The following is a 288,358-nucleotide window of genomic DNA, read 5'->3' as shown; positions in this document are numbered from 1 at the left end:
CTTATGGGACATTTTGATTCTTGTAATGTCAGACTTTTAGACTTATATTTTATATTTTAATAGATTAGATGTTTCTATATTTATGAATCATCCCAAAATCATTTGTTTGTTTTCCTGTATATTGAAATATCGTTCGATTATTATAAGTTTTGGAATTATACTTGATTATATGCTTTGTTACTTATGGGACGCAAATAAGCATTGCATTAAACCTGTTGTCTTTAGTTGAATATTTCAAGTTAAATATTTAACCTACATAAACTGGCTACTTAAATTAAATGAATTAGTTATTGTTCTGCGTAAAATTATTCAAAAGATTGTTTTAGCTTATTGTGGACTTGAAGGATAAATGACAATAACTGAATTATTACTTTTTAACTTTTTATAACTAAAACAATAAGAAAAATTAGTATAACAACAATAATAATAATGCTTAATTTCATTACATTTCCCCCGACATCTTTAATTATCCATTGTTCAAAGAGTTGATCGTCTTGGTAAAATATCATTTTCAACCTTATTGAACATGGCAGGTTGAGACTAACTGGATGTCGTAGGAAGATTCAATGACACTGTCTTATCTGGTTTTTGTAACTGGTGTGCAATTTCATCTGGTTCTTGTAACAGGTGTGCAGTAGTTTGTTCCAATGAGCTTAGATTCGTTGTTCCCAAGTAACTGTAGGCGAGTGTTAAGTTAGTGGTGCGAGGCGACGAATAGGAACCGTATATTCACGACTATTTGCATGCTTAATAAGCGCATCCATGGGTTTGTTTCCATTAGGAATACTCATCTATATCAGATTCATACTTAGAACTTTTAACATGTCTCTTTATTAACACCTTGTCAGGTTGTGTAAGCCATGTTGAGATTGAGTTTCCAGTAGCAGAACATCTTTGATTTATAAAGAGTCGTTCATGAGGAGTTTCATTAGTAGTGGTGTTTATTAAAGAACGAATAGAATGGAGTGCATCAGGCAAGACAATCTCCCAATACTTTAAATGGTTTCGTGATTTCAAAGCTAGTTTGATTGTTTTCATAATGATGCCATTGTATTGTTCCGCTTGACCATTTCCTTGAGGGTTGAACGGAGCTGTTCTATTGGTAACTATACCTTTTTATGAAGAAAACTTTGTACATCGTCACTTATGAAGGATGATCTTCTGTTCGAATAGATGTAGGTAGGCATAACAAAAATAGAAAAAAGTTGTTAAACGACTGAGTAGCTTTAACGAGTTAGGACTTTGGTGGCGTGTATAAGATGGTTTAAATTGTTGGCATATTCGACAGTTGACTATAACAGATTTCACATCATTTACTGAGAATGGTAGATTGCGAGATCAAACAAAAGCAATCATTCTGGTAACATCAGGGTGACATAACGAGTTGTGTAAAAACGATATAGTAGACAAGTTCATTGCTGAAGAACACATACAACTAAAAGTATCAGGACGCCATCGATATATTTTATCATTCTTAATTTTAATCGTATTAAAAAAAACATAAATGATACATATTGTTGACCAGTTGAAAGAAGTGCTTCCCAGTTAGTAGATGGCACTAATGTCGAACACATTCGATAACAGCACATGCTTCTTTTTCAATAGGAGGATGTTTTAGCTCGGATTGATATAACAATTGCAAAAAAAAAAAAGCAATTGATCCGCCACTTTGATTAAGAACTCCAAAAATAGCTGTATCAGACGCATCGGTTTCTAACTCCAATGGTTCATTAATTGACCACAGCAAGCTGGATATCTATATCTAGGATGCACAGTGTTTCCACAAATAAAAAAAAAACTTTGTTTTTGGAGGAGTTCTTACTGTTAGGAATGGCAGCAGATGCGGTGAGAATTTCTGTATTCTCATTAGAAACAGATGCTGCAAAAGTAGTTTTTTATTAAACTGAGGATAGATAATCTTCAGAATGCTTTTGAGCAGATTAGTAAGCTCTAGCTTTGTCAAACATAACCTCTAATGTGATGTCTCAATTTTTGAGAAGTCGTTGTTGGATTTCATTAGAAGCTATACCGCTGATAAAGGAGTATCAAATTGCTTGGCATTTTAATGCAGTAACTGCTTTAAAGTTACAATCTTCGGCAAGTATTTTAAGTGCTTGGATATAATTATCAAATGATTTACCTGATTTATTTCAACGTATTGCCAAAGAATGTTGAGCAAATATAGTGTTTAATGTTTTAATGTAGATATTACTTAATGTTTCTGTAGCAGAATCATGTGTTACATTTACTGATGTATTCAAAAATCTGATAAGAAAGAAAATTAGTTAGAATTGTAAGTTTGTCAATGTTTTCTTGAGGTAACACATCTAAAAAATATTCAAAAGTTATAAACCAATGTTTAAATTTTTGGGTACTTGATGGTGTGTTTGGAGATGATTCTAATTATGCTGATCGTAGAGCTTTGTCCATTTGTTTTTTGTTACACAATGATTCAATGATTAACAAATTATTAAAATTGTTGTGGACTCAAAGGATAAATGACAATAACTAAATTATTGATTTAAAACTTTTTATTGACTAAAACAATAAGAAGAAATATTAATATAACTATAATAATGCTCAATTTCATCACATAGCTATTTATTTATATATCTTAAATCAAATTAGTTATCGTTATTTACAGGGACAATTCTACGCTTTTATCTTATAAAAACGTAGAATAGTCCCTGTAAGTAACGTGGTATACATAAATAATAAATGGTAGCTAAACTATATTTATTTTATAAATGTAGTTTAGCTACCATTTATATAGAAAGTATGACGCATGACTTTAATTTGAAATTTAAAATAAAAAAATAACACAAATAACATTACTAATCAAAATTTAAAATTTTTTAACATATGACAACCCAATGATTACTTGGCTTTTGTTTGAATTTATTTATTTTATCAAATAACTCACTAGAGCGTGGAATTACCCTAAAGTTTATACAATATTTATATATATACGGTATATTCACTGTTCCTAGGTCGACGTCATGAAATAATTAAGAATCGTTTCGATTCAAATTCTGCCATAATGGAGGACAACTAAGCTTAGATGTCTTAAAATTTATTTCATATAAAATTTTTTACTATTATATCCATAGTATTGTATAGCATATATTTTTTATATGTCTACATATTAAAAAATGGATAATAAATAAATCTTTTTTATTTGATTGTCTTTTTTTTTCCAAATTAAAGTCCGATATATATAAATATGGAAATGTTTGTTACATAAAAAAATATTATAATATGGTGAACTTTTGTGCTGAATTCGAGTGTTCAAATCGTTCTAATCATGAAAAAAATAAATCTTTTTTCATGAATAGACCATTTTATTACAGGTAAAATTTTTACTTTTGATTTATTTTTTTAACTTTGAATATGTAATGCCATTACATGTTCAACATTTTCCTTTTTTTATTTAGGAAAACTTTATTGTCTTTTCTCAAAGAAATGAGAATAAATGATCCTGATTGGTTTCCATCATTAAATCACAAAAAGTTTTAGTGTGGAGTTCAAAAATCTAAAAAACGTTACTTACGATACAAAAATCGTTCATTATTATCAAGTCAAAATAATTTTAAGGCTTGTAGTAGCAGTACCCCTGATTTAGACAATTCTGAAGATGCATTTGAAAATGATTTTATAAATTTCCAAATGAATAAAACTTTAACAAATAATGAATTAAATATTTCTGAAAGTGTCACAATTGATAACGAAAACTTAGTAGATGTTATTGTTCAAACAGATGTAGCTGTCGAAAATATAAATCAAATAGGAAAAGAGCTTATATATATAAACGAGCTAGTTTATGATTTGCAAATTTAGTAAAACTTTGTGTGGGAACTATTGAATGGTTTGATACAGGTTCAAAAGTAACTTTTTACACTAGATTACGAAATTTAAAAATTTTATGTTGTTTGTTTAACTTTTTGAAGCCTATTATCAACGAAAATAAAAACTCAGTTTTATCCTACTTTGAAGAATTTTCTTTAACACTAATGAGATTACAACTAAATCTATCTATCAGAGACCTTGCTTATAGATTTGAAATTTCAAAATCAACTTCCTCAAAATTATTTTTAAGGTGGACTGATATTATGTTCTACAGATTGAAACATTTAATAAAATGGCCTGGTTGCAATGAACATATTGTAACTATACTTATGTTTCCAAAAATATTTTCAAACAAAAGTGGCTGTAATAATTGATAGTTTTGGAAATATTCATAAATAAACCATCTAATCTACACGCAAGAGCAACAACTTGGTCTCAATACAAACATCATAATACTGTTAAATTCTTAATAGGTGTAAGCCCACAAGGTGTGATATTATTTACTTCTAAGGCCAAGGGAGGACGTATCAGGGATAAATACCTAACAGAGCATTGTTCAATTTTAAAAAACATACTTCCAGGAGTTATTGTTTTAGCTAATAGAGGTTTTAACATTGCCGATAGTGTTGGCTTTTATTGTGGGGAATTGAAGATTCCAGGATTTACAATAGGGAAACTACAACTATCTTTTTTAGAATCAACCCAAAAAATTGCTTCTGTTCGTGTAGACGTGGAGAGAGTTATTGGTTTGTTACATAACAAATATAAAGTTCTACAAAATATTATGTCATTAGACTACTTATATACAAAAGATTCTGGATTATGCACACTAGACAAACTTGTTATTGTTTGCTCTTCTTTAATAAGTACATGTGATTCAATTATTCCAGCGGAATAGTTATAAACATTTAAAGGGATTGATTTGTTAAGTAAAACTAAAATTTATAATCAAAAATAAAATATTTTTATTAAAATACAATACATATTTCAAAGTTACAACTTATTTTTTGCAGTAATCATGCTCATTAAAAAGTTTGTTTTCTTTTTTAAAGTAGTTGTGCTCTATTAATATAAGTTGAATTTTATCTGATATTTCTTTGTTATAATAATTTTTTTTGCTATAAAACTTATCAAATAGTTCAGGTAAAATATATTCTTCAAAAATTTTTTTACATTTTGTTATACTTTTTCCATAAATTCATAATCCGCCAATATCCTTTCACAACACCAGTCCTTTGATGTCCAAATATAAAAGTCACAATAGTTACTTGATGAAGCATATAGTTGACACTGAATTTGATAATAATATTTATGTAATTTTTTTAAAACTACATGGCCTTTATTATTCTAGAGACAAAAATTTTTATAACTTAATAAATCGCTGATGTATTTATCTCTCCCACTATAGAGACACTTTATCTTTAAACAACCATTTTCGCAACAATCACAATTAACAATTAAAGGCGATGCACTGAGGAAATAAAGGCGATGCACCGAGGAAAGGTTGTTGAACTGAAATAAAAAACCATAATTTCTTACAGAAAAATAAGAGTATTTTTTTTTTGAATTTGTTGAATTCAAAACAAATCCTTCTTTTTCGAGGTCATGTCCCCATTTTGTTGCTACTGTGCAAAAGTTTGCTTGAATGGGATAACAAATTTGCATAATCAAACTGATTGGTGATTGGGTGATATTAGCTCAGCATACATTGCCAAATTTTGAAGCAGTGGTACGATCTGCTCTAAAGTAAAACCAGTTTTTAGTTTTGTCTGAAGTCGTGTTGCACTCTCAACATTTTTACTTTATTTTCATAGAGATTTTAGAAAAAATAAATAATTTTACTTAAAATTTATTGACAAAAAAAATTATGTGAAAAAATGCTAAAGACTTTTAAAAAAATTTCAACAAAATGTTTCTCAGCAATAATACAAAAAGTACTTATTTTTATTACAAACAAATACCATTTTTAAAATCTCTATGAAAATACGCTTCTTTTGAGACCCAGGTTGACATACTTTGAATAACTTTTTTTTCGACAATATTAGGGACTTTACCTTAAATACTAAAGATTTGAACCCAAATATCTTTACAACTTGACGTGATGGTGAAAAATGGTTTGCATATTTGAAATCAACATATTTAATTTGTTTTAAAAAACCACCTAGTTAACAAGATTTGCACAATAAAGTTTTATTTGTTTATCAGTGTTATTTTTTCACTTAAACTAAAAATAGATTTAACTCTTGATATATGGCGTAAATTGCAGCTTAAAATGGCTTACGACAAATTAGGAAGTGTTTTACGTGAAAATATTATTAAAGATTTTGAAAGCGGAAAACGTCAAGCTAAAAAAAAAAGTCATATTATGGAAGATATTATATTACCACATGCTGAATGGGAGATGCCCCTAAAATAGATTTTTCAACAGTTCAATGATCCCAAACATACGTCAAAATTGTAAAACAATGGTTCAATGACAAGAATATTACCATAATGAAGTGGCCTGCAGAAAACCCTGACTTGAATCACATATAAAATATCTGGGAAATAATTGACAATGATATTGAGCGTACAAGTGTGAAGACCAGTGAGGAATTATTTGAACAAATCGAGAAGGCCTGACGAGAGATTGATATGAGAATTGTTGACTCATTAATTCAGTCTAAGCCTCGAAGAATGAAAGCAGTAATTAAAAGTAAAGGAGGTCCTACCAAATATTAAGTTAATTTTTGAATTTTTTTGAAAAATAATAAATTAATTTTTGAAATTTTTTGAATGTCCATCTTGTTTTGTCCAAAGAAAAATGTAGTTTGTTAGGGAAAATGTGTTATAAGACTTTTTTTTAGCGAGTTTTAGTATGATTCAAAAGTTTTAAACTTTGTTAACAGCATAATATACTACATAAAAAATAATATGTTTTACTAGTCTTTTTTAGTTTTTGACTTTTGTTCTAAATTTGAGTTTGTCCATTATGTTTTGCCCGATACTCTAGGTGCTTCTGATCACAGTTTAATCTCTCTAAAACTATAATTTCATTCTTCTTCATCATCTGAATCCCTCTATCATTATACCTCTTACAACTACCTTAAAGTTGACTGGGATTCTTTCCGTGATTTTCTTCGTGATGAACCTAGGGTAGAAATCTTTCGTCTTCCTGTTGATAAATGTGCTTCTTACATAACTTCATGGATTCAGGCAGGCATGAAATTTTTTAATCTTTCTCAACGATTACAGGTCAAGCCTCTCTCTTTTCCATAGTTTTCCTCACATTGTGCTGCTGCAATTGCCAATCAAAACCGTTACTGCCATAACTATCAGCAAAACAATTCTCCAGAAAAGACACCAAAGCCCGCTATTTTCAGATCATAAAATCTCGTATTTTATCACAAAAATTAGGCTCTCGTTATTTAAAATTAGACTTCTGGAGAATCTTTAATAGTATTAATAATAAGGGCAAATTTGTTATTCCACCTCTCTTGTATGGTTCAGACTTTGTCACCTCACCTAATGACAAAGCTGAACTGTTTGCTAAGAACTTTTCATTAACATCATCTCTTGATTCCTCTAACTTGCGGGATTTTATTGGACAAAAAATGAAGCTGTTTTTTTTTTGTTTATAACAATAGTCCGCCATTTGTAAAAAGGGCAAAAGCTGAGGCCGAATTGTGGAATAAAAGTTAAAAATGCAAGTTGAAAGTTCCAAATAAGTTAAAGATAATTCAAAAACAAGTTTTAATAATTTTAAAATACATATAAAAGTTTTTTTTTTATCAGCCTAGGTTTATTAAAAAGTATTTTAATTCTTAAAAATGCTTCAAAAGCGTCTGTCATTTTACATTTCTATTGAAAACTTTAACCCTTTTTAATTGAAAACAAATTAAAGAATCATAAATTATTATTTTACAAGTATTCTTATTTCCGCTTAACACTTTTTTAAATTTAACACGTATTTAAATTTAAAATGCATTTACTTTATTTAAGAAAAGTTAAAAATATTTGTTTACAAATTTAATCCGCCATTTGTAAAAAGGGCAAAAAGCGGCTTCACTTTTCGGATCGAAGTTAGACATCTAGTTTATATAATATATCATTGACACCGGACCACATCGGAGTATAAAAACAATTTTAGTAGAGCGAAACATGCGTAAGTTATATTGGTGATACATATATACAATAAAAATTTATACAATTAAAAAAAAAAATTAACTTTAAACTAAAAAAAGGTACAGGCGCTGTGGAATATTCGTCCTTCGACTGGCTAAAATAGGGACAGGCGCAGTGGATCATATATATATATATATATATATATATATATATATATATATATTATATATATATATATATATATATATATATATATATATATAAATACATAAATTATGTTAGTGTATTCTACAAACAGAGTGCTCAATGTTCTTAAAGAACAGAGCAATAATAAATTAGTAAAAACACTTAGCTAATTTTTCCTTTCTTCTACACCGTGTTACTCCACCAGTAGTTCCCTCAGCAAGAAACTTCCGTATTCTTCCTGATGACCCTACTGATGGAGAAACACTGTAGAAGAATGTAAAAATTAGATAAGTGTTTTTACTAATTTATATATATATATATATATATATATATATATATATATATATATATATATATATATATATATATAAATATATATATCACGGCATCAATGTGCAAAATTTCATTTTTCGGCCCCCTAAGCCTAACTTTTTTTTGGAAAAATTGTAAACAAAAAATATATTTTAATTTATTATTTTTGAAAATTTCTTTATTAAAATTGCACTTTTCTCGCTTTCATTTGCGCAAATTCATTTATAACGTCGTCATAATTAATATCTTTAACAATGTTATATTCAATAGATATTATTGAAAGATTAGATAATCTTTCTTGTCCTATAGTAGATCTTAAATAATTTTTAATCAATTTCAATTTACTAAAACTTCTCTCACACGACGCAGTAGTAATTGGAAGAATGAAAAATATCCGGATAGCAATATTAATATTCGGATAAGACTCAATTAAGCCAAAGTCATGAAGTGCTTGCAAAATATCTAGTGGAGTTGCAGTTTTAATATTAGGTATTATTGTCGATGCTTCAAATTTAAAGCTTTGTATCTCACAGGTGAACTGGTACATATTTAAATCTTTGCTATACTTAATTGCTAAATCTGGAAGATGTCGCCAATCACGGAATCCTTTATGGGGGTCTGTAATATTATGAGATTTGTGGCCAAAAAGAATTCAAGGGAAACAAAATATTGCGTTTTGATTAATAGAATATAACAGCCATTTTCTTATAACCATTTCTCCATTAATATGTTTCACATAAAACCAATCCTTTGTAAATTTTCGCCCTGTATTGTCTGCTGATATAATGGTATTAACGTTTACATTATTGCCTTGTTCTGGACCATGCTTGACAAGGGAATATATTACATTATTTTAAATAGCAGGCCAAGAATTTGGGTCGTTGTAATTTAGCATTATTTCTTGTGGAATAATATTGACGTTTGGTGTAATAGATGGCAAATTTATAACAATATTTTCAATTTCAACATTAGTAGTACATGTATTTTCGACATTTGTACTTTCGACATTTTTATTTTCGACATTTGTAATAATATCATTATGATCAATTAAACTTATAGGTTGCAATTGTAGCACAGCATCTTCATCTTGTAAATCAGAACTAGGTCTAGATATATTAGTTTCTTCAATTTGTGGATTTTTTTAAAGCCATTTAGTAAATTGCCGCGACATTGATTTGCATTCTTCTTGTTTTTGCTTGTTAATTTTTCTTTTTTGAGCGCCCGATAATTGTTTTGACATTGTTTGACTAGATAAAAATAATAATATTATATATAAATTTATGATTTATCTCTGGAGCTACTAGATTACCAGATATATCGAAAATAAAAAATTGTAAAAAAAAATTTATCGGTAAATTGAAATATGTGCTTGCCAACGCTATCTTACGATTCAAGTGTTTTATTAAGTTTTTATTATTTTAGAAAGCTTACCTGATGATTTAGTTTAATGTAATTAATAGAATAATTGGCTTGATGTGGTTTAATAATTAGTTTTTTTATAGCTATTTTTAACCAATCTATATTTAAATAAAACAAACTTACGATGTTTTTATAAACGAGTATATTTTAAATTCTAATTGGAAATTATAAATTGTAATGTGTCATTAATAATGTGTCATTAATAATGACAATAAGTTTTTTTATGTTGCTTTGATTAAAAATGAAAATTGCTTCACACATTTTCATTTTTAATCAAATTCACCACATTACTACACACACAATACGTTTTATTCTATTGCCCACCAGATATCGTTGATTGAATTCGCGCCAAAATATTACAATTTGGAATTGGAAATGAATATAGAAATTTTAAATTGCAGTATAGAATTAAGTAGCACTGGATTGAAATACAATACAGTGCTACTTAATAGGAAAAAAAATTTTAAAAAATTAAAAAATCTGTGTTTAAATCAAGGAGAAGCTTTCTTTTCTTAATGTTTACTTTTTGTAAAACTTGTTGAACATTAATAAAATATGTTCGCCAGAACCTTGACGTAGCTTTCTAAACATTTTTTCAATGGGATCACTGGAAAAATTTCCTAGACATACATATTCGTGTGAAGTGCTGAGGAGATGCTTAGTTAACTCGACCAGTCCTCTACTCATGTATGCAAGAGCAAGAGCAGTATCTTTGGGAAGTTGTTTTACTCTTTGTCCTTGTTTTTTAGGAACTATTTTTTCAAACATACTTGCTATATCAAGTGAAAATTCTAATCGTTGATCGTTAGGGTTATTAAAGACATCCCTTTTTAAGTCTTTTGTTTTAACGTCTTCGAACTGACTTTTTACATTTAGGATTTTGACAAAGTCTACAATGTTTTCTATAAAATTAACAGTTCCACCTGAATACTGCATTTCTGGATGAATTTTTAGTGCAGTTAATGTTTCAACACAAAAAAATCTTAAGACATAAAGCAACATTCTGTCGTTCTATAGGTTTTAGACAGATAGAAACTTCATTAAGCTTTGATAGTTTCACAATAGAATTATTTTCTAACTCAACCAGCTTCTTCAAGCCAACCCACTTTGCAGTTTTTTCAAGGCCGCAGTCAGATTACTTTAACTCTTGCATTTTTTCAGTTAACCAATTGTTTCTGATAGATTTGATTAGATGTACATAATTATAGAGCAAAAAAATGTTTTCAATTGTGCACCATGGAGAAATCAAATTGAATTTTTTTAAGAATCACATAAAATTGCAACAGTAATGCCATTACATGAACGAATCAAATTTAACATATCAACAACTTGTTCATATTGAAAATCAGCACTTAAACGATACAGTGGCAGTGCTTTGTACAAAAACCTCTTTCTAATAATGAGCAAATCATAAAACTCAAAACAGTGGTTGTAAAATGTTCTGGAGTATTTACTGCTTTTCCATATAAGTTACCCCCTTGATACGTTAGTTGTGGTTTTACATAAACTTCATCGATTATAATAATTACATTTTTTTGACGAGGATCTTCTAGTTGCATAAAATATTTGTTGAGGAAATGAAAATCCTCTAGGTTACTAACCTTAGATATAAGTATACCAAGTGTTACAATACTTGGCATTTCATAGTCATCTCTAATACGACTGTAAAGAGATCTTGAAATTGAAAAAATACTCAAAAGCCTTACTTAGAATTTCTGAAGAATATTTTTTCTTACCAACAAATGTTAATGCATGCATGCTAACAACTTGTTGTAGGATAATATTTTTTTTAAGATCCATTTCAACGGAATGTAAATATCTAATAGCTTCTAAAATTTGTAAGTAAGATGTAATTTTATGTATTCGATTACTGCACAATGGTATAATTAGAGCATCTAGATCTAAAATGAAAACCTTCAAATCGCATATCAATTTTAACTTTTAAAAGAAACTGTGGAACAGCAGAGGTATCAATATAATCCTTACTTTGGATTATTAAACCATCATCCACTGTAAAAGATGTTACTGGAAATGGAATAATTTCTTTGCTTACTTTTAGGCAAACAACTAATTTCATACAAATCCAAGTGAGCTGAAATTTCATCAGATTTCATGTTACGCGTAGATGGTAGTGATGTTGTTGTTGTTCTTTTTGTTAGTGGAGGTGTAGGAATTTGACTTTGAAATACACAGATGAAAATAGTTGGTGGATTTAAGGGACGAATTTTACCATGAATGTGACAAGTTTCATAATTAACTGGCCAATGATTTTCACAAATTAATGTATTTAGACTATTTGGAATGTTTTCTCTTGGAATATATCTAATCCATCTTTCTCTATCTTGAGGATTATGGTTTTTGTTTGGTAATCGAAAAAGTTTAACTTTATGTTCTTTATCATAGTTTTCTCTACAACCAGTTACATATCATTTAAAAGGCATGATATAGCAATTTTTGTTTTGAAAGATTATTTTACTAAATATATAAAATACAAATAAAATAATATTGATTATCAAATAATTATAAGTAATTGATTTTAAATATATATTGTATAGTATATCATATTATGTAAATACATTACCGCATTATATCTATATGCATAACTGAATTATATATATATATATATATATATATATATATATATATATATATATATATATATATATATATATATATATATATATAAACACTAAAAATATATATAAACACTAAAAAACCCACAAAACTTTCTCCATTTTTGTTTTTACAAACATCCGCCTGCAGTTTTTTTTTTTTTTTGCGCGCCTTACAGGCCTGTTATTAAGTAGGCCGTGATATATAAATATATATATATATATATATATATATATATATATATATATATATATATATATATATATATATATATATATATATATATATATATATAATATATATATATATATATATATATATATATATATATATATATATATATATAGTTTAGATAGCTAACTAGTTAGCTATATAAACTCTATAATTTCAAATACTATTATTAGCAAAAGAGAAAGGTTCACTGAAGTTCGTACAATATTACTCAGGTCAACAAAAAAAATTTTTTTTTCTGGTGCCGAGCAAACAATTTGTTTTTTGTATAGCATTTCTCATTTTGATTTCAAATATGCAACTCTTTCTTTTACCATCAGGTCAAGTTGTAAAGATATTTAGGTTCAAATCTTAAGTATTTAGGGTAAAGTCCCTAATATTGTCGAAAAAAAAGTTATTCAAAAGTATGTCAACCTGGGTCTCAAAAGAAGCGTATTTTCATAGAGATTTAAAAAATGTTATTCATTTGTAATAAAAATAAGTATTTTGTGTATTTTTGGTGAATAACATTCTGTTGACTTTTTTTTAAGAGTCTTTAGCATTTTTTCACATAATTTTTTTGTCAATAAATTTTAAGAAAAAATATTTATGTTTTCTAAAATCTCTATGAAAATACGCTTCTTTTGAGACCCAGGTTGACATACTTTTGAATAACTTTTTTTTCGACAATATTAGGGACTTTACCCTAAATACTTAAGATTTGAACCTAAATATCTTTACAACTTGACCTGATGGTAAAAAAAGAGTTACATATTTGAAATCAAAATGAGAAATGCTATACAAAAAACAAATTGTTTGCTCGGCACCAGAAAAAAAATTTTTTTTTGTTGACCTGTGTTATTATTTTGATCTCTTTTTTATTTTCACAACAGTATACAAAATTGTCAAAAATAAACAGTAACAAAATAATTTTATTCAACGCTAACTAAAGATATATATTGAAAAATTATATTAAACTACTTACACAATTTAGAACTTACTATAAGCTAAATTATTTAAACCTCGTATTAAAAAGGGTTAATTTATTTCGATGGGAGTTAGAAATATTTAAGCCCCCGGTTAATCCATTTTGCCGTATTTTAAATTAATTTAACTCCCGGGGTTAATTTATTTCGAAATAGTATATCAAAAATAATTTAACCGGGGAGTTAAAATGTTTTAACCGGGAGTTAACGTTTTGGGGAGTTAATTCATTTCGCATCACTGGATTTATTTAAAATTTTCAAATCCTAAGTAAAGAGTTATTATTGACAACATTTGTTAGAACACGGCACTTTATTCAAATACTACAAAACCATGCGATGTTTTGTTTCGTAACTTAAAATATATAATTAGCTACAATTTAAATCTTTTTTAAAAATATATTTTATTAGATTGCTATATTTTTATCACTACTTTTCCGATAGTTGAATCCAATATGTGAGGAAGGTTATCAACGCAATCGTCAAAAAAAACTGTATGATGGACAGTTGGTCTAAAAGTTCAAAAAAAAGACGTTGTAATTGAAGTTATATTGTGTAACCAGAGCAAAATATTCTGTAGCGTAAAAAAATTATAACCTATTTTATGCTAATAACTTCAGAAATAAACTAAAATTTTAATCTAAGTAAACTAAAACTAAACGCATGGGGTATCAGGGGCGGACGCAGGCTTTTTTTTCTTCCTGATAACAAAAACACCCCAAAATGTTTGTCTAGCCAATCCCAAATGTGAGCACAGTGAAATAATAAAATACTTTAATTGACTATCTTATATTAAATTCATCAACAGGTTTTAAATTTCATCTAATAATAATGATCTTTTAGTATTTAAAAGTTAAAACCTATGTTCACACCCCCCTTCCCAAACCTATGTTCACACCCCCCTTCCCAAACCTATGTTCACACCCTCCTTAATATGAGGTTGTATAAAATAAACATTTTTATTTGACATGAATGAAAAGAAAGAATGAATATACTTAAATTTCGAGTTTTCACAATGCCTAAGTTTTATATCTGAAACATCAAAAACACCTGCGTCCGTGTAGAGAAAACCTCTTGTCATTGGAGAACAAATCGTACGCGGTTATTATTTTCAAAAACAAATTATGCGCGATTAATACTTAACATAATAGTAGTCTGTATGAAAAAATTTATATAAATTATGCGTATGTTTAAAAAAATATATTTAAGTTGCGTATGTTTAAAAAAAAATATGGAAAAAAAAGATGTTATTTTATTTTCAAATAATTTATTAGATGTTTTTGAAAGATGAAGAACTGAGTATTGGACTAAACTCAATTTTAAGTAATGCTCCTTAATTAATCACATTTTAGTATTAAAATGTAATAAAATCTTCGAAAATTGTAAAAAACTATAAATACCTTATTTTCAAGAACTAATAATTGAAAAATACATAAGTATATAATCAGGGTATATTTAATTATACTATGAATGTTAATACAAAAAATAACTGCTGAAATGTTTTAGTTCGTTTATAAAATAAGGGTATTTTACTACCAACATTTTAATTAACAAACCTTAGAATGCCAGCCTCAACTTTTGCCATAATATCATTTAGTATGTCAAAAAATAGTCAAGGAAATTTTAATGCATACTTAATATAGATATTATATATGATTATAAGATAAATTTTGAAAATTATTTCAAATTATAACGATGATAATATAAAGATTTTTATTTCTACTAAACCTAAATTGAAATAATGATAATGATAATAGAAAATGTAAGATTTCGTATAACTTTTTATATCGAGCTTAACTTAAGCAATCTGAAAAACTAATACATTTTGAAATTTTTTCATTCTAAAGTTTTCCTCTTAATATGCTTACACATATTTCTACAGATCTTCTAATGTAGATTATGTTACATTACTAATTACACGACAGTAAAATAGAGATAGGCAAGCACCTTAGTACATACATCCACTAATGGATTGGGGTGTTGGCACGTAATATCTGTGCAGAGATCTTTGAAAATCATGTGTCCGTGAATATTTTTTTTTTACACCAAAAAAAGTTTTTCTTTATTCTTCCGCAAAACTGCTTACATATATGGTAGATCCGCCACTAATCCCCATCATGCATATCTATATCCGCAGCAATAAATACTTTTTATATAAATTTAGTGAAAAGATACGAAGATATTTTCCTTGAGCCGCTGGGCATAAACCATGTCCAAAATTAAAAAAATAGTTATTGCAAACAATCAAAACAAAAAAATAATCAAAACAGTATATATTTAAAAAAAAAAAAAAGATTTATTTAAAAAAAAACAACAACAGAGAATTAAAATACTAAATGTAAAAAAGAATGGAATATAAGAAATAATGTTATTATATACATAAAAAAATTTATACAGAAATATATGAGGAATATTATGCAAATAAAGGAAAGTTGATACAACTAAGGTTTCACTGAAATTTTATTTCTAATTAGTTAACATTTCATTATCATTGAAAAATATAATGAAAGAACAATATATAACCTAAAAAAATAATGAATATATATATATACAAAAATAATGACTCACATCTTGAAAGAGTCCACACATCTTCAAACAGAAAATGTATGGATGCGCATTTTAAGAATAGTGTTTCAGAGTCTGGCGGATCAACCTGTGAAATTAAAAAACATGCAATAATTTAAAAATAAAAGTAAGTTAATGAAAAATAAAAAAAGCTTCACCTGCAGATCACTTTGAGTAGTAATCCATCTACCGCCAGCTGCAAGGCAGGTTATAAGTTCATGTTTAGATGGTAAGAATTTCAAAGCAGTTTTCGCTTCTTTGAATTCATCAGAATACATTTCAACTAAACACAATTTTCATCTTTGAATTGAACAGAATACAATAGAAACCTTTTGGTTTAATCATCCATTTAAAATAGGCAACCATACAAAAAAAAAATAATAATAAAATGTAAAAAAGTGATAGCAAAGTTAATAACACAGCAAAACTTACAATATCTCTTGCTGTAATCTTCTTAAGAAATTACCTCCATCATCAATAATGCAATCTATTCCTACGCCTCCAGTTTCCTCCATACAAATGTTGATCAAATCACAATTTTTAGTACGCATATCGATGATACAATCTACATTAAAATTTTAGTACGCATATCAATGATACAATCTACGTTAAAATTTTTGTACGCATATCAATGATACAATCTACGTTAAAATTTTAGTAGACATGATAAAAGATTTTTTATATCATTATTTGAAACACATCATATCACATATATAAAACCATAAATAAACTTAAATTTAATTATAAGTATTAAAAGTATAACTTTATTTATTATTAAAAAATATTAATGTTTTATAAGCTATAAACATAATTTAAGTTTTAATATAAATTTTTATAACCTATAAACATAATTTGCATATAAGCATTTTTAGTTTTTTTATTGCGCAATTGCAATCAACAGAAAGAATTTTAGCAGAAAAATCTGTTTTTTATTTTTAAAAGTTAATTGAGCATACCATGTAGTTGTAGATTGCTTGTAAAATGTATGTAACATGTAAAATGTAGATTGCTTCAATAAAAATGTCATTATTTTTATTGAAGCAATCTGTGTCTTTCATAGAAATACACAAAAATATATACAGTATTGGACAAAACATTTGCAACCAACATCGAACAATGCTAAAAAGTGTTCCTAATTTTACATGTCTTAAGAACGAAACGAACTATACTACCACAGCAAACAGTTCAGGAGTCATAGCATGAGCAATCAGCTGACAGGTGACAGCACACAGGCAGAATTTCGTTGACAAGTGCTATTTTGCAGCGGACAAAACAAGTGCAACTTTTTTGGTTTGTTTCATTTTCTTAAGTCTGGTCCGTGTCAACGTCACGGAAGATTTTTAATAATTAAAGGAAGTATCCAGAAGTTTCCAGAAGCATGCAGAAGCTTCCAGAAGTTTCCAGAAGAAGCATCTGGAAGCATCTAGTAGCATCCAGAAATATCCAGAAACATTCAGAAGCATCCAGAAGCTTCCAGAAGCATCGAAAAGAAGCATCTAGAATCTTCCAAAACAGGTTCACACAGGTTCATTTTACTATACAAGAGACATGTAAATTGACATGTAATTTAGTCAGTATATGGAAGTCAATCAGTCAGTATTATCAAGACAGTTAATCGAAGTGAGTTTTATCAAAGTGTTTTATCGAAGAACATTAATACAAGAAGTGAAATACAACAAGTGTTTCATTACATCAATACAGCCCACATCCAACCGAGACGTTGTGTTCCACAGAGCATTATTGTGTCATCACAAGGTAAATGTAACACGGTAAGCCTTGAGAAGCGTGATTATTTTTATTATTTTTATGACTTCAAGTGCAAAAATGGCTCTGGACAGTCTTGGATTGGAAATAAGAAAGAAAATTATTGGCGATTACGTAAGTGGGATGTCACAAAAAAGTATTTGTGATAAATATCGCGTGAAAAAATGGACCGTATCAAGACTATGTTCCAAATATTGTTCTGCGGGGAAGTTGGCAGCAGATAACAAAGGTGGAAGACCGCGTTCCACCACTTCTAGAGAGGATTCTATGATCGTCAGATCCGTCAAGAAGGATCCCTGGATATCATCAGTTGAGATACAAAAGCAATTAGAGCTGCCTGTATCGGACCGAACAATCAGACAACGTGCTGTTGAAGCCGGATTGTTTTCTCGACGCCCTGCAAAGAAACCGCTGATTTCACTAAAAAACCAGAAAAAAAGACTCCTGTTTGCTACATCTCATACTGACTGGAATGTGCAGAAATGGCGAACTGTCCTATTTAGTGATGAATCGAAGTTCAACATCATTGGGAGCGATGGCATTTGCCGTGTACGTCGACCGGCCGGAAAACGCCTCGATTTAGATTACTGCCATAAGACCGTGAAGCATGGTGGAGGCAATGTAATGGTCTGGGGGTGTTTTTCTGCTAACGTTCTAGGTCCAATACATCGAAACGATGGAATAATGGGCCGTTTCATGTATAAAAATATCCTGAAAGATGTTATATTACCTTATGCTGAATGGAATATGACAATAAAATGGGTTTTTCAGCAAGACATCCGAAACACACTGCAAAAGTAGTCAAGCAGTGGTTTCAAGACAACCACCTATCGGTAATGGATTGGCCGTCTCAATCTCCGGATCTCAACCCTATCGAGAACCTGTGGGAGATCGTCAAACGCAGAATTAATCATGAAGGTGTTCGTAATAAGGATTAACTTTTTGAACAAATCCACAAGGCCTGAGCAGCGATTCCACAAAGTTTCATTGATCACCTGATCGAATCTATGCCTCGAAGATGCAAGGCTGTGATCGACCACAAAGGATTCGCCACGAAATATTGATAGCGAAATACAGCTTGGTCAACATTTTGTCGAGTTGCACTTGTTTTGTCCAGAAGGAAATCAACTTTTTTTTAATACTTTTGATTAATTTATTAATTTTTGTGTACAAATAATGAACTTTGTGATGAATAAAGCTTGAAGAACTTTGTCTCTAAACAGTTACATAGTTATTTCTCTAAATTGAAAAAATGCAGCACTTTTATATAAAGAAACTAAATTAGCATTATTTGGTTGCACTCGTTTTGTCCGATACTGTATATAAAAAAATGCATATCAAAAATATGAAATGCATACTAAAAATATGAAAATTAAGAATACTAAAGGTTTTATTATAACATGAGTGTTATTGAAATAAACTGCATGCATAAACTTAAATGTATGTCAAAACTCATTTGTATGTATATACAAATATTTACTGATATACATATACTTATAGTATAAGCATGATATAGATAGAGATACATTTAAGTATATTGTATATGTATGAACATGTATTGTACAAGTTCTACATTGCACAAATATATATATATATATATATATATATATATATATATATATATATATATATATATATATATATATATACATATATATACAATATACTTAAATTTTTTAATGTATGTCATACTTAATTGTACATTTAAGTGTGATGAGATTTACATAGCACGAATAGAATATGTAACCTCATCACATAATATAGATTAGGCATTTAAGTATAATGTATATGTATAAACATGAATTGTATTGAAAATACAAAATGTAAAGTATTGTGTTCCATTTGATCTTAAAAGCACAAGTTCAGTGTTCAGAATAAGTAGTCATGCTGAGAAGTAAAGTAGTTTATGTTGTGAGGGATCCTGCACTTTTTAACCTGACAAGAAGAGAACTCTTAACTAATTAGATAAACACTGCAGTAACTTTCCCCTTGTTGGAAAGAATTTAAAGATGCCAAATATTAAAAATGTTATAAATATAAGACTTTTATACAAAGAGGAAGATCCTGAAACTCATCTTGCTTAGTGTTATAATGGAAATAGTAAGTAAACATGCAGTGCTACTCTTTAGCTTATTGGCTTTGTTTGAGAAGTGGTTAAACATGAATTGAATTATTTTTTAAGGATAGTAAGGTGTAGTATTTGATGGAAACAATGCAAGCATGTACCTAAAATTAATGAATATACTTGAGAGAGATATTAGTAATAATGAAAAATATAACTTATTTCTAGTTTTAAACTGTCTTAGAACGTTTAAATGCCCTTTAAAAAGCAGAAGTCTTATGTTTATAAAAGAAGATAAAAATGAAACTGATGCTTGGGAGTTTGAAGAGTCCTATGTAGATTTAATTAAGTATGTGCATGACACATTTGAGAATGTTGAGCTAAGTGTTACATGGAAATTTTACATAGGAGTATGCCGTATACATATGACAGTTTCATTGATTGGTTGGGATAAAGAAGATGGGTCATGGCATACTGAGGGCATATTTGCCTGTTTTGAATTTATTCTATCTGCTATGCTTAAAGCAACAGACAATGTTGTTGGAATATGCAAGCTATGTCCAAAGTCAAAACCATCTAAAATATCTGATAGAGTAGCAGTGTCATCAAATTTCAGAAAGCATTTAAAGGTCAGTTACATGTGTTAATGTTATTATTTTTATAAACTAAAACCATCAAAATTAAAAAATTGTGAATTTTTTGTGTACATAATTTTATTTAATGTTATTAATTTAATAATTTTTTTAATATTCGCAGTTTAACTAAAATATTGTGAGATTTGAATTAATGTGTATTAATTATTGACGGCTTTTCTTTAATTGTAGACTGAACATCCATTGAAATTGTCTGAATTGGAAATTAATCTGAAATGGAAACGAACAGAAGATTCAAGCAGAGGTACTATCAGCAACACAGAAAAACAATGTTGTCTAACAGACTTCAACAAACCAACTGCAAAACATGTTTCGCAACAAACAGTTAACAAACTAATTCAGGATTTTATAGTTGTAGAAATGAAACCTCTCAGTACTGTCTAATGTCTTTCTTTCAAAGCGCTGGTGACTGGATTGTAAACTGTGCCATCCAGAGTCATGTTGACAGAAAGCATAAAGTCCAATTATGACACAATGTGTCTCGAAATCAAGGAACATCTCTGCAGTATTGATTATGTCTGTACTACTGCTGATATCTGGAGCAGTCAAAACCAAATTTTCTAGGAATGACATGCCACTGGATAAATCCTGTCACTTTGGAACAAAAAATCTGTTGCTTTGGGTTGTTTGTGATTTAAAGGAAAACATTTGTTTGATGTAATTGCATCAGCAATACATCAAGTGCATGCACGTTATGCTGTTGAACAGAAAGTTGTGAAGACGTGCACAAATAATGCATCAAATATGATAAAAGCCCTCCATATCTTCCAGAGTGTCGATGTTGGTGAGAAGAACAAGGATCCGGCACCTGGGGAATCAGTTTTGAACTTGAACGGAAATTCGGAATCAGAGAATGACGACAAGGACACTGGAGATTTACGTGAGGCAACTGCATGCTTTGACAGTGCTTTCGATTTAATTCTTAGCTCAACAAACAATACTGATGTTACATTGCCCCCCCACATGAGATGCTGCACACTTTAATTTATTTCTTTAAATTTGGTGTTAACCACTGATGCTGCAAAAGCATTAACAGATAAAACTTATTAGTGCATTCACAATCAAGCAATGGCAAAAGCAACAGCTCTATAGAACTTAACAAGTAGAAGTACAAAGGCTGCAGATTTAGCATATGATCTGATTCAATTCTGGTTCAATGTGCCTTGTGTAACAAGATGGAATTTGTACTACGAAGCTGTCAAGAAGATTCTTAAAGCCGAACAAAAACTGAACATCGTCTGCTCTGCATTAGAACTTCCAGTATTTTTGCAGAACGATTTGGCTTTTCTGAAGAAATATGTTATGTTGATTGAACCTATGGCAACTGCTATTATAATTTTACAAGGTGAAGCCAATTGCTACTCGGCATGCGTACTTCCAACAATCCAGTCAGTTCGAATAAAGCTTTAAAATGCAGAGATCAGATATACAGCACCACTAAAAGAGGCTCTTCTACAAGGAATCGCAAACAGCTTTGATGGTTACTTTGATGATCCAGAATTTCTCCTGGCTTCAGTTTCACATCCAAAATTCAAATTAGCCTGGACACAAAATATAGCCGTGAAGGAAAAGTCTATGCATCTATTGAATGCACAAGCAAACAAAATTTGAAGAAAAAATTAAAGAGTCTCTAAAAGACAAAGATGGTCAAAACGTTCCAACTGAAAATAATTAAGATGATTTCCTTTTCTCTGAAGTTAGCAAACCAAATATAATGTCATGCTTTCTACAAGATTCAGACCATATTTTGGCCATGCTCCGCCGTCATAAAGCAGTCAAGCATGTTTTTCTTAAATACACCACACTGCCATCAAGTGCTCCAGTTGAAAGACTTTTTAGCAACGGATCATTAATTATGACAAAGTGGAGAAACAGACTAAGCGATGATTTGTTTGAAAAACTTTTATTACTGAAGCAAAATGGAAAAATTATAATTTATAAGTTTCAATGTTTTGCTTCATGCATTTGCACTGCAGATGTCAGCTTCGTGATAAGCACAAGCAGTCCATAGACACACAGATTTTTATTAAATAATTATTCTAATTATATGGCACAGTCATAGATAGATAGAATATTATATGTATTATGTATTATAATGCATAATTGTTTTAATTTTTTTTGTGCATCTTTCAGCGAATAGTAATGGGAAAGTAATGATTACATGCCGAAAGTAATGGTGAAGTAATTATTACTGTACCAGTAAAAAGTAATGGAAAAAATAATCATTACTTTTCCAGTGAAAAGTAATAGCCAAAATAATCATTACAAAATCCAAAGGATACAACACTGGTTATTACCTTATCTTTATCTTTTACATACATAAATGTATGTATGTATGTATGTATGTATGTATGTATGTATGTATGTATGTATGTATGTATGTATGTATGTATGTATGTATGTATGTATGTATGTATGTTTGTATGTATGTATGTATGTATGTATGTATGTATGTATGTATGTATGTATGTATGTATGTATGTATGTATGTATGTATGTATGTATGTATGTATGTATGTATGTTTGTATGTATGTATGTATGTATATAAGTAATTTATGTTTGATCATTTAATAAGTCATTTGAACATTACTATTGAGGTTGATTTTTTGTTTTCAGAAACTAGTTAATGAAGTGATACCTTAGTCTTAGACTTAGTGTCACTTCTTTAACTAGTTTCTGAATATTAAATTAAACATTTTTTAAATTTTTTATCACTAGATTTTCATGAACAATTTTAAAAATTTTAAATTTTACTTCTTTTAAGACCACTTTGACATTTAGTAAACTAAAAAAAAGTTAATAAATTTTTTTTTAGTGATAACAAACAAAGCATGTCAAATAATCAAAGGCTACAAAAACTACTAGAAACAATATTAATAGTTTTTTGAATGAAATATTTTTTTATCATGCAGAATAAAGTGGCCACAAAGTACTCAATGTTTTATGACCTGCCCTAACAATTGTATGTAAATAAATGTTTTAAGTTTATTTCTGTAATTACGTACATCATAAAATTTCAAGCAACTTTGTGTTGCTTCAGAACAAACCAGTTTATAACTATTTGGTTATAAAGCAGCATAAAGATCAAAATTCAATACCTGGTTTTGGTTGCATGCTTTTAAAAAATTCCATTTCTTCGTCACTTACTCCAATAACTATCACCTAAAACAACACATTCAATGCAACACATTTTTCATGTGAAAAGTTTACTTAAAAAGATAATGCAAGAACTACTTTACACATTACCTTTGCACGAAGGCTTTTAGCAAGTTGAACAGCAAGAATTCCGTAGCCCTAAAAAAATTTTTATGAAGATTTATATAAATTTTAAATATTTTATTTATTAATACATTTATGCATGAGAATATTAAAATTAGTATAAAAATTATAATAATGAATTTAATACAAGCAAATTTTATTCTAAATTTTAATTTAAAAGTATTGTTAAATTTTCTGCTCAGGGATGCGGAGTCCCAAAAAAAATCTGGATTTGAAAGTCACAAAAAGATTATTTCTTCTTGGTTTTTGATATCCAGGACCTCTAAATATGTAAAGAAGCTTATAGACTACTTTTGGAAAAAAAATTAGGAATTTTAGGAGGGGGTAACAATCAATTTTTGATAAAAATTTAATAAAAAAAAATCTAGGCTTAAAAACAATGTTGCAAGTCATTAAAACTTTTTTTTTTCTTATAGCAGATCATAAGTCAACCAACATGTTTAGAGCTCCTGGACATCAAACACCAGAAAAAAATAGCCAGAGTCGTTTTTAGACTCTGCACCCCTGTTTCTGCTACAAAAAACTTTTCTTGAATTTTATGTAAAACATCAGTCACATCATTAGATCTTACAAAATTCCTTTAAAAAAAAAACATTAAAAAATGTAGTTTTGAATAATCACTGATATATGTAAAAAAAAAAAAAAAAAACCAAATCCAACCTTTGAAGCACCAAAAATTAAAATTGTTTCATTGCTTAAAAGTTTTGCTTGATAAAAGAGTGCTGTGTATGCTTTTACTCCATCACCAATGCTACATGATGCATCCAAATGACTTACACTTTCAGGTTTGTTAACTAAAAATCCCCCCCAAAAATTATTTTAACAACACACTTATTTTGTATTCATACAAAAATTTTAACTAATTTGATAAAAATACAATTAAAATATTAAACCATATATAAAATACTGAAAACTTGAAATTACTTTATTACCAAGGTCAAATTCTGACATCACACAGAAATTTGCACAACCAGAGTATGTAGAATCCAATGGAATGACACCTAAAAATATAATGAAGAGAATGTAGAATCCAATAGAATGACACCTAAAAACGAAGTTTAATAATGAAAACTGAAATTGTAACATAAAAGAATTCTAACAACTAAATACACACACTACAGTGGTACTAAAGTGTTATAATACTGGTACTATAAATGCACTACACCTTGATTGAGAACACAAAGTTGTAATTTAAGATAATGTAAGTTGTAATTGAGAAATAAAAGTTGTAATTTAGAAACGCAAGGTGTAATTGAGAACATGATAATTTAATTTAAACAAAGTTTATAATTTAGATAGTCAGAACAAAGTTCTTTGTTTTTCTGATCTTATAGCCTTAATTTACTTTGTAATTTCAGCCTTAGATGCATCTGCTTTTGGGTAAGCTTGTCAAATGGGTTGGTTTTTAATATATAATAAAATATTATCAAGAAAATAAAAAATTCATGAAAAAAAAACAAACATTTTACAATGTGGCTGTAACGGGAAAAAATCAAGTGTTTACAGTTATTCAGATGAATAATAAAATATAAATGATTTATTTACAAATAATATGAAACCTAAAAAAGTTAGATTTAAACAATGTCATTAAAAATTATCGCAATGTTCAGTTAAACAACAACTTGGTACTCTTCTATATTTAAAACCATTGTGTAATGCGTGGTTTATGTTGTACAGCACATGCACAATTACCTCCATTATTGTATTCTTTCAATACAATAATGGAGTTGAAACAAAGCATTAAATTAAAGTTGAAAGAAAGCATTAATGCTTTCTTTTAACTTGTTCGGTTGCATGTATTTCATGCCGAAAAATTGGAGAAGTTGGATCTGGTTGTTCCAGAAGTGGATGTAAACAAATTAGGTGAAATAAATGTTGACACATTTATTTCACCTATTTTTAACCTTTTAATGACAATTTTAACTTTCAGGTCATAGTGTTTTGGCATATAACACAACGATCTTTAAATTCTATTTTTATTACTGGTGCATACAAATGCTAAATTTGATTTGAACTCAGTTGTCAACTTGAGTATTTCTTAATCTTTTACTCAAACTTTGTGACTCATTTTCCAGACAACCCTAATCACTTACCTTCACCCCTTGATTTGTGTCTTGTCTCTGACCCTAACTTGTGTTCAGTTTCTCCTTGTTCTTCTTTAGGTAGTTCCGACCATGCAATGATCTCTATAAATCTTTCATGTCGTACTTCTTCTTCAGACTCACCCTATCATTGCACTTCTTACTACTACCTAACCTACTGGAGGTATGAAAGCTTTTATTTTTTCTTGTCAGTTCCAAGTCTGATGCTAAGCTCCATTAATCCCATTTCACCAAATCTCCTATCTTATCTCAGAAGTTAGGCTTTAGAGACTTTTGGAAAATCTTTAACATCATTATTAACAAAGTCTAACATTCCATCTCTAATTCATGGAACTGATCTTATTATCTCTCCCAAGAATAAGGCAGAACTATTTGCAAAAAACTTTTCTTCAAATTCGACTTTTGAATCTTATAGCCATACTCTTCCTTCCATTCCAATTAAAAAGGTTAACCCATTGTTAGACATTCAAATCATTCCAGTTTCTGTTGCTAAAGTCATATCTCAATTAAACTCTTCTGCGACTTGTGGTCCAGACAACAATTCTTGCAAAAGTGTTCTCCAAAACTCTCTTTAATTCTCTCTAAACAATTTAAGTGCTTCACTGAATCTTGTATTCCCTCTCTTGTTTCTCTTCCTCTACAAATCTCTTATTCTTCCCTATATGGAATACTGTTGTCATATTTGGGCTGGTTTTTCTAATGATGATCTTTTTCTTCTAGACAAGGTACAAAAATGCATTGTAAACTTAATTGGACCCACTTTATCTGCCAAGCTTGAGTCTCTATTCCTTTGCCATAAAGTTGCATCTCTTTATCATTTCTACAAATACTATCATGGTTGCTGCTAAAAGGAGTTATAATCTCTAGTAATCTATAAAAACTCATTCTAATTGCCTTGCCATTCAACTAAGTCACATCCTTTTACTGTATCTGTCCCTGCATGCTCTAAAAACTTTTTTCATGTTTTCCTGATCTCATCTTTATGTTTCTGTGACTTATACAATCTAGAACTTTTCAAGTCTTCTGTCAACTGTTTCCTTGCTCTTTATCTCTATTCTTTGTTTTATAGTAACTTCCACTTTAGTAGTAATTTTTGGAAGTAGCCTTTTTGGGAGTGAACTAGAATAAAACAAAAAAGTTAAATTCATTTATTCAAAAAAACAACAAAAAAGCTTACAATGTGCATTTGCATTTACAATTTATGCATTCTCAATTACATATTACAATTTCATAAGTAGAGGTTGTGTTTCTAAATTAAATATTACAATTTCTAAATTACATGTTTTGTTTCTCAATTACATATTTCAAAATCTAAATTACATGTTGTGTGCATTAATTACATGTTACAATTTCTAAATTATATGTTGTACTTCTCAATAACAAATTTTGATTTTTTAATTACAACATTCATGCCTTCAATTACACCTTAAAAAGGTAAACATTACTTTGTACTTAGTTCAAATGCAATTAAAAACAAGTATTTACAAATCTGCTTAGTAGTGCATATTGGCTTAGTGTACACACGAGCTAACATTTTTGTGTATCTTTGCTTATGTATCTTTTTAACATAAAAGTACTATAATAACTTGAAATTACTTACCGGCAACATTAGACTCTAATTTGCACAATGTTACACAGGAACCAACTAAAAAAAAAAAAAAGAAAACTTACCTAGGATACTTTTCATGCAATGAGATACACTGTAAACTTTTACCTGATATAGTGACTGTATTATTTATGACAACATTACTATGACAACATTTATCAAATTATTATTAAAATTATTAGATTATTTTAAATTAAACATTTTCCCTAAAACTTCTTTATTAATTAATCTTTTGTTAATTTTCTTTCTATTGTCTATATTAAATAGTTCTTTAATAATATAAAAATAATTAATGGAACCTAAAAGATCAATAAAGAAATAGATAAACACCTTTTTGACAAGTATTGCCTGGTTCAAACTATATGAAAAAAAATAAAGGTTTCTATAAATCCTTCAAATCCATACCCCTTTCCTTTACCCTCCTCTACTGGCTAGAGGGAGTTGCATTAAAAAATAGGCACCACCCATAAAAAATAATGTATCTGCCTCTGATATGCCCCTATCCTAATAGGTACATTCTAATAAGTAGTTTTCTGCTGATGCTTCTTATCTTAAATTTAAAAAAAGCAAGAAACTGTTTATACCACTCAAGGTTTATTTTATTTAAGATGTATTTGTTTACAATCCTTTCTTGTAAGAAATGACTATAGATTATAAAGAAAGCAACATAAACAAATTATTAGATTAAAAAGTATAAAAAACATACTGATTTACCTAAGCTTCTTCCTGATGAACCTATAGAAGGCTAAACAGACTGTAGAAGAAATTTGAACAAATGTTTTTATTAGCTTATTACTGGTCTGTTCTTTAAAAACATTGAGCACTCTATTTGTAGAATACACTAACTTAACATAAAAATAATAATTATAATAATAATAAAAATAATAAAAGCTATATGAAGCATTATAGCATTATACAAAATGTGTAGTTTAAAAAGTATGATAATTTACTAAAACAAATTTAGAGAAATTTTAAATATCCTGAAATAACTTTTTATTGTCTACAGCTTAAAGAATGGTCCTGCTGAGAAATTTATATAAAATGCTACTTTTTATTAATAGGTTTTGTAAATATTGTGACCCAAATCATCGTGTATAATTAAAACTCATTGAAATCATCATGTAAGATTGAAACTAGGATTTTAACTTTCATTAAATTTTTCTTTTTTTTCTTTCCAAAAGCATTAAATTTGCTTTTTTTTCCAAAAGTTTTGAGAACTGGCAAATTTGAGTAAAATTGCCCATTGTCCTACTTGCAAAAATTATCTTTAGATATATTGCTTGATATATTATCTACAATGGTTTGGGTACTATACACATTTGTATTTGGTAAAATTATGCTATATTTTCATATTCGTTTTGTCATTATTGTAGTTAAATGATTAAAAATATTTTTTAATACTTGTATTTGCATTTGATTGAAATGTATTTGTAGTTAGGGGAAAGGCGCTTATGATGGCATACTTAACTATGAAGCTTCATTATTCAGTATCCTGTAGACCATGAACAAAAGTTTTGATATGGATACATTCTTTGTTACATGTAGAACAATAATTATTTATAAACTTTGGCATATATATAATTCTGACATATATAAAATTCGCCGAATGGTCACACACGAGCAGTGAACGCCTGAGGGAAGAAATGAAATACATTAGAATAAAGGAGAATTATTTTTCAAAAAAAGCATATTTTGACAGTTGTCAAGACAAAAATAAAGATTAATAGAGGAATATTTAAAATAAGACAATGCATCTAAACAGTACTAACAATAATAATAATAATAAAAAATAAATTGTTATATAAATACTAATATGAAATAAGATAAACAAAAAAAATATATCACCAAACAAAAAATACATTAAAAAATAAAAAGTATGCATAACAATGAAAGGCCTCAGAATGGAAAAAAAAAACATTAATGCCAATGTGTAAACATAATTTGTGTAGTGATTAAGTAATAAACATCTCCTCAGAGTCGCGTCTATTATTACTGGCGTTTCGATGAGGATCAGCACTTATAACTAGTTTATCCCGTCAGACAAACATCATCGCCACTTATGCTTTACCCCGCGACTTACGCCTATTCCATACTACAGTAAAAAAGGATTCACTACAAATAGCCAAAACCCAACCATACCCAAATTTGTAAAGCACTAATATTTTTTTTAATGATATGAAAAGTGTTAATCTGCTGCACAATATAAGTAAAAATAATTAAATAAATCACTTACCATACCAACGGTAGAAAAAAACTACGCACAATAAATTAAAATTCAAATAAAAACGCCAGAAACAAAACTAAAAACAACTAAAATGTGTAAACAGAAAATGCTAATAAATTTTCCCTAAGACCATTCAAACCACATAGGTACTTCCAGCACAAATAAACCAAAAACAATCAAATGGCAATATACCCTATTAAAAACCCTTTTAAAATAAAATAAAACATAATAGAGTATTCAAAAAACTCTAACGTTGTCATAGATACTTCATTCGAATTTTGTTAACCAATCTAAAGTGTAAGAAAATGAAACAACCCGCGCAACTTAAAATCATAACTAAAAATCAAGTATATTAGAAAGTAGAAAAAAACATATGTATATCGCCTGCAAAAATGTAATGATTTAAACATGTAGTGAAGGTTATAAGAAATTCTCTGAATGATAATAAAAGACGAAAATTGTGTCTGTGAAAATTAAAATGAAGCCGAGTAATGAACGTACGATAATATAGCAGAAAAGCTCCTTGATAACAGCAACAACATGAAAATCAGCGGATAAATTATACACCGAAGAATATTGTAATAAGATCAACTAAATACTAAAATAAGACCAGATAAATTTAAGCCAAATGAGTGGTTGAAAAATTATTTTGGGTGATAAAGCAATGATATTAGTCGTCATATAAAAACGATATAAGAGGCGGGAAAAATATTGTTTAAGAAGTCAAGTCTTCTCTACGGTCCGAATTAAAGGTAACTTTGAGACCATATCTAAATCGAAGTTTCCGAAAAAGTAAAGCTTTCTCTACGGTCCGAATTAAACGTAATTTTGAGACCATAACAAAAAACAAAAACACGTCCCATCAACAAAACATGTCGAAAGCCGCTAGTCAAAAAGATACGCTCTTATATATATTTATATGAATTCTAAAATGAAAAAACAATCACACATGATAACCACATATACATAACATACAAATCGGCATTTAACATTCCAACCACATACTATATATTAAAAGAAATTATAACCTAAATAAGAATGAGTTCAAACAAAGATAGTTTATCATATAAAAGAACCAAAAAGCATGCAAAAGATGTAAAAAGGCTATATGTGCATAAGGGTGTATAGGTGTAATATGTAAGTCCGTGCTGTTTATATCGTTCAGTAGAGTCTTGTGTTGTTAGTAACCAGCGTAAAATATCTCTTAACTACACCAAGCCTACATATATACTACAATTACCTCAAGAGTTTTTATCAGTTTTATTTTTATATTAGTTATTTTTATTTAAAAAAAAAAAGCACAAGTATGCCATCATAGCAACTACTGCTCCTATGATTGCATAGGAGAGGATGGGTCTGGTTAGCATCAAGGGTAACTTGACAATTTCATTTGACTTTAGAGTCTTCCTCAGAAATGCCAGAAATTACGCGTAATCATCCTAATTAACCCTTTCTGCTTCACAGCAGCAGTGTAGAATTTCGCGCATGCGCATAAGAGATATTGCATTTCATGTGTTTTTTGAACCAAAAATTTTTAGTGAAGTAAAAATTCCTTTTTACTTCACTTTCTACTTTACTAACACTTTTATTACTTTTTACTATTTCTTTACTTACTAACACTTTTACTTCACCTTTCTACTTTACTAACAAATATGTTGTTTTATGAAAGAAGAAAGGTTTTCTCAACTCGTCAATATTGCAACACACCTAACTTGTCAGTATGCCATTATTGGAAGAAGTCATCATTTTCATTTAAATAAGCCATGTCTGCCTTGTTCAAAAGATAAAATTAAAATAAGTATTCTACTAAATGCACAAAACTTGGAAATAAAATGCATGAAAATTTTATATCTGCACAGTTGATAATAAAATCACAATCTTGAATATTTAAAGGGATTAAAAATACAATAGCACATCCCAAAATCGATTTTTGTTGATTATAAAAACAAAATTTGTGCATAAGAGACGTATTTTTACTAAAATTAATGTAAAGTCAGTATAGACATGTTGGTCTAATCACTTTTTTGCCATAACCAATATTTATGAAAATATGCCATCATTGGCACTATGCCATCATATACGCCTTTCCCCTACATTAAATTTGGATCCTATTGATTTTTCAAAAAAACCAAGGGCTTTATTTGTTATTGTTGTTGTTGTAATAAATTACTTTTTTATTTTCAACATAAAATAAATTAAAAATTTGTATTTAAATCATAGCTATTAAAAGACCTGTCTTTATTCTTCTTATCAATATACCATTTTATCAATATTGTCTCACAAGTTCTATAATTGTTCATCAAATAATGTCAATTAATACTTAATATAAAATAATTGTTTTTTAATTACTTCATATTAAGTCAAAAAGAAAAAAGAACAAAAATTATTCAAACATTTTTCTTAGAAAATACAGATAAAGATAACAAAGATCTAGAAACAAAGATGTGTTTAAAGATAACAAAGAAATGTTTTTAAGACATGAACTATTCTTTTCCAATTTTTCCTTAAAAATAAAAACAAATGTAGATTTAAAGTACTAAATAAAAATATTTGTATTTCTTTATAACCTAAAATACAAATATTTGTATTTGCATAACAACTTTTTTTCTTGTTCAAAGAATTCTAACAATACCTGTAATGTTCATTTTTACATAATAAAATTTTTTTTGAGATGAGAAACTTCTATAGTATATAATATACTTAAAAACAGAGCACCTGATGTTGTTTCTTAAGTTTTTAAAAGCTGTTTTTAACTTGCTTAATTTAATTACTTCATTCAATAAAGTTAACATAATAAATTTAAGTACAACTAAAGTTAACATCTTAAGTTTATTCAATATTTTACCAATACAAGGTGAGGCTCAGACACATTAATAAGTTTTAAAAACTTGAACAATTTGTAACATTTTATTTAATCAAGCTTTTAAGATTATGGAAAAAGGAGTCAGATTTTGAACTTTTTGTTTTAACAATTTTGAGATTTTTAAATTAGAACTTTTCAAAAAAAAACAACAAACAAACAAAAAAACCATAGCATTCTTACTTAAAATTTGAAAAATGAAATCAACTTATTAAGAAGTTATTAGCTATTAAAAACAATAGAAAAAACCTTTTGCTTGAAATTTCATGCAAAATTTTATTAATAAGATTTTATAATAATATTTAAATATCATCTTTATTCTTTTATTTCATATGTTTAGAGTTATTCAGCTGTTCACTTTTTTGTGTTGTGTGTGAAGTAATAAATTGTTAACTTGTTACCAAATCTAACTACAAATACCATCTAAATTTCTTAGTTACATATTTACATAGTTACATATTAGTTTGGAATTATGAAGACATAAAACCTACTTTTACTCACATGTAAATTGTTTCTTCTCAGTGTTAAAAACCATAAGGAAATACTAATTATTTGTCAAAAAAATAATCATGAGATATAGTTATTAGTTATTTTTTAGAATACGAGAGTACATGGCAACTTTATGATATTCCACTAGATTTTGGTCTCTAAATAGTCTAATTTTTTAATGTATTCACTTCTCCAAGGTTGAAGGGGCCAATGAATTTATAGAGGCTATTACCTTTTTTAAACTGCTACTACAAAAGTTTTTTTTTAAATATTTTAGCCTCTCATAACTTTCTCCATAACTCCAAAACATAAGCCTTAGTTCTCTAAGTCACAAGAACTTGTTTCTCCAAAACTCAAGCCTTATTTCTCTGAGTCGCGTGAACTTGCTGAGAAACAATTTGAGTGTGGTAGTACCAAGGACATGGCAGTGATTAAATTCTGAACTTCTCACTTACAAGGCGAGCACTTTATCACGCCTTCTTCAGTATAGTAAATTTATTACTTCAAACCTAAAAAATAACTTAATAAGACATATTTTAAACCTGCTTGAACTGATCCTGATATCTCTCTACCAAATGGATATTTAAATTCTTCATTACCACGAGAATGCCACTTTTTTAACACCTTTTTGAAAAGAAAATATTAAAAATATTTACATAAACCATCAATACAAATCACAAAAGAACTAACTTTATTCTAAGTAATATATACACACACACACATGCAAACATACAATTATGCATACATTGACCATCTAGGGATAGACACAATGGAGTGTACATACATTGACTGACTAGGGATAGACACAATAGAGTATGCATTTTCTTTTTCTTTTAATGTTATGTCCCTTTTTTTCCCTTTCTTTTAATGTTATGTCCCTCAACAAGGCCAAGAAGGCCACTACAGTCGAAGAGGCTACTTTATTGTGGCTACAATCCTCTCTCAACTCTTTAACTCTGAAACATGAACTTTGACAAACAAGGCCTTTGTGCAATTTGTTAAAGTTCATGAAAGAAACAAGTCAAGTGAGGTACTATTAAAGACATGGTGGGGATCGAACTGGAACTTCTCGCCTATGAAGCAACTACACCACTTCCACATACTACTACATACATTACTATATTATATACATTGATTTATTTATTATACTGAATACATTATATATACATACATACTGCTACATACATTGACTGTATATCTAAGGATGGGCACTAGTAGTAGAGTATACATAGATTTACTAAAGGTTTGGGTAATGTTTATATATTATATTTTAAAATCAAACCATACTTTAACTGAAAACAACTAGATTTCTTAAAAGAAATTATGAAGCCATTAAAAGTTAAAATATTTTTAATTTCATTAAGAAAAAAATACTTTTCAATATAATTATCAGCAACAATGACTACTAGTAACTGATTACCTGATTGGAAACAGATGAAACACTGCAACAGAAAATTTTAACTAACACTTCATGTTCTCCAAGATCAACCTTTGTTAACTAAAAGTGTATACATATACATATATATATATATATATATATATATATATATATATATATATATATATATATATATATATATATGTATATATAAATATATATATATATATATATATATATATATATATATATAAATATATATATATATATATATATATATATATATATATATATATATATATATTGCAGTTTAAATTTTTTAGTTCTAAACTATGTTGTTATGAAAAATCGTCCAAGCCACACAAGTTTAAAACTATAAAATTTAAACAGCAATATATATATATATATATATATATATATATATATATATATATTGCAGTTTAAATTTTTTAGTTCTAAACTATGTTGTTATGAAAAATCACACAAGTTTAGAACTATAAAATTTATAATATATAAAAATCACACAAGTTTAGAACTATAAAATTTAAACAGCAATATATATATATATATATATATATATATATATATATATATATATATATATATATATATATATATATATATATATATATATATATATTAGGGTAGGTTGATTTTTCACTTTTTTTAAAATAAAAAGTTGAAGGTGTTTAGTCAAACGGCGGCTTGCGGATTAGTGATCAAAATTTAAAAGTACCCTCATCTAACAATCAGATTTCCAACTAGAACTTGCATTGTTCTGGTTGAAAATCTGATGCCAGATTATAAACTGGTAATCATCTTAATAAAAATTCAGGTTCATCGTAAAGACTTATCATAAAAATTAGTAAAGTAGCAGCTTTTCCAAAAATATTTCCACTTTGATATAAAAACATAGCTTTTACATTATTTTTCATCTGCCAATAAAAAAAAATTCCTATTTTTTTCCTCAAGGTTTAATAGCACAGAACTTAAAAAACTAAATCATCTCCAGAATTTACTTTTGAAGTTATATGTGTCAAAGTTTGAATACCTAATCATAACATAGTCGATGATAGGTGGACTGGCATCTTGCAAAATATTTATAAGCCCTGGATATTATATCAGCAAAATAATAAGCAAATAATCTCCTATTACATTTAGATTTTTAAATATAATTTGAATTTTATGATATTTGCCTTTAACATTTAGATATTTAAAAGTTTCACTTTAAGCTGACTCACATTATTCTGTTATTGAACAGAAGTTTAATAGTACATCTTGAATCAAAATAAAATATGTTGATCAATAAACTTTTATAAGGAAAAATAGTGGAACTCCACAACTAAATACTTTAGATTGGACAAAAACTAAATTGTTTATCTTGTAATTAATCAAAACATTATCAGTAGATAAGTGTTTTTCAATATCTTTATACCTCTTTTTGAAGAAGCTGATGTTTTTCTTATTTTCGATGAATGAAAAGAGACTTTTACAGTTACTTGGAAACACTGATGGAGGAAAAATTATAAGTTGGTAGAAACTACAGTAATACCAACTTTATCTTTACCAACTTTAGTACAGATTTCGAAAATTTTATATAATTACACTTATTAAATCAACTTAGTTTATTTGACACAACATAAACCTGGTAATCTCTCAGATTCATAACAAAAAATATTATATATATATATACACACACACACACACACACACACACACACACTCACACACACACATATAATTAGTCGATAACAATTTACAAATATTTAATAATAATTCTTTGCATGTTTTTTAATAATAAGTCTTTGCAGTTACATAATAATGAATTTAAAAAATCAACATATTGATGCTAAAGTTAAAATATATAATGTCAATAAAAGGGGGTCAAAATAACAATATTTCAAATCATTTTGTTAATTTAAAATTATTTTTCATATAAATAACTTTAGACATGACTTAAACCCATTTCATAAGTTCCGTATGATTTTGTTGTAGAAGAACACATATAATAAATAATACCTCTTCTTCAATAATAAACTCATTTTTCTCCTTGGTGTGTTTCACTACAACTTTCTTGATCAGCATGACAATTTCAAGAAAAAATTATTCTAGCAAACAAAGCAAACATTAATTTACAAATTGTCTGCAGTTAAAGTTAACATCAATTTAAAATTTTATGCCTTAAATACACAGTATGCAAAATAAAAATAAAAAAACCTTCCACCTAAGAAAATCACACCTTATATGTTTATGACCAAAATTTTTGTACTAAACAGGTAAAGTTTTAACAAAAATTGCATCTAAAATATATATTAGAATATATATATTTATATACAACTTATTAACTATAAATAGTAATAATTAAAAATTGTTTCTAGAAAGAAATTGAGTTGCATTGACACTCGAATATAGAAAATAAAATACTTACATAGACATGCATTGACACTCACATATGTAATAAATGATCATATGTTTTTCAATTAAAGTCTTTTATTTACACGATTCTACTTTTTTAAACTATTTAAAAAAATACTCTTTTTACAGTTTTCTTTTGTACAATAGAAATTTAAAATTTTTATTAAAAAGATACAGATAAAAAATGAATTGTACAATTCAAAAATAAAGTCAAATTGATCAAAATTCATGGAAATTAGTATCAAGTGAGGAAATTAGTATCCTTTGACTTGATGGCCTTAGCTAGACAATTTGGAATTGAGTTGACCAAATTTTGGGTCTCTTCTGATGTTTTATTATCTCATGATCTCATTATAGTTTCTTTCAAGTCGTCTTCTAAATGCCTGGTCACAAATTTTCTATAGGATTCAAATTTGGACTTTGAGCGATTCCAAAACATTAATGTTATAGTATAGCTTTGTTTTCTTAGCGGTATGTTTTTGCACTTTCTGTTCTCTATTTGATGAGATAAGGTTGTATTTTGACTCTGATATTGGCATTATGATATTGGTATCATAATGCCAATATCAGAGTCAAAATACAACCACATAATATCAAAAAAAATACAACCACATAATATCAAAAAAATGCCAATATATTCAGCATAAATATAATATCTGCATTTTTTTGTACTTCTTTGCAATCATCTTATTTGTTTTGCAGTTAAAAAAAGTTTTATTCCAACTAATCTACCATTATAAACTTGTTCTCCAATACAATTTCTGATTGTTTAAGGAGTCACTGTGATGATCTTTTATAACTTTTTAAGCTAGTTTAGCTGAAACATATTTAATTTTGTCTCTAAGATGAAAGTATATTTAAAAAATTACCATTTTCAATTTTATTTACTAGTTTCATTGTTCAATTCACTTGATTTATGCTAAAATAACGACCTATTTTGTTAGTGTACGATTATTTTTTTTGCTGTCAATTTTATGCATCATTAGATAAATTGTGTAAAATTCAATAGGTTTGCAATACAATTAATTACAATTAATTGTAATTGTAATTAATTATTGCTTTAAAACTATTTGTGTATTTTACTAATACACAAATAGTTTTAAAGCAATACTCAATAAGATATCTAAAAAAAAATTTCAAATATTTTAACGAATAAATCGTTTTTTTAATGCAATCTTTCAAATTATAATTTTTTTAAGTGTATGATTTTTTTTTTTTTTTTGCATACTGTATGATATATAATGCTTTAAATATGATATATGAAAGCGTAAAATCTCACACATTACAATATGTGACATTTTATGCTTTCATATATATATATATATATATATATATATATATATATATATATATATATATATATATATATATATATATATATATATATATATATATACACATATACATATATATATATATATATATACACATATACATATATATATATATATATATACACATATACATATATATAGAGGTATATAAATCCAGAAAAAAAATCAAATACTTTTCATTTAAAATGTTAAGGAAACTTAAAAACATTCTAAATCCTTATAATAGTAAAAAGAGAAATATTTAGGAGCATATTTTCAGTATTATCTTTTAAACAAGAAAATTTCATGTCTAACAATTTCATTCAATCTCTGTTTTATTAACATAAAACAGCTGTTTATTAACAGAAACTTTTAAATATAGAGGGTGTTTTAAAATCAACAAATCCCACATCATTTTAAACTTTAATACCTTCAATACTTATTCAGCACACAAATAATTAACAAACAAATATTTTAATAACCAAATAATTCAACAACCAAATACAGTTTTTAAAAAACCAATGTTTTAACATAAAACCTTGGTGAACATTGCATTGTTAAAAAATCTAGCAAATATTTTCCCATTTTCAGTCATTAAAATAACAGCGGAATATTTTTTTATACCAAATATTTCAATTTTAAAAAATAAAATATAAAACACTATGATTTATAATAAAAATTTATTAACAAAATATAACTACTAGAAATATTTAAAAATACTAGAAACATTTAAAAAGCAAAAATTATAAATTGCAAAATGTCATTATCTACTTATAAATACTCAAAAAATAATTTTTTTTTCAAAACCAGATATTTTAAACTATTTTTAGATTATTAGAAACCAGAAAAATAAAAAATTTAAAATCCTAAATAACAAATTTAATAAATACTTTTAAAAGCTTACAAATTTTTTTAATATGACTGATACTAAAGTATGATAAAAAAACTATATATAAAACATTTCTCATCACCAATGTCTCTAAAATTTACAAGTGGGATGGGAAGAATGACTATCTAACCATAAATTGAAAAAAGTCTAGTGACCTTAAATTGACAAAATAAATAAAAGCAAAATGCAAGCAACTTTATAGGAAAAAAAAGTCTTAAATAGGAGAACATGAAAACAAATTAAAAAACTTGATGGTGTATACCTTCCTTAGCATACCTTAGTATAACATATATATGTAGTAACCACATATAACATTACAGTATAAATAACATATAATTTATATATGTATCATAGTTTATTAGAATAAAAACAACAACAAAAAAACAACATAAACAAATGCTGATGTTCTGCAACAGGTGTAGATGTGCTTTAACTAAAGACAAAATTCTCCAATATATTGTAGATACTACAACAAATTTGATTGTAACTCAACAACCAATTAACTTTACTTTATGACATAAGCAACAGTACTTCACTTCATAACTTTAGCAACACTAAAAGAAAAAGTTGTTTTTCTTACTATAAAACATTAGTTTTATAGCAAGAAATAAGACATAATGCAAAATAAGTGATTAAGCTTTGTTTTACATAAATTTGTTTACATTTTATCGAATAGAATAACAAGGAAGCATTGCTAAGCAATATATTGGTATTAAGCATCGGCGTTACCGCACCGGCGGTAAAAAAATTTCATAACTTTAGCAACACTAAAAGAAAAAGTTGTTTTTCTTACTATAAAACATTAGTTTTATAGCAAGAAATAAGACATAATGCAAAATAAGTAATGCGTAAATAAGTAAACGCGTAATACGCATTTTTACCGCAGTGCGGTAAAAATGCGTATTACGCACTTTTACCGTATGCGGTAAAAATGCGTATTACGCATTTTTACGCTTTCTTGTAACAGAAGACGGTAAAATTGCGTAAAAATGCGTAAAATCGGTAAAAATGCGTAAAATGCGTAAAAATGCGTAAAAACGGTAAAATTGCGTAAATACGGTAAAACTGCGTAAAAGCGGTAAAAATCGGTAATTTCGGTAAATTGTGATAAAAGTTTGTATAAGCGGTAATTATTATGGTAAAAAATTACTTTGTTTTTATCAAGTCAGATAGTTGTTAAATAATTAATTACCCTCTAAAATTAAATTAGTCTCCTATATAAGCTTGACAAAAGTCAAGAAAGACTAACAACCTCAAAGTTCTTCAGTGATCTGATTAGTATACCAAAATCACTACCGAATCAAACCATCTTCAAGAAACAATGTCTCTTTGGAATTATTTTACCAAGCTAGACAGAGAAGAGGATAACATCTCTGGCTCTGGCAGAAAATCAGGATTTGCTGAGTGCAATAAGTGCAAAAAAGTGATTAAGCTGTCTCAAGGTAGCACCAGTGGAGTTAAAGCTCATTTAAAGTAAGTGTTTTACTCTTACTATAATTTAGTATATTTTAAACCACTGATCTCAAAATATAACTAGATAGCGTATTCTATTGTTGTTTTCGAAAAAATATTGAAGCAAAAATTGGCCTTCCAAGATGGTGGCGATCAGAGCTCTTAGCGGTGAACCGATGTACATCTAATAAGACTATTGCAATATGAAAGAAAATAATTAAACAGTTTTGAAAGAAAAACAAGACAATGAAACAAATTTTTAAAAAGTTTATAGAAATGAAATGATTTAAAAAAAATTAGACAATTAAAGAAATTTTTAATTTAAATGTTAAAGTTCAAAATATTCGATATAATTTTTTTATGTGCAATTTACGATTAAATTAATATTTATGTATAACTTATGTACCTTTTAGTTCTTAGTTACCCAATACAGTGTGCTAGAAGGTTGATAACACAACTGAATGGTAAGCGGCAGTGGTGTCTACCTACAATTTTGACAAATTTTATATTTTCAATAACGCAACATGCAGTTGTGCTACTAACCTTCTCAGGGCGTGTCTAGGGGATGTCTGCTACGTCGCTGGACATACCCAAAATATGTATCTTTATATATTTTTTCACAACTTCAATATTTTGAATAAATATGATGCGTCGGTAGATAAAAGCAAACAGAGCGAATAATTATAGCAAACTAAAGCAATAATTAAGCAAACTATACAAGGTTAATTGTTCGAACGGATGGTAAGAAGTTATTAATCCGGGATAACAGTTAGATTTACGATTTGGTATTTTATTATAGCGCTTTTCAAATCGAGAACGGTCTAAAGTTTATTAAAAAACGATTTATATATTAAACGGAGGTTGTTTTAATTTTTGACTTAAACAAATTAATAAAAAACTTGAATGGACATACCTTTTTTATTAAGTTATAAAGTACTTCTTTTTTTAAATATTTTCTTTTGTTAATTTAAAAAAAATAAAAGTTATTATTTCTTAGAGAACAAATTCCGGACTTCCATTTCAATTAAACCCTTAGTAAAGTTTTAGTCAAATTCTTTTGATATTTATCATCAGGAGAAGAAGACTACAGTTAACAACAAGCATATATTAAAATATATCAATGGACATCCCCAATTGTTTTATACAAAGCTGTGTATCTTTTTAATTACTTGCATTTTGAACAATATAAAAAGAAAGTAAGGGTTTTAAACACTAAAAATTAAATTCGGACTTACGTTTGTACATACACTAAGCCGTCTTACCTCATATATGCGTTTCTCAATGAGGAAGGGGGGGGGGATGCTAAAATTTAACATTTTTGGGAAGGGATTAAAATTGCGACTTATCCAAAAAAATTCCTGTACAGGCCCCTGCTTCTAGCACAAGCATCGGGTAGTTAAGAACTAAAAGGTACGTAAGTTATATTGCAAATGCTAATTATTTTAAATTTGAGATTTCTGCACAAGTAAACAAATACTTTTTCTTCACTACTATTAAACAAACTAAATTGAAACAAACTAAAATTAAAACTCCTACTTAGTTTTACTGAGAATCTGTGTTTTATCATATGTGCCCATAATTATGAAAGTGGTCTAAGTCAAAATTAAAAAAAAAATGAATTTATCACTTATTTCACACGACATGATTTTAAACTAAATATATTCAATGTAATTTTTACGATATCGTCAAAAATGAACCTTTAAAAAGTAGTTGTAATTACAACGTTATACGGAATTTTTAATTTATTCAAATGCGAATCATTAAATATCTCGAAATAAGAAATATGACTTAGACCACTTTCATAATTATGGGCTCATATTTATTCTAAAAAACGAAAAGCAGAAAGTTAACATACAACAAGCTATTGTAAGAATATGTTTTGTTAAATAAAAAAATATTTATACTTGAAGTTTATGTAATTATGTAATATTCCGTTATTTTTATGAAAAAAATCTTATGCTAAACAAAAAAATAGATTTTTATTTGAAACTTATCAATATTTGAGCTTAAGATATAAAATTTGATTATCATTAGTTTCTTAATTTTCATATAGCCGTTCGTTGTATCCGCCGCCTTCTTGAGAGGCCAAAACTGGCTTCGAAAAATTTTGCGTTTATATGAATAAACGAGCTGGCCCGGATAGCGATCCGGGCTAGTTTGTTTATTCATATAAACGCAAAATAAAATTAAGTTGAAATAAGGACAACGTCGAGATCTCGGTAAACGGGCTGGCTCGTTTGCCGAGCCAGCCCACTTTCCATATAAAGAGGCCCTAACTCTAAATTTTCATCAGTCAACAAAAAAATCTATTAAAATGGCTGCCCACAGTTTAAAAACAGAACCTCTGATCACGTGGTATTAGTTTAAACTTTTATAGCATTTGTTTAATAAGACTGTACTTCAGGATAAAGTAACTACTTCACGCGTTGACAAATTACTAAACAAATTACAGGTAAATAAGGTAAAGGAAATTAGTTGTCGGCACGAACAGATTTTCATCATTTTTTCAAGATAAATATTTGTAAATTTGGGAACTTTTTTCGTGTAAACAAAGTCTGTCAATGATAAAATAGATCTGTATGGATAATTTTAAAATGACTAAAAAAAGTATAGCGAAGTATAAAAAAGCTTAAATTAAATTTTTTATTAAGATCTGGTTTCATTCAACTCCTTGGTCCTTCATTCACCAGCCTTAATTTTGTGTATTTTTTTAGTATTTTTTCCGACATGTCGCCATTTTTTGCCTCGGCTACTTTATAAGCTCCATAATTTATATTCCTTAATGCATTATTTTTTTAGTTGGTGTATTTTCTTATAGACTTTTTTATAATTCATTTGATAAAGCATAACCTTTTAAAAAGTTATTCAAATTTATAATTATCTTGCAAAATGCGGTCAGATATTTCATGTTTTCGCTTTTCATATTTCATATATTATTTCAATTGTCATAATAAGCTCATAATAACCCATTTGTTTTTGTCAAATAAAAATTAGTTTATATATAGCTGGTAAATCATTTTATGTTAATATTAAATACTTAGTTATTCTTGCGGTTTGCCATAAATTGACTTTGCTAAATTCTTTAAAACTGTGACAAATTATTTTTTTCTTTATTGTATTTACATTCATTTTATGTATAAGTTATTTATCCTTTACTGTATATATTTCTGTTGTTAAACATAAAAATAGAAAATTCTATAATATTCATAAACTGGATGTCTACAGCAATATAATAGATAGAGTAATTCCCTAGACATGAAACCATTGTGCTCTAGGTAGCTACAAAACAATTTGATTTTGTATTATTTATTTTATCTCAAGTTATACATGTACTAAGGTAGTCAAGCAAATGATCTCAATTTCTTTTCATTGTCCGCGTTATTTCTTAAGGTATTAAGAATGTCTATCTATATAAAATTAAGCTTAAAACTTGGTTCTTTTGCTGTTATCTTTAATAAATGAGAGGAAGTTGAAATGACTGGTTAGACGAGTCCAAAAATTTTCGTTAAATCCGACAGACTTTAATATAATTTAATTTCTATTGCTTAAAACAAAAGATTTCTAACTATGCGCAACGAGCATGGTTCGCAAAAAAAACAATAGGTTGCACGTCCATTTCTTATATGTCCATGGTAAAATGCAACATGATAAAAAAAAAATTATTTAGAATTTTTAAAAAAACACTAATGTGTCTTGTGGTTCATGTATTTATTTTTTATGAACTATCTACTACTGAAACATTGTAATTCGCATCCTTTTAAACATATATAATTCCACTATTTTATTTCAGATCCTGCAATCCGCTATCTTTTTACCAGATGCAAAAAGTCGATAACGAAAATAAAGAGAAGAAATTTCAAGAAAAGAGGAATGCTCAGGCAGAGGCTGATAAGTCCAGTACCATAAGAAGATATTTTGGTCCTATTAATAAAAACAAAAGGCTTGATAACCTCCCACATGATGCATCATCAAGTCACCAAACAAAAATGGACGACTTTACTGAAACAATAAAGTGGCCTTCACAAAGTGCTCAACAGTTGGAATTTGATATCATCCTAACCCTTTCACTAGTTCTCTCTAACCTCCCGTTTCACGTTATTGAAACTGCTGGCTTCAAAATGCTGCTGAATTATCTTTGTCCACAAGCCAACCTAAAAAGTCCAACCACCTTATCCAAATTCAAGCTACCAATGATTTATCGCAATCTAAGACGTGATGTAAAAATGCAAATTGAGAGAGACATCCCGCATTGCGAAATGGCAGCTTTCACTACAGATGGATGGACTGCAAGAAATGGTGATCCCTTCGTCTCCCTTACATTGCATTATGTTACCAAAGACTTTGAACTCAAAAACTTATCTTTGGATTGCCAAAACTTTATTGGGAGACATACAGGGGTTTTGCTTGCACAAGGAATAGACCACATGATTTCTCAATTTCCTGGTCTTCAGAGGGAAGACCTTTACAAAGTGGGTGTTACTGATGCTGCAGCCAACATGAAGAAAGCAATCACGGAAAGCAAAGAGATCAGTGATCATCTAACCTGTGCCGATCATCTGCTCAACACTTGTTTAACAAAGGCTGTAGAAAAATCAGAAGGAATCAATGGTATAATTAAGAAATGTAAAGGACTTGCTCAAAGGACCCACCAAAGTTCATTAGACTGGCAGGACATCAAGAAAGCGTGCGTGGAAGCAAATATAGAACCAGTAAAGATCATTCAGCCAATTGTAACAAGATGGAATTCTAACTTTATGATGCTTAAGTCAATCCTCAGATTGAAGGCTGGTTTACTGGTTGCTCTAGAAACTCTAAACAAACCAGATCTTCAAAGTTTGATTCCGGATGAGTTAGAGTTTATTAGTATTTACAACATTTTACCATTTCTGGCAGAATGTAAGCGATGCTCTGATTCCTGGTCTTTTGAAAATCTAGTGACTATGCATAAAGTTCAAAAAGACATATTAAATCTCCACTTGCTTTGCAAAAGAACCATAAATGACATTGAAGAGCGTGACCCTCAAGTTGCAGAGTGCCTACACAACTTCATGAAAGAATTTGAGAAGGGTTTACCTAATTATGGCGTTGGAGTCAAATACTATAATGTGGGTTCACTTCTGCACCCATATTATAGAGGATATACACTCAAAAATATTGCAAACAGTGAGGAAGGAAGGGAAGCCGCCATCAAGGAATTGGTTGACAATCACCCAACCACAATCCAGTTCTGCGAGTCATTGGTTGATGATCATACTTCGCTAGAAACATCAGATCTTGACGAAACAATGGATCCAGTGGACCTTGAGTTTTTGAAAGACAGGAGGCAGGTTTCAGCGCATCGCCCTGGGACTTCACAGCCTAGCCAATCAAAGCTCAAGCCACCCTTGATGCTTGAATTTGAAAAGTATCAGACTATGGCCTTACCTGAAAGGGATGTGGATGCTTTAGAATGGTGGAAGCAAAATAAAAATGAGTTACCTTTGCTAGCTGGTCTGGCTAGAAGTTACTTGGCTATACCTGTGACTTCTGCTTCATCAGAAAGAATGTTTTCAGTAGGAGGTAGGACAGTTACTGATTTTAGACATAATGTAAAACCAGAAAACACTAGCATGTTAGTTTTTGTGAGTCAAAATTACGCAAGGGTTCCTTCTAACCTCAACGATTGGGAAAAAACTTGCGAAGAAGAGCCGTATGAATTACCACATGTCACACCACCAACTAAGAAGACTCACCAACAGGGAAAATTACATAGTCAAACTGAAACTAAAAAAAGAGGTGCACTTGAAAAGGCTTCTCCAACTTTATCAGATACTCAAACTGGTCCTGAACCTAATAAGCAACAACAGCTACAGTTAGATACTCAAGAGAGTCAAAGGACTCTAGCTCAACAAGAAGGGTATGAAGTGACTCAAGGTAAAGACCAAACTCAAAGTGTCTCTTTGTTTATTCCAATGACACTCCAGCACAATCAAAGTAGAATCAAAAAAGCAAAATTAGGTAATATAATGAAGTCGAATTAGAAGGGGAATGAGAAAAAAAAGTACAGAGCATCTGAGCTTGCAAACATTTTATTAGAGACAGATGATGATATATCTGATGATTAATTTTTTATCAATAACTTGTTTGTTTAAAACTGTAAATGTAATATTTACTAATAGAAATACAAAAAGCAATTTAAAGTATCTTTTTTTAGTTTTTCGGTAATCAGCAAAAAAAGAGGTAATTTGTGATAAAATGCGGTAAATCGTGATAAAAAGCGGTAAAAAGTGATAAAAACGGTAAAAAGTGATAAATGCGGTAAAAAGTGATAAATGCGGTAAAATTGCGTATTACGCATTTTTACGCAAAATTACCGCGGTAATTACGCATTTTTACGCTTTTTACGCAGATTTACGCATTTTTACGCAGATTTACGCATTTTTACGCATTTTACGCAAATTTACGCATTTTTACGCATTTTACGCAAATTTACGCATTTTTACCGACGGTGCGGTAACGCCGATGCTTAATTGGTATCATTTGGAACAGTTCTAAAAGGATTTAAATAGGGAAAACTTCTAAGAAAAATTTGTTAACATTCTATCAAATAGAATTACAATAAAAAAAAAAAAAAGCTAAGCAATATATTGGTATCATTTGCAACAAATCTTAATAAATTTAAATAGAGAAAACTTCAAAGAAAAAGTGACATCAAATTTGCTGAATTATGAAAAGTCAGCTGAAACTTTAACCAACAAACTATCAATGTATATATAAGCAAATATACAATTACAAAATTTATATCTTAATAAAAAATACCTTAACAAATGGGTGATCTTCAAGCATAGCTGAAGTCCACCTGAGATGCTGCTCTAGAAAACAACATGTTAGAAAATGTTTTCCTTCTTCACTTAAAGTTTCTGGAATGCCTGGAGTTTGACCTCCTCCAACTTTATACATAATTGCATAAACATTGTCATATTCAGACCACGGTTGCTATAAACATAAATGATTTAATGAATGTTTTAAGACATTTGAAATGGAATAAAAAAACATATTATTTTAATTATTATTGTTAATGTAAAGCAATAATATTAATAGATGCCTTCCCATTTTTTCTTTAGGAGAACGAAATTTTAGTTTTAACTAGTTTAGCGTAGCACTCTTGTAATTTTTTTAATAATAACATTATGATTATTATAATTAATGCTATATAATATTACCAATATTGTTTACATTAAAACATAACTATTTATAAAAATGATAAGAATAAATCTTATTTTATTTTCAAATTAATTGTAACTATATTGAATTCTTAATTGTACCTGTCATTCTTGCAAAATCAAATAACAAAAACATCAAATTGGAAAAATTAAAAAGTTCTAATTTAAATTAAATTTTCGTTTTTATTAAAAAAAATGGTAAAAGCCTTTTCTATAAACACTCTGATGCAAATATTAAACATCATTAACAATAAATGTTAAAAACAAACAGAAGATAAAGTCACATATACTACATTTATATAATCACAACTACATATGAGAAGCAGTTTCTTTCCGAATTTACCTCAATGTTTATACTTTAGTGGTTAATTTTGATTTTCACAATTTTAAACACTTTGTCCCCAGATTTTTGTCCCCAAAACTGAATAAAATATTTCATTATCCATCACTTTGTATCCATTAAATGTTGTCAAGACATTGTCACTAAGTTATTGAGCTAATAACTTAGCTCTTAAGTTTCGCCTACCACTCCAATTTGGGTAAACTTTTAAATTTACAAATGCAGTAGTGGTATAACTTTTGCTTCATAAATGAAAGGTACAAATTCAAAACCCACCACACCCCAGGAAATACAGTGTTTAACATGTATTATACTACACAGCCTTTAATAGTATAATATCAAAATTCGAAGAAAAATTTTCAGGTTATGATGTGTTGATTGGCATTATCTTTTGATGATAATACCAACCAATATTGATGGTCAAAAAAATAAAAAAAATTTTTTTTTCAATGGTTTGGATTTCAAGTTCAAATATATTTGAATCAATGAAAAAAGTTGCAACAGCTCTGTTAACTCAATTCAGTTCAACTGTGAGTAAAATACTCAGTGATGAATTTTCATTTCATAATGAAATAAATAGACATGGAAACAGCATATCCTCTGCTTTTACATTATTATAAGTAACAAATTATGAACCTTAAATGATGGTGATTTGGTATTGAAGTAACAGCAACAAGTTTCTCACAAAAAAAACTTTTTTACACACATCAAACAAAAATAAAATAATACTTTTTCATTAAATATAATATTTTCTGTTTAATTTTTTAGTTGATTTTTCAATAAATTTTTTTTTACAAAATTTAGATAAAAATTTGACATGCTATAACACAAGATTTGCCATCCCTGATTAGGATTTTTAGAATTTTTGAGAAAAAAAAATGTAATAAAAATGCTACAAAATTGAAAACTAAAATATACTGTTTTTTTTTTAAAAAAAAAACTCCTTAGTTCTTATATGGGTATAAGACTACTCTAGACTTGTTTGTCCTGTTTTATGCAGGTTTTTAAAACTCACTTTTCTAAACATACAAGACTATTATGTTTAAAAAGTTTTGTTTGAGTGCCACAACATAAAACTTAGCAGTCTCATTGATCCACAGTGCAAAAAAGCTATGAACTTAAATGTAAACAAATTTCACATTAATGGGTGGTTAATCATAAATATGTGAAATTAGTTGCATTATGTGTTCCCAAATGTTAAAAATTGAAAATAATGAAAAAAGTTCATTCAAGGTCTACTCTGAATGAAATATAAATCGAAATTTTAATATAATTTAAAACATAGCAAAGTAGTCAACAAAGTGAACAACGAAAAGTAGGAAAAGAAAGTAGGCAAGAAAAAGATCTGTAAATAAATAAAACACCAAAAGCGGAACAAAAAAAGCTGAGTAAAAGTATGAAGTGCTGCAAGCAAAGTTAATATAGCTCTAATAATCTTTTTAATATAAAATCTAATTTACTACAAAAAAATATTTTTAATTAAAAAAAAAACTGTGAACTAATAAAATAAAAAAAAATAAAAAAAATGCATAAAATATGTATAAATAAAATTTAAAAAAATTATGAAAGATATAAAAGCCAAAAAATCAAAATTCAACTTAATTTATATTTATAAGTTATTAATGACAAATTCTTGAAGAAAAAAAATAGATTTTACTAGAAACTTCAAATTATGAAATAAATGAATAGAATTACTTAAGATTTCTTTATAGAATTTAAAAGACAATAATTATTTATGCTTGAAAATGTTACAAAGTATTATATTGATAGCAAATTATTATTGTGGCAAATATGTTAGTAATTTTGCATTATTATTGATATATCTTAAAATTATCTATTTTATTTTAATAATTTAACTTCATAATGGAAAACACTTAAAAATTAAAATTTTTAAAACTGTTTTGAATTTTAGGCATTTTTAAATGGTATTAAGAAACACTAAAGAAAAAAAAATATAAAAAGCTCTTACTTTTCCAGTCACCATTTCGATGACAACACAACCAACACTCCAAATGTCAGCCGCTCGGCCATAACCACACCCTTTATCAAGGGTAATTACTTCAGGAGCCATAAATGCTATAACAAAAAAAGTAAATTATATACAAACTTTGAAATTAGCTAAAGCATAAAACACATAATTTTGCATACATCATCATGCAAAATTTTTTATTTGAGTACAAGTTTCAATTTTTACAAAAATTGGTTTCATTTTATTTGGTAATTTTGAAATTTTATATATATATATATAAAATTTATAAAATATATATTATCAGGCCTTGTTAAAAAGCATTACGCCATGTGAATTTTATGACAAAATGACAATTTCACCTAGGCGTTAAGCCATTTACATTACGCCAAAACTTTTTTCATTAGTAAAACAATCTTTTGAAATAGTTTATGCAGAAAACATTAAGCAGTAATTAATTTTAAATTTTTAAAATTAATTACTGTAAAAAAACTTTTCACCGCAATTATAAAATAATTTTTTTTTGGATAAAAAAATTTTTAATTCAAAAAATTAATTATATATAATTATAATTATTTATTTTATTTAAATTAATTATTTAAACAAAATAAATATATTGAAAAAAAAATTAAATTTAAATTTATTCTATTAAATTTTTTTAAAAATTTCAAAAACAATTTGGGGTAGGGAAGCAATCTATTCTTTTCTTACTCTTCTTTTTTTTTCTATTTCTGAATATAGCATATATATATATTTATATATATATATATATATATATATATGCTATATTATATATATATATATATATATATATATATATATATATATATATATATATATATATATATATATATACACATACACACACACATATATAAATATATATATATAAAACATACATATCTATATATATACATATGTGTATATATATATATATAAAAAACATATATCCTATATATATATATATATATATATATATATATATATATATATATATATATATGTATTATATATATATATATATATACATATAAAACATATATCATATATATATATATATATACATATATAAAGCATATATCCTATATATATATATATATATATATATATATATATATATATATATATATATATATATATATATATATATATATATATATATATATATATATATTTTTTTGTTATTCACCTCCTCAAGGCCAAGAAGACCACTACAGATGAGGAGGCTACTTAATAGTGGTTATAACCCTCTCTTAACTCTATAACTCCGAAACACGAACCTCGACGAACAAGGCCGCTGCGTGGAGAAACAAGTTGAGCGTGGTACTACCAGGGACGTGGTGGGGATCGAACTCGGAACCTCTCGCTTATGAAGCGAGCGCTTTACCACTACACCACTATCGCATTTATGTATATTTATATATATAACAATCCTTGCCAAGTTGTCTGAAAGTTTTACAATAGTCTGTTGACACAAAGTCGTTCAGAATTAACTTTAAATGACATTTTATAAGAGTTTTTAGATATATAACTAAATTAAAAACTTCTTTTATAAACTAAACTCTTTATTTGTAAATGATTTTATACAATATTTCAAAGAAGTAAGGATTCTTGTTATCAAGTATAATATCAAAATATATGAAAAAACCTTAAAAATAATAACAAATTAATGTTATTTAACCTTTAAAATAATAACAAATTAATAGTTTCTTTTGATGTAGAAAACAAAACATTGGTTTCCAAAAAAGTTGTGACATAACCTTTGTCACCTTGATTCAGCCATTTTTTGAATGTATATAGCTGAAGTTTCCAATTTGTATTTCTTTGATGTTGGTAAATACAAGCTAAGATTTTAAATTTTGTTTTGCCAATATAAGACTTTTTTAGGAGCACTCAAGTTTGTACACACCTGGAATTTATAGGAAGAGGTTTATTCTTTATGGTCCAGTTGAAGAAAAAAATCACAGTACAGTTGAAGAAAAAAGTCCTTGGCAAAGCGCCTTTGAACTGTGAAGGCACCAACATTCACAATAGGAGGCAGTCAAGTAAGAACTTGTGAGCATGGAATCAAAATGTCCTTCAAAGCCAAATGACATATCATGTTGTCAGTTTTTAGAGTGGTAATACAGGAAAACCCTGCGTATTCCACATAATTTTCCTGGACTAATCCTATCTGTTGACTTGATGGGGACAACTGAATAAGTGAGAATTTCGCTTATTTGAATAAATAAAGTGCAAACTGGCATAAGTGCGCCAAAATAATTTACAAACATTGGAATAAGTGCGTATTGGCATAAGTGCGAACTGGTATAATTTCGAAGCAGTTGCAAAAACTGACAGAGGCGCGAATCAGCATAAGTGCGCTGAAAGTATTTGCAAACATAAGCATAAGTGCAAACCAGTTGTAAAAACTGGCATAAGTGCGAATTGGCATAAATGCGCCAAAAGAATTTGTAAACATTAGCATAAGTGCAAACTGGCAAAGGTGCGAAATGCCGATTCGTAAACGTACATGTTAAAATTGCTTTCGGAGCTTTATCTTTCAGACTTTACTTTGATTTTACTATTATCCTGACAGGATTTGTGTAGTCACGATGAACATACATGTTAAATTTGTTTCTTGGGCAAGGGGGGGCCATACCCTGATTTTTTTCTCCAATATTTTGTTTTTCTTTAAAGTTGGGTTTTTAGAAAGAAAACTTTTTAGAAAGAAAGATTTTTTTGCAAAAAAGAAAAAAAGGGAAAGAGGGGTAGGGGATACCCCCTACACTCCCCGTTTGGGATGGTCCTGGTTGGCCTTGGTCATAACAACCACTCTAACAGAAATGAAAATTCATTTTTTTGTTTTTGTTTGTTTATTAAAACTGTTGTTTGGAAGAACTAATTTTAATTAGTCTATTCCAGACAACAATTATTCCAGTTAGTCATTTCCAGAAATAACTTTCATTTTGATTGGTTTTTAACAACAACCATGCTGAATAAATGAAGCCAAAATACAAAACTTAGAACAAAATTGCAAAATGCAGAGCCATATCCAAAACAAAAACAATAAACTAGACAGACTTTAAAAAAAAACCTTTTAAATAATTTATGATATTTCATCATATAGATGAAATAACATTCTTTTTTTTTTTCAGTAAATTTTTGTTACTTTTTTTACTTTAAATTTTTAAAAATTTAAAGCAAAAAAGTTAACAAAAGTGTAAATCACAATATTTAAAGAACCAGATTCCATTCACATATTTAAAATCAGGCCCGTAGCAAGTTTTTTATTTTTATTTGAGAATTGAACTTTATGTAATTACATGGAGCGAACTCCAAACAATTATATATTTATGTTTATGTAAAGCTTTTCAAAAGTATTGCGATAATCGGAGTCTGTTAACAATAAACCTTTAAAATATTTACCTCCCTTTCATGCTATTAGCGTGAGAGCGATGAGTTTATAACATTTATACATTTTTTTTAACATTTTAAACTAAGTTTAAGTTCATTAACAAGTCTCTAATGTCATGCAATAATCTCTTAGTGTTCAAAAATTATACCATCTAAATTTTGAGCAACCTCTCCAACTATCTAGGGGAATTAAAATATTATCTTTAACTAAGTAATAAGTTCGTCTGACAATCAAATTCTGTTCCTCATTTAAAAGTTCGGAGCAAAAGTTAATTTGACTCTTTTTTCGTGAATAAGTAATCAAATGATGCAGACTTCATCATTAAAATTTGTGACTTAAGTCTACAAGATTTCATTTACATTCATATTTTTAATTTTCATTCATACTTTTCAAACAATAGTATCAAATTAATTTTTTTTTTCAAATTTAATTTGGTCATTGCTTGTTTTTTTTATTACATAAAGACATTCTTTAATGCAGTGGCTGATTTTTAATTTTTATAATTTTTTATTTTTCTGAATTTGCAGTTACAAATAATTACTTTTCTTTTGTAAAATATACAAATGGTTGGGGCAATAAGAAGACAAAAATAGTCATATTATCAAGCCCCTAAATACCTGTACATACTAAAGCCATTAATACTTGTCATTAAAAATTGATGATCATGTGTTTTTCTGAAGTTTAAGTTTAATAAGTTTATATTAGTTGACAATTATAGTTTTGTATTTTTTGGGAATATACCTAAAAAATTAATATAAAAGTAGCTGAAATACTAAATTCTCCTGTTTTGGTATGTTATTTTAGAAAAAGATTTCTCTTTTTTTAAAATAACATATTGGGGCTGTCCATAAATGATGTAAGTGATTTTCCTCAACTTTTCGACCCCCTCCCTCTTTGTCAAACTGTAAATATTTGGCCAACCCCCCCTTTTTTTATATATCATGTCAGTTTTTGTACCCCTAACCCCTAAAGTAACTTTAAAAATATGCGTAAACATCATTGATTTTTTTAAATAATTTTTTAATAATAATTGCTTTTAAACAAAAAAAGTCAATTCTTTTAAACAAAAAAGACAAAAAAGATATCAAATTAAAAATGTTTAATGTATTTGCAAAACAAATCCATTTAAAAGTCTACTATTCATACAATGCACAATGAAGTGTATACTGAGAAACTTCTATACTATATGCAGATATGACGATACTGAGTCAGGATTACTTGAAATGTTTTATTAACTGTCTGAGAAACAATGTGTTATTTATTAAATAAGTAATAGCCATTTATCAGAAACTGTCTAAGTTTGTCAACATTTTTATTTTTACTTCTAATATATATATATATATCTTCAGCTGTTAAAATATTTTTCTTAGCTATAAATATAAAAAAATCATTCAAAAACAAACAATTATTTGGCAAACTTGGCAAACAATTATATGGTCAAACTTGTTCAAATTTTTTTTTTGTTTAGTTAATGATTATGTTGAAATTTTCGCTAATGAGTATGTTGAAATTTTTCTTAATGCGTATGTTGAAATTTTTTTAATGAGTATGTTGAAATTTTTGTTAATGAGTATGTTGAAATTTTTCTTAATGAGTATGTTGAAATTTTTGTTAATGAGTATGTTGAAATTTTTCTTAATGAGTATGTTGAAATTTTTCTTAATGAGTATGTTGAAATTTTTGTTAATGAGTATGTTGAAATTTTTCTTAATGAGTATGTTGAAATTTTTCTTAATGAGTATGTTGAAATTTTTCTTAATGAGTATGTTGAAATTTTTCTTAATGAGTATGTTGAAATTTTTCTTAATGAGTATGTTGAAATTTTTGTTAATGAGTATGTTGAAATTTTTGTTAATGAGTATGTTGAAAACTTGAAATTGAAAAAGTGCATGCATAATAATAAGAAATATACTTTCAAAAACTACTTTTTAAAAAGACTTTAAAAATTATTTACATCAAGATTTTAAAACAAAAGTACCAACTAAGCATGTCACAAATTAAGCATGAATCAGTTGAACTAGAGACTAAAATATACATAGACTGCGAAGACAAAGAAGTAATTCTATGGAAAAAGGTCAGAACAATTGACACGTTTTTTGTAAAAGAAAATTCTATGGAAAAAATGCTATTGCGCATGGTTGCTAAAGATGGCTTTACATTTAATAGTTTTTGCACATCTTCAGATTTGCGATGTTTGTTTTCAAAGAGTGGTTTCCAGCTCCCTACTTCACCTTACACTATAAGATCGATGGTAGTTAAATTCTCAGATTTTGTAAAAGCCGATGTAATGCAAAAATTCATATCACTAAAAAAGCAAAATCCAAAGTTTTCAATAACGTTTGACGAATGGACATCACAAAATAGTCAGAGATACCTAAACTTAAATGTACATATGGAGGCGAAACACTTTAATCTTGGATTGATTCGAATCCATGGATCATGTAATGCAGAATATTGCATCAAGTTAGTTGCAGGAAGGCTAAATAGCTTCGATATTGACCTCCAAAAAGACATTATCGCCATGACCACTGATGGAGCAAGTGTGATGGTGAAAGTCGGTAAAATGATGTCTTGCTATCAACTATGTTATGCTCATGGAATACAACTTGCAATTATTGATATCTTATACAAGAAAAACAATGGAGAAGTTGAAGAATTGTTTACTACATATAAAAATTATGAAGAAGAAGATGAATATGGTAACACTGCTGATGATGAAGCTATAAATAAAGAATATGGTTTGACAATAATTTTGGACTAACCATCTGCTGAATTGATTAGCAATTACAAAGATCTCATAAAAAAAGTGAGAAAGGTTGTGAAAATATTTAAAAACTCTCCTGTCAAAAAGGATACATATTTACAGAAGTATATCCTACAAGAACATGCAATATGTTAGGAAGATTTCATAGACTAAAAGTGTGCATTGAAAAAGCCTCAATTGATGTTGGGTCAGAAATTCATTTCACCCAAGAAGAATGGTCCCAAATCAATGACTTAATTATTTGTCTGGCACCACTAAAACTTGGTTTCAAACTATTATACACGAGAGAATTGAACCTTGTCACTGCGGAAACAACTTTTCAATTTATGTTAGATAAATTACAAAAGCAATTATCACTTTTGAGCATAGATTTAGCCGCCGCACTTTGTGAGAGGTTAACACAACGCCATAATAAGAATTTAAATGGACTACGAGTTTACTTACAAAATCCTAAAAAATATGAACAAGAAATTAAAAAAAATGAAAATACTTTTTCAATGCCAAAAAAAACCCGTTATGCGTCAAGAAATAAAAAAAATATTGATAAGAGTTTATACGATTGAAAGAAATGAAGACGAAGAAAATGAACTAGAAGAAAAGAAGCTGTAGATTCTATTAACAATTCCCAAATACTTACTCCTACAATATCTATCGCTGAAAAAAGAATTGGAAAATAAAATACAGAAAGACAAGAAAAGCTGGACAGAAAATGTAAAGGAGATACCAAATTTAGATTCTTTAGACTTAGATAAATTATTGAAGCAGGAAATGTCAGCCTATGAAAGTAACGAAGTAAGAGGCAAGTTTCTAGATATAGCGCATAGTTACTTGATGACCATACCACCAACAAGCGTAGAGGCCGAGCGAGCTTTTTCAGCTGCTGGTTATACGTGCAGTCCTTTGAGGAGTAGATTAAGTGATGGCTTTAAGTAGGGTCTGTTTCTTAAGAGCGCATTTCTTACAATGATTTTCTCATATTTGATATTTAAAAAAATAAATAAAGTTAATAGACGTTCTATGTAAAGCTAAAAGATGTTCTACATATTTTGGCTTATCTTTTTGTTCATTAAATGTTAAGAATTATATTGATTTACAAATGAATTGCATTTTTTGGCTTTTTTACCTCATCTTATTAATTTAATAAGTTGAGTATATTTTTTCTGAAATACTTGAAAGAAAAATACAATTGTCATTTTGCCTTTTATAATGTGCATAAGAAATCTACCAATCTTGCGCGGGATCCGCACAGAAATTAAAAATTTCCGTGCGGATCCCGCGGGATTGAAAAGTGTGCGGGATTGCAATCCCTAACTGGGTGGTATTATACCATGTCAAAAGCAATGTAAAAAGATTTTATAACTTGAAAATGCGGCGATTTCTTTATCACCAAAATGATTAGAATACTTAAGTGCCAAACTTAAGTATGTTCTTGTTTATATCACATTAGAATGTTTAGGAAAATGTTGAAACAACCACCTTATTAATTATTTATTAAACTTATCTAATATACTGATTAAGCCAAGAAATTCATCCCCAAACCATAATAGAACCTCCACTAATCTTTACAGTAGGCTGTAAGCATGAATCTAAATTTTTTTCACCAACTCTTCTGTAAATATTAATGCGATACTTTGCCCGATATGATTGCATCAAATAATCATCGAGTTAGATTTGCCCATGCAAATTTAGCTCGATGATTATTTGATGCAATCATACTGTTCTAGCACATGTAACATATAGCATTGCCACATGCTAGTTGTGCAAGTTAAAAAGTTTCTCTTTTGTTCCCAAGTGATTTTCCACTAGAGCCCTCTCATCTTTTACTGTTGTTTATTTGGATGGCCTTGGCCAACTCTCTGAGACATGCCACCAGTCTCTTTCCACTTTTTCCAAACATCACTCACAGTGTTCAAGTCACAGTGTAAAAATTAGATGAAAGTTTTACCATATTTTCTTTACAAAAACTAAGAGCTTTATTTCTTAAATAAAAAGATTGCTTGCCTTAGCCAAAATCCTGTGTCAATGTAACAGCACTCCTCGCATGTTCTCCCTATTTGTCAGTCAATATAGCAGCACTCCTTACATTTTACCTATCTGTAGCAGCACTCGTTGCAAGTTCTGCCTATTTATCAGGTAATCTAGCAGCACTCCTTGCATGTTCTACCTAATTGTCAATCGATACACATACATATATAATATATATATATATATATATATATATATATATATATATATATATATATATATATATATACACATATATATATATATATACATATATATATATATATATATATATATATATATATCTATATATATATATATGTATATATATACATATATATTTCGATCCCCACCACATCCCTGGTAGTACCGCGCTCAACTTGTTTCTCCACGCAGTGGCCTTGTTCGTCGATGTTTGTGTTTCGGAGTTATAGAATTAAGAGAGAGTTGTAACCACAAAAAGTAGCCTCCTCGACTGTAATGGCCCTCTCGGCCTTGGGGAGGTGAATAATTTAAAATATATATTATATATATACATATACACATACAGCATGGAAATAAACAGCTGGTCAACGTTTAATAACTGCCCAAAATGACTAAAATTGCTATTTTGACCCCCAAAATTATTTCTTGCGATCATTGTTGACCGGTTGAATAAAAATCAGAGTTTTAAAAAGCAAGGTTTGATAAATAACTAGGATAATTGGAAAAAGCACATACTAAAATTTCATAAAATCGTCTAAATTTTGAAAAAGCAATTAAAATATTTTTATTGTTTACAATATGCTACTTTAATTGCTAGTGGGTCATTAAAGCAAAAAGTTAAAAAGCAAAAAGATGTTAAAGCAAATTTTTTATTTAATCCTTTTTTTTTTTTAACAATACTGCTTGGTTTTTATCTTAGTTTTTAAAACATTGCACTAAAATTAACTTTTTATTAATAATATAATAATTAAAAATTAATAACTTGGAATATTTTTATAATATTAATTCTACTACTTAAAATATATTCGAATATATATTAAATTTATCATTGTTAAAATTTTTATCTAGTAATGATTGCATGTTAACAGAAATCAGTAATTTTTCCGCTTTAACAACCTTGAACCCATTAATTTGCTTTGCTGACAAATATTATACTTAACTTAAACAGTTTATTAAGAGATAAAATTGTATCGGAGATATGATGTGATAAAGTACGAGAAAAATTACTTTCTGAAAAGACATTAACACTGGATAAAGCAGTAGAAATTTGTCGTTCTTCTGAAAAAGCACAAGATGATGTATCTGAATTACAAAATAATAAAAGTGAAAATGTTAACCAATCGGACAACAATTATACAACAGAAAAAAGTTTAATTCACAAACACTGGCAATGAAAAGGACTTTAGTTTAAATTCATTGGCGTGTATATTCTGTTTAAAAAAGCATCCTTTTAGTAGAGAGTCATGTCCAGCATGGGGTAAAAAATGTAGAGACTGTAAAATTATGAACCATTTCTCAAATAGCTCAGTTTGCCTTAAAACAAAATTGAATATTTCAGATAGAGAGGCTGGTCAGCAAAACAAAATATAAATTTTTTTCGACCTCGCAGCAGCATTTAGGGGCATTGTATTTAGGAAGTGTGAAATCTGATTTTGTGCAATTGGATCGGATTAGTTCTGTGCAAGAAGGACCTTGGGAAATACAACTAAAAGTAAAAAATGGTATAATTAAGTTTTTTGCTTCACTTATTTAAATTACTTTCATTTTACTGGTGGTAAAAATTCTTTTTTCATAAATGATTGAATTTCTTTTTTTCTTAATTTATATATTAGGATTATTAAATATATATTTAGTGTTTCATAAAACAATCATTTTCTTAGTATTAAATATTCGGTTTTATTTTCAATGGTATCTGCAAACAAGAGCTAATAACATTATTACTAACTAGTTAACATTAGTGGTTTTTAAAATGAGCAATATTTTTTTTTATTAACTTCAGAGATTTAAATTCTTATTTTACTATTATTTGAAATTTTTATATAAAAGAACATTATCTCAACTGTACTTTTTTTTTTTTTCATTAAATCTTTTCAATTATTTCTCTCGTAGCTTTTCCACTGTTTGCGAAATCATAGCAATAAAATGAATTATTTTAAAATAAATTAAGTGTTTTAGTGACATTTCTTGTTATGCATAAAGTTATAGTAAATTATAAAACATCAAAAACAGCAGCGTACTAACTAACTTTCCTTTGTGATACTTTGATCTAATTTGTATAGACTGTCATCAAATATAAAATGCCAATTTAATATATCACATAAAAAATAACTAATATCACATCAAAAATATAAATATCACAAATCACATAAAAGAAATTTATACAATATCACATATAATCGAAATATCACATGAAAAAAGAAAATTACTTAGTATGCTGTTGTTTTTAATGTTTTATAACTTATTATAAATAAATTAAAAATAATCAACACACCATTCTCTGATTACAGTAAAAGTGTTGCGCACACATGTTAAATGTCATGCGCAAATATGTTTTGATATTTTGACATGAATTACTTCAAGAACATAATAGATAAAAGGAAAATTTCTACACATAGTGCAGTAAACAAATGTAAAAAAGGTCAATATAGACTTGTTAAATGAAGACAGGAGCTTTGTAAATTTCATGGAACAAGGAGAGATAAAAGAAACTATAATTTTCACTAACGAGTATTAACTTTTCCCAATATTCGTTTAAGCTAACCTTACGTTGCTCTTCAGCGCTAATATCTACAAGAACTCTTTTTTTTCTCAAGCTCCCATTACTCAAAAAAAAAAAAGATAACTCTAAACTATAAGTATCTGATACTTAAGGAGTTATATTAAACTATAAGACTCTCTTACTTCAGGATCAAGATTCTTACTCCTGAAAAGTGTATATATTATGCTTTATTTTAACCTTTCTAAGAAAAATAAAAATAAACTATAACACATGCATTCATTATGAGAAATGTATATAGTTCATATACATAAATTATATTATAAAAAAGAATAATATTTGTTAACTACTGGTACTACCTAAAGTTTGTTAACTACTGGTACTACCTAAAGTTCAGTCATGAACAACTATTACTAAGATAAAATTCAAATAAAAATCAAATAAAAAAATAAAAATTTTGACCGTCCAAAAAAATAATTAATCATCAATTCCATGTGTTAAACCGCTTGCCTTCGATTTCATATTTTCCACGCTGAGATATATATATATATATATATATACATATATATATATATATATATATACATATATATATATATATATATACATATATATATATATACATATATATATATATATATACATATATATATATATATACATATATATATATATATATACATATATATATATATATACATATATATATATATATATACATATATATATATATATATATATATATATATATATATATATATATATATATATATATATATATATATATATACACATACGCACACACACACATATATATATATATATATATATATATATATATATATATATATATATATATATATATATATATATATACATATATATATACATATATATATATATATATATATATATATATATATATATATATATATATATATATAAATAATGTAAATATATATATATATTCATTTTAAACTTTAAATACCTGAACTAAATATAAACAAATTATATAAACTAAAAAAAAGAAGCACAATTTGTTAATATTAAATAAAGCCGAATTGAAATTTGAATCAAACCTGCAGTTCCTCTAGTGTTAAACACTTCACCCTGGCATGTTTCAAAAGCATCCCTCAGCCTAACAGCAGAACCAAAATCTCCAATTTTTATGATTCCACTGGACGAAAGAAAAATATTTGCACCTAAATTAAAATAAAATTGTGTTAACATGTTAAATTATTCTAACAAATCTCAACATATTCTTAATGCTTACTTTAGTGTTAAATTATTATAAACACTGAGTTGAATTGCACATAGAATTGAAAAATTTTTTTTTGCTTGATTTTGCATATAATAATGAAGCTTGATACAGCAAAACAGTTTTTCTTTGGGTGGAAACTTCACAGCAGCCTCCTTGATAAGGTGTAAGCTAAAGCTAACTACAACAAATTCCAATGGAAAATTTTTTCAAAAAAAGGTTTTAAATTTAAAACTTTTTAACTCAATTTTTATTCTTCTAGCCTGGTTTTTATCATTTATTTTTTGATATCAACATAAATTATTACTCTGCATCATAACTATACTTTCATAATGACTTTTACTATTGGCTAAAAGTAGGTCTCAGAATTTATCATGTTCCTAATATATCTTAACAGAACTTTCCAAGGAACAGTGTAAACTTTATACAAAATATTAACAACTCATAAATATTATTTATAACATTTACAACTGAAGAACTTATTAGGTGTAAAGATTTTTGAATAATGATAATACTATATTGTTCAAAAATATTTATTTTTTATGGTGTGTGAAAACGTCATGGCCAAATTTTGAAAAACTCAATTTAATTTATATATTGTGAATGTTTATTATGAATTAAAAAAAAAAAAGTATTCATTTTTTTAAAGATCAACGTTATTTTTTCGTATATATTTTTTTCAGAAGAACTTTTTGGCTAATATTACCTAACATTACCCAATACACACACATATGCATGTGTATATATGCGCGTGTGTGTGTATATATATATATATATATATATATATATATATATATATATATATATATATATATATATATATATATATATATATATGTATATGTATATATATATATATATATATATATATATATATATATATATATATATATATATATATATATATGTATATATATATATATATATATAAATATATATATACATATATATATATATATATATGTATATATATATATATATGTATATATATATATATGTATATATATATATATGTATATATATATATACATATATATATATATGCGAAAACTGAAATAACATATTTGCTAAAGTAATAAACTGTATATTTTAACAAGTTTGACTGGCAAAGTAATACTTATAAAAAATAAGTTAAGATATGATTTTAATAAAAGGATAAAAATGTTTTAAAATGAAGATATCATAGCAGCAAAGGAGTTTTACAGAAAAACACATTACTCAGCAATGACTATAACCTTTGCCAGCTGAAAGTCATTTAATTAGATGGTTTTATCACAGGATTTCATTTTAAAAGACCTGGCACCTTCCATCATGCAAGATTTCTTGCTAAAGCAATTTATAATTTTGAACTTTGCCTTCTTAGTCCACAGTTCAACTCTTTATTTTTATGTCACATGTTATAGTCTTTTCTGAATTTGTAGATGTTTTTAAAAGTTCCTTTTGCATATATGGCTACAGATATGTATTTAAAAACTCTTTTTAAATGTATGGCTATTAAGACGATTTTTAATTACAAGACCTAATTTTGCCCAAGTATGCATTAATGTTATGAAATGACATCCTTGATACCATGACAAGAAAACAGTTATTTTCTCCATAGCTGACAAGACACTATTACATGAAATTAGAGAAAGCGTTGTTAAAAAGTTGTTAATTCTGACTTTCAAAGAGATACTGGTTAGCCAAAAGCTTCAGAGCAATACAAAGATTTAAATACTAATAATCTGGCATCACTCGTAAGAGTTATTAGTCAGTTAGTTTTTGAGAACTATTTCCAAACCTCTCTCTTTAGAAACAAACATTCTACCACTACAACACTAATGCATTAAGGCATAAAAGAAAAAGGTCTTTATCACAGACTTTGTAAGCCACACATTTTTAAGAGATTATAAGTTAGTTGTAACTTTTTTCTAAGAAATTATAAATTAGTTGTAACTTAGTTGGGTTTATATATGTTAGTTGTAACTTTTTTTTAAGAAATTATAAGTTAGTTGTAACTTGGTTGGGATTATAAGTTAGTTGTGACTTTTTTTTAAAGAGATTAGAAGCTAGTTGTAACTTGGTTGGGTTTATATATGTTAGTTGTAACTTTTTTTTAAGAGATTAGAAGTTAGTTGTAACTTGGTTGGGATTGTAAGTTAGTTGTAACTTTTTTTTAAGAGATTAGAAGTTAGTTGTAATTTGGTTGGGAGACAGTTATAGTATATATAATATATATTAGTATAAATAGTTTTAAAATAAACTGTAATAACAATAAATCTATGAACAAATTTAAAATGTAGTTAAAAATATATATTAGATAACTTTTAAAACTTAAATAATTGAGTTACTATAATACTGTAGACAACAAAAAGTAAATAAAGCAGTATATTAAAATACCTTTAATATCCCTGTGTATAATGCCATTTTGATGTAAAAAGTCTACAGCTTTTATAATCTGATAAGTGTAAACACGAATTAGAGATTCTGGAAGTCCAAGTTTTGCCACTTCCGCAATTGTACCATCTTCACAGTATTCCATAAATATAAGCATTTCATCCTTAAAAATGATTCTAGATATTTCTCAATTTCTCAAAAAGATAACAAACAAAAACTAAAAAATAATTTTTAAAGACATTTTAAGAATGTAAAAAATAAAATACTAGTAAAGATTGTAAAACTCAAGTAGTAAGCGACCAGGGCCAGGGCCGGGGCTAGGTTTGATAACACATAGCCATGACCAGGGCCAGGTTTATGATCAGGGCTGCATTAATATTGATAGATCCTAAAAAAATGTTATTTTTAATTAAAATTTATGATATGAATTTTATTTAAAAACAATATTTTATAGGATCTATCAATTTTAATGCAGCCCCGGCTGGGTTTATGACTGGAATTGTTTTTAATTATAACTCATATCATAAATTTTAATTAAAAATAACATTTTTATAGGATCTATCAATATTAATGCAGCACTGATCATAAACTCATCCCCGGTTGCGGCTATGTATTATCAAACCTGGCCGCGACCATAGCCCCGATCGCTTACTAAACTCAAGATAACAAGTAGTGAACAACAACGATAACAAGTGAAAACAAGATAACAAAAAATAAAGTAGACAGAATATTAGGTAACAGACAATAAAATAGATCAAATATAACTGAAAAATAACAGACAAGGGAGATTTAAAAAAAAAAAAAACAGGTTTAGGATGACAGAAACTATAGTAATATAGTATAGACACTATGTATATATATATATATATATATATATATATATATATATATAATTTTCTATGTAGCATAAAAAATTGAAAATAGCTACCATGTAACAAAAAGATAAAAACACTAACAAAACCATCATAACAGTAAACTAAATTATACCTTGTGAACTTCAACACCATAATATTTGACTAAGCTTTCATGTTTAACACTTTGTACATTTGTTATTTCGTCAGCTATTGATTGGATAGTTGCATAGTCATTTGGATTAAATCGAATCTATATTGTAGAAACAAAATTACCAAAAAAAAATTGATTTTTATTAAGAAAGTTATGCTTATTCTATAAAAAATACTAAAAAAAACAATAAAAAACAAATTATAAAATAAAATTATGGTTAAAAAAACTGAAAAAATTAACTTGTTTCATTGCCATAAGCTCTCCAGTATCAAGATTGATGCATGAAAATACTTTTCCAAACTGGCCTTCTCCTATTGATAATCAAATTTTTTGAATATTAAACCCAATCCATCTTTCAAACTGTTAACTTATTATCATAATATATAATGGAGACCCATAAAAATATGACAACTTGACAAAATGTTGATATTTTTTTCTGTGTTGACAAAAAAGAATTTTAAGAATTCTCCTAAACACCATAGTTGTTGGTATGACTTTGATTTGGAAAATCGAAATTCAAAGACTTAAATTTTGCATAGTGCATACTAATATTTTTTGATAATTATTGTAAACCACCTAACTTTTACAGACTGTAAATTTACACAATACATTTATAGAATTACAAAAAACATTTAAAAAATAGCTACATTACCTATATATAAACTAAATTTAAATATCCACAAACCTATTTTATTTCCTAGTTGCCATTTGAAATGGACTCTTCTGAAATTTAGCTGCATTAACTCAACTGCTAAATCTGGTTTTTTATATGTGACACTTCCTATGACACCCATATGTTGTAGTTTTGCCGTGCGTCGTTCTTCAATTTCTTTAATAGAATTTCTAACACGGACAATTACAGGTACACCCACCTCTTTCGCATCTTCAATTGACTCTATACAAATAATTATTTGAGTAAGAAACTCAGAGTTAAAGAAAAAGTTTAGATAAGCATTTGTTACTAATATACTACTCTGTTATACATACATATATATATATATATATATATATATATATATATATATATATATATATATATATATATATATATATATATATATATATATATATATATATATATATATATATATATATATATATATGTTTATTAAATGCTTATGTTTTTTATTCAAATAATTATTTGAATACAAGACGTAAAACTGTTCTTCTTAATTTTACAAATATTGTGCAATTAAATATATGAAAATATATTATGTAATGTAAATATTGATTAAAAATTGTTTAAAGTATTTAAACATATAATTACAATTTATTTAAAACATTAATAACTACTAAAATTGAATTTACTAAAATATAGTTAATAAATGTTTAAAATACTTTAAAAAATTTTTAATAATTATTTACAAATAGCGTGTTATTTGCAACAAAAGCGTTTATTAAAGTCTTAAGTAAAATAGTTTTCTTATAATAAGTAAAGTAACATCGTCCACTGGTAAACTCATGTATTCAAAAAAATGCTTTTAAACCCACTCCTTATCTTAGGATAAAACTAAACAAGATAAACACAAATGATAAAATAAAAATTAAAAAAATGATGACTAAAAATCATTGCCGCGGCACCTGTTTTAACTAGGGAAGAAGTAGAGAGGGGAGGGTGGAGGGTGGTGAGGAGAACTCAAAAACATAACACCCTCCTCCCTAATGTTACCAAGAAAAAAAGCGGTATCTCAAAATAAACTCTGGGTTCTTCACTGCATGTGTGTGTGTGTATATATATATATATATATATATATATATATATATATATATATATATATATATATATATATATATATATAGTCCCAACCAAAAACCCCAGTATGTAATGGTATAGGGAGGAAGTACCTCATGTAGCAGGTACTTCCTCCCTATAGCAGTCAATTTATGTATTAAACAGCTCCTTATATCTATAATATGTTAGATTGCCGATCTAAATTTGCTTTTATTGTTGTGTGTGTGTGTGTGTGTGTATATATATATATATATATATATATATATATATATATATATATATATATATATATATATATATATATATATATACATACATACATACATACATATATGTATATATATATATATATATATGTACCAATAGAAGTGAATTCAGCTGCACATGAAACATCATTATGTATATTGAAAAAAACTGACGCTGGGGCTTTAGTACAAAAATCAAGTGAGGGTTTGAGTTTATCAGGCAGTTTCTATGTATGAACGATATTTATTACACACACACACAAATAATAAATCCAGAAATTTTACTTTGTCTAAAAAGGTTTGTCTGTATTAAAGTTGGTGTTTTAAAAAATTAAAATAAGCAAAATATTTTAGTAAAGAATGTTAAAAACAATTAGATTTGATGGTAAAAATTTTTTCTAGGTTGGATGTAAAAAAGATTTAATAAGTGTTGGTAGTAGCAGAAAAACAGATAAATAATGTAGTTAAGATAAGTAAATGAAAAAGTGATTGTATTATAATTAACTACTTTCAGATGCTTTGGGAATGCCAGTCTGACTCATGTAATGTGCATGTAATATATGCACATACATGAGTCAGTTGATTTAAAGAAACAAGGCGATTATGTCTCAATCAGAAAGCAAGATAGAAAATAGGTAAAAAAGTTGGATGAAGCTTTTATTCTACAGTACAAATTTCTGACATGAAATTGGTAAAAAATTAGTAAACAAGAGAGAACTTTTTAAGTGTAGAATTGGTCAATTGAAAGAAAATAAAGTATATAAATAATCATTCAGAAGTGGAACTTATTAAGTATAGGGAATAGATTCTCAGAGAAATAGTGGATTTAAGAAGTGGAATTCATGAAGCATTACAAAGAGATCCTCAGAAAGATGATGGAATTTAGAAGTAGAACTCAGACTCTTGTACTGCTTGGCTATGCGCAACGCAAAAAAAGCTGCATAAAAAACTCATCAGATGAGTAGAAGCTATTAGGTGAAGAGATTTAGAAGAAAAAGAGAAAACTAAATTGAGTTATTCATATAATCATAAACTCCAAAAAGTAAACAAAATATACCTTCATATAATTCTTCAAGAAACATACTGTCACCTCCATGCGGCAATGTTGGTTCTGATGATGTATGTGTTATTGGGAACTCAAGAGTTAAAGAAGTCCTTTGCTTGCTGTCTTGTTTTTCATCTTTAATTGGACTATCAGGAGACTTGTTATTTTGTGTAAGACTACGACTTCGTTTTAACAATAAATTGTTACTATGAGACTCTAAAAACAGTTAATCCAACAAAAAATTAGACTACCAATATTATTTCAGTCTCATTTAAATTTATGCTAAAAAAATGTTATCAATTGATAACACATAAGGTAACACAAGGATACCATAATAGAAACATCTTTTTTTAAAAGAAACTTGAACTAGTAATATTCAATTAAAACTTTAATAAATGTTAATATTAATATACAAAGAAAACAACAAAAAATTTAAACCTTTTGTTTTAGTCTCATTTGTAGCATATGTTCCAATAACATAACGAGCACAAGCTTGCATTTCTGATTTTAAACTCTAATTTAGAAAAATTTTATGAAATAAAGTGAAAATTTGTTAACAATAAAATTAAAACTTTTGAAAGAAAAAACAAAACAAAAAAAAAACAGCTTAAAAAATTGACAATAACACCCTTATCGTAAATTTAGTATAAAAATTTGCTGAAGAGCAAATTAAAACTTTATCAATAATTTTACTTGAAACTCTTCTCCAGATAATTGCTCTAAATTAATTGGATCAATTGCTGCAATTAAAAATTCCATCCCTTGGGCAGCCCATCTAAAATGTTTAAACATTAAACTTTATTACTAAATAAAAGGTGCTGACTTAAAAAAAATCCATAACACATTTACTTTTATATAATATATGTATATTAAGAAAAGAAAAAACCTAGGCCGAGTTCCTCTGCCTCGTTCAGTTTTTGTCATAACAAAATTCATCCATATTTTAGACAATCTTATAAAAAGCTTTGACAATTCTAAACGATGTTGACCAGTAAATAACCGAAATACCTCACGAAGATACTGAAAATAAACATGTTATTATCAAAATTATATATATATATATATATATATATATATATATATATATATATATATATATATATATATATATATATATATATATATATATATATATATATATATATATATATATATATATATATATTAAATATATATATATATATATATATATATATATATATATATATACACACACACACACACACAAGTTAATCTTATATTTTATAAATATCATTTTAAAGCACATTAAATGCAAAGACTACTTTCTTTGCTGACACAAAACTCATCTTTCAAAAATTTTCATAAAATACATGCGCAAAAGCTAAAAAAAAATGGAGTTTTGAGAAGTCATTATTTTAAAACAAAAATTTTGGATACCTTGAAAATTATATAAAATTTCAAGTTGTAAACTAATAATACTACTTTTAAAAACTAGCAATACTTTAATTCAATTTTTATACATTTTTATACAATATATATTTTTAATACTTTAATTCAATTTTTGACATTTATTTTTATGCAAACTATACAGTTTTTATTGCATTTTTATGTTATAGCTTTTTTCGTCTGTATTTTTTACTTCCAATACCTTCATCAATATTAGTATAAACAATGGGTTATTTTTGTGTATTTTATGAGTCGATCTTAGACTCTAAGGACTGTAAGACTTAAGTAGACTTAAAGACTGTAAGGGATCGCCCATAAATTATACAATGCTAATTTCCATTAATTAGCAAAAAAAAAAAGATCAAAAGTTTTTTTAAAGGCAGAGCCTTTAGATAAATAAAAAAACAGAACAGTCCATAAAGTTTAATGAAAATCACAGCGTAAAATAACTTAAGATCTCCTACTTCTGTTTTTAACATGAACTTAGAGTTGCATAATTTTTGGACAATCCCTAAGTGATCTTTTGAAACATCTTATTATCACTATGGTATTTCTTCCAAAAAAAATCTAAAATTCCTTGCAGTCAAGGTGGTTGTTGCAGAACATATGACACTGTCCATGCCCTTTACAATTCATTTATATAGAAAGCATCCAAGTGATCCTTATCTGGAATATGAAAGTATAAATATTTTCTTGTGGCAAGCAATGGTGAGCTAATGGATCAACAAGGTATTTATAGCACATATTAATAAAGATATTGATATTCAGCACATATTAATAAAGATAACAGGAAAAATATTTGTTAAAGTGCATTAAATGGGGAAATGATAAAAGAAATGTTTTAATGACTCTCAGATGTTGTAACTTAGGTGATGCTGTAATTCAGTATGTAGGAAAAAGTATTAAAAATATTTTATTCACAATAATCAAAAGTGTACAAAAAACAATGCACAAGGATGAAACAGATGCTGGCAGAGTAAATGATGTTCTAAATGATATTGAATATGAGTGTGTAAAATGTAGTTTAATTACATCTAGTTACTTGCAAAGAAAATACTTACAACAAAAAGGGATGAATGCACCTATTGAAATAACTATTGGGTTCAGATTTAAGATGCGTCATAAAGTTAATAGAAACAATGTGATAAGTTACGTAAAGGAAACTAAGCAGTATATTCCTTTACTAAAAACTATTTCTATGGTGCTTTTAAAGTACACAGTTGATAAAATAGATAATAACATTTGTACAAAATTCAATAAATTAACTTGTTATAGTGATGCAAAACAATATAAGTATCACCCTTTATATCAGAAACATCCAGACGCTCGTCAGCTTCAACTATACTGTGATGATTTTAAAACAGTAAACCCTTTATGTTTAAAAACTAAAGTTTACAAAGTTTGTGCTGTTCATTAATCCATCAAAAAATGTTAACATAAATTTGCTCACAATTGGCCAACATATATCGTGTAATTTATTATTTTTCAGTTGATGTTGCACAGAATGGATATGAAAAGCTTTTAAAACTATTAGTAAAGAACTTGGTAGCTCAAAAGAAAGGAGTTAAATTGTATATAAAGAAGTTATGTTTGCATATATGAATAAAAGAAGTTATGTTTGCATATATGGTGCAGTAGTTATGTGGTCTGGGGACAATATTGCATTGCATCAAATTTTTGGATTTAATTCAAATTTCAATGCCAATAAGAGCTGCCATTACTGCTATACAACAAAAGAACAAATGCAAGATATGTTTTATGAAGAAGATCTACACTCAAAAACTAAAGAACGCCATAATGCAGAATGGCAAGTAATTTTTGGTGATGCTGATAATATTAAATTGTCTGGTGTATATAAACAAAATCCCTTGTCATAGCTTCAGTATTTTTCTGTTCCTGAGAATATTTGCCCAGATTTTATGTATAACATATATGAGGGTTGCTTACAGTATAAATTAAAATTAGTTATTTATGGCTTATTACTGATTGATTGCCTGTTGACCATTAAGGATTTCAATGGCCAACTGCAAACTTTTAATTTTGGCATTGATAAGAAAAATAGACCATTATCAAAATAGATCACACACCGCCAAAGAAAAAAAACTCAAAAAAATTAAAGAAGGCAATCAAGGAAAAATGTAAAAGAAAATTGACCAAGGGTGTGTTTCTCTTGCAAGGCAATGCACGGGTTCACAAGAGCAGAGTTCCAATTGCTGCTCTGCACACACATGAATCACTAGTGCACCTGCCCTAAAAAATAGAAAGGAGATCGGCGATTTTTTGCCGACCTCAAATACTTTAAGGTCGGCAGTTAGGTTGGTATTAACGAATACTGACCCAAATTCCGAGGGCTGATATTTTTAGTATATATAATAGTATATAGTATATAAATTAGGGTGGTGCTAAAAATAACTTTTTTGAAAATGTCTGCTGACACCTCCTAAATGTGTTTTATATAATAAAATAATACTGGATTTGAAAAATTTTTGAATAAAAAATATTTTTAGGGGTGCCACAAGACCCTTAAACATTACACAGGTCCCCAATATTATCAAAAAAAATGTTTTAAAATTTTAAGAGAGAGAGAGAGAAAGAGAGGGAGGGAGAGAGAAACTTATGTTAAATACTATATGTTAATAAAGTTTAGCATGCTAGTCTTCTCCATAATCTTGCTTTTTATAGTGTATCTGGAAAAGTTTTTGAGATTATCAAATTATTTCTTTTTAATGACTTTATTAAAGTCATCCGTGAAGGCCAACACTCTTCTTCATTTTCAGTAACTTTATTAATGATCTTTCTGACAACCTTACATCTAAAGTGACTATTTGCTGATAATTTAACTTTGTTCTCCTGTCTTGACAAAAAGTCTTCTCTTTTCGATCACTTAAAATAAGCAACCAATCTTGAATTTGATCTTAACGGATTGGGCCTTGCAGTGGCTTGAGAATTTCAAGACCAGAAAAACTTCAACTGCAAATTAACTGCATTATTTAACTGCAAACAACTATCACAATACTGTTGACATTCTTATGTTGATGAATGACAACACTTTCAGTGGGTCCTCTTCTTTCTGTCTTCTTGTAATATCGTTCGCTACTGACCTCTCAATCGATTGCTAAAATAGCATCTGCTGGTTAGTTCTCTTTATCATACATACTATTTTCTTACTCCTGATTTCATTCTCTACCTCTACAAATCTTTTATTCGCCCTTGTATGGAATAATTTTGTCACCTTTGTGTTGATTTTTCTAATGATTTCTCTTTCTCTTCTAGACAAAATTCAATAACGCATTGTAAACATAGTTAAACCCGTATTATCTGCCAAGCTTGAGTCTCTCTCTTATCATCGTAAAGTTACATTTCCTTCTCTTTTCTACAAATACTGTACTGTATCATAGTCACTGCTCAAAGATAATATCATCTCTAGTTCCGTCAATCAAACTCTTACTCATTTGACTTGTCAGTCTGCAAAGTCTCATTTTTTTACTGTATATGTCACTCTAAAAAATTTAATTTTTTCCCCACACTTCAGCCCTTTTGAACTCTCTCCCATCCTCATGTTTTTCTGACTCATATAAACTTGAACTTTTCAAGTCTTCTGTCAACAGTTTTCTTGCTATTTAACTCTATTCTTTTTTTTCGAATAACTTTTAACTTATTAGTGATTGCTTGCAGCCTTGTTGGGAGTAAAGTATAATTAAAAAAAAAATTCTCTGCCACTGCTCAGCAAAACACATAGTTGTCAATTAAAAAATGGGACAGATTTTTGCGCTAAGAAGTTTTAAAGACATGCTTACAGCAAGTTCAAGTTCAGCAAGCTAACAAAAAGTGACCACATCAGAAGTTATCCTTATAATAAATGCAGTTAACATGTTAATTGATGCAATTAGACTATGGAAATTTATTGTATATAAAATGTTGTTTATGCTCAAGAATTCTGGTGCATATAAAGAAATATAAAAATAAATCAACAAACAACTTAAAAATAAAAACCTCAAACCCAAGTGAAAAACAGAGATGCATTGATCCAACACAAAGTTTTTTTGCATAAACTGTGTCAACCTTTGCTTTATCTGATGAGTAATATGTATCAAGGTTAGTTCCAATATCCTCAATTGCTGATACTATGACATTTGCCAACAAAAGAGCAGAATTCTAAAGATATATACATATATATATATATATATATATATATATATATATATATATATATATATATATATATATATATATATATATATATATATATACATAAATATATTTAAACAACTTTAAAAGGTATTCTACACAATAGAGTGCTCAATGTTCTTAAAAGAACAGAGCAATTATATTAGTAGTAGAAAATCACTTAAAAAATTTTTTTTTCATTTAACACTGTGTTTCATCAACAAAGATTCATCAGAAATCAGATTTCTGATGAATCTTTGTTGATGAAACACAGTGTTAAATGGAAAAAATTTTTGTTAAGTGATTTTCTACTACTAATATATATATATATATATATATATATATATATATATATATATATATATATATATATATATATATATATATATATATATATATATATATATATATATATATATATATATATACACATATATATATAGTAAGCGACCGGGCCCAGGGCCGGGGCTAGGTTTGATAACACATAGCCATGACCAGGGCCAGGTTTATGATTAGGGCTCCATTAATATTGATAGATCCTATAAAAATGTTATTTTTAATTAAAATTTATGATATGAATTTTATTTAAAAACAATATTTTAAAGGATCTATCAATTTTAATGCAGCCCCGGCCGGGTTTATGACCGGGGTTCCATTTATATTGATAGATCCTATAAAAGTATTGTTTTTAATTATAACTAATATCATAAATTTTAATTAAAAATAACATTTTTATAGGATCTATAAATATTAATGCAGCACTGATCATAAACTCATCCCCGGTCGCGGCTATGTGTTATCAAACCTGGCCCCGGCCATAGCCCCAGTCGCTTACTATATATATAGTTCAACCATAAAACACAAAAAACCATAAAAAGTTCAATTTTATGTTTAAAAATTTAATTGTTTTTAAAATGAAATTAAACTAGTTTTTTGTTTACCCAAATTACAAATATACTGGATTTGAATTAGGGTAATTCTTAAGGGTTTAAAAACAACAATACTTCAATTATTTTTTATCAATTTAAATCATCATTTTGATATAGTTATATATTTAAATCATTAAGTGCACCATTAAATATTGGTGAAAAATACATACATTCATATCTTCGAGAGATTTCTCAATTAAATGATGACTTGAAGTCTGTTCTGATGTCAATTTAATACATTCAGCCATAACCTTTTCAATATTCTTTTTTTGTGAGTTTAAATTAAATGAATTGCTGCATATTAAAACTAATCCTTCAACCTTAAAAAATATAAAGAAACAAATAATTTTAATGAAATTAAAGAAACAAATGTAGTAAGTGTATATGTATGAATGTGGTAAGTACATAAAGTAAGTGTATAGAAAATGATAGTAAAACAATCAACATTTTTGTGTAATTCCTATAATGTAAATTGAATGTAAACAAACAATAATAAATACCTTGATATTTGAAAAAACTATATCAAGATCATTTGAGAAATCCAGAGCTGACCTTCTTCCTTTCCAAAATGGTTTTCCGCTTGGACACTTAAGCAAAATTATATAACCATCCATACACCATGAGCGATCTGGATCATCATAACCACGTATTAGACTAATGAGCTGCTTGCATTGTCTAAATTTTGAAAATTAACTTAATACTTGACTGATATTTCTCAATAAGTCAAAATGGATTTGAGATTCAGTAATTGCTTTTCCCTTTAAACACAATGAGCTATCATATTTGTATGTACATGGAAGAAAACAACAAAAATAATTCAAGTGTCAAACATTGAAAGAATTGAGATTGTCCCAATAGACTTATTAATAGACATATTTTATTCTTTTAAATTTTTCAGTTGAATTTTTAACAACTATATTATTGCAGTAAACCTTGCACTATATTCAACTTTGAAGAAAAGATAGCAAGTGCAACAAATGATGTTGTTCAACTTAAAAACAAAAACAAAACAAAACAAAAAAGAAGAAGTGGGGGTTTTACATGCTGTGAACCTAAATGCTTTAGCAACTAAGGGGAAAAAAAAATTGTCATTTTATTTCCCAACAAAGAAAATATTGAAGAATAAAATAATAATTTCTTATAAAATTTTTTACATACTTTTACATCCTTTTAAATATTTTTAATAAATGTCATAAACAGAAAATAAAATGTATTTAACTAAAATGTTGCATGTAGTGAAAACTTAGTTAAGTTTTTAAAAAGCTAGAACCAGTAGGAATATTTAGAGAGCTAATTTATAGAGTAAAACCGGGTCAAACCGCACACTTATCACTAAAAATTAAATAACTTTTTTTTTTCATTAGATAGGTAATAAAAAACTACATAAGATAATATAAGTATATGTTACAAAAATAATAATGAAGTTATTGAAAATATTAAATGTAAAGAAAAAAAAATTGTGCGGTTTTAGGCAACATTCTGATAAAACCGCACACTTGGGAAAACATTTAATTTTTTAAATTTCAACTTTTTTTTAATTTTTTTTTTAACACAACTTATATTTAAGAAACTATATTAAAGTTTTTACATTTCTTGCAACAAAAAAATTTAGTTCCAACTACATATTTCTTTGGTAAACATGTTTCTTTGCACAACCGTTCCCAACCCATTGAATTCTCGCATCGCAACATTTCTTTGTGTAACTGTACTTTACGCTTTTTACATTTTGTAGTTTTAAACTGTTTGGCTGCTGGTATTTGTTCTTTATTATTGTTTTGCTGAGTTTGCTCAGCATTTTTATACTCAGACATTTGATTACTTGGCATGGAGAGTCTACGCTTTGCGTTAAGTTTAGCAACTTTCACGGCTTCCTATGTTGCTTTTTCTTCATCCTTTTGTTTGAGGAACTCGATTGCATTTTCTTCGGTAATACATTTTCTTCGGTAATACATTTCCTGCCAAGTTTTGATATGTTACACTGCTTCGGTTTTTTAACATGCAATTGATTTCTGGTTTAAAAAAACTGCTTCAACTCTATCTCGATACTGTTTTTTCAACGCTTAACACGTGCCTGACACCTATCAAAACTCGAAGCTGGTGTGTTTGAGAAAGATGGTAATTGGTGTGTAGTTGGAGTAGGTGCTGCGGCAGATTGTTGAAGATTTTGAAGTTGTGTCTGAGCAAGATGGTGTAGGTACTGCGGAGGCTGCTAAAGTTGATGAAGGTGGATTAAACATTTGTGTGATTGCTAATGCCTTATGATTTATGTTGTTTTTATTAAGTGGAAATAAGCCAGTGTACTAGAAACCAGTGATTGCATGTAAAACATTTACCACTCTCATACAGCAGTTTGAGGAATGGTGGAAAATTTTGTTTATCTAAATTCTTGCATTTAGAGTCTTTGTAATACTTTATAAGAATTACTTTCCAAGCTTGTTTGATACGACAACAGACACCTCTATCCAATGGTTGTAGAATATGTGAAGAATGCTCTGGTGGACAAATTAAGATTATATTGTGTTTTTTGCACAGTAATACCGCTTGCAAAGCTATGTGAATTGTATGCCTATCTAATACTAAATCATGAATACCACCAATTTGCTCATTTTCGATAAAAATACTTTTTTCAGTCATTCAATAAATATATCGTGCTCCATCCAACCTGATTTTAAGACTGAATATTTGGTGCCAGCTGGACCACCTCTTGCTCAGTCAGGACGAAAGTTTCTTTCGGCTTTGTATATCACAAATGGTGGTGCAAAATGCCAATCAGCATTGCAGCAATTGTTTACAGTATAATTAATTTTTTCATTGTTGCCAGTAAGTTTAAATGCACATCTTGTCCCTTTTTGACACACTACAGTTGCTTTGGCTTGATCACCCGAAAAACCTGTTTTATCACAATTCCAAATATATGACCCAGAAGTTATAACAGTCTGTTGATATTACTTGGCGACGCATTTAAAATAACTATCAAATATTTCTGGTGTCCAAGAAGCAGCTCTTTTAGATGCTAAGTTATCCACTTTTCTAATTGAAATTTCTTATGATCATCTCTTCATAAAGGCATAAAACCAGTCTTTACCAGGCTTGCCATATTTGAATAAGTACAATTGATCTTCATGTTTAAGGTAGCCACATACAAATTCTAGGTTTTTTTTGTTGTTCTTACTTTTGTGATCTTTGAGTGCTGACACTGGAACGCCATTTTTGAATGCAGCTTTTCTAAGTGATGTTTTATTTTCTTTCATATTAGTTAATGTGGCTAGTAATCGTCTTCCTTGTATGCTTTTGTTTTTTTAGTTGACATGTTAAAGTGAGTGAGTTAAATTGAATTGAGTGAGTGATGATTATATTAAGAAATAATATAATAATTGGTTTTTAATGAATAAGAGTCTATAATATTAACAAATAACATATTCATTCATAATTAAACCGGAATTAACATAAAGTTAATTAGATAAAGATAGGTGCTTAGCCACTTGCGAAAAACTAAACTAAGTAATTAATCGAGTGTGCAGTTTTATCAGAAAAAATAGTTTTTTTTTTACTTTTTTTGATTTTTGATTTAACTTTTTGTTCTAGCTGCACAAAAATTATACTATCAGAATTAAAATTAAACTTCCAACAAGATAGTGCTAAAATTATTTTTATATCAGTTTCGGTTCAAGCGCTATTTTGTTCCCAATGATAAAAAATATATATAAAATTTTGACTTCCTGTTAAAGTTGTATAAAAAAAGAAAAAAATGGAGTTGAACTATCTCCTCTATTCGAATTGATAAAATAATATAATTTTATCAATTTGAATAGAGGAGATAGTTCTGTATTTGAATCTATTTTTACTTTTTTCATAGCATATCCGTTCAGTTTTTATTTGATAATTTCAATCAGTGTGCAGAATGATATGGTGTGTGGTTTGACCCAGTTTTACTCTATTCTTTTACTTATGTATACTTGTAAAATTTACTTTAAACAAGATTCTCCAATGAAATTCAACTAAAGCTACGTTGAAATATTTGTTTATATTACTATGTAGCTGTTCTCCTGCGGATATAAAAAGACTTCAAATATAAATAATTATAAGAGAAAAAACTATTATCTGTATGAGAGGAAGCTATGAATCAAATAAAAATTAAAAAAAAAAATTGAAACGTGAGTTTTTTTTTATTTTTTTCTACATACAAACATCATAATGCTTTGCATGAAATAATAAGGGGAAAGGCAAATTCAATTTAATATTTTTATTATTTTTAGAAATTTCACGCTTATATTACATAATATTCAATACTTAATAATATTACAGTTAAACTATAAGAATATACTAGAGGGTATTTGGTGTCATTTAAAAAAAATGGGTTTAAAAAAGTTATAAGGTTGTAAGATTTAAAAAAGTTACATCCTCCATTTTATGACTTTACATTCCTTCAACAATTTATTTATTTCATTCAAAATTTTGCATTCCTTTAAAAATAAATTTAAATTTTTTATTTCATATTTAATTTAAAAAAAACTTTGTAAAATAATCTGTTTCTTTAAAAAATTCACAGTTACAAATAAAGACTTTTTTTTATGACCTAATATTTTCTGAACAAACATCACATAAACAATATTAAAAGATAATTTAAATGTTTTAAAATTTGAATTTTAGATTTTTTTGAATAGAAATTTTCTTTTTTAATTCTAAATTCCTTAGTTCTTTTTTAACTCCTGAAAATACTACTCGTTTCTTTATATAAGTTTTTTATTTTTGTTGTCTTAAATAACTTTATTTTTGTTGATTTGTTTATGTTAATGCCTCTAATATCGTAACGTGCAAAATTTGACTTGATAAAGCTGAGTTCTAAAGTAGGTGGTTTATTTTCATGCACACATGCATTTAACATGTATCTGCATTTTACAAACATCTTCTAAAAAAACTTTATTTCGAATTTTCAAAATAAAATATTTACTAGTTTGTCTAATTTTCTTTCACAGAAAAATTTCATTATGTAAAAATAAATACAGTAGTTAGCATAAAATTTTTCTAGTTTTTTCACTGTCATTTTATCTAATTCAACTAGTTATACACTTATCAAAGTGCTTGACTCGCCATTCATTCAAGTCGCATATTTTTCTGTCTCTTGATGCTTCATATTAGACTTTATAAAAAACTACTAAGGCCAAGGGATAAAACAAACATTACTGCTACTTTATCATATTGAACAAATTTAGGGGCGTGTACCAAACTTTTTTTTTCAAGTTTTTTTGAACACCCTAATTTATTAAATTACATTTTTTATAAACTTGAAATTGATTTTACATTATTGTTTTACATTTATTTAAAGAAATTATGTTTTAAAATACAGTGAGCACTATATAAGCAAAATCTTTCATCAAACCAAAGAAAAAAATACAGAGCAATTGTTCCATTAATCCTATTTTTGATAAAATAAATTAACTAAAAAAATAAATTAAGTGAGAAAAACAAAAAGTTTCACAAGTATCAAAAATAACTATTTTGGGTACTGGATGATATTCCACATTATAGTAGCAAAACTATTAGGTAATCATTGATTTAATCAATTAATAATTCACTACATAATTGTTTAAATTATCTAAAATCACATTTAAAGTTAATTAATAAAAAACCTGCTTAAATTCTTTTTTTATTTAAATGTTTGAAAAAAATTTTTTTGATCATAGTTAGTAATTTAAATAAACTAAATAAATCTTAATTTGAAAAAATATATATAACTCAAATTATAACTTGTCAATATATAATCTATATATAATCTATATATAAATAATTAATTATATTTTAACAAATTATATTAAACTTTTTATATATCTACAGACCTTTAATATTTTACTTTATTATAACTTCACCTTTATTGACATTATTTCTTTTTAATTATGTTTCTATGTGTTTTGTTAACTAAATAATACATTCAAAAATAAGAGGTTTTAAGATATTTTATTAAATGTTGTCATAGACATAGAAGTACAGTAGTTTTTTGTTATCACAAACATGTTTTTTTTTTATTATTTTTAAAATAAAAACCTTGTTTTTAAAGTTTTAAATCCTTTTTAAACAGTTTTATACAAAAAGAAATTAAAATTTAAACTAACATTTAATTCTTACCCTTTTCGATTTGTCAAAACAGATGGTGCAAAAATAAGGAATTCTGTTTCCAAATCATGTTCAATCTAAAAACAATTTTAAAATTTTAAACGGAAAATTTTACTTAATATTAGGCCAACCATTTTTTTATAAAATAAATCTTCAAAATAATAAAATTAAGAAATAACTAGGGAGATTACCTATAAATGAAATTCATTTTAAATAACATGTGAATTTTAAATAATATGTTAAAAAAAATGAGACAGTTATGATTGTTATGAAATAATATATTGTTAATTATTAATTGTTAAGAAACAACACTCACCAATACATGATTTGAAGATTTTAATTTTGAAAAACATTTCTCATATGAAGAAACTATATCATACTTTGCAGCTATGCCTAAATCCTTGCACAACATTTTTGCAAAACCTAATCCTTTTGTAGCTCTCGCTCTAACTTCGTTGATAATGTTTTTACATTCAAAACACACAGTTGCTATTTTTTGACGAAAATTTAAACAATCCTCTTGCAATTTACAATCAGAGAAAAGGCAACCAACTGAATCTTTAAGATACTGGCTGCTGGATTTAAGAATATCAGATACCATTACACTAAAGATAAAGAAAATAATAAATCAGTTAAATTACATTATGTGAATGAAATACTTTAAAAGAAAATAATTTATTCCAAATTCTATGTATTTTTATTCAAAAACAATATGAGAAATAACTATTTAAATATTAATAAGGATCCTAATATTTTAATATCTTAATAAACCATTTTTAGCACATTAGTTTATGTTTAAAAATATTGTGATTATATTAGGTTTTTAAGTTGTATTTAACCAAATGAAAATGCACAATAAAATATTTTTATTTTATGTACTTTAAAGGCCTTTATGAAAATGGTGTGTTCATTAATATAATAATAATTTTCTAATTGTCTATTTTAACTAGAGTTTTTATATACAACTGCTTATAATAACTATTACCAATTAAATTTTTTTATATTAGTTTCAATTAAAGATAAGTTTAATGACAGGTTTGGGTCATTAAGCTTATCTTTAATTTTTGTCACGATGGTATGCAGTTTTGCAAAAACTGCACACCATTGTGACAAGAATTAAAAATCCATAAAATAAGCTCATTGTTTACAAATATTATCATATTTGTAAATAATGAGCTTATTTTATGGATATATAATTTTTATATTTACAAATATAATAAATATTTACAAATATAATAAATTCAGGTAGAATAAAAAACTAACATAAATGTTTAAATTTTTATAAAACTTTTTTATCCAAATATTGAAATAATCAAAATTCTACAGCTTTGTCTAATTCTACAAATTGTCTGTAAAGATAGATATGAAACAGGTATAAACTGGCTAAGAACATTAGGGTGAGATTTCTTAAATTAAATTAATTTTTTTTAATTAAGAAAAAAATTATTGGAAAAATATAACTTTGTCACTCTTTAAAAAAGTGATACCTACAAAAAGAATTTTGTTTCAAGGCTAAACAGGTAAATTTTGATTTTAACTTCACTTATTATGGTTATTTACAATAATCCATTGGTAGCCGTTTTTTTTCCTTCAAAAGTAATGAATACTTCATAGTCAGTAGTCAGACAAAAAATAAAGCATTGGTAAACATATTGTGTTTATTAAAAATGTCTAAAAGAACAATTGTTGAAAGCAAATGCACATTTTACATATCCTATTGTAATTCATGAAAAAACAATTTATAAAAAAATTAAGTGTTAATGTTAGTATTGGATGTGGAGAAAAAGCTGAAAAAGAAAGATTTAATTTAAAATTAGACAAGCTTGCGGACATCTTAATTTTGCAAACGTAAACTAATCCTTTGCTTAGGATTCAAATGTGAATCAGAATGTATAGAAAAAGTTCATATAAAGTGTAAATGTAAGAGAGATGAGAAAATATCGATTTTGGAGCTTCAATTTATCCAGTCTCAGAGGACTAAAATTGGCAGCTTTGGAAATTTTCATATTGGTGGTAAAGATAGGAGAGAATCCAAAAAAATTGAAATAAAACAACAAAGACAAATTGCAATGAGAAAGAAGAAAGAAATGTAATTATTTTAGAAGAAGACTCTTATGACTGTATTATATATCTGTATTATATAGTTTTTGGTCTAATCTATTCTTAGTTTTTTTTTTCAATTACTAGTATAAAATTTGACAAATTAACATGCCAAGGAAGTGTGTAAATTTAGTGGACAATTTTTGTTACATTTGTGGTGAAATAACATTTTCCTCACAGAAAAGAACTATGACACCTCTTGTGAAGACTGCTTACCAGCATTACTTCAATATGAAGGTAGGGGACTAGGATAAGTCATGGGCTCCACATATATGCTGTATATGGGCTCACATATATGCTCTTGTTCGGTTGACACAACGAGAATGGTTGACACAACGAGAATGGTTGAAAAATAAAAAAAGATCTTTGGCTTTTGCTGTTCCTATGGTATAGAGGGAGCCTAAAAACCTTACAGATGACTGCAATTTTTGCTTGACCCCACCCATTAAGGCAGGTTTGTCAATGAAGAAAATAGGAACAGTTAAATATCCGAATCTTCCATCTACCATTTGACCTATTCCACATTTGGATAGTTTACCAGTTCATACTCCACCACAAAGTTGTGAGTTAGGAGCAGAAAATGAAGGCAGAAATGAAGTAGAAATAGAAGAAAAAGAAGAAAACAAGCCTTCCACATCAAATGATCATGATTTTGTGTTAACAGATGTGCCATACAGATTGAGTCAAGCAGAATTAAGTGATCTTGTTTGAGATCTGGACTTGTCCAGATCCAGAACCCTTGTAAACATTTAAAATATGTGCAAGGCATAAGTTAAAGTTGTTTAAATAACGCAAGTGTTAATAAAACATTTTAATAACCCAACTGTTTTTCAATAATTAAAAAAATATATATTTTTTACATAAAATTGGTGGTAAAAAATTTAACTATTAATTGGTTTTTTTCTTCCAATATTTAAGATTTATATTTTCTTTCTCACTGATTTTTAAAAATTGAAAAAATTGTTATTTCCAAAATTGTTAATAAGGATTCAAGAAATAAAACAAAATCTTTTTAGTTATAGACAAAACATGATTTAGTCAAATGTCTATAAAATAAACAAATGTTTTTATTTTTTAATAAACCAGAATTTAAATAAACATAATTACATAATAACATTTCTACATTGTTTTTAGTTATTTATTCAATTAAACTAGTTTGCCGTAAATTTGTAAATTGCAATAGTTCAAAAAAGTTAATGCCAATAAATAAGAAAAAAAAAACATAAAGAGTTTTATGACAAAAAACTTTATTATGCAAGTGTATTTTTTATTCATCACAAGGCCTGTTTACACTAAAAGCTTTTGTTTTTATCGATGACTGAAAGAATTATTTTATAATTTTTAAGGTCAATTTTCACTTATTTTTTTTTTTTTAGTTTTGAGATATAAAGTTTTTGCTGACAACAATTAAAAATTAATAAATGGGGGGAGGGGGTCTTATAAACTTGGGATAGGTGGGAAAAATTTCCAAAAATTAATAAACGTCCCCATCCCCTTTTATTAGGGACTCGAGAGTAATATAGTTTATAAAGAAATTCTTTAATGAAATTTTTTAATGTAAATATATGTATATACAGTTATGGCCATTGAAATCCGACCACCAGTATCATTTTACTTAAAACTAGTTTAATGTAGTAATAAACAATTGTATTATAGCAATAAAAGAATAACAGTAACAATTAATGATTATAATGTTACATATCATACATATTCAATGTTTTTAATATTTAGTGGCATCCACATGTGCTATTAAGACTGCATTAATGCGATCTGGCATTGAATCCACAAGAGCCTGACAATATTCTGGCGTTATTTCAGTAATCCAAGCTTGACGAATTTTGTGCGCTAGATCGTCCAGTGATGTAGGATTAGTTCTGGATACTGCTGACTTTAACTTGACCCAGCAATTTTCAATTGGGTTTAAGTCTGGGGATGATCCCGGCCAAGGACCCAGAACCTGAACGTTGTGATCCTCTAACCAAGATTTTACAAGACGAGATTGGTGACACGGTGAACCATCATGCTGGAATATTTTGCAACGACGAATTTCCATCAAATTTGGAACCTTTTCTTGAAGGATTTTTAGATATTGTTGGGAGTTAACAGTCTGTCCCTTCTGCATTAGATAAATACCACATCGACCAGATGAAGCTATTGCGCCCCTCACCATAATTGAAGGACATTGCTTGACAGCTGGTACGGTATACCTTGCATTAAAACGCTGATTAGGTGGGCGACGAACTAATGACTTATGCGGAGCGAATTGCTTTATTTGTGTCTCGTTGCTAAACATTACCTGGCGCCATTTGGTTATTGACCAGTGTCTGTGAGCTCTACAAAATGCGATCCTATCACGGATGTTCTTTAAAGACAGTCGCGGTTTGAGGGCTGGACGACGAGAACGTAGAAGTGCATCTTTCAATAAACGTCTTCTAATTGTTCGAGTGCTGACTGTAACGTCATTAGGTAAATCTGCCCTGATTTGTGTGCTGGATATTGTTGGATCTCTCACAGCAGCCCTGCGTATCATATTGTCTGTTTGTTTGCTAGTAATTCTAGCTTTACCAAAACGTTTTCTGGGCGCAGTGGATCCCGTGTCTTTGATTAGTTGTATAATATCATGAACAGTAGATTTTGGCATTCGCAATTTTGCTGATATCTGACGCTCACTTGCACCATCCTCCCATAAAAGTTTAATATTAGCACGAAGACCTTCCTTCGTAGTCATAATTAAATTGTGACAGTCAAATGATAATCCATACCCTACAATGAGATATATAGCTTAATAAATTTTACAGTGCAATAAAATAAACGCTAATGTGATTGGCTAAAAGCTAATTAACTAATCATTGATGTCAGGGAAGAAAATAAATTGATTATTCGCATGCATAGACTGTTTTTCTTTATATTCAGCAGTGGTCGGATTTCAATGGCCATAACTGTATATATATATATTTTTTTAAACATCTTCGCTTCCAACAAAGCTGCAAGCAGCCATTGATTAAAGTTGGAAGTTACTAAAAGAGAAAATATGAAGATTGTAGAGCAAGATAACGATTGACGGACGACTTAAAGGATTGTAAATTATATGAATCAGGAGTGATGACTGAAAGCATGATGAAGGAAGCGAATTCCAAAGAGCTGATGTTCGAGGAAAAAAACTAGACAAATAAGCGTTATATACATATGCATATATATGCACATATAAAGTGATTCTTACGCCAACACATACTTCACTTTTAATTACTTTTGACTTTCGTCCAACATTTGCGTGTTGTCAGAAAGTAAAAACCATTAATTTAATTACAAATTAATCATTTTTTAAAAAAGCCGCAAAAACGCAAACTTAATTGACTGTTTTGAATGTTTTTAACAATATAAACAATGTTTTTATTTTTATTTTTTTAAATAAAATGTTTTTGTTTTTATTTTTTTTAATAAAATGTTTTTATTTTTATTTTTTTTACTATAAATCATACGCGAAGTGTTGCTACATCGACTATCTTATAGCCTGACTCGCAAGGGAGTGCTGCTATATCGCTTGACAAATAGCCTGACTCGCAACGGAGTGCTGCTACATTGACTGAGGGTTTGGTAGGGTCAGGCAGTCTATCAATTAATAAAAAAATTCCGGTCTTGCATTTTAATTTTTACTTTTTGTCAACAAAATATGGAAAAAACTTTCGGACAACATATAGGAGTTCTATATATATATATATATATATATATATATATATATATATATATATATATATATATATATATATATATATATATATATATATATATATATATCAATACTTTTCGATAAAAGATCTTACAATGCAGATCATTTACAAATAGTTAAAAACTAATCTTAAGTAAACACCTTGAAGTAGTATTAATAATACAAATTATAATGATAATAATAATGATGATGAATTAACAATTACAAAAATAATAAGAAAATTATATAATAAACTAATATTAATTTGAAAACAACAATTGAATATTATGCACGAACAGGAAAATAACAAACAGTTATATACTGACAAAACGTAACATGTAACTAAAACAATTACTGCAAAAAAAGTAACAATGATTTAATAAATATAATAATCCTAATATCAAGAATTTTTTGTTTTTGCTTTTTTCTTTCTTTCTTTTCTTTTTTTTATTAAACTTCACTTTATTTTTATTTTATTTATTTTTCTTATTTTATTCTTTTTCCTTTTTTTTTTTTTTTAAATTTATTTATAAAATTTGTTATAAAAAAGCGCCCGCCATTCCGGAAGGCTCTGCACTGTGACTGAATATATATATATATATATACTGAATATACAATATATATATACTGAATATATATATTAGGGTGATGACTTTTTGATTTTTTTTCTCAAACATTATTTCATGTAGCACGAATGAATGAACTTTTGCCTATTAATGACTAAAATGACGTTTATTCCATTAAAATATTGAAAAAGGTCAAGCACAAACCCCTTTGAAATGTTATTTATGTAGGCATTTTAGCATTTTATGTAATTGTATTAACAATATATATATATATATATATATATATATATATATATATATATATATATATATATATATATATATATATGTATATATATATACATTGTATATAACATAAGTCATGAACTGACTTGTGCAATAATTTATGTAGAAGAGTAATGTACAGAATTTTCCAGAACATCGTATAACACTGTGCGCCGTCAGCCAGGATAGTGACGCCAGGGTGACATAATTGTTCGGGAAGCTTCTGTAGAGTTCTAAAATTTTCTTCAGCTGTTTTGCAGTCTGCTTTAAAGTGGTATATAAGCAAGGTGTTCAAAGCGGGTAGTTAAGCTTTAATTATCTTAATTTGGTGTCAACATTATTATTGCCTTATTTTAATTAATGCGCATTCTCTATAGTTTAAGTATAAAGAGATCCTTGTATTATTTCGTAAGTTACATTTAACTCTTTTGCAAATTATAATTGAGCAATATAATATTTTATTAGTGTCTGCCTTTTTCATTTTCTATAATCGTTATTTGTTTCTTTTGACATAAAATATATTAACAATAAGAGTTCAATTGAAAACTTAATAATCTTTAATTTGTTATGTAATTAATATTGACGTTAAGGCCTTTCCTATTTCAGTTGCTGAGTAGAAGACAACATGTCGTTCAAGAAGAGCTCTTCTAACACGGAGAAGAACAAGGAGGCCTGGAGAAAGAACTTAGTCCAGTTTTAAGCCCCATCAAGAAGAGGCAGCACGGCAATTTATGAAACACCCTTGAGCAAATGGATTCGCATGCCCCTGAAAAACCATGTCATTGGACGCTTCAAATTTCTTGAATCCACTGCCAAAGAATGGAGTGAGAGAATTGGTTTAATTGCTGTAGAGCTTAAAGACCTATGGAGCAAAACGTTGAACTTCCTGCATGTATCTGATCAAGCCAATTGTGCAAAACTAGCAAAACTTCTGAAAGACTAAGAGCACTGCAGAAAAAAACAAAACTTTGATTCATTGAATGAACTGATTGTTGCCAAAATAGCACGGACTCATCCAAGAACAGTACAGACAGTCCATGGGAGGATGATAGTGCAGCATCAATGAGCAAAAGGAAGCATAACCCAACAGGCATTGCAAGACGTCTTGAAGCTTTTTGGTGAGGGCATTAAAATCCTAACCCCATGTCAATCAGCAATCCACAAGGCTATCTACACAAGATCTCCTCAGGTGAAGAAACACTTAGTGAGCACGCTTCATCTGGAGAAGTGGAGCATACCCTTTGATGATAAACATATTGAGGGCTTTGAATATCAGGCCATGGTTCTCAAAAATAAATCTAAAGAAATTAAGTTGACTGCGCAAAAATTGAAAGATGGGTCAAATCATTATATTTCAACCAATTTAAAGAAAACTTTGTGGGGCACCATCTCTGAATTTCCTGATTTTTACATATTGTTATGTACATCATGTAGATAGGTTAAATTTGAAATTTCAGACTTCCAAGTACAACGATTCAGAAATTAGAGCCTTAGAAACATGACACAGTGCCCCCTTGATTTTCAAATGGTCAAAGCAGACTACTTTAAAGCTGTATAACTTTTTTCTCACTTTCAACAAGTGTCTCATTTTTTCTAGAACTATTTTCTGGATAGTTCTCTCTTTAAAAAAGTGGTTTTTATTAACTTGTGTTAAATTAGAAAAAAATTATGACCTCCTCAACTTTGGAAAAAATCCTAAAATTGCTAAAATATGCTAAAATGAAACTAGCTGTAGCATTATTCTGTTCATCCACAAGTCTTTACAGATAAGTTTTCTGATTAGCTACTACTGTCTGCAATAAATGGGCAAAATATAGGCAGCTTGTTGCAGTTTAGAACTTAAATATATCTAAAAGCAACATGTCCACTTGCCTAAAAAGTCCAATTTTCAGCCATTTTGAGATGCTTGTAAATTTTTCTTACACTTTGTTTTGATCTAAGATTAACAGCATATAAGACCATTAGACCCAACTATCTGAAAATGCAAACATAATAAACTTGTCGAATCCACACCAAAAATGCCAGCATTTTCAAATAACCCTATTTTTCAATTATCAACGGTTGAATGTGTTACTAGAAACCAGTGCCCCTCTAATCCGCCAACTGGCCTATCTGAAGAGTGCAACTAATTATAAGTCATTTCTTAATAAAAAGAAAGATAAGGTTGGTTGTCCTCTTCTTGATCTGGTCTTTATAGTAGATAAGGGCACAAATAAAGTGGGCAGTAACTTTTTAGAGTCCTTCATTATGGTTTAAATAAAAGTCTCTAAATTAATTTAGATATTTACATACTTAATATCTAAATTAATTTCAAAATGAAACCATTATTTCCTTAAATTCTATTTTATTATAGGTAATCAGTGGTCTGTATGTGGTCTGGACCCCCCCCCCCACACACACACACACACACACATGCACGCACTCACTAAGGTGAGGGAGAGGGGAGGGGGTTTGGGGTGGCACCAATCAAAGAGGGAAGGGGGGCAACCAACTTTTAGTAATATAATTAACTTTTGTTAATTCCCTTTTAAGACCATTACATTGTATATTTGCTGGAAAATCTGGCACACATTTTTGATAATCACTATCAAAATTTGAATCTTATGGTAAAATCATGAAAAAATGCAATAAAGATCTAGTGGTCTTAACTGTATATTCATTAGAAAATGAATCACGTATGTTTCATGCTAGAAAATGAATGCTTGTATCTTTATTGGTTGCCCCCCTTCCCTCTTTGATTGGTGCCACCCCAAACCAACTTTTAGTAATATAATTAACTTTTGTTAATTCCCTTTTAAGACCATTACATTGTATATTTGCTGGAAAATCTGGCACATATTTTTGATAATCACTATCAAAATTTGAATCTTATGGTAAAATCATGAAAAAATGCAATAAAGATCTAATGGTCCCCCCTTCTCTCTTTGATTGGTGCCACCCCAAACCCCCTCCCCTCTCCCTCACCTTAGTGAGTGCGTGCGTGCGTGTGTGTGTGTGTGTGGGGGGGGGGGTCTAGACCACATACAGACCACTGATTACCTATAATAAAATAGAATTTAAGGAAATAATGGTTTCATTTTGAAATTAATTTAGATATTTAAATATTAAGTATGTAAATATCTAAATTAATTTTGAGACCTTTATTTGAATTTCTAAATTAATTTAGAGACCTTCATGAATTTCAAACAGATCCCAAACATCAGCAATGCATGCTGAAACTCTTGTGCCATTCTAGCCCTTCTTGCATTTATTCTCATGCCAGAAACCTGGATCAGGTTGCGTGAAATCTGTTTACTCATTTCTTACTCATGGGCTGACCATTGATTCAGCAGTCAATTGTTCCGTGTTAAAGAATTTGAAGAACTATCTGAAGCTCTGAATGACTACCCAAAAGCTCTCAATTGCTTGAAAACCCACTGGAAAACAGATGACTCTCCAATCAACATTGCCCGAAGCAACCAGTGCTATGAGGGTGTCATCAAAGTTATGCAAGAATTGCACGACTCCTGCTGCAACAAGAACCTCCCACTGAGATTCATCCTCTCTAATGACATTATCGTGAATGTTTGATTTCCTTGTGCGTTTGATGATCCTACATAATGTTATATGCATGTGACTACAGCTTGTGTTCAATTTTGTATCTGCTTACAGTGACTTCAAAAATTTGGCCAAAAAGCTAATAAATAAAATTCTTAAAATCATTTTGAGCGTGAGGTTTTTTTATCAAATCGCTTGAATGTAATATTTTATTTAATCTCAAATGAAAGCTCACCAAATTATGATACAGGGAAACAAGATTGTATAAAAGTCATCACCCTAATATATATACTGAATATAGTGTGACTGAATATATATATACTGAATATATACTATATATATGCTGAATATATATATACACATATATATGTGTGTGTGTGTGTGTGTATATATATATATATATATATATATATATATATATATATATATATATATATATATATATATATATCAACCCTCTGAATCAGGGTCGGCATTCTTCAATGTTGACCTAACCTAAAAATGTTTGAGGTTGGCAAAAAATTGCCGAGCTTGTATCTGTTTTATGGTAATCTCTTTGTGTCCAATTTTTTTTGCTGACCTCTAACAGTTTGAGGTCAGCAATTTATTACCGATCTCATTTTTCCTAATTCGGAGGGTTGATATATATATATTATATATATTATATATATATATATATATATATATATATATATATATATATATATATATATATATATATATATATAACTACCAATTTGATAATAAACAATATAATGGAAAAAGACATGCATAGTCTGGGGCAAAGTCTGTACCCATGGCTGTACCTGTAATCTGGTGGTATACTTAGTTGTCAAAAATAAAATATATATATGTAAAATATATACATATATAATATATATACATATATAAAATATATACATATATAAAATATATATATATATAAAATATATATATATATATATAAAATAAATATATATATAAAATATATATATATGCATATACGTATATATAAGTCAAAGCCTCTTTCTATGCTTTTCACTTTAAAGTGCCTCAATCCACAAGAAATGCAAGTAAGATAAAAAGCGTAAAAACAAGCTACAAATGTATGCTTGTCATTATTTTAAAAAAAAAAAAAGATGCAAACCAAATAGACGTGCAGCAACAGAAAACAACTCAAACAATAAAACCAAAAAATGAAACTTAGAAATCTTCGTATGAAATAAGTAAAACAGGTTTTAAAAAGTTATGAATTAGGCACAAATATACTTTTACATATTAAAAATCATTATAATTTAACTTCGAAATAAATTGCAACAAAGAACAATAATCATATTTATAAAAGTTTATTTTAAGTCTGTTGCTTCACAAAACAAAAGCAAACAAAAGCAATTTATTCAAAATTTGTAAAAACTTATAAACACAATTCATTATATAAAAAAATTCTAATTTAAGTTACGTAAAATTTTTTTGTTTGTTTGTGCAGGTGGTAGTAGATTTTTTGTAGATTTTGGCAGTAATAAATTACAAATGAGCATAATGAAGTCATCATTTACAAAAACTTTGTATTTTAAGATTTTTTTTAAAAAAGTAATATTCAGAATACAAACATTTGCATTTATCTTAAAAAGGTCTTCTAAAATTCTTGAAGCTTGGAAGTAGGACTCTTAATTTATTACTTAATAAAGAAAAATCATCTAAACATAACAGCAGGAATAAATGGTATTTATTGCTACTGTTGATTTTAAATGACTCTATAAATTAGAAGTTTAATATTTTTTTAGGTAACAAAAAAGTAGTTTTGAAGTAAATTTATTTTTAGTAGTTTCGAAGTAAATTCATTTTAGGAAACACTAAAATAATAGAATTAGGGTTGTTTTTATTTATAGACTGTTGAATTTAGCTAAGACTGAGGCCAAGTGAGATAAAGTTAAAATTACCAATTTATTACCAAAACTTGTAAGCGCCGATTGATTCTCCTTCATGAACAAACATGCAGATTTCCTTTGTGAAGCTCCATTCTTCATCTAAAATATTCTTAAGATTTTCACTTGTTTTTTCCATTTTATGCACCAGTTTAATCCAATGTTGTAAATAATCAAAGTATAACTGTAAAAGAAGCAAAGTAAAAACTTTGAAAATATTAAAAAAAAAATTTTCATCAAAATAATAATTAAACAATATTGTTTCTTGTGTCAAAAAACTTGCATTGTGAATAAATTAAAAAAATTGAATACAATAAAACATAAACTTCTAACTTTATAACAATTGTTAATAAACATAATCAAAAACTTTGTTAAATTATTTAGAAACATAAACTATCACTATGATTGGTTGAAACTCGGACAAATTTAAATTTTTTCAAAAACTACTTAATAAAGTTGAACAATTGTTTTAAAATAATGTATATATGTTTAGTTTTTATTTCAAAAAAAAAAAAAAGAATTAACTCTTGACTTTACAACGTGCAAGCAATTTAATTTTTGTAAAGTAGCTCCCTCCCCACCCCAATCGATATTGGGGTGGGGAGGGGGCTACTTAACAAAAATTTAATTCCAAAAAAATTAAAAATGCAAAATTCGACTTCTTGTCACTTTTTGTTGTTGCATTAATCCATAAATTTTGAAGTTTTTAAAACTATTTGCATACTTACCTTTTTCCTCAGTATTCTCATAACTATTGCAGGCCTTATTAAAAAATAATACGCAATTTATATACCATTAAGCAATCCTATGTACGCATTAAGCAATTTTATGTACCCCTAAAGCGATTTTAGTGAAGCAACTTTTTATTATTTTTTAATATTTAAGTTATTTTAAAGATATGTTTTAAGCATTAAGATAAAAGAAGTAATTAATGTTACAAAAACACTTAAATGTTTGAACGACGATAATGTAAAAAAGTTTTACAAAAGTTTGAATGACAATTACAATTCAGATAAAATTAAAAATAAAGAAAATTCAATTTCTATTTCAATTTAATTTTGAAATAGTTAAAATTATTGTTTAATAATTAAATTTTATTTTATCTTAAAAAAACTTATTTTTATTAAAATTCTTTTTCAGGTTTTCCTTTCTACTTTTCATTTTTTTTACTAAAAATTAAATTCCTTGTTAATGTGTTCCAAGTAAAACATTTCTTTCATAAGACAAGTGAAAGCTGAACAATGTTTTTTAATAAATAATACCTTGTTAATGTGTTCCAAGTAAAACATTTCTTTCATAAGACAAGTGAAAGCTGAACAATATTTTTTAATAAATATTCAGAAATCTAAAACAATTTTTACTCTTGCGACAAAATTGCTGGTAAAAATTTTGAAAATATTTTGAATTTAGTAATTTAATATTTAAAAAAAATTGAATTGATTTATAATAATAATGAATTTACATTATAATACTTTAACATTGTTTTGGTTAATTAAGTTAACATTTTAAACAAAATAGTTTTATATTAATTTTTTATACTGCGATAGTTTAACTTAAAAAATGTCCTAAAAAAAATAACAATTAACGGAATTTTGTAACATCAAATTCACATTAATGTGTTAAGCATTTTATATTAAAAAAAAAGCCTGCTATTGCCAAGTAAGATTCAACAACTTTCTGCTCAGGACATATCTGTCCAAAATAAAAATGGTCCTTTGTTTTTGTTTTTAATTAGGGAAAGAAATCGTTTTTCCAAGCATTTAATCATGTGTAGATCTGATGTCAAAGTTTTGTTATAAAAAGAGCGCTTTTAGAGCTACAACTTTTTTCGAATCGAAACTTAAATCTGTGAGACACTTTATAACATTATGACTGATGATAGTATTGATTACTACTCTTAAAAGATGTACTGCATTTAAACTTTGTAGCAAAATCTTGTTGTGACTGAGTTGGATTTCAATGAACAAAGTTGACTATTAATCATTCTTTTAATCATTAAACCTTGATTTTCCACAGCTTCCTTGTTTTCCACAGCTTCCCTGTTTTCTAATTTAAACTATTTTAAGTTTTGTTCACCTTAACATTCAATTTAACATTTTATAACAATTCAGTTGATTTTGGAACTGTGCATGCTTTTGAAATAACTGAATGAGGGATATTCTATATAAAATATTTAAATTTATTAATGCGGAATATTCTATATAAAACTTCAAAATATTTTTTGATTTTAAGACTTTTTACTCAACATTGCAAAAACTAATCAGGTGTAAACAAAACTGCACCCACTCACAAAAACTAATTATGTTTATCATTTAAAAAATCATTAGAATTGATTAAGTGGGTTTTGAGAAAATTTTATTATCCAAATTTCAATCATAATGTTGCACCAATCATAATGTACATGATATTGAGAGGTGTAATAATTGCTTATTTTAAAAGTAAAAATCTGCACAAGTGTGCTAATGGTTGGAAATTTTTTATGCTACATGAATATTGAAAATAAAACAGTCTATGCAACCAAAACTCAATAGGGATATATAAAAAAATTAAAAGAGTGAAATTTATTTCATCATAAACTGATGCAATAAACTTGTAAATTTAGTTTAAAATTCTGTTTAACAAGTTAATTGTAATGACTGAGTAAAAGATCTTACATTTAGCATCAACTTTAAATCTCCTTCGAACTCTCGAATTTTGGTATTGTACAAATATATTTGGTTCTGACTGACTTCAGATAGAAATGGGCTAATTATACTTTTATAATAATGCTTTGACACTACACTACCTGAAATAACTTCTTTGCATTCATGAATCATCTAAATGTAAAAATAATTCTATTAAATTTTATTTGATAATATATAAAAAAAGTTAATTATCGCAAATTAAAATAGCTATAAGTGAAAAACTGATTTATATTACTCATTTATCTCAACATAAATTAAATACATAAAGTTTCATTAAATTCAAATCATAAATAAAACAATACCGATGCAAAACAGCCAATGTTTTGCACTGTTTTTTTTTTTAATCTTTTTATCAAGTTCACCTCCTTAAGACTTTAGGCAAGAGAAGGAGTTGGGGGTTGTAACACTACAATTGAGGAGGCTACTTACTTTTTTTCCATGCTTTATATAAGGTTACTTTCTATATATATATGTTTGTGTGCCACAAAATTTGAAATCAATTTTTGAAAGCTTTTTTCTCAACCAATTTTGCTCATATTTTGCACACTTAATCATTTTCGATGACAATACAAGGAAATGGAAAAATTTGACCAAAAAAAGTTAATTAAGTTAACAAAAATTTAATTTGTATTTCCCCATAAGAACACTGAATTAATAAAAAAAAAATTTAAAAACACACCAGTAATTTTTCCTTCTACAAAAGATAACAAAAAAAGAATTTCTAGGCCCAATAGAATTCTGCTTGCATAAAGCATGGATTTGAAAAAATAATTTTTTTTTGATTTACTAGTTAACTTTTAATTTTGCTTTTTAGTTTTTATATTTAATTCGTAACTCTCCCAACCCTTAATTTTGAAATACGAAAATTGATAATTAAGACCGCTGCAAACATTGATAAACAAGACGTCCGCACAGAAAAATAAGGTGAGCTCAGTACTTTCCAAAGCGCAGGATAAATTTTAACCTTTATTGTGAGCCAAGCATTCTATCAGTAGTTACTTCAGCATTACTTTACAAATGTTTCAAGTAAAGACAAAAAGTGCTATGGAGTGAAGTTAGTTATTACTTAAAATCAAATTTAGTAGGTACAACCTGTAAAATACTAAAATATATTTTTGCAATCATGACATTATATATTATAATGTTATGATTGCAAAAATAAAAATTGCAAACAATGTGTTGTCTAGGCCCCTTTATTAGGAAGACACTTTTGAAATGTTCAAAGAACAGGATAATTAGCAATATAGACAGAAAAAGAGCCCAAAAATTCTTAAAGAAATCATTAAATAACTATTACAGGGCCAGTTCATTATACTTCAGGGTAATTTTGCATCAAATCACCCAAAATTTTAGAAATTTTGAACCATGGGTCCTCAAATTTTTTCAAAACTTCTTTGGCTGTTGCCAAACGTTTTAATATTTAATTTCTAAAAAGAAAAATAACATAAAATTTCAGCTAAAATTGTTGAGGGGTTGACAAGATACTGTAATTTTAATATTGACCTGGTTTTCATAACATTCTGAAAAAATGTTTTCCTTAAAGATATAAGAAATAAAAATGACAAAAATATGAAAATAAACATATATAATATTTTTTTGATGCTGAATTCAATAAATAAAACTTAAAGTGCAGAAATATTAAAGGAACATGCTTAAAAGTTAATATAACAACTAGTTTCTATAAACCGAATTTGAAGCCCAATATCTCAAAACACCCTTTTTTACTGTTAATATTTTCAGCTGCTTATAATCTTACTAGGCATAAAAAATCTAACTAGAAAAACAACTGAAACATATTGAATTTTATAATTTTATACATATTGAATTTTATGATTTATACATATTCAACCCTCGGAATTAGGGTCGGCATTCGGCAATGCTGACCTTAAGTGTTTGAGGTCAGCAAAAAATTGCCGACCTCGTTTCTTGTTTTATGGTAACCCCTTTGTATCAATTTTTTTTGCCAACCTCATGCCGACCTCTAACAGTTCGAGGTCGGCGATTTATTGCCGACCTCATTTTTCCTAATTCCGAGGGTTGCATATTGAGCTTTATAATTTTATAATATTGAAATATTAATTTCAAAGATATGTTAAATTTTCAATAAGTTATTGCAAATAGGATTCTGTAAAATATTAAATTTGATTTATAGACTCCTTTAGAAAAAAAAAAAAAAAAAAATTTTGTTATATTTAAGAAAGTCTTAATTATATGATAATCTGAACAATTTGATCATAATAACTGAAAAAAAAAAAATCCTGTTTTGTTTTTATATAAAAACTGACTAAGTGTGATATTTATGTGCATTTGTTTTTTAAATTTTGACAACTATAGTTTGTGAAAGTTTATAAAAACTAGTTAATAATCAGTTATAGAACAACATTTATTGGTAAAATTTTATCTAAATTTAAACAAATTAACAATTTGATATATATATAGACTGCATATATATATATATATATATATATATATATATATATATATATATATATATATATATATATATATATATATATATATATATATATATATATATATACATATATATATATATGTATATGTATAAATTAGGGATGTACCGGAATTCCGTTCTGGCCAGAAATTTGGCCGGAATTTGTGACTTAAAGGTCAATCCAGTTCCAGCCAGAATTACAATATTTCAGGCCCGAATGCCGGAATTTATTTTTTACTTTTTTTTAATTTGTGACAGATTGTGTAAATTAAATCAAAAAAATCATTGTCATACAGGGCAACGAAGAACTGTAGGTAAACCTAGGTAAGAAATACAAAATTCCTAACAAACACAATGCAATTTTAGGTAAAGCTACAGTTAGATGGTCTAAAATGATTTTATTTTTCCGCTTGTTGCGGTCTCGTCAGTGGAGGCTTTTTAAACATTAGGAATTTTAATTGAAATAATATAAAAAAAGATTGCTGCCCCATACCAAACTCTTAGTCGATGTAGCACTTCTTTGTAGCAGTAGGCTACAAAGAAGTGCTGCTATTAAGTATTAAATATTAAGTAACCATCTACACTTGTAGATGGTTACTTAATACTTTATGCTTATTTTATATATAGTATTATGTTATATATAATATTTTGTAATATTTATTATTTATACATAATATTTTATTGAGACACATGAGCTGTTGCAATTTTACCTCCATTTGAATATTTTATCATATATAATAAAATTTGAATATTTTATTATATATACTTTTTTAATTTGTATTTTCTAACAAATTAAAAAAGTATATTTAATAAAATATTCAAATTTTACATCTACTTACTTGTGATTTTCTTTACATGTTTATTCAATTTATATATAAATATAAATATATATATATATATATATATATATATATATATATATATATATATATATATATATATATATATATATATATATATATATATATATATATATATAAATTGAATAAACATGTAAAGAAAATCACAAGTAAGTAGATGTAAAATTTGAATATTTTATTATATATACTTTTTTAATTTGTATTTTCTAAAACAAAAAACAAAGTTTTAAACAATTTTGCAGATAAGCTTTATACAATTCAATTTTAGCGTAGTTAAGATAAAAGAGCCTCAAGTCATGATGAGAAGTAGTATGAATATTGCTCCTGGGAAGAAACTTTGTAAACTTTGTAAGCAAAAGATTGCCAGAAAAGCAGATCTTAAAGTAGGGAAGCAATATCAGGGTGAACAAAATGAGGATTTTTTAATATCATCATTCAAATCGAAAAGACAGAAGATCAATGAAGAACTCAAAAATTTTAATATATCTCCTCTAAAATCTCATTCAAAGTCATCAAAACATATACTCTCAGAAGGAAAGCAAAAGATTGCACGCATCAATGAAATGGTAAGTAACATTACTAGAATAATTGAAAGTCAAGTCAATGTTTCATAAAAACTGTGTTATGAAACAAATAACATTAAAAAGAAGGCTGAAAACTTTGATGAAGTTATGAGCTTGATAAAAGAAAAAATTCTATGTTCTAACAAAAGGATTATTGCTCAACTTTTAACACTGGCATCCCCAAGTTGGACGATATAAGAAGTGCAAAATAACTTTGCAGTTACAGAATACCAAGCAAAGATGGCTAGACAAATTTTTAATAAAAAAGGATTGTTCGCCATCTCTCCGTTGTATAAAGGTAAAGTCTTACACAAAGAAAAAGAAGATTCTGTTAAATTGTTTTATGACTTGATTTATGTTGAACTATGCCTGGAAAAAAAGATTATGTAACATTCAAAAAAATGTCAATTAAAAAAAAACAACTTCTTTTGTGTAATTTAAAGGAACTATATGTATTATACAAAGAAAACAATCCAGAAATACAAATAAGTTACTCAAAATTTGCTTCACTTAGACCAAAATGGTACATTTTGCCAGGTGCAAATGGTACACATTCTGTTTGTGTTTGTTCTTATCACCAAAATGCCATATTGCTAGTGAATGCTTTAATTATTGGACTAAAGTATAAGGATTTACTTTCAAAAACTGTTTGCTCAGTAGAAAAAAAAGAATGTATGCTTGCACAGTGTGATAATTGTCCTGGTAAAGCACTGCTCACAATATGTATATATATATATATAAGATTTTTGGAGAATACAAAGATGATTTTGAGACACTACAGGCATTGGCAAACTATTGATCATGCAACACTATTGAGTTTAACAGCAGATGTTTCAACGTTTGTTGAACTATTAGTATCTTGCTTCAAAAAGCTACAAGCTCATTCTTTTATTGTTCACTCTCAATAACAGTACCTTAACCAACTAAACCAAAATATAGATCAATCAAACATTATCATTATTAGCAACTTTGCTAAAAATTACAAGATGAAAAGATGAAATATAGAGCTATCATTGGAACACCCAACAATGCTTTTTACATCCATTAGTGATATACTATAAAGATGATAAAGATTTACTGAAACATATTTCTTACTGCTTTATATCAGGTGACATTACACATGATGTAACTTATGTGAACAAAATATTCCAACTAATCATACCAATATTAAAAACAAAATTTTCCAATCTTTCCAAATTATATTTATTCACTGATGTTTGCGCAGGACAGTACAAAAATTGTAAAAGCTTTTACAATCTATGCCAACTAGAGAGCGAATTTGTTCTTAAAGTTGAATGGCCGTGTCCCACGGAAAGTCACCATACCATTGGAATTAGCAGTACTGTAAAAAGGTTAACAGCGCAAGAAAGTTTAAAACCACTATACAGAAACCAAATTCGCACATCAGAAGCTATGTATGAATTTTGTATTAAGAAAGCTAAGGTTGTTAACTTCATTTACATAAAGGGATTGGACTCACAATTGCAACGTGAAGAGCAAAATGAAAGGTACACTGGTGTAACAACTCTACCTGGTACTAGTAGCTTTCATTAATTTATATATCTTGGAAATAAAAGGGTTGGGGCGAAGAGGTGTAGTACAGACACTAATCATACTATAATCCATGATCTTGAAAAGGGGCAAGATATATTTCAACCTGATACTGTCACTTTAGGAGGTTATGTAGCTGCAGTCTATAATGATAAGTGGTGGATCGGCATTGTAACAGAAACCAATCTAGAAGAAGTTGATTTCAAAAATTTAAGTTTCTCCACTCAAAAGGCCTATCAATCTATTTTAACTGGCCTGAAAGAGATGACTATTGTTTTATTCCCAACATCAACATATTGAAAAAAACTATCTGTTCCACAGGCTTGCTCTAGTTCCGGTAGAAACTAAGTGTTTAAAATTTTTTTTTTTTTTTTTTTTACATCTTCGCTTCCAACAAGGCTGCAAGCAGCCATTAAATAAAGTTGGAAGTTAGTGGAAGAGAAAAGATGAAGATTGTGGAGCAAGATAACGATTGACGGATGACTTAAAGGATTGCAAATTATATGAATCAGGAAAGCAAGATGAAGGAAGCAAATTCCAAAGTACTGATGCTCGAGGAAAAAAACAAGATGAATAAGAGTTTTTGGAGCACTTAGGAACAGTCACAGAAAAAAGATGAGACATAATTGAATGATGAGTAACACGAGAATGAATTTTAGAAGATGGCACAAGAGACGCTAGCTCTTTAGAGCAGTGCCCATTATAGTATTTGTAGAAAAGAGAAAGAGAAGCAACATTATGACGATGTGATAATGATTGGAGGTTGACTGCAAGAACAGGTCCAACTATGTTTACAATGCGCTTTTGCACCTTGTCTAAAAAAGAAAGGACATCATTAGAAGATCCACCCCAGATATGGCAACAATATTCCATACAAGGCTGGATTTGAGATTTATAGAGATAGAGAATAGAATCCGAAGTAAAAAAGCGTCGAGCTCGATAAAGAGATGCAACCTTACCAGATGCTAATTTTGCAACTGATTTGATATATGGTTTCCAAGAAAGATTGGAAGCAAGAGTTAATCCTAGAAGATAAAGAGTAGATGACTCATCAAGTACATCACCGTTTATAAATATAGGAAGATCTAACTTATTGTGATAACGATTGGCTGAAAAAATTGAGTCTTATCTGTATTGAAGTTCACCAGCCACTGTAAGCCCCATGCTGTAGCAGAAGTGAAATCCTTTTCAAGCTTAAATGCCCTCTCCAAGCAATCAGAGAGTGTGATAAACACTTAATTTCTCATCTTAAAACTAATAACTTACTTTCTGACCATATTGATGGTCAGAAAGTAAGTTATTAGATTCAAGATGAGAAATTAAGTGTTTATTAATTAAAGATTCAAAAACCTTGCTTATGATAGGAAAAAGACTAATTGGACGGTAATTAGACGAATCAGATCGCTGTCTAGAATTTTTTGAAGATAGGGATAACAGATGCCACTTTTTTGAAGATAGGGATAACAGATGCCGAAAACAAGACTCTGTTGACTTATTGAATAATTTTGAGAGTATAGGTGACAGCTCCGGAAAACACTTCTGCAAGACTGTAACAGGTATGTTGTCCGGGCCACAAGCTGTAAAAGAGTCTAAGCAGGAAATCACTTTAGATACAGAAGCTGGAGTGATACAAATGTCAAGCGATGGATCAACCTGTTAGACAGCTAAATTAGGTAGAACGCAACTAGTGGAATCAAGAGATGATATTAATGAAAAGTTATTAGCAAACAATTCGGCTTTGTCTTTAGGTTAGGTGACAAAGTCTGAACCACACAAGAGAAGTGGATTTAAAGATTTGCCCTTATTATTAATACTATTAAAGATTCTCCAGAAGTCACAAGAGTCTAATTTTTATGATGAAATACAAGATTTTATGACCTGAGAAGAGCCGGCTTTGGCATTAGACAAAACCTTTTTACAATGGCTTCTAGCAACAATAAACAGATGTCTGTTTTCTGGAGAATTGTTTTGCTGATAGATATGGAAGTAACAGTTTTGATTGGCTATCGCAGCAGCACAATGTGAGGAAAACCATGGAGGAGAGTGAGGCTTGACCTGGAATCGTCGAGAGGGAACAAAAGATTCCATGCCAGCCTGAATCCACGAAGTTATGTAAGAAGCACATTTGTCGACAGGAAGACGAAAGATTTCTACCCAAGGGTTATTACGAATAAAATCACGGAAAGAGTCCCAATCAGCTTTACTGTAGTTGTAAAAGGTACGATAATAGGGCGATTCAAGTGATGAAGAAGAATGAGATAATAGTTTTAGAGAGATCAAACTGTAATCAGAAGCACCTAAGGGTGAATGTGGAGAAACTGAGCACTGACTAGGATCAGAAACAAGACATAAGTCGAGTAGAGAAGGTAAATGATTCGGGTTGTCTGGAAAGCGAGTTGGAAAGTTGACTATTTAAGTTAGGGATTAAGAAAGGCAAAAGTTGTGGGCTTTAACGCCTGCAGAATCACTGACACTAGAGCCAAGCCACTGGTGAGCATTAAAGTCACAGACAACAACTATATTAGCTGATGGATAAAGAGAGAGAGGGCTTGGTCAATATGATCAGAAATAACATCAAAAAGAGTGCAGTCTTGAGATGAAGGAGAGTGATATAGAACAAAGAGAAAAGCGATAGAGTGAAGTGGTGCTAAACGAAAGCACATGAAAGAATAGTCTGTGGATTTAAACCTAGTTTCACGAAAAATTTTTACGAATGTAAATGTCCAGGCCAAGCATGTGACTATTGGAGTCTTTACGAATTAAAGGAAGACAACCATTAACACTTAGTTTGCAAGATGAGACAGCTGAACTCAAATTCACCAGAGCTGAACTAAAGTTCCCCAGACCTACTTGCTCTTTGTGAGACAAAGAGCAAGTAGGTCTGGTGAACTTTGCAAGAGATAAGGCTCAACAGAAGAAAAGTTACTTCGAAGACCACAAATATTTGTGAATGATAGGTTTAGAGAACTTGGTGGTGATGATGGTTTTTTGTGTTTTATAGTTTTTGGTACTTTAGTCATTTTTAAATTTGTTAAACAAATTGACTCAAAGCATAGACAATACTCAGTACACTGTTTAATAGCCCAAGCAATTGCCTCATTACTATTAATAAACCCTAAGCCATAACAAAGGGCTCTAAATGTGGCCTCTACAATGCACACCAAAAGTACAAACAGGGACACCATCCATGCGCAACATGACACTGTTAATACTTTGATATTTTTCAGCTGTTGATGGAATCAGCCTCTCTGAGAGCTACCACAGAGTTCGGGAAACCTGACTACCAGCCGGCCTCAGAACCATAAAACTGAGTTTTAGAGCTGTACCCTCATTAGGAGATAATAAAATGAGTTGCCATAATAGTAGTCATAAAAACAGAGACACAAGCGAAACCCATGCATTGAGTCAAGAAGATCCAGCATTCAACATCCTAAACTGGAAACAATGTATTAAAAATACATCTGCGCCAGCCTAATAAATAAAGAAGGGGTGCAAGGCTGGTCAACAGATAGAATCTGTTTACCCCTTAAATGCTGAAAAAAAAGAAATACAGGTAAAATGGCAACAATATCGTGAACTGTTACTAACACAGTCAAAATAACTTACATCTTCGATACCTATAAAAATCTTGTATATTTAAGTAACTTTTTATATTACGATTAACTTATTTTTATTTTTTAGGAATTTCTTGAAAAAGTGATATCTTTGAAATTAAAATTCAATATGTTTCAGTTGTTTTTCCAGTTAGATTTTTTGTGCCTAGTAAAATATGCAGCTGAAAATATTAAGAGCAAAAAATTTGACGGGGTGTTTTGAGATATTGGGCCCCAAAGTTGATTTATAGAAACTATTTTTTTAATTAACTTTTAAGCATGTTCCTTTAATATTTCAGCATTTTAAGTACATTTATTGAATTCAGCATCAAAAAAAACATTATTTATGTTTTTTTTTATATTTTTGCCATTTTTATTTCTTATATTTTTAAGGTAAACATTTTTTCAGAACTTTTGGCTATTTTGCATGCAATATTTTTTTATAATAAGGAATCATGTGTCAAAATAAAAAGAAGACACGTGGTTCAATGGACTGGGTGATTTGATGTGGAATTACCCTTTAACTAATTTAAAAAAGACTTTAAAATATTTAAAGTAGTATTAGTTTAACATAACTTGTGATGATGCTGAACAAATGCTAATATCACCACTTGTGATGATGTTAAACAAATGCTAACATCACTACTTGTGATGATGTTAAACAAATGCTAACATCACTACTTGTGATGATTGCTAAACAAATGCTAACATCACCACTTATGATGATGCTAAACAAATCTATAAGGTAAATGTGCAAAGAAAACAATGTTTAATTTCAAAATAAAAACAAAAACTTAGGATTATTATTATGATATTTGAAAAAAATTTTTCACAAAACATAAATGTCCAAAGTTTTTCCAGATAACAGCACATACAGGTGTATTAAATAGACATACTTGTTATATAGTCAATATACTCCTAAGGTACATAAAAACTAAGCTAATAATATTTTAGAGCAAAAGAAGACTTTTGGAAGAAAATTGAAACACTTAAAATATAATTAGATACAAATTTCTGAAAATTGTAGTTGGTTAGTGGAATGATTTGAAAAATCAAAGCTACAAATTGTTTACTTCATAAGAAGGAGATCCCATATATTTGAATTAATAAGTGGTTAAATTACAAACAGTTATTGATAGATAGTTTAACTATGGTTAAATTGCCCAACAAAATTTAAAGTTGAAATTCAAACATTACAAATCATAGAGTTTAAACAAGTCAGGGAGTTAGTTGCACTATTAGACAAAACTTGATTTAAAAACTAAGAAGAGATTTAATATTTTCTATAAGTTAATATCTATTTTCTTATAGTATTTATAATATTATAAATTTTAAATTTTATGAAAAGTTTCCCAAACCTACAAATTAAAAAGTTAAAGTTATTTGTCACAATCAATAATAATACAACATAAATGATAATTACTAACATAAACAAAAGCAGAAACAGCAAAATGTCTATATTAAAATCATACTTTATATAAAGTAATGCATATTATTAAAACATTATTGCTTACCTGCCTGATACTAAGGTAGGAAGGTTCTACCTTTGGTTTACATTCAATACGAAAACGCACACTCTCATGAACAATGTCTATTGGAACTCTAGTTAAAAAAAAGTAATTATCAAGAAATGATGGTAAACACATCTCTTGACAAGCTTTTGCATATTGAACTCCATTACCAAAACTTGACATGCTGAAAACGCTTTCAGTGTTACCAGGTGACACAGGTGAAAGTGAATTTACAATACTCAACACATTTTTTGGTTCTTTTTTTAGAAATGATGAATTATCAAGTTCATTATTTGATAAATCTTTTGTTTGATCAGAAAAAATAAACTGTCCCTTGACTAAAGTTGACTTTAAAAGATTTTTCACACGCCTCATTAATCCAAAAAACCCAGATGTTCTCATCTGAGTTTCAACAAAAGAGCGATATCTGGAGGTACTGGTTTGCTCAGCTACAGATAAATGATGAAAATGTTTTCCTTTTCTGCCTTTTTTTACTTTATTTGGATCTGCAAGCAATGATGCAGATGAATTTTTTAAAACATCATGGATGCTACCTGAACACCATTTTGAATTGTAAAAGGAATGTTTAACTTGAAAATGAGCGAGTTCTAAAACATTTTAGTAATTTTAAAATTCTTAAAACTATTAAATGAACATTAAAAAAAGGAACAAAAATATTTTTACAATATGTTTAAAAATATATAAGAACCTAATCCATGTAAAAACCAATCGCTCCAGACTACTTGATCTTCTAAATCAATATTTATCCATTTAGAAAGCATGTACATTGTTTGAAAAATATCAATATTAATATTTCTCCAAAACAGAAGGGCCTCATAATTACGCACAAACTTGACATCTTTATACTTAAAATGTTCATTAATAAGAGATTCACGACTAGGGTACAATTTCTCCACATTGTCAACTTTCTTTAGCAGTTCAACAACAACTTTCATAGCTCCAACATAACGTTTTTTATCAAAAAAATCTTGATGATGAGAAATAACAACATAACTGTTTGGATTTGCTTTGGAATCCTTTTCATCAGTAATCAAACTTTTCTGAGAAAAAACAGTTGTCTTATATTTTCCACTAACAGAATTATTATTATCTGAAATATAATTTTTTGAACAACTTTTTTCTTTATTATCTTCATCTCCATTTTTGCAGTTATCATCCTCAGACATAGAAAACTTAAACATTATAACTTCATCAAGAACTTTTTCAATTTTAAAACGTTCTTCTTGAAGTCTATTATCCTCTTCTTCTACAGTATTTCCAAATTGCCAAGCACGAATTTCAAGCCACAGTAGTTCATTGTACTTCACCTAAAAGAATTATTATAAACTTGTATTAAATTATTTTCATCATGATCATGATCATGATGATTATGATCATCATTATGATCATCATCATCATCATCATCATCATCATCATCATCACCATCATCATCATCATCATCATCATCATCATCATCATCATCATCATCATCATCATCATCATCATCATCATCATCATCATCATCATCATAGTGAAAGACTCCTTAATAATGCTAACAGTTTCCCAGTTTAACATTTACCTATAAAAGAAACAAGTGATTAATTACTCAGGCAAGTTTTGCTCTTTACTATTGGGATTAAGTAATTACCTTAGCTTATGACTGTTCATAAAGTTGTCAACTTTATTTACTGTTGCTATCACACTTTGTTAAAACATAACTGTCTGCTAATTTACATAAACAAAAAAAAATTGACAAATAAAAAAACTATCTACATAGATAAATAAAAAATATTTTCAAATGGTGATTGTCTGCAAATCAACGTTCAAAGACATACTACAAAAATAAATCCCTAAATGGTGTCTGCAAATGTATCTATAAAGACACTACAAAAAATATCCCTAAATGGTGGCATCTGGTTATTCATGTTCTCTATACTATTATCCAAAAATATATGTGAATAAAAAAAAACTATACTTTTTTTTTTTAAGGTACCTTGAATATAAAAGTGGCAGATATCTGGTTTGGATTATTAGTGGTAGGTATCTGGCTTGGAATATAAAGATGTATCAAGTGCTCAGCTTGGACTTACAAATCCACGCCGCTGGAACAACAGTATGTTGAGTAGCCAGTTACCTCTTATATATATGTACATATATATATGCGTGCGTATGTGTGTGTGTGTATATTAGGGTTATGACTTTTTGACTTTTTAAAAAAAAAATTTCCTGTGTCATAAAAACATGTTCAATTCCTCTAGGTGGTAAAAAAAGGTCACCCCATAATTAAAATTACGAATCGTCATTTATTTAATCTTGTTACTGTTACTACTAATACGTGTGGCTTTGCTGAAAATCATTTATAAATTAGAAGTGTTTAAAACTTCAAAATATTTTGGAAAATTCCAGAATATATTAGATGACTTTAGAATATTCTGAAACAACTTAGAATATTCTGGAACAATTAAGAATATTCTAGAACAATTTAGAATATTCTAGAACAATTTAGACTGTGTATATATAGATGCTTACCTAATTTTATAGCTATTACAGAAGCAATACATGGCGACATACAAGCCTAGCGATAGTAGCATTCAGAAGAACAAGGATGTCTGGACCAATAATCTGGTAAAATTTGAAGACTCTCATAAAAGAATAATGGTCCCTTTGGAAGAAAAGTGCAGAATGCCTTCCAAAAGTAAATTATCGGAAGCTACCATTTCCTTGGACCAAAAATTAATGGAAGATAGGAGCGAATAGCGGAAATTTCCAAAGAAGTCAGCAAACTGTGGAAGAATAATCTAAATTTTCCTCATGTATTTGATCAAGTTATATGAGCAAAGCTTGATAAAATACTGAAATGTTATGTTGAATGTGTCAAGCGGGGAAGCTACAAACCCCTCGATGAAATTTTTGATATTACTAAGTGGGTGGAATATGGTTATCTTCCGAGGACAAGTGATTGTACCATCTCCAAATGAAAAGCAAAGGAACAGTAGGATACTCTACAGGCCAAGCGGCTAGTAAAGAAACAATCCATCCCTCTAAAAGACAAAAACTTTCTAATAGGTCATCCAACTCATCATCTTACTATCTTGGTTTTAGTGATTCTGACTCTAAGGTTGATGACAGTGAATATGAAAACAATGATGAAGAAGATGAGACTACTCCTACACCAAGCAGAAAACATCATAAAAGCAAAATTGCCGTCAACTTGGTAACCTACACAGGAGTATCAACAAACAAAGCTGCTAACATATGCAAGCAATTGGCTTGTGAAGGCATTGACATCCCAACTCCATGTCAATCAGCTATTTACAAGTCAACAATCAAAAAGGCAATCAAGCTGAAAAAAGAAATGATTGAAAAGTTGCAAATGGAAAGTTGGCCCTTACACTTTGATGGCAAGCACATCAATGGAATCGATTATCAAGTAGTCGTCCTCAAAAATGAAAGAAGAGAAATCAAATTAGATGTCCTGGGCTTGGTAGATGGCAGGGGAAAAACTATTACTCAAAGAATTTATTAAGTTCTTGATGAATTTCACCTATGGAATTCAATGCAGATGATTGTTGCAGATACCACCAGTATTAACATTGGAAAAAAGAATGGTGTTGTTGTAATATTGCAACGAATGTTTACAGAGAAACACATCAACAAACTTCAGTTTATCAGTTGTCAACACCATGTATTAGATAGAATCAGCGGTCCTGGTCTTTATTTTAGTTCCTTCAACAAGGACAGTTCTGCAGAGAGTATATCGATTTATATCGTATGACTGGACAGACCATTGGTTTACAGACCAACTGTAAAACGAAAACAACTTTAATAACTTGGCTGAAGTACTGAATCTATACAAAAAGGCTTTTTGAAAAATCACTGGAAGCAAGAGTCATCCATACTACAGATACCCAGAAGTAATCAATGCATAGAGCACACAATCAAAGTAATGATGGAAAAGTAATCACCATGCAAAAATAAAGATAAATTGCACCTTCTATTTCTTCTATGCAACAAGAAAGAGCAAGGTCAATGGTCTGAGTCATTGTCAGATTAAAAATTTATTGTATTACATGACATTTTCATTCTAAATACATTTGAATGCATAGTAGTACTTAAGCCAAAATCGATTTTTCAATGGCGGGGTGAACTTTTTTCAAAAGATATGCAAATAATAGTTTATTTCGTGTTTTTTAGGTAAAAGTTCATCAAACTACAGTACAGGAGCATGGAGTTAAAAAAAAGTCATAACCCTAGTGTATATATATGCGCGTGTTTAATATATATATATATATATATATATATATATATATATATATATACATATATATACATACATATAAATATATATATATATATATACATATATATATATATATATACATACATATATATATATATATATATATATATATATATATATATATATATATATATATATATATATATATATATATATATATATATATATATACAATTGACAGACGACTTAAAGGATTGCAAATTATATGGATAAGGAAAGCATGATAAAGGAAGCGAATTGATAAAGAGATGCAACCTTAGCAGATACTAATTTTGCAACGGATTTGATATACGGTTTCCAAGAAAGATCAGAAGAGTTAATCCTAGAAGATGAAGGGTGGATGATTCATCAAGTACATTACCATTCATAAATATGGGAAGATCTAAATTATTACAATAATGATTGGCTGAAAAAAATTGAGTTTTATCTGAACTAAAGTTCACCAGCAACTGTGAGTCCCATGCTGTAGCAGATTTCTAATTGCTTGGAGGGGGCTCAAATGCCCCTCCAAGCAATTAGAAATGTGCTACAGCATGAGAGAGTATTTGGAGATCGTTAATGTAAATTAAAAAGAATAATGGGCTGAAGACTGAACCTTGAGAATCACCTAAAGTTACAGAATAAGAAGAAGAGTGCTGTCCATCAAGGACAACTTTAATACTACAATTGGTTAGGAAGGATTCAATAATCTTAAAGATGTTGCCAGATACACCGTAAGAAGAAAGCTAATGGAGAAGACCACAATGCCAAACTTTTTCAAAAGCTTTAGAAATGTCAAGAGCAATGGCCCAAACCTCTCCTCCTTTATCAAATCCACAATAAAACCTATCAGTTATTACTGTTAGCAAATCAGCCGTAGAATGAGAAGATCGAAATCCATATTGATGATCAGAAAGTAAGTTGTTAGATTCAAGATGAGAGATTAAGTGTTTGTTAATTAAAGATTCAAAAACCTTATGATTTATAATAGGTTATTTGCTTATGATAGGAAGAAGACTAACAGGGATAGTTAGACGAAACAGATCACTCTCCAGAATTTTTGGAAATAAAGATAACAGATGCCAAGCAAGCTGGAAAACAAGACTCTGATAAGCACTTGTTGAATAGTTTTGAGAGTATAGGCAACAGCTCCGGAGTACACTGCTGCAAGACTATAACAGGTATGTTGTCCGGGCCACAAGCTGTAGAAGAGTCTAACCAGGAAATCACTTTAGATACAGAAGCTGGAGTGATACAAATGTCAAGCAATGGATTAACCTGTTTGACAGCTTAATCAGGTAGAACACAACTAGTGGAATCAAGAGATGATATTGATGAAAAGTATTTAGCAAACAATTCAGCTTCGTCTTTGTGGAATTACAGATTTGCCCTTATTATTAATACTATTAGAGATTCTCCAGAAGTCACAAGAGCCTAATTTTTGTGATGAAATATAAGATTTTATGACCTAAGAATAGCTGGCTTTGGCGTTAGACAAAACCTTTTTGCAATGGTTTCTGGTACTAATAAACAGATGTCTGTTTTCTGGAGAATTGTTTTGCTGATAGATATGGCAGTAATGGTTTTGATAGGCAATTGCAGCAGCACAGTGTGAGGAAAACTATGGAAAAGAGTGAGGCTTGACCTGGAATCGTTGAGAGAGAATAAAAGATTTCATGCCTGCCTAAATCCACGAAGTTATGTAGGAAGCACATTTTTCAACAAGAAGACAAAAGATTTTTACCCAAGGGCCATCACGAATAAAAAAACGGAAAGAGTCCCAGTCAGCTTTAAGGTAGTTGTAAGAGATGCAATGATAGAGGGATTCAGATGATGAAGAAGAACGAGATAGCAGTTTTAGAGAGATCAAACTGTAATCAGAAGCACCTAAGGGTGAATGTGGAGAAACTAGGTACTGACAAGGATCAGAAACAAGACATAAGTCAAGTAGAGAAGGTAAATGATTCGGAATGTCTGGAAAGCGAGTTGGAAAGTTGACTATTTGAGTTAGAGATTGAGAAAGGCAAAAGTTGAGGGCCTTAACGCCAGCAGAGTCACTTACACTAGAGCCAAGTCATTCAACGTGATGAACTTAAAAGTCACCGACAACAATAATATTGCCTGATGGATAAAGGAGAGAGGGCTTGGTCAATATGATCAGAAATAACATCAAAAAGAGTGCAGTCTTGAGACAAAGGAGAGTGATGTAGATCAAAGAAAGAAAGAGAAAGGCGATAGAATAAAGTGATGCTAAAAGAAAGCACATAAAAGAATAGTCTGTGGATTCAAACCTAGTTTCCCAAAAAATGGGTGAATTCTTACGAATGTAAATGCCTAGGCCAAGCATGTGACTATTGGAGTCTTTACGAATTAAAGGAAGATAACCATCAACACTAAGATCACAAGATGAAACAGCTGAACTATAATTAGTCTCACAAAGAGCAAGTAGGTCTGGTGAACTTTGCAAGAGATAAGGCTCAACAGAAGAAAAGTTACTTCGAAGACCACAAATATTTGTGAATGATAGGTTTAGAGAACTTGGTGATGATGATGGTTTTTTGTGTTTTATAGTTTTTGGTACTTTATTCATTTTTAAATTAGATTGAAGAACTTGACTCAAAGCATAGATAGTACTCAGAACATTGTTTAATAGCCCAAGCAATTGCCTTATTACTACTAATAAACCCTAAGCTGTAACAAAGGGCTCCAAATGTGGCCTCTACAATGCACATCAAAAGTACAAACAGGGACACCATCCATGCTCAACATGGCACTGTTAATACTTTGATATTTTTCAGCTGTTGATGGAATCAGCATCTCTGAGAGCTACCACAGAGTTCGGGAAACCTGACTACCAGCCGGCCTCAGAACCATAAAACTGAGTTTTAGAGCTGTACCCTCATTAGGAGATAATAAAATGAGTTGTGTAGTCATAAAAACAGAGACACAAGCAAAACTCATGCATTGAGTCAAGAAGATACAGCATTCAACATCCTAAACTGGAAACAATGTATTAAAAATACATCTGCACCAGCCTAATAGATGAAGAAGGGGTGTAAGGCTGGTCAACAGATAGAATCTGTTTACCCTTTAAGTCTTTGCCTAGAAGGTCTTCTATAAGACAGTAGCCAGATCCATTCAACATCTGCCCAAGATGAGTATTTTTATTGAGACACCATCTCTCGCCTTTACTCAACAAAGAGCCCCAAGGCAAGGGGTGTTTTAAGTCGGAGTTGGCATCTCCTAGCCTTTGCCTAAAAAGGCATATCCTACAAGGCAGCAGGACATGAAGTAGATTGTATTGGGTTACATGTTACTAGTAGCAAGATAACCTGACCTGACAATAATATATACATATATATACATATATATATATATATATATATATATATATTATATATATATATATATATATATATATATATATATATATATAATATTCAAAACATATTTTTCCTTTTACAATTTTACTCAGTTATTAACAAAGAATTACTCTCTATCATTAATTAAATGATCCTTTTATAAATGAATTTAAAATGGTTGATATGTAAAGAGTGTCACTGGTTGTAAAACTTTACATCCTAAAAAAAAGTTTTATTTTTTCATTAAGTCAATATTTTTTTAAATCTAAGATACAACTTGTTTTAACACATTGCATACAGAGCGATATTAAGTGGTTGTTGCTAAATTATGGCAGATAATTGGCACTATAAACTCATAAATCAAATATTTTTTTATTCAATTTAAGCTATAAAATTAACATTTTTAATATTATTTTTATTGACTATTGATGATGAGCGATAATTGTAGACTCAACAATTATAGTGCGGAATATGATTTTATGTGCACTACAGATAACGAATATACTAGGGTTGAGTTTACTTGTTTTTTGTAGTGCGTATGAAAGTTTTTATATAGAATACGGAAAACAAACACATCAGCAATTAAAGTTAATTAGATTGCTTTATTACTGTTTGAATTCAATACAGTTGAAGTTATTGCAGTGTAAATTATGAATTTTTTCAAAAAAAAATATGTTTCTTTTCTTATAAGTACATGTACTGTACAGCACGTGGTAACGCTTATATTTGGATTTTTTATAGTTTTTTTTTTTTTTCCTTTTTTAAATAACTTTAATGGTTTGAATTAGTATCATTTTAATCTTTATTTTATTATACAGATATAATGGCTTGTAGATATACCGCCAAAGAGGTGATAATGTAGAATTCAATTATCAATGATAAATTGAAAAGGTGGAACCATTTCAATTTATCATTGATTATTGTGATTCTCTCGATAATGATGATTTTAGTGATGATATGACATCATCTTGTTCTGAATTAGACTCTGATCCAGATCAAGGTTATTGTGGAAGGACTATTTCTGTAGTCACTGTTTCTAACCTTGATTTTCAATTAAGAGGATGTGTTTGTACAAGAGGTGAAAATACCAGGTCTCCAAACAAGATCTGAAATGCAAACTATAGAAGTTATAGAAGTTTATCATCAATTAAATGACTCAACTCAGTTACTTTGAATAACAACACAATAAGTGAATAATTACAACAAAAATAAACACAATAATTACGAAAATAACAATTAGAAGATCCACCAAATATCAAAAATTATATATTCAACAAAACGCCTAGATTGAATAAGAAAACTTATGACATTTTTTTCATTACCTATAAACGACTCCGCAGTGTGGAAAAAAACAAACCTACAAAGAAATGTAAGCCGTGTATAAAAAGTCAAGTAACGAGAGAATCAAGATATACTTGCGGATACTATGCTGACAAATTAGCTCTCTGTTTTAACACCTGCTTTCAGAGATCGGAGCTGCCCCGAAGCTGGAGCCAGAGTTATCTGGAGCTGGTGTTCTTACAAGAAACTGAGCTGGAGCTAAAATATTTCTAGTGGAGCTGGTTCCCAAGTCAGCTCCAAGCTAGTTCCACTCTTTGATAATTTAGAAGATCAATTTATAAGTATTTTTTGTTAAAGGAAATCCTAAGTACTATGAAGCTATTTTTTATATAAAAAAAAATTTAATTAAATTGTAATTAATAATTTCATTTAAAGTTTTATGATTTCTAAATAAAGCATTTTATATTTTGATATTATATGTATAGATTGAGTGTTAAGTATTTGATGCTAAGCTTAAGGCAATTAGAAATTTAATATTTTATAAATTAGTCTTAAGCTGATGTATATAAAGTTGTTTTTGTATACATTCAAAAAAAGTGCAAACAAGCATTTTTTTAAAAACTAATTTTGATCAAATTGTTTTTTGTAGAATGTCATGTAGTTTATGTTGCTGCATACAATACTTTAAAAGATGCTTTAAAACATTAGAGACAATCAAACTTTTAAACAAAAATTCAGATGATGAAAATTTTCTAGATGAAGCTATACAGGATGAGGAACATCTACGACAGGTAGGGTGTGACTGGGGCCCCTCCCTGCCCGTGACTAAAAATAATATTTTTGGAAATCTGGCCCTAGCAAAATTATAAAATTTAGCAGGGTTTGATAGCCAGGGCTAGAAATAAATTTACAATTTATAACTTTTTATATTATAATTTTATACTTACATTTACTATTTATTAAACACTGATATATATTTATATATTTTTAAACTTCCAACAAGATTGCAAACAACCACTATTAAGTTATGAGTTACTTTAAAAGAGAGGACAAGTTAAAAAGAAAGAAATGCAACCTTACAACAATGGGAGAGTGGCTCAAGGTCGGTAGATAAAGCAGGTCTAATTACATTTACAATGTGCTTTTAAACTTTTTCTAAGAGTAAGAAGGTTGTTATTCATCAATATAGAAATGCCAACAATATTACAATACTTTTTTGCAGTAAATGAGTTTTGTTGTCTAACAAAAATTGTGGATTTTAAATCTACAAGCCTTAGGCTGTTCCAGTAGTGAGATCAGATTAAAAACCGGCTGCTTGTTCTAACTAAGCAACCAAAAAGTGAAAATTATTTGTCAAGATAAGGGTAAAAAGTTAAGTCATCAGCAAAGAGAGCCACTTTAGATGTTAAATTTTCATGAAGATCGTTATTGTAGATAAGAAACAATACAGTAGCTAAGATAGAACCTTATGGTACCCTTAAAGATACTTGAAATAAAGATAATTGTGGGCCTTTAAGAATAACTTTAATACTGCAGTTAAAAAGAAATAATTTAATAACCTCAACAACTTTATGTAAAGAAACTAATAAAAGAGTGAAGACTTATTGTACAGGGCTCAATTTAATTATTTTTTAAATCATGGACAAAATGCCCGATCAAAAATTGTTTCGGTCGGAGTGTCCGATCAAATTTTAAAAATATAATTTTTACGGTTATATGGAACCAAGTTATGCAATTGAAACCTTTGACATGTTATTCAGTTTATTTAACATTAGTCTAGTGAAGTTGTTGTTTCTTTCCATATTATTTAGAAAATTTTATTGCAGATTTTTGTTTTTTAATAAAATAGTTTCAATTTAATATTGTATGTTTTCTTAGACTTTAATTTTCACGCTGTAAATGACAACGCTTATTTTTTTTTTTTTCTTAACAATTTGACAACAGCTGTTTTGATGTTTTAACAATTTAAATGCAACAAAAAATCATTACATTATGAATAACTTTTAATCATTTAACTTTTAAAAGTTTTTATTTTAGGCGAAGGCTTTAAATAAAATAAAAAATGAATTATAATGATTGTTTAAAATAAACGCATTATGTGTAAATTAAATGTTATATTAAATTTTTTTTTTTAGTAGGTATGTATTTTTTACGATAAATTTAAACATTTGAAACTATTTTTCTTTTCAACAATAAAATTTAAACATTTAAAACTATTTTTCTTTTCTCCTGAAGCAGCTACCTTTCTATACGCTGGAACCTAAATTGCTTTAATCTTTTCTAACAAATGATGTTCGATGCATGCTGAAAACTCTAGCAAATCGCTGTTTGATTATGCCTTCTTTTCTTGTCTTGTTAGAGTCACACCACACATCCATCTGATCATCTTTTCTTTCAGCAAATACTACACCATATAAATACTAAAGTTTATATAAATATGAAAGGATATTGCATGCCAGCATCTAAATAAATAGCAAACATATATGTTTATATCCATAATATGTATGCATAAAGTGCATCTTGGAAGCTTTTATTCTTTCTAGAATAAAAGTTTGGAAGTTTTTATTCCTTCTCTTCAATTTAAGTCAAGACTAACTCTACTTAGTAACAGACTGGGGCCCCGGCCCCGGCTAAAAAAGAAACTCTTTGCAAACCCAGCCCTAGCCAAAAAAGAAGCTTTTTGCAAACCTGGCCTCAGTAAAATGATAAGATTTAGCAAGGGTTGATAGCCGGGGCTAGAAATTTTTTAATACTTTATATGTTATAGTTTTATGCTTACGCTTACTATTTATTAAATACTGGCATACATTTATATATTTTAAACTCTAATTTACTTCCAACATGTTTGCATACAACCACAATTAAGTTATGAAGTTTTTTAAAATAGAGAATAAGTTAAAGTATTAGGAAAAGTATAACTGAAGATTTAAAAAGTTGTTAGTTGTATAAAAAAGGAAAACATGAAGATGGGTAAGAGTTATAAGGTTGTTTTTTTATGTTCAAGGAAAAAAACTGGATTAATAAAAGTTTTATAGCAGGGACAGATATGGTAAAAGGATGCAACTTGTTGAATAAAAAGCTGAGCAAGAATGAGTTTTGGTTTATTGTTATAGAGATGATAGCTCGTTTGAGCATTTTGTATGATTGTATTTGTAGTAAAAGGAAAGAAATGCAACCTTACAACAATGGGAGAGTGGCTCAAGCTTGGCAGATAAAGCAGGTCTAATTATATTTACAATGTGCTTTTAGACTTTGTCTGAGAGTAAGTTGGTTGTTATTCAACAATTATAGGAATGCCATCAATATTGCAATATTTTTTTGCAGTAAATGAGTTTAGTTGCCTAACAAAAATTGTGGATTTTAAGTCCAGAATTTAAATCCATAAGCTACTGCAAGCCTTAGGCTGTTACAGAAGAGAGATCAGATTTAAAAATGCCTGCTTGTTCTGAGAAATTAAAATCTGCAGTTAGAAAGAAAGAGTTTCATAATTCAAAATCTTTATTTAAAGAAATTAATAACAGAGTGAAGACTAATTGCAGGATGGTTGGATAGGTCAAAGTATTTTCTAGAGTTTTGAAACCACTTATTTAGCACTTTTTAAAAGATATGCAAAAATTGAAGAGAGTTCTGGAGAACACTTTTTAAGACTAATGATGAAAATCTATTCTGGATCAGAAACTGTAAAAGTGTTTAATTGAGAATTAACTTTAGCATTGGAAACCAGAGTGATTTAGATGTTTAGCAATGGGTTAATCTATTTAACTGTCAGGAAGAGTATGGCCATTTTGTTCAAGAGTAAGATCTCTTTGCAAATAATTCTGCTTTATTCTGGGGAAAAGGAAAAAGATCAGACCCATGAATTAGAGATTAAATATTAGACTTACTTTATTTAATGACACTGTTGAAGACTTGCCTAAAGTCTCTAGAACGTAGCATCTGAGATAAGATACAAGATTTAGTAAACTGAGAATAACAGAGCTTAACATCAGGCAGGACTTTTTTACATTGGCTTCTTGGAATAATAAAAAGGAATTTGTTCTTAAGAGAGATGTTCTTGTAAAAAAGATGATTAAAATGATTACTGTTTAATAAAGCAACTGCTGAAAAATGTGGAGTAGAATGAGGCTTGACTTAAAATTGAAGAGAAGTAATAAAAGCTTCCAAACTTTTATTCCAGAAGGAATAAAAGCTTCCAAGATGCGCTTTATGCATACATATTATGGATATAAACATATATGTTTGCTATTTATTTAGATGCTGGCATACACTATCCTTTCATTATTATATAAACTTTAGTATTTATATTTCATTGAATATATTTTTCTTTTCAACAATTTAATTTCACTTTTCAATAATTTAAATAAAATTTATTCATTTATTAAACAATCAATAAAAGTAATTTGTAAAAGTGTTTTGCATAACTTTAATTAAATGTTTTAAAAGTAATTTTTTCAAATGCAATTGAAAACGTAACAAAAAGTAATTTTAACTGAGTTTTTTTATTTTTATTTTAAAGCTAATTTATTTTTCTTTTCCTAAGGAATTATTTTGCTTATTTTCTAGTTTTTTCAATTTTATTCATAGTTTAAGTTTAGCTTAAAATTTCTTTTTTCAGGATATTTCTGAAATGTTTCTGAAACCCTTCAATCGCACGTCATTCGCATCGCACGTCATTCGATCGCATGTCCAAGCTTAATTTTGTAGAACTTAATTCCCGTTGGTCAAAATGTCTGATTAATTTGTAAATTGATTGAACAATCGGAGGTTTTAGCCGGACAATGTCCGACCGTTAAATTAAGCCCTGATTGTAGGATAGATGGAGAGGTTTCTAGAGTTTTGAAAAATTGGAACTATTTATTTAGCAATTTCTAAAAGTTTAGCAAAAATTGAAGAGAGTTCTGGAGAACACTTTTTAAGACTATGTCTGGAGCACAAATCTTGTCTGGAGCAGAAACTATAAAAGTGTTAATAATTGAGAATTAACTTTAGTATTGGAAGCCAGAGTGATTTAGATGTTTAACAATGGGTTAATCTGTTTAACTGTCAGGAAGAGTATGGCTCTTCCTGACAGTTAAACATCTAAATCACTCTGACAGTTAAGAGAGATGTTCTTGTAAAAAAGATAAAAAAAATGACCGGGGCTGGGTCTGATAAAATATAGCCGTGGCCAGGGCCAGGGCCGAGTTTGTGACCGGGGCTGCATAAACATTTATACATACTAAAGTATATATATTTTATTCAAAATTCATGTTATACTTTGTATATATATGCATATATAAACATAAACACTATGATCAACATGACCATTATAATCATTATTATTGTTATTATGATGATGATGATGATTTTGATCATCATCATCATCATCATCATCATCATCATCATCATTATCATCATCATCATCCTCATCATTATCATCATCATCATTATCATTAACAGCATAAAACAGGAAGGCTAAAGCCTGATGATGATTATCATCATCATCATGATCATAATAATGATGATGATGATCATCATCATCATTATCATCATTAGGCTTTAGCCTTCCTCTTTTATGGGTTTCTCTAATATAAACAATCTAGAGCATTTTTTTTTCTTAACTAAAGGTCATTCTATAATATAAGGCACTCCCTTAAAGTTTTCTTACTTCTACCACTACAATTTTATATTAAAGCTACTACCTCTGGACATGCTGATAACTAAATTACTTTAATCTTTTCTAACAAACGTTTTTTGATACAAGGCTTTTTCTAATCTGTCTAAGATTATGCCTCCTTTTCTTGTCTCGCTAGAGTCATATCACACATCCACCTGATCATCTTCACTTTCGGCAAATACTACACCATATAAATACTAAAGTTTATATAATAATGAAAGGATAGTGTATGCCAGCATCTAAATAAATAGCAAACATATATGTTTATATCCATAATATGTATGCATAAAGCGCATCTTGGAAGCTTTTATTCCTTCTGGAATAAAAGTTTGGAAGCTTTTATTACTTCTCTTCAATTTTAAGTCAAGCCTCATTCTACTCCACATTTTTCAGCAGTTGCTTTATTAAACAGTAATCATTTTAATCATCTTTTTTACAAGAACATCTCTCTTAAGAACAAATTCCTTTTTATTATTCCAAGAAGCCAATGTAAAAAAGTCCTGCCTGATGTTAAGCTCTGTTATTCTCAGTTTACTAAATCTTGTATCTTATCTCAGATGCTACGTTCTAGAGACTTTAGGCAAGTCTTCAACAGTGTCATTAAATAAAGTAAGTCTAATATTTAATCTCTAATTCATGGGTCTGATCTTTTTCCTTTTCCCCAGAATAAAGCAGAATTATTTGCAAAGAGATCTTACTCTTGAACAAAATGGCCATACTCTTCCTGACAGTTAAATAGATTAACCCATTGCTAAACATCTAAATCACTCTGGTTTCCAATGCTAAAGTTAATTCTCAATTAAACACTTTTACAGTTTCTGATCCAGAATAGATTTTCATCATTAGTCTTAAAAAGTGTTCTCCAGAACTCTCTTCAATTTTTGCATATCTTTTAAAAAGTGCTAAATAAGTGGTTTCAAAACTCTAGAAAATACTTTGACCTATCCAACCATCCTGCAATTAGTCTTCACTCTGTTATTAATTTCTTTAAATAAAGATTTTGAATTATGAAACTCTTTCTTTCTAACTGCAGATTTTAATTTCTCAGAACAAGCAGGCATTTTTAAATCTGATCTCTCTTCTGTAACAGCCTAAGGCTTGCAGTAGCTTATGGATTTAAATTCTGGACTTAAAATCCACAATTTTTGTTAGGCAACTAAACTCATTTACTGCAAAAAAATATTGCAATATTGATGGCATTCCTATAATTGTTGAATAACAACCAACTTACTCTCAGACAAAGTCTAAAAGCACATTGTAAATATAATTAGACCTGCTTTATCTGCCAAGCTTGAGCCACTCTCCCATTGTTGTAAGGTTGCATTTCTTTCCTTTTACTACAAATACAATCATACAAAATGCTCAAACGAGCTATCATCTCTATAACAATAAACCAAAACTCATTCTTGCTCAGCTTTTTATTCAACAAGTTGCATCCTTTTACCATATCTGTCCCTGCTATAAAACTTTTATTAATCCAGTTTTTTTCCTTGAACATAAAAAAACAACCTTATAACTCTTACCCATCTTCATGTTTTCCTTTTTTATACAACTAACAACTTTTTAAATCTTCAGTTATACTTTTCCTAATACTTTAACTTATTCTCTATTTTAAAAAACTTCATAACTTAATTGTGGTTGTATGCAAACATGTTGGAAGTAAATTAGAGTTTAAAATATATAAATGTATGCCAGTATTTAATAAATAGTAAGCGTAAGCATAAAACTATAACATATAAAGTATTAAAAAATTTCTAGCCCCGGCTATCAACCCTTGCTAAATCTTATCATTTTACTGAGGCCAGGTTTGCAAAAAGCTTCTTTTTTGGCTAGGGCTGGGTTTGCAAAGAGTTTCTTTTTTAGCCGGGGCCGGGGCCCCAGTCTGTTACTAAGTAGAGTTAGTCTTGACTTAAATTGAAGAGAAGGAATAAAAACTTCCAAACTTTTATTCTAGAAAGAATAAAAGCTTCCAAGATGCACTTTATGCATACATATTATGGATATAAACATATATGTTTGCTATTTATTTAGATGCTGGCATGCAATATCCTTTCATATTTATATAAACTTTAGTATTTATATGGTGTAGTATTTGCTGAAAGAAAAGATGATCAGATGGATGTGTGGTGTGACTCTAACAAGACAAGAAAAGAAGGCATAATCAAACAGCGATTTGCTAGAGTTTTCAGCATGCATCGAACATCATTTGTTAGAAAAGATTAAAGCAATTTAGGTTCCAGCGTATAGAAAGGTAGCTGCTTCAGGAGAAAATGGTTGTGGTAGAAGTAAGAAAACTTGAAGTGAATGCCTTAGATATTGTATGAATGAGCTTCAGTTAAGGAAAGAAAGGGCTCAAGATTGTTTATATTAGTGAAACAGCATAAAAGAGGAAGGCTAAACCTGAAATTGCAGCAGTTTGTGAAAAAACCTAACCTTAGTTCTCCAAGAAGGGTGTAAATATACCAAAATTGAGGTGATGTGCTGTGTTGCTCACACTTTGCAGCTAGCTAATTGTGATGCTTTAAAAGAAATATACACTACCTAACTTTTGGCAAAGGCCCGGTATGTTGTGAAGAAACTAAGAAATTCATAATATAATTGTAGTTGCAGTTTATGTTGATTCTAGTTGTAGAATATTGTTAGAAGAGAATCAGATATGAGCTAAACAAGCCTTAAAAGCAATAGCAGAAAATAACTTATAAAAGAGATCCAAAAAATGTAACAGTAAGTCAAGAAATAAGAAAAACAGCTGAATCATCTACAGCATTTCATTCAGTTTCAGGTAAATCTAATTCTGATGAAGAATTAGACAAGTTTGAAAAAGAGCTTAATAAAAAAAAAAAAAATTTGAGAAGTGTGACCAAAATTAATTTTATAAATAAAAATATTTTTTATACAAATTTCATGGATGACTGTCATGACCGGAAGAAAAGGAACATTTAAAAAATCAGACTTAAAGAGAGCTGAGGAATACCCAAAAAGGATACAGAAGTTACTTCTAAGGCTTTCTCACAAGTAAGTATAGAGAGGCTATTTTCTACACTTGAGTTTATATCAAGTAATCTTGATTTAACCACCAAAACCTGGTATTTTATTATTTTAATTTGGTTTCCTCTGGAGCCGCTTTGTAGCTGTTCCAGAGCGGGACCTAGAGCAAAAAATTTTAATGGAGTCAGAGCCTGGAACTGGAGGCAGTTTTTTGACCTCGGCTCCAAAGCCGAGTTTTAGCTGCCTGTTTAGATTGTACCACCATAGAAATATAAAGATAGGAGAAACAGATAGTGCATCAACAGTTTTAAGAAATGAAGATGATATATAATACTTATATATAAATGTTATCTTAAGATCTATAATTTTTTCAATAAAAACTAAGTGAAAATATAACTTAAATATGTATATTTATGATATCTTAAAAATTCCCCCGAAAAACTGTAAAAAAATATCCTTTTTATTTAAAATCAAAGATAAAGTAAAATATTGACAACTCTATGTTCTCACTTAAAAAAATAACTGATGGATATTTAATTTAAAATATAAAAGCAATTTTAGAGAATAAAACCTTCAGAATAAAAAATTATTAGCATTCAAAGTCAAACAAGTATACTCATTGTCTGTACGCAAGGAGAATTTTGTTCAACAAGTATATTTGTCTTTTATTAGCATTTTATTTATGAGTTTTTTCGTAACTATTTCTTAGTTACTTCTTTAAAAATTCTTTTAATAAACTTTAGAAGAAACTTCTCATTGTTTTTAGGCATTTTAATTGTATTTGGTTACATAATATTTGTAAACTTGATTTAATAAACTCTTATTAATGGTTAATTGATATAAAATCATGTGCTATGTTGCATTGCTAGTTGGTATGTGTACCTGTTTCATTAAACAATCAAAATAGAAAACAAATTTTTACCAGTACACAAATAAAAGCAACACATTATAATGCATTACTAAACTATGCACAAAAATTTACCTGCCAAAGATTATCTGTATGTATTTTTCTATTATTAGCATCTATCACATTTCTTCCACCTAACTTTACAAGCAGTGAAAATGACTTGTAAAAATGCTCTCTAGAGCTTTTTTCTTTTTTAAAATCAACATTTAAAGCTTTTGTAACCACATAATTGACAGAAGCTTTTTCACTATCCTCAGCACCAGCCTTATGATTATAAATTGATTTAAAATTTTTAGATGAATTCACTCTAATAAGTTTTGATACATGCGGTAAACTTTGAACATTTGAATCATCTGTTACTTCTTTTTTGTTTTCTTTTTCATTTTTTTTCTTATGGATTTCTGCTAAAATATTAGTGCTAATTAAAGATTGATCAACTTTCCCTGACTTTTTAAGTAGTGGATATTGATGTATTCCTAACTTTATCATCTTTGAAAAATTACTCTTAGCTAAGTTTTTATTCACTGCGTGATTTTGACTGTAATTACTTAATTCTCGATTTGCTTCCGGTTCTCCATCTACAGAATCACTTTTATATAAATGAGAAAATTGATTTGGAGAACTGTTTTTAAGTTCCTGTATAACCATCCTCTTTTTTTTTACAATTTCATTATTAAAGTTATTATTTTTGTCGTCATTTAAGTTGTTTGGTAGAGTAAAAGCATTAGTAGAAATAGCTGAATTAGTTTGTTTTTCTGAATAGCATTGCGTTAATGGAACACATTCGTTTTCTTCAGAAGACACTAACTTGCTGATTTGAAAAGCAGGTAAGATAGCCATTTTCGCCTTGAAAATAATCTATTTACATGTCATAAATGTACCCATATATAATATAATTGCATATTTATTATATAGATATTATATATCTATCAAACTATTCAGTCATAATTGAATTGTAAAATAAATAGTATTAACTGATGTTGACAAAATTGTGATCAGGCGATCGGCGGAATCCCTATCTAGAGTCCCGTCAAATCAAAATTACTTTGATATGTTTTAAAAAAAAAGACAATTTAAGTCTGCTTTAACTTAGTGCAGACGGCCAAGGATGGTTGTTTGCATAGATTGCGACTCCATTCAATTGCGACTCCAGTTAAGAACCAACTGTGGCATAGCACGGGGGCGGGTCGTCCTGTGCCGCGCTTTCTTTGGGCACGGCACTTTCTTTGGGACGGCAAACATGTTTTTAAAAATTCTAAAACTTATCTGTTTTGCATCCTACCCGAATTCCATATCACAGTACTTAAGAAAAAAAAAAAAAAGCCTAACTAATAAACTTGCGAAAAAAGGTTTAATAAAAAGGAAAGAATAATGGTAACTTGGTAAAAAAAAATTGAATATTAAAAAGCATTTACATGTCAACTCATTAAGACTCATCAATTCCGCTAATTTATTTATTTTTGTACAATGCTTTTTAAATCCCGTAAAATTTCAGTTATAAACATTCATTTCCATAAACTTATTTGGCTAAGATATAAATTTATTATTTATAAATAACAACAAATTTGGGGGAAGAGTATTTTGAAAATTTTTGACAATTATTGGCAAGAGGGGAGGGGAAAGTTAAGAAAAGTTAACATCATCAATGTTACTTTTTTAGATTGATTTAATTACTGAAAAAATGGAAAAAAAGTTTTTTGTTCCATTTTAATTTTTTTTATTTTGAGGGGATTATCAAACGTTGACGCCATTTTGTAGGATGGGAGGTCTCTGAAAGTTCGACAAATTGTTTAAATTGGCCAACAAGTTACTAAAAACTGTAAAATTATTCATAAAAAGACTTGATTGAATATTTACAGTATTTTACAATTTTTTCTTTATAAATCAATAAATTTAAAAATTATGCTATACTTTAAAATAGTTTAATGTATACCGTATTTTTTAACCAATACTGCCAAGTGGATGATTAGGGGCGACTGAATAAGTGCGAATTTCATAACTGCAAATCTGCATAAGTGCGACTGGCATTAGTGCGAACTGGCATAAGTGCGAACTGGCACAAGCGCGAACTGGCATAAGTGCGAATCACTTGCAAAAACTGGCATAAGTGCGAACTGGCATAAGTGCGAACTGGCATAAGTGCGAAACAATTGCAAAAACTGGCATAAGTGCGAACTGACACAAGCGCGAACTGGCATAAGTGCGCCGAAAGAATTTGCAAACATTGGCATAAGTGCAAATTGGCATAAGTGGCGAATTGGCAAGTTCGCACTTATGCCAGTTTTTGCAATTGATTCGCACATATGCCAGTTCGCACTTATGCCAGTTCGCACTTATGCCAGTTCGCACTTATGCCAATGTTTGCAAATTCTTTCGGCGCACTTATGCCAGTTTGCGCTTGTGCCAGTTCGCACTTATGTCAGTCTTTGCAACTGCTTCGCATTTATGCAGATTCGCAGTTATGAAATTCGCACTTATTCAGCCGGTGATTTGTGTGTTAGTGTGCGTGCGTGTGCGTGCGTACGTGTGTGTGTGTGTGTGTGTGTGTGTGTGTGTGTGTGTGTGTGTGTGTGTGTGTGTGTGTGTGTGTGTGTGTGTGTGTGTGTGTGTGTATTTTACAATTATCGTGCCAAGCAAATTAATTTATTATTATTTTACTGAAAATTCAAACCAAATGTGTTTATTCATGTCATTTTTAAATAAGTTATTATTATCTAGTGAATTTGTAACATGTACTTTTTATAAAGATGATTTAAAATTCAACCTTTATACATATAAATCTTTCTATATTTTAAAAAATTTTATATGCAATCGGAGGCAATTCTATGAATAAAATTAGGGGGAATGGGTCTAGCATCTTCTGAAGTTAATATAACTGATCTGGATCTTTATATAAAATACAAGGGTCACTATTTATATTTCGGGAATAGGAACAAAAACAAATAGTTAAGCTGCGAATATATTTTTTTTGTTTTTCAAAGTACTCGCCATAATGATCGATACATTTTTGCATGCGCTTAGACCAATTTTTAAAGCATTTATTCCATTCCGAATGAGGTATCTCCATAACATGATTTTTGAACGCTTCAATAGCTTCTTCGGGCAATGAAAATTGTTGACCACACAGTTTATTTCCAAATCAGGTCTGTACGGCGGATGACCCATCAATTCAATGTTTTTAGTGCTCAAATAGTCTCTTTTTTGAGCCGATGTGTGAGAGATTGCATTGTTATGATGAAGAACAATCCGACGTCTCTTGTTTGTATTCCTTATTTCACCAAAGATTTTTGGCAAACAGATGGTTGTGTACCACTCAGAATTTACTGTTCTACGACCCTCTAGAGGCACTATTGCAATACGACCAGTTTTTCCGATAAAAACAGGCCACGATTTTCTTTGAAGTGCTTTGTGCGCAAACAACTTTTGTAGGATTTGGTTCATCTTGGAACACCCTTACAGTCAACACCGCGATTGTATTTCTTAAGCATTTCTTTGCACCAATCGACACGAGTCTTTTTTTGAGCAATTGTCAAATTATGTGGGATCCAACACGAACATAACTTTTGCACAGCTAAGTGTTCATCTAAAATCGCATATATGCTGGAGGAACTAATGCTTAGCGATGCCTTAATCTCACAATAGGTTACATGACAATATTCCTTAATCATTTCGTGCACAGCATTGATGTTTTCTGGCGCTACAGTCAATTTTGCACAACCTTCACGAAACTCGTCGGACAGCGAACTACAACCACAATTGAATTCACTATACCAGCGATACACAGTGGTTTTTGATGGAGCTTTATCGCCTAAAGTCAAATTAAGTTGATTGACACACTCTTGTTGTGATAATCCACGTCGAAAGTTGTAAAAAAATCATCGCACGAAAATGTTCACAATTTAGTTCCATTTTTTGCCGAGACGAAACTTTCAACTAAATATAAAATAAACAAGTAGCGTCCGTATGATAAATTGTTCTGAGTACGTATATCGTCAAAAATGTCAAACTTTACGATGGAACCGTCAGATGGACTCACATGACATCAGTGTTGCCAATTCCCGAAATATAAATAGTGACCCTCTTAAAAGCATACAGTCCTTTTGTATTGACAATTTTCCTTCACAAATATTTTAATAAAAGTTATGGTGTCGTCTGCTTCTTTTATATTAATACTAGTTTTTAAAGCAGTTACAGTTTCATCACCCAAGACTTGTAGGCAAGTAGACACTTTTTGTCTTTCAATAGGTTTCGGTGCAACAGACACACATGTAAGTTTAGAAAATTTTACAATATTATTTTCTTCAAGTCTGAACAAACTTAAGATATTAGACCAACATGCATAATTAGTTTTCCCATTATATTCATAACATAACTTTTGGCTTTTTTTCTGTGATCCAGTTATTATGAACAATGTTAAGTAGATGTACAAAGACATATAACAAAAATATATTGTCTTTGATCAATCATGGATCAACACATTTAAACATTTTAAATAGTGCTTGATTTACATAGTTGTAGTCACATAATATGGCAACCGGTATCCCTCCAGCGCTCTTTATTCCCTCTAAAACAAATTGAGCTTGTTCAAACAGAAATTTAGAATCAAGCTCACAAACTGGTGAAATTCTGCAAAGATACTGAGGTTCTCCATAAAGTGAAACTAACCTAAAACTTAAAACAGTAGTTGCTAAAGACTCTGGTTTATTTACTGCTTTTCCAAAGATTGAGCCAGCATGGTAAGTTGATTTGGTGTAGACTTCAATGTATACCAAACACATTTTTGGATTTCATTTTCAAGATTTTAAAATGAAATCCAAAAATGGCTTAAAATGAATAAGACAAAAGTTATGGATTGTATTTTCAAGATTGAGCAAGCAGAAAATACTAGGAAGTGACCATGTGGAGTGTGTAGGAAGAGAGTTGGAGCTAAATCTATAGTTTGTATAGTTTGTATTCAATGGTTTCATAAGAGATGTAGGTATTGAAGAGATGTTCTCTAAAGATTGTCGGTTTTGAGTGTAAAAAATGTACTTTTGGTGAGTATAGAGAAGAAATTAAAAAAGAGATTGGAATAAAAAGTGAAAAGTAAAAGAGATTGTAAAAAGAGAAAAGATAGAGTGTGTTAGTAAATTTTGTTATCTTGGAGATACAATTGGATCAGCTCGTGGAGCAGAAGAAACTTCTAGGGCAAGAGTAAGGTCTGCTTGGGCCAAGTTTAAAGAACTATCTCTACCTTTAACAGCAAGAGGTGCTTCATTAATGATTAAAAGAAAGTTCTACAGCACATATGTCCAGAATGTTATGATGTAAGACAGTGAAACATTGACAATTAAGGTTAATGATGTCTAGCTTTTGGAAAGAACAAAAAAGATGATGATTAGAGGGATATTTGCGGTCTGACTTTAAAAGAGAATAAAAACAGTGATGATTTAAGAAAAAGATTAGGCGTTGCGAGTATATCTGAATGGGTGTGTCAAGGAAGATTTTAGTGGTTTGGGCATGTAAAGCGTAAAGATGCATATGACTGGCTATCAGTATGAAGAGATTTGGTTTCAGAAGAAAAAGCTTGAGGTAGAAGCAGAAAAACTTGTAAAAAGGTATTTCAGATGATTTGAAAAAGCTACATTTAAGGAAAGAAGATGTTCAATTACACTTTTGAACTTCAAAGTTGAAGTTTGGAGTTTGTTGATGTTAATGTTGCTTGATGTTGATGTTGATGTCGCTTTATTACAATTTGAGCGTCTTACTTCATTTTTTATTACCTCATGTAAGTTACAAAAAACTATTCAAACTGCTAGAAAAATTTCTCTCACTGATCTTTCAAACAATTCACAATCGGTGAAGAGAACTGTAAAAATTTCTTAAAAAAAGCTTATGGAAGGGTGAAGAGGCATAGTTGCACGCTGGTTAAAAACTAGAGCAGAATGGAAATAAAGAAAAATGCGACCATTGCATACTTTCTTCAAAGTAATTTTATCATCTTTTATGTTACAAAAGTATATTGAAAATGACAAACATTTCTTTAAAATACAGTTTGTTGTTTTTTCCAATATGAGAAAAAGTAAAAGTTTTTGTATAGCAGTAATAAATGTTAAAAATTAGATAAACCATACGCAGGGCACAAAGGCATGAGATAAAAATTCTAGCTTTCATTAAACTAACTTAAATAAAATCAAAATCAGAATTCTTAAATAAAAAAGAATGTTGCAAAAAAAAAAAACGGATAGTAATTTTTTTGAGAAAACAGACAAATAGACAAAAACGTGATTTCCCAAAATTACCGTATATCCAAATCAGCTAATTTTTTTGGAACAATTATTATATATATGTATCACGTAAATCCCAAAGTGAGTCGATGTATTCAGAAAAAAAAAGTATGTTTAGACAGTAGCTTAATATATATACTAAAAAAGCGTGTATATAAGCTACTCACATAGACATGGAGTTACAAAAACAATATCCTCAGAAAATATTGCACAAGGCTATAGGTATATACATGGGCATAATTTTTAAAAATTTTGAAAAATATTTTCCGACGTCCGAGAAAGTTATAGTCATTTTTGTATTTCTATCAAAATCTTTCAAAAAACTATATTTTCTGCTGCTTTATTTTGCAAAAAATGTTCTGGACTATTCAAAATTCTGGACTATTTAAAAATCTGGACTATTTAAAAATCTGGACTATTTAAAAATCTGGACTATTTAAAATCTTTTTTTTTTAATTTTCATTAATAACTCAAATCAGACTCATATACAATGAACAATACAATGTCATCTTAAACAATTTTAAAATAGAAAACTACCAAAAAACTTTATTCTAAGGAAAGTAGGATATTCCGAGTAAACGCAACACTTTTAAGACAAAGCAACTCTAAAATTTGCTTCAAATTCTCATAAGATTTTTTCACAAACTCAACAATTGCCAAGATCATGAGTTTCTTCACTCCTGAGTCACAAAAAGCTTTAGAAAATGCACCTTTTGATTAGAAAAACTTATGCTTTGTTTATTCTTTTTAGCTATCCAATATATTCATAAAAACCTTGAGAAACCCACCACCTCCATCAATGCCTACTTTGATCATATAACCATATGATGGAAGTTCTCAATGGTCAAGGATATGTTCAACCAAACCAAAAATGTCATTACAAAAAATAACCAAGCGCTGAGCTTTTTTACTTTGCTCATCACCATTGAAAACATCAAAGTCCATTATTGTAGAATTGTAGAATAAATCAAGTGTTTTGTCTTTGCAATTAGAAATTTGTAATTTGCGACCACTCCAAGTTTTAAAAAAAGTAGCTGCTTTGTGAGTTTGTTTCAAAAAGAGAACTGAAGTAGATTACAACCTACTAATCTAATCAGTAGACATAGGATTCAAGCGGAAACGTGCTCTTAATTTTTGATCCCATCCCTCTTGTTGCTAAAATAGCAATTGAGTCTCGAACTCCAGATACTTCAAACTTCATTTTGATCACATCGGAAGCAATAAGTTTTGCTTAATAATATTTTCTCTTGCATCTTGAACTGTACAAGGGTTTGGATGTGCTATTCCACAACCAACTGGCTGCTAACAGCGCTAGCACACTTTACTTGACCCACGAGGTATTAAAAAATCTTAACTGCTACTAAGGTCTTACTACTTGGAAAGAAACAGCCTTGGCTGATTTTTGGCTCATTCCAATGGGATTAAAATGGGCAACTTTACAAATAAGGCAACAGCAAAAAGGATTTGATTTTGTTGTAAGAATAACTTTGAAAAAATCAAAAAGGCCAGGTAGATCATTGTTTGTTTTCTCCCTTTTTTTCTTTTTCTAAATAAGAATTAATTTACATCTAGCACATATAGCAGAAGGTAATCTTCATTGTGATCATAGTTCTCTATGAATCTGAATTATTGAAAGTATCGAGTCTCTTCTAGCTGGCATCATATCTGTTCCTTATTCAGACACACTTTAGCACAATTTTTAGTGTGCAATCAAGTCTTGTTAGGCATTGTGACAATAGATTTGGACAACAAATATTTATGCGCTACTGCCTATCTGGATTTACACAGAAATGACAAATGCAAAATTATGAACGTTAAAAAACACAAAAGTTTACTTTTTTTTTTATAAAAATATTATCTAGTTTTTATTAGTATTGCTTTTCTCTTGCATGGAAGCCAAGAAAACTATTTTACTTTAAAGTTTTATCAATTTGGAACCTTTGTTTTGAAAATAAAGGAAATAAATACTTTCTGCATTTTAGGGTTTTGACCAAAACGTTAAAGTAGCGATAACTTTCTCGAACGTCACAAAATATTTTTAAAAGTTTGTGAAAATCATCTCCATGTATAGACCTAGTAAAAATATTTTCTGAGGAAATTTTTTTTTTACCTTGATGATAATTCCATACCTGTGTGTACTATATAATAAAATGTGATAAATGAAAATTTCAAGTGTTTTTAGTTTTGCCTAATTTATTATAAAATGGTTGACTGCAAGATGCGTGTATATTATAAAAGTAACTCAAGCTGGGCATTTTATTCAAACGTTGATTCAAACATTCTCTATAGTCTATTTGAAATTATGAAGATTAAAGATTTAATATTCCTACTATATTACAATTTTGTCTGAAGCAGTCTACCTAATAACTTATTAATAAGTTATTATGTTATATAAATTTAATAATACAATTCATCATCATAACCTAAGATCAGTATCATGCAGCAACCTTGCGTTACATTTGAAACAAACGTTTAAGAATGGCATGTGTTCTATCAATCAATTAAATCGTGGAATTATTGTTACTCTTACTATTAATAAAGTTATTATTATGATTAATCTTATTATTAGAAGTATATGATATTATTTTTTTTATTTTATGGCATTTTTATACATTATAATGATTAGAAAAACTCATATTTAATGCTGTACAATATTTTATTTCTTTTAAGTTATTTGTGACCTATTTTCCCAAAATAGCTTATTAACTAAATATGTAGACCTAGCATCTGAATTTTAAGAGCTTAATTTTAGCGTTTGATTTATTATAAATCAAATGTGGGTGCAACTAGGCTGTTACTAACAGTCTAGTTTAAGTTGCATCTACATTAGACAAGTCATCCACATAGACAAATTTTTGAAAAAATGGACAAAACAATAATTTAGTGTTTTATTATACTCATAGAAGTTTGAAACAACTCCAATAACTCAAACAAGTTCCAATATAAAATACCGTACATATAATAAGAACATTTTTCAGTGCAAATAATAAATTTAACACAAGTAATTAAATATAAAGAAGTAACGCTGTTAAAAGAACGCGGGAAACTTGAAGTATGACAATTGTTATACTTAATATATTGACGAAATGTACGAAATATAAATAAAATGTAGCATTTACTTTGCTTTGAAGTTAATTTTTTAGGTTTTTTTTAGTTATTTGTTTTAATATATATATATATATATATATATATATATATATATATATATATATATATATATATATATATATATATATATATATATATATATATATATATATATATATATATATATATATATATATAATAAACAACTAAACATAAATAATTTTACTAGCGTATACGTTAATAAAATTATTTATGTTTAGAACAGGTTTTTTTAATAGTATTTTTAGAGAACTTGGGTAATGTCATTTTCTAATTGCAGTATTTTTAGATATTAGTTTGTTGCAGAGGTAAGGGCTGCGACACGAAATAGAGAAACGTGAAAGTTTTATTTTTTTATATGGTAAATTAAAATTTCCTATATCTTGATATGTCATATCTATTTCTATTGTATTAAAAAACTCTTTTGAAAAATGTAATAAGACGAGTCTAAATTTATATTTAAGCATGAATAAAAAATTTTACATGATACATTGTCACGCTAAAACAAAATATTTCAATTAGCGTTTTAACAAAATATTGATAAAAAATAAAGCAAACAGAAATAGTTTGTAGTAGTGTTAAACTCACCTAAAATAAACTTCCACGTATATATTGGTACTATTTTTTATTAAGGCAGAGGACTTAAAATAAAACAAGAAAAACTCACTCCACACAATACAAAAAAATACTCTTGACAGCATCTTTACCCTAGGCAGCAGACAACTATGAAATCTAATAAAAATCATCGCATACAACGTCGCTGCTACAAAGTATGATTACATTGCCATTATATCGCGGTTCGACGTAAATCTTACATCGGATAAGAATATTGTCTTAACATCAAGTATTAACGTCGCTATCCCATCGCATATTAACGTCAATTCAACTTTTCATTCAATTTTTTAATTCAATTTCATCAATCGTTATTACGACGTCGCGTTCTATGTCGCTTTAACGATAATCCAATGTCGCCGTCCCCACAGGGCTTCAATAGATTACTTATTAAAAACATACTTCTCTCACTGAAATACATATATATTATATTAAATTGCTGTTGAAAATATAAAGTTTGGAAAAAAGGTTTTCAATATGGCTGAATAGTTTAATTTTTGGAGGTTTTAAAACTTCTAACATAGAAAACTTCTTGTAACATAATTTCTAAAATTTTTACTCAACTTCGTCTCTAATCAAATACTTAACATACTTTTCGTTTCATTAATTGAGGTAGTTTATCAAAACAAAGTTTTTTAATTCAATTTCATAACGCCCAATCATCATTAATTTTTGTTATAACCTGTAACACTGTTACCACTTCTTTATTTGTTAAGTGTTGGCACAGGATTTAACTTGACTGCACTTTTTTCTGATACATAAGCCGAAAGTCGATCAACCCGTATTTCTTCAGGACCAATTGAATTATCCATTATTTTCCCATTATAATTCACAACCATGAAAACAGTTAGATTATATGTATATATATATATATATATATATATATATATATATATATATATATATATATATATATATATATAAATAGTAGGATATTGAATCAAAAATTTTTATTTTACTTTCTTAAAGGGTTTGTAAATTTACTGACTTATAAAATTATTGTGATAAAGATCTTTGTTTGATTCATTTTGATCCTCTTTTGAGAATAAATGCATTAAACAACGCTGCATTAAAACTTTAAAAAAAAAAATAAGCACAAAAAAAAGGTTGTGGCGGTGCACGCTCAAAAATAAGATATAATCATGAACCCTCATGTCTCATACACCAAATGTTAACCAGTTGTTCTGAATGCTCTTGTAACTAATAGAGCAACAATATACGCAATATTATGTAGAAATATTGGTTTATAAAATTTGAAGTATGGTGTTATTGTCTGTGACAATGCTATGTATGCAAAACTTCAAACGGTTCGGTGGAAAGAACTAGAGTTTTTAATTTTATAGTTAAACAAGACAAACTTCATGATGTAATGTTATTAATGACAGTTTTAAAAAACGACTGTAACTTTTGGGTTTGTCGTTTGCTAAAAGTACGTAACCATGACGTAAATATGGCAGAAGTAGATAAGTATTCATTGAGAATATTCTAACCTTAGTTGGCAGCTTTCAATAGCTTTTAATGTAGCTTTTAAAAGTAATGAAGTTGACGATGAATTTATTGACGCTTTTTCAGCAATGCTGTGCGACAAAAACGAGTTAAATCTGACGTCCAGAATGCTAATATTTTTGGGTCTGATCAAAAAAAATAATAAAAGTTTTGTGTCGGATTAAAAAAAATGACAGAAGTTTATGTATTTAGGCAGTAGTAAAAAGAAACTAACTAAATTTCTCTTAGAAAATTGAAAATAAATGATCTAGAGTTATTTATTACACAGGGGGATGGCTCATACTGCCTCAGAAATCCAATTTTCACTAAATTGTCTGAACTTCAAAGCGACTACGACGGAGGCTAATACTAAGTATTGTTACGTTTTAAGCATTTTTTTGGTTTCATATAATTATGCTATTCTTGCAAGCCCCGAGTATAACGCACTTACAAAAACATCAGTTTTTGTAAGTGCGCTATATCCATCTCCGTAACCCTTCATTTTAAAACCGAATATGGAAACAAACGACGCATTTTAAATCTAAATAATTGCAGATGTGATTGGTTATGAGTTGATTGATTTCATTTATTTGTGTAAAGAAATAGAAACCAATTATTGCAAAATTTTTACGTAAAGAAATGGAAATCAATCATTGCGTCATATCATAACCAATCACATTAGCAATTATTTACATTTAGAGTGCGTCGTTAGTTTCCAAGGTTAATGTTTTTACTTGTATAGTTTAATGTGCACCTGTAGAAGTACACATTAAAAAACATAAGATTACTTAAGTGAAAACATTGAATTATCTAAAAAAACATTTTTATGTTGCTTTAAAAATAGTATATCTAAGTATGCTGTTTATGTACATCTTACAAACACGTTTAAATTGATGTTTCAACTTATTATTTAGGTTGTGATGAAGTGCCTGCTTTTCAAGGAAACGGTAAATATATGCCTAAAGGTTACGGAAAAGAAAAAAAAATTCTGCACTGCGTTCCAAGGTATTGGAATGTCACTAGATGTATCAGAAGAGGTTGTTAGTGGCATACTAAAGTACTTTTGTTACCTTTATTTTGCAAGAATAGAAAATATTGTTAATATAGCGCGATATTACTTATCAATATTTTGCAAATAACTGAAGAGATGCTCCCTCCTAATTATAATTCCCTAATTTTTCACATTAAGTGTACTAATTATGATGTTTATATTAGAAAAAACGCATTACAGGATGTACTGATAGTAAAGATAGGATGTACTAAATGTCCCTTGGCCTAACGGATATAGCTGGTATGAAAATAGCGACCAAGTTTACTTGGTTTGGAAAACATTACCATCTGCACCAATTTGACTTTTACTACGATATGAAGCAATCAGGTTTGCAAGAACAGTTAACTGCACCAGTTTGTTAACTGTTCTTGCAAACCTGATTGCTTCATATCGTTCCTGTATAAAATGGACTCAGGTTTACTGATCTATGTACATGCGGTAAAACGTGTAAAAACACATCGTTTGACAAAAGACACCATAGTGACAATAATTTGAGTAAGAAAGCAAACTTGATGAATGAAAGTTGACATTTCAAGTATTTTATCTATTTATGCTTTAGTTGCCGTAATTTTTGTTACACCTACATAATATATGAGTACTAATAGTTAAATTACAGTGACTATAATGAAAATCTTAAGACAGGGCTTAAGCAAATAAGTGTCGTGGAGATGGATGATGTAGATTTTAAAGCAAAAAATCCTCAATTTCTAGTCAAAAGTTTTAACTACTGAATAAAATAAAAAATTAAAATTTGCTAACTGAATGGACTAAACTTTATTTATAGGGGAGAGAAATTCGGTTTTAATTCAATCTCTTAAATTCGGTTACTAATCAAATCAAAAACATAGTTTGTGGTGTTCCTCAGGGTTCTGTTTAAGTCCTCTATTGTTTTTGATATATGAAATTGTATGTAAATAACTCTGTTCACCTGTCATCAGTCCATCTATTTACCGATGATACGAATATCTTGCATATCATTAAGTCTTATTATTCGTTGTGTTTAAATTTGGATCTTAAATGTATGGATTGGCTAAATGCAATCTGGTCACAAAATCCTAATGCTATTCCATAAAAAATCCATAATATTTTGCAATTCATCTATATATGTTAAAAGTCAGTTTATCAAAAAATAAAATAAAAAGTTGTTTTTAGTAAGTTAATTAATTTTAGTCAATACTGTTTAGTTTTGTACACCAGAAAAACTGTTTTTAACTAATAGGTTGTTTTTAACTGATAGGTTGTTTTTAACTGATAGGTTGTTGTCAATTTTCAACAAAATGTTTTATTACTAAAACTTAATTGTCATTAGTTATTATTGAACTAATCCACGATCTAAAGTAACTAACTTTTGCAAAGACTGTGTAAGTTTCGTCCGAACGGCATTTTCCAGATCCGTGACTAACAATGCCGTGGACAAACCACCGTCCACCAATGCTGCAAACTAATGGACCACCGCTATCACCATGGCAACCAGACATTTGAGTTGCTCCACCATCACCTGCGCAGAGCATGGCTTTAGTTATAGGATGAGGTATAGTTTGTCTGTTTAAATTTTCACAGGTTGATTGGTCCACAATACTCATTTTTCCTTGCTGGAGAACGTTTGTCATATTTCCAGGGTGACTTGTTTTACCCCATCCTAAATTAATATTAGTTTATATCTTAAAACATGTATATATACTTTTTTTAGTTTTGTAGAAATATATCATAAATAAACATTCTTATATTGGCTTTATCGTCAAGTTTTATAATTTCAAAATATTTTTTTAGCTTTCAAAAAAAAATTATAAGTATATTGTTTTACGAAAAAAGAGTGTTATACAAGTAAAAACGAAATTTGCTTTTATGACTTCAAAATAAGTTTTGAAGTTATTTTGCTTACACAAAATATTTAAACTTGAGCTGCTTTTAAAATATCATTTTACAATTTGTTTTTTTATTTATACAAGATACTTTTGGTTAAAACACTAACCCCTACATTTAAACAACTTTAAAATGTATTCTACAAAATAGAGTGCCCAACGTTCTTAAAAGAACAGAGCAATTATAAATTAGTGGAAAATCACTTAACAAAAAATATTTTTCATTTAACAGTGTGTTTCATCAATAAAGACTCGTCAGAAATGAATCATTTTTGATGACTTTATTGATGAAACACAGTGTTAAATGAAAAAAAATTTTTGTCAAGTGATTTTCTACTAATTTATATATATATATATATATATATATATATATATATATATATATATATATATATATATATATATATATATATATATACATATATATATATATATATATATATATATATATATATATATATATATATATATATATATATATATATATATATATATATATATATATATATATATATATATATAGTGATAAACAATCTAATATATTTAAACACTTAAATTTATCTCTTAATTGCAAAAATTTGGCTAACTGTGATTCTTTTGAGATTTTGGATAATGCCCCAAACAAACACAAATTAAAGATAAAAGAAGCCCTCCACATTAAATGGGAAAGTCCCTCGCTTAATAAACAAGCTTTACATTATACTATAAACTTATCTATTTAATTTTACTGTCAGTTTATTTATATATATATATAAATATATATATATATTTTTTTTGACAGTTGGTTATTTTTATTGGTTATTTACCGAGTTATTTTGTAATAAATATATTGGTTTATTATGTATAATTTTTTGTCCGTTAATATTTCTCTGTAAAGACTTCTATTTTTTAATATATATTTCAGAGTTTTTTATTATTGTAAAATAATCTTTTGAAAATGTAAATAAAATTTTACGAAACATGTCAAGAATAAAAAACATCGTGTTATTTTTAAAAATAATTACTTATTTTATGCTATTACGACGTTCAACAAATATATATATATATATATATATATATATATATATATATATATATATATATATATATATATATATATATATATATATATATATATATATTTATATGAATATATATATATATTTATATGTATAATTACCTGTGATAAAGCACCAAGTTCCTAATGTAACTTCATTAAAAGGTAAACAGACAGTGCTAACATAATTGTTTAGTTTACAAGGTCTGGCCAACTTTATAAGTGCAACGTCATTGTCGTGTGTTAATGGATTGTATCCCTTATGTTTTATAATTTTAACAGCTTCAATGTTTTCTTCGGTTCCTTCGTTAACATCTATAATGTGTTCACCAGTCCTTGAATTCAAATTGATAAAGTCATCAATTCGTAAACTTTGAAAACTTAAATTTAAAGTTTATTAAAGCAATAATAAGAAATAGTTAACACCTAATTACTATTTGTGCTGGTTCGTATTCTTTGCCATGTATGCAATGAGCAGCTGTTAGTATCCATTCTCTATGAATAAGTGTACCTCCACAAAACTCTATTCCGTTTTCAAAAAGTAGCGTTTGCCAAGGCCATGCCCCTATCTTAGGAGTTACTCCAGCAATTACACGACCAGTTTGAACTCTAGGGTTGCCACATTCTAAACAATAGGTAAAAGTTTATTATTATTGTAATAAATCTATTTTAAAAATTCTAACTCCACAAATATTTTTTACAATTGTATCGCATGCGACCACAAATTAAAAAAAAAAATTTATTTCAAGTTTTCATTCTACAATGATTTTTTTCAAAAATCAATGTAGAATGAAAACTTGAAGCTAAAAAATATATTTATTTATTAAAAAGTGTTCAGAAATATAATTACCACATTTTTATTCTATGTCTTTCCTCAGCATCAATCAGAATCAGAGAGCTTCAAGTTGGAACTTGAACCTAAAACAGCTAGTCTGGAAAAGTACTTGGGCACCTTGTTCCACTCCTTCTAGATGGAAGTTTTTAGGGAATTGACGCTGTTGTGTGGAAGTTAACTAACTATGATTTTACATACGCTCAGATTGAATACTCAAGAGATGACAATTCTGGAGGTCCTGGTGGCAACGCTAAAACACTGGTCAACTCTTTTGACGAGTGTTTTGGCAGATTAAGTAGGTGTTCCGTCTTGCTGTAATGTGTAGGTGCTCCATCTTACTGAAACACCACGTTGTTGTTTGGAGAGAAGTGAGCATCAATACAGGTTTGAAATGGTTCTCTAAAATTCGAATTTACTCACTGGTGATAACATTCTGATCAGATTTAAAGAAACCCGGAGGCATTTTGAGACCATCAGAAGAAATTCAAATTATCATTCAAGACCAAACACCCGGCTTCAGTTATAATGTTTAGTCTGGCCAAACATCATAACTGATGCTGGGTGTCGGATCTTGAATGTATAGTTTACATGCTTTGGAGCTGCTTGGACCGGTTAATGTCTAACAAAACAATTGGTTCTAATCAACATAATCAACAGTAAACAGTTTATCTTCCGAGGAGAAGATGGTCATTAGTCTCTTCTTCAGGAGATTTAAAAGTTTCTTTGATGTTTCAAATCTTTTTTCTTTGTAATTTGGGAAACCTGGTGTTCTTAAATTCAGACCCATGACTTTGTTTTAAGATTCTTTCTGACCATTTTTCTGATGGTTTGCTTACTCACTGAGAGATTTTACGCCATTTTTTTTATTGACCTTACTGGATTCCAAGAAAATTGGCTATTGACACTCTTGATTAATTGGATGGCTCGAGTTGACCATTTTAAACGACTGCCAAGCTTCTTCTTAACACGACCATTTATTTGAAAAAGTTTAATAAGAGTTCAGACTTTCTTTTCTTTATTTTCTTGCTCTATAGACCCAGTTGATGCAGCTATCAAAAAGTATATTGAACATCCCAGTATAATAAACATAAAGAAAAAATTTAGTACGTGTAGACATAATTTCCAGTTCCATCAAATTACACCTGATGAAATTATAAAAATTATAGTGTCTATGAATAATAAGAAAAAGACTAGTGGTGATATACCGACTGTTAAAATCTAATATTGTTCACTTTAGGGACAGTCTTACAGATTGCACAAATAATATTATACATGATGATAAATTCCCGTCATCTCTAAAAATGGCTGATGTTGAACCATGTTTTAAGAAGAATGACCCAACTAATAAGTCGAATTACCGTCCAAACAAAGTTTATGGCCGTAAACAAAGGGTAAAAATAGGGTCTACTGCCTCAAATTGGGTGAATATATTATTTGGAGTGCCTCAAGGGTCAACCCTTGGACTTATTTTGTTCAATATCTTTATAAATGATTTATTTTTATTTATTAAAGATACGGAACTTTGTTATTTTGCTGATGATAATACTATTTATGCTTGTGATTTTAGTCTTGAGGAGGTTATTTTTCGTTTGCAAAAAGAAGCAACCAATACTGTCAATTGGTTTCAGTTAAACTCGATGGTTGCTAACCCAGATAAGTTCCAATTTCTTTTAGTTGGCTTTAAAAACACAAAAAAACCTATCGCTAAAAATAGGTAATATAAGGGTTTTTGCCTCCGTTAAGGTAAAACTACTTGGTATAACAATTTATAAAGATCTAAAGTTTGGGGAACACATTAAACAGTTATGCAGTAAAGCTAATGGTAAATGTTTTGGTTTTTCATGCATAAGAAATTTTTTATCCCGTGATAAATCTATTTTGCTGTTTAATGCTTTTATTTTGTCTAACTTTTCCTAATGTCCTCTAAATTGGATGTTTTGTTCAAAAAAGATGAAAAACAAATAAATAGAATTCACAAAAAAGCTCTAAGTATAATCTATAAAAGATTTAATTTGTCTCTGGATGAATTATTAAATTTTGATAATAGTCCAAGAATCCATCTAAGAAATTTGAGATTTCTTATGATGGAAGTTTTTCAAAGTTTTATGCGTTGACAATAACGAACTATGTGCTTAAAATGATTTGCAGAGATTTGCGGTCGCATACGGAAATTTTGAAAATTACAGAGAAAAAAAAATAGTATTAATGAAGATTAATAATATTCTCGGTAAATGTTTAAGGTAATATTGTTATTATTTAAATTTTAAGTTACCTGTTTGAGATGTATCAGTTGTTACTGGTCCTATAAAATTCAAAGTATTGTTTCATTAGAAATAATAAAATAAATAATAAATTAAGTTTAAATAATAAGTCAAGTCATTAGAACTCACCAGTTGGCAATTGAGTACCAGGAATGGCGGTTACTGTACCTAAAAAAAAAGTAAACGAATATTTTAAACTTAGCTTTTTTAGTAACTTTTTTGACTGTTAAAAAATGTACAATATTTTCAGGTTATTGCAATATTTACAGTAATTGCAGGTTCTTTGGCAACTTTGACTCATGTACGAGACCCAATTAGGGTTTGTGCATAGTAAAATGTTTTCAGCGCACCACCGAGTAGAATATTTGTCGTAGCAACCTAATAATAACAATCATAAGAAAAAAATTTTTAGTAGGAATTTGTTTACCTCATAGTTTTTTTATTATTGTTTTTGTTCTTTATTACAATATTTATTACAATATTTTAGAGACAGATAAAAATAAAGTAAAAATTACCAGTAAAGATATCGTATAGAAATAAAGATAAATAAATAAAGGACATGGGTACTCAAAAAAAACCTTCAGGTCTTGTCACAGAGAACCGCTTGGATGAAACTAGAACTTTTTTTTTTTCATTCTTCTGTTATGATGTTTACGGGTAGCATCAAGCATTGATTCAAAATAAAATCACGTCATGATCTCACTAATTATTTATTTTGTCAGACATAACCACTTTATTAGTTTTGTTGTTTTAAACATAATCATTTTGTTTGCTTTGTTGTTGATTATTTATTTATCGAAACGTAACCACAGAATCTTATTAATCGCTTTAAAATCACTTGATATAATGTATATCACATATATTTAATTGGAAATTTGTATTTAAATATCTTCTTTTTATGTAATAGTCACATTCATATAAATATTCAGTTACATCACAACTTAAAAAATAAAAATTTAGATTATAAAATGTTTAAAAATAAAAAAATATATCATCAATAGACAAAATGATTTCCTGAAGCTTTTTTTTGAATGATAGATAACTCCATTCTAAAGAAAAATCAAAATTTTTAAAGACATTTTTATTCCAAAGAGAAGCTCCACGAAATGAAATGCTTGATTTTTCAAAATTAGTTTGAAAAAATAGTTAAAGAATTAAATTATCATTTCTTAAGGTGTATTTATTTTTATCTTTTAAGGTTCATAAATTATGGAAAGGAACTGGGTCGGAGTTAGTTTTACATTTGTACATAAAACAAAGAATATTAAAAACATTTAGCTGATATATATCAAGAATTTTCATTTCAAAAAAGAGAAGCTAGGCATGAGTAAATCTATCTTTAAAATTAATAAGACGAGTAACATGATTTTGTTGACGATAAAAAGGCATATTTTTGAATTTATTGTTATAACAATGGTTTTGAGTTTCATTATTTGCAATGTTGAGAAACGCCGTTTATATGATCTTTTTTTATTACAAATTTTTTTTTATTTAATTTTATTTAAAAATTTTTTATTACATTCATTCTGGGTAATTTTGAATGCTTTGCGCAAGGTTTATCTCTACAAAAAAATTTTTACCATCTAGATATCAAATATTTTTTCATAAAAGGGTGTTCTGATTATCTCTTTTAGATACTTTTGTGACTATTAGTATCTATTAATATTATATTTTCTTCTTAACTATTTGTATCAATATATATATATATATATATATATATATATATATATATATATATATATATATATATATATATATATATATATATATATATATATATATGTATATATATATATAGGTATTGTGGTTTATTCTCCTCCGGCTAGTTGCCGTACAGAGACCACCATACCAAGGCACGCAAAGACATGTTCAGCCCCCCAAGAAGGAGCGTCATAACCGCTTTACGGCCGAGAGTAAAGTGAGTTTTGGAAGAACGAAGTTATCTTAGAGCAAAAGATGGAAGTAATCGTGTTAGAAAGATAGCATAGAGAAAGCGGACAGGATTGCACATGATGTTAGATTGTGCAATAGGTAGAAAACATGCCGAAATTAGGTTAACCTAATGACAGCAGTTACGTATTAATTGTAAACCAATTCGGGAATTAGTTTTTATTAACACGTAACAACGTGTGTATATATATATATATATATATATATATATATATATATATATATATATATATATATATATATATATATATATATATATATATATATATATATATAAATATATATACTTTTTGAATATTATATCTTCTTTTTTGACTAATTGAGGGTGTTTGTACTTTTAATTGATACATCTTCTTTTTTCTTTTTTATTCTTATTCTTAAATATTATATCTTCTTTTTTACTATTTCTTTTTTTTTTTTCTCCTAAAATTTCTATTTGATTTATTAACCATATATTACTATTATTGTTATGATCTGTAGGGGCTCTATGAAAAGATTAGGTTGGTATCTTGCCATCCATATCTTCTTTGAGCCCATGTCTGTTTATTATTTATACATTTGTAATTATATTTTATTTTTTGTGATAGGGAATTGTAACTTATATAAACAGCAAAATAAAATAAAATAAAAAAAATAAAAAAATAAAAAGTTTCAAGCACGTCTTCTTTACTTGAATCACACTTTTACCTTTCTCAACAAGGTTTTCCGTGTTATCACGGTATCTAGCTCCGCCATATTTATGTGAACATCAAACATTTCTTTTCGCAGCCATTTAAAAAACATTCTTTCTTCTATTCTTTACTCCATTTACTAAAACCTTAATCCGAGCAAAAAAATGGGCTTGGCATATCAACTCCTCAACTAAGTAGAAGAATAAAGATCTCAAAACCAATTACAATCTTTCCGTTAAAGCATTTATCTGAAACATTTAAAGCATTTACCATAACTATGTAAAGTTACTTTTTGTAAAATAACTAAGGTATAAATAAAAGCCTAAGAAGTTCTACCAAAGAGAGTGATTTAGGATTCATTTTTACGTCTAATCTCAAGTGGAGCACACATACTGAATCAGTTGTCTCTAAATCTCTAAAAAAAAGACGTTCACCATCATTGATTAATAAATGGCTCTCAAATTGTATAAAGTGTTTATAAGACCACGTCTTGAATATTTAGTGTCTGCATGGGTGCTGTATTTAAAAACTGACGTAGCTTTGATTGAATCTGTTTAATGTAAAATAATAAAATGGGCTTCAAGCTTGAGACATCTTCAATACTACGAAAGACTAAATCTACCATCACTTGAGTTTCGGCGCCTACGATGCGATCTTATTCAAATCTTGAAACTAATACATCAATTTGATATAATTAATGATACTTATCAACCAAAATTTATTAACTTCTAGTCACGTGATCACCATCTTAAAATAAGGCGTGAATATGTTCCAAACTGTCTTCCAAGACACAACCAAAATTCTTTAAATTTAGAACGAATTTTTTAAAGTTAAGCTAGATCACTGGTTGGGGATAAAATTCGAAACGAATATTTATAAAACTGGTTGTTAATAGAGAGGTGTTTTCCTTGCTCACTGTATGTATATATTGTATGTATATTTTACGGATGCAGCTAAAATAATAATGGTAATAACAATAATAATATTAATAATAAATATATTTTACAAAAGACTGCAAACTGCCCGTAACCAGCCACACACTGGCAAATAACATACCAACTGCCCAAAAACGGAAAACGCTATTCTTCTAAACTTTCTTAGAACCACACCAACTCGATTCTCTCTGGACTACATCAACTTGTCACCAAACTTGCTAACACAATCCCTATACACGAACCCTATTACATTCTGTAATGGGGTTCATCTGTTACTGTACATCTGTTAATTTTTATTTTGAGTTTAAATCTGTTCACTGATTGACTTTACATCACTGGTTGACTTTACATCTGTTCACTGTTGACTGTGCATCTGTTCCTTTCTATTTTTGTTTTAGGAATATTGCATAAAGTTTGAGTGTCATTACGAGTTCGAATATGTTTTACGTGAAGCAGAATGCAATTAACTTCCACTTAGTATGGTACATCGCATTTGCTGGTTTTAACAAAACGTTATTGCAATTTTTAAACATTTTTTTTCAGTCAGTTTTTGCCGGGAGGTTATTAATTCTCAATCCTGTAGTTCGTTTTCGTATTCTGCTCTTGCATGTTTTGGTATGATGTATTGGGCAACTTTATGAAGTAATTGGTCGGGGCCAACTCTATCTCTCCATTTCTACTTAACTTTCTTTTCGACACCATCAAATGTTGCTTCATGATCTTGTTATTTAATGTCAATTTTATTGAGTTTATCTTTGTTTCAGACTGTCATTCTACTTAAGCTGGACCCAAACTTTGCCATTCCAGATGCATAATAGACAATTCGCTGACTCCACCATTGTTCAGGAGCGTGGTAGCGCATATTACTCGCTCCTGCACTTAATGGTGGAATCAGCAAACTGTCTTTTACCTTTAGCTTACTTAATTATAAGATATAAGTAACATTTTGAAATCGTCATCAAGGAAATTCATATTACTTGAAATGACATTAAAAAATAAATTTCAACACTAAGGCGAAAAGTTTATTAACCTTAACCTTATACTAATCACCTTTTTTTGTTGAAGTTTTTATGCTGTTTTTCTGGACTAAACTACGAAATTATGAATAAATAGCGTACAACACTATTTAGACATAAATAGCGTACAACACTGTTTACAAATATATAGCATTCAACACTATTTAGTAAAGCAACTTTTTTTGAATTTTACCAACAAAGTGGGGGGCAAAATATATGAAAACATCTCTTTCAAGATTTGCTCAAACTCGTCTTAAATAATTTTCTCTATCTAGTAATCCTTAATATTAGTAAAACAGGAATTGTTTTGAAGCGTTGTTGTATCATTTAAATGTTGGTTCTGGTGCCTATGAAGCCTAATTCTAATTTTAAAATTCTAGTTTAAGCGTTTAATCAATAAAGAAAGAATAAAGGAATTAGAATTATAAGCTTTGAACTGTTTATTTATTTTATTAAAGTTGTATACTTTGTTAAAGTTCTTTATCAAAAGAATCTGTTGTGTGTGTGTGTGTGTGTGTGTGTGTGTGTGTGTGTGTGTGTGTGTGTGTGTGTGTGTGTGTGTGTGTGAGAGAAATCATTACGGTTTTATCACAGTGGCTCTAATTGAGCTAGAGTAGACGTCAAACATCGGACCTCCTGATTCTGAGCCAGATATCTAACCACTGCACCTTGGTTGCTTAAGTCTAGTCTCTCTAGATAAGTAAGTAGGTAGTGTCTCTAGCGTCTTTAGTGTCTCTATCCTACCCGTATACAGATAATTCAGAATATTTTTTTACCCTTTATCTGATTAATTTGTTACAAATTACAAAGGTGATTTTCTTTAAATTTGCAAATCATTGAGAAATCTACACTTTAGTTTCCAGCTTTCAGACATTTGTTAAGATTTGCAACTTTTACGGCTAGTAAATAATGTAAACAAACAATATTGGGATTTTTAGAGTGTAGAGAAAAAAGTTGTCGCCCTTGCAACTTGAGTGTTATCAGTCAGGACACAATACTTTTAAAAAAACTATCGATACTGGTCATTTAAAGTTTATTTTGCATCTCAAATTAAGATAAGGATAGTAAGTACTTCCAGATATTCTAAGAATGATGCTGATGAACATAAGGTCAGAAACCACGGCAAATGTTTCATGTTTAAAGTGAAAGAGTTACAAAAATGGTAATCTCCTTTAAACCTTAAACTATGCTTAGTATAATCATCTTGTTAATCCCGGTTTCTTTAGTTAATCCGGTTTTAGTATTAAGGATTAATTATTGACAACTTGAACATAATATAAACTCAAATTTTTTTTTTATTTTTGGCTTTAATAACCTGTCATCATTTTAATTATTTATTTAAATTTTTTTTAATCTTTGTAATAATTACGATTTTTTTTTTAATTAAGATATAACCGAAGAAAAAAAGTTTATATACTCAGTAAAATGGTTTAATTGTTAAAATCTAATGGTGATGGGTCAAACACGTTCATGGTAACCCATAGAGGTCTGTGATCTCTGTCAATATCTATATGTACGAATGAGTTTAAAAAATCCACCTCACTAAAGGAGAACACTTTATTTATAAGAATATATATAGACCAGTACAATAAAAAATACTAGCACTTTTGAACTAACATTTTAAGTAAGTACCCAGCTAGCACACATGCATTGATAAAACGTTAGAACAATGTTGCGCGTTGCGTTGGACCAACATCGACCGCCAACGTTGTTTTTATATCATTTTGGTTACAAATGCGACGTCGCCAACAACCAGAAAATAACGTTGACCCAACGATGCATTTTAAGTCGGCATTGCGTAATAGTTTACGTTGATACAACGTTGTATTTTACGTTGGCACAACGTTGTATATCACGTTGTTTTGATGTAATACTTTACGTTTGCACAACGTTATATTTTATTTTTCGGAATTAAATTTATTTGTTTTACGTTATAGTATATATATAAACACATTATTATTATATATTTTATTGTATATTTATTTGAATATATGTACTCACACTTACATATTTCAACCATTTCGTTGGATAAACATTGCTGAAGACGTTTGCTTATACTTAATATAAATTATAAGTGCATCTGATTAAAGACGCATTATTCATGTTTATTTTGCTTGTGGCTTGATATTTTGTTATATAAGAAAGAGAAAATGTATTAGCAAAATATATTTCCATATTGAACCGAAATATCTGAATTAAAAATAATTCTAATAAGTTAAACAAATATATATTTTTATATCTACCTTTTTTCAATGCAAACACTACGTTGATCGACTGTATATAATCCAACGTTGTTCCAATCTATATGAATCAACGTTGATCCAATGTATATAATCCAACCTTAAACTATACACATTGGATTAACGTTTGGATGAACCAAATGTGTATAACCTCAAATTGATTCAACGTAATCCATATACGTTGAATAAATTTGAGGTTATACACATTTGGTCAACGTTGATCCATATACATTGGATCCACGTTGATCCTTATACATTAGATCAACATCGAAAAAAAAAACCACTTTTGCGAAGTTTTTCCATACGTTGGACCAACGTAATTTTGCTGACTATTTTTAATCACGTCGTTATTAGGGTTCTCGGTAATATTAATACAATAAAACTAACATTGAACCAACGTTGTATTAATATCGGAGAAAACAGCCGACGTTTGCGATGTATTTGCCTATGTTGGCCCAACGTAAATATACTAGTTGGGTATGGTGATTAAGTAATCTAATTTTTTTCTGTAAGCTACAAGAAACTCAAAATTTTGTTAACTTTTTTGTTGCTAAAATTTTGCTTGATCCTCTTCCTTAAAATACTGCTGGATCCGTTTATGAATTTTTTTTTCAACATCTTTACTTCCAAAAAGGCTGCAAGCATCCACTATTAAAGTTGGAGGTTACTGGAAGAGAAAATATGAAGTTTTTAAAGCAAGATAACATTTAACAGACAACTTAAAAGATTATAAATTAAATGATTCAGAAAAACAAGCTCAAAAGAGCGAATTACAAAGAACTAATGTTTTAGGAAAAAAATTCGAAGATCCGCTCCAGATATGGCAACTGTATTCCAAACAAGGATGGATTTGAGATTTATAAAGATAAATAATAGAATCCGGAGTAAGAATGTGGCGAGTACGAGATACAAGAAAGATTCAAAGTATTAGTTAATCCAAGAAGAAGAAGGGTAGATGACGCATCGAGTACATTACAATTCATAAATATAGAAAGGTCTAGATTGTTGCAATAACAATTAGCTGAAAAAAACTGAGTTTTGTCTAATTAAAGTTCATCAGCCACTGAGAGCCCCATGATATAGCAGAAGTGAGATCTTTTTCAAGCTCAAATGCCCTCTTCAAGCAATCAAAGAGTGTTGGCATCTTGTCAAGACAAGAGTGAATACAGAATTGTTGGCAAACAATGCCACCTTAGATGTGAGAATTTCTGGGAGATTGTTAATGTGAATTAAAAAAAGTTTAGGGCTAAGGATTGAACCTTTAGGAACCTGTGAAGTTACTACGTTTGGTAAGGTAAGATTTAATAATCTTAAAGATGTTACCAGATACACCATAAGAAGAGAGTTTATGGAGAAGATCACCATCCCAAACTTTATCAAAAGCCTTAGAAATATCAAAAGCAATTGCTTTTACCTTTCCAAATCTGTCTAATCCACGATAAAACTTTTTGGTTGTTACCGTTAACAACTCTGCAGTAGAACGAGAAGATCAAAATTTATATTGATGATCAGAAAATAGGTTATTAGATTCAAGATGAATGTTCAGGTGGTTGTTAATTAAAGACTTAAAAGCTTATGGTAGGAAGAAGACTAATGCGATGGTAGTTAGACGAGTCATATTGTCTTTTTGCCGCTTTCCAGCAGGCTAGAAAACAAGACTCTGAAAAGCACTTGTATAAATAGTTTTGAAAGTGTAGACAACAGCTCCGGAGAACACTTCTGCAAGACTATAACAGGTATCTTGTCCGGACCACAAGCTGTAGAAGAGTTTAAGCAGGAAATCACTTTAGATAGAGAAGCTGGAGTGATACGAATGTCAAGCAATAGATCAAGCTGTTTGTCAACCTTACCAGGCAGGGTGTGAATAATGGAGTTAAGAGATAAGATTGATAAAAAGTTCTTAGCAAACAACTCAGCTTTATCTTTAGGTGAGGTAACAAAATCTGAACCGTGCAAAAGAGGAGGAATAACAAGAGTGCCGTTATTATAGACACTGTTAGAGATTTTCCAGAAGTCTTTGGAACCTAATTTTTAAGAAAAAATACGAGACTTTGTAACCTGAGAATAGCGGGGTTTGGTGTCAGACAAAAACTTTTTACCATGGTTTCAAGCAATATTAAACAGACGTCTGTTTTCTGGAGAATTGTTTGACAATGAAAATGGAAGTAATGGTTACGATTGAAAATTGAAACAGCACAATGAGAAAATAACCATGGAGAAGATAAAGGCTTAACTAAGAATTGTTGAGAAAGAATAAAAGATCCCATTCCAACCTGAATCCAATAAGTTAGATAAGAAGCACATTTGTCAGCAGGAAGACCAATAATTTCTATCCAAGGGCCATCACGAATAAAATCACGGAAAGAGTCCCAGTTAGCTTTAAGGTAGTTGTAGGAGGTACAATATTAAGTGGATTTTAATGATGAAGAAAAATGAGATAATAGTTTAGTAATATCAAACCGTGATCAGACACATGGCTGACATACTTTAAGTAAGGCATGAAGCAGTATTAAAATTTTTGCTGCTATGCGAGGTTTTCCTAATGGAAAATTACCGTCCTAATCTTTTATCCAGTCTTTATATACATAATATTAGTTCCTCGGCTTGTTTTAAAATTTTAAAAATTAGGTTTGTAAATAAAAAAAGAAATTTCAAAGAAAATTCAAATACAAAGAATTTATATACATCTAGCACAAATTGCAGAAGGTAGATGTTTTACGTTAGGGTTACGTTCTCAATAAAGTAGTATAAACCTTTTTGAAACATACTTTAGCAAGGTTTTCAGTGCGTGAAAAATATATAATGCAACATTGTGATAACAATGTCTGAAACCTGATATTTACCTGCTACTATGGGGCCGTTTTTCGGGATAAAAAGGCAAATTTTTGTGAGTTCGATTCCCGCCACGTCCCTGGTAGTACCGCGCTCAACTTGTTTCTCCGCGCAGTGGCCTTGTTCGTCAAGGTTCGTGTTTCGGAGTTAAAGAGTCGAGAGAGGGTTATAACCACAAGTAGCCTCCTCATCTGTAGTGGCCCTCTCGGCCTTGGGGAGGTGAATTATTAAAAAAAAAAATAATAAAATAAATTAAAAAAAATAACCAGGACAAATATATTTGAAGGTATATTCTTATAACTCTACTAGTAACTTCATGTCTATGTAAACTATGGAGCAGGTAGAAGATAAAAGTTTATTTACATACTTTAAAAAAATAAGCAACGAAATAGTAAAAATTACAGTCTCAGTAGAATATTAAGAAACATTACGAAATATTTGAAAAATAATAGATATTAAAATGTTTTTAATATCTATCAACTTTTCATTTATCTATAGCTATATTACCTATTATATATGTGTATATATATATACACTACCGTTCGTAATTATTCGAATGACATTAACATTTTTAAAAAAATACTATTTTTTTTATTTAACAATTTTTAATGTTTATTTTTGCACTGTTAGATAAACTAAAAGTATTTTGGTTAAAATGCTTTGATAAAAATCATAAGAATAAAAAAAATGTTAAAGTGGGCAAAACTACATAAAAATGGTCCATCAATGACAGTAAACGCGGACCGACCTGTCGAAATTTTAAATCTTTGGTTTTAAGATAAGGTTGTTTGTCTGGAAAAAAGAAACTGTTGAATTTATGATAAAATAATATGTATTATTGACTGTAAAACATGGTGAATGTATTGCTGAGGTTTGGGGCTGTTTTGCCACAGGTGACTTTGTGAAAATAGACGGAGTAATGACAAAAGTAGTTTACTTGTACACCTAAAAAATTATACTAGACCTTCAGAAAAATGGGTTAATGAGAAACTATTCATTTTTTCAGAAGAAAATGACTCGAAGCTTAAATCTACAACGGTTTTTTCAAAAAAATTGTTTAAGTTATTTGACTAAGTTCGAGAACGATCAAATATTAAATAAAATTATTTAGCCTCCCCAAACACAAGATCTCTCTCCAATCAGATTTTTATGGGAGGAATTAAAAGTAATGTCAAAAAGTAATGCCTAATGATGCTTAAGATGTTGAAAAAACTTATTAGTTAGTGGCATAAAATTGACTTTAACAAATTGGATAAGTTGTTAAGTAGAATGCCAACAATATGTATTACGGTTATTGTCGCTAAGAGTGATTAAAAAGTAAGTAAATTATAAACTAATCTAATCGGGCTTTATATTAAAACTTTTGTAAATCTAATAAAAAGGAAGATAACATATAATCCAGGTAAACTTTACTTACAGTTTCTCTCCCAATAGCAAGTAAAACTATGATATCTTATATCAAAAAGTACAACCATTTGAATAATTATGGATGATAGTGTGTATATATATATGTATATATATATATATATATATATATATATATATATATATATATATATATATATATAGATATATATATCTATGTATATATATATATGTATATATATATATATATAGACACACACATATAAAAAGTTGATAGATATCAAAAAAAAATTATTCAACATATATCTTGTTTTGTACTTATTTCAAACTCTTTTTGAAGTTTTGTTTTCTATTAGAATGTGTTCTTTTTAACGTCTTTGTTCATTGACTATTACGCTTAAGAACTAAATACAAAATACCTTTTGAAAATTAGCTTGTTCTATTAAATTAAGAAGCTTTTATAGCAATATCTCAAAGATTTTGAAAAACTTTGCTTTTACTTGTGTTCAGAGAGAGTTGAATTTAAACCATTTTTACAATCTGTGTTTTTTTCATTATTATTATTTCTCTCTTTACATTTTCTTTGGTTTGTTTGTTTGTTTATTTTATAAAAACACTAAAGCATTTATATTTACAATAATATTTCTACTTAGCTTGGTATTGATTTAGCTTTTCCTGGATTTAGTTTGGTATCAATTAAGCTTATTTTCAATTTAGCTTGGTATCAACTTAGTTTGGTATTAATTTAAGGGTCTTATTAGGTTCTTATTACATCTAAGGGTTCAAAATGTTAAGAAATATTTAAAAAACACTTAAAGAGTTCATGATATGGTTTAACTGACGTTTCTTTTTACCTGAAAACTTGAATAACTCTAACAATTTTGCAAGAATGTCTTTAAATAATTTAACACAGGTTTTCTTCGATTCAAAGTGTTTCTCTAATAACTGTGTCAATTTTATTGAAAATTTGTTTTTCATTTTTCTTTTAGTTATTATTAAGGTGCTCCAAGAAGACCTAAATTTAATCTCGAAGTTCGCACCGCCATTTTTTTTTTTAAATTACCTGTTGATGCATTGGTCATTTGCCCTATACTAAAAACAAATAAAATGAAATACTCGGTTTTAAAAACAATTGCAACGAATTTGCCAAAAAATTTGGTTTTATTTCAAACTAAAAATATCATCTTTGAAGAGTTTATTGATATATAGCTAAATAAAAAAACTTCTTTTATGTTGATAACGAGGGTAACTCTATTAAAATATTGTATAAAATCATTAACAAAGAAAGAGTTTATTCCACAAAATAAGTTTTTCACTTAGCAAGGTCTTTAGTTTCCGCAGGATTTTTTAGATCTGATATACGTTTTTAAAATTTTAAGATTCAATTTGTAAGTAGCAAATGCATTGATGCTTTCATCATAACCATAACTGATGCAAAGCTCAATACTAGCAAGTTTATAATTTATATTTTTGAAACCAACAAACAAAAAGTGATGAAAAATAGATATGAAGATGAACTTGATAACTTAATACCACTAAGTTTTATACACTAATGTCTTTTTTTAGAGCTAAATACTAATGACTGTACATAATACGATATTTAAGAAGGATCAAATATAGCGTGTGCTAAAGTTAAAGTTAAACGTTATTTTTATTAATTTCTATTTTCTTTTTTTTTTTCTTTTTTTTTTTTCCTTTTTTTACTGAAGAGTTAATAACGACTTCTTATCAAATAACTTCTTAAAATAATAATTTTTACAAAATCTTCATTTGCAAAGCTTTATCGATATTTGAAAAAATAGCGGCGTGAACTTCGTGGTTAAATTTAGGTCTTCTTGGAGCACCTTAATAATAACACAATATTAGCAAATTTAATGTTAGAAACATTAAGTATGCTAACTTTAGGTTACTTGTTCATGGTGTTTTATATATTTTTCCTTGTTGCTGAGATCTAAAATAATATTTTAAAAAAGAAAACATTTTAAATAAATCATCATAGCCATTAACCTTGCATATTTTTAATTTATAAAAGATACAGATTGCGCATGGGCAAGAAAAAGAAAAATAATTATCTTATTACCTAGTAACATAGAAATTGAATTTTCCTACTAGTTTAATAAAAGGATCAAAAAAAGATAAAAATAATTTATTACTTCAAGTTGAACCTTGTAAAGTTCAGAACTTAATGCAGGAATGCCAAACACTTTGATATGATTTTTAGTCTTAAAAAAAACTGTAATCTTAGGATGAGAAAGTTTTTTTTTCTTTTGTCTCATTTCAGACGCAATTTTTCCATCAATGCAACTGGTAGCTTTGGCTTTTGAGCTTTTGACTACAAATAAGACTTGAAGTATTCATACTTAATCTTAAGGAGCATTAAGTGTTGCAGAATTCTCGGAGAGTAAATTTAAGATGTTTTAAAAATGATATTGTAAGTTCAAGTATTATTTATCAAAATTATATGACCTTATGAGATCTTAAATTCTAATATTTTTTAAATTGACAAAAAAAGCCATATATATATATATATATATATATATATATATATATATATATATATATATATATATATATATATATATATATATATATATATATATATATAAATAGAATTGTCTTTGTCAAATAAGTTTTTTTGCCTTGTACAAACCAATAATGATAATCAAAATGTGTCTTAAAAAGCGTTTACTTATTTTTTCTTAACAAAAGTACCTACCAGATGTAGTTGTGGTGCCAGATGTAGTTGTGGGAGGCAGAGTCATTGTGCCTAGATAAGAAAATACTGAAATGTTAGTTTTATAATGCTGTATTACTTTATTATATAGATTTAAAAAATTTATATATAACAAATGTTCACAAACCTTGTTTTACATACAGAAATTTGTGTTATAATATTTGAGATTCGTTGAACCGGTATTATTTAATAAACCGGTAACCGGTTATTTATTTTTGCTTTTTTAAACCTCATATTATTTTTTTGAACAATTAGACAAAGTAAAACAATTTTACTTTGTCTTTTTGTTCAAAAATACAAATTGTCTTTAGGAAAAAAAAATCAGCATAAATTGTTGCTTGTTAACATAAATTGTCTATTGTAAAAAACCGAAAGATGTACAAAAAGCTACCGGTCTACTGAAAAAAGCAAAACATTGTTTTTGCATATTTTCACTTTTCGATTTTGCGAAACGCGTAATTTCTTAATTATTAATGAGTAGTTATTATAAAGAGTTAAAAATATGCAATCTAAAAAACGAAAAAGATCAGATCTACACCTCTATTAGACGAGCAGTCCACTAGAGCTGTTGTCTGTTTGAAAACAATTGCGTTGAAATCAGACAACCATTAAGCCTCATATGGACAAATGTTATTTAGAAAAAAAAAATACAACTAAAATTACAACATTTTTTAAAAAATCTAAATACAACCCAGCGGGTACAGTACGTCCGCTAGACTTCTAACAGAGGTTCTACGAATGTGAGATTTATTTGGACGTCGTAAAGACGTTTTACAGAGGTCTGAGCCAGCCTGTATTTTACAAAGAAAAACTTAAGAAGTATCTTATTCCAAATGCCAACCTCTTTTTTATTCCAAAGTTCTGTGGAAATGTGATTGTAGATTAATATAAACCTCTTTAAGTGGATTTCAGTTATTTTAAACTTTAGTTATTCGATATAGTTATGTAGAGTATATAGTATATGATATACAAGAAATTCTTTTAAGATTTTACCTCTAAAAGCTACTTTTGAGTTTTTTTTACTAAAAGTACTTTTTTTACTAAAAAAACTTTTGAGTTTTTACCTCTAAAAGCAACAAATCTTAATTGCATTGAAATATTTGTTCAGGAATTTAAGTTCCTCAAAAAGCTGCTAAAAGTAGCTTCAGTTGAAGCTTGAAATATAACAGCTTGAATTGCTTTTAAAATTATTAAACTATTATTTATTATTATTATTATTTATACGCGCGTACAAATAATGGCTTCGTTTTATTAAGCGTTATTCTGGATTTCATTCTGAACGTTACTTCGACCTTTAATAGACGTTAAACGTCTATTGGTCGTATTTTTTTTTTTTTTTTTTGTTCTTTATTACAATACTTAACACAATATTTACAAACATATCAATAAGAAAAATTACATGCAAAGAAATCGTTAAAAATAAATAAAAATAAAGAATAAAGATAAAGAACGCGGATACTCAAAGAAGACCATACAGGTCTTGTCACCGAGAACCGCTGTTGAAGAACTTTGAACTTAGTATAAATATAAATAAAATAAATAAATACAAATTTTAAACTTTTCCGTTCGTGATGCAAATTATTTACAAATATTACGAATTAAAATAAAAATTAAAGTAAACAAGTAAATAATAAATGACTACTGTACAAATAATGTCAGTGCAACTTTTAACAAAATTCAAATAATGGTGTTTAAATATAGTTTCTCACATAAACTTTAAATCAATATTGTATAAAAGTAAAATATAAATGAGTGATGACAAAACTGGGTACAATTAAAAGTATATAAAAATATTTTCAATTGAGAAAATTACTTTTTTTAGTTTTCTTTTGAACATATAATAATTCCATTCATGAGAAAAATCAAAATTTTTTAAAATTATTTGGTTCCATAAAAAAGCTCCACGAAAAGAAATGCAAAATTTACCAAAGTTTGTTTGAAATTTTGGTTGTTTAATAAAATTATCATTTCTTAAAGAATATTTATTTTTTTCTTTTAAAGAATATAAATCAAAAAAGGAAGCTGGAGATGAGTTGGTTTTACATTTAAACATAAAACAAAGAACATTTTAAACAGTTACTTGATATATATTAAAAACATTCATGTTAAATAAGAGTGGCCTTGAGTGAGTAAAACGATTTTTGAAATTTATAAGACGTGCAATATGCTTCTGCTGACAATAAAGTGGCTTTAATTTACTTTTATGGGTACTACCCCATGCAATATTGGCATAATTATTATGACAGTGTATAAAAGAGTAATATAGTTGAGTTAATGAATGTTTGTTTAAAACACTTCTTGCTTTATATAAATTTATTACCGCTTTATATAAATTTATACCGTATTACCGCTGTTCCGATTTGCATTCAACGTGAAGAATTATTAAAAATGAATTATGTTGGTAATTTTTTTTTATATTTTTATTATAAAATATAATTTATATATATTGCATGAATATATTATATATATTTTTTATTATATAAAATAATATATACTTTATAAAAAAAACAAAAAAGTTTAACAATATAATTTATATTCAATAATTCTTTACGTTAAATGCAAATCGGGTAGTATTTTGGAACGAAGGGAGTATTTTTGTGTATAACTGTGTTGTGTATAACTGTGTGATATAACTGTGTTATATCTGACTGCATTATATCTCAAACAATATTTTTGGTCCACGGCGCAATTTTCTCTCTTTTTCTTGAACTTTTAATTAACCTATTTCAAGAAATATTTTAAATAGCATTCAACTTTTTAAAATTCCAACTATTGAAAGGTAATGCTTTGAAAAATTTTTAAAATTTGATATTTTTTAAGAATCAAATTTCCGAAAAGTATTCCTTTAAAAGAATAATTTATTGTTTATGTCAAACGCGATAACATGCCGTTTGTTAAACGAAAACTTACGAGCAAATCTATAATAGAAAAATGCAAGACATTAAAAGGAGAAAGGCATGTCTAACAAAGAGGTTGCCCAAAACTATGGTTTCCCAAAGAACACAATATCAACTTGGGTTAAAAATAAAAACAAATTACTTACCTCGTTGGAAAAAAATTGGCACAAATTCTAAACGGAAGAGGGTTCGTAGTGGTCATTTTGAAAATGTAGATAAGTCCGTATTCACGTAGTTCCTTATAAAGTTAAATCAACAAATACCAATCGATAACATTCTACTGAAGTAAAAGGCACTAAAATTTGCCAAAGCAATAGGTTTCATAATTGGAAAGATAGGTCGTGACATTTTGTAAAATCTTGTTCAATTTAAATATAAACAGATACAAATGTACCAGCATTGAATTTTTCAAACGTGTGATTAAAATTCAATTATTCTGTTCCTGTTTTTAGGAACAGCATCAGCTTTAAAATAATCTCAGGCAAAGGTGCCTCCGTGACAAATGATGACTGCTACATGGAATGAAACTATACTTTTAACGTTACTTTCGAATTACAAACTTGAAAACATTTTCAATGCCAATAATTTTGGACTATTTTACCGGTGTCTACCAAATCTCTGTTTGTTATTAAAACAAAAAATAAAACCCCACGATGCTTTAAGTACATCAAACAACTCCCTTGCACATACAAGAATCAGCTAAAAAGGCGGAGACTTTTTTACCGAAAGGATAAAGAAGCTTGACTTGTCTTTTCGTGCACAGGACAGTAAAGTAGCACTCCTGATAGAAAACTGTTCTTCCCACCCACACATCGAAGGGCAACCTAAATCAACCTGGTATTTTTTTCCTCCTAATACCACTTCCGTCCTACAGTTCATGGATCAAGACGTAATACAAAGTCTTAAAGCTCACTAATGTTACAAAATTGTGCGTCTGTGTATCCAGGCTGTCAATGAAAGATCTTGTTTTTTTTTGGAATGCTGTGTCAAAGGAGACTGTCATCGATTACTTTAAAAAAGATGGTATCAGCAAAACAAACAAGCATATATTTTGTTGTTTTTGATTTTTGACAGAAAAAAAAACTTGTTTTTAATGAGTCAAGGAGTCTCTCTCTTTGCCCGGAGTCCCACCTGTTGTTGAAATGGTGTCTGGTAGTTTCACCCATTTATCTACTATTACAACTAGGACATTCAAATTTAAATACAACAAAAGATTTCAGATTATAAGGTGAAGGGTATTTCAATGAGAACATGCTTCAAATTTTGAAAGATGTCAGGATTTGATGTTTTTTTGACCGTTTTTTATTGATGTACGAATACTACGAGGTTTTGAAAATTTTATTTAGGTGAGATAAAATGGTTTAATGAATATTTTAAAATTATGTCAAGTTGAGAGAGACTTGTTTTAAAGAGTGTGTTAAACTTTTTAAACATCTAGATAAAAACTAATTCAGTTGTTGCTAATTTTGAACACCTTATCTAAATGAGGTTTAATGAGCCCCAATATATGTATATATATATATATATATATATATATATATATATATATATATATATATATATATATATATATATATATATATATATATATATATATATATATATATATATATATATATATATATACATATATATATATATATATATATATATATATATATATATATATATATATATATATATATATATATATATACATATATATATATATATACATATATATATATTGGGGCTGAGTAACCTCCACCTCCCTTTAAGTACCTACGCTTTTAACTTACCTTCCCAACATTTTATGATTTTTTTAATTTAGTGTCTCCTTACTTTTATAATTGAACGCCATCTTATACACGCCATTTGCAGACCCCTCTCCCGCATCCGAGCGTACATACTTTATGGACAATCCCTAACTTGCCGTCTTACGTCGTTAATGTCAAAATTATCAAGACAACTTTAAAATTAATTTTAACTCTATCATCAAAAAATACTATTCCGGCTAACTAATTTTCGCTTTATAATTGTGGTAATATATATAATTTATATATTTTTTTAATTTGATGACCTTTATTAGACCTTCTCGACTGTAGTATGAATAAAATGGGATAAAATATTTTAAGTGAGACACGTCTATATTAAGTAAATAGTGCTTTGTGGGTATTGACTCCATAACACTCTTAGACTTATATCAAGAAATTTGTTTGAAGTTTAAACTAAAAGCAATCCTGTTGATAATATTTCGACACAGTTCAAAGTACCACTTAAGCATATAGTTACAGCATTTAAGGTAAATATTTATTAATAATTTCTTTTAAGATACCCGGTACCGGGTACTGAAAAAAAAAGTCAATTCCGGGTACCTGGGAAAACAGCTGAATTACCGGGTCCCCGGGTAATTCGAACCGGGTACCCGTCACTTCACTACTTTTGAAAGCCCTGAGTTTTTGCAAAACTATCAGTCATGAAGCAATAATACATTGTCATTATGTCTATATTATCATAATGACTCATTGCCTGCATGAATTTTCATTCTACAAGTAAAAAAATTTTAAATAAGAACTAAAATATAAAGTTCATATATTAATCATCTGGTTACGTGAACGGGGCAAGATGACTTATTATGCAATTTCTGCCTCCAATTTTATTAAATTTTGAAAACTACTAACTACTTACTCTAACCAATAGAAGTTATCCCTAAAACTAAAACTTAAATTGACTATGCTCTAACTAAAGTAACATAAAATAAAAACGCTTTGCAAAACAATCTTCCTAAAAAGGTTACACCCAAAGGACACCATCCATTATGATTAGTTAAATAAAAAGTTATTATGATTAAAGTAAATAAAAAGTAAAACAAAATCTTGTTAGCTTTGTTAATATTTACTTACTTTAAACCAGTTGGAATTATTTTAACTTCTACGTTCATAATTTCAAATATTAAAGTAACGTTGTCGGCAAACATTATTATCCTCAGGCTGGATGCTTTAGAGATCATTGATATATATTATAAAAAGAAGAGGTGATGATTTAACGACAATGTGTAAATATTGAGCACGATTATATAAAATAGCTTTTTACCCATTTAAAAAATTTATTTTACGAAAAAGTTTTGAAGAGAATTTTTTTAACAAAATTGTAAGAACTTATAGGACGTTTCCGTTGATATTGTCGAATCCTATTTCTTTATTATATCTATAAGGTTTACATGATAGAAATCTTATTTGTACGCAAAAAATGTTTATATACTTTAATTTTTCGCGTCGTTTATATATTGATGTAGTGTTAAGGTCTTCTTCTTTTGAAGCGTAACAATCAGGGTTGCAGGTTCATATCCTTATTAAGGAGACGTTTTGTTTTTAATTTTAACGTTTTATTTCTGAGTAGTTTTATGTTTTTTAACTATTATTGTTGTTTATTTATAGTTATGCTTATTATTTATTTTTATCTTTCAAAGTTCTATAGAATAAGATGGTTCTATAGAATAAATAACATCAATGCATACATAAATCGACTGATATAGATGTAGCCGCAGTGGAGTACGTTGACTTAAATAGATATAAGCACTGTGGAGTGCACATACATTGACAGGCTTAAACAGGGTTAGGGGCAGTAGCGTGTACATGCATCGACTGACTTAAATAGGGATAAGGGGAAGTGGAGTGTACATACATCTACTTAGGCAGGCATGCTTTAAATTAAAAGAAAAGTATTTTATTATTTACTCAAATTGGGTTTATAAATTAATTTAGTGTGTATAAAAAACATATTGCGTTAAATTAAACAAGAATTTAAAGTGAAATCGTCTAAATAATAAATAATAACTTATGTTTAAATACGCGTGTACAACTAAGAAAAAAATAGTTATACGCGCGTACAAATAATGCCTCCCTTAAAAAACCTCCATTAAACGTCAAGATTCTTTTATTTTGAACCTCTATTATAGGATTATTCAACTTAAAAAAAGTGTTTTGATTTTTTTAAGCTTTTAGATTTAGTTTTATTAAACACATAAAAAAACCATTAAATAATTTAATTTAATTAAAAGTCTTGAAATAACGGTAATTTAGTTGATTGAAATTTGAATTGTTGAGTTAACTAAATTTAATTATTGAAGTTTGAGTTAACCTCATACGGTTTTTAATTTTAAATCTAAATGTTAGTTTTGTGGGTAGTACAGTAATTCAACAAATCAATAAAAATCATCAAAAGTATTCAAATTATATATGTATGTATATATATATATATATATATATATATATATATATATATATATATATATATATATATATATATATATATATATATATATATATATATATATATATGTATATGTATATATATATATATATATATATATATATATATATATATTATATGTATATGTATATATATATATATATATATATATATATATATATATATATATATATATATATATATATATATATATTGATATTTAAGGCTCTTTTGTGTTATAATAATAAGACAAAACTCATAGTCGTAAAAGAGTGCTCAATATTAAAAAGATATTTCAAATAGAGCGATATACATATATATTAACGAAGAAAAAACAACTTTTTCTATGGTACTTTAAGTTTCATGCCTATACGGCAATCATCAGCTACTGAATACAAATTCAAAAACAAAAAAAACCGCTAAAAATTACAAAATACTGTGGAGTGGGATCTTAACATCGAATGCCAAACATCAAGTCCATCATTAATTCGCACAATCACAGGATATTATATAGCCAAGGTAAAGATGAGGGAAATGAAGTTGATTACAAAATGCAGATACAAGAATAAATTCCTCTTATCTTTTTTTGACACCGGTGATTAGCTAATATTTTGTTTTTTCGTTGTCATCAAGTAAGTCTTAGCGACGTTAAGATCCCACTACACAGTATTTTGTAATTTTTAGCGGTTTTTTTTGTTTTTGAATTTGTATTCAATGGCTGACGATTGCCGTATAGGCATGAAACTTAAAGTATCATAGAAAAAGTTGTTTTTTCTTCGTTAGTATATATATATATATATATATATATATATATATATATATATATATATATATATATATATATATATATATATATATATATATATATACATATATATATATATATATATATATATATATATATATATATATATATAAATATACATATATATATATATATATATATATATATATATATATATATATATATATATATATATATATATATATATATATATATATATATATATATATATATATATATACATATATATTCATCAAAATACATCAAGAGGTTTCCATGACATAATTGAACAAAAGTGATATGGGAGAAATAAGAGATCAATTAACTTTCCACTTCATCCCTAAAAAAATGGTTTTTTGGGGTTAGTTTTCTAAAGGTGCTTTTAGCACACGCAGGAAGACAAAATTATGGCTGCTAAAAGGAGAGGAAGAAACTACTTCTTCCGCGTCCCACTTTTCCCCATTCTTCTCTATACATTAGAAGGGTTGAAGTGTAGGCCGAACTTTAGACAAAATTATATATATATATATATATATATATATATATATATATATATATATATATATATATATATCTGTGTGTGTATGTATACTATCAAACAGGTATTTACAGTAATTGCAAGTTCTTTGACAATTTTCAATCATACGAGAAATCCAGTTTGGGCTTTTGCATAGAAAACTATTATCTCTGCACCATTGCGATGAAGATTTGTCTGTGCAAGCTAAAAAATAGATAAAAAGTATAGCACATAAAAGATTGTAACCAATATAAAAATGAATGAATAAAAAACGCTGTTAACAAAAAACAAATTTTACTAGTATTTTTAAAAATTTACTTATTTACATAAGCAATCTTTATTTTATTTATAAATTTAACTAACTGTAAAGTTTTTTTAACGACCAGTAATGTTGTACAGTTAGGATTTTTCTGATAATTATAAGAATCTAGTTTTGAGAAGAACTAAAAAAGCAGGGCCTTTGTTTAATAATATTTACTATGGTTTCCATGCATGCTTAGTGTTAGGCTGAATTCCTTTTATTGTAAAACAACGAAATTTTACACCTAATGGATGTCCACCGTACACCAAAACTCTACTTAATTTACTGTGTTTCTTTTGACTGACACCACTTTAGAATAAATAAAACCAAATACGCGTAACTAAACATGTTGGTCTTTCTATTTCTAACAACAATAGTAACGTACCCAAAGTTGTGGAAATTGTGACAACCAGAAAATAGATACTCATTTTCATTCTCTTATTTTTTTCAATCGTTTTGTTCAACGTTTCTTTCAACCTTTAACTTTTAAATAAGATTTTGTTTGATCACGTTGTACATCTGATATATCTTATTTGTCTTTTTTTAATATTTGTTTGTTGATTTTTTTTTTTACTCTTCCTCTTACTTATTACTCTTATTACAAAGTTCGAAGCTGCCTAATTTGTTTAAGTGTGTTCGAAGCTGCTTAATTTATTTAAGTGTGTTCGAAGCTGCTTAATTTATTTAAGTGTGTTCGATGCTGCTTAATTTATTTAAGTGTGTTCGATGCTGCTTAATTTTTTTAAGTGTGTTCGAAGCTGCTTAATTTATTTAAGTGTGTTCGAAGCTGCTTAATTTATTTAAGTGTGTTCGAAGCTGCTTAATTTATTTAAGTGTGTTCGAAGCTGCTTAATTTATTTAAGTGTGTTCGATGCTGCTTAATTTTTTTAAGTGTGTTCGAAGCTGCCTAATTTATTTAAGTGTGTTCGAAGCTGCTTAATTTATTTAAGTGTGTTCGAAGCTGCTTAATTTATTTAAGTGTGTTCGAAGCTGCTTAATTTATTTAAGTGTGTTCGAAGCTGCTTAATTTATTTAAGTGTGTTCGATGCTGCTTAATTTATTTAAGTGTGTTCGAAGCTGCTTAATTTATTTAAGTGTGTTCGAAGCTGCTTAATTTATTTAAGTGTGTTCGAAGCTGCTTAATTTATTTAAGTGTGTTCGAAGCTGCTTAATTTATTTAAGTGTGTTCGATGCTGCTTAATTTATTTAAGTGTGTTCGAAGCTGCTTAATTTATTTAAGTGTGTTCGAAGCTGCTTAATTTATTTAAGTGTGTTCGAAGCTGCTTAATTTATTTAAGTGTGTTCGAAGCTGCTTAATTTATTTAAGTGTGTTCGAAGCTGCTTAATTTATTTAAGTGTGTTCGAAGCTGCTTAATTTATTTAAGTGTGTTCGAAGCTGCTTAATTTTTTTAAGTGTGTTCGAAGCTGCCTAATTTATTTAAGTGTGTTCGAAGCTGCTTAATTTTTTTAAGTGTGTTCGAAGCTGCTTAATTTATTTAAGTGTGTTCGAAGCTGCTTAATTTATTTAAGTGTGTTCGAAGCTGCTTAATTTATTTAAGAGTTCGAAAGTGCTTAATCTATTAATCAAATTAATTGAATAAAAAAACTCACCCCCTCTTTGGAGGTGGAAATAGAGTTTATCTTTATATCTACTACTCCTAGAATTCTGGATAGTATGTGGTTTGCCATACCTTGCATTCAGCAAATGTTTCAGTAATAACTAAACCTGGGGAGTGAGATCTTCAGTTGCATGATCTGAGAGATAAGAAATTTTCTGTTTTTAAGATCTTTTCACTATACCTTTCCGGCTCTTCTGAGGTCTCCCCAAATCTGGCTGCATAAGTTGTATTAATTTTTTCAATATGATCTGCTTATCAACTTATCAATATGATCTCCTTTTCAACTTCTTTTTCATGGAACTTTGAATAAAGCATAATACTTTTGCAATTTAGAATTTACTGAATTCAAAAGTCTTTTGAGGTTTTCCTGTAGATCATTTAAATACTGGATCTGTCTGATCTTTGATAAAGTCTGATAACTTCTGTCATCATCTCGTTGTTTAAATATTTACTAACAACTCCGTTTACTTTAATAAATAGTATCAAATCATTTTTCTTTGTGTTTTTTATAGTGTTGTTACGACTTTTAAATAATTCGTTTGTCAATTAAATCGACTACTATATTTTCTAAAGTCGATTAAAATCGACTGATCTATTTTTCAAGTCGACGAAGTCGATTTAAAGTCGATTTTTTTAAATAAGTTGTAATAAAAATAATTTAATAATTTATATTCGCTTTTTATTTTTAAAACCGTATCATTTAAATTGCTATGGAACAAAACAATATGAGAGAAGGGTCGCTATAACAACATGACAATTTATTCCCAGACTCCAATGATTTAGGGACCGCCTTAAATACTTGCTAAATATCAAAAAGTCTATACAATCATATTTACGATGTGATTGTTTAGAAGACATTTACATTTTGGAGCTTCACAACTACATTTTGTCACAGGCCCCGAGCCAGTTTGGAACGGCCCTGGATGAAATGAAAATTTCAAGCAACAACAAAAAAAAAAAAAAAATGAAATTCATAACAGAACGTTTAGTTAGGTATAAATATTAAATATAATGCGATAATTTAGACAAAACTTAAAGAGAGTTGACAAAAAACTAGGTAATAGTTATAAAAGCATGTTTTTAATATGAGCAAACGAAAATTAAAGATTGAAAGTTAAATTGATTGAAAAGTTAAGTTGAGAAGATTAAAGGATTTTAAGATTTTTACTCGACTAAGTCGGCTTTTGTTGATTAGTAGGAAGTCCATAGTCAATTTAATTGATTATTATATTTTTCAAAGTTGACTAATTTCAACTTTTGACCAGTCAATTTTTAGTCGATTTAGTCGAAATCGATAACAACACTAGTTTTTTGATTAGTAAATTAAAATAAAATGTAATATTTATAATTAGACTGTACAAATGTTTATTTAACTGTAAATTTTTAGGTATTTGCCTTATCTTTTGGTTTCACTGTCTTTTATAAAGAAACTAATAATCTTCAACTGGTTCAACTTAGATATGCGTCAAAATATTGGATGACATATTATAAATATATCAACTAAAAGTAGAAACTGATTTTTACTAGTGTTGTTATGTTATTTAAACTAATTATGGTGGCAAAGATAAGCAACATGGTAGCATGACATTTATAGACATTAAAGACAACAATGCCAGTTCATTTACCTGATTTTTTCAGTAATTTATTTAAATTGCTTCTGACTATCATAAAAATATAAAGGAATGGTTGGCACTTGTAGGCAAATTGAGAGTCTTTTACGTTTCTAAAATGCTAAAATTCAATGATTTATGTGATTTTTATTGTGAAAAAATTAAATTATAAAATTCAAAATTATGTCAAATGTATTATGATCCTTGCTCATTATTTATTGATCATACTTATGAAGCTTAAAGTTATACATCTTTTGGTATTCTTAGTCTGTTATCAGAGTTTTACAATAAATAAAAATTTCGCAAAATTCGCGACATTTTGTTTGCACCTTAATACATGTCAGGGGGGATTTGAGCTCGCTAAGAAAGAAAACTGACTTAGTTTTATCTAATTTGGGCATACCAATACTTTAGAATGGTTTTTTATATTTAAATGTTTATTTTCAAATTTCGATTTTGACCAGCTTTTCATTTTTCTAAGTCACTATGCGGCACAAGGTGAATCGGAAAAGTGAAAAAACAGCAAAAAATATCATATATAAACATGTGATACAGGATTGTCCTCAATCTAATAATTAAATCTACTGTCACTCCCGTTATATCAGCAAAAATTTTAGCATTTTCAAATGCCCTTCTGGCAGTGTTCCCATCGTTAGTGTTTCCAAAACCCAGTTTAGGCATATCAACTATAAAACTTAGCTCCTCACTAAACCTCAGTTAAATATTATTTTTTCTATTTTTTACTAATGCTTTTTCAGCAGAGGATTTGGCAAAGCATTTTTTAATGTCTAACTTATAAGCTAAATGTAAAATATGCTCAAAAGATCTGAGTCAGCAATGTAGAGTAGAAATGTTCAAAGGTAAACCTTTTTCATTGATTGATTTAGATATGATCAATGCTGGGTTTTTAAGTTCACTGGGCTTAGCTCCGCAAACATAAACTGGAGGCACCATCAAAACCACCTTTAAATTGAAGTAGACATATAAACCTTCCCCCGCTTTTAGCAAACATTCTCATAGAGTTTTGGCATTCAAAGAATTCAAAGTCATGGCATTAAAAGTTAATATCCTTGTCAGAGTATGATTAAACATACCTTGTAGAGAAGTCAAAGCAGATGTTTCTGCCGCAATTAAACCCTCAGGATAACATTTGTGTCTCTCAATCTTTATTTCATGAAGTGAAAGATAAATACCTGCATTATGTATTATTGATGAATTTTTAATAACTTGATACTGTTCATCAAAAAGATCACACAGAATTTTTAAACTCAAGTCATCTTCGGTTTTCATTTTTATTGGAAAATTTATTCCCGTGGTTTTAACTTTTTCAGATTTGTAGCACTTTTCATAAAAACAACAAAATCTTTTATGTTAGGATTTCTTGTGGCTCTTTTTATTGAAGCTAATGCCAATGCTTTAGCAGGAAGTTCAGCCAGTTTGGCAACCTTAAACAAGATAATATTAAGATAAGATAAGATCCATCAAGTACGGGTCAGCAACAGATTAATGCTTGTATGAAGGTTGTTGAAGATTGGATATTGAATGAACATACTCGGGGACTGGTTTTTGACACTACTTCATCCAACACTGGGTTGAACATTGGTGCATGCACAATAATGGAGTGGAATCTTACCATAATCGCATATATATAGCATACAGCCATGTGTAAGTCAAACACATGGTGCCTGTCATATTAAAAAGTCATATTAAAAATTAAATCATTTAAAAATCTTTAAAACATAAGTTTTTCTTAATTGACCATTTAATGCTCCGTGTTCGTAAACCCTGACCAATTTGTTCATGGGTTCTTACGGGAACTGGATAGGAAGGGATAAAATAATCACGTGAGCATGCGTAGTTTACTTTGGGACAAATTAAATCTTATACTATGCATAACTTCGTGATTTTTTTCCCTGTTCCCGTAAAAAAAAAGGATGAGAGAAAGCTTACCTTAATTTATATATAAGTTTAATAATATGTATTTTGGTTGTCCGTTCTTTTTTAAATTTAAAAAAAAAATTGTGCAATAGGGTTGACTCACTATTTTTTTCAGCCAACAAGAGAGACTTTGAAATTGGCTGCGGCTTAGTAGTTGCTAATAACGCAAAGTGGCGGTTGTAGTAGGTTTTATCTCGCTGATGGCGGCAGCTTTAACCTCTAAGCATAACTCACAGCCAAAAAATGGTTTTGTAGTACGTTTTGCACATTGAATTTAAGTATATTAATTTATTTTTTTTTGTCTTAGTTGATACTTTGATCTTATTATATAATAAACTCCAGTTTTAATGATAATAAAAAAATAAAAAATAAAAATAAAAACTATAATATTTTATTTTTGTATCTTTGTTTTAAAAATCTTGAAATTATTCTAACATTGCCTTATCAATCCACGACCTAAAGTAACCAACATTTGCAAAGACTGTGTAGGTTTTGTCTGATCGACAATCTCCAGATCCGTGACTAACAGCGCCGTGAACAAACCATTTTCCACCATTGTTGCAAACAAATGGACCACCGCTATCTCCATGGCAGCCAGAAATTCGAGTTGCTCCACCGTCACCAGCGCAAAGCATTCCTTTTGTAATAGTGATTGGTATTGTTTTTTTGTTCAATTTTTCGCATGTTTGTCGGTCAACAACATTCATTTTTGCATGCTGTAAAGTGCTTGTCATACTTCCAGGGTGACTTATTTTACCCCATCCTAAATAAAATATTTATAGTAAAAATCAGTCAAATTTGATTACTTTTAATTATTTTAATATAAATTTGTTCTTGCCTTTATAAAACTTTATGATATTACAGAATAGGTCTTTATAGAACTTTATATTAAAGAAAAAACTCGTTTTAATACTTTATAATTGACAACTATAACTAGATTCTATGCACAATAGAAAAAAAGAAGGTAGCTTTTTAAAAGAATTTAACTCTACTTTTATATCATTTTCACGCACAAAAAAAAAGTTATCCACTACTATAATATAAAATAGATTACTTTTTGTTTAAATAAAAAAAGTTACAAGCTTCACTTGTTGTTTATTTAACAAATGTTGCAAGCTTTGTACCAAAATATTTCAATACAACATTTGAAAAATGTTTTGACAAAAAGAAATATAAAAATTAAAATTAATAAAACTTGACATACCTGAAATAAAACACGAAGATCCTGCTGCTGCTTCTGCTGTAGGTAAACACGCAGTGCTGACGTAACTGTTCACTTTACATTGTTTTGTTAATTTAATAAGTGCTATGTCGTTGTCAAGTGTTTGCGGATTGTAACCTCTGTGTTTTATGATTTTTAATGCTGGAATATCTTCCTCGCTTCCTTCATGAACCTTAATATTGTGTTCTCCAGTCCTAAAATTCAATATTAAAAGTTTTTATTAATAAAGTTAAAATTAAATTTTTAAAAATGAAAAATTTATTAAGATTTATTTTAAAAATGCAACAAAAGATTTATGTTAAAGTAGTTATATCTTTTTAAAATTATGTTATTCGAGTTTGGCTTGAGCACTAGCATTATGACAATTTGATTAATTTTGGTAATGCCGTAAACTTCGATGTTTAGACAAAAAACTGTGGACGCATAGTCACGAATGCGATATTTAGTTATGTAATCGCAATGCTGTCATTTTTATACAGCGAATACTCGCACAATTTATAGTGAGCAAACCGCCAATGCGGTGACGCCAGTACTTTGTTTGACTATCTAGATTTTATTTATATTAATAGAAATGTAGAAATCTTTGAATTGGTGCAAAATGTGGGCGTTTAAACTCAATGGTTGATGAGACCTATTATAAAGGGAACCCAATGTACTTTACACATGATTTCCGAACGCTATTATCAAATCATTCTTCAATTAAATGCAAAAATAAAACACGACTAAGAAATAAACTTATATTATTATTTTAAAGAAGGCTTATTAATAGTTTTCGTCACAAGCTTTGTCCTCAACTCTAAAAGTTAAGGTAATAAGATACTAAGTTTTACATTATTGTTATTTTAAACTAAATTTAAACTTATAGATTTCAAAATTCAGTTAATTATAATTTTAGTGTTTTAAAGTTACCATGTAGAGTAAATAATCCTATGTATAATATATATAATGTAGTGTAAATAATCCTATCATTTTTGGGAAAAAAGAAACTTAACGGTCATAACCTTTGAACTCTATAACATTATTGGGTGAAATTAGAAATCTATAGATGAACTTTTTTCGATGAAATTAGAAAAGATGAATTTTAGTTTTGCTCGTTATAGCAAACTCAGTAACTTTATGTTCATTATCTTCTTAAATTACACTAATATTAATTGTTTACAGAGAAAAGCTTAGCAATTGTTTATTAATAGCAAATATATATATTTATTATGGGAAAGAGGAAAGAACAATGGCCTCAAGGGCACGCAATTAAAAAACAAACAGCAACAATGTTAACACTAGAGTTTTTTAAAAAATAGATGTCGCAAACAAAAAGAGATGTCGAAAACGAAAGGGTTCAAAAAATAATTTTTCACCTGATTTTTATTTGTGAAGGGTTGAATTCTTTTCCGTGTATACAATGAGCAGCAGTAAGAATCCATTCTTTATGAATAAGTGTACCTCCACAAAATTCTCTTCCTCCATCCAAAAGCAATACTTGCCAGGGCCAGGAGCCTTTTTTTGGAGTTACACCTGAAATAACGCGACTACTTTGAATTGCTGGGTTTCCGCATCCTATGAAAAAGTTTGCAACTTGGTATATCAAAATAACTTTGTATCAATTTAAAGCAATAAAAACTTTTAATTTTTAATCTTAAGTTTAACTAACATTTAAAGATATGATATAAGTTTAAAACAAAAGAAATTACCTATGTCAGGCGTATTGGTTGTTACTGGTCCTATAGAAATTATAAATAATGTCTGGTAATATAAAAATGATAATGTTTTTATTAGGTAATATTTATAAGTTATGTTTTAAAAATATATTAAAAATATGTAATCTAATTATTTTTTTTAATCAAAAAATAAAAATACTTAGAAGAATTTATCAAAAAAATTTATACAATTCAACAGTTATTTAGATAGTGTTCAATTGTCAAATATGTTTCGAGTTTCTCAAAAACGAAACTTTATAGCATAGTGCTATGTAATGTTTACCTTGTTGTAATAACTTATCAATATTGTTACATTTGTTCATCATCTAATTTTCAGGCTCGATTGTCTGGTTATAAATTATGCATAACAACTGAACTATAAAACTATACAAAAAATAATTTATGAGAAGAATACCATGACTACCATGCATAACTACTTACCTGTTGGAGGTTGAGTTGTAGGAACGCCAGTTACAGTACCTATATGAAAAATTGAAAAAAAAAAAAATTTTCAAAGGAATTGAATTGTTATTTTCGTTTACTTTCTGTTTAACATGTTTAAATAAGTTTCAATTATATGTTTTTATAAAGGTAGATTTAATTACAGTAGTTGCATGTTTGTGAACAAGTTTGACTCATGTAGGTTTTCCATGTATCATGCGCGCACATTATTTTGTTTCCTTGACACCATTGTGGATAAATGTCAGTGCAAGCTTTAAAAAAAAATTATGAATAATTCAACTTTTTAAACATTTTTTATATTATTTATTTAGCATTAAATATCATTGAAGCGAGACCTATAATACCTGATGCCGTTGTGATTGTGGCAACTAGCACTGATAAGACAAATATTATCTTCATGATTTTGAAATAAGTGTTGTAATATTATTTAGGATTTTTTCAAAATCTTTTATAGGACTTGATCTTGTTTGTTCACTCTCATAAACTATGGTTTGTTTACCCGCTCCACCCAAACATCGACTCACTCCACCCAAACTTCGACTTGTTTGTACATATTGCACATCTGCTTTTTTTTTTTTTTTTTTTGCTTACCAATTTATTTACTAAACTATTTATTTTGTTCTTTACCAAAACTACTCATTTTTTGTTTGTTATTTTGATAGGTTTTTTTTTGTTTGATATTTTGATAGGGTTTTTTTGCTTGTTATTTTAATAGGGTTTTTTTGTGATATTCTTCTAATTATATTATATTAATATTATATTTAAAAAAAAGAAATAATTGCAGTTCTAAGAGGATTGGTAATAAAATACATAAATATCAGACGTATTTGATCTTAGAGTTTTTTTTTCGGACTTATGTACTGATTGTATAGAAAATTATAAAATTAAACGCAAAAAGAATTTAAACCTTTTTAAAATTTTTAAATATAAAGCGCATAACGAATAATAATAAAAAAATAATAATAATGATAATTAAATAATAGTGATAAATAAAATAATAACGATAAATAAAAAATATTAATAAAATAAAAGTTAATAAATATGCTAAAACTATTCTAAAACAAAATATCAATAACAAGGTTTAAAGTAAAAATCAATTCAGCTGTCGTTACTGAAGGAACTCAGCTGTCGCAGTTGTAGAAACTCCTTTTTTTTACTCATCCTAAGTTTAAATTATTTTTCTTAAAATTCAAAGTTATGTTACGCTGATCATGTCATACAATATCAACGTAAATAATATACCTTTACTTACAGTGATGCAGTTCCAAAGGTTTTACAAGAAGGAAACTTTAAGACCTCCTAATTTTTTCAGAAATTCATCCCAAGCTTATCTTGATTACGTTTATACATCAAAAACCTGAAACACCTAGTGTTAATAAATCTAACAAAAAAAAATTTTTTCGTTACTTTATAATTTTTATTTTATAATAACTTGATAAATATTTGTAATAGTTTTTTGAACGGATTTGTTAATTTGCTACTCAGGGGCCGTATTCTCATCTCTCCGTTAAGCTTAACGGAATGTTAGTCAAAAAATTCTTTTTAACTACATTAAAATTTTAAAAGTATAATTTTTTAAACATAAATGTTTTATTTTAGTATTTTATTATTTAAATAAAGTTTACGTCGGACGTCTACAAGACAATGGACGGATGTTTCCCGGACGACGCGTGCCCACTGGGTTTTAAGTGCAAGCTTGCACAAAAACAGCTTGCACCTTTTTTTTTTTTTTTTTTTTGTAAACAACTGTTTATAAGTATTAACACATTTTTTTTTCTTTTATTAGTATATATTTTGCCGTTTATAAATAAATTAAATTTACAGATTTTTACAGATTTACAGAGTTTCTCGTAGTACATATCAATAAATAAAAGAATTTTCAAAGCAGACAGGGACTCAAAGGAGATATAGGTTATTAAATATCACCTTAATCTTTTCATAGAGCCATTAATATAATAAAACATTATCAAAAAAGTTATAAATAAGCAATATGCATACTATTTTGATTTTCTTAAAGAGCAACCATTACAAAAAAATACAATCAAGCAATTTATTATTACATAGAACATCATTTATGTATGGCGTTTAAAAAGCAACTTAATTGTTCAGAATAAGGTACCAATAACTCTGCACGTCTATTGGTACTGGCGCAGTCACTATTTTCAGTACTTTTACTGAGTTAGCAGCATAAAAACTGAAATGTTCATTAAACTTGCCGATTGGGGTTTTGGTAAAACCCGCAAACAAGTAGTTGATTTTGCAGCTCTGTATAAAAATATGAAACAAACTAATTTATTTACGAACGATAAACCAGGCAAAGCTTGGTACTATGCTTTCATCAAACGTTGGAAACATCGGTTAAACGAGAGAGCTGCAGTTAAAATGCAGGATAAGAGCAAGCTCTTATACTGAAAATAATATAAATAAATATTTCTGTACATGCAAAAGTCCATTTTAAGAAGCAAAATTGATGAATACTCAGCGTAAAATGTCTAGAATTTTGACGAAAACAACTTCAATGGTGACAAGGTTAATCAACTCATTTATTTACCGCAAATAGCTATCGCAATATTGTTTGCATTGAATAATAACCCTCTCACTTTCGGATAAAGTCTAAAAATACATTGTAAATGTAATTAGACCTGCTTTTTCTACCAAGCTTGAGCCACTTTTCCAAATGTCGTAAGACTGCATTTCTTTCTTTTTTCTACAAATATTAACTCATTCTCATTCTTGCTTGGCTTCTTATTCAGCTTGTCGCATCATTTTGCTGTATCTGTCCCTTCATGCTTTATTTATTAGTCTATTTTTTTTATTTAATAAGTATTTAATAAGTAGTTAATATATGCAAAAATTTATAATATTTAAAGTGTTATAAACTTTTTTATTGCCCGGCTAACAATAGGGTGGTACATTTTAAACTTATTTTTGAAATTTTAATCAGGGTTTTTACCAGTGATAACATTTGATCTAAAAACCCTAAATACAAAAAATTTCGAATTTAGGACTACTCACAGGACTATTATTAGGACGTTAGAATAACGGATTGCGCAAGTGTTGCGCAACATTTTTCTCCACTAATTGATATTGTTACTCAATGGGGTTTACACAATTGAATTATTAATCATTAAAAAATGACTATACAAAATTTTATTAATTTAAGACTATTTTTACATATCTCGCAAAAGATTTACGAAAAAGCAAATATGACTTTCGCCGATAAAAAAAAGATTTTTTTTCGTCGCGCAAAATAATAATCGAAGGTTTCAGTTTATAATGAGTGAATACTTTAGGTCTTGGTAAGTTTATAAGTTTCTGACCCATTATAGTCTTTTTTGCATAACTCACAGAGCCGTTAAATAAGGAAAAGACTACTAGCTCTTCAGATAAGTATCCCAGGTGTCGTTCAAAATACTTGATGGTTTCTTCTATACTTTCAAGGTCAATTGATTTAAATTTTTTCATTAGATAAAAAAAATGCAGGTCATTAGCTGGAACAGCAGCAGTAATGGCTGATTGAACAAAGTACTTTCCGTAAAAAAGGCAAATGTACTCGGCCATTCTCTCAACATTTGTTTCTTCTTCATCATTAAGTTTAAAAGTACGAGATCAAAACCGGCATACCAAATGAGATCAGAATCGGCATACCAAATGCTGAAACCTCTTTTAATATGTCGACCGAAAAAAAATAGATTAAGCTCCACTAGTTATCAATAGTCCTCACAAAAAAATGCTTTTCTTCTCCAAGCATTCCATTGCCCATTTCTTTACTTCATTTGCTTGTTGAAATAAAAAACTATTTTGATCATGAGGCCAGTCCCACACTCTAAGTTCTTTTATATTCTTTTTAAGGTTATGAAACTCTTCTTTGAACCTTTCAAACAGCTTAACTCTTGGTGATTTTTTCGAACCACAAATACTAGAATTGCAGCTCCATTATACGCTCCACTGTTTGCAGGTATTGTATCATAGACAAGAGATATTTTATCAATAAAAAGAGATGGGAAACAAATTTTATAGATTTGTAAAAGATACTTAAGTCACCACCAACGTGGGCTTGACGCGGTTGGTGAACACGTAATTACTTAGTTAGAATTTTTTTTTATTGCTTTTCAACCACGTTTCCGTAAGATTAATTATTTTAAAATCATAATTTAGATCATGCAGTATTAATTTTAGATTATCAAAATTTTATTAATACTGCAGAGGCGGATCAAGGATTTTATATTGGTGTAGCTAAAATTTGTAAAATTGCGTCATAATTGCAACTATTTAATAAGCAGGTTAGTCTACGTCCAATAATTACGTCATGTAGACGCTACCAGACAGTTTTTTATCTGAGCGTCTTAAATTGAAGGGTTGAACAGCTTCTGCGGCGTTTACCTAGTTTAGTTTTCACTTTTTTTACGCATGTATTGTTCTTTTTTTTTAATTGGATTTAAATAGATTCTAGTAAAACAACTAGTGGTAAAATATAAAGTTTACCTTGACTATTCTATTTACAATTAGTATAAATAATTACATCACGCATAACTACTTATACAGTCAGGGCCGTCCCGAAGAGATTTAAATGGGGGTGACGTATCTGTTTTTTGCCGACTAAATACAAAAATTTTTTTTGCTAACTAACTTATCTCCAAAAAAAAAAAAGGTCCTCGTTGGCCAACTGACAACTATAGATCCAACTTTGCCAACTCTAGTGTCCAATTTGCCGACTAATAAAGTTCGTAGAGGGATTAGACACCCCCTAAACCCCCTTCCTCGGGACGGCCCTATAGGCATACATGTTTAACTAACTTAGCGAAGTGCACCAACCAGAAGTCATAGGACTTTGCACCTCATATGTAAATTGTAATACTCCCTAAGGTTAGCTCTCCATTGCTAAATTGTTTTCTATTCTTAATAGGCGTTAATGTAAAAGTATTGTTATTGCTGACAAAAAAAAGCCCTTCATTTCTGGATTCCTTTTCTGTTCGTATGTCAGATATACAATGTTTAACTTACTTAAGGAAGTGCACCAACTAGAAGATAAGCCATAGTACTTTGCACGCCATAAATTTTTTGTTTTATTTATATTTTCGTTACTAACTGCATAACTGCAACTATTATTGTAATAACATTATAATAATATTTATTCAAATACATCATGATATTATTATACTAATTTTATGCAACTATATATATACATATATGTATATGTATATATATATATACATATATATATATATATATATATATATATATATATATATATATATATATATATATATATATATATATATATATACATATATATATATAGATATAGATATAGATATATATGCATAGATATATATATATATATACATATGCATATATATACATATATATATATATATATGTATATATATATATATATATATATATATATATATATATATATATACATATATATATATATATAACATTATAATAATATTTATTCAAATACATCATGATATTATTATACTAATTTTATGCAACTATATATATACATATATGTATATGTATATATATATACATATATATATATATATATATATATACATATATATATATATATATATATATATATATATATATGTATATATATATATATATATATATACATATATATATATACATATATATATATATATATATATATATATATGCATATATATCTATATATATATATATATATATATATATATATATGTATATATATATATATATATATATATATATATATATATATATATATATATATATATATATATATATATATATATGTACAAGATGGGGGTTTTGATTGATTTTTCTAAAGAGGCTCCCATAATCCATTAAACCCGCAATTTTGGACTAAGGTTACGTTTAAATAATTAAGGACAGTCAACAAACCTTAGAAAATCTACACGAGTGCTATAGTTACTGACTATATACCTTATAACAACAGACATCTGTTTAAGATTGGCACTATCAGATGCTTTATCAGCTGAAATTGAAAGCTACTTGCATTTATTGATTTCAGAAATAAGAATCTTCTCAAAAGCCTTACCACAACAATCTATATGTTGATTTTGTGTGGTTTCAGAAATGTATGTGGCATTTGTAGGGGCTGATATTAAATATCAGAAGATTATCATCCATTTATTATATTATTTTTATATTAGGATTTTACACTTTTAATATTCCTACCGCTCGTTCCATTTTTATCTGTTCTCTATGCACCTTCCTAATTTGCAGAAATTTGGAAGGTGTTTAAGCATAGAAATCTTCATTTATATAGATATTTTTTGCTTTTAAGATTGGTTGTTTTTTTTTAATTCTACTTTATCTTTAAAGTCTAGAAGTTATATGGTTATAGTTCATGGTCAAAACTGAATCTTTATGACCAGTTCTATATAACCTTTCAATTTTAATATCTTTAAACCTAAATAATTTTCAAAAATTTTTACCTTTGTTTCGCTGTCATCCCAACTTTCACCGTTGCTTTCTTTAATTTCATCGATTCTCAGATTATACCGCCGGGATCGATCCTCGATCCCGGCGGTATAATCTGATTAAGACAAATTAAGAGATAATCTATATCTCTTAATTTGTTAGTAATTTTAGTAATTTAGTGTTTTGGGCAATGCTTATTGTATTACTTTTATCATGTGAAAATAATGACGCTCCTAATTTTTTCTTGTTAAACTCTTTAAACATTTTTTTTTTAATTTTCTGTATTTGTTCAATCGTAACTGCCATAATTATTTTTTTTATTATATAACTATTTTTAAATTTTGTTTTCAAAGTAACTTAAAACTTAACTTTTTCCTTTTTTTATTCTTTTTTTTCCACGCTGCTAAAACACGTCTGTTTACGTCGGAAGCCTTAGTTAATAATATCTAACTATAGATAATATATAACTCAGAGATATATATATATAGAGAGAGATATATATATATAGATTTATATATATATATATATATATATATATATATATATATATATATATATATATATATATATAGAGAGAGAGAGAGAGAGAGAGAGAGAGAGAGAGTGAGAGAGTGAGAGAGAGAGACAGAGAGAGAGAATAGATAACTCAGACATCAACATATCGACATCAAGACATCATCATCGAACATCAAAATAAGTTGCTCTAGAAAGTGCATTAAAAGAACAATTACGAGTTATCATTTCAACACTACAAAGTGAAAATGCCATAGTTAGCAGACCTGAAAAAGAATGTCTCAATTTACCCGAATTGCTAAACATACTCAAACAGACTAAATACCAGAAGATTTAGGAAAAATAAAGAAAATTGATTTTAGCGCTATGCAGTATAATTAGCCATTGAAGAATCAATCCACAAAATATCGAAGAAAAAATAAATAAAAATGCAAAAAGAGTGTCTAAAAAGTAAAATAAAAAATAATAAAACTGCAAAAAATGAAAATAACTATTGGTTTACATGCGAAAAACATGAATGCCAAAAAAATACACTTTTAAAAATAAGTTCATAATACCAAAATTTGTTGAGATACTTTTTGCTTCACTTTATTTTTGTAAATTGGATAAAGGCATATATATATACATATATATATATATATATATATATATATATATATATATATATATATATATATATATATATATATATATATATATATATATATATATATATATATATATATATATATATATATATATATATATATATATATGTATATCTACGTATGTATGTATGAATGCAGGGGAGGGGGCAGCATTATTTGTTGCTTGGTAACTTCCAGTCATAAAGCAGACTCTAAGCATTTATGTTTGCACTTAAGTCAAATAAGGATACTTGGCAAAAATTTGCGATGATTGAAGCCTGGGAACAAAAAAGTCCCAAAATTTTTGCTCTCGTTTGCAGTGAATCAAACGTGAGAGTAACAAGTTGATAAAATTTTTTTTTTTACTATTCTCAACTAAACTACTCATCGATACTCATCGATAAATTTTAAATTTCATAGAACATGTGTTGAAAATTATGACTACATAAAATTTGTAACTTTTAATTTTGTATTTGTTGACAAAATCTGATTTTTTCTATAAAACATTTAAATAGATTAAATAAAACAGTTAATTGTTTCATTCAATCTATTTAAATTTAACAACAATAAACACGTCTTTTCTATTCAAGCCGAGGCCTATATCACTCATAAATTTTAATAAATCAACAATAATAACTTCAGTGATGTTGCTCATCTTTCTTGGCGCTCCTCAATTATTAGATGATCCTTTTGTTCTGTCAAAAAGTGTAGATTTTGCCACATTATAACACTTAGCAGCTTTTGCGTATGAAATTTTTTTTCAGTAATAGCTTGAATAGCTAGCTGGATTCGACTCTCTCGCTCTTCTTTTTGTTTAAAATTATCCATATTCTTTAATACAGTAGTACAATTAACACAAATGCGTTAACTTTATGGATGCTAAAAAAATAACTGTATCTGGATTAGTGTCAATTATTTTTTCCCTGGTGGCTATTTTATTTTTTATTACTTTCACGAACATAATATATTACATTATGTGCATGAAGTTGATAAAAAATAAAATAGTCAATTGTAATTAATAAAAAAATAAAATAGCCAATTGTATCCGGGACTCAAAAGTGTATTTGTTTATTGCTGCTGGCTAATTTGTTTATTATTTTTTTTAGGTACATAAAATAATAATTACCTCTATCCGGAATTAGGTGTCTTTTTTTTTGGCTGGTAGCAAATTTGTTTGTCATTTTTTTCAATTATTTCAAAAGGTAATTTAATTTTTTTTTGGCTAAAATGATCAGCATAAAATTCTGCACAAAGTAGTGTTTTTACTTTTTTAATTTTTTTGTTGCAACTCAAAGTTATTTTTTTCCTTTTTTTTGTTTTTTTAGTTATGAGAGATTTCAAATCAAAACCTTTCATGATTGCATTAGTTTATATAATTTTTTTTATATATTTTTTGATTTGTCTGGTAAAGACGTTTATTAATTAAAAAAAATTATTCATAAATTCATTATATTAAGGGAGTTATGAAACTTTTTTCTTAAACCATCCGGAATTAGGTTACATCCGGAATTAGGGGTTTTTACGGTAGATAAACTTACGAAACACGAGGGACTTGAAAATCGTTCAACTTTATTGATCTATTTGGTAAAATTTTGGAGTTCTTATTCCATGAGAGTACCCTCTTAAAAAACAAAGAGTATTCAAAGTTTTGTTGTCCATTCTGCACCGTAACATGTTTAAATTTAATCTGGAAGCAGAAAACGTCCTTCCGAATTCAACGCTAGGTAGACGAACCGTTAAAAGAAGATCGTAAAAATGATAAAAACCTGCATACCTCTATTTTCGAAAAGCCTTGTTTCCTTTTTAAACACTGACATCGCAAGCGCATTTTTGTTATTTTTGACAACCTTATAGTTCATTTGTTTGCATATGGCTTCATGCCTCTCCTTTTTTTAATTGGTTTCTAAGAATTTACTCTTTCGTCAATCTCAACTCCAAAGTGAAAAATTTTCTGGGCTCGTTCCTTAACAATAGTGCTTTGAATCTAAAGTTTTTTTTGACACTGAGCTGAGAATAGTTGCTTTAGATACCCGTTGGGAATTGAAATTTATTAAGTTTGTGTTTCTAGTATCATCTTCAAGAGCTTTATGCAAGTAAGAAATCAAATTGGAAAACTTATGTTTTATGAACTGACATGTTCCTTTAACGTTCTGAGAAGTTTTTGCTCAATGATGAGAAAATTTCACTCAGCATGTCAAATGTAAATTTATTGTTGTATCCGCAGAAATTAGGTTAGCCATATAACAAAGTGTCTAAACGGCTAATTTAAATTGCAAAAGTGCGGAGTAGCAAAAACTTTTACAAAATTGGTGTTTCAAAATGTATACGCAAATTTTACATCTTCCTGTTGTTTTTTTATATCTACTCAAGTGTTGCCTCCGCACCAACGCTAAAAATACCGGAGAGAGATGAAGTTAGAGGGGGATTGAGGGTATAAGTCTCCTTCCCTTTTATATTCTGAAATATAATTTTTGAAAGGTTTTAATTGTAGTAAAAAATAGTTGTATGAACAAAAATATCAAATCATTAATTTAGAAACATCACACAAAAAAATTATTGAAAAGATACTACTTATTCCTCCTCAACCTTTAATTATATCTACTTTGTTTACATGCTTATCTGCTTTGTATTTAATTTTTCAAGCTTTATAAATTAAAAATTTGTTAAAAGGTAATTACAAATTTATATTGACTGTTTGTTTTCAAAGTGATCCGCTAGTCTTTCTAACAGTTTGTTTTAATTCAAATGGCTTTTAAATAATTTGGACTAAACCTTCAAATGAGTTGTGGCAGACTCCCTGTAAGTTTGAAAAATGTCGTTTATAATCCAAAATAAAAAGTTTAATTTACATTTTAAAAGAAATTTACGTTTTTTAACGATACTATTGCTGCTGTTGAAAATAAACAACGCGTGTGACTTTATCAGAGAACTCTTGTGAAGTTGCCTGTTATATTGCAAAACGTTACAAAATATTGATTAGGAATCAATATTTTGTTAACGTTTGGAATATGTTGCTAATTGCTTCGTACTCACTATTATCAACAGGAGTCAACTTATTACAATTATTTAGATAATCTGTCCAGAATTTTACAATTATAAGTTGTCCAGGTTTATAAATCCATCATTAACGCTTTTACATTATATCTGTGATAATTTCGCTATGATCGATCAAGTAGTTGAAGTTATTTATAAGTCTCAAATAAATCACCGTTAGAGTACCAACCATTTTTACATTCAAATTACCAAAATTGGGGAAAATAAATGCACTATTACTTCAAAAATTTATTTTAACAACAACGGAAGGAAAGTTAGTGATTTGATTGTTGTATTTAAAAAAAAAAAAAAAAAAAAAACAGAAAAAATGAAAATATTTTGTTTTATATCAGTTTGTGTTGGATATTTTTTTACATTTAAAGCTCATTTTTAATAATTTTTGTATTTTATTTCTTGTACAATCCTTAACAGTCCCAAAAACTTCACAACCAATATAGTTAGAGATACAATCATTATGAAAAACATTTATTTGTTGTAATAGTTATCTGTTACTAAAAACCACAATTAAATTAAAGTTTCTGATTTTTAGTCAGAACCATATTGGTACTTTGGATTTTACAAAGTTTTGTTAAGGTTTAAGTGTTTGAGGTTGTCTTAGTGTTTTTATCTCATTTTGCTCAGCTTCACGTGTTTTCTATTATTATTTAATTTATCTTAAACAATTATCGTCGTTATGAGGTGGCGAAATTACCCCAATGATATCTAATTTGGGAGAATTTCGCCACCTATGTTATTTACAACATAAATTTTTTATTTTGAACAATAAATCTTAAAAACACATTTACAATCAGTTAAATAAAAGAAATCTAACAATATTCAATATTTGGCATGGAGCCTGGCCATCGATACCGAGAGGTATCTGGGCATGTCACATCTCTTCCCCCCCCCTCCACTTTACTACCTTTACTACCAATTTTTTTTTTTTTAGAAATGTAGGATATTTTTAGGAGATTTGTTAATGAACCAGCCCCAGCTATCCTTTCTGGATATTGAATTTTTTTCTCCTAGTGTCCTTCGGGGTATACAGTATAGTTCTGCAGCTCGCTTGCAACTCAGTTCGCCAGCTTTAACTTTTCTAATAGCTTTTTCCATTAGCTCTTCGCTATAATTGGTGACGGATTTGCTCTTGTAGTTTTACTACAAGGATTTTCTCTTGTAGTTTTACTACAAAAGAAAATCCGTCACCAATTATAAAAAATTAATTTTTTATTTTGAATGGAAATAAAAAATTTGATTTTTATAAAAAATTTGATTTTTATAAAAAACTTGATTTTTATAAAAAATTTGATTTTTATAAAAAATTTGATTTTTATAAAAAATTTGATTTTTATAAAAAATTTGATTTTAACTTTCCTGTTTTTTTATAGATTATTTTTGTCAATTAATTTTCTTATCAAGTTTTCACAAAAAGAAGATTTTTTTTACATAATTTGATAAGAAGTCTAGGCAGCTGTCCATAAATTACGTCAACACAATGGGGGGAGGGGGTATGAATTTTTTTGACATTTGGTTGACAGGGGGAGGGGGGAGGTAAAGATAAGTTGATGTCAGCAATATTACTATTTTTTATCAAATTAGTTACTTTAAAAAAAGCAAATTAGGAAGCGTTTGCAGTCCTGTGTTACTTGCGCAACCGTCAGTTTTTTAATAATATTATACCATACTTGCGCAACCCTCAGTATTTTAATAAAGCTATTTATATTCCTATATTTTAAAAATCGTTTTGTGCTTTAAAAAGACCCAACACGTACAGAACTAAATAAGCACACACAAGATGTTTACTCGTTACACTATTATTTTTTCAAAGTTGTTGTTGGTAAGTCTGCTATGCAAAAACAAAAAGCAAAAAGTTGCAATTTACAAAGTTTTAGTCTGATGTGAAAACAAACAAAAAAAATATATTATTGCAACGTTAATACTAGGTGTGGACAACCTGCGTTAAAGCAGCTCGTTAGCTCCATGCATAAATATTAATATAATACTGCAATAAGGATTTGGTAGATGATTTGAAAAAAGATTTGAAACGAAGATATTGTCTTTAAAAATTCTGTTTTTAAAGTGTTACCAACATTTTTATTTCAATATTATATAAATATTTGTGCATGGAGCTAAAGAGGCGCATCTTGACGTCAAAAGAACCACTCGAGGTTTGCAAGCCGCAGGTTGCCGACCCCTGATACAAACGTTTAAGTAATATAATGTAGACCATGTGCTTACATAAACCTTTTTTGTTTGCACATCGAACTAAAACTTTGTAAATTGCAACTTTTTTCTCTTCTGTCTTAATAGGTTGATGACCCGTGGTTTATACAACTTGTTAAATGCATTTTTCGTTATTCTAAACTCTTAGAAATAATTGGCTTTTACTATGAAATTGAATTAGGTCTAAAGTTAAAGTGAGGAGAATTGACAAATTGAAGTGTTGCATTAATTTGAAATATATGTTCATAATTTAAATATGTTAGATATATACATTTTTGTGAACACCCTTTAATCTTTATTTTTTTGTTCTGAGTAAGTTTTTTTATTTATAAACTGGAAATATGTTCTTAAGCTAAAAAATTTTTTCTATACCTTTTACTTTTATTAACTTTTTGTTCAGAGCAATTTTTAATGGTTCTCTAAATAGTTTATATTTAAATCTCTTTTTTATTTTACTTGTAAATTAGTCTATTCAAAATATTGTTTTTTTTTTTTTTCCATTTAACTTAATTTTTTTTTGGGGTTGGAGGGGGAATTTAATGTTGAAGTAATTGTCTCTGGAAGTCTGACAAGTTATTGACAAGGGGAGGGGGAGGTAAAAATTGTCAAAAATTGTTGACGTTATTAATGGACAGCCCCTAATGAAAATTTGAATTATAAAAAAATCTTATTCCTGAGTAAAGTTATAGTTATAAAAGTAGATATACACAAACTGGTGGCGAAATTTCTAAAGTGGCGAAATTACCCCATTTTACTCTATATATTTTAAAAGAATATATAGTTTTTATGACGTTTTTAAATATGCTTTTTTCAACCGCATGCGTGTCAAGTGCATTAATGTATTTTTTTTTTTTTTTGTCGAAATATAAATTATGAATGTTTTACATTTTAAACTCCAATTTAATAGATAATAAAGCAAGGTTTTACTTAAGTTTTTACTTAATAAAACAAGGCTTTACTTATGTAAGATTTACTTGAGATTTTGACTTATGTTACTTTGTTTTAGTCACAAAACTATTGTAACATTGCATTATCAATCCATGATCTAAAGTAACCAATATTTGCAAAGACTGTGTAGGTTTTGCTTGATCGACAATCTCCAGATCCGTGACTAACAGCGCCGTGAACAAACCATTTTCCGCCAACGTTGCAAACGAGTGGACCACCGCTATCACCATGGCAGCCAGAAGTTGGTGTTGCTCCACCATCACCAGCGCAAAGCATGCCTTTTGATATAGTAGTTGGTATTGTTTTTCTGTTCAAATTTTCGCACGTTTGTCGATCAACAACGTTCATTTTTGCTTCCTGGAGAATGTTTGTCATACTTCCAGGGTGAACTGTTTTGCCCCATCCTAAATTACATCTTTATAGTAAAAATTTGTTTAAATTAATTTACTTTAAGTTAATTTAATAGAAGTTTATCTTTGTCTATAATATTTTAAAATAATATTTTGCGAAGTTATTCATAAGAGGCTTGTTTTAATATTTTATAATTGCTAACTCTAACTAGATGTTATAAACTTTATTTTATAATTGCTAACTCTAACTAGATGTTATAAACTTTATTTTATAATTGCTAACTCTAACTAGATGTTATAAACTTTATTTTATTTTTTTAGCTCCAAACATAGTTGTAGCTTTATTTTATTTTTGTCTTTATCACAAAAGAAAAACTTAACGACGGCCCACTTATTAAGTGGTTCTGTTTGCTAGCTTATATCATTGAGTATTAATTAGTGTTGTTATCGACTATATCGACTAAAAGTCTTCTTGTCGAAAGTCGAAATTAGTCAACTTTGAAAAATCTTATTGTCGATTTATTCGACTCTGGTTTGACTAAAATCCGACTTAGTTGAGTAATAATCCTAATACTCCTATAACTTTTCATTCGTTTTAACTTTATCAATCTTTAATTTTTGTTTGTTCATTTAATAACAAGAGCATGTACTATTATAACTTAGTTTTTTTGTTTATTCTTTTAAAGTTTTTTTTAATTCTTAGCATCATAGCAATACTTGTACCTATTAAACTTTGCATATTGATCTTCTTTCATATTGATTTTTTCCATATGATATTAAAAAATGAAAAGCAAATAAAATTTACTTCATTATTTTTAAAAATTTTTTCGGAAAAAAGTATATTCCCATATTTCAATTAAATCGACTTTCAAAATGTATTAGTCGAACTAAATCGACTTTTGAAAATATATAATTCGATTTAGTCGACAGTTAAATTATTTAAAAGTTGTAACAACACTAATATTTATATTTCTCATTTTTAAGAAATTAATCCTCGTGATAATGATAATGAAAAAAGGCTTAAAACTCAATACTATAAGTTTTATAAGTTTTTGAAAACATCCCGAGTAGCAAACAATATTCGCGCTATATTGTTTACAGTATATAAAGTATATAAACTAATTGTGCCAAGATTGTTTGCTAGTCGGGATCAACCGAGTTAACTCTTTTGAAGAAAAAATTTTTTTGGCAAAACGCTGGTCCATATTATAAATGTGTATTAACTGTTTTTAGGCATATTTGATTGGACTGCTCAAGATCCACTGTTTACACGCAATAATAATAAAAAAATTGATGAAAAAAAATTAACTTTGTCACAAATTCATTACTTTTTGGTGTTTGCTATTTTGAATTTACTAAAACTTAAAATTAAGTTAACGTAAAAAAGTCGTTCTGTATAATTCAGTTTAGAAACAGACAATTTTTTGTTTATATAACATAGGTCACACACTTAGATCCGAAACATTTCCTTGCAACATTTTAAAATTTAAAAATTAAAATTAATAAAACTTGACATACCAGTAATAAAACATGAAGATCCTGGTGCTGCTTCGGCAGTAGGTAAACATGCGGTGCTTACGTAACTTGTTAGATTACATTGTTTTGTTAATTTAACAATTGCTATGTCGTTGTCAAGTGTTTGTGGATTGTAACCTCTGTGTTTTATGATTTTTAATGCTGGAATATCTTCCTCTGTTCCTTCATTAATATTTACATTGTGTTCTCCAGTTCTTAAATTCAATATTAAAATATCAAAAATTTTTATTAAATATTAAAAATTTTTATTAAATATTAAAAATTTTTATTAAATATTAAAAATTTTTATTAAATATTAAAAATTTTTATTAAATATTAAACGTTTTATTAAAATAGTTGAAACTAAAACAAAAAAACACATCATTTAATAAGAAAGGATCATTAAACAAGAAAAAAATATTTCAAAAATTGCGACAAAAGATTCACTTTAAAGTTTTTATTTATTTTAAAAAATATGTAGTTGCGTTTAAATAATGAACTTTAAATTTTTTTAATATAATGAGATAATTTTTTAATATAATAACAAAAATAATAATATAGTTAATAGTTTTTTGAATATTTATATTTTTTTAATATAATAATTTAATTTTTTTAATATGATAAAATAATAATAGTTTAATATAATAATAATATAACAGCATAATAATTTAACATAATAAAATGATAATAATAAAAAAGTATAATGTCAATTTTTTTTAATATAATAAAGCAATAATTGAATTGCTACAAAGTGAACATTCAAAATCAATAGCTTTAAAAGTCTATTAGAACGGGCGCCGAAATACTCATGGTTTCCGTACGTTTTAATCAAAAACTTATCATTCAAAATGTTTTTGTTTTTTTTTGTAAAACAAATCTGAAAAAAAAACTTTTTATTTTTATTTTACAGAAGACTTGATTCAATTTTCAACTAAATAAGAACTAAAAAATGAAAATTCTAAAAGTACTTATTTATGGAAAACGTATATTTAATTGGGAAGGAGGTACGTGGGCCTTATGTGCAAGTGTAGGCATCTATTTGAGTTAGCGTCTAATAACACTGTACAGCAACGAAAAAAAAACAGAAATGCCATTGACACTACCTTATGTATTTTGATTTGGAGATTACGAAAATGATGTCCGTTTTGTTGTGTGACCCACCAATTTTGGTTAAATTCATATTTTCGATTTTCACTATGAAAGTTGTCAATGTGATTTTTAATATATTTATAAGCAGTTGTTTATGATTTATTTATTAGCATTTCTTTATCATATACCTATTTGCATTTGTTTAACCTTGTATTAGACTAAATGTAAGTCTGTTTTATTTTAGATAAACTACAGTTAGCCAAGTAATATATAGATATAATACAGTGTATATTGAAACAAGAAATGCCCAGAACTTGTAAAAATCAAGCCGACAACTTTTGCTACATTTGTGGCAAACTGACTTTAAAGAGATGCAGACGAAGATTGACACCACATGTGAAAAAACTGTATGAACTATACTTTGGTTGCAAAGTCGGCGACCAGGATAAGAACTGGGCGCCTCATGCATGCTGTGTGAGGTGCGCTAGTTCACTATCATCGTGGGCGAACAGGACTGGTGGAGGACCAACATTTGGGGTGCCAATGGTGTGGCATGAACCCCAAAATCATTGCTCAGATTGCTATTTCTGTTCTGTTAATATATCAGGTCGCAATTCTATGGGTAAGAAAGCTATAGTGTGCCCAAATCTACCTTCAGCTATTCGTCCTGTTCCTCATTCGGCTGAACTCCCTGTTCCTGAACCTCGATCGGAAATCTCAAACACGGACAGTTCTGATTTAGACGAGGATACTGATGATGATGATAGTTACGAGTTGCCAGAAGATACAGAGCGTAAACTCCACTTCATAATAGGATCTGACCTGAAAGATCTTGTTCGAGATTTGTATTTAACAAAGCAACAGAGTGAATTGCTGGCTTCACGTCTCCAGAAGTGGCATCTGTTGGCTGGTGATGCAAGAGTGTCGTCATTTAGAAAGCGATCACGGGTACTGCAGCAATACTTCTCTATGGATAAAGAACTTTGCTTCTGTAATGACATCAGTGGATTGTTTGATGATCTAGGAATACAATACGATTTATCTATGCGGAATTTGTTTATCGAAACAAATTCCGCTATGGGAATGTGCTATGGGAATGGAAATATGCTGTCTTCCATTCCCATAGCACATTCGGTAACCCTGAGGGAAAGCTATGTGAATATATCACTTATTCTGGACAGAATTAAATACAGAGATCACAGATGGTCCATATGTGCAGATTTGAAAGTTGTTGCTATACTAAATGGATTGCAGGCTGGTTTTACTAAGTACATGTGTTTCCTCTGCAAATGGGATAGCAGGATGAAATCAGAACATCATATGAGGAAATGTAGGCCACAACGAGAAACATTTGAGGTTGGTTCCCATAACTTCATTCATGAACCTCTTGTGAATAAAGAGAAGATCATCTTGCCCAATCTTCACATCAAGCTTGGAATCATGAAACAGTTTGTAAAGCCGTTAGATCACGACAAACCAGCATTTCAGTATTTGCAGACCAAATTTCCTAAAATCAGTGACGCCAAAATTAAAGAGGGCATTTTCGTGGGGCCCCAAATACGAGAACTGATGCTGGATGAAACGTTTTCGGGAACGATGGATCAATATGAACTTGCAGCATGGGATGCATTCAACGGGTGTGCCAGGGATTTCTTGGAAAACATGTTGTACCAAATTACGCTGATTTGGTAGACAGATTAATTGCGTCCTATCAACAACTACTTCTCTGTCAATGGAGATGTATATGATGAAAATGGCGAGCGCTTTCATCAGAGTATTGCCACAATGGAAAGCAGATACAAGGGAAAGTGGAGCCCCGCCATGCTTGCAGATTACTGCTGGAATTTGCAGCGCGATGAACCCGATGGAGCATTCAAACGCCAGGCTAAATACAATTTACAATTTGTGTTAAAAGTGATAATAAACATGTTCATACACTTATTCATATGTATAGAAAAATGCATTTTACGTTACATCTTTAAATCGTTATTACAAAAAATTGTGACGTGCTACAGCATAACTGATTACATATTTGGAATCAGCACGTTTGAATTAATAAAGATAACCTAATTTGGTTCTTGTTTTTTTCAAAAAGTTAAAAATTGTTGTACAGTGTAATCATTCGTTTAACAATATTTCTACTGTATTGTTAAAATGTTTTCGGTGACAGGATTTTGCAATCCTCTTTGAGTGTCCGTGTTCTATGTATGTTTTATGGAACATTATACCAGAAAACATTGTAATAAAATAAATAAATTTAAAAAAAAACTACATCAACTAAAAAAAACAAAAAACAGGTATAACTAACAGCAACAACACTACGGTTATTAAAAAGAGAGAGAAAGAGAGAGATGAATCAAATCAAAGCGTTGATAAAATACAAAATATTTAATACCTTATTTTTATTTGTGAAGGATTAAATTCTTTTCCGTGTATACAATGAGCAGCAGTAAGAACCCATTCTTTATGAATTAATGTACCTCCACAAAATCCTCTTCCTCCATCCAAAAGCAATACTTGCCAAGGCCAGGAGCCTTTTCTTGGAGTTTTTCCTCCAATTACGCGACTACTTTGAATTGCTGGGCTTCCACATCCTAAGGAAAAAGTTTGCAATTAAACTTGGTGCATCAAAATAACTTTGTAGCTATTTAAAGCATTAACAATTTTTAAATACTTTTATATTAAGTTTAATTAATATTTAAAGATATGATATAGGTTTAAAATAATAGAAATTACCTATGTCAGGCGTTTTGGTTGTTACTGGTCCTATAAGAATTACAAATCATAATATAATGTGTGTTTACATAAAGTTGATAGTGCTTTTACTAGTCAAACTGATCGAATTTCATAAAATTTGCTAATTTATAAAATTTACTAATATTTTAAAAACATTTCTTAATTGCACAACTAGACATGAATTTTTATACAAGAGAAACTGTAACGAAAACATTTAGTACTTAATGAATGATGAAAGAAAAAGTATAGTTTTGATTGTCTAGGTCGAACCATTTTTTTGTAAAATGGAAATTTTTTATTTCTCCATTTTTCATATACTTTATACTAAGAGAAGTCGATGGTTATAATTTCTATGATGCTTTTACTCTAATGAATGTATAGGACAAATACATTTATTTGACTTGATATTAAAGTAATTATCATGTATTATCACTTAACATTATTATTACTTGAGCTGAAGAACAAATTTGTAAAAATGGTGATAATTCTAACTGTTGTAATGAACCAATTTATTTTTGGCGATTTTATCTAATTCTTCATCCACCGTTTAATTCATGTGAGCAAATGTTCAGTTTCAGTTTTGATGAATTATAATTACTATTTTATAACTATTTTTGCTATTTCAGATTATTTTTAGAATGTCTCCGAGACGGAAGTTCTATAACGATCCTAACAAGTTCTGTTACATTTGCGGGAGGTTTATGTTTAAAGGAGACGAGAGTTCCATTACACCTCGAGTTAAGACCCTGTATTATGCTTATTTCAAAATAAAACTAGGGGATGAGGACAAAGTTTTTGCCCCCCATAAGATCTGTGTTAAGTGTCTGTCTCACCTGTCCTTGTGGTCTAAGGGTAAATTGAAGAGAATGCCTTTTTCCACACCTATGTCGTGGCGCGACCAAAAATATCATGTAACTGATTGCTATTTTTGTTTGACACACACGGCGCAATTTACCAGAAGGACAGCTAACAGCATAATTTACCCTGACTTACCATCAGCAATAAGACTGAGAGCATGTAATGAGGAAGAAGAACCTCCTGTGTTTTCTTCTGATCTTCTCAATGTTGTTTTGAGTGATGATGATGATGTGCCGAACATAAAGAAGAGCGATGAAGATGATGATGATTGGCTGCATAACGACAAGCCGAAGTCTATCAGCCAGAGACAGCTGGACTTGTTTTTAGGAGACTTGGCCTGTCCAAACAGAATGCGTGTTTTGCTGGTTCAATTCAAAGAGAATTGGGTGTCCTTGCTAAGGAAACGAGAACGTCTGTTTATAAGACAAGAGACGCAGCTTACGTGCCATTTTTTAAGAGAAGTGAAGAAAATAACATTGCATTTTGTTGTGATATTCCTGGTTTATTGATGAAGATGGGTATCTATACACAAGTGGAGAATGACTGGTGGTTGTTAATCAATGGCAGTACAAGAAGAGTAAAGACGGTCCTTTAGCATAAATATCCAGCCATCCCGATTGCTTACTCAATTACAGCAAAAGAATCTTATGAAACTATGAAATCTATTATGCAGCTTGTTCGTTATGACACATTTCAGTGGAGAGTTTACTTGGGTCTGAAATTTGTAGGTCTGCTGACAGGTATCCAAGGAGGTTACGTGAAATACACTGCTTCATATGTTTGTAGGATAGCCGCGCTAAACATGAGCATTACATCAGGAATGAGTGGTCAGCACAAGGCAATGTGACCCTTGGTGTTCACAATATTCGCTATGAACCACTTGTTCAAACTGACAAAATTATTATACCTCTATCGCACATAAAGCTTAGCCTGTTTAAGGGCCTGTTTAAGAACTTTGTTAAGGCATAACACTCTGACGGCGAACCGATGAAAATCATAAAGGAGACTTTTCCAAAACTGTCACTAGCAAAAGTTAAGGAAAGAGTACTCGTTGGACCAGACACTCGAAAACTTTTGAAAAGCCAACAGTTTACTGATTCCTTGTCCCCGATTGAGCTTAGAGCATGGAAGGCTTTGAAAGACTGTGTGGAGAACTTTCTAGGTAAGTATCTGAAAGTTTTAGGAATTAAGTACATTATACTTGTATTCTATCAAAGAATTTCTTCTTTGAACTCATTTATTCAGGCAAGCACCGGTCAGAAGGCTATAAAGACATCAGAACTGGTGTCAGCCTTCAAAGAAATGAATGTGCACATGTCCCCAAAGATTCACTTTTTGCATAGCCATTTGGACTTTTTCCCGAAGCATTTTGAGAGAAACATAACAGACGAGCATGGAGAACGTTCCCACTAAACGATTTCAACTATTGAGCATCACTACCAATGGCGCGCCGATGAGAGAATGATAGCTGACTTCTGCTGGCTGACTTACAATCCTGTTCATTTTGTCTTTTGTCAATTATACACTCATATAACCCTAACAACATCGCTTAGTTTTATTACAAAAATGGGAAAACCGGTACCTCTAGTTTACCAAATCATGGTTCGACTCTGACAAATTTGGCTATGCATTTGTTCTTCAGGGCCATCCAAAGAACATTATTTTCATTCCAAACCTCTTGTATAAAGTGAAAAGTGAAAAAATGTCTAGTAGTGTTGTTTTTCTTTTTATTGCAACTAAATGATTTTTTAAGTAGAATTTATATAATTTACTTATATTTTAAAAACATTTGGATGGTTAAACGCCAAACCAGCCTAGACAGCAAAGTTGAAAAAAATGAGTTTATATTAAAAAATGATTTATGTAGTGTTTCTTTGCAAACACCAAACATATATATATATATATATATATATATATATATATATATATATATATATATATATATATATATATATATATATAATATATATATATATATATATATATATATATATATATATATATATATATATATAATTATATATAATTATATATATATATATATATATATATATATATATATATATATATATATATATATATATATATATATATATATATACATATATATAAACATATAATAAATATATAATTAAAATTTTTAAGTGCACTGAACTGCAATTACTTTTAATTTTTTCGGTTTAGTGGCTTTTGCTAAAGACTTTGCGTCAAATTATCTCATTTCAACATATTCGTTTGTATAGGCTGGTTTGGCGCTAAGTTATCCATTTGTTCTTAATGGTTTTTCTTTTTATTGTAACTAAATTTTCAGGAGAATTTACCAAAAATTTTAAGATTTAAAAGTTCTTATTTCAAGTTCCTCGAAAACAAAACATTATTGCAAACATTAGTGCTTTGTAATGTTTATCTTGTTATAATAACTTATAGACACCGTTGCATTTTTACTGCTAATTATCAGGATCGATTATCATAGTTCAGTTGCTATAAACTATTTATAACATCTGAACTATGCAAAAAAAAAAAAAATTATGAGATTCGTTGATTACTATGTTTAATACTTACCTATTGTAGATTTAGTAGTAGGAGCTCCTGTTATTTTAGTAGTAGGTTGAGTAGTAGGAGCACCTGTTACTGTACCTGTATGAAAGTTTGAAAAATTATGTTTTTTATTTTTAAAAAATTTCTATCTTTAACATTTTAAATAATAATTTTAAATAAAAAGTTTGTAAAGTAAACTTTATTACAGTATTTGCATGTTTGTTGACAATATAGCTTCATGAAAGCTGCCCATGAGGTATACGCGCACTTTAACTTGTTTGTTTGACACCATTGTTGTAAATTGTCCGAGCAAGCTTAAAAAAAAGCTATAAGTTGATCTATTTTTTCACCATTTTTTGCATTTTTTTTAATTAAGCATTTATGTGAAGTAACCGTAACAATATACAAAATAAGTACCTGATGCCGTTGTGATTGTAGCAAACAGTAATAATAAGATAAACATCGTGTTCACGGTTTTGTAATTATCTTTTGCAATCATATTTAGAAATTTAATAATATCTTTTAAAGGCCTAACATTTATTTATTCTCAAAAACTTTTGTTAATCTACTTCCTTAAACATGGACTTGTTTGTTCACTTTCACAAACTATGGTTTGTTTACCCACTCTACCTCTAAAAACATGGTTTGTAGACACACTCTACCTTTTCAAACATGGAATTGTTTGTACATATTGTGCATCTGCTTTCATTGCTTATCAATATATTTGAGGTTACTAACTTTTTGTGTGTTATTTTTATTATCGGATAGGTTTTTTTTTTGATATTCGTCCGAACTTTAAATTATGAAAATAAAAAAAAATAAAAACAGAAAAAAATAACAATTTAAATTATTTTATAATAAATGATAATAAAACAAATAAATTTATAAATATGATAAAACTATTCTAAATTATAATAAAATGTGAGTAATAAAGTTTCAAGTAAAAATCAACTCAGCTGTCGTTATTGAACAAACTCAGCTGTCGTAAGTGTAGAAACTCTCATACGATTTCTATAAAATATCATTATACAGTATAACTTTTTTTTAGTTATTTTTCTATGAATATAAAATAATATGACGCTGATGTTGAACATATAATTCAATACCAACGTAAATGATGTCGGTTTTATTTTCTATAACAACGTAAATGATGTCGGCTTTATTTTCAATATCAACATAAATGATGTCGGTTTTATTTCCTGTAGTGTAGTCATAAAGGTTCAACAAAGAAGACTTGAAAACCATGTAAAAATTCCCCCTCCTCCTTTACCCATTTGTATTCTACCAACACTATAGTTTTATCAAGTCTCTTTTTTCGATACTTAAATATTATTTTTTTTTTTTATGTTTAGTTTTTTTTGTTGGTCTGCATTCCTCTTTTAATTATTTCTGAATTATTACCAAATAATGAAAGAAAAGATAAAAACAACAAAAAAAAATAACTCATATTAAAAACAGCGTTGAGTTTTGCGTTGATTCAACCTACTTTTTAGCTGCTCAATCTAGATATGGACGGTTTTTACGAAACTTTAATGAAATTGTTAAATACTTTTAAAGCTCCACAATATTGTTAATTTTATTTAATATTTCTTATATAAAAAAAAATTTTCGTTCAATAAAACATTCTGCATAGTATTAAAAAAGTTTACTGGAAAAAAAAAATTTTATAAACTTTTCATAAAAAAACCATTCATAGGATTGTTAAATATTGAATAAAAAAAAATTTATACTTAGAATTCTTTTTGTTACCTCAATTTTAATAAAAAAAATAATAATTTTTTCATTAAATAGTAGAATTAGAATAATACTTTCTATTTGCAATGAGTGAGATTTTCTAAACTTTCAAATTAAGTATTGAATGTCGAATTATAACGAAATTATTCACACAAAATAGTAGGAAAAAAAACAAAAAAACCAAGGCATTTTAATTGTATGCATAAATAATTTTTGGCATACATTCGTGTTTCTAACTTATATTTCATATAAGTTAGAGACACGAACATTAGAAAGTATGTCAATTTAAAACATTTTTCCTTGTTGTGTGAAACAAACCAGTGCAAATGTTTTTATCTTCATCTCGAACAAAATAGACCATCCCTGGTGGAATGTGGAGGCTGTTTAACACCCTATGAAAACTTTAATAAAAAAATAGTCGGCAAATTTGAACTCTGAAATCACAAATTTGGATATTCGGCAGTTGATAAATCTCAGCAAACAAGATCATTTTTTTAAAATTAAAAAAAAAAAAAAACAGATATGTAAACCTCTCCCACTTCTTTAAGATCTATTCGGGAAGGCTCTGCCTACAACCTTGAATATTCAAAGATTTGAATATTCAAAGTTCTTTGAAAAATACAAAATATTTAGTTTGGAACCGGGAAAAATAGTTTTTTCTTTCAATTTTTAATCACCCTTAAAATTTGCGTATTTTATAGACCTGTCCTTAATTACATCGAGTGGCTCAACGGTGCGTTTAATGTTTATTGAAAACATGTTAAAAAATATCGGGATTATAATCCCGACAAACACGGTTGTTTAATATTAACACGTTATACAAGACGGTTGTTTAATATTAACACGTTATACAAGACGGTTGTTTAATATTAACACGTTATACAAGACGGTTGTTTAATATTAACACGTTATACAAGACGGTTGTTTAATATTAACACGTTATACAAGACGGTTGTTTAATATTAACACGTTATACAAGACGGTTGTTTAATATTAACACGTTATACAAGACGGTTGTTTAATATTACCACGTTATACAAGACGGTTGTTTAATATTAAACAAATATGTTTGTGTTTCAGTGGTCAGAGTTATATCTCAGAATCAAGAAGTTTTAGGTTCGTTGCCAGTTATTCTTTTTCTTTTGCTTTTTTTTAACTACTTTCTAGTCCAAGGCCCTAGATAGCAGTTTATATTTTATATTTTTTGTTTATTTTTATAGTTTTATAGTTTTATATTTTGTTTTATAGTTTTATACTTTTATTTTTGTTTTAATGTTTTATAGTTTTATTTTATTTCGGTTTTTTCTTTTTTTTTGTATTTTGGTCCTCAAGTATTATTAGAGTAACTCTTGGATGTGACTCTATAATACAAAGGAATTTTATTTTTTATTAAGATTAGATACCTTTTTAGGATTTTAACATTTTTTTATTGATTAATAGATATACTTCCTTTTTGTTTTTACATTTTTAGTTAATAATAAAATTTGTAAGCTATTAAAAGAATTTTTACTTTCGGTTTGTGGTGTTAATTTTGCTCTTTTTGATTGATAGATTTGTTTTTTAAGAGTACGTTCTTCTTGTTTTTTTTCATGGTCAGATTGAAACTGTGAATATTCCTTTCTACGTTGATCCCACTCCGCTTTCCTACAGGCTATATATCTATTTCTTAAAGTTTCATCTGCAGTGTTTCTATCAACGTTTTTGAACTCTTTCATATTGTATGAATACATTTCTCCAGAATCCATTTGTTGAAATGTGGTTGGTATAAGTTGATCAACTTTTTTTTCAAATGATTTATACATGCCTACAGCTCTTTCGTATAGTAACCATTCATAATTCTTGTACGTTTTAATTTTTTTCAGTTCTTCTTCACTGCAGTTCAGTCTATCAAATTTTTTAAACAGTTTCCAGTTATAATCCACTTTGTCTAAGTGGTAGAATTTTCGAAATTCAATAGGCACTTCATATTCGTCCTCACTTCTTTCTTCGTCGCTGTTGTCATCATTACTGTCATGGTCGTCTTGACTATTATCTTTAATATTATTATCATCTTTACTATCATCTTTATCTTTACTATCATTGCCATCTTTCCTATCATTGTCATCTTTACTATCGTCACCATCATTACTATCATCCTTAAGACTATCCTCTTCTTTACTATCCTGTTTGTTTTTTCCATCTGCTACCTTTTCGTCTTCATTGGTTTTACTAGTATCATTTTCGTTCATTATTATTTTTTCAAGAGTTGTTTTCAGTTGGGATTCTATGGCTGTTTCTGATGTTTGTGTTTGTACTTTCTATTTATTTTCCTTTTACTTCGTTTTCTTTCTCCGTGCTTTCAGCTATTTTAATATGACTTGGATTTTGTATTTCTACAAATGTTGTGTCCAAGGGACTATTACTCGTTGGTTTGTTAAAATCGTTTTGTTCATTTTGCTGATTTGTTGTATACTTTTTTTGTGGTCTTCCCACATCTTCTTGTCCATTGTAAATTGCCCTAACTTCATATCCATTTAAGTTAATAAATCTAGGGACTGGCTTTTGAAGATTGTCCATAATCACAACTATAATACCGGAGTAATATAAAATTTTGTTCTTAGGTGTACTTTTAAATATAGGTTTAGTCCTTAAGTGCTTTTCGTATCCCAGCTCCTCAAAAAACTTTCCAGCAGGAAAATTACTTTTTTTTATTGGTAAACCAAGAATTGAAATCGTTACTCTTTTACTAATATTCCTACTCGGAGTTGAAAATTGATGTTTTACACTATTACTTGGAGTTGGGTAAAATTGATGTTTTACACTATTGATATTTAGACCTTTTTCAAGGATTGTGTGTTTGATTAAATTATTTTTCATAACATTTTTCTCGATAAATGAGCCATTACAAATTTGTTGATACCCGAATCGGTATTTATCGTATCCGGCTTCTTCAATAGCTAATAAAAATTTGTTGTCGCTGATTTTAGTTTTGACTTTACACAGAATGATATTTTTAAGGGAATTATATGTGCATAACATTTGGTTTGGGCTATAGCAGCTCCAATATCAGTAACTACCTCCATGGACGTTTTTGGGTCTATTGGTAACATGGTAAATAGTACTAACTGTATATATTACACTCTTAGCCGCTCGGTCGCTCTGAGGCCAGTAGACCTCTAAAGAGGTCTAACCAACCTCTTTATAAACTCATTCACTTTAAAAAACACACTGAGATCTACGATCTCTATAACCTCTCAGTCACTCAATATTCACAAAAAGCCAGTAGACTTTTAAAACACTCGCCTTTGCAACTCGTGGACGGGGCAACGTAAAACTCACAAAACACTCAGAAGGCCAGTAGACCTTCTTTATACTAGTTAGGCTCACTAGCTCGCCTAATTAAACTAAGATAAGAACAGATACTACACTTGATCTTAGCCATTAGGCCGAGAAGCCAGTTTTTCTCATATAAACGACATTGATAAAGAAGCAAGCTCAAACCGTCTGGTTAAATGCTGAATAAACATAAAAAAAAATACAATTAGTATATTTAACATTTATCCATGGTTTATATTAATCATGTTTGTTTGGATAGTGGTTTCATATTTCAATCTTCACGGAAGATTTTATTTAAGATCAATAATTTTGCACTCGCAACTTAACTTGAAAGTTTAGTTCACAACTTTAGTTGAATACATTGCGTCAACGTTGTTTCGTATACATTGAAAGAACGTGAACTATATACTTTTAATTTCATTTAGGTGCCCCAAGAAGTCCTAACGGTCTTATTACAGAGCACCGTGGATGAGCATTTAATTAGAATTTCACGCCTCCTTCCAAACCGACGTCGTAAAACTTGCTCAGAAGTGGGGTTTGAACCTCAGGTCCTTTGTTTCTGAGGTAAGTGCGCTACCACTGCGCCATGGCTGCTCAATACATTGGATCAATTTTGGGTTTCGTAAAAAACAGAGGTTGGACCAATATAACTACGCAAGCTGTTTTTAGTTGCGTCGGTATTAATCTTTTCAATGGTATCATTGTTAAACAATAGAAAAATAGCTTTAAAACTGGAAAAAACAAATTGTTTTTTTTTGTGATAGATTTTTAAGCTAAATAATTTTCTAAGGGCACTTGTTAGACTAATGTAACAAGTTGTAGAAAAGTCAACACAAATTTTTTTAAACATTTATTTATAATACACGGATTTGTAGTCTCACTTCCGTTCCGCAAATTATCTCAAAACTGTTTAGAAAAGTTTATTTAGAAAACATTTCTAGAGTTTAAAAAGATTTTAAAAAAATTTGAGAAGCAGAATATGACATATTGATATTAATTTAATAAAAAAATCTTTTAGCGTTTAAAAAATCTTTGATACAAAATTTTTTAAACGCTAAATATCTTCCAAGCCAAGTTTATCACTAACTTAAGTTCGAAATATTTATTTTACTAAACGATTTTGTGATATTTTACGGAACGGAACTAAGACTATAAACAAGTGTATTGTCAGATGTTTTTAATGTATTTTCGAGTAATTTCGAGTAAAGTTTTTAAAAAACCGGTAAGTGATAATATAAAATAGAAAAAAATAAAAAGCTTGCATGAATAAATAATATTAAAACGTATTCTAATGGATTCAATAAAATAAATTACAGTAATTCGAATTTAATGTAAAAAGTCACTCAAAAAAAGTAACTCAAAAACTCGATAAGTTTTATTCCCTTAAATTTGCTCAAAACACGTCGAAAAACGTCAAAACACGTTGAAAGGTACATGACCTGGTTTCGTTACCTGGTTTAGTTACCTGGTTTCTACTGATGTAATTGATACATTTCCACTAATTCACACAAAAGGGCTCAATAAGTGCAAAAAAATAATATAAAGTTTTACAATCTGTAATCATCACAATTTCATAAAAAAAATTTTAAACTGTATCTAATTGAGGACATAAACAAAAAGCGCATTTTTTTAAAAAAATAAATAAGAATAAAATATTTTAAATACACTTTTTGTAAAGACCTATTAATCTATATTTTAATCACTTTAAAATTATTCTTTTATTACCAAAAGATAGCGGCAAACCTAAAGTAGAAGAACCCCTAAAAAAAATTTGGAATTTTTAACAAACTTCAGCATTCAAGTAGTACTAATAACTCGCGCAAGCGAGTTATTTTTTAAACAAAAGAGTTGAGCTAGATTATGGGTTCTACAAGATTAGTTGTCAGTCTTACCCTAAAAAAACACGTGGATAAGATGGACAAGAGACTCATTTATACATTACCTCCAAAAATATATTTCATAATGCCTTTTTTAATTTTTGTCAAATTCAGTCCAGCTTGGAAGTATTTCTGTTCCACTGTGCAGCGTTAGATTTGCATCAAAAAAACAACCGCCTTTTGCACATGTTTTTCCACTTTGTTACATAATATTTGTTGACACTTTTGAGGTGATTAGACTCTAATCATTAGAGGCAACAAAATACTCTACAAAGTTCTTAGTTTTAGCATTAGAATACAATTTTCAATAGATTTACACTTGTTTAATTGAAGTAGTAGGCTTAATTTTGCGACTTTTTTTATTAATTAATTTAAATAAAACTTTCAGTAAAGGAAAAAAGCAGTTTATAAGCAAAAGTTTGGCTAAGTAAATACTGGGTAAATCAATAAGTTTTAATTGCTCAAAGATCGTTCCAAATTTTTGTCACCCAGGCTTAACTAGGTGAGTTTGAACAAATTTTTCAATGTCACTACACTTGGTCAAAATGCTTAAAGATATATTTTTTAATACTTGGTGAATAATTCAATTGCAGTGTTATTAACTTAAATTGTCGTTCTTGTCCCATTACTATTTTCTCTATTATCTATCCTCTATTATCTACTCTATCATCTATTCTCTATTATCAACTCCGTTATCTATTCTATTATTTATTCTACTATCTTTCTTTTATCTCTATTCTATTATCTATCTTCTATTATTTATTCTTTTGTCTATTCTATTATCTATCCTCTATTATATACTGTTTTCAATGCTTACATCGTTACACCATGTCTCGCTGAGACAAATTACCTGAAATCTAATGTCAATTTTATATAAAAATTGTTTCAATGACTCAAAACTTTTTTGAATACTTCTAATATTAATGTGAAGCATTGAAAACGAATTATCTTCCATTCCTTTATCAATAATTTTTGAATATGGGTTATAGTATATCGGGCTAGTATTTTTATATAAATATAATATTAACCGAATAGTTGTTTAAAATTATTGGCTTTTTTTGTGAATTAAAATTTATGTTTGATAAAACAATATTATCAGCCATTTTAAATAAAAAAATAAATCAATATAAATTTAACTAAAAAAAAAAAATCATTTAACATGATTTTTTTTTTCTAAATTCTTTAACAATGAACTTATCATATATAACAACAGAATATTTACTGTTTATCCTATGCGTATTGCTTTCTTCAAAAAGTTTCTTTCTTATTATAATAGTTTCTAGCGAAAAATCCTCGTTAATATAAATTCCAGAACCTTTTAGTTTGTTGCCGTTTTTTAAAATCTTTACTTTGTCTTTATAATTTAGTAACTTAATTACAATTGTTCAAGGCTTTTTAATATCGATAATACCAGTTCTGTGCGCTCTTTGCTATGATTACATCTTTTACATTGAGGTTATTTTCAAGAAGGTTTATTATTTTTACTTCCGTATAATCCCAGTTTTCGTTATCATTTTCTTTGACTCCTTCGATTCGAAGATTGTTTCTCCTTTGACGATCTTCTAGTTGTCTAAATCTATTTTTTTCATTCTCCCCTATGGTTGCATTCGACCATATTTTTTTTTCCACATCACTGACTTTTTTATCATTTATCAACTTTTTTTCCAAATCGCTGACTTTTTTATCATGGCAATCCTGATAGAACGTTAGACTTTCTTCAATGTCTTTTTGTATTTTTTCATACTTTATCATCTGCTTGTTTGTTTTTTTAAGATCGGTATTTCGGTTTTCGTTTTCCTTTTCTAAAACTTCACAAGAATTCTTTAATGTATTAATTTCTTTTAGCAATCCATCAATTCGATCGTAAGCCAGTTTTAAATTTGCACTTATTAACGCTAAAATATCTTTTTGTTGTTTTTGGAATATTTCTTGAAATATTTCACGAACTAATTTTATTAAGACTTTAGTGTTAAGTTTTGAACTCATTATTGACAAGATTTGAAAAATAAATAAATAAGTAAATAAAACTTGCAATATCAATTTTATTATTGTATTTCTTTCGTAGCAAAAGCACGTCCGTTTACTACAGAACCGCAATCGCAATATAAAACAATCGAGGTCAATGTGTTTCGAGGTCGAAGTCGAAGCTTCGACGTTGCTAAAAGTTGTGTGAGAACGTGTTTCGAAATCGTTAAAAGTTGTATAAAATTTAATTAAACGGTTTTTCAAAACCGTATTACTTTGAATAAAATATATTTTCGCGGTTTTCAAAATCGTAAAAAGTTAAGTAAATTCGAAAATGACGTGTTTTAACATTGTTTAAAATTTCTAAAGGCTTTCAAGCTTGTATGTGGCTGTACTAGTACTATTATACTCTTCCCTTCTATTCTCCTAGACTCCTACTCTATTACTACCTATATTCAGGTTCAAAGACATCGATATAAAGTAAAGTGAAGTGATAACTAGTTTGGTATATGCTAGCAATCTCTGCCCTTCTAAGTTCTAATTTCTTAATAATAAAAATTTGAAGTATACAATATGGTAATATTACAGAATTACAGAATATACAAAAGTATGCTAAAACCCTTGCATTTATTTAATAATCATTCTAGATTTCAAAAATCCAATTCCTTAAACATTTGAAAAAATTATTTGTATATTATCGATTATCTAATCTAAAATAATCCTAGCATGCTACCCTAGTAAAGAATATTTAGTTGTCCGCTTCCAGTCTTTCATTCTTATTTTTTTGCGCTAGATCCGCAAAAAAATAAGAATGAAAGACTGTTCTTTTTAATTTCTTTCAACCTCAGAGAAGCACACCAATCCACAAGATGAACAATGGCTGTCAGTGCTCTATCCATTGTAATTTTCTTATCACTCGACATTGACTCAGAGATGATTCGGCATGTGGTCAGGAGTGGCAGAATGGTTGCAACCAACTCAAATTGTTCATCCGTAGGAATGGGTGTGGTCCAATCCTTTTTGTCAGCCCGGAGAGCACACAGTACACTTCGGAGATAGTCGATGTCTAGGAGCATCATCTGGACAAAGTTCTATCTGATAGCACAAGGATCAGTGATCTTTATGTAGGGTATTGAAACAAAACTAAATTAAAACTTCGCAAAAAACTTCGCATGAAATTGTAAACTCTTAGAAAACTTTGTTTAAAATTAAAAAGTATTTGTAAAAATTTGACATTAAGTTGTAAAACTTTGTATTCGTATCTACTTAAAAAGTTTAAAATATTACTATTCATCTCGAGGTACTTCTTTTTCAACACTCCTTCAGCAAGAAGAGAGTGAGGGACTCGGGCGGAGATTGTCCTGCATACATCGATAGCAGCCTTGATATCAGGCTATTTGTTGACAGTCCTTTCCAGGGTCACGTTAAGCTTGTGGTCAATGCACATGATTGAACCACTTTCAAGATCAGCAATAGTCTCTGACTTCCTCAGTGCAGCTTTTATATTTGAAGTTTGATCACACACAAAAATCCGCTTCTTGACCATTATGAGTGTCTCAAACTTTTAACTAAGTTGTCCAACTGAGTAGCAATGTTCTGACCAGTTTGCATTCCTGGTAATGGAACAACTCCAACAGTTTCCTTTAGTAGAATAAACTTATTAGTGATGTAATTAAGAGTCACGGCCATGAATGGATCGTTGTTGCGTGAGGTCCAGATGTCAGTGTTGATTGCTCGGTTGCAATGAGGAAGCTCCTAGTCAAACATGCTCTTCATGGCCATCTGCAGATTCCTATAGAGGAGAGGTAACTTAAAACGAGCAATGCAGGCACCACAGGCATCACAAAGTGAGCAAGCAGCGTTTGGAACAGGATAGAGTCACACATGGAGAAAGGCTGATTGTCAGTTGCAAGGTAAATCATGAGCTCCATGTCACTACGAAGTTGATTGATGCTCTGTGTTGGATAGCACACATTTTTTCTGGCTTTTAGAACCCTTTTTCTTTTCCTATGACCTAAAAAAAATCGTATACATTTGTTAACATTGAATTAACTTCGGATACCGTTGTTTACATCAATATAAAATCATATAAACTTCATTGACATGAAGTTGTATAACTTCGCTACATCGCATCCTAACATCCATTATTTAACTAAGTTACCAGTGCCAACTGTTTCCAATTCATATTCTGCCTCTTCAACTTTGTCCTCCTTGGCAACTTCTGCCTCGTCTAGTATATTTTGATTCTGACACAATTTGATGTACTCATCCTTATGGTTGGATCGCAGGTGACGATCCAACCATAAGGATGCAAACAAATTTATACGATTTTTATAACCGTAAAATTTTGATTTACAACTTTTTGCGGCTTTCTACATCGAATTAATTAATTTTTAACAACTTTTAAAGATTTTCTTTTAAAGAAGTCGATTAAAAGTTAAAGCTACAACTTTTTACGGCTTTCATAACCGTTTAATTAACTTTTTTTCGAAGTTTAACGGATTTCAACTTCGTTTAATTTAAGAAACTTCGCCAAAATCACGGCTTTCAAAGTCGAACAAAAAATATACGATTTTGAAAACTTTAACTCGATTGTTTTATCTTTATCGCCGGCCCTGTTGTAAATTTAATTTTTAATAAGATTTTTAACATTTTTTTAAATATAATAATTAAATGTTATAAAAGTCATAACAATTTATGTTTTTCTTACGAAAATAAATTTAATATAATATAAAATAAATTTTTTTAAAGATTTCCAAATATTTTTCTTAGTTTTTATATCCAGTTTAAAAAAATAAAATATAAAACAATTTTTTTTTCTAAAGAAAATATTAATTGTATTTGAAGCTAAACCATTTAGCCCAGTTTATTTTTACTTCTCTTCTATAGAACATTTATAACTGATTTTATTCGTTGTATTGAAAGAGTTCATTATTTTCAGGTCAAATATACACACTCATTTAATAATTTTTATTTAAAACGGACGATCATTGTTAGAAACTTATGTTTTAGAAGAAGTTGGAAGCAATTTTTGTTTTGTTTTTTTGTTAAAAAATCAACAATTTACCCAGGGTGCAAAATCCCCTGTACGAAATTTTAAGCCTACAAAAACTAACTGAAGATAAATTTTAAATTTAAAAAATTTCAAACGAAAAATTTTTACTTATTTATTTTACATAATAAATATCACAATAAAAAAAATTATTTAATTCTAGAAAATGTTTGGTTCTGACATAAAAAAGGTGCAATGTTGAGTTTGATACAACATTTGCCTCAGTATCGAAATCTAAGGCTTAGCTTACATGAGCTAGCCTTAATGCTGCATTGTACATTTGACTAGTAGACTCACATATACCTAAAAAAAAAAAACACAAGTTAGCAAAAACACGATAATGGATTACTACATAAAAGAAACACGTCTAAGATAATAATATGAAGAACAATTAAGTGGAGGCTTACCCCTAGATGCTGCCATATCCATTACTCTCTCCGGAACAAACTTTATCTTTGGATCGTCATAATAGGTCAGTAAAAAATCACATCCATTCTATATATAATATTGTCAAATTATTTAAAATTACATAAAGCAATATGACGTTATAAAGTAAGCAAAAACAACGATTGAGTACAAAAATCAACCTCGTTAAAATCACTTTTGTGTGGCTTAATAATCATTTTTGAATCATAAATATCGACTCTTTCTACACCATTACTATAAGGTATTGAAGACTTATCAGTTGCTGATTGACATAAAATCATTACTTTTCTCTTATCATCTATCTGCCAAAAAAAGAAACCATTTATAAAATATTAACAAAAAATTTAAATAAATAATTTCGTTGCTCTATGTACCTTGTAACGCCGTAAATAAATATATTCACGAGTTGAAAAAGGATATGGGCACTTTGTGACCCAATGAACAAGTTGTGAATTAGTTTCATTATTTGAGTCAACAAGATCAAGTTTAACCACATATGGATCCCACGATTTACGATATTCAGTATTTATCTATCAAAATAGGTGAAAATGAAAGTATTGAAAACAATAAGTGAAAACGAAAGTATTGAAAAAACAAACAACAACAACTGATAAAGTAACAAAAAAATTTTATTGAAAAGTTTACATATCATAAGAAATATTTTACTTGAACATTGAAGAGGTGATTCGCTGTAATGTTATAGAATGTAGCTTGAACTAAATATTATTAAAAAGAAAAACAATTATTTATAGTTTGAATTTACAATATAGTTTTTACTTTAATTATTTAGAGTATTAACTATTAAATTCATATTCGGTGAACATATATGTAACTAATTTGGAACATATATGTAAATAAATTGGATTACAATTAAACTGTTATAATGGATTTTTCACAAGTCAATTGTTTTTTCTATGTTTCAAAACCTATAGATGATTTCCTTCCTTGTTTCATTATCAAATTTATTTGGACCAGCAATATCAAACACATTAATTTATCAAAAGATAACACAGATGCAAAATTTCTCTACTTTGTATTAAGGAGATTAAGTGCAGAAAATCTATGGTCAACAACATTTGGTGTGATCAGTGTAATAAAAGTTTAAAAGGCTTCATGAATGAAGAATATTGATCTTTGCAAAGCTCTTTATAAAGTTAAATATACTTTCTTCTCATTATTTTTTGATTATTTTTGCAACTTGCCAGATCTAATTTTATTGAGTATAACTTTTTTCTGTTAGTATTTTCAAAGCCTTTTTAAATTCTAATAAAAAGTACGGTGCAACATATTGGTCCAGTTTATTTAAAGCTGCAGCTGATTTTGCTTTTTGCTATTTAAAATCCATTGATGTAATAAACTTATCACAACTTCTTTTTTACCCATCCTTATCTACAATGAATAACACTACTTCGTAATTATAAAACTACTTATGACAACATAGTAGTAATATACAGTCAATGAAAATTTTTTTTTTTAAAGTTCAGATTTGATGTTTAATTGTTTTATAACCATTTTTCTAAAATTGTTTGATATAAAAAATATCAAATAATTATTTAAATATACCAAACAAAAACCAAAAAATACAAAACAAGTCAATTCACAAATTTAATGACATTTTAGTAATAAATCTTTTCTGAAAATAATAACTATTGTAATAACTTATGATTTATTTTTAGTCTGGGTGTGTTAGCTTGAGATAAAAACTAATGCACCCAAATGCTTTAGTTATTTTTAGTTAAACAGGTAATATCTACATATAAAAGATCTATTTTTAAAAGAAATCCTTAATTTAGGTTAACATTAATAAATAAACTTAACAGAAAAAATTAGCACTTTGCTGACTGATAATGTTAAACATTATTAAGCTATTATTAATACTGCTTGTAACATTCATATTTTATAACTTTTAAGAAAAAAAAAAAGTCATATTTTATACTTTTCATTCAAATTTATAACAAGTTTATCAATTCATTTTTGTGTAGCAACACTAAAAAGTTCTACAACTTGCACAATTCAAAATATTTTCAAATCAATAAGTAGTCTAGATTATAAATATTGGTTAAAAACTTTCAAATACTTCTAGAAACATTACCCCAAGAAGGCATCTAATCAGATTTTCAAATACATTAAATTAGAAGTAAAAACTCATTTAAAAACTATATTAGTATATAAAAATTAAAAAAAAATGATTAGAAATCAAATCACAATATTTATTGAATATATATATATATATATATATATATATATATATATATATATATATATATATATATATATATATATATATATATATATATATACACACACAACCCTTGGAATTAGGAAAAATGAGGTCAGCAATAATTTGCCGACTTCAAACACTTTAACGTCAGCATTGCCGTATGCCGACCCTAATTCTGAGGGTTGTATATATATATATATATATATATATATATATATATATATATATATATATATATATATATATATATATATATATATATATATATATATATATATATATATATATATATATATATATATATATATATATATATATTTAATAAATAAGCAGGTCACTGATATTTAAATGTGTTACATATTTTTGAAAAAAAATTATAACATTGTTAACCTTTGTATTTATAGAGACCGTTAGGTAGCCTCTTCCGAAATACTATACAATGTTCACTACTTGTAAATTCAGACCAATCATCTGGAACAGTGTTTACTAATTTGCTTCCTGACGGAGACAGTTGAAACTGGGATATATTGTCATTGTAATACCTAATTAAAAATAAATTATTATTTTAGAAATATCTATATAAAAAAATATCTAAATAAAGCAACATAAAAACAATTTAAGAGTAAAATATACTAAAATTTTATACATTGAAAATATTAAAAAATATTAGACTAATGGCAAAAATAGAAACCTATTTTTCTAAATTTTTTAAAAACAGTATTTTATTCTAAATATTGTGCAAATAATCTACATCAATAAATTAAAATTCATGCATAGTTTACATAAAACAATTATCTAAAACTGTTATGAAAACTGGAAATATCTAATAACTCTTTCTTTTTATTAAACATTATAAACTACATTGATTTAATCATATTGATTGATTAATCATATTGATACATGAAAAACATGTTATTATTTTTTGTGAATAGTAACATACTTCTACATTCCAACATTTTGAACTGTTCTTTTTTCTCCTGAACCTACTCACTACATTTCTAAAGAACTTAATTCTATTGGTTAAAGATGTTATTCTAGATTACATCAAGAACTTGAAATTCAATAAATATGGAGGAAGATAAAGTATAAAATAAAAATATTTGAATATGTAAAAAAACTGAAAGTAAAAAAATGGAGATTTGATGAAATTTATAAAATTCATAAAAATGCTGAAAGAATTTAATCGGGTTATACTACTTTATATCCATGTTACAGACATTTGTATTAAAGTTTTATACTTGATTATAAGTTTGTGTGTAAAGTTTTTTACAAACTGTTAAAACCAATAAATGATTTATAAAATTTATTATTTCATGAAGCTTTTATTAAAGTTAAAAAATTACTGACTAAATAAAAAAAATACTCAATCAACAACTTTCTTATTATAGTACTATTTTATTTTTATTCTATTCTGATTCACTCCTAACAAGGCTGCAAGCAACCACTATTAAGTTGGGAGATTATTAGAAAAAAAAAGATAGAGTTATAGAGCAAGAAACAATTGACAGAAGACTTGCAAAAGTTGTAGGTTGTATGAGTCAGGAAAACATAACGATTGGAGAGAGCTCCAAAGGGTTGAAGTGCATCAAAAAACTAGAAAAACAAAAATTTTTAGAGCATGAAAGGACAGGTACAGTAAAAGAATATGACTTTACTAAATGACAAGTCTAGCAAGAATGAGTTTTAGTTTATGGAACTAGAGATGATAGCTCCTTTAAGCAGCAACTATGAAAGTATTTGTAGAAAAGAGAAAGAGATGCAACTTTACAACAATGAGTGAGAGGCTCAAGCTTGGCAGAAAACCCACATATGACAACAGTTTCCCATACGGAGACAAATAAGAGATTATTATAGCTAATTTAGCAATCGATTTTATATATGTTTTCCCTGAGAGGTCAGTAATGAACGATAATCCAAGAAGAAGAGTCAGTGAGAGGGTTGCCATTCATTAATATAAGAATGTCGACAGCACTGCCATGGTTGTTTGCAGTAAATAACTGAGGTTTGTTGGAGTTAAAATTCACAAGCCACTGCAAGTCCCAATAAGTTACAGAAATGAGATCAGATTCAAGATTGGCTGTCTGTTTTGAGCAATCAAAAAGAGAAGACTTTTTGCCAAGACAGGAATATAAAGTTGAGTCATCAGCAAAAAGAGTTTAGATATAAGGTAGTCAGGAAGATCATGACTACCTTAATAATAAAAATAATTGAAAATAAGAAACAAAACAGAACCAAGGATAGAACCTTGAAGTAACCCAGAAGTTACTGAAAATAAAGAAGAGTGTTCGAGGATGACTTTATAAAAGCATTTAGAAGGAAACAATTTGATACCCTAAAAAACTTTTCCAGATGCACAATATGAAGCAAGTTTATGGAAAAGACCAACATGCCAAAGTTTGCCAAAAGCTATAGTTGTCAAGAGCAATAGCTTAGCCTCACTGCTTCCATCTAATGCATGAAGAAATCTTTTAGTCATAGCAGTTAGCAAGTCAACCAAGAGAATCGAAAACCGTGTTGATCGTCTGACAGAAAGTTATTTGACTCAAGTTGGGATGTGAGAAATTTGTTGATCAAAGACTTAAAGACCCTGCTAATAACAGCAAGAATACTGGTCAATAAATGGAGGGGTCAGAATGCTCTCCAGAGTTTATGAGAACTAGTTTATTTCCAATTTTCTGCTAGAAATAGGCAGGAAAACAAGAATCAGTCAAACACTTGTTTTGAAAGACTGACAGGAATATTGTCTGGACCACAAGCTGTAGAAGAGATTGAGATACGACTTTAGGACGGAAGCTAAAGTGATTTGAATGTCTAACAAAGGATTAACATGTTTTATTGGAACGGAAGAAAGAGGATGGCCATAAGATTCAAGAGTCGAATTAGAAGAAAAACTATTAGCAAATAGTTCTGCCTTATCCTTGGGAGAGGTAATATGATCAGTCCCATGAATGAGAGATGGAATGATAGACCTACCCTTGTTAATGATGCTGCTGAAGATTTTCCAAAAGTCTCCAGAACCTAACTTCTGAGATAGGATACCAGATTTAGTGAAATAAGAATAATGGAGCTTAGCATCAGACTTTTACGTCAATTTCTTGCAATAATAAATATCTGTTTGTTCTCATGAGTTTTTTTTTTAAAAAAAGATAAAAATGATTACAATTAAATATAGCAGCTGCACAAGAAGTTGAAAATCATGAATAGAATGAGGCTTGACTTAATACCAACAAGAAGTGAAAGCTTTCTTTTCCTGTCTGAATCCAGGCAGGAAAGGAAGTAGGAGGCATATTTATCAGCTGGTAGAGAAAAGAAATCAACCCAAGGACCATCACAAAGTACTAAGTAGTGAGATGATAGGATGAGACCAAAGAAGAAGTATGAGATAAAAGATTTATAGAGATGCATGGTCAAAATATCTTAAGGGAGAAGAAGAAGAAACTGAACACAAGCTAGAATTAGACACAAGACACAAATCAAGGAATAAAGGAAAATGATTAGAGTTGTCAGTCACAAAGTTAAGTATCTGAGTAAGAGATTGAGAAAAGATGCCGGCCGTGGCGCAGTGGTTAGAGCGCTTGCTATATATGCAGGAGATCCAGGTTCGAAACGAGTTTTGGACATATTTTCGCATCACGGTAAGGAAGGAGGCGTGAACTTCTTGGTTAAAGGCACTTCCACAGTGCTCTGTGACAAGACCGCTAAGTCTTCTTGGGGCACCTAAATAACAAAAAAAAAAAGAAAGATGAAGAAGTTACAGGCTTTAGTGCCAGCAGGGTCGGTGGTATTAGAGCCAAGCCATTCAGTGTGATGAACCTTAAAGTCACCAATAAAAATTTTTTTTGGCAGAGAAGTAAAAAGAAAGGACATGTTCAATTAGATCATAAATTACATCTAAAAAAGTGCAGTCTTGGGAAGTAGGAGAACGATAAAGAACAAAGAGAAAGGTGATAGAGTGAAGAAGTGCTAACCGGAAGCACATAAAAGAATGGTCAAAGCATTAAACCTGATTTCACAACAAATAGGTGAATTGATGCCTATGTATAGCCTTAAGGCAAGCATGTGATAATTGGAGTCTTTGAGAATCAAAGGATAGAACCCATCAACACTGAGATCATAAGAAGGAATAACTAAATTTAAATTAGGTTCACTAAGAGCAAGCAAGTCTGGTGAATTTTGCAAGAAATAAGATTCAAATGATGGCAGGTTGCTTTGCAGACCACAAATATTTGTAAAAGATAAATTAAAACAGTTTGATGGTGGTCATGGCTTTTCATGTTTAATATTTTGAATTACTTTTGGCATGATTTAAGTTTAAATAGAACTTGTCTCATTCATGTATAGAGCACAGCGACTAATCAATGAGCTATCTAGTTATCTCAGTTCTGTTAATTAACCTAAAGTCATAACTTAGGGCTCTAAATGTGGCTTCGACAATGCACACTAAAAGTACAAACAGGGACACCACCCATGGTGATAACAGGAAAAGTTGCATAGCCACTACCAAGGAGAAACAAGCAAAAATTTATGAGTAGAGTCAAAAAGATCCAGCATTCTTCATCTTAGGCAGGAAACAATGTAATACTTTGTGTGTGTGTGTGTGTGTGTGTGTGTGTGTGTGTGTGTGTGTGTGTGTGTGTGTGTGTGTGTGTGTGTGTCATTCTGATTTGCCTAGGGCCTTTTACAAGATAATAGCTGGATGCAATTAATATCTACCCAAGATGGGTATTTTATCTTTGCTATGTGGCCTTTTACAAGACAGTAGCTGGATGCAATTAAAAACTGCCCAAGATTTTTATCAAGACACCATGTCTAGCCTTTACTCAACCAAGAGCCCCAAAGCAGGGGAGTTTTCGCTGGATGCAGTTAACATCTGCCCAAGTTGAGTATTTTTATTGAGACACCATCTCTCTATATATATATACACTTAATATCAATGATTTAGCTTTGAGATTCAAATCAGAAACATTTACTATAAAACATTATTAATATTAATTGATATAATTTTGAATAATTGAAAAAATAATAATAATAATAATTAAAAACAATAAACAGATTATTTAAAACCTAATATATAATTACACAGTCCACTGATTCAGTAACACATTAACAATTAATTGTAATAACAAAAATAAATTATTTATATGTGGATTAAGTAATTAATCAAATAATTTTTGATGCCACCATCTTGTGAAACATTTTAATATCAGTTTAGACATAATTTTCAAAAAATTAAAAACTCCACTTCACTATAATTTATTATATTTGTTTGATTTTGAATAAACATAATTATCTTAATTCTAAACAAATTATTTTTTAAACAGTTTTTATGTTATTGATCTCAAAATAAATAAAATTTATATATGTAAAAGGTGCCACAAATGCCCCTAAATTTAACATTTATTAAGTTTGGAAAATATATATACTTATTTTACTTCGCTGGCATCAATTTTCTTCTTAGAGTAAATAAAATTTAAATATATAAATGATTGCTATAAACATTGCAAATAAAATACTTTTATTATTTTACAACTGTACCACTGACTTTTTGTTTTAATTAAAAAACTCACAAATGCAGAAGACCAACAATTAATTAATTTGTAATGTTCTGTAAAAAGTATATATATATATATATAAAAAAAGAATTAGTAAATTTTATTCAATTGAATTTGAATAATTTTAAATAAACTTTAATATTGACAACAATTTAAACATCAACAAATAGTAAAAAAGAAAAAAAAAATTATTAAAAACAGTGTACATTATCAAGAACATTATTAAACATCATTTTAAATGTTTTTTTTGAAAATTATCTTTTTTTCTTTACTGTAATCAGTCATGAAAACAGGAGTTAAGAATCTGAAACAGTGCTTAAAAAAATATCTTCAAAAATGTAGATCATATATCTTAGCACCATAAGATGCCTTTATAGCAAATAGCATATCTATCGTATAGTACTATAATATGGTATAAATTTATACTACAAATTTGCTTTAAAAATAAACACTGAAATAAAATAAAAAATAAAGTATATTACGTGTCAAGTTCAGCTTCCGAAATTCCAGTGTGCAACCAACAACCTGTAAAACATTTACTTTGATCCTTCAAAGAATTTATCATATTACATCTGCAACTCTTAAATTTTTCATTCTGATGAATTAATGTTTGCCTATTGCTAGAGTCTGAGGTTTTTACTTTTTGTTTATTTTTTGTATTACGAAAGTCTTCCAAGTTTTGTTCTTGCTGCATGCATATCTTGTGATAATTAGCTATAAAATTGTGTAAATTTGCATGTTTTTTAAATTCCTGTTTACTATAACTGCCCTCATCTCCATCCATGGATAAAGCTGATGTAAAACTTGAGCTATGATTCTCAACTAGATACAAAAAGTCTTTCCTAGCTTCATAGTTAGCAATTGTTAAAAATAAACCAGAAAGTAGTCTCAGCATTTTATTTCTAGTAACATTATCTCGTAAACAAGCTAGGTCTTTTCCTGTTTTTTCTTTAGTTATATCTCTTATTCCGTGTCCAAGAACTCTGGCAATATATGAAAGCCCCCTGTAATTTAAACGAGGTGGAAGTCTTTCATTTGATTTTTGGTATATAGCATTAAATGTAACATTATTACACAATTTATTTACTTTATTCCTCATGCTACGAATCCAATTATGTTCATTCATTATATAATATATCTATTAAAAATATATTGAAATACTTATTAAATATTAAAAATGAAAATTAAAAAAATATAATTTAAAAGGTTTTATAAAAAACTTCTTTGATAAATTTTTTCCAGCTTTATTTCATTTTTTATAATACTACTCAACTACGAAGAGTCAAAAAAATTTATTAAAATTTCTATAAAATTTATCAATTCAAACTGTTTCTATTAGCCCATATTCAGAGTTCTTTCCTTGATTTATTATAGTTTCACATTAACATGGTTTCACTGTACTTCATTTTAAATTCAAATAAAGTTAAATTTCAAAACTAGCCAAAACCAACTTTTATCGTTTTCAATAGCTCAGGGGTAATTAAAAATTATTTTGAAAAAGTAACTACAAAGTTATTATAAAGGTTTTGACAGATTTCTAGAAAACAAACTATAGTAACTATTCAACTATAGTAAATTTAGTAAAGAAATAATACAAAAAAGTAGAGAACAAAAATAAATTAAAAAATTGAAATTTGGGTTTTACCATGTAAATTGAAGTCATTTCATTAACCCCTTTATATTTTCTTCAAACTTTAACCAGGGATAATCAATTATGAAACATGAAATAATTTTAAACTTGAAATTTCAACTCTAAATTTAAAATCTTTTAATATCAAATCTAACTAATTTTATGCACTTAACTAAAAATGGTTAAAAAGTTATAATGTTTTGAAATTCAGTTTAAAATGTCCTTTTCTGTCTGCAAGTGATACTTTTTTTTTTTTTTAAACTGTTAATATCTAATGACAAGTTAGATCTATGGCAGTCATTACTATAGATTGAACAATTAAATGAAGAGTAACAAATAAGATAAATAAATCAGTAAATAAATGCATAAATAGAAATAAAAATAAGTTAGAGTTTAAGAAACTAAAGATAAAAGTTTATTTAATTATTTATATACATTCAGGTTATCAGCTTCATTAATTTCATTTGTTAATTTGGTAATGAGTAATTTTTAATGAGTACATTTGAGGGTGTTTAATCCAAAAATGTAGAGATAACCCATTTCAAATTAATAATGGTCACTTTTTAATTTTATAAGGGTCAAGACAAACTTCTGCTCCATTACCATGGATTATGTTTTCATTTACTACTAGAGTCATCCAACCTGAAATATTTGAAAAAAGAATAAATAAAAGATGAGATGTTTGGCTATTACAACATAAAATATGGTTTCAGTGTTTTGAATCATAATTTAGATATGCTATTTTGAAAATTTGACAGACTTGAAAATTTGACAAACAGAGAATTCTTTATTTGGGTTCACATTCTCTATTGTAGGTTTTATTGTCATACTTTTTCATGAACTTTTAATTCTCTGATTTCATGATAAGAACTTTCTAGGCCTGCAGCATTCAATATTGACTTCATATTTTGATGTATTGTATGTACACAGAATGCGTGTCTTTTGGACAAGCAAAGATGCATTATTCAAGCTGAATACTACAAAATCTGGAGAACTTATTTTTATGTTCTGGATTCTTCATCTTATATGCTTTTATATACTATAAAAGCTATTATATTATATAAAAACTTTAATATACTATAAAAGCTTTTATATACTATAAAAATAAATACGTTTTTTTTTTCAATACTAAAATAACCTTTTTTTTACCAAACATTTGTCTCATACACAAATTTACTCCTCATAGTAAAAGACTTTTAAAAGTTTTACAATATCTCTGCTGATTTGAAACTATTCAATCACGTTAGGGTAAGCTTTTAATTTACTCTTTTTACTTGATGATCTGAAAGAGGTTGATTTTTAGACTGCTTGTAAAATAAAACAAACTCTTCTAATGCCTAAAAGAATGTTAACAAAGTTTATAATCCAAGGTCAAGTAAAGATATGCAATTTTAGGATGAAAAAAATATAGTAGACATCTTAACAAAGTTACTAAAAATAATTTCAAGAAGCAAATTTAAAATAAAGGTGCATAAAACATACAAAATATCAAGGGATCAAGGGTGCATATTCTCCTCTACATCGCTTTAATATGGCATGTTAATTTGATATTTTACCTAAACAAATTTTGATGATAATAAACTATTCAAACCAAAATTAGAATGCAATCCTAGCTTTGCCCAAGAGTTGTCCAATCTCTAGAAATTTGAAAATTTTAGTAAAAACAACAGGTTTATCGCCCGATGAATATATACTCTATTACACGCTAAAACCCATTACCATAATAAAATTATTCAATTTATAAAGTTTATTGAAATACTTTTTAAAAAATTTACTTTATAATAATTGTTATTTAATTAATATTAAATAATCTAACTCGATAGATGACAACTTTCTTAAATAAAAACAACTAAATAACTAAATAGGATTGCGTAAAAATTAAAAGTCCAAAGTTTACTGAAAAATTGCGGAATAATTTAGTTCACGTGGTTTGTTCCAAATAAGTCAGAAAAAGAAATTAATCACCACATAAATAAGATGGCAGCAAAACAAGAATTAAATATCCCACAACTATTCACTGATGTAACGAAAAACTTTCGAGACGGAGATTTTGTTCAAGCGCAAAAGATATGCAACAAAAGTAATTATATATATATATATATATATATATATATATATATATATATATATATATATATATATATATATATATATATATATATATATATATATATATATATATATATATATATATACATATATACATATATATATATATATATATATATATACATATATACATATATATATATATATATATATATATATATATATATATATATATATACATATATACATATATATATATATATATATATACATATATACATAATATATATATATATATATATATATATATATATATATATATATATATATATATATATATATATATATATATATATGTCCATTTTTAACAAATTTTAACAAATGTGAGCATTTTCCACAAACTAACTTGTTATTAAGTTGCCTATCATTAGGCTAAATGCTGTATTTTCAACTGACCTATAATTATGTAGACTAAAGATCCCCATTATTTTATGTCATGTAGGGCTCTATTAATAAACTCTCGTCCCTAACCAATATTAAACTGTTTCACTATATTATTTTTTGCAATTTCTAATTTACATGACACGGCTATTTCAAGTGAGCTTTGCAGCTTCTTGCTATTTTCTGAAAACGTTTACTCAAGGAGTTCTAATAAAAATGTTATGACTTTAAATACTAAAGATAATTTTATTTGTAATAAATAAACAGTAAAAATAAAAAGAATGAAAACACCAATAAAATGTTTTATCTTATAAATTTGATAAACTAATCAAAAATTTTTTCGACTTCATAAATGCTACAAATAATGAATATAGCTGAATTTCAATAATTTTTTGTTACTTTTTATTGCAAAAAAAAACTGAAAATACATATTTCTGATATTTATTATCAAGTATAAACATTGTTAGATTATTATAAAAATAAAAAAGTATTACTTAAATTTTATGTAAAATAAAACAGAGATTATTCATGTGCAAAAAAATATTAGAGAAAATGTTTTAACATTTAATGTTTTACATCATCACTTTAAAAATCTAAACAATAATTTACGCGAAAAACTAGAAATTTCAATAGCTTATGTTAATAATCAAAAATGTTATATTTTACATCTATGAATGATAAAACTAAATATAAAAATGCAATTAAAAATAATTAAATTTTGACAAAGACACACCAGTGACATTATGAATATGATAAAATAGACATTGGTTGATAAGTGTTCCTAATTTCAATTTTCTTTAATCCAATATGGACTCCATTCTGTTGCTGCATCTTTAAGGTGTGTCAATTATAGCAGCTGAAAGGTGGCAACATCAATGTATCAAAATAATTTTATTGTAAAACCTAGTGAGTGCTACTGCAGTTTCTCTCACCACCCCCCCCCCCATTTATTTTTTTATTGATTATGATAGAAAATCTTGTGCTCATTAAGAATCCTATAAAAACATAGGTCTGAAAATCCGCAGAAAGTGCACTAATTTTGAAGTTTAAAAAATTACACTAAAAAATGCTAATATTCACCATTTTTTAAAAATGTTTTAATTTAGAATTAGATTGTTTAGAAAATCTTTTTTTAATTATGTAACCAGGTATTTATTGTAATCAAATTTTATTTGAATTAATTTATTTTATTTAAATTGAATCTTTTTATGATTATTTTTTAAATTAACACTTTTAAGGTATTGCTTTTTAGATGTACATACATCAACTGACAAATAGGGATTGACACATTCAAGTTAACTTTGAAAAGAAGTTTGTTCATAACCGAGTATGAAATATATTACGAGTATTAGTGTTTTCAATGTAATTTTTTAAACTTTATCATCAAATTAGAGTACTTTCCTCAAGTTTTTAGACCTATGTTTTAATACGATTCTTGATCAGCATAAAGTACTCTATTATAATCACTAATTAAAAAAAAAAAAAAACTGCAGTAGTGCTACTTAGTGTTTGATTAGTTTATTTGTTACTATGATAGCATGGTTTTCTGATTTGAGCTCATTTTTTATTGCAACATCTAAATCTTTTTGATTTCTGCCTTTTGCCCAATAGGATCTTTTATTTTGCAGTTAAATGGAGGTTTGATTTACCAATATGCAATGCTTTGCATTTGTATCTCCATTGAACTTAAATGACCACTTGTTTGACCAGTCTAACACCTTGATTGTGTCTTCTGGAAAAATGTTGTTGCTGTTTTTATTTGTAACTACTGATATATTTTTCTGTCACATGCAAATGATATGAGTTTATTTTGTTTTTTTTCTAAGTCATATATAACAATTGTAAATAGAGGTGAACCATAAAATGAACCTGGTACTCCACTTGTAGTTGTAGTAGTAGTAGTTGTTGTTGTTGTTGTTGTGGTTGTTGTAGCTGTTAATCTGTAGCTGCATTAACAGCAAATGGGTTAAAAACTTACATTAAAAGTTTTTAATTATTTAGAAAAATACAATAATTTACTAATAAAAAGAATAAAAAATTTAAACAAAAATTAGTTCTAAGTTAATTTTTTAATTTTTCTTTGATGCTAGATATTTGTCTAATTCATTCTTGAAAATGTTTGCATTTGTTGGCTGAAAGGCTGTTTATTATGAGATTTTGTCTTAGTACAAATTCAGTTTGTTCTCTGCTGTAGTGGAAACCGCAACCATAAAGCTTATAACATAACTTCAATAATGATATCTCATTAAAAGCTTTTGCAAAATCCAAAAATTGTGTACCAATATTATTACAAGATTGTTACGAAGTCTAAAATAATAGTCTCTAATAATTTGGAACAATTTTTACTATTTGCAAACCCTTGATGTTCACCTGCAATATTCAACATCAGTGTCATTAAAACTTTAATCAATACAAAAATTATCATATTTTAAAGAAAAACTTACAGGGTCGAGTGTCTTATCTTTTGAAAATACTGATATAAAATATACATAACTTGCAGTATCTATTTCCTTTTTTATAGTTAAACTATTAACAGTTTTCGGTGCTTTAATTGAATCTTTTATGACTGTTTTACTATTTATTTATTTATTTATGCATAAACACATTTAGGGTTATCTTTGATGTTTTTGTCTAATTTAGTTAAAAATCTCTTTAATCTTTATTAATCTCTTTTTTTACATATTTTTTAAGGATTTTATTGTCATTTACTTTGTCAGTTAGTTTTAATCTTGAATGCCTGTGTTTATAACATAACTGTGTATGTGTATGTATGCGTATATGTATATATATATATATATATATATATATATATATATATATATATATATATATATATATATATATATATATATATATATATATATATATATATATATATATATATATATATGAAGACCTCAGTGGAAAAACCGGCGTTGTCACATTTAAAAAGTATTGAGAAACTATTTATTGATCATTAATAAAAGTCTTTATTTAAAGCAAATAAAACTAAGCAATTTAAAAAAATTTATATTATAATTATTTTATTTAAAATTTATTCAAAACAAAACATTTTGTAATTTTTTATAAATTAAAAAATTTTTTTTTTTTCTTTGCTTTAAATAAAGACATTTATTAATGATCAACAAATACTTTCTCAATACTTTTTAAATGTGACAACGCCGGTTTTTCCACTGAGGTCTTCATATATATATATATATATATATATATATATATATATATATATATATATATATATATATATATATATATATATATATATATATATATATATATATATATATATATATATTTAAACTCATTACATTTTTAATTTTACCTTGGAGAAGTGAGTGTTTCTAATAAAAAATGTTAAAAAAATGTACCTGGTGGTTTCATTTTATTGTCAATCACTTTATTTGGGATTTGTATAGAAATTACTTTTAAATTTTGTAATATATTTTATCTCATTACTGTGTGATATGTTTACATATCATATTAAACTGCGAAAAACTATTTTATCTGATTCTGAACTTATTTTTTGTACCAGAAAAAAGTTGGTATTGATAAACAAGTTTGTTGTTATAATAATTTAAATCCTCTACAACTTAAGTGTTTCCTTTGTCAGCCTTTTCAATGTTTTTTCTCGCTTTGTAATGCCATAATGAACTATAATAGGTTTAATTTGTGCAGTTTTTTTAATGATTTTATTTAGTTCTGGAAAAGTTGCTTAGTATTATAGTTTAATTATACTAATGTTATTATTTGTGGTACGATAAAGGAACTTTAATAGACTTTATTGTTTTGGCTCATTTTTGATTGATAATATCAATATCGTCACTTGCATTCTTGATGTTAATTAATTAATTTTTTGTGATTTTATATCATTTGGCATATGGTTAATAATAATAAAATAATGCAAATAAATTTGGGCACATAATTATCAATGTTTTTCAATGATGCAAGAAAGTTATTTTTTCTTATTTTAAGAATTTCATATTCAGACAAGTCACTGAATCATTTTTTTTTCTTTCTCATTACCTAGGAATAAATAAGTACATCAGCTAAACTTGTAATATAAATACCTGTGTTTTTCAAAATATTTTTGAAACAGTATCTTGATTTGGTATTTTATTCAATGCCTTTAATGAAGCATTTTTTCAGAGTTGGCTTTATCTTTTTTTAATGGTTTTAAGCCATAAATAAGTAAAGGTAAATAGTGTTTTATTTTCTATAAAATTATTTGATATAAATCATTTGCATATTCTAAAATTCATGATAAAACTATGGACTTAAAATAGAATAAATAGGTATGTAAATGCATTGTCTGATAAACCTTAATTAAGCCTGTAGGCAAAATTATTTTTAAGAATTTTTTTAGTAAACTTTATGTCACAAATTTATAAAAAGATGATTTTTTTAGTTTTGAAATTTAACATAATTTTTTTTATTATCGTTAATTTTTTAGATTGACCATAGAATAAACCTCAATTAGAAATTATTAAATAGTTTATGAGTAGTAGGCGAAAATTTTGTTAAGGCCAAAATAATAATAAAAAAATCTTTTGACAGTTTTTATTTATTTTTTTGACTGTTAAAAAATTTACCTACAATTATTGCTCCCTTATTTTAAAAAATAGCAAAATTATGAGAAAGCAAACATAAGACTTTATGTTATGAATGTTTTAAGAAATAAATAGGAAGTATAAGTTTTTTAATATAAGGATTTTTTTTTTTTTCAAGCAACATATTTAAATTTCATTGATAGTTTTTTTAATAGCAATATTGTTTAATTTAATGATATTTAGATAATTTTTAATATGGTTTCAAATTTAATTTAATTACAATGCAATACTTAAAAAAAATGCAACTGATGTCATTTAACTATTAATGATATAAATGTGTATATTGATTAAAGTTACATTTACTTGTGTTACGCAACAAAATCTCATAACAAGGCCTGCATTATAATTTACAAAACTTTTTCTTTATTTTCATTTAGTATTAAAAGCATTTCCAAATGATATTGATGCAATTAAATGCAAAATAGTTTGTCTGATACAACAATCTTTTTTCCAAGAAGCACATGATGTCATTGTATCTGCAGAAAAGAAACAGTAAATTTTTATTTGAGTTTTTTTATCATTATCATTAACGTTATTAATATTATTACAGGCCTAAGCAGCAACGGCAAGCAATCAATCGCTCTGCCTGACCATGGTTATAGTTTTTTAATGCGACAACTTGCCCACAGCTTTTTAGATACTTTAAATAGGCGCTAAAAGAATTAAAGCCGTGGGCAAGTTGTTGGTACAAAGTATTATAAGTGCATTCAAGCAGAGCGATCACTCATCCTTCCTGCCGAGGTCTGTTATCATTATATCTTATTTATAACTTATATTATAACTATTAGTTTATAACTAAGATTATAATTATATATATATATATATAAATATATATATATATATATATATATATATATATATATTTATATATATATATATATTTATATATATATATATATGTATGACATAAATTATATTTTTATTTTTATTTAATGAAAATGTATTTATTTAGACTTCTTTCCATACCTTTCGAGAAAAGCTACTGCTTGTACAGGTTAAATAGATTGCAAGAAGCAAAGTTAATTCTTTCCGGTATCGGAAATCTTGGATTGAAGGAAAAAGAGCTTTTAGCCCAAGTGGTAATTATACTATGCTTTATAATATTATTTATTTATGTTTATAAATTCAAACTTTTTTTTCATAAAATAAACGATCAGGTACAAGTTGTGTTCATATTAAAGAAAATGTTAAAAAAAATATGTTTGGGCTAAATTTTTTGATTAAAACTAGATAATAAATAATGTATAATAAATAGTATGTAATATAATAGTATAATGAGTAGTATATGATGTTTTATCAGGTCAGGTTATCCTGCTACTGGTAACATGTAACCCAGTACAATCTGCTTGATGTCCTGCTGCCTTGTAGGATATGCCTTTTTAGGCAAAGGTAAGGGTTGCCAACTCCGACATAAAATACCACCTGCCTTAGGGCTCTTGGTTAAGGAAAGGCTAGAGATGGTGTCTTGAAAAAAATACTCATCTTGGGCCGATGTTAAATGCATCCAGCTACTGTCTTGTAGAAGGCCTCCTAGGCAAAGACTTAAAGGGTAAGCAGATTCTTGTAAACATCTGTTGACCAGCCTCGCACCCCTTCTTCATCTATTAGGTTGGCGCAGATGTATTTTTAATACATTGTTTCCAGTTTAGGTTGTTGAATGCTGGATCTTCTTGACTCAATGCATGGGTTTTGCTTATGTCTCTATTTTTGTGACTAGGCAACTCATTCTATTATCTCCTAATGAGGGTACAGCTCTAAAGCTTAGTTTTATGGTTCTGAGGCTGGCTGGTAGTCAGGTTTCCCGAACTCTGTGGTAGCTCTCAGAGAGGCTGATTCCATCAACAGCTGAAAAATATTAAAGTATTAACAGTGCCATGTTGAGCATGGATGGTGTCCCTGTTTGTACTTTTGGTGTGCATTGCGGAGACCACATTTAGAGCCCTTAGTTATGTCTTAGGGTTTATTAATAGTAATAAGGCAATTGCTTGGGCTATTAAACAGTGCACTAAGTACCAGGGATGCGGAGTCCCAAAAAATACTCCTGATTTGAAAGTCACAAAAAGATTACTGTATCCTAGTTTTTGGTATACAGGAGCACTAAAAGTATAAATAAGTTTATGGACTACTAATAGGAAAAAAATTAAGACTTTTAGGTTAGAGGAATAATCGTTTTTTGATCCCGGAGTCCTTAGGTATAATGGCGGCAAGGACTCCAGGCTTAAAAACAATAAGTTTCAAGTCATTAAATCTCATGAATTTTTTTATTATGGCAGATAATAAGTCAGCAAACGTGTTTAGAGCTTCTGGACACTACAGGCTTGGAAAAAGTAGAGATAAAAAGTCGGAGTCCTTTTGGGACTCCGCATCCCTGCTGAGTACTGTCTATGCTTTAAGTAAAGTTCTTTAACAAATTTAAAAATAAATAAAGTACCAAAAACTATAAAACACAAAAAACCATCATCATCACCAAGTTCTCTAAACCTATCATTCACTAATATTTGTGGCCTTCGAAGTAACTTTACTTCTGTTGAGTCTTATCTCTTGCAAAGTTCACCAGACCTACTTGCTCTTTGTTAGACTAATTTAAGTTCTGCTGTCTCATCTTGTGATCTTAGTGTTGATGGTTATCCTCCTTTAATTCCTAAAGGTTCCAATAGTCATATGCTTGACCTGGGCATTTACATTGGTAAGAGTTCACCCATTTTTCGTGAAACTAGGTTTGAACCCACAGACTATTCTTTTATGTGCTTTTCTTTAGCACCACTTCACTCTATCACCTTTCTCATTGTTCTATATCGCTTTCCTTCATCTCAAGACTGCGCTCTTTTTGATGTTATTTCTGATCATATTGATCAAGCCCTCTCTCTTTACCTATAATCCAATATTGCTGTTGTCAGTGACTTTAATGCTCATCACACCTAATGACTTGGCTCTAGTGTCAGTGGCTCTGCTGGCGTTAAGGCCCTCAACTTTTGTCTTTCTCAATCCCTAACTCAAATAGTCTTTCTGTGGCCCTTGGGTAGAAATCTTTCGTCTTCCTGCTTACAAATGTGCTTCTTACAAAACTTCATGGATTCAGGCTGGCATGGAATCTTTTATTCCCTCTCGATGGTTCTCGATGATTCCCTCACTCTTCTCCATGGTTTTCCTCATATTGTGCTGCTGCAAATGCTAATCGAAACCATTACTTCCATACCATTGTAAAAAGCTTTTGTCTAACGCTAAAGCCCGCTATTCTCAGGTCATGAAATCTCGGATTTCATCACAAAAATAAGGCTCTCGTGACTTCTGGAGAGTCTTTAATAGTATCAATAATAAGGGCAAATCTGTAATTCCACATGTCTTGTATGGTTCAGACTTTTTCACATAACCTAAAGACAAAGCTAAATTGTTTGCTAAGCACTTTTCATCAATATCATCTCTTGATTCCACTAGTTGCGTTCTACCTGATTTAGCCGTCAAACAGGTTGATCCATTGCTTGACATTCGTATCATAAGTGATATCCTGCTTAGACTCTTCTACAGCTTGTGGGCCGGACTACATATCTGTTATAGTCTTGCAGAAGTGTTCACGGGAGCTGTCGTCTATACTTTTAAAACTATTCAACAAGTACTTATCGGAGTCTTGCTTTCCAGCCTGCTGCAAAGTGGCATCTGTTATCCCTGTTTTCAAAAATTCTTGAGAGCGATCTGTTTCATCTAACTACCGTCCCATAAGTCTTCTTCTTATCATAAGCAAGGTTTTTGAATCTTTATTTGATAAACACTTTATCTCTTATCTTGAATCTAATACCATACCTTCTGATCATCAATATAGATTTCGATCTTCTTGTTCTTTAACTGATTTGCTAACAGTAATAATTAATAGGTTTTATTGTGCATTAGATAAAGGTGGAGACGTTAAGGCCATTGCTCTTGACATTTCTAAAGCTTTTGAAAAAGTTTAGCATAATGGTCTTCTCCATAAGCTTTTTCTTACTGTGTACGATCTTCCAGATATTGTCACGTCTAAGATGGCATTGTTGTCTGATGATACCACCATTGATTCTTGTCATGAAGCCAACACTCTGATTGCTTGGAGGGGGCATTTGAGCTTGAAAATGATCTCACTTCTGCTACAGCAAGGGGCTCACAATGGCTGGTGAATTTTAATTCAGATAAAACTCATTTTTTTTCAGCCAATCGTTATCACAATACCTTAGATCTTCCTACATTTATGAGCGGTAATGTACTCAATGAGTCATCTACCTTTCATCTTCTAGGATTAACTCTTACTTCCGATCTTTCTTGTAAACCATATATCAAATCTGTTGCAAAATTAGCATCTGTTAAGGTTGCATCTCTTTATCGAGCTCAACACTTTCTTACACCAGATTCTATTCTCTATCTCTATAAATCTCAAATCCGGTCTTGTATGGAATACCATTGCCATGGGGCGGATCTTCTAATGATCGCCTTTCTCTTTGATACAAGATGCAAAAGCGCATTTTAGACATAGTTTGACCTGCTTTTGCAGCCAATCTCCAACCATTATCTCATTGTCATAATGTTGCTTCTCTTTCTCTTTACTACAAATGCTATAATGGCCACTGCTCTATAGAGCTAGCGTCTCTTGTGCCATCTACTAGAAGTCATTCTCGTGTTACTCGTCATTCAATTAGGTCTCGTTCTTTTTCTGTGACTGTTCCTAAGTATTCCAAAAACTTATTCCTCATGTTTTTTTCCTCAAACATCTGTTCTTTGGAATTCGCTTCCTTTATCTTGCTTTCCTGATTGATAAAATTTGCAATCCTTTATGTCGTCTGTCAGTAGTTATTTTGCTCTACAATCTTCGTCTTTTCTCTTCCGGGAACTTCCGACTCTAATTAGTGGTTGCTTGCAGCCTTGTGGGTTTAAAGATATTGTAGTTTTTTTTTGTTTTTTTTGCCACAATTACCAATTCATATTTATTTGTATAATTTTTTTACACAGTCCCAAAAAAATTTTGTGATGCAATTAAAAATAAAATAATATATTTGGTTACGAGATTTCAGTAGCGTGACTTATTTTTAACAATTGTAAGTATAAATCTTTATCTAGATTTTTATATTAAAAAGTTATTTACTTTCACATCTCAACAAAATATATATTATTTGTCTGTGTAAGTATGTATTATATCAAATTTAATTTGTAAAGTTTGTATTATTTATTTTATCTACTTGAAGTTTTAAAACTTGAAGTAATCTACTTGAAGTTTTACTTGAAGTAATAAAATTTTGTTTTGCTTACTTTTTAATTATTATTTGAAACTATCCCCAAAGTTAGTCAGTATATATACACACAACTGTGACTACTTAAGTAAACTATAAGTAACATCAGCATAGTGTATTGTAACTATGAATAAACAACAATGGTTGTTAAAAAACATAAAACTACTTTGAATAAAAAGTCTGAAATTATTTAAAATAAGGTCCCAATGGCGGATTATAACCCGCTATTTAGATAACTGCGTCTCAATATTATAGTAATAGAGCATCCACTGTACTACACTAATATAATGTCTAATAGGAAGAAGTAATGTATTTAATCCCATCTCATACAATCAACAAATAATGCTTATTTCAAAAAATTGTTAAATAAGTAAATATATAAATTTATATATTTACTTATTTATAAAATCTTTTTCTTTATCTTTTATAAAATATTTTTTATAAAAGATATATTAATTTATTTTATATTAATATATTGTTTTATTTTTAATTGCATTATGAATAATTTTTAGAATTTAGCAAAATATTATACAAATGATTTTTTGGTTGGCAAAAAAAAAAGTACTTTAATATCTTTTAAAAAAATCCACAATGACATTATATACTGAAACTGTTATGAATTAAATGCACACAAATAAATTATGCAGTCTGCAGATTGCATAATTTATGGATGGAGAAGGAGAATGGAGAAGGCTGAAACAACAACTTTTGTTTTAAATATATGCGTTTATTATTGAGTTTTAATCAAAAAATTTTATCCCAAATGTTTTTTTTTAAACATTGTCTTTAGTATGAACACAACTTGTCTTGCCACTTGGGGATCTTTTTCATATCCTTAATAAAAAATTTACTTTACTATATAGATAATATCATTATAAAAGTAAAATAACATGAAATATAAATAAGATTATATATTATAAAAATTAAATCTATATATCATACATAAAAAAATGTTTTATATGATTTGTTATTTAATTTTTATAATAATATTTATTTGTTATTTAATTTTTCTTTTCCCTTTTAAATAAATCTGAAATATGGAATTAACAAATAATTATACTTTATATGAAATTTCTTGAAGAACATTAGAAGAGTTACAATTAATTAAAAAAAGGTAATTATTAAAAAAGAATATAAAATTATTAGAAAAATATTAGGGTATTGTTGTATATAAAGATCTAATAATTGATCATATCTCATAAAAAAAAATTATAACAAGTTTAGATTTCTACTGAAGTATTAATGCTTTTGTAACCTGATAAAGTATGGATTTTGTGTATTATCATTCTAAATTTTATTAGACAGTATAACTTTGAATATTTTAATTCATACTTTTGTCTCTTGAAAAACTTAAAATGCCTAAAACATTTAACTTAATAAAAATTATAAACTTAATTTATTATATATTGTTGTATAACATAAAATTATTTATATTTATAGTTAATTAAATTACAAAATATATAAAAATTTTAAATGACGAGTGTTAAAATGCATTAGAAATTATCTCCGATAGGAAATTTAATCATAAGTTAAACAAATTTGTGTTTTCTAAAAGTATTGTGTAATCAATTTTAAAAACTTGCACTAGTGCATAGTGGTCTAAAAAGTTTGATTTTTGGCTATTCAAAAAGATATAGTTTCATATTTTTTCTTGAAAGATAAGTCAATAACAGTATCCAAATGTGGTTTTTTAATTGTGTTATGTTTACAACATAATGCAGTTTCAAAAAAATGTTTTAGCATTTAACTTAAAATAAGTTTTAAAAATGACAAAAGAAGAAGACATTCAAAGACACACAAAGACAGAAGAAAAAATTTTGCACAAATATCTGGAAAATCCGAAGAGAAGCTACAATTAAATAGCAAAAGAGTTGCAAACACATCCCTACACCTTCAGTTATTATATTCAATGTTTTTTCCAAACAAAATCAATAAAATACAAATTTGGTGGTGGAAGAAAGGAATGTTTTCAAGATAAAAATATAAACTGATTAGAAAACTGGTTAACAGTTACTAAGAGAACGCACAAAAAGATACAAGTTTTCTCATAGCTTTGTTGTAAATGTTCAAAATAACATAGCCTTTATTCTTTTAAATCACAAAAAGTGCCCAACCATTCTGAAGTTCAAAAAAAAATAAAAGAACCAGCTACAGAAAGTTGTATGACCGTTTTATTCTAAAAATGTCTTTATTATTGAAGATGATAAAACTTATATCAATTACAATTATCAGTAAATTCCTAGTGCTGTCTATTATATTACCTAATATAGAGGAAAAGCAGATAAAAAATTTAAATACACAAAACATGATAAGTGCCAAAGAAAACCTTGCCATTTGCATGTTCACATTATCTGATAAAATATGTTAAAAAGTGTTTACAAAAATGTCTTTTACCTATCATTAAATCATATGATAGTAGACATGTGTTCTGTCCTGATTTAGCTTAAAGTCGTTATAATAAAGGGGCTCTGGAATGGTATAAACACAATCAGGCCTTGTTATGAGATTTGTTAAGTAACGGAAAATGGTAACACAAATAAATGTAAAATACACAATAAAGATATTTACATCGTTAAAAGTTTAATTACATCAGTTGCTTATTTTAAAGTACCACATTTTTATTTAAATTTAATTTGAAACAACATTAAAAATTGTTGTAAGTCTTTATCTTTATAAAATATCTTTAAATTAAACAATATTGTTATAAAAAAAATTAAAAATTAAATTTAAATGTTGTTTGAAAAAAAAAGTTTCCTTATTTCAAAATCTTATACTTATTTAAGCTTATTTTTTTTTCCTTTAAAACATTTGTCTTATGATTTATTTTTTTTTTAAATGAGAGGGCTATTGTTTATGGTTGAATTTCTTAAAGGGATTTAAATGTACTTATCGCAGAGTTTTTTATACGATCTACACAATTACACAATTAGGTTGGGTTTTCCCCTTTTATAAAAAAAGATTCACACTACCTAAAACATTTTGATTCAACTGGAAACTTTTGACAAAATAAAAGTTTTCTGCTTTGTTTTTGTGTTTTTTTTTTATTATTTCTATTAAAATATTTTGTTTTCATTTACCGTGAAACCTAATATATTTTCAATATTTCCTACTAAATCCAAAAAAAATAATAGTATTTTTGGTTTTAAGATGTTATTAGCAGAACTTATTTTTGACAAATATAAGTATAATTTTGAAATTTACATATCTTATATTTATAGCACTAAAATTAGTTTTTTTTTTTTTAATAAAATAAATATTAGTTGGGCTTTTAAAGCATTTACTTATTGATCGTGTTATTTTTGTTCAGTTATAATAAAAGATTGGTTCGTTTTAAAAAATATATAAAAACATAACAATTAACTGCAAAGGGAAAACCCAAACATAACATTTATAACTTGAGTTTAAGTTATTTGAAAAAACTTTTTTTGTATTGATGTCATTTATTAACTATAAAAGTGCATTAATCAGACCAGTTTTTTTTTTTTTTTTAAAAAATCAAAGAGAACTTACCTTTAAGAAAAAAAAATGGTGTTATCTCAATAAATAATTTGTTCTGGAAAGTTTGATTAATATGAAACTTATTTTTAAAGGAATTTTATGATATGAACACATATTTGTCTTGGCACTAAGGGATCACATTAACGGTCAAAAAATAAATAAAAACTAACAACTTTTTTTTAACATTTTGGCTTTAAAAAATCTTCGCATAAACTAATTTCTAATCTATGTTCGGTTTTGATCAATTCAAAAAATAATGATTAAAAAAAAACTTTTGTTAAAAAGCAATTTCAAAACTGAAATCTAAAATAAAAGTTATATATGATACAAACGTTTTAAAGTAACTTGAATTGGATTTATTAAAAAAAATTACTTTAACATAGTTTGGAAATTTTAGCCGTAAAAAAAATTGTAAAATGGAGAGTTTTAAAAATTTTTAATGAATTTGAATTAAATTTAATAAATTAAATTTATATTTATTAATATTTAATAATAAACTTAATTTAAATTTAATAAAATAAATTTTAATAAATAAAAAAAAAGAATAAAATTTTTTCAAAAACAGAAAATAGAAAAAAGTTTATTTATTTATCTGTTTTTTTATCTAATAAAAAAAAAAATGTTCCACAAATATTTTTTACAACAATTGCAGCTTTTTTATTATTATTATTCTGATTCACTCCCAACAAGGTGCAAACAACCACTATTATGTGCAGCTTGATGTTTTTTGCATAAACTGTTCTAAAAGACTGTTTAAATAAAATAATTTAAAAAAGTTTTTGCGTAACATAAGTTGCTCAATGCGTACAAGAAATCGCCATTTCTTATGTAAAATCCAAATGCCCTATGGCTTCTTAACAAGGCCTGAAAATGATGCGAAAGTTATGCCTAACAGCAAATCCTTCAAACCTACCAGAATTGAGAGTTACTGGTAAATTTGGAAAAGTACTGGTCAGTTTTTAAACAAAAATTAAAAAAACAAAAAAACTATGCAGAAATGTTATAGATTTATCATTTAAAAAAGTATCAAATAGTTTTGATTTTTGTTCTGTGCGCAAGCTTACAGGTGCCACCAAACAAAAATTTGAGATTTTATATACCCACAGGAACTTTTTTTAGCAGATCTTCTTTCGCATTTAATTCATGTACACGTTTTAATAATAATTTTATTATTGTATACTAGCTGACCGGACCATAAAAATACTGGTCTTTGTAAGTCTATTTCACACCAACCTTTTCTATACTTTTTCCTTATATATATATATATATATATATATATATATATATATATATATATATATATATATATATATATATATATATATATATCCTGTCTGGACCAGTAACATACAGGTCTTCACTAAACCAACCATTTCATAAACATAAACCAACCTTACTTATCTATTCCACATTGATTATTTATATACTTATTCTTTATTTACTTCAATATTTTTTAGTCAGAAAAACAATTCATTAAAAAAATTGCTTCAAGAGCAAAAAAAATTATCATACGCACCTTTTCCACATCAGGATGTTAGCCAACCCAATGGCGCCACGTGTGCTGCGGAATTTCCAATGGGTTTAAAATTCCAAAAATTCAATAATCTTTTCTCCTTTTTTTTCAATTAACAGGACAATTTTGATTAAATTCTTAATGTTTTGTAGAGCGATGACAATAAATATTTCCAATATCGCAAAAATACGGTAAAAAAATATATTCCTGGCTAACACCTTGCATATACATAGATCTTATAAGAGATTTATAAAACAGTTTGTTTTACTATTAAATGCATAACTTTTATAGTTCAGTGATTTAATATGTTATCATCTGTGTCGTTTTTAGAGGGTTCAAATCCACCCCTTAACACAATACATTTTATAAATATAGCAAAAAAGACTTTTAATTGTTCAAAAAAAATTTAAAGTTTTTACTAGCTGCAGGCTTTTTTTTTTTTGCCTTCACAGCAGTACCTTCTTGAGTAGCAGGATGGGCTTATTAATTTTTAAATTAAGTTTCGAACCATTCACAGCTTATTAGGACTAATTACCTGAGCACATTTAAGAGCATAAGTACCTTTATCATGACATGCGCAATGAGTTTCTCCCGGCGAGCCTTCCCAAGAGGCGAGTGCAGTTTTTTGTCTCGTATGTCCACCCATCTGTATATATGTGTGTATATATAAAAATATTTATATATGTAAATAAATATGTACTTCCTCAGAATTATGGTCGGCATTCAGCAATGCCAACCTAAAAGCCAACCTAAAAATGTTTAAGATCCACAAAAATTTGCCAACCTTGTTTCTATGTGTTATGATAAGACCTTTGTGTCGAAATTTTTTTGCCAACCTCTAACAGTTTAAGGTTGGCAATTAGTCATTATATATATATATATATATATATATATATATATATATATATATATATATATATATATATATATATATATATATATATATATATATATAAATCCAATATAAAATGTAAATCACTTTATAATCAAAATTGTTTATAATCATAGTTAAGTATTTTGGTTTAAAAAAAAAAAATTAATATTAAAAAAGTGTTAAGTTATAATAATAATAATGAACTTTTTCTTATGTAGGAATACAGATTGGAGTCATATTCAAGCTGTTTGGATCTTTACATTAATGTCATCAAAAACTCTGCTGTAAGTAGTTATGCAAGTTATGACCAGAATGAATTTTTTTTTATACATTACAATCTCTCTAACTCGAATTTTATATTGGGAAATTAAAGTTCAAATTAAAGGGATTTTCTAATTATAAAAAATTAATTTTTTATAGTAACACTTTGTGGTGACTTGGAGGTTTTTGAATTAGAGAGACTGTACTTTATCTTTATATTTTTTTTATATAATAAAAAAAGAATTAGATAAACTGTTTTAAAAAATCTAGTAATCAAGGATGCAGAGTCCCAAAAGGACTCCAGCTTTATATCTCTACTTTTTTCTAGTTTCTGGTTCTAAAAGACTCTAAACATGTTGGCTGACTTATGATCTGCTATATAAAAAAAAATCATGAAATTAAATGATTTGAAACATATTGTTTTTAAGCCCGAAGTTCTTGCCGTCATTATACCTAAGGACTCCAGGTTCAAAAAGTGTTTGTTGTTCCAGGTTCAAAAAGTGTATGACTAAATGAATAAAAAGATTTTCTTTGACAGACAGTTTTGCAAATTGTTTTTTATTTTTATAAAGTTAGCAAGTAATAAACTAAAAACCTTTATTATTGTAAGAAAAAAAAAATGAAGCAATAGTTAATTTTTTTTACCAGCAATTTTATGTAAAATTAAATTATTTTTTTTTTACAAATTGGTTGTGATATACACTTGTGTTATTAAAATGTGTTATTACCAATTGTGTTAATTAACACTTCTGTTATTTAAACAACTTTAATGTACACAACGTACATATTTTTAAATTTTAGTAGGAGTTTCAATTTTAGTAAAATAAAATAGTGGAATAAAAGCCTTATAGGTTTTAACGATAGATAATTCTGGGGAAAAAGCAAAATATGCTTATTAAACAATCTGTAATAATGATGTGCTGAAAATTAAAATCAATCAGGTTAAATATACATGGTTAAATATGAGAAGGTTAAAATTTATGGTCAAGTATGAGAAATATATATAAACAAATAACAAATTAGACTGTTCTTCTTGCAAAGATTTTCATTACACTAAGACTTTTTTACTTATTTAGTTTTACTCGATTTGTCAAACATAAATTCAGTCATTGTATTCTTAAAAAATCATTTGCCATCCTTGGGACACCAATATTACCAAATTTGAGATACGCATATTTATGTGATTACTCAGTTTTTGATGATAAATAAATTAAATATGTTCAAAACTTTTCTTACTTTATTTAGTTATTGTTTATTATTTATTTAAAAGAAAGGTTGACTGTGTGTTGTGTCTTTAGTTTCCATACTTTTTCATCAGTTGTTACTAATCTTTTCTCAATGATTATTACTAATATAAGATTTTTAATAAAAAGTATAAATATATTATTAAGTTAGTTTATAAATTTACTAACTTGATAATACTTTTAAATTTTACAATAAATAATTTAGGATGAATTTGGTAATGAAAGAGAAGCTAACATGGCAGCTGTTATTGCAGCATCAAAAATGTGGAAAAATGAAGATTTAGTTAGTATTTAAAAAAAACAATTTGTTTAAATTGATTTTTTAATTGGTTTGTTTTCTAAACAAACCAAATATTACAAATGTTGTTTTTGTGCATTGTCATAAAATCTTAGTGTAAAAAAAATATTTGATTAAAAATTAGGGTCATTCACAAATTCGACTTGATACGTATGAGCTCTGCTACAATTATGGTTGTTTACTTATAGCACAAGGAAATTTAAACAAAGCTGAGCAAGTATTGAAAAATGCTGAAGGTTGAATACTTTGAAATGACTTTATTTATTTTTTTAATTGTTTTAAATTTAATGATTTTAATTATCTTAAAGTTTTTTATTTAATCTTTAATTTTTTAAATTCAATAAAACCTTTTTTTATTATTAATATTTATTATTTTCATTGTTTTTTAGGTATTTGTCGTAAAAGTTTAGAAGCAGATGAGGTAATAGTTGTTTATTTATTTTTTTAATGATAATCAACTATTAATCCATCCAATCAATGAAATGCATAGATATTGGTTTAATCAATTGAATTTTCAAAAAATTGTTATTGTTTTTATTTTTATTTTTCCTTATTTTATGATAAAAGAAATTACTTATTATTATATTTTATTTATATTTCATTTGATTTTTTATTTTAACAAAATTTATTTTTCAGTGATTAGTTATTATTTAAGAACTTTTTTACCCAACATTTATTGCTATTTAGTATTAATTATAATGTTAGTGTAATTTGCTTGTAACTGAGCCGCATACAATTACTTTATAAAAAATAAAGTTAGAAAATGGAAGTGAAATTTGGTTAGTTGCTAGAAGAAGAACTCCAAAAAGCATTTTATGAACTCTAAGAACTATTTTTTTAAGTACAAAAATTGTCAGTAGGATGAAAAAACATGATTTGAAAGTAAAACATGATACAAAGATACTTTTTTTTGTTTGTTTGTTTGTTGTTGTGGTGTAAATTCACCTCCTCAAGGCCGATAATGCCAATACAGATGAGGAGACTACTTAATTGTGGTTTCAACCTTCTCTCAACTCTATATCTCTGAAACACGAACCTTGACAAACAAGGTCGCTGTGCTGAGAAATTGAGAGCAAGTACTACCAACGGCGTGGTGGGGATCAAACTTGTAACCTCTCACTTATGAACTGATTGCTCTACCGCTACACCTCTAATGATTAGTTTAACTAAAACTGAAAGAAACATTTACTAAAAATTTAGAATGAAACATGACTTAAATATAGCTTACTGATGGTGTTTCATTCTGATCTAATTTAGCTAAAACTAAAAGAAACATTTACTAAAAAGCTTACTGATGGTGTTATAAATATTTGTTTGAAAAAGAGTTAAAATTTAATTTTAATTATATAATTTATAAAAAAGTTAAAAAAGAAATAATGGGAAAAGTTTTGAGGAGTATTTTTTACAAAACTATAAGAGATATATTAAAGCAAATTTTAATCAAATGCTGCTGATGTTAAATGATTTTTTAAAAAAGACAATTAACTTGAAGCATCAAAATATATATAACTGTTTTTGTTGGTTTTTACCAGCAAATTTTGCGAAATTGTTCAAAATTTATTTTTAAAAAAAGGGTTTATGGAGTTATTTTTTTGGAAAGTTTTCATGTTTATCAAAAGCGTGATAAACATGAAAACTGGTGATTAGTTTAAAGTATTTGTATATGACAAAGTATATGAATTAACTTACCTTCTCAGCCCCTATAAAGATGTTAGAAATTTCTTATGAATTAACTTTTCTTTTTATAATTATAATTTTATAAGAATTAACTTTTTATTTTTTTTTTTTATTTAATTTTTTCTAATTTTTATTAAGTTGATATAAATGTTTTAAAAAAGTAATAGAAATTTTTAAATTCCATTTCATTTCCAACTCAATTCTTTCTTATAATCTTGTTTACTATCAATGTCACTTCTGCATATAAAGTAGAACAAAAATTATATACATGGAACATTATGGACAGAATAACACCAAACTTGCTATACCCCGAAATTATATAAAAATTTTAAAAATAATTATCATTTTATAAAAAACAATGAGAAAAAAAAATTATAAAATTTTTTTCTAAAAATGCATATTTTTAGTTCTTAGTTTAAAAATTTACTTTCTAGGCAATAAAATCTAAAGTAATTTTTTTATAAAATGATGATTACTTTTGAAGTTTTTATATAATTTCGCTTTTTTTGAGACCCAACATATACTTTTCAAGAACTCTTTTTTTGATATTACAGGGACCTGTCTGATGTTTAGGGGTCTTGAGCTACCCCTGAAAAAATTTTTTTTTTGAAAATTTTTGTTTTAGTATTATTTTATTATATAGTACACATTTAGAGGGTGAGAGCAGACATTTAAAAAAGAATTTGTTTTAAGGACCACCCTAATGCATATATATATATATATATATATATATATATATATATATATATATATATATATATATATATACATATATAAACATATATATATATATATATATATATATATATATATATATATATATATATATATATATATATATATATATATATATATATATATATATATATACATATGTATGTATATATATATATATATATATATATATATATATATACATACATACATACATACATACATACATACATACATACATACATACATACATACATACATATATATATATATATATATATATATATATATATATATATATATATATATATATATATATATATTAATTTACCAATTTTCAAACCGATGGCATTGTTATATTTTTATCCTGCATTATGATAATAATTAAATAATAAACTAAACTTTATGCATTGCTTAAAGTTTTTCGAGAAATTTTTTATTTTGATTTTGTTTACAGGCAAATTTGTTTATTCATAAGATGATGTTTATAAGCTTTAATTTAACAGCTGAATGTACTTTTACTTTTATTACCATATTTTTGTTTGTAAAATAATTTTATTTTGTGTTGTTCTATTGTTATACTTAAAAGTAACTTATTTAAGCATTGTTATCTATATGTGTTCAAGTATAGCCTTCTATATTTCTATATAATTGTTGTTTAGATATCTAAATTACTAATAAATTAATAAAGAATTCTAAGTAAACTGCTGATCTAAGTACCATTTTTATTTTTGAAATTGAAATAAAAAGCGTTCCTCTAAAATTGTATATATACACACACATAGATAAATAGATAGGTAATGATATGTATCTTTTTTTTTCTGCGCACTTAGGTTTGCAATGTCCTAATATATTCAGGATGATTAAAGGAGTTAATTAATCTCCTTGTGATCTTCATTTAAATTAAAGTGAATGTTTCGGAAATTTTTTGTAATTTTGTAGGAGATAACTGAAGAAGAAATTGAAGAAGATTTAGGGGTCATAAGGTGCATTTGTTAATAATATTATTTTTAATTTGTGTATTAAAAATGTGCTGTTTAATTTATTTTTTCTAAGAATTATTATTTAAATTAATAATCTTTTTGATTATTATTATTTTATTTTTTTTTTATGTACTTTCTTTTTTCATTATTATTTTTCTTATTTGCCTAATTTACAATCAAAGTATTTTATTACTTTATTACTACTATTACTAAGTTGCTTTAGATTCTACATAATTGAATAGGTTCACTCTGTCAAAATTGAAAATATAAACTATAAAACTTTAGAATCATATTCTATGCTCTTTGCTGGTGTATTTTCCACTGTGCTTTTCCAATGCTTTGTAAATAAATTTTTAATACATTTTTTAAGAATTTTTTTTTCATTATATAAATTATGGATATGACTTGTTGTTAGGGTGGTTCTAAAAACAACTTTTTTTGAAAATGACTGCTGGCAACCCCTGAATATGTTGTATGTAATAAAAAAATGCTGGATTTATAAAATTTTTGAATAAAAAATATTTTAAGGCATTGCTACCAACCCTTGAACATTAAATTAGTCCCTAATATTATTAAAAAAAAAGTTTTTCAAAAGTATGTCATGTTGGGTCTCAAACAAAGCAAAATTATATAAAAATTTCAAAAATAGTAATCATTTTATAAAAAAGCAGATAAAAAAAATTATAATCAAAAAATCTTGTTAAATTCCATATTTTTCTTTTTAGTTAAAAAACGTAATTTTCTGATCACTAAAATCTTAAATAAAAATTTAATTTTAAAATGATTAAGATTTTTAAAATTTTTATATAATTTCACTTTGTTTGAGACCCAATATGACATACTTTTGAAAAAAAAAATTTTTATCAATATTAGGGACCTATTTAATGTTCAAAGGTCGGTAGCAACCCCTTAAAATATTTTTTTATTCAAAAATTTTTTAAATCCAGCATTTTTGTATTATATACAACATATTCAGGGGGTGCTACAATCACTTTCAAAAATAGTTGTTTTTAGAACTACCCTATTTGTTGTAATAATAAAAATAAATACAGATCACTCATAAAATGTGATTTGCTATCTGGTTCCAGAAAAATATCCATTAAATTAAATTTCATCTAATTTCAAATGTTTTCAAAGATATAACTATTTTAACTTTACCTTGAATTAACAAAAATTACCAAGGGACTTGGGGTTTTATTCCCTGGATGTTTTCCCATAGAATTGCCCATAAGCTTAACCACATGAAAAATATAAAGATACCCATAGCAGACTGTCAAGTTCTCATTTTTTTTATAGATCTATTATCTATATTACAGTTAATTCCCGATAACTCGAACCTCCAAGGGACCAAGAAAAATGGTTCGACTAAAGCGAATTCTTGTTAAGTCAAACTTTGGCTGAAATGAGATATTAGTTTGACTTGAGCATATAGATGCCACCAGTGGGGCCAGAGGGCACTCTGGCCCCACTGGTGGCATCTCCCTGACTTCTTCTATAAGGTTTTTTTTCTTTTTTTTTAGAAATTTCATGATATCAAAGACTTTTTTTTGAAATTTAAATTGTGCCCCTCCCCCTCACTAGGCTAACAACATGGGTTGTCGGCCCTGTTAAGGCAGTTTTTTATTCAATGCTTAAGTATAAGCATTAAATATACACCGTTATTCTAATAAAAGTGTAAATAATGTTTCAGTGAAAGAAGTTATGTATTGTATTCATTCTGTACACTCAAAAGCATTCAAAAAAGTTTTGCAACACAATGACTTTCTTATTATTTGGTAATTTTATTATTATTATTTGGTCTTTATTAAGAAATTCATTAAAACTAAAAAATAACTGCATTCTTCAAAATATTTTATTATGATTTATTTATAATAGTTCTATTAAGATCCAAATACAACAACAACAACAACAACAATTATTAGGTTACTGTTATTTATACTTTATATGGAGTTCTTCTATCTATTATTCTAATGTCTTCTTTAAAAAAATAAATTAAGTTATTTTGATTTCTTTATTTTCCATATGAAAAGTTTGAGTTATTCAAAGGAATTTACTGAAAGAGGACAAAAAAGTTGTTCAACTTAACAAAGTTTGAGTTATCTGAGGTTTGACTTAACTGGAGAACTTCTATAATAATCAATTAGAGGTTTTCAACGGACTAGATGAAACAATTTGAGATTACAAAAGTTCGAGTGAACCGATATTTGACTTACTAGTATTCAAGTTAATTGGCTTACTAGTAATTCGAGTTAATTTCTTTTTTTAATATGGGCTTTTTTATAATTATATTTATTTTTGTAATTTTTTCATTTTTTGTTGAGTTTTTTTACAATCAAAAATACATTAATTGTATTTGTAAATCAAAGAGCCATAAAAAAAAATAAAAAAATGACAACTTGACAGCCTGTCATATGGTTTTATTTTTAATATGAAATAATTATTTATTGTATTGCCATAATGAATTATTTTCTTGTTTTTCTTTATATTTAAGATGTATACAGTAACTTCACATAGAACATAAATATAATTTCAATAACTAACTTAATATTCCTTTTTTAATAACAACTTTTGTATATCCATATTATCTGACTGGTGGGGTAATATGAATACATATTTTATATATGGTGTATATATCCTAATTATTCTTTTTCATATATTTAAAATGTCCTAAAATGTCAAATAAATAAACAGTGTATGTATCCTAATTATTATTTTTTGTATATTAAAAATGTTCTGAAATGTCAAAATTATATTGCCTACATCTTTTTTCTTCTCTTCTTCTTGTATCCTTGCTGGAACAATGTTTGGTGTTTGAGTTTTTTTAACAGTAGAATATGTTAAATGGCTATTATTTTTATCACATAGCAGTAACGCAGGCTTTCCAAAGTCCTTTACATGTATAATAAACATGTCAATTCAACTTTTAAAAAGTCATCCATCTAACCTGATTGTTATGTTGTTATATTTCAAAATGATTTTATGATTGTTATATTTCAAAAAGCTAGTCATCTTTCTAACTGATGTTATGCTATTTAATGTATATTTTTGTCCATTTTTACACGATTCATCATAACAGCATAGAGTTTTGTAGACTACAAAGATGGTAGATACTGGCCATTTTGCTGATTAGTTCGACAGTATATATTTACCACATGATGGAGCAAGGTAATAGGCTGTTTTTGATGTTTTCCGAACAAAGATTTTTTCAGCAGTAGGATCTGTCTGTAAACCAGTTTCATCTAAATTAAAGATGCATGAAGGTCTATTGAATAAATTGTTTTCATCTAATGTCTTCTAATATAACTCAAAAAAAAGTGTTTTTAGAGATAGATTAGTAGCTCTTGCTTTTGTTAAAAGTTCAGGTTCTCTTTTCCTAAGTACTTCATCCCATCATCTTTCAAAAGATATGCACCAGTCTTGGATTGTCATCTTCGAATGGAATGTTTTTACCAGTTAATGTTATATAAGATTTCACCATCAGTTTGATATCATCATTTGCATTAACAAATTGTATAGCAGCCATAATGTCCCATAAGGAGTTCCAGTAGATCTTGATACTCTATATTTGATATTCTGGTAGTTCCAGTAGATTTTGATGCATTGTATACCGAGTTGTCTGCTTTAACATGTTGTATAGCAGCCATTAATTTACTGTGATCATATATATTAATTGTCTTGCATTGATACTGACAAGGCGTTTTGATAATTTATATTATCAATTTTTATTTTATCATAAATATTATGAAAAATAAATAACCGCAAATATAAAAATCAGATATAAAATATCAATTTTTGGTCTAATATTTAACCCTGGCCATTCAGCGAAAATTGTAAATAGTTCAGTAGAGTTATATTTAACTATTATATGTACCTGTTAAATATATAATACTATATAAAAAAGTGAATATAAATATATAAATAGCTGTTATTTGACCTATGATTTCGTAAAAGAGTGCTTGATTTTAGTGAGTTTTTAAAAATATTATGTCCGTCCTTTTTAGCAACATTCATTTGTGTAAGTATTTGTATAAAATATTTGTATACAATATTTTAGCCCCTTTTAGATTTTTTCTCAATATGTGTGAGAGAATTTATAAATTAAACTACACATGACGGTGCATGATGATCTTATTAATAAATTTACATTATGATAGTTAAATAATCGTACTGAAGTTTGTAGGGAAAAGTTTTTTGACATTAAATTTTTTACATATTTTATTCATTAACAATTTATTTAAAACAAATAGAAACATTGTTAATTCAAAAAAGATAATTATATCTGTAAACTGTTATGTTCCAAGTGTTAGCATTTTGTATAGGTAATTTATTCCATTTATGCTAATACGATATATCCATAATACCCCCACCTATCCATATTACCCCACCCTACCTTAGTGTATATTTTACACATAACTTAAAAACGCTCAATATCAATTTAACCAAAAAAAAGAGAACAAATAACATATTGACTTCGAAACAAGTCAAATGAAAATTTTAACTATAAACAAAAATTAAAAACGAGTCAGCTGTCAAAAATTTTTTATACGATATAAAGATTATAAGGTTTGTTTTAAAAATTTAAAAATGTTATTGCTTTTGACCACAATGGTTTGACACTTTTAAAAAAGACAATTAGAATTATATCACATAATAAATATATTTAGGTTTTCTACTGTTAAGTTGAGTATTTTTATTAAGATACTTTGAATTTCCATCTCATTGATGGCTAAAGAAGGTAGTTTTAAAATGATAGATTAAATAGGTTTAATTTTTAGATATTTATATAAATTAAAATCTAAAAATACATTTATATACACTATAAAAATTCATTAACATGTTATTAAATTACTAGGTTTATTTATAACTTTGTTGTTCTTTTATTAGAGCTCAACTTGGTTATATCTATCAATTAGAAGGAAAGACTACTGAAGCTTTATCGGCATATAATAGTGTAATGAAAGGAAAACAAACTGATATGACTCTTTCTGCAGTTGTTTCAAACAATATTATATCAATACACAAGGTTTTTACTTCTGTTTTATTTACTGAAAAAAAAAAACGAAAGATACCTTTTTTTTATTTGCTACACTACTAACTATAGAAAATAATATAAAATACCGACAAATAAACTACTTAAATTATCTACTTATAGGTACGACAATCTATTTATAAATTATCTATTAATAAATTTAGTTTTTATATGGGTAATCTATACACCTAATTGCATGTTCTTCTTATTGAGAGAAAGAAAACATGCTATTTATTTTTTAATAAACTTTTGTTTTAAATTAATATAAATAAATGATAAATAAGTTTATATAAATACATAAAAAATTTTATAAAATATCTCAAAACACAAAAACTGTTTAACTTGAAATGAGGAATTTTCCCTCTATTGTAGTATAATTGTAGTATTTTCCAAAGCCTTTAATACTTAAATGTAAACAGAAGTCATTTAAAAGCCTGACCATTCAAAAAGCAATCTTTTCATGGCTTCATTTAAATAATTATTTTATTGTAGTATATGGATTTTATTTTAAAATCTAGACATGTTTCGAACTCAATTTTAAGGTTCTAAGAATTAAAACCACTTATATTTTTAAAAAATGACATTTTTTAAAAATATAAGTGAAAATTTTGTTTTGTTTTGTTTGATTGAAAAAAATGTATTTTCATTATTATAAATTTTTAAGAAAATTTTTTAATTATTTTTACAAGGAACGTGATTTATTTGATTCAAAGAAGCGTCTGAAATCAGTATCTTGTGATGATCTTCAAAATAAATTAACAAAGTGCCAACTCAGAACACTTGAAATTACTAAATGTCTTTTGTATATGCATACTAATCAGGTTAGCATTTTGTTATCACTCTTAATTTGTTTATATGAGAGCTGACAAGTGGATGGAATTTTATAAGTTTGATTTTAAAATTCTTTAAACTTAGTTCTCTAAAGCTTTAACAGCTTAATAAAGTTTTATAAAATAAACAATAGTGAAAACAAGGAAAACATTATTTGCACTATTACTTATTTTATTTATGTTTTATTAAATTATTGTGTCAAAACTCCCTCATCATTTATTTATAAGTTGCAAAACATTTTTATATCTTGTTTAAATTAATAATCTGTTTATATACCAAACAAGCAATAAACATAGTGCTTATAGTGTAATATCTTTTGGGAGGGAAGGAATAGTGCAATGAGTTTTAAGAGAGAAGGAGTAGCGCAATAATTTTGGGAGATTTGGGATTTTTTTATAATATTTGTACAATATTATCATATAATAATATTATTGTTCAATAATGCCATTTCTTCAAAGTATTTTCCTGCCCATTAAACATTGAATAGAGCACTTGGGCATTTATTTTTCCCCTTGTTCCTTGTTTTTCCAAAAAAAATAAAAAGTAATTTTTCCAAAATAGTTTACAAAATGTTCATTTTAATGTTTTTTCCAGAGTTAATCCAGATTAAACACACCACCTCATTTTGTGTTTTTTTAAATATATATTCTAACTCAGTTTGGTTTTATTTTAATTTTGTTCAGTAAGCAATAGGAAGTGTGACTGATCTGTATGATTTCTTTGAGATATGAGCAAAAAAGAGTGACAATTTTATTTTGAATCAATTTTTTGTGTAAAACAAATCAAATTTATTTAGATGGATAAATGTCGAAAGTGCATTGAACAACTTAAAACCACTTTAACCTTACCAGGTTATGAAGATAAAACAGTACTGTTGGAAGCTGCTATTTTCCTTAAAGACAAAAATCTTGATCAAGCACATGAACATTTAAAAGTAAGCTCAAATGTTTCAATCTAGTTTTTGTTTGGTTTTTGTTTGTTTTTTAAATCAAAATAATTAAAGATTTGCTTTTCAGGTTAAAATTAATGAAATGTACTAGATAGATATTCATCCCATCATATTTTACTAGGGGTGGCTCTTTTATTTACTTTATTTTTTACTTTCATGAGAAAGTAAATTTTTATGAAATAAAGTAAATTACATATATAATTTTAAAAGTTCAAATTAAATTTACACTCATGTAAAAAATTAATGAAACGGCTTTTAATTTATAATTAAAATTATAGTTATAAAGTTTGTTTACTTTCAAAAATAAGTTATGTAAAAGTAGATTACATCAAAAAGTACTTTACTTTTATATGTTAAAGTAAATCGCATGAAAAAGCATATGAAAATGAAATACATAAAATTAATGTGCTATCAAATGTAAATTTAAAAATAAAATAAAATTTAAGTTACATAAGCTTAAATTTTATATAATTTTCAAAATAAATTAAAAGTAATACAATAACTTCTACAATAACTTTACGAGGATTTTGTACAACAGTAATGCAAAAAAGTAAAACTTTAAGTAACTAACATTCAGTTTGCAGCAACATTTGGTCTGTTGTAAACTAAATGTTAGTTATTTAAAGTAAAGTGTTTTTTCTCTGTAAAGTTTGAAAATATCAATTATAGGTTTCTCCCCATGATTAAAACCCTCTCTAGTCCCGGTCCATGATAGTTTTGGATTAAAAAAACAAACTATTCTTTGAGTCAAAAATTTATGGTACTTTTTGTTCTCCAGTATTCGACACTTATAAAAATTTTAAAATTAGTTACTTCTTTAAACACAGATACTTAAATAATATGTAGCAAAAAAAAAAATGTATGTTTTTTATAGTTTATTAAAAACATACTTTGAAGAAATTGTTTAAAATATGTTTTTTATAATTTACAGCATAAGATAAAAACTTTTTTTTAATAAAGCAGAAAAAATATTTTTCTGCTTTATTTTTGTGATTTTCTCAGCACCACAGCTTAACATTTTTTTAAAAAGCAGCTGTAAATGTTTTTCTTCTTTTCTGCAGTTGCCAACTGTAGTTGTTTGCGATTTTCTTTGATGGCAATAGCTTCTTTTTTTGTCAGATATCCCTTAACATGGAAACTATTGGCATTGTCACAACAAGGCATTGTCAAGACAGGTGTTTCATGGAACTCTATTGGAACTGTCCTGACTTTAGAAACAGTGAGTTTAGAAACTTTGGCAAGGGAAGTAAGACTTTGCTTATAGTTGTTCATTTAAAAAGCAATGAAAGCAATGTTGATAGAATTAAGACAGGAGGAAGTAAGAAAGTTTTCTTGATTGCGCCTTAAGAAAAAAAGTAATTGAAAATGCAAGAAAACAATATTAAAATGAAGTGTCAGGGCAAACATTTACAAAATACATGCAACTTAATATTGGCTATGTTATTTCAATAAAATTTAAAGGAAATACAAATATTACCTTCTACATGGCATATAATAATTAAACCATTTTTTTCCTAGCGGGAAAATACAATGATTCTAAATGAAAACATTTAATAACCAAGTAATTGCATCTAAATGGAAATCTGTTTGTTATGTACAAATTTAAATGAATTTAATGTTTGTATGGCTATTGATTTTCTTTTTTAAAAAACTTGAATAATAGCTTGAAAATTTAATGTTGTGCCTACTTCCAGTGATTCTATAAGATTAGTGTAATTTTAACAGATACGGTTTGAGACTTAGATTGAACTTCTCAATATGGTCTACTTGCGTACAGTAAAAAATTATAAAATTAATTAATAGATCATTAAAAATGCTAAATTTACCTATTAATGCCATTTTTAAGCAGCTGCTAATTTTAACTTTATCTTACTTTTAATTTAATCATTTTTTTTTTACATTGAGAAGAATATAAACACATTTAACAACAATAAAAACATCTAGTTCATTTGAGAACTCCAAGGTTCCGAATTAATCTCCAAGGGATTTACTATGTTGTAATCTTTAATGATTGTGCAAATAGAACTTTACAAACCATTAATAATTTTCCCAAAGGGAACTGTTGTGTAGCAATCGTAACACTCAAGAAAGCAATGTTTTTTTAAAATAGCTCTTCAAAAACCCAATTAAATTGAAAATCTTTTTTCAGTCCATGACTAGAAAGTGGTCTTGTCAAAGACTGGAATAAAATTCAATAATTTATAGAAGTGTTAGTTTCAAACATAAATCACTAGCACAAATCACATAAAATACTAAATTGTGGCTCAGAACCCCTATTATACGATAAAGTAATGATGGTAAAATTTTGTTGTTGTTGAATACTGGAAAACATTTTAAATATCTTCCAGTCTTGGACACCGCTTTTACTCCCACTCCCTTTTTAGTGTTTTGATTTTAAAAGTTTGAACAGTTATCTCATCTATTTCCCTGTCAGCATGAAAAAGAAAAAATTTCAATTACAGTACATTTGTCATGCATTTCTTGTGGTTATCTGAAAACAGTTATGAAAATTATTCCTATGAGTTAAGGGTATTGACAAACAAGGTTGCTGTGCAAAGAAACAAGTTGATTACTTTTAAATGTAAGTAAATTAAATATTTTAATATGAGTTATGTGAAGTAATTTATGTTTTGAATTTTTACATCAAAATAAGTAAAAGAGTCACCCCTAATATGTATAAAGTATTTTGTAAAGAGAACATAAAATAATTTGCATTCTCTTTGTAACCTATATTGTTTTATGTTTATTTTAATAAATGCTTTAGTTAAATATTCTTCAAAAACAATAAAAGTACTTTACAGAGGTCTAGTAAAGAGAAGTACTTTAGAGATTACATAACTTTGTACTTGTTATGTTAGTTATTACCTTAAACTTTACAAATTATCAGTGATTTTTAAGTTTTCAAATTCAAATTTCAAATAATGTGTTATAAGCAAAACACATTTGCTAATACAAAATATTCTTTTGGTACAAAACTGGTAATCATGACAAAGTTTATGGGTTTGTTATTCAAGCAGTATTTAATTTTTTTTATTTTTTTATTTTTTTGTAAATAAATGACTTTGGTAATTAGAAGCCTGCATTATTTAAACTCTCTCTATTTTATTTGATGTATATTCTGAAGCCCTCATATTCCCTAAATCAGTATGATGTCAAATTAACTTAACTAAGTGTGCAATACTGTTTGTATATATTGAAAAATCTCCTCCCTCTCCTACCTTTGTATTAAATACTTTAAAGTATCTAGTAGCTCTGAAATCTATTATTCTTTTATTCAGTGTGTTTACACACCAATGTAAGTTAGATTCCAGTTATATTTATCAAGTTTTATTTTATACAATGGTATTTATCAAATATTTCAAACATACACCAAGCTACTCTGTGTATGCTTAAAATCACAGGAGAATGTTGACATTAGCGGAGTTTCAAAATGTTTTGATTACTCCTCATGTTTTTCTTAAAAAATCTTTTTTTTTTTTTGCACAAAAAAATTCACTTGATTCAATTCTCAATTTATCATTTATATAAATGTTTCTTTAGAAAAGGTTTTATAGAGTTTCTTGATTTATATTTATAAAGTACTTTTAAACCTTTGTTTTAGCTTTTTTTATTTTTCCCAATACTTTTATTAACTCCTTGTTTCTGTCTGTTAACATCAAATATTGCAATCAAATTTTGAGTCACTTCCTGATGATAGATTTTCTTCAAATCTTGCATACATACTCTTGCTTGATGACAAAACAATATTCAATAATTAGTTTTGCAATAATTCAATTAGTTTAGTTGATTTTAATTAAGTTTAATTTTTATATGGGAAGAAGAAGAAGAATTTTTAAAATAAGTATATTATTTGTACCTACTTGTATGCACTGTTTTTTTACACTGCATACAGCCAAATATTAATAAAATAAAATAGTAATGTCAGAAAAAATTGATTGCAAAATTTATGTTTTAATAACATAAAAAGCATTGGGTTTTTAAAATTTGTTTTTAATCTTACTTGTTTTCAGTTAGCATTATTATCTGGTTTAAAATCAAATGACATCATTCTTACACTTGCTCAACTCTATCTTTCAAAAGGTTGGTTTCAACTCTATCTTTCAAAAGTTTAAATTTGATTAGTTTTTTTTTTAATCACATAAGTTTTTTTTTCAAGGGAAAACTGAAGATGCTCTTAATGTTTTACAAGAATTAAAAGAAATTAAGTTTTCTCCAGCTGTTGTAAGTTGTTTGATATTTTATATTTCCTTGTAAGCACAAAAAATTACTTTTTTTTTCTTTTTTAAATAACTAATTTTTTAAATTTTCTGGGTATGTGAAAAAAATGTATTTTGTTAAATATACTATATATATATATATATATATATATATATATATATATATATATATATATATATATATATATATATATATATATATATATATATATATATATACATATATATATATATATATATATATATATATATATATATATATATATATATATATATATATATATATATATATATATATTTATATATTTATATATATATATATATATATATATATATTATATATATATATATATTATATATATATATATATATATATATATATATATATATATATATATATATATATTATATATTATACTAATATTTTAATAAATATTATTAACAAAAACTAAATTTTAATTTCAGTAATATTGTAGTAAATATTGAAATATGTCAATAAGTAAATATTGAAATATATCAATATTTATTAAAAAATGTTTAAGGTTTCACTGTGTGTTGGTTTATATTGTTCCATTGGTAATCGGAAAAAAGCAATTGAATATCTCGATGAAGCTGTCAAGTTTGGAAAACAAAATCAAGTACATTTTGGGTTAATAATAAAATTAGTTTTTTGCCATATTGTTGGCCTTTTTCAAGCAATATATATGCTTTTTTTAGAACATATTGAAGAAAGTGCATCTTTTAGCTTTTATGAGAGAAAATTCAAATTTGAAACTTGCTGATGGGGATATAAAATCTGCTGTTGAAATTCTTGAAGACCTTCGAAAGTGAGATTTTGTAGATTTTTTTAGTTATTTTTTCTTTTTGTTTTGTTGTTCTGTTCTTATAGTTGCTGTTTCCTTTTGTTTTGCTGTTTTTTTATTGTTGCTGTTTCTTTTTGTTTTAAAAAATAATAATCTTTAATAAAATTGTTGTTTTTAGAGAAGATCCTGGAGAGGTGTCGACTCTTGCTAAAATTGTGGCAGCTTACTCCAAGATTGATTTAAAAAGAGCAAAACAGTATCTTTTCATTTGAAATTTAAAAACATTTTAATTTCAATTTTTATTAAGTTCCTTCATTTCTGTATTATTCACCTTATCGTTAGTTTTATATAGATATAGTGTTGACTTACCAGATTTACCACAGAGAAAGGATATATCTGTTGACACATTAGAAATGACTGACCAGATTGGTAGTTTCCGCTTTTCTAAGAAAACTGTTAAACCACCATTAGAAGAAGGCGAAGTCAAGTATTTATTTCTATATATATATTTATTTATTTTTTTTAGTTTTTAACTGTTTTTTTATATAAACAAACATTAAAACATTATTCTCACAATCGTAGATTAATCTAATAAAAATTCTTTGATTAACCTAAAAAGTAGACTTTTCAGAAAGCTTAACATAAAATAATTTGGAAAATATTTGAAATTTCATTGTGTTAAAATATCACAGTAAAATAGTGTATCTAGTCAGTGCTTCGCTAAATTTTTTTATATACACACACGCACACACACACACCATAGAAAGTACATTTAGATTGAGAATTTGACATCATACTGATTGAGAAAGTTGTGAGGAATTCAGTAAATTAACTGATTTAATGAGAACATGCAAGAAAGTTGCTGCTACATCGACTGTGGGTTCAGCTTGGGGCGCTTATAAGTTTTTTAATTTTTCTGAAAAAACCATATAGAAAAAAGTTGGCATTTTTGTTAGGCAAATGTTTATTTGATCTTTTATCTTTTTTACCAATTTTTTAGTTTTTTTTGGCACACATCTTGGAATAGTTTTACTTTATTCTAGTATATTTTTAGTATATGATCATATTACAATTACATGTATAAACACTAATTTAACTTATATTTTTAATAAAAAATTAAATTAGCATTAAGTTAGTTATATATCTAGGCATACTGTATGGGAATCTTTATTTGTTGTACTTCCTAACAATTGATACTCTCATATATAGAAACTATTCTTATCCTATAAGAAAGTTGCTTTTTAAATTTTGGTAATGTAAATATATTAGTATATAACACCATGCCAATTTAATATCAGACTTCAAATGCTCAAAGAAATAAGCAATCTATCAAGATTATTTATTTCTTTGAGCATTTGCATATTGTGTAGTAATTTAATCTTACATTATTTGTTATACTTGTCAAAAACTATATATATCGCTAGTAAGCTCTTATAAAAAAATCCCCTATACTGAAATTTATTTCAAGGAAATTTTAAAAATTCCGAATTATTTAGTGAGTTTCCCAGACCACCTTCATCTGATGATTCGTAATTTTTTTATAATTTATTTTTTTATCTTTATTTTTTTGTTATATAATTTATTTATCAAGACATTTTTATATAGTACTTTATCAGGATACTTGCAAAAAGATTTAACATGCTTTGTTGTTCAATTTTTAGACATAATCTAAAGTTAATAATAAATAATAAATTTTTAAACATAATCTAGTTAATAATAAAGTTTAATTTTTAGACATAATCTTATGGCAAAAGGAACTTTTTCTATTTTGCTAATTTGCTTCAGAGGTTTAAATAAATAGGCAACTAAGGTTTTATTTCTGCCCCCTGTATGAAAAGCTTAATTATATTTGATTACTAACAAGAAGAACAATAAAAATCACTCAATAATATAAAGATATCCTTTCTCTCTATATATATGTATGTATATTTAGATATTATGGTGTCTTAAAACCCCTTTAGATAGAAAATCGCAACTCTAAATTTAAATTATTCACAAAAGATGAGGACAGCACATGAAAAAAACTTTAAAAATATTATATATATATATATATATATATATATATATATATATATATATATATATATATATATATATATTATATAATATAATATATATATATATATATATATATATTAGGTTGCCTATAACCCTCCTTTAGATAAAAAATCAGAACTCAGTTTTTTTCATGTGCTGTCTTTATCTTTTGTGATTAATTTAAATTTAAATGTCCAATATTATACATATATATATAAAGCTTTTGACAAAGTTTGGCTTGCTGGTAAGCTTGCTTTATATGGTGTATCTGGGAAAGTATTCGAGATTATCAAATCATTTTTTTCTAACCGCTTTAATTATCTTTTATTTATCTTTTTGATGGCTTAGAACAGGCAGCCAATCTTTAATCTGACTTCTAATCTCACTTCTGTAACAGATTGGGGCTCACAGTGGCTTGTAAATTTTTGCTCCAACAAACCTCAGTTATTTACTGCAAAATATTGTTTATTTGCATATCGACAGTATCGCAATACTGTCGACATTCCTATTATATTTAATGGTAACCCTCTCACTGAGTCCTTTTCTTTACGTCTTCTTGGATTATTGTTTACTATTTACCATTTTTACCTTTCATGTAAACCTCATATACAATCGATTGCTAAATTACGATTCGCTAAGGTTGCTTCTTTTTTTTGTGCTCGCTATTTTTTTACTTTTAATTCCATTCTCTACTCCTACAAATCTCTTATTCGTCACTGTATGGACTATTTTTGTCATATTTTGGCTGGTTCTTCTAATGATGCTCTTACTCTTCTTGGCAAGGTCCAAAACTGCATTGTAAACGTAGTTTCTTTCTCCGCATTGCAACCCTTTGCAACCCTCTTCCATCCTCGTGTTTTCCTGACTTAACTTACAGCTTTTTAAGTCTTCTGTAAACCGTTTCCTTGTTTTATAACTCTATTCTTTTTTTCCTAGTAACTCCCAACTTAAATGGTTCCTTGCAGCTTTGTTGGAAGTATACATATATATATCAAATATTAAATGTAATAAAATACAATAAACGTAAATAGCAATGTTTATTGTGTCAATAAAACCAATTAAAATAAAATTGAGGAAGATAGAATTATCTAAGAAGTTTTTATACAGGACTTCTCCAACCGTGTTAACTTTAAAGCATACCAAAATAAAAATAATTTCATCAAATTTCAGTATTAATTATCCCATTTTAATCTGAAATAAAAATATTAAGATATTGCCATTAAAGTTAAATTTAGTAGTATAATGATTTTTTAAAATATTTCCCAAAAAAACGGACCCCTGCGTTTTTTTCCAAAAAAGTGACAGAAAAACAAGAACCAAAAAAGCGTGTCACATCTCTATGTGTGAGTGTTTTAAAAAAAAATAGGCGAATTTTTTTTGTCTTACTTTTAAAAAGGTAATATCCAAAATAAAAAGACACTTATCTTTATAATTAGTCAAACAACTTTCTTATAAATAGAGATGTTTTTTAATATTAAAGTCATTATCTCTCATATTATGTTCAACTTTTTTTTTTATTGTAAATACCAAGTAGTTTTGTCTACATAACAGGAATTACATCCTAAATTTGTACAATATGAATGATGTAAAATCCAAAGGAAGGGGATTTTTAGGGGGGAAAAGCTAGAAACTCTCAATAAAGTGAACACCAGTTTTACAGTAATTAACAATTCTTTTTAATAATTGCGTATTATCTTTTTTTTGTTAACTCTGATATTTTCCCAATATAAAAATGTTTTGACATGTTTGGTCTACTTACAAAAAATATGTTTATTAGGTCTTCAAATGATGAAACAACAGCAGAATTTTTTTAAGAAGTAAATTAGACATAAATTAAAGAAGTGTGCATTTAGGGTGAGAAAAATCTGACACGAATAAACAAATAAATCATGTTAAAAAATGAGTATATAATAAAAAATGAATAGTTAATGTATAAAAAAAAAGTAGAAATAAATGATTTTCAAATGAAAGCTAAATTTATATATAAATATGTAATAATGTATTGCTATACTATAGAGATGAAGTTTCAATTAAAAGGAAGAGAAGAAAGAGGAAGAAGGGTAATACTGAACGTTATTAGAGAAAATCTTTCTATTGATTTTTCAGGGAAAAAAATTTAAATATTTTGAATTTATTAGGTAAACTTCCAAAAAATTATGATCCTGAAATCGACCCAGATCCTGAACGTTGGCTTCCAAAATGGGAACGTTCAACTTTTAAACATAAAAAAGCCAAAAAAGGAGCAAGCACTGTTGGTAAAATAACAACTTGATAAAATATATTTCTTTTTTTATTAATAAAATAGTAAAATTTAATATATATATATATATATATATATATATATATATATTATATTATTTATATGTATATACACATATTATATACATAAAATATATTAAATATATATATATATATATATATATATATTATATATTATTTATATATATATTTTTTATTTTATTTTTAATATACAGTATATTAAAAAATAATTGATTTTATAATAGGCAAAGGTACTCAAGGCAGTGTGGCGCCAGATCAGTAAGTTCAATTAATTCTTTTTAACTTGAAAGTCAAAATTAGCATTTAATAATTGATTAATAGATTTTTTTTTAAATTCCTGTCTTCAATTAATGTTAAATAATAGATATATATCTTTTTTTTATTGGTAGTTAGTTATCATAAAAAACATGTTTATAAATAAAATAAAAGTTATAAACATTTCTCTTTATAGCACAAATTTCTTTGTAATTTAAAGTTGTTTTTTTTTTTTATTATTATTTATATGAACGTTTATTACTAAGTATGTAAAATAGTAAAGTATGTAAAGTAAAATATAGTATAATAGTATAGTAAATAGTATATAGTATAGTATAATAGTATAATAGTATAGTAAAATAGTAAAGTATGTACGTGTGTAAAAATTTCAAACCATTTATTTATTCAAGTTTTATATATGGATTTATATTTGAATTAGTAATAAAATGGTGAAAACTTTATGAAAAAAGAATCAATACAAAAAAAGTTATGCTCATTTAAGTAACATTATTTTTTATGAAGCAATGCTTAAGAAAAATGTAACTTACGTATAAAACTCGCGTTCGGCTAACGGCAGCTTTGTAATAGAATCATTGTTAACTTGCGCTTGATTTTGCATAGTGAAATGTGCAAAACGATTAAAAAACGTATTTAAAAAAGTTTCGAAATAAAGTAACAAAATATTTTTAATGATTAAATCGTAATAGTAAAATTTATAACAAAATTTTATAAAACATGCATAAAAAAATATCACGATTTTTTGCAATATTTACAATAACTATATATATATATATATATATATATATATATATATATATATATATATATATATATATATATATATATATATATATATATATTTATGGTTAAGGGTTTATATATTTATTTTATTAAATATGCACCAAGGCTAGGATTTCTATAGCGTATCTTTAAATGCATATAGGAGATCTTTAAATACATTAAAAGCCTTCGCGTTTTTGCCTTATTTTTATCGTTACTAATGAATTTCAATGAAAGATATATATACAAAAAGATATATATATATATATACATATATAACATTGGAAAAGGTGTGATATTTCAGTGGGGCCGGAGTACAAAAAAATAATCATAAAACACCATATAGTTCAACTAAAAACCTAAATAAAAATATCCACCTAAACAATGGGGGGGGGGGGCATGTCCACCATGGCTCTCCTTCATTTTCCCTTCCCTAGTCTTTATATCTATCTAACTATATATAAGTTTCAACAAACCCCAAAAAACAAAAATAATTTTTTTAAAAACATACTTCTTTAACAAAAAATTTAGACTATAATAATTATTTTCTTTTTTGCTTAATAATGTTTTTAACAGAATTGTGGCTTTGAAGAAAGCCTAGTTTTTGAAGCAAACAAAACTGTGACATCCATACCTAGAAAGGTTTGATTCTTTAGTACGCAAAGGAAACCACATCCGATGATATCTAAAATAAAGTAAACCCCTAAATTAATATCGCCATACCTATTTATGATGCCTTATGTTGCGGATAATAAATAAGGATGCCTTATGTCGCAGATAATAAATAAATATATAACTGTTATTATTGCATTAATAAACATAATCAATCTCTAAAAAAATATGAACCAGTTTAATCTTGATATGAAAAAGATCAACATCCATTGAAGCAATCGTGTGGTTTTCATCATGTTGTGTAACCTTGCAATGATAGATAAGATAAAATATATCAGATATATAAAATTTAAATAAAAATTAAGGCTAACAATTAACTAATGTATAATAAATTAATGTATAATAAATGTTATTACTGAATTAATAAATATAATCTTGAGGTCTTTAAGATGCAAGTACAGTAGCAAGCTGCCATCATAGTTAAAACCTTGCAATAAAAGATAAATGAAATTATATTAGATATTTAGCACAATAACTGAAAAACCAATTACAAATTAGAGAAGATGAGAATGATTTCCTAACTTTAAAAAAATTCAAAATCACTTAACTCCTGATACACAACACATACTAAACAGAAAAATCGATAGAAGTTGACCCTTCAATACTTTTTAACCTGAATTATAATAGATTTGATTATAAGTTATAATGAAAAGAAAGTTATATTGTGTTAGAGTAACTATCTGGTAATGGCATATGCCATTTGCTAGAGTGTACTGATTTATTGTAACTAAACACTAACATCTCTCAATCCATGCAAGCAAAAGTCTGTCTTTCTGGGTAGAAACAATGTATAGCCATCATTATGATTAACATTAATTGTCATGACCCAGACAATTTGCTTATGTCAAATAGTAAATGAGCTTTGGTTTCCCATAGCTCATTGCAACCAGGTCAACCCTGGTTGTTGGATATCGGTAACTTACCGACTACCTAAAATTACATTTCTATGTATATATATATATATATGTATACAAAAAAACAAATTAAATAATTATAAATCTTTTCATTATCTTAAAAAAAGGGGAGGGTAGAGAATATGATATACATTAGGCACTGTAAAATTTATTATGAAAAATAAAAATTAACCTACTATCTGTAAAGAATATCTGTTAATGTAAGTTTATAAGACATACTATTATTTAAAATAACATACCTTATTACACATTTCTATTATGTTATCACCATATTACCACTTATTATGTATGCAGAAAGTTGATATTTGCTCACTTCATACTCAACACCATCATTTTCATTCTCTTTTGGTTTCCAATAAGAAACTATATATACATCACTTTTCTTCTTTTTGATGCCAACAATTCTGCCGTAAAATACATCCTGGGAGTTAGTGGCATTATCGAACCACATGTGGCAAATACTTCTTCCAATAGAAGCTCCACAAAGAATTTCTTCAATATCTGAAGCCTCATTATTTTCTAGGTCAGGAAACATTTCTTTTACCTGATCAGACATGCAATTTTTTAATATTTTTTCTACATCTCTGCGTTTTTTGTTTTCTTTTTTCTGAATTTTATCTACCATTTGTTTTATCAATTCTAACTTCAGGTCATTGTGACATTGTATATTTGTAAACCGCTTTTTTCTGGCATTAGAGATAGCCCATAATATCAACTTGTTTTGAATATCATTTGGCTTTTTGCATAGCAGAGCAGTTGTTTTATTTTTGCAAGCACGAAGTTTTGAAGAAAGAAAACAAAGAGTGGCATTTGGAGCTTTATGCTTTGTAGTGCTAAACATACCTATAAGTTCTACTGAATCAATGTTGTGAAGCCTAGCCGACTTACCCTGGTCTTTAAGGTGATCATTAGAACTCATTTCAAATTGCCGCTTGTACTGCCTGTCAATGACGCTAATAACTGCATTAAGGCAGTCAGCTAATGCTTTACTCATTTCATCAGTTACTGGGCAAAAGCTGATTATTGAATCAAAAACTACATCTTCAATATCATTACCAAAGAAATCAGTTTTTCGTTTAAGTAGAGATAAAGGATTCTAGCTGCTCTCAATAAGAGTGTTCCGAACATCTTTTACTACCTGAATGCCAGATATGTAGTCAAGTCCCGTACCTGGTGTAATATAACATTTTGTCATCCAAGGACCAGAAAGTAGCTTTCCAATTAAAGCTAAAACACACAACTCAGGGATACCTAAGGTGAAAAAGTTAATTAGTAACAAAGAATAATCTTTGTTTATAATAGTCTTTACTCCCCGTTAATCTTCCAAGTGTCATTACTATTTGTAATTTGTATTTGTAACTAATTCTATCGCCTATAATATTGTGTAGCACTTGATCAAATGAACTGAGCAGGTATAAAAAAGAAAAAAGATACCTGTTTCAGATGTAAAGTCTTGAAATAAACTATTTTGCAGACCTCCGCATAACGCCAAGCCAGAACACAGAAATATCTTCAATATGGCATAATGATGGATCAAAATACCACATGTGTGAAAAAGCATATGTAGTCTGTTGCCTCTATAATGTGGTAGCAATCCTCTGGTTGGTCCAAAAAAGTTACAAAACCTTTTGGATCACCTATGAATATCATAAAAAAGCTCATTTTGGCATTTGCAACAATGTAAAATAAAAACATGCACTAATTAAAATATTTCATTTTAACTCGAAATTTTATTCAGAAAACTAAATATATTAAAGTAAAAGAATGGTTTAGATTAGTTAGAGTACCTTTTGCATCCTTGTAGCGAAGTTCAGATGTACAACAATGTTTGCTGCAATGCAGTCTCTTCCAAAAAGTTTCCCTTTTGAAGTCTCTAATGCTTTAAGTGAAGACTTACAAGAGCTGGTCATTGTGTCTAAAAGGTGAAGATGACAGTTTAGTTCATTTAATGATTTCTGCCAAACAAGGTTTAACTTTGCGATTGTTGCATGGTTTGTTGCAACTCTATCATTCATTGTATTTGTTATGTTCCCAATAATAGTGCTTCTTACGTCAGTATATTTGAGCTGATAGAAATCACTATATAACTTAGCAAGATTATCAATAGACTTTGTAATATGACTCTGATAGTCATAAGCTGTACTTCCAGGAAGTTGATCAATAGCTACAACCATACATACTGATTCCGTTGTCAAGTGCACAGCATTTACATGAACTCCCTCCTGGGTTGTTGCATCAAAACCAAGTGTCAGATCTTTTGTTGTAAATGCTATCTCAGCAGCCTGTAAGTCTGAAAGCACACCAAGCTCACGCATCATTTGTTCTACAGTTGTACAATGTGGAATTTGACTAAATCGATAGCCAGTATGTTCCCCAATTCTACGAAGCAGAGATGGCACACTTTGTGTAGGAACTTGGCACACAAGAATGTCATATATAAGTCTCCTAATATCTGCTGAGTAGCATTTTTCAGTTTTGGTGTTTTGTGTTACTTGCTGAATTTCCTCCAACTCTTCCTGTAAATTCAGAATGTCATTTTGCAGTACAAGAATTGCAGAATTTTTTTAAAGAGTTACTTTATATGAGTCGTTGTTAGTTGCAAATATATGCAGTACATGTCCATTTCTACAGCCAATATTTAAATGAGCTGGTATTGGAAAATTACAAGCTAAATAAGTTTTTGCTTTACTATAAAATAGATTTGTTTTCTTGTGAGGTCCCATGATGCACTAAATTAAATTCAACAATCATAATACTACTATGTAATTGGGTCGGCTATTAATCATAATTAAATAATTTAAAAAATCACCATTAATCTATTAAAAAAATTTTAAATATGTATAATTTTTATATATCATATATAGCTTAAGGTGGCTATATGGTAAATTATGGGTATGGAAAAAGCTGAGAAAATGCTGTTTTTGTTTTTAATGATTTTTATGCAGAATCGTCATAAAATAGTGTTATATAATTTTAATTTTAGCATTTTAAATTTTATTTTGCAGAATTTTGCCTTTAAACTAATTTTGGTGGGTGAAAAGAGTTAGCCATCAAAAAAAAAAGTTAATATATAACCACCTTAATTCTACTTGTTATTTTTTGTGTAAATCATTTAACAATTATAAAAAAAGAAAACCCAAATATTCTTAGTAGTAAAAGGCTATTAAAAAAAAAGTTTGTATAACAGTTCTAATAACATATATCATTATAATGAATAAAAAATCAAAAATACTGAATTCTCCACTGTCAAAAACCGCCCCTCCCCCTAACAATATGAAACGGAAATGGAAATACATACCTGCACTGCGCGGAACAATAGGGTATGTGGTCATGAATATTTTTTAATGAAATTTGGCAGGCACATAGAAAATAGATCTATTTAGTTGACTGGAAAATTTCAAATATGTACCACCATGCCTTCAATATCAATGCAGTGCCAGAACAGGAACGAAATTTTAAATTGCAATAAAAAAAACTGAAAAATTTATTACACGTAAAAAAAAAACCATAATTTATTCAAGATAAAACATTCTACTTTTTTAATAAAGTCTAAGCTGATATAAAATTCTAAAAAAAAAGACAAATTATACATCTTTACCACATCGACTTTGAGCACGCTGGGAAAAAAAAGTCACAGTTTTTGTCTTTGAAATAGGTGCCATAAAAAGCCAGATACGCACGTACCTATACTAATTCAAATGGTTAGTCTTTAATAAGGAAGCCACGTAATATCGAAATATAATTTTTACAAAAAAAAACGTCAATAAAAACTATTAAAAATGCTTTTTTGAAAAACTTATTTTGCATTAAAGTTAACATAAGAGAAATGCTTTAAATGAATTTAAATTTTTATACTTTTTCTTTTAATAAAAACAATATACATATAATATTCACTTAATGAAAAAAAAAATTATATTATTTCTTGTCTAAAAATTTGCAAACCTTTTAATTACTTATGTTATTACAATTGAACACATGATTTAAAAAGTTGATTCCTTCAGATATTTTTTTATTACATACACACATTAGGTTTAAAAAGTTGATTCCTACAGATATTTTCTTGTTACAAACGTATACGAATTTTAAAAGATTCCTTTATTTTGATTATTTGTACAGTTATACTTTATGCTAAATACTCTAATTTTTTTTTGTCTTTTTTCGATTTATTATAAATTATTAGATTTTTAATCAATATCTTTATATTTATCTATACTATGTTTTAATCTCTGTTAGAAGAAATTTTTGCTTTTTAATTTTAGACCTGTTTCTCCGAAAGCAAACCCTGTGTCTTCGCCAAAAGTTTCATCGCCAAAACCAGGTTCTAGTTCCTCCGTTGTTCCACCTCGTCAACAAAAACCGAGTGCAAAATCAGGAAAAGGAAAAAAGAAAAAAGGGAAAGGATGGTAACGTTATTCCAAACTATCGAAATTTATATTAGTAATCAAAAAGTTGTACTTTTTAGATAAATTATGTATAAATGTTTAAATCCATGCAAAGTAAATGAAAATTATAAATATCTGAGTGAATTTTAGTTTAAATAAAAGTTATTTTCTTGAATTTTTTTTTAATTAACTTAGTTGAAATTAAAAACAATTATTCGGGATTTATTTATTTATCAGCTCTTAAGAGCAGCTCCCGTTTTAGTATTTATAGAAAAGACAATGAGAAGCAACATGATGTGACAATGGTCGAAGGTTGGCTACAAGAGCAGATCCAACTATGTTTACAATGTGTTTTTGTACCTTGTCTAAAAGAAAAAGGGCATCATTTGAAGATCCGCTCCAGATATAGCAATAGTATTCCATACAAGGACGGATTTGAGACTTATATATATAAAGAATAGAATCCGAAGTATAAAATTAGCGAGCACAATAAAGAGATGCAACCTCAGCGTGTGCAAAATTTGCAATGGGTTAGATATATGGTTTCCAAGAAAAATTTGAAGTAAGAGTTAATCTTAGTTGACGAAGGAAATTTGACTCGTCGAGTACATAACCATTCATAAATATAGGAAGGTATAGATTGTTGCGATAACGATAAGCTGAAAAAAACTGAGTTTTTATCTAAGTTAAAGTTCACCAGCTACTGAGAGCCCTATGATATAGCAGAAGTGAGATCTGAGGAGAGATGCAAAGAAGTATGTAAATCAAAATTAAAATTAGGCAAAACAATTTTATTCCAAAAATGGGATGCACTATCAATGCTCATATAGAAGGTTGGTATTTCTTAGAGAGTGTTTATTGGTAGGTTTCAAGTTAATTAGATCATTAAAAACGGCAGGAGAAAGATTATTTTTACATATATATATATGTATGTATATATATATATATATATATATATATATATATATATATATATATATATATATATATAAAGCATAAAATATTAAGTTCGTAAATATTAAATATTCTCAAAAAAAAGTTGTTTAAAGTGAGAAAAACGATCAGCAAAATTAATTACACGTATTGCATGTTTCTGACGGCGATAGAGAGATTGTAACTTACTTTTTTTCAGTGCTTGCCCGAGCAATATTTGCATAATTCATATAGCTATGAATGAATGCATAATAAAGTCAGGATAAAACTTTTTTATTTATATAGATTCTGGGCTAATAAAAAATTCCAATATTTTCGGAAACTTTAATACCAACATAATCAATATGTTGCTTCCATGTAATGTCATCATAAAGGAATACACCTAAAAAATTTCTGACACAATCTCTTTTTATTTCAATTTGATCAATAAAAATGTTAGGTAGAGCTGAGGGTTAATAACGTTTTTTAGTTATGGAATGAAAAACAATCCATTTTGTTTTTTAATATTTAGGGTAAGTTTATTGCATTTGAACCAGCTAGAAATATTTTTGAGTTATTCATAATAATAAAGGGTTTATTAATATTGCTTTCAGATAAAAAAAAAATAGTATCATCCGCAAACATAATACTTAAAAGGTTAGAAGCTTTTATGCAAATCATTCACGTAGATTAAAAAAAGCAGTGGCCCTAAAATTGATCCTTGCGGAACACCACATGAAATTTCTAAAACATTTTTTTGAAAAGGATCTTTGAAAGAAACAACTTGTTTTCAGTTTGTTAAATAACTTTTAAGCCATTTTAAAATTACGCCATTCACTCCATAATATTTAAGTTTATGAATCAAAATGCCATGATTTACTGTATCAAATGCTTTTGATAAATCTAAAAAAATATCTAAAGTGAATTGTAAATTTTGAAAGAGTTAGAGATTTCACGGGCAGATTGGATGATTGCATGCTCAGTAGAAATGGTTTTTATAAAAAAAATTCTTCTCTGTAAAATAAGTATATAATCTATTGTAAATAATTTTTTCTAAGATTTTTGAAAATGTTGATAAAATAGAGATAGGTCGGTAGTTACATATATTAGTTCTGTCTCCTTCTTTGTATATTGGGATTATCTTGGCTATTTTTAACTAATCAGGAAAAACTCTTTGCTGTATGATGCTTTGAAAACTTCATAGAGAATATCTTTTAATTGTTCAAATCATTCTAAGGTTGTTTCCATTTTTTTATCAACTCCAGGGGCTTTATTTTCTTAATAGATTTAAATGACACTTGAAACTCCTCAAATGATAGCCCAGAAGATAATTCATTGGAGCAAATGCAATCATCTATCGGTGCTAAAAAGTTATTAAACATAACTTGGGTTTAGGAATTTTATTTGCCAGTTTGGAACCGATGTTAATGAAGAATTTGTTAAACTCGCGAGCTATTAATCTAGGATCATCTTTGTTATCCACTCTAATCACCTGCGGTAGGGAACCTGAGCAAGTTTTTTGTTTTCCACCAATTTCTCTTAGTATTTATCAAGTGCGTTTAGAGTCGTTCTTAACATTTTCAATTAATTTTGAGTAGTAATTCTTTTTTAAGTTTTTACGAGTTTTTTCAAATAGATATTTGCGATCTTTGTTTAATTTTTCATTTAAGGGTGTTTCTTATTTTAAGTAATTTATATATAACTTTTGTTTGATCTTAGATGATTTTTGAAAACCCTTAGTTATCCAAGGAGTATTTAAGTTTTTTTGATTTTTTTTTTTTTTTTCAGAGATAGGAAAATTGGCATCATAGACAGAATAAAATGTTTTGAAAAAACTTTCATAAATTTTATTTGTGTCGTCATTAAAGTTTATACGCTTCCAATGAAGCAGTGATAATTGTTTTTTAAACTGTTCAATATTGTTCATATTATATATACGTTGATGATCAGATATATCTGGTTTCAATATACCTTTTTGTAAATTTTTATTGAAGACATTAGTTGTAATAATGTTATCAATGAAGGTTGCTGAGTTTTTGATAGTTAGACAATTACTTAGGGGAATTGCTCCTATTTCAAATATTAAATCATAAAAACTTTTTATTTTACAGTCATTTTCGTTGTTAAAAAAATTAATGTTTAGATAACCAATAATGAATTTTTTTCTTTTTCTTTAATGCCTATTTTGATAACATTTTGTTAAAAAAACAAAAGACTCGTTGTTTAAGATTTCAATAGTTAAAATTTTTAATGATTTTAATTTTTTCGCCGTTATTGGAATTAAAAAGAAATTCTTCTATTTCACCAGGATAATAGTAAAAGCAATCATTTAAATCATGACAATAATTCTTTTTCTACATTAATATCTATTAAAGTTTTCATTTTAGAAAAATTAAAAGTTTGGTATTTAAAATCGCTAATTTCAGCCATATTGGTAAGAGTTATAAAATCTCCTTTTATTTCCGCGATTACGTTATTTTATCTATGCATATCTTTATCAAATTTGATTACTGCATACGTACCCTCTTAATGATGTCTTTTAACCTCCCACAATTTTTTACGATGTTCCAGGGTTTCTTTCGCATAATCTTCATTGATAAAAATTCCAGCGCCAGTTTTTTCACAGATGTTAAAATTTTGCATTTATCTATACTTTAATTTTCATTATAATTTTTATTTTATCATTATAAATTATAATTTATCATTATAAATTATAATTTATCATTATAAATTATAATTTATCATTATAAATTATAATTTATCATTATAAATTGTAATTAAAGAGTATGAGGACTATAGTTCTTGGTAGGTTGTCTTCTCTTCCTCTTCGATGGGCTCTTCCTATTCGATGGACTCGTTCAACCAATATATCATCGGCAATTCCAAACTGGTTTTAAAGATCTTTTTAACTGCTCTTGTACAGTCATCCCACGTTTAAGACGGTGGTTCTGCAATACCATCAACTCTTAAGTTATTGCAACGAGATCTATTTTCTAGATCTTTAGTTTTTTTTTCAAGGTATTTATCTCTTCATTGATCTTTAGATTATGTTGAGAAAGCATTTTCTTGATGTTTTCTCGGAATAACGAGAAAATGAATGTGAAAAATTTAAAAGTCGAAATTACTGAAATATTTTGAAAACCTTAAAAATTGGCGCTGTTTTTATTCTTGAATGAAAAAAGAGTTATAATGTTTTTGATTAAAGTAGAGTCCTCAGCATAAATTGTCCCACTAGAATCAATTAGGTAATTTCATACGGGGTGGCTTTGGCAACAAATTCGTCCCGCTGTAATGATATTTAAAAAGAACATTCCACTGAAATCCTATTGTGAATGTCCAGTTGGTGTGAGTGGGCGATGTTGCCATGTTCTTGCATTTTAACTATTTATTTTGGCCAGATTTAGCAAGTTCTCATTATTCTAAAGATTCTCTAAATTGGATGGACCAATATGTCTATTACGTTGATAAAGAATCCAATCCCCCAAATGTGCCTCAAGCACGACCAATTGAAAATTTTTGGGGACATTTGGCACAGAAGGTTTACGAGGGAGATTGGCAAGCTTCAACAGAGCAAGTTTTGATTGATCGCATTAAACTAAAACTACAAGAAATTGATTTAAACTTTTTACAATCGCATATGAAAGGCGTCAGAGCAAAATTGAGATCAATTGCAGATGGTGGTGTTTTTTCATATAAAAAATAATATATTTTTATTAAGAGATAAATGCTTTATTTAAAAAAAATATAATAGTAGTTTGTTTTTTATTTATAAATAAGTTATTGACGTTTTTACTTTGTTCGATAACTTCCGCATCACCCGTTAGGAGTAAAAAAGGTTCAATTCCTATGATTCTGGGTCGCCAAATTAAACTTACTTCAGCACGACTTGCTTGTAAAACAATTATTAAAGCAGATCTAGAAAATTCAAAATTCAAGAGATATTCTGAAAAATAAAGAGCAACATAAAGTCTAAGATAAAAGATACAAAAGTTCCTTTTGAGTCACATAGTTACAAAGTTTTATTTAAAGTCAAGTGTAAAATCTTCATTATTTGACCACCTCAGCTATTGCTTTACAAAAATGACTGCTTGTTGCTTGGTAGATTATGATTATGTCAAAAATAACCAAACTTACAATGCTAACCTTGTTTCTCCTGATCTTAAAATGTTAACCACAATAAAGTATAATATTGTTTATGTAATGGAAAGAAAAATTTATGCTACTCCTAAAAATAATTTAGATAATGATTCACAAGTACTTCAAAAAACAAAAAATTCATCTCTACAAAATCTACTAAAGAAAATACTGTTCCTAAAACAAATATAAATAATAATAATAATATATTTGCAAGTGATGAAAACAATTTTCTATCTTCACAGTTTAGTAATTTGCAATAGTATCCAACAACATTTAGAGGAAAAACTACAGAAATAAATATTAACATTCAGAACATGTAACAACTGATCCTATTACATTTCCTATTAAGTTATAAAAAATTTTGAGCAAAACACAGATAATAATAACAGACTAAGCATAAAAAAAGACTAAATAACTGGTAGTAGACTTCCAGCATTGTTCGCGGTGGTTTAATATTGAACATTCGCGGCATTTTAAAATGCGCATGCGCAACTTTTATTAAAAAAGATATTGTTATTTCGCTTTTATCAAACAATTTTTTTTTTAGCCATACCTAAAAAAGCAGCTAATAGCTTTGCTATTTTTTTAAGTATGGTTTAATAATTTTTAAATTTTAGTATCTCGAAATACGCGGGAACTCAGACTTGATTTTATGGCTTTTTTATTTTATGTATACTACTAAACTGGATAATTAAGCGCTTATTTAAATTTTTAGCCTTTAAAATCTAATATATTTTAGTTTATCTTTATATTAAAAAAGTTTATCTTTATATTAAAAAAAAATTAGACTTGGGTTACTTTTTTAAGTTTAAAAACGTGTACAAATAAATATAAAAATGACTGACTCTCAAATAACAAAAATAAGAAAATTATGTCGAATATGTGGAGAAAATCTTGAAAATTGTAGTGTTCTTTTAATAAACCTTGTAATTAGAATAGAATTGTATTTTTTTATACGAATTGTCAAGGACGACCCAAAGATGCACCCACAGAAGATGTGTAACAGATGCTATTCAATAATGAGAAACATAGAAAAGGTTCAAATACTAATCTTAAATTAAGAACCTGGATTAGCAATTGCAAGAAATGTGAATATGTTTGCTTCAAAGTAAATAAAGGAAGAAAACCAAAAAAAATGTAAAAGGAAGGCCGTTAAGTATTGCCGATGAAAAAATTTGGACTCGACAAGCAATAAATAACATACAAGCTAAAATTTTATCTCTACCAACTTTAAATCTGAAACTACAAGACATTAACCAAAACTTTAACCCACATGTACATCTTTGTGTCTATTATATTTGTAATGGTATTATGTATAAACCAGTTATTTTAAAAACTGTCTGCATTCATTTTGTGCACCATGTATATTACCACTTATCAATAATGAACTATTATCTTAAACAAAATGCCCTAAATGCTCTTTTCAATTTCAATTGATGGATTAACCTCCTCTATTAATATTATTGAAATGATAAATAATATTCAAGAAGAATGTAAGCAACGTTGTGGTAGATTATTTAAAGTGTTACAACTATCAGAACGCATGAATCATCAAAATATTTATCAGGCTCCAATACCAATTTCCTCAACCTTGACAACATCATCATCACAAATAAGTCTTTTCATATATATTTGTATTAAATTCAAAAAGTGTTATCACAAAGGATATTGATGCTGTTATACTTCGTGTTATTAAACAAAAAATGTTGCAAACATTTGGCAGTAAACAACCGAACACTTGATTATGAAGAGTTTAGCAAATATATTAAGACGCAACGTCAAATAAAACAACTTCAGATAAGTACTCAGGATCTTGAAGATAAAACATGTATCATAACAGAAGCACTTGAAACTCACATATTATCTCACCCTGAAAATGAAAAATTAGTAAAGTTAGTATTTGAACTACACATAACTCACTTTGAAGAGAAAAAAAAAAGAAAAAGTAAACATTTTAAATTTTATTGTTCACTTAAAATATAAATCATAAATAATGCATTTTGTTCGGATCCTAATAGATATGTTATTTCTAATATTTTATGTTTTGATATTTTGTATTTATATCTCTATTTTGTATTTATATGAGAATCAATCGCCATATTTATATTCATAGATCTCAGAATTGAAAATAATGAAAGAAACTAACCATGTAAAGATGTCATTTGGTCCACTAGTAAATAAACTCGACGAGGTATTTAATTTGTTAGGAGTGCAAAGACAAGCATACCATGGGAAAATTTTTGTTGGTAACCATGTTAACTAAATGTTAAAGGTAAACTAATCATATAGTTCTTAAATATAAAGTAGTATATTCGTTTATTCCAAATTAAAAAAAAAGTATATTTGAATAGGTATGGCCAGTATGTATTTGCTTATATGTATATGTATATCTAATATATGTATGAAAAAAGTGTAAATTGAAAGTGTAATTTAACATATATAACTTATTTCATTTAAAAAGCATTATTAGATGAAAAGTATCTTCAAACTATGCAACTCAATACCAAAGCTTGTAGTCGAACTTGGATTCAATAATACTGACATATGCAAAGAAACTATTGAACTTTGTCAGAACTTTAAAGTCCTATTTGATAAGTTTGGGGTTTGCCACAAGCTTATTAACTCCTGCAAGCAGTTCAAGAAAGAAAACATTCAAAATCTTGGTATGACATGTATTATTATTATTTTTATTATTATTATATATATATATATATTATTATTATATATACACAGAAAATCAAATTGAAGATTTTATGAAATACTTCCGTGATAATTGGCCAAATGATTCAATTACATCTAAGCTTCATATGCTTGAATATCATGCATCTTTTATTAGGAAATGGGGAGTAAGACTTGGTACTTATGGAGAACATGGTGCAGAGAGTATTCATGCTGAATTCAACAGCATGAAGAGTACCTACTGGCACATGAAAGGAAAATATGAAAGGGCAGTGTTATGGCGTAAATATTACTTCTGTCAGTATTTTTTAACCTTCAAATAAAAAGAAAACTTATCAATTTTTAAAAGCAATAAATTATAACAAAAAAAAGTAACCCAGTTATAATTTTAGTTTTAAATGATTCACTCACTACTATATTTTCAAAAAAAACTAAAGGCAGTGACTAAAAAATTTACAACTTTAAAATATAGACCATAATGTAGCAAAGGTTAAACTTTCCCAGAAAAACAACAAAGTTTCACTTTAGTTCCACATCTTTTCTCCTCCTAAAATTATTTAAATGATAGCTTTGGTAAAATCTACCATACCTAAAATATTGTTTTGACATAACTTCTTAGAAATAATTTAGCATTTTCCACAAATAATATAAAGTTTGAAGTGTATACAAGTTTGTAGTGTATATAAATATAAAGTTTGAAGTGTATACAACTTTAGTAAGAAATCCCTTTTTAACCGCGATCGTTTCTGTTTATAAACGTTTGAACAAAATACGACGCATGCGCGTGTTAAAAGTCCACTACTAAACCACCGTGTGTTAGGTGTATATGGTAAAAAGATATTTAAAAGTTTTAAAAACTTTTGTCGTGGCCACCACTTTGAAATAGAGTACTGTTATTTTTTCGAAACCAGGTTTTTATCAAATGCTATGCCATGTGGTTTCTTTACTTTTACAGACTCATATGGTTTAAGTTCTGAAGCCTTGGTAGTTCCATACGTGTTATTTGAAATAAAAGTCAGAGGAGAAAATTCAACCGAACTATTGTCTAACTTATCTAAATCATCTGCCTATTTTATTTAAAACACAACTTCAAATGGTATGCACACAATCAAACTACTGCTCTCTCATGTCCTATCATCCTGAATCAAAATCTGCAAAGTTCCTTATCCAGAAAAACAACATTTGTGGGATGTAATAAAATGTTTAATAGACAGCATCCTTTTAAACTTAGCGATACCAGATTGACCACATAAAGAGTACAAATTATTTGCAACTTTAAAAAAGGAAAATCTTCGTCGAATTTCTAACTTTGAAAGTATTAAACCACTTCCCACCCATATTAATAAATTGATACGTTAAATTCCTATTTTAAAATTTAGTACAACATTAAATAATTAAAAAAAATTATATTTTAGTCTTTTGACAAAAAAAGTATCACTATAAATAGTATAAGAGTGTGTAAAAACTGAGTAAAAAGATTTTAAAACCACTGTGTAAAAATATTTTAAAACCACCCAAGTCGAATTTTTTTTTCCATTTTAGCGTTTGTGTACAGTGTAAAAAATAAAAATTTACCAAATTTTAGTAATTATTCTACAGCCTCCTCAATATAAAAGTATAGTATAAAAGTATTTTTTATGTTTGTTAAATATACAACAAATAATTTTTGTTAGAAATGCATTAATTCAGCTCCTATCTAGTTTTTATCTAGTTTGAAAACTATTTTACTAAGGGGAGAATTTTAAAGCAAACTTTAAAATTCTCCCCTTAGTAAAATAATTTTCAAAAAAATCAACTTCAAAACTCCCAAAATTAAAACTAAATTTTACTAAACTAAAAAAGCTGTTTTGTAGAAAGTTTTATGACGATCAAAATTCTCTTTTCAAAATTGAATTTGCTAGTTCCGGAAAAAAGTTATGAGCAAAAAACCGATATAAATATTTTTCGATGAAAGAGTAAACATTCTAATTGCTTACACTTATGCATTAAGATGAGCGCGGCTAAACTAATTAATAGTTATTAATTATTTAAAACGTAAAATGTCTTGTACTTACATTCGTAAAACGCAAACATTCGTAAAGAGCAATTGCAACTTGAAGTAAAACAAATCAAAAAAAGGGAAATATCACCTAGTAAAGCTTCAGAGGCATACAACATACCAAAGGCAACTTTTCACAAGCGGGTGCACAACAATCACACGGTAGAGGTACAACTACCGTGCCAAGTACAGCATTTGAATTTATTCTTGTTTCAGTACTTATCAGTTTAACAGATTGGGGTTTCGGAAGAACGTTCAAAGTAGCAGACAATATTTTTTCTCTCAGAGCTTTCTTTTGTACCGAAGACAAAATTACAAGTTATTTCAATACACTTCAAAAACAATTTCTTGAAGCAAATAACAACAATAACATGTCGTGCAACTTTGTCGAAATTGGATTTTCAGGCAATCATATACTTCAACCGTTAGACGTAGGTGTGTTTTGTCACGTTAAACGAGTTTTGGGCAAGTTACTTACAGAATTTTATGCACCTAAAAATTTTAACAACTTAACATAAAAATTTTTTATTGAACTACAAGCAAAACTTTTTAGCTCTGGTGACGTATTTACACGAACACAAATAAACGCTGGATTTCAAAACACTGACTTGTTCCCACTTGATATTAGCAAAATTGATCAATCAAAATTACAAATTGCTCAAACATTTCAAGTACCATCTCAGCCTGCTTCATCATCTTTATACAAGCCTGCTTCATTATCCTCAAGCGAGCCAGTTTCATCATTATCATGCAAGTCTGCTTCATCATCTTCAACTATACCTGCTTCATCATCCTTATCCCAGCCTTTATCATCATTTAACATCAGTCAGCATTAAACTGACTGATGTTAGATGAATGATCCAACAACTCGCCAACTTCAAAATTTAACAACAACACCAGTGCTCCTGCTCAAACGTATTAAATGTTGCAACACTTTACAAAAAGACTCAAAGGAAATTTGAAAAATATTTTACAGCGCCACCATATTGACACACAAAAAAAACCTAAAAGAGTCAACATTCTACGAGTTGAAGGCCAGTGTCTAAGTACATCTGAGGTGCTCGAGAAACTAAAGCAAGACGATGAGGCCAAAAAGTCAAAGCAATTAAAAAAACGCAAGATTCACTTTAGTGAAGCTTCAGATAAAACTCAGCAAGTGCAACATTTAAAAAAACCGAGACAAGACAAAGACATCAAGAGGTGCAAAAAGTGTCGCAGAGTTTACCCAAGAAGTACAAAATAGGTAAAGAGTTTTTTTTACATAAAAAAATGCCGCGAACCTGCTTCTGCCGATGAAACAACTCAAATTTATTTAATTAAAAAATAGTTTTTTTTGTATATTTGATTATAATAGTTTTTTTGTAAACTTAATTTCTGATAAGATTAGTTTTCGATTTATTTTTAATTAATTTTGTTTGATTTTCTTAACATCCTCATTTAGTTTTGATTTTCTTAATATCTTAATCAGTTGTTATTAAAAATTAACTAGTTTACTTTTCCCCAATTATAAGGGGAAAAGTAAACGTTTTTTTTCTTCATAAAAATCAATTTTTTTAAAAATATTCAAAGTATTTTTTCTCAATTTTTATATATTTATCACGGTCGTTTAGACTTAAGAAATAAGTGGAAAGTTTAACTCTACTACGCAAGCGCAGTAGAGTTAAAAATAATTTAGAATTTTAATAATGGCTACGGGTGCAACGTTTTTAAAAACTTATCATTGACAACGAGTAACTTGTGTAATTATAGATAATTAAATAGACTTTTAACTATTTTTTTAAATGAAATTATTGTGAAAATAACTTGCAGCTGTACTAAGAAATGTTTTAAATAAAATACAAGACAACTGAATGTGAATAAAATCTACTTTCAGCTAAAGCTACTTTTACTGTTTTTGTTTATAATCTTTAAACCTTTTTTAAAAAAATTTTGAGCGTAGAAATTTTAAAATTTTTATTTATTCAGCAAGATGAACCTTTTATCTTTTTTGCATTTTTTGCTTATATGAGGATTCAATTTTTTTTGCAGGATTAAAATAAAATCTTAATCGTTAACTTTTTGTAACCTGTTGCTACGGTACTCCTTTCCGATGTATGTATGTATATATATATATATATATATATATATATATATATATATATATATATATATATATATATATATATATATATATATATACATATATATATGCATATATATATACATATAAATATATATATATATATATATATATATATATATATATATATATATATATATATATATATATATATATATATATATGTATATATACCTATATATATATATAAATAAAGAGAAATAGAGAAAGAGATCTCGAAAAGAGAATAAATAAATAGGAATTGGTTGATAAATATGGATGAATTAAAAGGATTTCTAAATAATAAATTTGTTTATAATTATATATATATATATATATATATATATATATATATATATATATATACATACAATTTTTTATATAGTCTAATATTAAATAAAATGGAACTTCACAACAAAAATATTTAACTCATTTGCAGAGTTTGTGGACAGTTACTTGGTAAAAAGTATTATTTTATAGGAGAAATTCTTAAAGTAAAATTAGAGAAGCTGTTTCATGTTGAAATGACAGATTTGGAAATTGTCCATCCTCCAAAAATGTGTAAAAAATGTTATTGTACAATGAACAATGTGCTTTCAAGAAAAACATCAACTGCCCTTGGTCTCTGTACTAAGTGGAAACCACACTGTGATGACTGTTTTACTTGCCAATCAGTAAAAAAGCTTAGAAAAGGTTTAGTAGTTTCTAAACAACAATCTAGAAATAAAGCAAGATGTAGTGGCCGAAAAATGATTCAAAGATGTGGACATTTGCAATGTTCACTACCATAAAAGAAGAAATAACCATAATACAAGATGAAGACATAGATATATCAAAGCTAAATAATGAGTTAAATCCACATTTGCAACATTGCTTATGTAATATATGCGGTAAAATTCCAAAGCAACCTTTAACTTTAAAAAAATGCGAGCATCTTTTCTGCTTCTTTTGTATTGTAGAAAATATTAAGTTCAAGCCAATTAGTAAAGCAATATGTCCTCAATGCCAAGAATATTTATTATATGAAGATTCATTAGCAAGTAACAAAACAAATTCTCTCATTAAAATGTTGACTGTTGCATGTATTTCAACACAAAATAAAAGATCAAAATATAATTCAAATAAAAATATAAATATCTTTCATGCATAAAATACATTTTTCATTCCTTCAATCTTTATGTAAAAAATATTCTAAATATATTCATATTGATTTTAACAGTTTCAAGCTAAAAAACATTAAAAAATAAAAAAATTTAAACACGAAATACAAAAAATGTTTATATCGAGTTCCAAGAAAAAGTCTTTCTGCTTTAGTTTATTTTTCCCTTCTTTACAACAGGTTAGTTTCCTTTTCAAGACCCAAATATGGTTGGAATACTAAAAAAATTTATACTATAATATTTGTTTGTTTTAAATCAATTTTTATCATAATTTATTAATTTTGAATCAATATGTACAAAACCAGACTGATGGTTCAATAGAGAAAATCAAAATTATAGCATTCAATTGATAAAATCAAAAACATAACCAATGGTATTGCTTTGAAGCAGGCAATACAGTTGATTTATTTGACGTTATTGACTAAATCGAAAGCCTGGAATAATAACATTCAAAATTTTGATCATAAATAAGAGTGCATAATAATATAATGTATGTATGTGTATGTATATATGTGTATATATATATATATATATATATATATTTATATATATATATATATATATATATATATATATATATATATATATATATATATATATATATATATATATATATATATATATATATATATATATATATAAGGGCCTTGCGAATCGATTTGATTCGCGAATCAAGTGTTGCTTCGATTGAGTCGAAAAAAAAGATTCAAGTTTTTTCGAATCATATTTTATTTTGTGAATGTTGCTAATTTTTTAGATTTCTAAAGCTAAAATGTAATTGAAATGGGTTTTTACCCCAGGTAGAGTAAGAGTAAATGAAAATAGTTCTAATATCACTTTTAAACAAACGCCAAAAATATAATTCGGGCAAAAAGAATTTAATCAAAGAAATATTTTTTTTTTGGAAAAAAAAATGCTTAAATTTGGTTTACCACAAATTGCTGATTCGATTCGCAAATCAAGACCTGCTTTGAGATTCAATTCGAAAAAAAAATGTCGATTTGCAGGGCCCTAATATATATATATATATATATATATATATATATATATATATATATATATATATATATATATATATATATATATATATATATATATATATATATATATATATATATATATATATATATATATATTATCTGTGTGTGTGTGTGTGTGTGTGTGTGTAAATTATGTTAGTGTATTTTACAAATAGAGTGTTCAATGTTCTTAAAGAACAGAGCAATATTAAATGCCCTGCTAAATAATAACATTTCCAAAAAATGTATGCTATGTTTGCAAGAAAAATTTGAAATAATTACTCATTTAAATCAGGAAAATTTATTAAATTAAAAATTTGAATTAACTTCTAAATGTAAACACGAAAATAAATACCTCTTAAACAATTATAAAAACAAATGACCAAATTAAATTATCTCCATTCCAAAGAAATTTATTTAATAATTACTTTCTGTAACTTCCCGTTAACCAAAAAAATATAGTAATTTAAAAAAAATTATTTTTATTTTTAGTTATAATAATTTATAACTTCCTGTAAAATAATTTTTTCTATAAATTGAATTTTTTTTTAATTTAGTAACTCTTCCTGATGATCCAGCAATGGTGAAACTTAAAGTTGAAGAAAAAAGTTAGATAAGTGTTTTTTACTAATTTACATTAGTAAAAAACGATAAGTGTTTTTTACTAATTTATATAAAAAAATTGAATCCTCACATAAGCAAAAAATACAAAAAAGATAAAAGGTTCATCTTGCTGAATAAATTTAAACTAAAAAATTTCTACGCTCAAAAATATTTTAAAAAAGGTTTAAAAATTGTAAACAAAAACACTAAAGTTGCTTTAGCTGAAAGTAGATATTATTCACAATCAGAGGTCTTGTATTTTATTTGAAAAATTTCTTCGTACAGCCACAAGTTATTTTCAAAATAATTTCATGAAAAAACTAGTTAAAAACCTATTTAATTATCTTAAATTGAACAAACTACTCGTTGTCAATGATTAGTTTTTATAACGCTGTTACTATTTTAAAAATTCTTCAATAAATGTAATTCCACTGCGCATGCGTATAATAACTTTCCTCCTGCAAACGACCGTGTGTAGTGAGTAAAAATAATTGATTATAAAAAAAAAGTATGTATATATATATATATATATATATATATATATATATATAATATAAAATAATATAATAATTATAACTAAATGATAAGGATGGTCATTCAAACAGAATTCTAATCAAAGGAGTGACACCAGTTTTTAAATATAATATAATCAATAATTAGCATGCACACATAGAACATACTTAAACTAAGTAAACATTTAAAAATCATACTTCGATGATGATAATAAAAAATAAACAAGCAAGAAGTTAATGATAATAGTTGTAGTACTCATAATTAAAAGAATAAGAGTATATTTTAAGTGAAAATCACGTCAATAAGTTAGAATAAAATTGTTCTCAGAATTTTTTTAAGTGATTTTGATTTAAGATTAAGAAAAGACGATAAAGGTGTTTGAAGTTGTAGTTTTTTGAACTCATTCACTATGCATACAAGACTCTTGTTCCATTCACAAATGCACTGATAGACCACAGAATGTTTACCAATACTTCTGAGTTTTAAAAGATGGTTCACTAAATTTTTCATTATATATGTTTCTAGTCGAGTATGTATGCATTATTCTACTTTTTGTAAAAAAGTCTGTTATAGAAGAGGGTGAATTTATATTAAGAGAATCAAAAACAAAAAGAAGATTAGCAACTTTTACAAGCGCTGAAAAGGTTGGAATTTTTAGTTTTTTTAAAAGATTCTGATGTTTCTGACTTAAAAGGTTGGAAGTTTTTATTGATTGACGTTGAGAGGCCATCAATTTTTTGATGTAATAGTTGCCATTTTGACCCCAACTTTGACAACAGTAACTAAGATGCGGTAAAAATAATGCACAGTAAATATTCTTTAGTGTAAATTTATTGACATAATGACAAGTAATTGAAAGTACGCAAATTGTTTCCGATCTGTAAAATAAGATTGAAATCAGTCACTTACAACACCACAAATACCATAGTATTTTAATTTAGAAATCAATTGTTATGATCAACGGTATCAAAAGCTTTTTATAAATCTATAAAAATACCACAAACAAAATGACCATTGATAAGTAAAACTGAAATGATTTTTTCAGTTTTACTTACCAATGCCAATGCATGGCAGGTAGAATGTTTTGAAAATCAAATCGAAATTCATTTAAACAGTTAAAAGAGTTAAGAAAAGAGAACACTCTAGAATGCATTAGTTTTTCAAGAAGTTTACTAATGTTAGATAATATACATGTTTTTCAAAATGTCAAAAATCGATAAATCTTGAATTCAGCTGTACAACGTCAAAACACATTAGCCAACATTTTTATCAAAATTTACTTTTTTATATACTCTTTGATACCAACTCATGCAGAATTTTTATGTAATATCCTCTTTGGAAACAGACAATTATATCAGGAGTTACCACACAGTAACTACATCATTTTATTCTGATAAATAAAAAAAAACAATAGCAAAACCCAGTATCTACACGAAGTTGTAGATAGTGTGTTTTGAATTTGTTATGATTGTAATCCGCCGAAAATATATTTTAAGCGTAGTGAAATTCAAACTCAAAACACAGTAACTATCTACTAGCAACGATTTTTTTTTAATTCTTAAATTTTTACATTAAATAACTAATCGAAAAAAGAATTATGGACTGGGATCACAATTATGCATTACCAAGACGAAATTTAAATATTTTAGAATTGAAAGATTTTTATGAGTGGCAAAATAAAAAAGGGACTACCAATGTAAAAACAGATACATTGTGTGGATTTAAAATGAACATTGTTGTTATGGCCAAATTTTCAAGAGGATCAACTTGTATGGAATACTGGACAGATTTTAATGGAGAGCAAAAAAAAATTTTAAAAACATTAAAGCATATGCCCCTATAAAAAGTACTCAACATAGAGGAATTAACCTCAATAAAAAAAAAAGGAACCATTGACGAACTTGTTCCAGTAATGCCAGAAAACAGGAAATATTTTTGGATAAATCTTCTAGTATTCATAATCTTTCATAACTTCTGATTATGAATAAGACTTAATAAAGACTGAATATGACTTAATAAAGACTGAATAAGTACTTTACAATTATTTTATTATGTTTTAATATTATTTATTTTGTTTATACTTGTTGCTATTATTATATGAAATTGTAAAAATTGTTCTACCTGAAGACTAGGTATTTTCAAATTATATATTTTATGCAATAAAGAAAGTGATACATATTTGTTTTCATTTTTGAATTTTATTTTAAGTGGTTATTTCTAGCTTTCACATAATTTTATTAAATCTGTCATTTATCTGTTATTCTTTAGTTTGAAACCAGTAAATTATGCAATTTAGTATGATAATTTTTAGGTTGAGATTAAAGAGCATTAACAAAATACAGTTTGTGGTAAGTAAAAGCAAATGATTCATAATACCAACAAAATGTGGTGCTTTAAAAGACTAGATTCAACCACTACCATGTGGACATTACTTACTGATTTAGCATTTAAATAGAAATTCAATACTAGTTTTTTAGAATACTAGTTTAAGTAAATTAGTGCAAAATAAGCATTTGTTAATTGGTTATTGTTTTGAACTTTCATACAAGTTTGAGAAAATACTCCACTCATAAAACAATTTAAACATTTGTTTGTTCATTGGAGTTAGGGAAGTATTTAGACTTTATTCTAGGAGGAATAGGGCGACTCGATTTTTTTTTTTTTTGTTACGTATTTTTTTGTTCCATAGTATACATTTTCGTGATTACATAATAAAGATTCGTTAAGATTGAATATACATATAAATATTAAAAAAAAAAAAAAATCAAAAACATAAATAATAAACAAACTTCTGTAATACGAACTGTAAGAAGAACGCGGGAAACTTGCAGAAGACCAAAAGGTCTTATCATCAAGAACCGCTTTACATTGTCATACATAAATATATATATACGTATAGAAAAATTAAAATATTTACAAAATTTTTACGTTAAATTGTTACATTATAATTGTATTAAAGTGTAAGATAACAACTATACAAACATGTATCGTTACTTTTTCTTAATATTACCACGTTTATTGCTAACGCAATGTTTGAAATATATATTAAAGTATATTAAAAAATAAGAGTTTATATAAGAAGCAGTGAACAAATTTAGAAAAAATCAGTATGTAAATTTTTATACTTTAAAATACTCTTTTTAATAGTTTTTTTTAAAGCCATTTAAGTTTTCAAGGTTAATAATATTTTGATTAAGTAATAAAAACTTATTCCAGATATGAGGTGCACGATAAGTAATTTTAAATTGCACAAGCTTAGTTTTGCATGAAGGCTCAAAAAGGGTACTATTTGTGCGCAACAGGTATTTATACTCGGACTTTGGTTTATAAAGACTATAGAAAATTGAAGGAGTTTTTTGCATTTTACTATTATACATAAGACTTAGAACATTATATAAATTTAGTTCAAACAATGTTAGTAAAGACATCTGTTCAAAAAGAGGCTTTGTGTGTTCGTTTTTATTTTTAAAATTAATTACTCGAATAGCATGCTTCTATTTACGATAGAGAGGTTCTAGTTTGCTTTTATAGGTACTACCCTATGCTGTATTACCGTAATTTAAATAACTTTGAACAAAGCTATAGTAGATTTGTTTGAGTAGCGGCTTTTTCAATAAATGGCGTGATCGGTATATGATTTTCGTCAATGAAAACACCTAAAAATTTAGTAACATTATCCCTACTTATTTCTCTATTTTCAATAAACAATTTTGGGCGAGAAGATTCAACATCTTTTTTTTTATAAGAAGGATGAAATAAAGAAAACTTCGTTTTACTTAAGTTAATAGAAAGTTTATTTTCCCTAAACCATCCAGAAATTTTTTCTAATTCTTGATTCATTTCTACGCACAGTTCGTTTATAATTTTTCCGGAGATAAAAAAGTTGCTATCATCAGCAAACATTATAGTTGAAATTCTTTTTGATGCCCGATAGAGATCGTTAACGTAGATTAAAAAAAGCAAAGGCCCAAGTATTGAACCCTGAGGAATACCACACTTTAATATGGAAGGATTAGAGAGTTTATTATCTCCATAGTATATAGATTGCACACGTTTATCTAAGTAGCTTTCTATCCATTTGTTCGTTCTACCCCTTATGCCATACATGTTAAGCTTTGATAATAATCTTTTGTGGTCGACTATATCAAAAGCCTTAGAGAGATCTATGAATACACCTAATGTAACTTCTCTGTTTGTAAAAGAGTTTTTTATTTCATCAACTAGGTGAAGGATTGCGTGTTCAGCTGATGTATTTTTTTGAAAGCCGAATTGCTTGGAGTAAATAAAATTATTTTCTTTAAAAAAAGTATATACTCTATTGTGCATAATTCTCTCAAGTATCTTAGAGAATGTAGAAAGTATTGATATTGTTCTATAATTGCCTATTTCACTTGTATCTCCTGATTTAAAAATAGGTTTTACTTTCGCGGTTTTCAGTTTTTCAGGAATGATACCTTCCTTTAAGGAGTGTTTAAATATTTTAAATAAAGGAACTTTAAATAAAGGAATTTTAAATAAAGGAACTTTTTCACTATACCACGTCTTCTTGCCGAATGATAAATAAGATTAATGATTTTTCAAAATATTGAATACAAAATATAGATCTAGGAGGAGTCGGTTGACCCATCACCCATCTTAAATACCCCCCTAAACGGCACTAATTTTTATTTAACATGAAAAAACATTTAATTGAAAATCCTATCACATTTTTTATTAAATGTGATAGGATTTTCAAATTTTTTTATAAATTTCAAAACACAGTATCTGCAATTACAGCTTAATGAAAGCTAAAACTACCATTTTGTCGATTTACATTGAATTATATGCATTTTCTTGATAACCATATGAAGTTTCAAGTGATAAGTATGAAGTTAAGTTGGCGGCCCGTCGTACTTTACAAAAATCATTTTCATATCAAATTATGAAAAATACAGATACTGCGTTTTGACGATGCTCAGCTGAATTTACCGTTCCTATTCGTCATTAACTTATTTTAATTATGCAGAAATAAACTATACCGCCATTATGGAGGATAAACAATCGAAAAAGAAACATAAACAAATATATCTGCTGTGTAAACAGAAAGCGTCTAAGCTTGATAACAATGCCTGTCTAAGCTTTGTTTAAGCTTGATAACATGCCTGTCTATACTTTGTCTAAGCTTGATAACTAATGCCTGTCTCTGCTTTGTCTAAGCTTGATAACAATGCAAAGCAAAGATATTTAAAAAAAATTAGTTTTATAGGTCACGCTGACCCGTATTTTCTTATAATCAATTTGTATCAGGTTGGGTTATGAATGTGGGCGTAAAAGAATTTGAGAAATATGTTCTTATTCACGGCAGGGTAGGTTTTTTAAATATTTATTTTATATAGAAATTTAAATAACATTTATACTTTTAATTTTTTTTTCTATTTCTAATATTTTAGGCAAAACATTCTCAAAAAATGAGCGATGTACCCTTACAGCCATGGATTATTTCTGAAAAATCAGGTAGTATAGCTTGTGCACATTGCAATTGTATGGCTGGTCTAGGAGAAAGCTGCTCACATATTGGTGTGGTACTATTTTATATCAAATGTGCAGTTAACATCAAAAGTTCGAAAATATGTACTGAGGAAAAAGCCATTGGTTACTACCAAGCTCTAAAAATATCGTATACAAATCTGTTGCAGATATTGATTTTACCTCACCCAAATCATTGCAATATAACTTAAATAATAAAGTACATGGAACAGATAATAACAAAAAAACAAAAACAAAAAACACCTCAAAAAACTGTTTTTATTCCAACAAAGGAAGAAAATGATAATTTTTTTTTCGACTTGCCAATGTGGAAGCCATTCTTTCTATTGTCTCTGGGTTTACGAAACCATATGAACCGACAATAATAAAAGACAAATATCCTGAGTCTTCGTCTGACCTTTATGAAGAACTCTTAAATGTTTGTAAAAAGAAAAAACTTATAATAAAATGTGAGCAGAGTAAAAATGTTGAGAGTGGTTACACGACTTCAGAAAAAACTAAAAACTGGTTTTACTTTAGAGCAGGTCGTATCACCGCTTCAAAATTTGGCAATGTATGCTGTGCTAATATCACCCAACCACCAACCAATTTGGTTGTGCAAATTTGTTATCCCCCATTCAAGAAAACTTTTGCACAGAAAAGGAAAAAAATAACAAAATGTAAAAAATTTTTTGAATGTATTTTACCTGAACTATTTGATAAGTTTTAGCAAAGAAAAATTATTATAACAAAGAAATACCAGATAAAAATCAACTTATATTAATAGAGCACATCTACTTTAAAAAAGAAAACAAACTTTTTAATTAGCATGATAACTGCAAAAAATAAGTTGTAACTTTGAAATATGTATTGTATTTTAATAAAAATATTTTATTTTTGATTATAAATTTTAGTTTTACTTGACTATTCAATCCCTTTAAATGTGTATAACTATTCCGCTGGAATAATTGAATCACATATATTTATTAAAAAAGAATAAACATTTAACAATTTTGTCTCAGGAGCAGATCCAGGCTGTAGCAAGTGTAGCAAATGCTACAGTCAGTTTTTTTCCTCTTTTTTTTTTTATTTTTTTATTTTTTTATTTTTTTATGCAAAAGAGAAAAATAATTTAAATAAGATATGAAGGTTACAAGTAATCAAAATGTGGCGCTTCAAAAATTTATTCAAAACTGTATCTGAGCCAAGTTGACTATGTTACGGAAATATTTTATTCGGAAAAATGAAATGCTTCACTTAAAAACCCATGTTTTTATCGGATTTTGTCTCACATGCCCATAAATTTTTAAAAGAATGTCAAACATTTCGCAGCGTATCAACTTAAATTGAACTGGGAGTTAAATAAAATGGCAAATCGACTGTAGTCAATTTGTCATATTTTGAAGCAACTCTATACATACCCCCGATAATTTTTTATATATTGAACCTATTTAGGTCCAATCTTTTTATTAACAAGGAGGTCTTACTTAGTGACTAAAAGTCATCAAGCGAGAACTTATAGCAAAAAAAAAAAGTGGGTAGCAAACATTAAATGAAGAGGTTTTATAATTATAAAGACTAAATTAAATAGCACCGTCTGTTGGTTTATTTATTTAGCCTATTATGAAAATGGTGAAATTTGTTTATGTTTATGAAAAATGGTGAAATGTGTTTATTGCTGTTCTGCGAGTTATTTATCATTGAAGTCAAACGATTTAAAAACGTTTTTAAAAATTTATAGATTTCCCAGAGACAAAGAGAAGAAAACACGTTGGATAGAACGTCTACCTAATGCGAGTTTTAAAACGT

The 288,358-nt window shown here is 27.8% G+C and overlaps 7 protein-coding genes and 1 non-coding gene across 10 annotated transcripts; 1 reads left to right on the top strand and 7 right to left on the bottom strand.

The window, feature by feature from the left end:
- Positions 1 to 14,008: 14,008 nt before the first annotated feature.
- On the bottom strand, positions 14,009 to 36,805 carry LOC101235401 (quinone oxidoreductase-like protein 1). Its single transcript, XM_065793007.1, has 14 exons — positions 36,676 to 36,805; positions 34,699 to 34,776; positions 33,821 to 33,902; positions 27,700 to 27,744; positions 24,930 to 24,998; positions 24,658 to 24,791; positions 23,965 to 24,012; positions 23,817 to 23,880; positions 16,705 to 16,803; positions 16,397 to 16,521; positions 16,242 to 16,326; positions 15,849 to 15,869; positions 15,230 to 15,275; positions 14,009 to 14,185 (listed from the first exon to the last, which is right to left on the bottom strand). The coding sequence occupies exons 1-14, from the start codon at positions 36,739 to 36,741 to the stop codon at positions 14,089 to 14,091; spliced, it is 1,059 nt and encodes a 352-aa protein (XP_065649079.1). The 5' UTR covers positions 36,742 to 36,805; the 3' UTR covers positions 14,009 to 14,088.
- Positions 36,806 to 39,514: 2,709 nt separating this feature from the next.
- Positions 39,515 to 126,196, bottom strand: LOC101235315 (mitogen-activated protein kinase kinase kinase 4). Of its 3 annotated transcripts, none has more exons than XM_065793004.1 (22): positions 125,214 to 126,196; positions 107,375 to 107,993; positions 106,669 to 107,273; positions 96,106 to 96,267; positions 93,478 to 93,635; positions 81,691 to 81,979; positions 81,387 to 81,451; positions 75,764 to 75,938; positions 75,434 to 75,583; positions 74,161 to 74,322; positions 69,647 to 69,780; positions 69,454 to 69,535; positions 69,199 to 69,274; positions 68,773 to 68,976; positions 66,424 to 66,633; positions 65,979 to 66,049; positions 65,721 to 65,837; positions 64,737 to 64,896; positions 62,179 to 62,301; positions 50,237 to 50,343; positions 47,524 to 47,700; positions 39,515 to 39,827 (listed from the first exon to the last, which is right to left on the bottom strand). In XM_065793004.1, exons 1-22 carry the CDS (start codon positions 125,976 to 125,978, stop codon positions 39,819 to 39,821), a joined length of 4,620 nt encoding a protein of 1,539 aa, XP_065649076.1. In that variant the 5' UTR covers positions 125,979 to 126,196; the 3' UTR covers positions 39,515 to 39,818. The 3 variants fall into 3 exon arrangements, with proteins under 3 accessions (XP_065649076.1, XP_065649077.1, XP_065649078.1); XM_065793005.1 differs by lacking the exon at positions 39,515 to 39,827 and adding an exon at positions 39,955 to 40,040; XM_065793006.1 differs by lacking the exons at positions 39,515 to 39,827; positions 47,524 to 47,700; positions 50,237 to 50,343; positions 62,179 to 62,301 and having other exon boundaries at positions 64,822 to 64,950.
- A 12,705-nt stretch (positions 126,197 to 138,901) lies between these two features.
- On the bottom strand, positions 138,902 to 198,164 carry LOC100209272 (CUB and peptidase domain-containing protein 2). Its single transcript, XM_065794424.1, has 17 exons — positions 197,977 to 198,164; positions 197,766 to 197,873; positions 197,584 to 197,658; positions 194,164 to 194,193; positions 193,823 to 194,021; positions 190,342 to 190,553; positions 188,541 to 188,877; positions 179,708 to 179,791; positions 166,530 to 166,621; positions 165,937 to 166,047; positions 157,398 to 157,448; positions 143,940 to 144,050; positions 143,802 to 143,840; positions 143,684 to 143,713; positions 141,003 to 141,201; positions 140,700 to 140,911; positions 138,902 to 139,317 (listed from the first exon to the last, which is right to left on the bottom strand). The coding sequence occupies exons 1-17, from the start codon at positions 198,056 to 198,058 to the stop codon at positions 138,974 to 138,976; spliced, it is 2,316 nt and encodes a 771-aa protein (XP_065650496.1). The 5' UTR covers positions 198,059 to 198,164; the 3' UTR covers positions 138,902 to 138,973.
- LOC100198589 (trypsin) lies at positions 171,701 to 175,216 on the bottom strand. The gene is made up of 7 exons (XM_065793003.1): positions 175,034 to 175,216; positions 174,833 to 174,940; positions 174,669 to 174,707; positions 174,222 to 174,251; positions 173,889 to 174,087; positions 172,516 to 172,727; positions 171,701 to 172,074 (listed from the first exon to the last, which is right to left on the bottom strand). Exons 1-7 carry the CDS (start codon positions 175,086 to 175,088, stop codon positions 171,737 to 171,739), a joined length of 981 nt encoding a protein of 326 aa, XP_065649075.1. The 5' UTR covers positions 175,089 to 175,216; the 3' UTR covers positions 171,701 to 171,736.
- Positions 198,165 to 200,726: 2,562 nt separating the features above from the next.
- On the bottom strand, positions 200,727 to 201,521 carry LOC136078640 (probable ATP-dependent helicase PF08_0048). The gene has a single exon (XM_065794423.1). The coding sequence runs from the start codon at positions 201,519 to 201,521 to the stop codon at positions 200,727 to 200,729; it is 795 nt and encodes a 264-aa protein (XP_065650495.1).
- Positions 201,522 to 202,536: 1,015 nt separating this feature from the next.
- LOC136078906 (U2 spliceosomal RNA) lies at positions 202,537 to 202,730 on the bottom strand. The gene has a single exon (XR_010637794.1). It is a non-coding gene; the product is annotated as a U2 spliceosomal RNA (small nuclear RNA).
- Positions 202,731 to 209,603: 6,873 nt separating this feature from the next.
- On the bottom strand, positions 209,604 to 218,866 carry LOC100208182 (uncharacterized). Its single transcript, XM_065793002.1, has 7 exons — positions 218,184 to 218,866; positions 212,540 to 212,691; positions 210,595 to 210,644; positions 210,303 to 210,458; positions 210,090 to 210,230; positions 209,910 to 209,997; positions 209,604 to 209,805 (listed from the first exon to the last, which is right to left on the bottom strand). The coding sequence occupies exons 1-7, from the start codon at positions 218,825 to 218,827 to the stop codon at positions 209,744 to 209,746; spliced, it is 1,293 nt and encodes a 430-aa protein (XP_065649074.1). The 5' UTR covers positions 218,828 to 218,866; the 3' UTR covers positions 209,604 to 209,743.
- Positions 218,867 to 221,237: 2,371 nt separating this feature from the next.
- LOC100200095 (signal recognition particle subunit SRP72) lies at positions 221,238 to 266,060 on the top strand. The gene is made up of 21 exons (XM_065793001.1): positions 221,238 to 221,411; positions 226,803 to 226,917; positions 227,378 to 227,504; positions 237,778 to 237,843; positions 239,270 to 239,347; positions 239,487 to 239,598; positions 239,752 to 239,783; positions 242,696 to 242,739; positions 247,621 to 247,759; positions 248,455 to 248,586; positions 249,393 to 249,530; positions 253,556 to 253,625; positions 253,702 to 253,766; positions 254,305 to 254,400; positions 254,480 to 254,589; positions 254,744 to 254,821; positions 254,918 to 255,052; positions 258,619 to 258,662; positions 258,741 to 258,857; positions 259,107 to 259,140; positions 265,763 to 266,060. Exons 1-21 carry the CDS (start codon positions 221,309 to 221,311, stop codon positions 265,908 to 265,910), a joined length of 1,983 nt encoding a protein of 660 aa, XP_065649073.1. The 5' UTR covers positions 221,238 to 221,308; the 3' UTR covers positions 265,911 to 266,060.
- Positions 266,061 to 288,358: the final 22,298 nt, after the last annotated feature.

This window comes from Hydra vulgaris, chromosome 03 (genome assembly GCF_038396675.1).
Source record: "Hydra vulgaris chromosome 03, alternate assembly HydraT2T_AEP".
Taxonomy (NCBI): Eukaryota; Metazoa; Cnidaria; class Hydrozoa; order Anthoathecata; family Hydridae; genus Hydra; species Hydra vulgaris.
This window is presented reverse-complemented; position numbering and strand designations above follow the sequence as displayed.

Coding starts and splice junctions, on each gene's coding strand:
- LOC100208182 (XM_065793002.1), bottom strand. CDS start 218,827: ATGAATGAACATAATTGGATTCGTAGCATGAGGAATAAAGTAAATAAA. Junction 210,645..212,539: donor CGGTCTCTATAAATACAAAG/GTTAACAATGTT, acceptor AATAATATTTAG/TTCAAGCTACATTCTATAAC. Junction 209,998..210,089: donor ACAAAAGTGATTTTAACGAG/GTTGATTTTTGT, acceptor TATTATATATAG/AATGGATGTGATTTTTTACT.
- LOC100209272 (XM_065794424.1), bottom strand. CDS start 198,058: ATGATTGCAAAAGATAATTACAAAACCGTGAACACGATGTTTATCTTA. Junction 140,912..141,002: donor CCAGCACAAATAGTAATTAG/GTGTTAACTATT, acceptor TTTGAATTCAAG/GACTGGTGAACACATTATAG. Junction 139,318..140,699: donor AACTTGGTGCTTTATCACAG/GTAATTATACAT, acceptor ATATTAATTTAG/GATGGGGTAAAACAAGTCAC.
- LOC101235401 (XM_065793007.1), bottom strand. CDS start 36,741: ATGCTGATCAAGAAAGTTGTAGTGAAACACACCAAGGAGAAAAATGAG. Junction 27,745..33,820: donor ATCAGGATCAGTTCAAGCAG/GTTTAAAATATG, acceptor TTTTTTTTTTAG/TTGGTTCCTGTGTAACATTG. Junction 15,276..15,848: donor GGCTCAAGGAAAATATCTTC/GTATCTTTTCAC, acceptor GACTATTTTTTG/ACATACTAAATGATATTATG.
- LOC136078640 (XM_065794423.1), bottom strand. CDS start 201,521: ATGAACGAAAATGATACTAGTAAAACCAATGAAGACGAAAAGGTAGCA.
- LOC100198589 (XM_065793003.1), bottom strand. CDS start 175,088: ATGAAGATAATATTTGTCTTATCAGTGCTAGTTGCCACAATCACAACG. Junction 174,941..175,033: donor CACAATCACAACGGCATCAG/GTATTATAGGTC, acceptor TTTTTTTTAAAG/CTTGCACTGACATTTATCCA. Junction 174,088..174,221: donor AACCAATACGCCTGACATAG/GTAATTTCTTTT, acceptor ACTTTTTCATAG/GATGCGGAAACCCAGCAATT.
- LOC101235315 (XM_065793004.1), bottom strand. CDS start 125,978: ATGGCTATCTTACCTGCTTTTCAAATCAGCAAGTTAGTGTCTTCTGAA. Junction 107,274..107,374: donor TTGGTTTTTACATGGATTAG/GTTCTTATATAT, acceptor AAAATGTTTTAG/AACTCGCTCATTTTCAAGTT. Junction 81,452..81,690: donor AATCTTCAAATCATGTATTG/GTGAGTGTTGTT, acceptor AATTGTTTTTAG/ATTGAACATGATTTGGAAAC.
- LOC100200095 (XM_065793001.1), top strand. CDS start 221,309: ATGGCAGCAAAACAAGAATTAAATATCCCACAACTATTCACTGATGTA. Junction 253,626..253,701: donor TCAACTCTATCTTTCAAAAG/GTTGGTTTCAAC, acceptor TTTTTTTTCAAG/GGAAAACTGAAGATGCTCTT. Junction 254,590..254,743: donor ATTCTTGAAGACCTTCGAAA/GTGAGATTTTGT, acceptor TGTTGTTTTTAG/AGAAGATCCTGGAGAGGTGT.